General features: G+C 37.4%; 18 protein-coding genes, 8 long non-coding RNA genes, 3 other non-coding genes and 1 pseudogene across 49 annotated transcripts; 13 read left to right on the forward strand and 17 right to left on the reverse strand.

Annotated features, from left to right (window-relative positions):
* The first annotated feature begins 5,311 nt into the window (after positions 1-5,311).
* Positions 5,312-9,242, forward strand: LOC116415901. The gene is made up of 5 exons (XM_031921537.2): positions 5,312-6,503; positions 6,576-6,754; positions 6,839-7,068; positions 7,143-7,315; positions 7,387-9,242. The coding sequence occupies exons 1-5, from the start codon at positions 6,393-6,395 to the stop codon at positions 7,456-7,458; spliced, it is 765 nt and encodes a 254-aa protein (XP_031777397.1). The 5' UTR covers positions 5,312-6,392; the 3' UTR covers positions 7,459-9,242.
* A 1,290-nt stretch (positions 9,243-10,532) lies between these two features.
* On the forward strand, positions 10,533-15,750 carry LOC100114518. Of its 4 annotated transcripts, none has more exons than XM_008207419.4 (4): positions 10,533-11,506; positions 11,600-13,620; positions 14,251-14,458; positions 14,537-15,750. In XM_008207419.4, exons 2-4 carry the CDS (start codon positions 11,632-11,634, stop codon positions 14,836-14,838), a joined length of 2,499 nt encoding a protein of 832 aa, XP_008205641.1. In that variant the 5' UTR covers positions 10,533-11,506; positions 11,600-11,631; the 3' UTR covers positions 14,839-15,750. The 4 variants fall into 4 exon arrangements, with proteins under 4 accessions (XP_008205641.1, XP_016843126.1, XP_016843127.1 ...); XM_016987637.3 differs by having other exon boundaries at positions 10,534-11,492; positions 11,560-13,620; XM_016987638.3 differs by having other exon boundaries at positions 10,534-11,456; positions 11,560-13,620.
* Positions 15,751-16,008: 258 nt separating this feature from the next.
* LOC100114484 (DNA-binding protein Ets97D) lies at positions 16,009-18,996 on the forward strand. 2 transcript variants are annotated; one of them, XM_008207417.4, is made up of 6 exons: positions 16,009-16,184; positions 16,587-16,884; positions 16,969-17,119; positions 17,202-17,278; positions 17,356-17,590; positions 17,670-18,845. In XM_008207417.4, the coding sequence occupies exons 1-6, from the start codon at positions 16,147-16,149 to the stop codon at positions 18,185-18,187; spliced, it is 1,317 nt and encodes a 438-aa protein (XP_008205639.2). In that variant the 5' UTR covers positions 16,009-16,146; the 3' UTR covers positions 18,188-18,845. The 2 variants fall into 2 exon arrangements, with proteins under 2 accessions (XP_008205639.2, XP_031777396.1); XM_031921536.2 differs by having other exon boundaries at positions 16,011-16,184; positions 16,575-16,884; positions 17,670-18,996.
* Positions 18,997-21,615: 2,619 nt separating this feature from the next.
* LOC116415903 lies at positions 21,616-55,917 on the reverse strand. Its single transcript, XR_004226451.2, has 3 exons — positions 54,325-55,917; positions 40,496-40,568; positions 21,616-25,111 (listed from the first exon to the last, which is right to left on the reverse strand). It is a non-coding gene; the product is annotated as an uncharacterized LOC116415903 (long non-coding RNA).
* Positions 22,110-22,219, reverse strand: Mir125 (microRNA mir-125). Its single transcript, NR_039023.1, has one exon. It is a non-coding gene; the product is annotated as a microRNA mir-125 (primary transcript).
* On the reverse strand, positions 23,656-23,754 carry Mirlet7 (microRNA let-7). Its single transcript, NR_039022.1, has one exon. It is a non-coding gene; the product is annotated as a microRNA let-7 (primary transcript).
* Mir100 (microRNA mir-100) lies at positions 24,885-24,984 on the reverse strand. Its single transcript, NR_039021.1, has one exon. It is a non-coding gene; the product is annotated as a microRNA mir-100 (primary transcript).
* On the reverse strand, positions 44,404-48,329 carry LOC116415904. The gene is made up of 2 exons (XR_004226452.1): positions 46,511-48,329; positions 44,404-45,443 (listed from the first exon to the last, which is right to left on the reverse strand). It is a non-coding gene; the product is annotated as an uncharacterized LOC116415904 (long non-coding RNA).
* A 13,389-nt stretch (positions 55,918-69,306) lies between the features above and the next one.
* LOC116415931 lies at positions 69,307-69,882 on the reverse strand. The gene has a single exon (XM_031921605.1). The coding sequence runs from the start codon at positions 69,880-69,882 to the stop codon at positions 69,307-69,309; it is 576 nt and encodes a 191-aa protein (XP_031777465.1).
* On the reverse strand, positions 69,882-70,445 carry LOC116415932. Its single transcript, XM_031921606.1, has one exon. The coding sequence runs from the start codon at positions 70,443-70,445 to the stop codon at positions 69,882-69,884; it is 564 nt and encodes a 187-aa protein (XP_031777466.1).
* A 16,391-nt stretch (positions 70,446-86,836) lies between these two features.
* On the forward strand, positions 86,837-88,577 carry LOC116415921 (annotated as a pseudogene).
* Positions 88,578-120,394: 31,817 nt separating this feature from the next.
* LOC107981874 lies at positions 120,395-123,986 on the forward strand. 4 transcript variants are annotated; one of them, XR_001729590.3, is made up of 4 exons: positions 120,395-122,700; positions 122,781-123,465; positions 123,542-123,668; positions 123,731-123,986. It is a non-coding gene; the product is annotated as an uncharacterized LOC107981874 (long non-coding RNA). The 4 variants fall into 4 exon arrangements; XR_004226458.2 differs by having other exon boundaries at positions 123,542-123,658; positions 123,731-123,949; XR_004226456.2 differs by lacking the exon at positions 123,731-123,986 and having other exon boundaries at positions 120,395-122,461; positions 122,550-122,700; positions 123,542-123,565.
* Positions 123,987-124,100: 114 nt separating this feature from the next.
* On the reverse strand, positions 124,101-124,655 carry LOC116415933 (probable serine/threonine-protein kinase DDB_G0286627). Its single transcript, XM_031921607.1, has one exon. It carries the CDS (start codon positions 124,653-124,655, stop codon positions 124,101-124,103), a length of 555 nt encoding a protein of 184 aa, XP_031777467.1.
* A 7,088-nt stretch (positions 124,656-131,743) lies between these two features.
* On the forward strand, positions 131,744-133,813 carry LOC116415924. The gene is made up of 4 exons (XR_004226462.1): positions 131,744-132,063; positions 132,141-132,281; positions 132,445-133,596; positions 133,689-133,813. It is a non-coding gene; the product is annotated as an uncharacterized LOC116415924 (long non-coding RNA).
* Positions 133,814-133,981: 168 nt separating this feature from the next.
* LOC116415909 lies at positions 133,982-136,127 on the reverse strand. Its single transcript, XM_031921548.1, has 2 exons — positions 136,033-136,127; positions 133,982-135,962 (listed from the first exon to the last, which is right to left on the reverse strand). Exon 2 carries the CDS (start codon positions 135,819-135,821, stop codon positions 135,429-135,431), a length of 393 nt encoding a protein of 130 aa, XP_031777408.1. The 5' UTR covers positions 135,822-135,962; positions 136,033-136,127; the 3' UTR covers positions 133,982-135,428.
* LOC107981602 (serine/threonine-protein kinase par-4-like) lies at positions 134,522-135,312 on the reverse strand. Its single transcript, XM_016987790.1, has 2 exons — positions 134,976-135,312; positions 134,522-134,709 (listed from the first exon to the last, which is right to left on the reverse strand). The coding sequence occupies exons 1-2, from the start codon at positions 135,310-135,312 to the stop codon at positions 134,522-134,524; spliced, it is 525 nt and encodes a 174-aa protein (XP_016843279.1).
* A 9,590-nt stretch (positions 136,128-145,717) lies between the features above and the next one.
* Positions 145,718-146,021, forward strand: LOC116415910. The gene is made up of 2 exons (XR_004226455.2): positions 145,718-145,812; positions 145,890-146,021. It is a non-coding gene; the product is annotated as an uncharacterized LOC116415910 (long non-coding RNA).
* Positions 146,022-146,089: 68 nt separating this feature from the next.
* LOC116738636 lies at positions 146,090-148,048 on the reverse strand. Its single transcript, XR_004345163.1, has 2 exons — positions 147,602-148,048; positions 146,090-147,456 (listed from the first exon to the last, which is right to left on the reverse strand). It is a non-coding gene; the product is annotated as an uncharacterized LOC116738636 (long non-coding RNA).
* A 1,155-nt stretch (positions 148,049-149,203) lies between these two features.
* On the reverse strand, positions 149,204-178,557 carry LOC100114408 (ubiquitin carboxyl-terminal hydrolase 2). Of its 4 annotated transcripts, none has more exons than XM_031921561.1 (7): positions 177,777-178,181; positions 166,866-167,202; positions 156,737-157,847; positions 153,951-154,067; positions 152,638-152,990; positions 152,237-152,562; positions 149,204-151,873 (listed from the first exon to the last, which is right to left on the reverse strand). In XM_031921561.1, exons 2-7 carry the CDS (start codon positions 167,111-167,113, stop codon positions 151,557-151,559), a joined length of 2,472 nt encoding a protein of 823 aa, XP_031777421.1. In that variant the 5' UTR covers positions 167,114-167,202; positions 177,777-178,181; the 3' UTR covers positions 149,204-151,556. The 4 variants fall into 4 exon arrangements, with proteins under 4 accessions (XP_031777421.1, XP_008206137.1, XP_031777423.1 ...); XM_008207915.3 differs by having other exon boundaries at positions 157,427-157,847; positions 177,777-178,180; XM_031921563.1 differs by lacking the exon at positions 177,777-178,181 and adding an exon at positions 174,645-174,722.
* LOC116415919 lies at positions 169,992-170,570 on the forward strand. The gene is made up of 2 exons (XR_004226459.1): positions 169,992-170,312; positions 170,388-170,570. It is a non-coding gene; the product is annotated as an uncharacterized LOC116415919 (long non-coding RNA).
* A 1,046-nt stretch (positions 178,558-179,603) lies between the features above and the next one.
* Positions 179,604-185,059, reverse strand: LOC100114445 (protein RRP5 homolog). Its single transcript, XM_001599415.5, has 6 exons — positions 184,838-185,059; positions 184,576-184,637; positions 183,254-184,505; positions 180,627-183,170; positions 180,379-180,544; positions 179,604-179,854 (listed from the first exon to the last, which is right to left on the reverse strand). Exons 2-6 carry the CDS (start codon positions 184,633-184,635, stop codon positions 179,686-179,688), a joined length of 4,191 nt encoding a protein of 1,396 aa, XP_001599465.2. The 5' UTR covers positions 184,636-184,637; positions 184,838-185,059; the 3' UTR covers positions 179,604-179,685.
* A 405-nt stretch (positions 185,060-185,464) lies between these two features.
* LOC100679620 (NADH dehydrogenase [ubiquinone] 1 alpha subcomplex assembly factor 3) lies at positions 185,465-187,215 on the reverse strand. Its single transcript, XM_008207919.4, has 3 exons — positions 186,588-187,215; positions 186,410-186,521; positions 185,465-186,326 (listed from the first exon to the last, which is right to left on the reverse strand). The coding sequence occupies exons 1-3, from the start codon at positions 186,641-186,643 to the stop codon at positions 185,736-185,738; spliced, it is 759 nt and encodes a 252-aa protein (XP_008206141.1). The 5' UTR covers positions 186,644-187,215; the 3' UTR covers positions 185,465-185,735.
* On the forward strand, positions 186,963-193,227 carry LOC100114486 (PAX3- and PAX7-binding protein 1). 2 transcript variants are annotated; one of them, XM_001599435.6, is made up of 16 exons: positions 186,963-187,341; positions 187,759-187,937; positions 188,172-188,328; positions 188,404-188,503; positions 188,585-188,745; positions 189,106-189,182; positions 189,268-189,467; positions 189,796-189,985; positions 190,411-190,534; positions 190,762-190,950; positions 191,276-191,475; positions 191,797-191,947; positions 192,024-192,219; positions 192,304-192,502; positions 192,596-192,714; positions 192,959-193,227. In XM_001599435.6, exons 1-16 carry the CDS (start codon positions 187,164-187,166, stop codon positions 193,008-193,010), a joined length of 2,472 nt encoding a protein of 823 aa, XP_001599485.2. In that variant the 5' UTR covers positions 186,963-187,163; the 3' UTR covers positions 193,011-193,227. The 2 variants fall into 2 exon arrangements, with proteins under 2 accessions (XP_001599485.2, XP_031777420.1); XM_031921560.2 differs by having other exon boundaries at positions 187,204-187,341; positions 187,759-187,848; positions 192,959-193,223.
* Positions 193,228-193,438: 211 nt separating this feature from the next.
* On the forward strand, positions 193,439-200,494 carry LOC100114520. 2 transcript variants are annotated; one of them, XM_001599457.6, is made up of 20 exons: positions 193,439-193,771; positions 193,959-194,212; positions 194,288-194,542; positions 194,677-194,835; positions 194,919-195,061; positions 195,328-195,475; positions 195,576-195,760; positions 195,845-196,164; positions 196,240-196,415; positions 196,486-196,703; positions 196,790-197,009; positions 197,088-197,298; positions 197,371-197,587; positions 197,673-197,973; positions 198,042-198,305; positions 198,387-198,572; positions 198,651-198,980; positions 199,056-199,314; positions 199,392-199,671; positions 199,771-200,494. In XM_001599457.6, the coding sequence occupies exons 1-20, from the start codon at positions 193,759-193,761 to the stop codon at positions 199,940-199,942; spliced, it is 4,311 nt and encodes a 1,436-aa protein (XP_001599507.2). In that variant the 5' UTR covers positions 193,439-193,758; the 3' UTR covers positions 199,943-200,494. The 2 variants fall into 2 exon arrangements, with proteins under 2 accessions (XP_001599507.2, XP_031777418.1); XM_031921558.2 differs by lacking the exons at positions 193,439-193,771; positions 193,959-194,212; positions 194,288-194,542; positions 194,677-194,835; positions 194,919-195,061 and adding an exon at positions 195,068-195,230.
* On the reverse strand, positions 199,815-202,857 carry LOC100113661 (THUMP domain-containing protein 1 homolog). Of its 3 annotated transcripts, none has more exons than XM_032601422.1 (5): positions 202,001-202,073; positions 201,180-201,370; positions 200,812-201,117; positions 200,485-200,729; positions 199,815-200,409 (listed from the first exon to the last, which is right to left on the reverse strand). In XM_032601422.1, the coding sequence occupies exons 2-5, from the start codon at positions 201,288-201,290 to the stop codon at positions 200,196-200,198; spliced, it is 876 nt and encodes a 291-aa protein (XP_032457313.1). In that variant the 5' UTR covers positions 201,291-201,370; positions 202,001-202,073; the 3' UTR covers positions 199,815-200,195. The 3 variants fall into 3 exon arrangements, with proteins under 3 accessions (XP_032457313.1, XP_016843291.1, XP_032457312.1); XM_032601421.1 differs by lacking the exon at positions 202,001-202,073 and adding an exon at positions 202,148-202,482 and having other exon boundaries at positions 199,851-200,409; XM_016987802.3 differs by having other exon boundaries at positions 201,180-202,857.
* On the forward strand, positions 202,283-208,626 carry LOC100114554 (GTP-binding protein 2). Of its 3 annotated transcripts, none has more exons than XM_001599476.6 (8): positions 202,283-202,398; positions 202,592-202,695; positions 205,373-205,657; positions 205,729-206,025; positions 206,106-206,366; positions 206,445-206,838; positions 206,920-207,205; positions 207,280-208,626. In XM_001599476.6, exons 3-8 carry the CDS (start codon positions 205,375-205,377, stop codon positions 207,544-207,546), a joined length of 1,788 nt encoding a protein of 595 aa, XP_001599526.2. In that variant the 5' UTR covers positions 202,283-202,398; positions 202,592-202,695; positions 205,373-205,374; the 3' UTR covers positions 207,547-208,626. The 3 variants fall into 3 exon arrangements, with proteins under 3 accessions (XP_001599526.2, XP_016843288.1, XP_008206145.1); XM_016987799.2 differs by lacking the exon at positions 202,283-202,398 and adding an exon at positions 202,423-202,511; XM_008207923.4 differs by lacking the exons at positions 202,283-202,398; positions 202,592-202,695 and adding an exon at positions 204,982-205,204.
* Positions 208,240-216,023, reverse strand: LOC100114593 (serine protease persephone). Of its 3 annotated transcripts, none has more exons than XM_001599504.6 (5): positions 215,150-216,023; positions 213,030-213,281; positions 211,206-211,447; positions 210,314-210,609; positions 208,240-209,953 (listed from the first exon to the last, which is right to left on the reverse strand). In XM_001599504.6, the coding sequence occupies exons 1-5, from the start codon at positions 215,541-215,543 to the stop codon at positions 209,659-209,661; spliced, it is 1,479 nt and encodes a 492-aa protein (XP_001599554.4). In that variant the 5' UTR covers positions 215,544-216,023; the 3' UTR covers positions 208,240-209,658. The 3 variants fall into 3 exon arrangements, with proteins under 3 accessions (XP_001599554.4, XP_008206147.2, XP_031777425.1); XM_008207925.4 differs by having other exon boundaries at positions 213,030-213,269; positions 215,150-216,022; XM_031921565.2 differs by having other exon boundaries at positions 213,034-213,281; positions 215,150-215,721.
* Positions 216,024-216,823: 800 nt separating this feature from the next.
* Positions 216,824-218,371, forward strand: LOC116415920. Its single transcript, XR_004226460.1, has 2 exons — positions 216,824-217,576; positions 217,643-218,371. It is a non-coding gene; the product is annotated as an uncharacterized LOC116415920 (long non-coding RNA).
* LOC107981604 lies at positions 217,919-218,633 on the reverse strand. Its single transcript, XM_031921566.1, has 2 exons — positions 218,393-218,633; positions 217,919-218,249 (listed from the first exon to the last, which is right to left on the reverse strand). The coding sequence occupies exons 1-2, from the start codon at positions 218,399-218,401 to the stop codon at positions 218,028-218,030; spliced, it is 231 nt and encodes a 76-aa protein (XP_031777426.1). The 5' UTR covers positions 218,402-218,633; the 3' UTR covers positions 217,919-218,027.
* An 8,924-nt stretch (positions 218,634-227,557) lies between these two features.
* Positions 227,558-236,700, forward strand: LOC100114663 (serine/threonine-protein kinase mig-15). 3 transcript variants are annotated; one of them, XM_003426265.4, is made up of 3 exons: positions 229,260-229,465; positions 229,537-229,604; positions 230,991-236,700. In XM_003426265.4, exon 3 carries the CDS (start codon positions 231,004-231,006, stop codon positions 233,917-233,919), a length of 2,916 nt encoding a protein of 971 aa, XP_003426313.1. In that variant the 5' UTR covers positions 229,260-229,465; positions 229,537-229,604; positions 230,991-231,003; the 3' UTR covers positions 233,920-236,700. The 3 variants fall into 3 exon arrangements, with proteins under 3 accessions (XP_001599608.2, XP_003426313.1, XP_008206149.1); XM_001599558.6 differs by lacking the exons at positions 229,260-229,465; positions 229,537-229,604 and adding an exon at positions 227,558-227,932; XM_008207927.4 differs by lacking the exons at positions 229,260-229,465; positions 229,537-229,604 and adding an exon at positions 229,804-230,140.
* The last annotated feature ends 16,357 nt before the right edge of the window (positions 236,701-253,057 follow it).

Below are 253,057 nucleotides of genomic sequence, written 5' to 3' on the forward strand. Positions count from 1 at the left end.
TCTTCGGGCACGTGTCGACGTCGATGTATAGTTTGGATGTCACCGCACTTTACTATCTAACAAATTACTTTGATGACAAAAAACCTTAATCAACGCGTTTCTTATTTTGTCTGTAAACCAACAATCGTACTAATTGCGACTGCATGGTTTCACAATTTCATCTGTATGCATAAAAATGAGTGAGCACGTGATCATATTTTCAAAGACTAATATTTTTTAGAGATTAAATTTATTAACAGCTTTGTGATGAAATTAATATTCAATGCGCATCGCTGATGGCTACAGCAGCCTATTGTGCAAGAAACCGTTGAGTTTTTAGGAAAAGTATAATTATATCACATCAAAATTATCGAATAATATATCGTATAATATGCTGTTATAATAGTAATAGACTGCAGCGATACATGAACACAAAATGAGCTTTATTTATAGTCATTATCTAATTAACTTATCCAGTTGACAGGTCGTGCTATTTTTTCATTCTGAGAGACGGCGATGATCTTGTCATTAAAACGACATGCCACTATCCGCAATTTGTGATTTTTCGCGTCTGGCAGAGATAGCCTGACAATTGCACGAGACGGAACCGACAGCAATTATCGCTGATCAAGTAGCACAGTTTTCATATAGATATGTGCAATTCCATGGCTAACAGCTAGTACCCAACTAAAAAACAATTTTTTTCGGAAAGTATATTATATTTATTTTTAACACTTTATACATATTTGTTTTTATAAAATTGTCAGGATTCGACGTTGTTTTACGTTTTGTTTCAACATATTTATTACTGTAATTTAATTAACTTTTCAAAACTAATAATAATATATTACGATACGTGTGACTGAAATGCCCAGATATTGCATGGCACTATACACCATGAAATATCTGGTCCTTTAAATCTCAAGTATCATATACTAATTTCTCTAGCTCAAGTAACCTCAACCCGACACTGATTAAATAAAGGAACGAGTATAAGGGTTGATACGAGTGCAGATATTACAATCTTGCAACACCATGGAGGATAGAAATCTACAACAGTCGCCATTGGATATATTGCTGATTCACTCAATAATAAACTAGGGCGCGCCACCTGCGGCCTTACGGCCCACAGTGTGAACAAAATTTTTTGTTGTATTAAAACCTGATATCTCACGATTGAGTGAACAGAATTAAATGAAATTTGGTTGGAGTATAGTTTGAGTTATGTGGAATAAGAGAAAAATATTGGGATGGCCCACAATAGTTTTCAGGGGCCTCAAAATTCAAGGAAAAAAGGCCCATTTTACGATTTTAGCGATAAAATCTTTGCCTTTTTCAATATTTATAATATTTTTTGGAAAAAAACTATGCGACTTACGGTGTAAGGAAGTGAGTAAAGTTTTGAAGTTTGTGTAAAAACGTGTAAGAAATGTGTCTGTGCGTGTGTGTGTGTGTGCGTGTGTTCGTATGTATACGCCTGTATCTTGGCTTCTACTCAGAATCGAATGTATGCTTCTTATACTTCAGGTTGAGAATTTAAACGCGTCCGCATTGAAGCAGCTTCATTCGTAGATGCATGACGCATCAAGTGACCAACAGCTCTTACAATTATTATTTATTGACTATCAATCATTTATAGCTACGATTATAAATGTTTTATCGCCTCAGGAGCTGAACAAATTCTTGGATAAACTGCTTGAAAACAAGTTGTTCAAGTCGGCCATCGCATCTTTGAAATATGTCTTCAATAACGAATCATTGCTCGTTGATGTGGTCACTGAGTTGCGACTAAATAGTACTAGAAGAGTGAAGTCATACAGCAAAAGTTTCCAGAAAGTGCTACAAAGGGAGTTATATCCAAATTATCCGAAAAAATCGGAAAAACCGAGAAAAGAATTGGTTGAAAGTCTGTGAGGATCAAAAAAGTTCATAAAGTGTTTCGAATGAGCTGACTTTGTAAGTACACTAAGAAAAATTGGATAGGAAAAACTACTATCTCGGATGATAAAGTGGTTACCAACTCGAAAGATATTAAATTTTACTATCTTTTATAGTAGAATTTACTACAAAAAATATTAATTTTTACTATCTCAGATAGTAAAAATTATTATGGCTTTCAACGAAACTTCGTCAACAATTTTTACTATCTTTTATAGTAAAATTCACCATAGGCGATATTAGTTTTTACTATTTCAGATAGTAAAAATTATTGAATACAAAATATAGTATAGCAATTTTTTTGTAAAATAATGCAGATTAATCAAAAATGAAAATAAAATCAAGAGTCGAAATAGACAAAGCAAAGCCGGAGATTGCGCGCATAGCGCATGCGCTTGGCGACATTTTCAGCTATTGCCAGCGGTGGTCGCGCGACGCGCCGTCGGCATCAGCGACACTCGGCGTACACCGTATACGTGCCTCTCAGTCCCGGCAAAATCGCGCGTTTTTGTCGATAAGCGTAATAGTCCAGTAAAATTAGCTGTGAAATCGCCCTGCGGTAGAAATGGCTGCATTTTGGATATTTGGTAAATCGGGGTCGGAAAAGCCGATTCTGAAATTTGCAGCTTCCTAGAACGAGGGGTTCTATGCGAAAACAGCGTGCGAAAGTTATTTTTGCTTATATCTCGAGATCGGCTTGACCTATGAAAAAATGGCTGGCATCAATGGAAAGAGCGTTAAATTTTGCATTGGAAACGATTTTTTACTCGATTCCGATGAGCGCAAAGTTTCGAGATAATTAATGAAAAAGAAATTTGCTTGGTGTAGAGGCAGGGGAGGGGAGCGCGCAGACGACATGGCCGCCACCGCTCTCTCCGCGCGCAGCGGCGGGACGGCGGGAACCGAGCCGCGCTTGAATGCGTCCTGCGAAAATATCATTTTTGACTTCGCGGCGACACCCGGAAAACTTTGTAAATTACTTGAATAAAATGTTTTTGTTAGACCTATTTTTTAAGGAAGTAAAGGTAATCACAAGGAGTATGTACATACAATTCTTCTTATTAAAATTAATCTTGTGAATAATTTATGAAAATATTGGGATACCATTTTTAAATGTGGCTATTACACAACACAACGGGTAAATAATAGAAAGATAAAAATGTTAATTTAAAGTTGACCTTTTTATACAAAGTTATAAATGACCCTGACTATCGCAACTTATTTAATTATTTTCTCTGTGTTTATTAACAACTCCGTTTTGAAATATAATTATTTTTATAACTCCTTTTATGGTTCTTGATTTTTCTATATAATAAAAGGTATTAGTATTTTCAAAATCATAGCTATACTATACTATTTGATGTTCTTTATTTTACGAAAGTATGAAAAATATGAAACGCAATTACTACTAAATTTTTGGTAATCTCGAAATAGAATTTCGAGAAAAATTTTTTAATTCAGATTATTTAGTGCGATATAAATACCAGTGTCTCAAATGCACTCTAGAAAAAATCATTCGCGACGTATCATATAACCGAACTCATCCCAACATCCTGTCACCACATACTAAATGTTTATAAATTATGAAAGTCAACGCCACATTCTCAATTCATTACTCGAGCTGGTTAATCATACGTCAGAACACTCTGGTATCTCATCGAAGTAACATCGTGCTCTAAAGAGTGTATTCCAGAGTCATTTTTAACTAAAAATCTATTAGAAATCACAAAATTATTGTCTTTTGAGTGTGTTCCTTGGCAGTTTTTTAAATTGTGATATCAGCTTATTGATTGGTTTCTGAATCCTAGAAGAATATTTTATTATTTTCGAAGAATTTATTCAGAATTACGGTATGTACACATATTTTATTTATTCATATAAATGCTAGAAATTTAGATTAAATATTTTAATACGATTGACATTTAAAAACTTTATAGCAAAGAAAATAAATATTTATTGAAAAAAGATGCTAGGTTTGTAATGCAATAAAATAGTGTCCGCACTACATAATGACATTATTCAAATAATGCACTGCAGTAGATTTATGTCAAATACTTTTTCATTTTAAATAGTACAAGTAAAAGTGTTAAGTTAGTGTATGCGTTAGATATGAAAATATTATTTGCATTTTCGCAACGAAAACTAGTACATTATTACGCTCTTTTGCGCAAGATATCTGATTCGAACTATTTGAATTTTGCATCGTGTAATATGGGCTTTGCCGAAATCAAAGTCGAGATTGAGTGTAAATGATAAGAGGTAAAATCAAGCTCATTTTTAAAAATGTCCATATTACACGATGTTAAATTTAAATAGCTCGAATCAGATATTTTACCTGTCAAGTGTACATACATTTCGCACTCCCGCGGCAAAATGTAGTACATTTTATACTTTATATTAATGCATGGTTAGCGAGTTCAATTGCACCACGTACAAGTACTTGATTCTTTTTATTTTGATTTGTAATACCTACTTTTATTTATAGCAGCCTACGCGATTTGGATTATATTTATATTACGCTTGTTTTCTTAGAAATTTTTACGTGAAAGCTGAAATTTTGCGTAGGTCTTCTTAATATTATAACGAGTATATTGTAGTTTTTATTTTATTCTCTAAACTTTAAAAACATGGCAGTCTTACATGTTCATCGACTATTTTTGACCTCGCTTCATATTAACCTGCCAACTTTGAAATCGAAAATTACGGAAATATGTTCGGTAACCAATATTGGGAAAAACGAGAATTTTGTATACACTAGACGCATATATCTTCAGAGTTTCACATTGCATACTCTTAACATTCGTTGGTAGGGTTCGTTTTATACACAAGAATTTAACACGAATTTTTATATGAATTCTTTTTACACGTACGTTTTTACATTGAACACAAAGAGACTCGCTACGCTCGGGCGCTTAACCTCGCCGTGCCAGAATGTGCCTCATACGACACTTGTATCGTAATGTACTATGGGTCACTGAAACTAAAGAAATCGCTTCCGCGCATACAAAAGTATATGAAATATGACTATTTCATTTTTTCAGCGTCATTGGTGCACCGATTAAATCAAATTTGGGATGCAAGGTAATGCCATTTTTACGCTCATTGGATAGCTATATTGTTGAGAACATTTATTACTTATTTAATTCATAATTAACTATACATACTTAATAATTATATAGCTAATTTCGATAATATTAATAAAAAGTTCATACAATAAGTTTTCCGGATGTCGCCGCGAAATAAAAAATGATATTTTCGCAGGACGCATTCAAGCGCGGCTCGGTTCCCGCCGTCCCGCCGCTGCGCGCGGAGAGAGCGGTGGCGGCCATGTCGTCTGCGCGCTCCCCTCCCCTGCCTCTACACCAAGCAAATTTCTTTTTCATTAATTATCTCGAAACTTTGCGCTCATCGGAATCGAGTAAAAAATCGTTTCCAATGCAAAATTTAACGCTCTTTCCATTGATGCCAGCCATTTTTTCATAGGTCAAGCCGATCTCGAGATATAAGCAAAAATAACTTTCGCACGCTGTTTTCGCATAGAACCCCTCGTTCTAGGAAGCTGCAAATTTCAGAATCGGCTTTTCCGACCCCGATTTACCAAATATCCAAAATGCAGCCATTTCTACCGCAGGGCGATTTCACAGCTAATTTTACTGGACTATAAGTGCGTGCGAAATCAGTGGATGAATGTGCACATATTGTTCGCGTTTGTGTGTGTTTCGTCGCTCGGAATTGTGTCTGCTTCGTCGCTCGGCTTTATTGAACCAATCAGAACACAATGAGCGACTTGATGAGTGAGTATTCAACAGAATCGACAGAAGACGAGACAGAAGAGGTTAAGTCGGACGAACTATCTCCAAACAACGAAGGTGACTTCGAAGACGATGTGCATATCCCGAATACGGCAGCAGAAAAGAAGTCTCCTGAGACAACAACATCAAATCCTCCTGTAAACGAGAGGTCGACTTCAAAACCGTTCGAGTAGATGCACATACATCGGGCACGGCAACACTCGCGGAGACAGTGGCGGCCCGAAAAAAGTCTCTTAAGACAGCAACATCGAGTGCTCCTGTATAGAATAAGTCGGCATCAGCTTCTAAAATCGTTCGATCGGGTGTGCGTACACCGGGTACGGCGGCGCTCGCGGAGGCAGTGGCGGCCCGAAAAAACTCTCCCGACACAGCAACATCGAGTGCTCCTGTAAAAAAGAAGTCGGCATCAGCTTCTAAAATCGTTCAATCGGGTGCGCGTACACCGTGTACGGCGGCGCTCGCGGAGACAGTGACGACACGCAGTAATTCGCCCGAGACGTCATCGAATCTTTCTGTAAACAAGAAGCATCAATGTAAACATCAGCATCTAACACCGTTCAAGCGGGGACACATACATCGGGTACGGAGGCACTCGCGGAGGCAGCGGAAGCACAAAGTAATTCGCCCGAGACGTTGACATCAAATCTTCCTATAAACGAAAAGATGTCGACATCAGCATCCATCACCGTTCAAGCGGGTGCACATACACCGGGTACGGCGGAACGGAATAACTCCTCTCAGCCCTCAACGTCGAATTCTTCTGCCAACGAAAATGTGACACCAGCTACTGGTACTGTAAGTTACTGTATTAACAAATAATGTTACTAATAAAAGATATATTTGTAGGGATTACACGATTATCTACGGAATACTGGTGAAGGGAAAATTATATTACATTCTTACAAAACGAATGGGAATTTATTACTTAAAAATATTAGAGCAAAATTGACTCGCTTAGTCATCAAAAGAGAAAGAGATAGGTTATTAAAAAATGTGAAACCTGAAGATGCGTTAGATTCTTTTCGGTAGAGCATTAAGCATAGTTTTAATCATAATATAATTCGTAACAGTATACAAATGGATTTTAATTGGTTTTATTAATATTCCAGTATAAGTTCGCAACATTTTGAGAAACTTGCTCAGGATATAGCTGCAATATTTGAGGGCGAGCAACCAAATACCTATTATATTCCATCCACTACAAATAATAAAATACGGATACCGGCTTCTGGAAAATTGTGGGACCACTTCAATTATCATAAAAATGTTTTAAGAGCGAATGGTCATTTACGGAAATCAACCACTGAAAACACAGTAGCTGTAAACATATCACAATCAGGTTTGTGTTTTCAATGTTGATAATAATAATAATAAAACTTTTGTCATGTAATTATTTAAAATATATCGTTGTAGAAGATGGTATGCTCAAATGGTTGGAGACAGATGTAGAACCTAATGAGATACTTGAGCAATATTGGATTTCTACTCACAAAGCACGTAGATCAGAACTGATGGTCAAACAACTGTCAGTTGCTGATTACATAGCCAAATATTTATGTTTACAACTTCAAAGTGGAATTTCTATGGTAATAATAATTTTTACAATGATATTCAACCAAACAAAATACTTTTGTAACAGTAATCCATTTTTTTCCAGATCTTGAAAGATTTTAACTTACTATATCCAAAGGAGGCACAGCTACTCTACGATAAATGGAGTACTACTTAATTATAGATTAATGTTGACAGAAACTTATCCAGATTTTATTATATTCGTAAGATTACGAATCGCAAATAGATGATGTCCAGGGGGTCGCCGATGTCGGGATTCAGGGCTCGCATATATAAAAATGCATTTTTCGTCGATATCTCGTAAAGGGAAGCTTTTCGTGAAAAACGGACGAAATTTTCGCCCCATGTATGGGGCTCGAACATTGAATTTCCATTCGAGTAGTAAATTAAATTTTTTTTTAATTTTGAGGTTAGGAATCCGTTGTTTGTTTTCGAAACGATGCGTCCTTCCTACAACTCCATAAAGCTAGAGAATGACGTCTACAACTGAGCCTTTTCCAAAAATTTACGGAGCGCACTTCCTAGAGTCCGTCATCGCCGACCCCAAACACCTAGACACGAAAAATTATGTAGCGTACTAGATAGCTGCATACTTGAGGCATTTATTTATTCGTGAAGCAATCGTTCGAAAATATAACCTCTAATTAAAGAGCTCTCGATGCTTATAGGGTAGGTGGATTTGAGGTTTTGTTTTTAGATGAAAAATTATCACCTCCGCTTGCTTTCCTTCTATGTGCTGCGCACAAAAATTAAAGCTCGAGATATACTATGCTATTATTTATGGATTGCCGTTATTTATTATTACTTTTAGTTTGTACATGTTGAAGTACTTAATATATCAGATATGAAGTTTTGAACGTAATAGTTCAGTTTAGGTAAACGGATAGCACACACGACTACCACGCTGATGACCCAGGATCGATTCTCGCCCCCGACAAAATTTAATTTAATTTCTTTGTTTCTAAATAATATAATTTTCATACTAAATTAGTAAAAATTTATAATAATAAGTCTAAAATAAATAAACAAAGAAAGAAATTAATTTTTTTATTCCTCAGTGTACATTTCTAATCGATTTAAAATCCGACTTTTTCACTGATTTAAGCAGTGACCATTTCACTAATTCATTCAGTGAATAGTCACTATTTGGCAGTTGCATACTTTTCACTGTATAAATTAGCACATATGCACTATCAATCAGTGAAATTTCACTATTTTACACGGAGAGAGTGCAAAATAAATGAGCTTCTAAAATTTCCTCAAAATCTGTCCATGTACTAGGCATTTTACCTTATAACTTTTCTATAACTTTTGAGTAATGCACACCTACGCTCCGCCGGTAACATATATGTCATATCTCTCCAAAACTAACATTTGGACCATCGGACTTTTCTGTAAGCAGCGGTTATGCGTGCAGGGCCAGTGAACGGAAAATTCTCGAACACTTTCTGTAACTTTTAAAAGTCAGGAAAAGAGTGAACACGCCAGTGTATCTAAAAATTAATTTTTTTTTGGCCTGTGAGATAAAAAATTACACGTTAAAAGGGTGATTTTGACGCCAGGTCGCTTGCTGTACGTAAGTTTTAAGGTTAGATATTGATAATTGAATTTTTCAAAACCCTTGGGGCTAGTTTGTACATCAAGTACGGGGTAATATTGTACATAAGATAAACATAGAAAGATATGGACTCGAAATCCATTTTTCATAAACATGCCTTTAGTACTTTAATCATAGCTTAAAATGGTTCGCAGATACTAAAAAAAGGTCAGTATAAATGCGGTATGCTCAAAAAAGCTGTCAAATGCCGCATATATAAGCTGTGGTAAGGGATGACTGACCTATAGTAGCGACATGGGTCGCCAATATGATATAAAAGCTTCATATCTGTCACAGCACTTACAAAAATAAAAAAAATAAAGTTTGAAACATTATGTATACAATTTTATGATTAATTTTTTCACCCCATTCTGTATTTAAATTGAATCTGTATAATATTGCCTCGAGACCGTTATAGGATTGCCCCACCCCTGGCGCAATTTTATAAAAGTTATGCTTCGTTAGAGTTGTAGACGGATTTTTACAGTGGCCTTTTAGGAAGCTGAAAATGTTTGTATAACAACTTTAATCCAAGTACTTGAAGCCTAATTGATTGATTTTTTATTTTTTTTAACGGTTTTAAAATATAAAGCGACAAAAAAAGCGTTCAAGTTCGCTCCCCTCTCCCCTAATTACCGTAGAGGATATAAAGACAAAATTAAGAAGAAATTATAAGCAATCTTGTTTATCTTGGATCTGTTGTTAAAGAATAAAACAGCTTTGAGTAATGGCATTGATGAAAGTGAGTTAGAAGTATTGTTGTAAAGCAAAATAGACATAAGGAAAAGATGTTTTTTTGCCACCATCAATAAAAATACCAGGCTGGCCAAAAGATATAGCAAGAAATATACATACCTTAGCATTTACAATTAGGAAAAAACCAAAATCAAAGCAATACAATATTTTTGCAGCTATACTTTAGGATTATAATTCATGTATGCTGTAGCTATAAGTACTTACAGATTTTTGTAAACATAAGAATTTTCTATATGATATAGATATGTGATATGTATATACAAGACGACAAAAGAACTAATTTATTGTACTATATTATTATAGTTAAAAAGCATTGGATTCGGATACAACTTATATAAAGCATTTAAACATGTAAGTTTCAATTAAAGCTAAAAAAATATTTTATTATTGAACTCGATTCCTGGAGTAGAATAATTCTATTTTACAGGATAACAAAAGTGAAAAAAAGTCATTTACAAGTTAATTTTGCACAGAGTATTAGTTATATCTAAAAAAAACAGAATTTATTTGAAAATAGATAAGAAGTACTTGGTAAACTTATTTAGATAACACCTGCTGTTATAATACAATTTTATAATATATTATAGCATATACCCCAGTTCAATTATAAGCATCATACTGTAAAACATGCGTGCCTGGAAATTGATTAGGCGATTTGATTAATATTTACATTTAAAATATTCCTTGCAATAATTATTGTACCTTTATTATGCCCGATCGCCAATCGACTTTTTATTAATCTCTGACTTAGTTTCTACGAGCCTCTGAGTTTCTTATAGTTGCATTTTGAGCCTAAGACTTTGTATAATTCTATTGTACACGTATTTCTGTAAATTCAATTGAGAATAAATCTATCATCCATTTTAAACTGTCAACCACGAGTTGTATATATAGCGGAGCAGCTGTCACGAGTACTATCGGCTACAAAGTAAGTCTTAGAATTTCGTTCTCACTCCCGCTGTAAATTAATAGCTGTACCGCTTAACTGAAGTGTCGCGTTGGGGTTATATTTACCTGATGCGCGCTCGTCACTTTTGCCCTAGGCAGTCGGTGCAAATTGCCGTGCTGGACTAGAAGTTCATTCATTAAGGTCAAGTAATAAGTATTTCTAAATTACACGAGTATTCGCACCATGGACTCTAGTAAAACAGCTATAAAATAAAAATGTTAATATATCCTCGTCTATATCTATACATACTTGCGCGCGTATACCTGCGATCCCACTTTGAAATTCGCGCACTCTTTCTCCAAGATGGCGCATCTCGGAAATACCCTGTATATAAACGATTGCGCTTCGAGCGAGCTTCAAGTAGACAAGACAAGGACGCTATACGTGAAAGTACCCAGATCAAGCCGCTATCGCACGTGTAGCACACGCGTTTCAGGAAATCCGATGAGCCAATGAGGCTTCGTTTTTGCAACGTACACAAAACGAAAGCAAGCTTCTATTCGCAGAAACGGTTTTTGGCGATGCCGATGCCTCAGAAGCATGCTTCTGCTGCGAACAAGTTTCAACAAGCCGTAAACTGCGAATGCGACCTACGACTGAATGAATGTATAGTAGAAAAGGCGGTAAACAAAGATAAGGTGTGTCGTAGCAGCACGTAGCGAGTCGAGTCGGGGATGTACAGCACTCACGGATAGTAGGAAATCAAGGGATCCCCGAAGTTGGCTTATATACAAGTGATTTCAACAACGTTTTTGCAAAGTATACTCACACAGTTACTTTCTTGAAGTCTAGTTGAAAATAAAATCTGTAAAGTACACAAGCGCCTCACTGACTTCGTTTTTTCTTGGAGCAAGTAAGGCATTGTAACAAGGTTGTGTTTTCTCAAAATGTGAATTGCTGAAGGTTATGAAATATCACTTGCTTATTATATTCTATATGTTGCTTTATGTTTGTAGGTTATAGGGAAATAAAAAATAAGTGTGCATTACTGTGCAGATATTACTGTGCTGTACTTCTAATCTGGCTGAATGGAGGCAGCTGTAGAAGTACCACCAAAGAAGCCAAGGTTAAAACAAAATCTTCAATTGTCAGAATGCATTCGCCAATTCGAGTTGCCTCAGCAATACCCCAGTACAATAACAGAACGATTAGCAAAACCTGGCTCGCAAAAAAGTACTGCAACAATTCAAACAAAAAGCATGCAGAACATTATCTCTGCTCTGCCCTTTCCTGGAAAGATGAAATTCATTCCAAACAAAGAAGTATTGATTTCAGACAGTTTGCAAAAACTGAAATTCAAGTTACCAGATGGAAGAGACGTAGGTGAGGTGAAAATTGTCTTGCCTGGCCAAGACGAAAAGTCTCAAACAAAAGTTATCACAATGTCCAAAATTGGTAAAACCAACGAGAAGCCCATAACTTGGACTATAAAGTCGCCTGGAGATAGCCACAAACCTAGGATAAAAACTATCACAAAATTATCCAACGGGTTACCCATTCCTGATGACAGCCTAACACAGTCTGATGACACGTCTCTTTCAAAAATGAAAGTTCAGTTTCTAAATGGTAATAATAATAGTAGTGCAACAAATGGAATTAAAAATGTTGCAATGGTGTCCAATTTAAAAAGATTATCGAAAACAGATGCTAATGATTCTAATAAGCAAAATATCATAGTGCACAATACTGATGGTGGAATTTTAAAAAAATTAGTAATTGAAAATCCAAGCATGTTGATGGATAAACAGAATAGCCAAACACAAGTGTTTTTAAAAAAATTGCCCGGGTCACAAAAAATGGTGATGCTACAGAGAGATGGCAATCAACTAATGAATAAGCCTTTGTCGCTTAAACCAATAACACAGAGTAATTTGCAAAGTCATAATATTAAAAACAATGCAGAAAAAATAATATTCAAAAGCGCAATAAATGGTTCAATAATTCGTAAGAAGGAACCAGCTCCTACAGAAAGTACAAACCACCATGAAAAGAAGAGATCGCATTCTGAAATCAATTTAGATGATTGTAATTTTAACGGAAATAGTAGTATGCAGTCTATCAATGACGATCAAAGAAGAAAACAGTTGAAATTAAATAATTCAACCAAATCAACTGGAGCCATTGGACCTAGAAAGAATATTATGGTTATTGTTCCTAATGAAGAAGCTGAAAAATTATCAAGGCCATCTAGTTCTGCTGAGATGAATAATCTAGATTTTTTACAAGATGATGATATAATAAATCTTAATGAAGAGGCAACATCAGAAGATACAATATCAAATATAAAAAATAGCGAATTGTCAGATATTCGTATTGATGAAGTGCATTCTATTGAAAATGAAGCACTGGAAGTAAAGAAAAACCAACCAAGTAGTGTAAATAATGACAAAAATGCAAAATCACAAGACAGGATTAATCAACTTAATATTTTAAAACAAGCTGTACTTAGTGTCCAAGATGCTGATCTGCGAGCAAAAGCTCTAAAAGCTTTAAAAGACTGTGGTATCAAAGTAAAAAAAACTGTGCCTGCAAAACGTCCTATGAAAATGATAAGTGAATCTACGACGCAAACTGAAGTTTTTTCTCTTTTAAAGAATGATGAGTTTCTTCAAATTAATAATGAATCTGAAGATATAGTTAAAATAAAACACAGTCACAAAATGATGAAACAATCAATTAATACATTATCTTCTAGAAAGACAAATCATAATGTTTGTCCAGAGTCAGAACAGAAAGAATTTAAAATGAATCTGGATAAGTCATTAGAAAAACTATTTCCGGCTTGCAAGGGTATAACAGATGTCAAGGATGCTTTTGAACAAAATAAAAAAGCTTATGCTAGAGCAGTGTTAAAGCAACTCGAAAAGGACTATAAAGCAGCTAGAAAGCACGATGATGATGGGTTATTAGGTATCCATAAAGCTGTTTTAAATAACAGCATACAAGAAGTTCAAAGGCATATGTTAATGTTAAAAGCAGCAAAGCAACATATTGATGTTCCTACACTAGACAATAAGGTAATTTAAATAGTTGAAAATTTTTTTTTATGAATTCAATTGAGTTACAAAAAAAAAGATTTAAATAATTGTTTAATCAATTATTTTTATTTTGATAAATATAAAGATCCATGAGGTAATGCACGATATTGAAAGATGATAAGTTGAGTAAATAAGTATATTTTAATTCAGCTTTTATCATTTACAAATCATATAAATTTGTACAAATACATTTTGAATACCTTTATGCTCTGATAATTATTGCAATTAAAAAATTGTCTATCATTGGAATCAAATCAAAATATTCATCTTACTCAATACAATTTTTTATATTCTTGTAAAGCCCATAATCATAGAAATCAATGTGTAAAAATTATGCAAAAACTATATATTTTTTCTGAACAATCATGCATAAGCATAAATATTCATCTTATAACTTCTTGTTGCCTAACCTATATAACTACATTTTCCGCTGTGTACTTATATCTACATTCTGATAAGCACCTTATACAAGAATAGTTTTTTAGGAAATATAAACAAACTAATTTGGAATGACGCATAAATAATAATTTATCTTTTTTGAATTGAAACGTTCGTTATTTTAAAATATTAAGTTGAAGTATAAAATTTTTAATATGATTTCTATTTCAGACAAGCTTAGAATTGGCAGTTGAATTTGAAATGGATTCACAAATTGTAAAAATACTGCTTGATGCTGGAGCACAGCCAGTATCATTTAAGCCCATTCATGATTCAGCAGTTATTATAGCAGCTAAAACATCTTCTAAAATCTTACATTTACTTCTTAAGTATATAACACGGAGCAATCGTTCACTATTGAATCGTAGAAATTCTGAAGGTGAGAGATTTTCTGATAATTGTTATAGCATGTATTATATATTTTGTTAACAAAAAATAAGTATTATATTTTTTATAGGCCTAGCAGTTATTCACTACTTGGCACAAAATGGAAATTTAGAAGGTATAACGGAGCTCCTGAAGCATGGCGTGGATGTCAATTTGCAAGATAGTAGATCTGGTCGAACAGCTTTGTTTTATGCAGTTGAAACCAAAAATAGTGATATTCCTCAAGAGGTGTTTAACGATATAGCTCATAAGCTTTTAGAACACGAAGCTGTTTCTAATATTCCAACTTTTTCTAAACACAGTGTACTGTCTATGATTGATGATGTAAAAAGCCATGCTCTTAAAATTGCTTTAAACAAGGCAGTGAAGTAGTAATCAATTAAATAGAAGTGTTAGGAACTAATAGCTTTTTCACACACGTAATTGTAAATATTTAGTACATGTAAAAATATGTGGCACTTTGAGTTTTGGGTTCTTCAAACATTATTACTCGTTTCTGATGGTACCAATTTTTCTATTTGATTTTGCTGAATATATATATGCTTCATACCGTATTTTACGATATTGTTACAGCAAAAAGTTGTTAAAATTTTTATAACATTATACAGCAATTTTCGACTCATGATCAATATAGCTTTTTGCAAAATAAATAAGAGTACAACAGCGTGGCATTAGGTTAAGGAATTGTAGGTAAAATAGACTGAAAATTCTGAATTCAACTTAATCGTAATAAGTAAAGTTCTACTAATTTATCTTTCTGTAACATATACATTGTTAAATGTTTAAGAATTCTTTATTATGTTTTGATATAATTAATACCAATACATTTTAATTTCAAAAGTGAAAAAAATGATATTTAATTAGTCGAAAAATTTTCTTAACATACAAGAAGGCATAAAATGGTAATCAATGTAAACCAAGTCAGTATCCGTTTTATTCAATTATTATTTTAAATTATCTGCGACTAATATTAGGATAACTCTAACAAAATAAACCAATTAAGTTTTGTAGTAAATATTTTTTACATTAATTTTACACTCCCTGTTTACAAATCTTGAAAGAATCTAGTTGTTTTTTAACTTGATTTATATTAGTCAGAATCGTGTTATCAGAATTATGTTATCAATCAATGGATAAATAGTACAACTATTGTAATTATCATCAAAGGTGAACAAGATTTTTGTACATATTTTGTATTATAGATCAAAGCGATTGTATCAAATATATCATACAAAAACAAATAAATACATAAAATTTGTATTAAAATAATTAACATTTTCATTGAATTGTAAAATCTTATAATTTTTCCCTTATATATAACTTAAATAAATGTACAGTTAATATCAATTATACGCTCTAAATGCTTTTAAAATTGTCTATACAACATATAATGTGCAGATAATAAAATTATAACTAAATCTAAAAATTAAGTTATTTTCGCGCGTTATTACTGTAAGAAACTGCGCATGCGTAACTTCTAAAACATATATATGTGTATATATATATATATATATGGCGTATAATCCGTATAATATACGCCGTACAGTTGGCTAATGTTGCGCGTATACGAACAGTTTTTCACACGTTGATTTGAGCATTCAGTGCTTGTTCAAGAGTATTAACGAGCTTATAACAAACAGAACTTATTCAGATATTGTTTGACTTATTTACTTTTTAACCATGGATCATATTAACCAACGCAAAAGCTCTGATAGAAGGTTATTATCTTAAAAAAGTACCCGTTCTTTTCATAACCTTAATTCACCTAATTAGTATATATCAACAATTTTATGCTTATAGTTGTTAAAAGCAATAAATATCCTTATAAATATGGTACAATAGATAAGATTAGAAAAATATTTTTTGTACAATTTCACATTGTATAACAGTTAAAGTCAATATCAAATGTTCTTTATTTACATTAGTTCAAGCGACTATACCATTACGTCACATATTCTTGGATACTGTATTCAGTTTATTAATGTTTCTTATTTTTCTCAATCAATCACATCATTAAGTACCATAACATGAACATTGCAATGTGTAAATAAAAAGCGTGATACTTTAATAATAAAAACTCTTAGTACAGCACTCATAAGCTACTAAAGAATTTTTTTCAGCTATGACACTGATGAAGATTCAGACTTTTCAATGATGAAAAGAATAAAAATGGAACCAGATGGTATGTTATCACAAGAAGATGATATTATGGCTCAATTGCAGCAGGAAAGTTCTGACCTAGAAGTTGAACCAGCCTTTGCATTAGAAGGTGCAACTAATGGCGATGATTATAACGAAGGTGTACTCATGCAACACATGGACATTAGGGAGCCTTTATCAACGCTAAGAAATCTTTTGGAGCAGAGAATAGGCATTGAACTATCGGATTATTCCTTTTGGTTGCAAGATACTCAAATGGTAATATAATAATACTTTAAAATTTCTAAGTAATGTTTAAATAGTTTTGATGAGTTAATTGGTGTTATGTTATTGATTAAATAGTTGGAAAGTCATAAAAACTTAGTTGATCAATGTGTACAAGGGGAAGGTTTGGTCCAAGTTAATGTTCAAATAAGACAACCGCAACGTCGTATAAATATTGTGGATGTTCTTAAACCTGCAGAAGATTACATTGATGTAGCAGAAAATAGTTGTGAGTATAAATATTGAAAATAGTATTATCCGATTATGAAAAGTTATAATTCAATTATGTCAATTAACTTATTTAATAATAGCACCAGAAGAACCTAGTTCAGAAGAAAATAAAAATGTTATCAGATGGATGGTTGATGCACAATATAAAAAAGATCAGGTATAAAACATTGTACTTAAATTTCTTAAATATTTGTAATGATAATGATATTAACAAAATATTAAACAACTTTTTAGGAACGTTTAAAAATTCCTGCAGATCCAAAAGATTGGACACAAACTCATGTAAAGCATTGGCTTCAGTGGGCAGTTAGACAGTTTAATCTTGTTTCATTAAAGTTAGCAGACTGGAATATAACAGGAGCTCAGCTTTGTAATTTAACACTTGAAGAATTTCAAACAAAAGTACCTCTAGACCCAGGTGATGTATTTTGGACACACTTAGAGTTACTCCGAAAGTGCAAATTTGTTGGTATGTTGATTAGTTTCTGATCCATATCAATAGTAAATTCAAATCTTCTTATAATAATGACATTCAAACTTTTCTCAAGCTGTTGTACAAAAAGATGCAGTACCACAAACAAATGACACCACACCAGAAAAAAGCATAAAGCCTAAAAATCCAAAAGCAAATAAGCCTCGACCAATGGTGAATCAGCAACAACGTATGGTTAATGTACCATTAGCCAATTTGGAATCTTCTTCTCTTGCATTAGCTTCATCTAGTAGGACAGTTAACAGTGGACAAATACAACTATGGCAATTTTTATTAGAACTCTTAACTGATAGAGAACACAAAGGTGCCATACAATGGGTTGGAACAGAAGGAGAATTCAAGCTCAATCAACCCGAAGCTGTTGCACAATTATGGGGTGCGCGGAAAAATAAGCCTTCAATGAATTATGAAAAACTTAGTAGAGCGCTGAGATATTATTACGATGGCGATATGATTTCCAAAGTTCAAGGTAAACGCTTTGTATATAAATTTGTTTGCGATTTGAAACAACTATTAGGCTATTCTGCTGCAGAATTGAGTAAATTAGTTGATGAAGGTAGACAATATTTCTGATGAAATGAAACATTGTTTTAATTGTGGAAACGGGTTATTGAAAATGTATACTCTTCAAAATAACTGCGTTTTATTAAAAAAAGACTTAGCTTGTGAAAAAAATGGCTAGAATATTTTTGTAAATATACGTTTAAGAAATTTCTTGAATTCGATTTCCAATAATGCACTGCTGCAGTTTCATAATACTCACTGAATAACCATTTTCCAATCTTCATGTAAATAATTTACTCACCAAAGAATTAAAAAAACACTTGGAAAAATTATGCATAAAAACGGTTATTTGATAACTTTATTAAACTTGCAAAACTTCTAAATATTATATTTTCTTTTTTATATTTATCGGAAGAAAAAAATCATTTTATATACCAAGCTGCGAAACCATTTCAAATTCTTGGAAGTAACATAATATTATTGAAAATCCAAGCAATTAAATTATCGATATGAACCAGTGACTCAAAAAACTACACAAATTAATATTTATTGCAAGTGCATTTACAAAAAGTTTTGCTTATTGTTAAAACATTTTGAACTTTGTAGCAAAATCTTTTATTTTATTTTTTTAAATAATAACAAAATGTTTCCATAATTTTTATTGTAAATATAATGCTGTGAAAAAGTATCAAATCGTTTTAAAGTTCAAATAATTCTGTGAAAAAAATTTCTTTTCATTTCTGATAGAGTTGGCAAGTATAATTTCTCATAATGTAGGTATGTATGTACAATATTTTGACCATATTAATGGTAGTGAAAATCTTTTGAAATATACAATGTAAAAGTTATGATGAAAATTTTAATACTAAAAAATAAAACAATGTAATATTATATTAATGAAGAAGTATGTCAAAGAAATAATTACTGAATACCTAACATATGTAGGTAAAAAGTGATTTTGTGTACATGCTGTAAAATACTGAAGATTATGCTAATTTACAATGAATTCACAAAAATGATATATATATATATATATATATATATATATATATATATATAACTATATATACATATATATTTCTATACAAACGTAATTTTTCTAAAATAGTTTTGTAAAATTGTGATACCGATATTTTTAAGGATTATTATATAAGAAGGGTGAAAATCCTGTAATTATTTGTAAGTATATGGATAAAAGAAAGGCAAATATTATAATTTTATTAAAAATTTTAATAAATATATATAAAAATCAAATCGCAAATGGTTTTTATTAAGAAGTAACATTGATTAATTATATTAGATCCATCGTAACTAGATCCATTATAAATATCAATGCTTTAATTTAATAATTTTAGCAGTAAGTTATAAGCGATAAAAACGAACCATGCAAGCAAAATACTAATTGTAGTAGGTATTTGCTTTATCTTTTTTAACGAGGTTCTAACAGTACTGCCCTAGTCAAAATGTGTGGCAATGTGCCCTTTTTGTTTATGATGATTTAGTTGCAAGATAGACTGCGTAGGAAAGTTGTACAGATGAACTGAAATGAAAATTTGTGATGATCAATTCCTTTTCTATAATTCTATTAATAGTAATTATCTAGGGAACGTTCTTTACCAACGCTGATTTGACTCATTTTTTGTATGATTGTTTTTCTGAGACACAAACAAACCTCAACGAAACGAACCTGTGTACGAAATTTCAATCATATCTTAATGTTATCATTCCATTCATGATATATAAGAACCTTCATGAACAAGCGCTTAAGCTTAAATACAAAATTTTCTTTGTAATATAAAATAATAACTGCTATAATACATGAAACCGCGCAGAACGTGAAACTCATTGGACTAAAATACTTGTTCGGCAATATCACAACCAAAGCAAAATACAGTGTATAATACCAATTTTGACTAACTTATCTGAAAAGTTCTTATTAGATTTTATATTGCACTTATTGTTTTTAAACTATCTAGATCCAAATGGTACAGCGACCCAATATTGGTAACCATTTCTAGCCCAAACGTAAATTAAATGAGTTCCTATCATATTTTTTAAATTACTTGAATTTAATAATATTTAAAACGTTTGAAACACGAGAAATATGGTGTGCACCAAGGAATACACTCTAAACCTAAAGTTGAAAATCAGGAAGTGAAAAGATTAAAATCTACATTTTAAACTTTGTAAGTATTTAAAAGTTAATGGTATCCTCACAGAGAATTAATTGATGGATTTTAATCTTTATGCAAATCAATTCTACAGATTTGTACTTAATTGTAATGCTATCATTTTGAGGATATCATTAACCACTTTTTAATATTCATAAAGTTTAAAATGTAGGTTTTAATCTTTTCATTTCCAGATTTTCAACTTTAGGTTTAGAGTGTAAGTGGGCTTTTTGATCTCGTGTGGTTCTAGTACTTAATCGTCTTCGGTTCGCAAACGCACTCGTTTCCGGCTCGTGCTAGCTTACCTCTGCTCGTACTGCAAACTCCACACTCTGTCTAAAAAAGCCCACTTTACGCCCTTGGTTCACGATATACTATTTTTATACAATAGTACAAATATATAAAACACAACAAACAGTATTATCAACTATTGTGGTCTCAAATATAATAACAGCATTAGCCATATGTTAATAAGTCTTCCAGTTATCATTCCTGTAATAGCTCAATTGGCTATAGACGCTACAGTAATAATTTTAGTAGAAAAATTTATTTGGATACAAAATATGTTCAATAGACGGCGCCACCGTATTCGCCTATCTCCTCTAACAAATTGCTGGAACGATATCGAGCTAAAATATGAAATATATCAATATATACAGTATACGTATAGAGGTTTGATGTCTACTCTTGTAGCCGAAATACGAAGCTTTCTAGTAAGCCGGTGCAGTCAAATGTGGATATCTCAATAATCAGTTTGTTAAATTTAGATTTTTATACTTGTCTTGTAATTTGCAAAATTATTATAATGAATTAATAAGATTTGTTTACTATCTCTTAATAGCCCTCAACTCTTTTATAAATCATTTATTGCAGTTAAACTGTTATTAATCTTAACTTTTTTAACGCTCATAATTGGAAAAACATAAATTAAATTAGCAAGCGTCTTTGCACTACTTTTTATTTTAAATTACAATCATCACTAGAAATTTTATTCTGTTACACGAATTGCATTCCAAATGCTGCTTGTGCAATTTTCTAAGCTGTGTTAAGCCAATCTTACAAAAGTAACTGCAATCTATGTAAGTCAACAAAATGTTTATAAAAGATACTTTTGAAAAATCGCTTCTCTGTACAGCTATAAAAGATACTTTTGAAAAATCGCTTCTCTGTACAGCTATAAATTATACCATTTTTCGTAAATACCTTGGCGTTTTACTCGAATCATTGACTTTCTTCTTTTTATTTATTTTAAACTGCAAAGATGTGCCCACAATAAATAAATTTCAAGCAAATCAGGGTTTACATTAAAAAACTCGTTGAAAAAAGTATATCAACTATACATCATTTATTAATATGAAAATCATATACACAATAAAAGGTAAGTTACATTTTTTATTATGAAAATGTTTACTTGAAAAATATAAGAACCACTCGATATATTATAATATTATAATACAAAAATTGTATCATTATTCTTTTTTATGACTACACAATGATTCGTGGTGATACCGATTTTTCAACAGCAGATAAGAATTTCAAAAGATAAAAAAAAACATAGAAATTGAAGAAAAAAAAATATAGTGAAACTTAAATATTATAGTAACAAATACAAATATTTAATTTGATGCGTGTCATGAAAAATGCAAACATAAACTGATCCACAATAGAAAGAAATAAACAAATAAGAACGGTTGGTGAATAAAATGTGTATTAGAAGTAAGCGCTTGCACAAAAGTGCAAATTAATCAAGCTTATCGTAACATTTCTAATTATGCGTCTTTAGGTAAGAAATAATGATGTAAGGACTGACTTTTGATCTGTCAAAAGGCAGCACTCATCGCCAATACCAGAGAATCTAGCCTGTGAGATATCGTACGCGACGTCACAAGTTAGGGTCTCAGGGAACCGGCGACGCGGCGGCAGGCTTTATTCAATTTGCCCGCCAGCCACATTGCCAAATTTTTCTTCTGGCTCACATTCGCTCTTTACTCTTTCATACCCCCTGTGGAGTCGCATTCGGATTTTCTCTCTCTCTCTCTCTCTCTCTCTCTCTCTCTCTCTCTCTCTCTCTCTCTCTCTCTCAGACTATCGATTTTACCACTCTTCGTTGGCCAATACCTTTGTCTTGTCACGCTTTACGAGCTTTTTAAGTTTCACACACGATTTAAAAGTTTGATCAATAGTTTGCGGTCATAATTGATTATCAACATTTTCCTTATTGGGCATTTATTGTACTGAAAATATTATTATATACTGGACTGTATGACGCACTAAGTTGAATGCAATAATAATGTATGGATTTACCAGCTACACGAAATGCAGGTCAGTTTGAGTTTTCATACGGCTGTTTACGTTCACAAAAATTTTCTTTGCATAACTTATTTTCGATTTTTTTTTAATATTACTTACTTACCGAGACGTAAATGGATTACAGTATTTATTTTCATTGACTAACGAAAAATGGTTACTTTATATTTTCATCTCAATACTGTAATTATTTGAAATGCAATTGATATAAATTTCTATAAATTATTGAAAAAACAATTTTCATAATAATTATTCGCTTTTTCTCTCATTAGATCATTTATTTATAACAACAAAACTTTAACATGTTTTTTAATATTACAGTATTGATACTCATACCAACATCTATATGATCAGTATACCATTCAACACGATGTATTGATCGGTACATAATCAACGCTTTTAGCTACGCATGGCAAAATTTTAGATTGAATGTATGAAACATTCAGTATGAGCAATACACAGTCTCAGTTTACGCTTCCGATCTATATACGCACACAATGTATATACATTATACATACGTCCCATAACATCAATATAGAGTATATTCAACAATATAAGGAATATTTAAAACGTTGTAGTATGTTGTATTCTAAACAAACATACGTCTGCGTACATGATAGTATATTACGTGCCTATGGACAGTCCATATCTCGTAAATGGCAAACACGAGATATGGGCTGTTCAATTTTCCTCCCATGGTGCGTATATTATTTTTCTTCACACCAGCACCGAAAATGCACATTCCTCTCCAGGCGCCCGGGAGGGAATGTGGTACTTTCGGTGCAGGTGCGGAGAAAAATCGTTATACTTAAACAGGTATCCAGTAATGGCTCATATATAAAAAATTATAACAAACTTTTATGGTACATATTTAACAACAATTAGGTATATGTGTGCGCGTTCTTTATCATCTTTTGACAGGGGGTAGTGGGAGCACATCCGGTCCATCTTTGATTAATCAGTAACTTTTTCCCTGCAGTTCTTGCTTCATTTTTGCGTTATGCGACGATATTCTAGTGCAAGGCTGGCATCTTCTTCATTGCGAAGTCCAACGCCGAGGCGCCGACAACCGGGAAAGTTAGCAAGTTGTACAGTGGATTCCATAATGACGAATTTTCATTCCCCACTATACAACCTACTACCTCACCCAGGCGTCGCCGCTATTTTTTTCTAACTGCTCTTTGTGCTTTTCGTACGCATTTATAAATATGACAACGTGTCACATCTTCGAGAAGATGTTTTTCGAAATGACATCAGTCACTGTAATTCTGCAAAATGTCGAATTGAAATATTCAATTTCATTCGCTCTTGCTTACATGTATGCACTCGAATAATGTCTTAAGAAGCTCGAAGACATGTTTCCTAAATTCCTAAATGAACTTTGCTTCGGATCCTTCCACCATTGGTAGCTGGACCAGCAAGGTATGAAAATAAATTATGTAATTAGTTTATAGGTATTATTCGTAATGTTTATACTTTTGAGCATTATAGCCTGAATGATTTCGAACAATGAAATTTAAGTGATATATATTGAAGATATTAAAAGACGGAGCATAATATTATATTATAGTGCAGTTAGTTTGAAGTTTTTCTAAATTTACTGTCTCTGCAGAGTAATAATATAATGCCAATTCATGCTCTTTTAATTGATATCGACTATATCGTATAAGCGTAAAGTAGCATAGCATTGTTAGATAACAGCAATAAAAATATGGCACTATATTTTTTAGCTAAAAATTTAATACTTTTTTATCTATTGTGTTGGTACACAGTATTTAAGCTCTTATTTGAATAGATAAATAGTCTAAAGTGCATGATATTTTGAACTTTGAATAGCTTATCCTTCGAACCTCTTAGATCGGAGTCTCAATTATTTTTCTAGTGCTGTCAACCAGGGTGTGACTTTGATTAATTGTTCAGGTACAGAATTGAGCTTGTTTATCAAGATCTTACGTTTCAAATACAAGTTTACCATTTTTACTAGTCAATCAAAATCGCCAATATAGTCGCGAAGCTCTTGAAAAATGATATATCTCGTGAATCAATCGTATCTTCGATATACCTTTCATGCAGTAAACTTTGAATTCACAATTACAGATTATTATATGAACTTATATTAGTCTTAAACTTATCAAAAAAGATAACAATATGAGCGTATAGAAGAAACAGCAGATTGTAATAGTAGAAGCCGCATAGCAAAGAGTCAAGTCAGAGTACAAAAGAATCAAATTATGAATGAATCGTTGGTTAGCAGTGCATCGAAGGTCTTTAGTCTCGTTGTCAATTTTACGCCGGCCTGACTACATGTACCGGTAGATAGGAGCTTGCGGTATGCATATAAAAAAGCCCACAAGTTCGGATCTACGGGTTAGTGTCATCAAGTAGCTGATTATGACAATTTCGTGCCATCTTGCCATCTGGCTGTCACTGTTGCCGCTTCGTTCCAGCTAAATCTCACCATTCTCAACATTGCTCGAACACCATCGAAGACAATCCCACTTCCACTTGGCCGCATCTGTAACAGCAAAAATGTCAACATTAGAAAAATAGCACTTACACTTATGTGGAAAAAAAAAGTGTTTGTATTTTGAAAAGATGCTAAATTAATATACGCTCATATTCAATTAAAATTGTTAATGTAGAATTTGATACTAAAACCGACCCAACATCTAATTTTTTTTTTCGTTCAGCCAATCACAAGAAAAGTTTGACTAAAACTTTTTTATTAACTATTTTCGCAGAGCCTAGATAATAAAAGTGGAATACTACTGACTGGCTGTGAGAATGAATTAAGAGAGAGAGAAACTGGGAAAGTACGAAGGAAGAACAATTAAAAATGCGCTGTATTCCTCAATTTTGCACACGAGGTTTACACAGTATCACGTTGTGTGTATATATATATATATATATATATATATATATATATATATATATATATGCGTTGGATAGAGACCTTTATGTATGCAGAAGTCATTAAAGCAAGTTGTCGACGCTCAATATGTGTAATAGGTATATCGTTAAGTGGACGGACGAGAAAGCGAATTGCTCTTCATCTGAATTAACGTCAATTATCGGTTCGAAAGTCAGGGCGATGATAAACTTTTTTCAAGCAAAGCTTGTTTTTCATTTTTCTTTTTTTTTTCAATTTTTTCACTTTAGCTGTTATTAAGTGAGATTGTGAAAAAGAAGAACAATTAAGCAAGATTAAATTTCTGTTCTGACAATACTATCTGCCTAAACTTTGAATTGAATTTTTCAAATTTATAGACAAATTTTATTTGATATCCGCAAACACAACAAATTATTTTAACTCGTATTGTTTATTTTATTTATGAATATTTGTATTTTTTTTAGACATGTGCGAATAATACGACCATCGGTTTATTCGCATCAGCACCAGTTGAGTGAAATGATTCAAAACGATCCATATACATTATGCGATGCTCCATAATCTGAAAGTGTAACCCGCCGGCTATCAAAGTGAATTTACCACTCCGATAAAAAGATCAGCGGATACACGCACACGCAATGGCCCATCCTGCAGCGCGTATTCTATACACCGGTCTTATAACTCTTGGGCTTTCAGCGGCGCTACGCTAACCAAGAGAATGTGGGTATGCGTGTGCGTGTGTTGCGGATCCCCGTACAACACGATAGAGACTAATTTTTGTCTGCAGCGCGAAGGAGAAGAAGCCCGATAGCAGCATCATGTACATATTTTGTCTCGTCTATATATATATATATATATATATATATATATATATAACTATACACTGCATGGATATACTGGTATGGACACCGTTCATGGACGCACTCTTTTAGTCAGTCCCGCGCACGCTTGCGTTTGAATGAAACACGCTCTCGTGTACGACGCGGGAATATGAATGGAGACATCGCGAAAAATTCCTACACGTCTGGCCGCTCTCCTAACAAGGATCGAGCTTGTCGAACTATTATATGCATTTATTCTTGCTGGATCAAGTTTCGTATTCACTTTGCTATTAATTTAACTTTTGATTTTCATGATGTATTATATATAGAGGCTAACATTATAGATGGGGAGCTTTCATTTTTTTGGTGATGTATAAATAAATCGATCAAAGAGTGATTCAATGATCAAGAACTCTATCGAACACTATTTTTAGTAAAGAATTTTGATTTTGAATTAATTATGCTTTTAAATTTGGGAGAATATAAATTAATTATATCATATATTTTAAAAAATATAAAAAACACATTAAAAAAAAAATTAAGTTGTGTAATCTATTCGGCACCTATTACTGAAATGGGGTAGGGGCCACCACACCTTTTACATAGATATACTATATATACTGCTAATGTTAATTTACGCAACCATTTGCTCCCAACATCCGGAAAACCGAGGGCTTTTAGGGCTTAAAGTTGCCGTAAACTCCATGCAGACACCTTTCAGTTGTACCGCAAATCAGTGATTCAGAACAGCACTGCACACCGTATACATATACAGGTTTCACTTATTATCTGAAGTAATTTCAAAGACACATAACCGGTATAAGATATTTTTACAACTTGGTGTTAACGATATCAAGGTCTGTCTTTTTACAAGCACAATACTTCCTTTCGACTACATCATCGTAATACACATATGGCACAGAATTAATAAAAAGTTTTGAAATTCTTTTTCAACAAAATCTGTACGTGTACGAGAACTTTCAAAGGCAGGCAATCGAAAAACCTTCGCAAAGAGGCAGCAGGTATATAATACAACTACATCTGTGTCGGCAGCTACAGCGAGAGAGATCCCGTCCTCGGTCGCTGCACCGGGCAAATGCATCGCGCTCTATATAGATATACTAGACTACGGTATCTCGGGCAGAGCAGCCGGTTCGCGGTCGCCGGCCGGCACGGCTCATCCCCCCGACTGGCGCAGCCGCCGACGAAGAAAAAGACGAGCGAAGGAGCTGAGCTGCGAGAGAGCTGCTGCTAGCTGCGCTGCCTTGGAAGGATCGGCTTTGCGAGGAACGGATTTTTTCGCCGACACGGAATTGAGAGAACAAAAGGAGAAGCGCTTTTAAATTTTTCGAGGATAATTACGAAACGAGTTAAACCTAACGCTAATCAATATATTGTTGATCGAGCACAGATCGCGTGACGACGTTTTGCCGGGTGAGCCTCTCTTCCGACCATTATCATCGGGATGTCGCACGTAGAGATTCAACGTGTACTTAATTTATGGAACGACCTTGAAAGCGATACCCACCAAGAGTCTGTGGCCATGTCCCTGCGAAGTTGAAATCTCGAAAAACGAGCTGACGGAGACAAGGGTCAACAAGATAAAAGGTGCAGCAGTGAACGAAGTTCAACGATGCAACAGTGCAGCGAGCGCGGGAACAAGCGGGAGCAAAAAGACAGGCGCGGAGAAATAGAAAAAAGCGAGACACGATGGACGGACGAAAGAGAGATAAAAATATCAGAGGGTCAAGAGAGAGAGAGAGAGAGAGAGAGAGAGAGAGAGAGAGAGAGAGAGAGAGAGAGAGAGAGAGAGAGGAGAAAGAAGGAGGACAGAGAACACGTAACGGTCGGGGCATATAATGAAAGAAGAAGGAGAGAGTGGACAGACACGTCCCCATAGCAACAAAACGGGAGGCTCTCCCTGTGGCAAGAGAGAGAGAGAGAGAGAGAGAGAGAGAGAGAGAGAGAGCTTTGCTGGACCCTTATGCGCTTGATACAAAATCGCCGGTGCACAGGTACATATGTCTATGCATTTTATATTCTTTGAATTGCCGCGCTTGTTACAACTCAAGTGGGCTTGGTAAGTGTCAGGAGGATTTTTGAAAGATCCTATGCACTATCACGTATACCTATATGTACATACATGATGAATATTACCGATGCCCGCTCATCCCCTGATGGCTGACTCTTATCGCTTGACTCTCGCGATATCGAAAGGAAATTGAAAAGGGGGTCCGCGAAACTGGAAGCAGCTACCTATATAGATACGGATCCGGTGATTTGAATTCGCGCTGGCTTCGCTGTTATTAACGGGGATGTTATTTCTCCTCGGAGTAATAACAGTCTGCCACCTTCGTTTTTCGTTTGAACTGACGATTATTACCGGTTTGCCGACGAGAGATCGCGAGATGTACGAATTTCAAGATCTTTATAACGCGAATTGCAATCTGTAATGTACTCTATAGTGGAGCATCATGAATTTCTATTACAGAGTGTAATTATATAGGAATTTTGAAATTATTTCAATTTCATTTGATCTTAGAAATAGTAAGTGAAATTTTATACTCGTGTAGTTTTGCAGTAAGTGGATGTCTAGGTATAGCGAAGTTGTGAGAGGGGACGGGGAAGGCGAAACAGAAAAGGAAGAATATGTGCAACCTGAAAGCGACTCTATACTGCAGTAGGGGGACATTTTTATCAAGAGCGCATAGCAACCAGCAGGATCACTGATTTAACAAAGAAGTCAAACCTGTAGTTGTGTGGAATATGTTCTTATAAGATTATGCTGAGTCAGTATTACTGAACGTAGATAGTACGATTTGCTGACTTAAATAAAACAATTAACTTTACTATAACACGTGCATAAAAAAGACCATTTTCGGCGCCTATAAACTGGACCGAAAATAGGGTTTTCCGAGCGTCAGACAAAATGTAGAGCAAGAGTCCCTGGTCATAATACATGTAGAAATTAATCCATTTTCGCTTCCTATATAAGGTAGAATGAGCCTAAAATAATTTGAGAATTTTTTTTCCATCTCCTTACTAAAGCTTTAAATCATTAAAAACTTTTGAAATAATTTCCAAAATCATAGGTTACCCGAAGGGGACACGAATCAGTTATACTCGTGGGCATCCTCCTTTATTACCTGGCAGAGCGAGCATTATTTTTTCCGGCATCAATGGACAGCTGGGCCCAAGATCTTGAATTAAAAAAAAATCGTTGAAAACGACCGTCCTTATCAAAAGTCGCAAGCAATTGAAAATAGGGTAGAAATCGTCGAAAATAGAAAAATGCCTGAGAAGCCAGAATTTTCACTTTTTTATCGTATTTTCGCATTTTCGACGGTTTGTAACCTATTTTAAATTGCTCGCCACTTTTGATAGGGATGGTCGTTTTCGACGATTTTTTTTAAATTCAAGATTCGGTCCCAGCTGTCCATTGATGCCGGAAAAAATAATGCTCGCTTGCAAGCTTGCCATAGATATTGTATGCCCAAATGCATATAAAAAACTTGGTCTGGTGCGTGTGCCCTTAAAATTGCAAGAGCTCAATTTTTCGACAGGAAAGTGTCCGACTTTTTGTAGAATGACTTATATATTTTTTATTTTCGAATTCTAATCCACAAATAATGCCATTCAAATCACTTATTATACATATGCATTTTTTACCCTAGTAGTCGATATCATTTTGAAGCTTATGAATACCTCGCATTAATTGAGACTAACACTTTAAGGTTTCCTCGCGCTAGCAAATTTCGGCGATTTCCCGTAAAGACTATACCACATGTACCACCATCTACCTAAAGCTTAACTAGAATGCGCATAATAACATTTGCACTACTGCCGCGAAGAGCAACGCGTTTCATACTTTCGACGCGACAAATATAATAAATTTCTTGTTTTATGTATAGTCATCACGTATTCAAGTTTCACAAAATAATATACACGATAAGATATGTGAGCTGTAAGAAATTTAACTTGATCAACAATATTTTTAGCTAGTTATCAACACCGACATAGAAGCGAGTTTTGGTCAACCATGTCAGTACTGACTTGTGTGAAAAATCTGAAATTTTTACAGTTCGCAGTTTTTATCGCGTATAATTTTTTTTTTTAATTTCAAAATTTTAAATGTGATACTCTAGACAGTTATTTATGACGATTGCGTATATAGTTTCTACTAAGGTCATTTTAAATATTCAAATCTCTCGAATACGGTTGAAAATGTATTTATGAGTATACACATAGTTATCAATACCGCTTTTTGTTTTCTTAACCGACCAAAAAATGATAATAATTTTCATACATGGTTTTTGAAAAATGTCCGTGCAGATGTTTGTGTGTCTGTGCGTGTGCGCGCATACGCCTAGATCTTAGCTTCTACTTAAAGAATGGTATAATGCAACAAAGCTATTAACTTTTGTTTTTGGTGTCCGATAAGCGGAAAGAAATCCATTTTTCATTTTATCGGCCCGTTCTTTTTTTTATAGCCATTGTTGATTTTTGAAAAACATTTTGCGTTTTCTTTTATGATAGTATCTACAAAATCAATCCAAACTAATTGCATCTGATAGAGAATAAAATCACCTATATATGCTTTTTCTTGTTTATGGTGCGGCTCGGATCGGCCGTTCCATTCGGGGACAAAAACATGTTTACGTGTCATGTTGAGAGCTATATGCGATAGAAATTTTAAATAATTTATCTATTCATTTTCGTAGTAAAAAATCGAAAACTAAAAAGATCGTGGCCCGATGGTTTTCAAGATATCAAAGTTTTAATTTTTTAATAAAAATTTTTTGAATACGCTCATATAGCTAATACTAAACGGTCAACAGATGCTTCGAAAAAATGCAAGAAAAGGCACGATGTAGAAAACTATATGCTGCAAATTTCTTAAATGATTTTGCTGAAAAATAGAAATCTAAAAAGCGAATTTTCTCGAAATTTTGCTTTCTCCTAGAGGAATTTTTCTAATAATAATTTTTGAAGTACAGCCGCGGGACCAGGGCTGTTTTTAAGAAATATAAATATGTGTAAATCCAGAAAAAACCGGACACTTCAGGGGGTCTAAGTGAACAAATTTGAAATTTGAGAGCACACCTACCCGACCAACGTTTCTGGGTTCCTTAGGTCATATAGAACTCGAAAAGCCTTGGGTACCCAAGATTAAAAAATACCTATTTTTGCCGGGCAGTTTAAATTTTCTTATGGGAATTTAACACGGGGAAAATTATCGAAAACAAGCCACGATTCAACTTTACCCACTCAGTGTATAAAGGTGCAATCCAAAAATGTGTATTGCTAGGATCGAAGTATCAGAAGAGAGCTTTAATTTAAGGGCTCGTGAGTTAAAAACGGTTGCCTGGGTAAAAAGTAGGCTTGAAAATAGTAAAAAGTCACGAAGAGTAAGATGTTTTACGAAAATCAGCGATTTTACTCTTATTCTTAAAATTCTTATATAACTTTTGATCCGAGCAGCCAATTTTAATAATCCAGGGCTCAAATTAAAGCTCTTTTCTTATTTTTCCGTTTAAAAAATTTGGATCAACATTTTAATTTTATGATCAGCTATATATATACCTATCAATTATGGCCGTTTTTTTTTGGCCGTTTTTATCATCATATATATAGCTGATCGTAAAATAAAAATGTTAATCTAAATTTTTAAACCGAAAGCGAAAGAAAAGAGCTACAATTCGAGCCCCAGATCGTCGAAATCGACAGCTTGGATCAAATGTTATAAGGATTTTAAAAATAAGTAAAATCGCTGATTTTCGTAAAAAATCGAAAAATTGGTGATTTTTCGCCATTTTCAAGCCTAGACAACTTTTGACCTAGGCAATCATTTTTAACCCACCAGCCTGCAAATTAATTCTTTTTTTTAATACTTTGATTCTATTGAAACACATTTTTGGATTGCGCCTCCAGACAAAAAGTGGCAGTTTTCTGGTTTTCGTTAATTTTCTCCGTGTTAAATTCCCATAAAAGAATTTGCTCTGTCCGGCAAAAAATAGGTATTTTTTAATCTTGGCAACCCAAGGTTTATCGGGTTCTACATGACCTAAGAAACCCAAAAAAGTTGGTCGGGTAGATGTGCTCTCAAATTTCAAATTTGTTCACTCAGACCCCCTGAAGTGTCCGGTTTATTCTGAATTTGCACATATACACTTGAATTAAAATGGAATAGAAAATTATTGTAATAAGTATCTAAAAAAAATTAACTCTTAAAAAAGTAAAAGGTTAGGCGAGTTTGATATATTCCGCAACAAAATTACAGATAGAAAATAACTGAGATCAATCAAACAAAGTCAAGTTTATTATATTTAATCGTAATGAAGCAAAGAACAACTCTCAAGATAATTACTACGTCACTTGCCATGCCAGTTTCATTGTAGTTATAGTGTTTGTATGACGTTCTAATATATATAAAAAGAAAATTTAGTTCTTCACCAATAAACAAAATGAAACTGGCATGGCAATTGACGTAGTAATTATCTTGAGAGTTGTTCTTTGCTTCATTACGATTAAATATAATAAACTTGACTTTGGTTGATTGATCTCAGTTCTTTTCTATCTGTAATTTTGTTGCGAAATATATCAAACTCGCCTAACCTTTTACTTTTTTAAGAGTTAATTTTTTTAGAGATTTCAATCCTTTTTTTAAAATTGTTTAGAGTATTTTATATTCAAAGTCGTATAAATAAAATATAAGCATCTTTACACTGAGAAAACTAGATATTAAAATTTACTACATATGCAGGAAAAATTACTATATTATATAGTAACGGACGGTTATACTTGCTTTGTATTAAATTTTACTATCTCAGATAGTAATTTCTATACTGAAATGAAATGTTTAAACATTTAATTTTTTTTTTGCTGACCAATTTTACGCACTTATTTGAATATTATTATTATTATTATTCATATTTAATGTTGTTAAGTGAAAGAAATAAATGAAAGAAAGAAATTTTTTTGCGACGACGGGAATAGAACCTGGACCTCTCGCATGGGAGTTGACCGCGCTGACCACTTACCCAAACAGTACTGTTATGTACAAAATTTCAAATCTGATATATTAATCACATTTACTCATGAGTTAATATTAATAATAAATTGAACAAAATTAATAAATAATAGCAGCGAATGATATTTTATCACTTAATAATACCAGATAAACATAAAATTATAGATTTTGGTCTCTGATTACTACATAAATCAACTTTATAACCACAAATTCTGGCACACGGAAAATTTCTTAAAATAACGTTTACTATATAATGCAGTAATATCTAGTAAACACGTAACAAATTTTAATATAAGTCTGACAATTTTTACTATGAATATATATGCCGTTACTATCTAATATACATCACCCTCGAATTATTTCTACACCTAGACACCAAAAACCACGTAGCGCGCCACCTAGACCTTGTCATCGGCTACCCTGGCAAGCTAGTTACTGTTACATCTCCGGAACGCAAAGTATGCACTGGCAACCTCTTAATTCAAAATATCGTAATATATTATTATATTTTTTTGAGAAAGCAATTCTCATCTGTATATAGCTTTGCGGCCAACTTCACGGCCCTAACACTTCATGCGGCTAACTTAACGGTCCTTTCACATTTCGGGCTGAAGAAGAAAAACGTAATTTTAGCATTTGTGGATTATACACTCACATATTATAAAAATATGTAGCCTTTTCACTAATATTTTTTTGGAAATCATAGTTCAGCTCAGAAAACACACTAATAAGCCAAAAAATCTTACGAACAGTAACAATAAGCATTTTTTTATGTATCATCAAAAATCCGAACACCAATATAGAAGTAAATAATGTCACAGGCGCCGCGGCTTCGTCTGCTTTTCAAACTCGCCTTCGTGGCGCTACCACGCCACTTGATAACATAAGGAAAATGAGCATAAACTAATCATGTTCGACCGCATATTATATATACTCAATGACTCTATGCGGATGAAGAGTATACAGATTACTACAATAAAAGTGTGGTTGATCTCGTAAATGATTTTCCGGAAGAATTGAATTTTCAACATTGAAAAATTGTAATAAAACAAAAATGGATAGCGAAATAAAAAATGTGTTTTTGAACACAAAACCGATATTATACAAACAAAATAGGCCATAATATATAGTATAGAAGTTGAGATCTCCTCCAATTTCTATCTAATGCTTCCAACATAATACGTACTTAACTTTGGACAATTCTCATTGATGAGAGCAGATTTCTTATAAAAATATTGACCTCTTGTTATATTCTTGAAGAAACAGAAACAGAAATAAAAGTAAGATTTAAAAATTCTTTGAGTTTCTTACAAACGATCGTTCTATGCATTCTTTAAAATAGCAGAATGCAAATTAAATGAAGAACGTTGAATGTTTTCAAAACAACATTAAGTAATCAATTCCTCTCTGACGCAATCTGTTTGTAGTTTGGCACACGATAGATGTAATTAATCTAACGCTTGCAAAGCAGCGGCCATAGATTTTCCATAATGCAAACGTGCCGCGCGGCAAATGAGTCAACAGCGAGCACTGACGAGCCGCATCGCTAAATCATTTATCGCTCGTCAAGTAGCTGTAGTAGCGCAGCGACAGAATTAATGAATAAAATTAGCCCGGTGGCCTAAACGCACGCGAGCGGCGTTTAATTCCAGAGCACAAACAAAGGCTGCAGTCCATCGCCACCAGGGAGTCGATGGACACCACAGGAGTAACTCCAACTATATAGGCCCGTTGACACACGCTCTGGACCAATATATAAGAGCCTTGTCGCGCACACGATAAGAGGACTTTGGCAATTACGCTGCGTAGCTGCGATGCAGTCTTCGGACGGCGATGACGACGCGGTGTGCCACGTGTCTAGACCGCGACTGAAAAGTCACCTCTTGCCTGTATGGCTGCATTCAGGTGTCTGTATACCGATAGTTGTACACCTATACAAGCGTTGCTGCACCGACAGTAGCTGTACGGCTAGGCGAGTATAATAGTTCACCATAAATCGAGGGAGAGAGGGGTGTCTATCCCCGCCCACCGTCTAAAGCACTTTACCGGCCAATGACTGGCATCAGGCTCTCTCTCTCTCTCTCTCTCTCTCTCTCTCTCTCCATAGCATAGAGCAGAGGCTCGGCCTAGACTAGCCTAGTCTCTCTCTCTCTCTCTCTCTCTCTCTCTCTCTCTCTCTCTCTCTCTCTCTCTCTCTCTCTCTCTCTCTCTCGCTCGTGAGCTGCTGCAGCTCCCCACTATGAAGCCCGTACACATAGCTGACGTCGCTCCTCTCGCGCCGCACCAATTTTCATGGCTGCGATAGGTATATATAGCATAGCCGTGCACGGGAAATTTGAATGCTTTGTTGCGGGAGTTTCGCTGTTTTCCAAACAAAGCGCTGCATTCGATATTTTTTTCCAGCGCACGCTGATTGAAAGAAAATGTAATAATGATTGAAAGGGGAAATGAGCAAATGATGGAGCTTGATGATTGAAACGTACGCTTTGAACATTATCGAAGGTGGATTTTTCGTATTAATCAAGTAACGTTTTCGATCAACGGAGCAATTTCACGCTGTGTATCGCTGGTCATTTCAAGAGCAACAATTTATTTATTATTTCAATGTAAAATATTAATAATATTCTGCAGAAGACTTCATTGCAACGAAAAATAATATTAGGTCTATCATAAGCCTACACTAGCTTTAATTTCAAAATCTGTAAGAGATTATTGTTACGCGTGCAAATAATGAAAAACTGTAAGTTTGAAGACAGCAAATACCGTATAGCACTTTCCTGGCAAAAAATTGTTTCGATTTCTGGGCAGTATTTCTGGCCAACGCGTGTTAAAATGAGGCTTATATAAAATTACTTCAATTATATGCTCTAAAACGAATTTCTTGTAGTATTTTATTAAAAAAAATTTGACCAGAAATTCTACCCAGAATTAGGGTCGATTTTCTATCAGGGTTCATAGCGAATTTTGCACAGTAAATTATAACAGCAGCGAGACTAGCTACAAAATATTTAAAAAAGTCCTGCAACCGGCATCTTCGTTGAGCTTGTTTCGACTGTATATATGTACAGTGACACATGCAGTGGAGGCTGCGCACGCAGATATCTGCACACGTTTACAAGAGTATCGAACCTGTACCAACAATCGGAAGACTGCTGGTTCGTCATCAGCGAGAACAACATCTTCTGCTGCACCATGCAGGATGATCAGCTTATAGATTCGAGGCTTGCTGGCGCGCGCTCGCGCATGTGTATATAGGTATACAGATGCAGCAGCACGCGCGTCGGCGCGTAGTCGGCCGGTGCAGCCAGACGCTCAGTCGGTTGCTCTCTCTCTCTCTCTCTCTCTCTCTCTCTCTCTCTCTCTCTCTCTCTCTCTCCCTCCCTCTCCTCGCGGCTCTTGGGTATTGATCTTAGCCGGAACTAGTTTCCATTTCCGACGGCGCGCGAAGCGTTGGCCCGCTCTACTGCGCGGCTCTGCTCTGCTCTCTCTCTCTCTCTCTCTCTCTCTCTCTCTCTCTCTCTCCCTCGCTCTCTGGGGTACATGGCCTCTCGCGCAGCTCCCTCTCTCTCTCTCTCACACACACACTGTCACCGGATGTAGCACTGCTGGTGCCTCTCCTCCTCCCCCCTGAGAGCCTATGTACCAGCGGCGAGCTCGTTTCTTGTTTGCTGACCCGAGGCCACCCCCGCGCTGCGTTTGATTCTGCGACGTGAGATCACTGCTGACGTCTAAGAATTTCGGTGATTCGCGGGGGAGGCGCCCACGCCGCGATGAATCTCGCGAATAGTTCACGGCGCTGATAGAATTCATCCGTGTTGTATAACAGTCCGATGCCCAGGGTTTTATGTGCGCGGCCAGTGCAATAACTGGAATTCTTATTGCATGAAGCTTGGCTGTGCTTTTGCGGACCTGCTTGTGACTTGACGAGCTCGTATTTATGGTCCATTTCGAGCTCGATCAGTTTATAGAGGTTATCGCCGGTGTAAGAAATGTCAATTGCTGAATTATTACAGCGCAATCACGACCTTAAAGTGTAGGTGCAATAACATCAGAAGTGCAGAGTATACGGGATAAACAACATACATAACCAATTAGTATCTAATTAGGAAAGTACAATACACCCCGCGAATTCTGCACTCGTGCAGGAAGCCGCCGCTAAAAACAATGCGGCCCAAGAAATAGGCATAAAAAGAGCTCGTCGCTCTGTAGCTCGTGAAGAAGAAAAAAAAGGAAAATGGAGTCCACGCTTGCAAGAGAGTATTATACCAGAGAACAGGCGCAGAAGTCATGAAAGGAGCTCTGTGCAGAGCGAAGAAGCGGCGCACGGTAGAATTTTCAAAATTTCCCAGCTCTTCGCGGGCCGCAAAAATAATCATCACGTGTGAATTTCTCACGCGCCTGAGAAGCACGGCCGAACGTGCGGCCCCTTATCTGCATGACTGCAGCATAGAGCGAGCTACTACCTTATTTCGCTCTATATGTAGAGCGCACGAACCGCTCGAACCATCTGTTGCACCTTTTACCTTCTCTCTACACTTCTTCTGCGGACTGCGCTCCTTCTCTCCTCGTTTGTGTGTGTGTGTGTGTGTGTGTGTGTCCTAGATTATTCCTCTTTGCCGCTGCATCCTTCCTTTATTTTTCGCTGGACGAGTAGAGCGATACGTTTAGCCCCGATAATACATACAGGGCTGCACACCACTGCGGTCAATTTCAGCGGCTTGCAGTGCAGTATTCCTCTCGACTCGATCTCGAGAAATTAATTGAGAGACTGTGCGATGCTGCGCGATGCACATGTGCCTCTTTATGTATGTATGTATGAGGCTATACTGCTGCCGATGTAGTTGCAGCTTTGCTTTGCGCCTACGAAAAGTTTCTAATTGAATTTCACTCGATTGACTTTAATTGAAAAACTTGCTTTGTGCAACGCTGGAGTCTGCGCGTTGCTGAACGAGCTAATCAAACGTTAAACTTCTGGCAGCAAAGTGCAATATAGTCTATATAGTAGTGCTTTCTCGATGTATATAAGATCCGCGATTTGCACGGAGAGTCGGAATAATTAATTAACCGAGCACTTTCATTATCATAATTACGCTCATAAGCGTACTTTAACCTGTGTGCATGCTAATTTACCGTAGTTTGATTTATTTCGTGTGAAAATATGGTGTGTTCGACTTTTAAGAGAAGTTTTTTGTTATAGAGGTGGATCTAATTAGTAGTCTCTAAAATTGTGTACTTCAATTGTCGTCTTTCATTGAACCTTGAATAATGATTCATTTAACCTTCATCAACCCATTATTAAATTATTTATGTTACTTAATCGTTGCTCTGGTGAAGACTAGCACAGTTAAAAATGACCTTAAATGAAATTAATCAATTGAAATTGGGCTTTCATAGACTTTTAATACCTCGAGTTTGACAGAGCTTGGATCCATTTTCTTTCCTCTATCATACTCTAAAATAATGAAAATTTTTTTTTCTAAAAATGTGCTAGTCTGGTTTGTGAGTAAAGTTTGTTGTCTCGTAAGAATCGTCAAAAAATATCTGCTCTTGTTGTACTCGCTAAACCCTGCTTATAATTTTCAACTGATTCTACCATGATGTAACTAAAATTTCGTTCCCTACTGCAACAAATTAAATCTGACTCAACAAGCAACAAACCTAACGTCTTTCTAAAGCAGAGACGCATACATGCGACTGTCAACAGCTCGCGGTTACAAAATTAAATCAGTTTTCGAGCACGAATTACCAAATCCACTGCACACGCCTGGGCTGCTCCGCAGACCTCTCGAAACAATCGATAATTCAAGTTCGAATTCAACTGGCTATAAGTGCACCTACTCCAGTATAGTTCAAAATGGCAAAGCAGTTCCAGCCAGATCCCCTACTCCCCGCAGAGTATACGCTATATACACTTGTGTGTGTATATATGTATATGTGTATCTATATATATATATATATATATATATATATATATATATATATATATATATATATACACGCCATAGTCGCTATAGAAGAAGAAGCAAACCTGCGAGGAACTGCACTGGCTCGAGAGCTAAAACCGCAGAGGCTCTCTGGTGTACGTGCTGCATACATGCGTAGTTTGTTCAGTATCGAAGTAGCCCAGAATGGCGGAAGGAAAACTGCTGACCGACGGGAGGGAAGTTCTCTCTGCGTTTCGGCCATCACCGCACACAGCTGAGCTGAGAGCTAGTAGTCGGTGCATACCGCGGAGAAAGAGAGGCGCAGCTCACGCAGGCGGTGGCAGCAGCAGAGAGAGAGAGAGAGAGAGAGAGAGAGAGAGAGAGAGAGAGAGAGAGAGAGAGAGAGAAAGATAGCTAGACAGTTACACACGCGAGTCGTCATAATTTGCGCACTTTGACTCTCCCACGCACTTGTCCCACACACTGATGCTGCATCGCAGGCACTCGCGCGAGTCTGGTGTCACCGGCCGGAGCTCTTTGTTGGCGCTGCTGCAGCTGTGGCGACGCGGAGGTCGCCGCATCCTCCCGTGCGTGACGTCCTCCGAAGACTGAGGCACCGACTGCCTGTGCAGTGTCTCCTATACGGGACGGTACACCCGGGGAGGGGCACGCTCTGTGCGCGCGCGCGTGTGTGTGTGAGTCTGAGAGAGAGAGAGAGAGAGAGAGAGAGAGAATGAGAGAATGAGAGAGAGAGAAAGCAGCCGATGGTTAATCGGCAGTGGAGGGGCCGGTCCTCCCCGCGCTCTCCCCCACCCCCCGGCTCACGAGATACACGCCCCCACTACTAGTCCCCCGCGTTCCATCTCTCTCTCTCTCTCTCTCTCTCTCTCTCTCTCTCTCTCTCTCTCTCTCTCTCTCTCTCTCTCTCTCGCTCGCTCGCTCGGATGCAGTCACAAGCTCTATACTGCGCGCAGCCTCCAGCAGCCGGCGCACTCGCGCTACACGTCTATACTCCGTCTCCTGCACAGTATATAGCTATACCTGCATGCACGCGCTGCACCGGCGCTTTTTCCCTGTGCACCGGCTCCTCGACTTGATCCCTCGTCCAATGTCTATGGGATGTATATCCTTCTTTTTTTTCGGGAGGCGGTTGCACGGCCGTCTCGCTTTCGAACCCGGTTTTTTTCGGAGGAGCTCCGATGTAGCTTTATACTGGGAGAGAAAGAGAGCTTACCTTGTCTCGAGTTTTTGGGACCAGGGCTTCTTATGTACGGGCGCTGCTACTGCACAAGCGGCTGACGGCGAGTCTGAAAAGGGAAATGAGAGAAATTTTAAACAATTTTGTAGATTATATTAGATTCATATGAATATGAATATAAGACCATCACTAATGATAGTCACTAATTTGTCCTGTCAACATTGTTATATATTTCAGATTTTGGTTTGTTTTTGTCACGAGTTACTTGTAACAAATAATTTAGTACGGGCATTTTAAGAGTGTATCAGTTATTTCACAGAAAACCTAATTTATAAGTAAAATTAAGTTTTAAGAACATTTTGTAATGACATTCGAGCCAAAAGGGGGGACATTGCACATTCGAAAAAGCTGAATCTCAAATAGAAAGCAACACCAACGCGTGGTTCATTTTGCGCATTGTAGGTCGAGAACGTTTCAGAAAAATTTCTTTGGATTTAATATGCGCTACATTTGGATTGAACTCCTTATATCCTATGCTTGAATTAACTTAGAAAAACGTAGCGCCGAGATATTCATCATTGGATGAGATAATTATAAATATGAGCCCTCAAACTTTGTAAAATGATAATAGAACAACAAATTAGTTGCTCTTAAATCTGCTATATTTATGAATCAAATTCGATTATTTAATTGACGTTCAGATTCTCTTAATTTACAATAATACATTTATAAATAATGGTTATATAGGCGCAAATAAAACAAAAGCAGTTGTTAGTTAATTCGTGAGAGCGTATACATATAGGATATAAACATTTGCATTCATTTTCTTACGTTGGCAAGTATATGACACCAAATTTGACATTTCATTATCAGATAAGTAATAATTAAACTTGAGCATCAAATCCACTGATGGTAATGTTCGTTACTAATAATAGTGCGTTCAAAATAATAAAAGATTTATTGCTTTTCCACCACTAGTGAAATAACATTATAATTTTTAGCATTACGTTGAATACGTTTTCACCATCAAGGGATATTGTTAACCTCAACAAAACGTCCTTGCAGTCTTCTTGGAAACATGTATTTGTTATCTTCCACGGTACATAAACAATACAGAAAAATAAACCACGATAACAACAATGAAAAGCCGAGAAAAACGTAAAGATCGAGTCGTAAAGTCTACTTAGAAATGAAAAAAGCCAAGCAACGGTATGAGAATATAAAAACACAATAGAAAGAAATTGCAGTAGGGAAATATGCTCAAGCAAAGGGAAAAAAGTGCAGTGCGAGTCTACTTAGTCCAGAGTCTCTCGAAGAAAGCATCAAGTCTCGGAAAAGCTCTCAAAAGCGACTTCATCAGAATTCATGTTACAAAGGTTGAACACTTATTCCAATTTCCAGGTCGGTTAATAACCGTCACCTCAAACTGCACGTATACCACTCGACACGTTTAGCACGATATTCTGTATGCACAGCCGACGAGGTAATTGCGTCAAACAGACATCTATGACAAATATGCTATACGGCATAGTCGAAAAGCATCATCATGTACATATACACGCAAAGAAATACGCAAAGCAGAAGATTCGAGGCTCGCACAACCGGACAGCTCTCACACATCGTCTGCAATAGCGCGTAAAAGGAATGCGAGGAGCTGGTAGACGCGCACATTTGACAACGAGGAAACGCCGCTGTCGACAAGCTAATACGTATAGCATAGAGAAAGAGAGAAATGGCTCCCCCGAGTATGCATGTGTGTGAGAGCGAGAGAAAGAAAGGCTCCGGAAATGCCTTGCACGCAATCTACGCAACTCTTCCGCATTATGTATAGATATATGTATATAGGTGTGCGCATCGGTATAGTCAGTCGCGAATTATGCGCGCTGACTCTCCGTAATTACCAGTGTGTCAGCAGCTCGCGCGTCCGTGATGCGCCCGGCCAGGCGAATTATGTATTACGGCGTTGCGTGCCTGCGAGCATGTGATGCGCAGCGACGAGGGCACGGCTGCAGGCATCATCGGCCGAGCAGCAGCAACACACTTTTAGCCCCTTCTGTCTGCTGCTGCTTCTGCTGCTACTATACGCGGCTTATGCTGTATGACGCGACGACTGTTATGCTCTCTCTCTCTCTCTCACTCTCTCTCTCTCTCACTCTCTCTCTCTCTCTCTCTCTCTCTCTCTCTCTCTCTCTCCTATTTGGTCATTAAAGTACTCCGAGTTCCAGCGCGGTTATGTGCGAATATGCTGTTTTTTCTCTGTCGCGTTTGGTGATTTTACCGAATGACTTCTTAACCGTATGGACCGTACTTTCAGACCTCATTCACGCGTTACTCAGTTCTCGAATGAGATGCAGATATGATAACAATTTCTATGTTATTAAACGGACACAACATTTTTAAACGTTGAAAAAATAAATTCATGAGGGAAAATCATAAAATTATAGTAAATAATTTGAATATTATTTACTGATACTTGGTAATAATACCCTTAAATTTACCGTGCTAAAATATATATAAATGTAAAATCCGCAAAAAAGTCTTTGTACTTATATTTATATTATGATACGCATGCAGCTCACTTGATTTCCTTTAAGCGAACCAAGTCATCAACTTTTATTGAAAGTGATACCCCCACCATAATAACTTCCCACCAGTCAAAATGACACCATAATGACACCCCACCCATCCTATGATGGGTAAAACTGTAATTAGTTAAAGTTTGGTTCTTGCTGGAGTATTATTAACATCGTTGCATCGACTAGCCCAGTTTCAAGTTTGGCAACAAATTTACAGAATGATATGAATATAAAAACACCGACACCTTCACAAAATCGCAGTAATACAAAAATAAAAAGACGCCTGAATCAAATATGCAGTCAGATGTCAGAAATTGAACTGTCACCACCGCAGCAGCAGCAGCAACAACAAACTATAGACCAGAACGAATTAGAGTTGTTTTGCCAAGCAAGTACTGTTAAAAAAGGCTCAAAACGCGCAATAGAGCAACCCGAAACTCTAGTTCCTCGAAATGTACGCCGAAAACTAAATAGTTTAAGAACTATCAGAGTAGATAAATTATCAACGATAATGCTGACCAATTATAGAAAATAATGCTTTAGATAATGTATGCTCAATATATGCTTATTGGAACATTCGTTGTGCCTTGTTGGTAAGATACAAATGTCACATTTTGCTTGGCATCGACGATCAGGACCAAACTCTCAAATTTTAATCTCACTAACAAGTCACAACGAATGTTCTAATGAATATATTTTGAGATTAGTTTTCAAGGCAAGTTTTCAAGACATTTTGCAGTATATTCGTGCTAATATAAATAATCTCTATTAAATTTTTTGTAAGTGAACAAACTAAAAAATGGAAGCGATTCAGTTTTGCTGATCATGGGAGACCAAAATTAAATTGTGTGTAAAAATTTCCATTATGCAATTATAAGAAAAGACTGCGTGTGAAACAAATATTTTCCTAGAAACCCGAATAAATGAAAGATGTTTTACTTGTTACTGTTAACTTCATAGAGAGATCCACTTTTTGTCATTCCTGGCTTTTTTCTGAATTAGAAATAAAATTACTTATTACCGTGCAAATGATTCTTCTCACTCTTCTAGTCTTCTTTATATCCCCAGAATTATTTTTTAAAAATATTTTTCTCTAACTATTAAATAACTCTTATATAGGTATATATTCTATACACGCACAATAAAATAACTGTATAAATGTAACAAAAAATGTCCAACACATCATTACAATAATTTCATGCTTTTGAAAATAATTTTTACCTTAAAATTTATTGCTATTATTAACAGAATGAATTCTACACATAAAAATATTACTATGTAACAAAAAGCGCGCCAATAAAATAAAAAAAAAAACGTTTGATTCCATATTTGAGAAGGAAAAAGAAATTTAAAAAATGAGCCAGAAACTTAAATAATAACAAGTTTAGATATATTTATTATTGTTCAACGCTATGAACTTTAAAATACTTTCTAACAATTTTCAAATAATTCACAGAAATTAAACTTGTGTACCTCTCTGTCACACAGTACAGTTGTTTACCATTTTTTGAAAATAAGACATGATAATTAGACTATTGCCTGCACTGACACACGTATATCCTTCCACTATTGTATTTCTCTTATTATAATATCTCTTATCTTTTATATTCTTCCTAGTATCACAAAATGTGTACTATCACTTTTGAAAATCGCTATGAAACAAAAACGTATATTTATACATATACATTCAGCGCACGTACATTTTCATACTTACATATAACTGTTTTAAAAAACGATCGGTCGACGTGTGTTATTTTTCAAAATACCTAGAAATACGTTTACTAGTTTTATACACTATATTTTAATAAAACTTTAATAAGTTCTTTGTTTCTACGAAGCATTATCTAAAGCTCTACGAAGCATTATCTAAAACGTACTAGAAAATCATGTACCGAAAAAATCTCATTTTATAAAGCTTCACAAAAAAGTTGAATACCTATTTAAAAATCATTATTTTGAGAAAGCAAAAATTAAGCTGTTAATTTTTGCTTTTTGTTCGCATTTTTTTTTATTTTACCAACACCGCCACTATTATGGTTGTTTTATTTTTGTACAATTTTCCGCTAAATATGCGAAATATGAAAAGGAATTTTGTAATAAGTATTCAATAGGTTATTTGGATCATCTAATATTCGGATGTATCGAGATTTGGACAATAGCCGCACGTAATAGAAGCCGAGCTAATAAGGGGTAACGAGTTTGATGTTGCCATGTTGCATGTGGCTGAAGAGCAACTAGTTTCGTCGGCGCGTCGGCACAGGACTCTTCGTGCGTCTCCGCCGCGCATCGGGCTTCATATTGATCACGAGAGTGTGCACTATATTCGCGGATGTATAGATACAGTCGGGGGTCCTTGACTCTGCCTTCCCTAAAAGCAGGAATTCTGAAACGTCTATGATCTGAAAATACTGTGAAAATAACTAAAATGTTAGTCGTTTATGAAATGCAGACTTTATAATTTATGATAATATCCTATATATATATATATATATATATATAATATATATATATATATATATATATATATATATATATATATATATATATATATATATATATATATATATATATATATATAATATATATATATATATATATATATATATATATATATATATATGTATATATTGTTTTTTTATCCTGCAGAAACCTTTGCAATATATATATATATATATATTTTTTTTAATATCTACATTCTTATGTACATTTAGTCGAAAAAAAGTTGTGTATCTAGTGAACATTGTTTAATCATATGCTGTGGGTACACTCAGGTTCAGATAACAAAAGCAAAGACTGTTGATAAATGTTTAAACGTCGAAACTGAATTACCATCAATTATCTATCAATTCTATGCACAAATAATTTATTATTTAGAAGATTGCGGCTCGTATTCTCACTACTACTCCCCAAAAAGTGCTCTTTGTGTATAGGCATGTACGAACCGATAGCACGATCAGCTGACAGCATAAAGCTTCGGAGCTAATTCATTCCACGATGCTGAACAAGCTTCTGCAGTGCATTCACGGACTATATAACGCACAGTGTGTCATTGTCTACAAATTGACATTTTGATTCTATTATATATAATATAGGAACCTTTGTGGCGAAACGGCAGTCGTGCTAACTTACGCTAAATAATTTCACACATCTCTCTCATGCATTTTGTATTTACTATTATCTCACGCTTTTTGCCAAACCTTTATTATTGAAACGAAAATGTAACTTGAAAACGCAACGGCATTAGAGTGTAAAGAAGCGAAATAAAATATTCAAATGGTTCGCCGAGGTCGATAAACTTAAGACTCATGCATTCTACGCTGTGGTATGCATTATAACCTCTTTTTGATCTTTGTTCAGCTCTCAGTCGTATCTCATGCTTAAGAACTATAACTGCTATACTTAAGAACAAGGCCCAAAAAACTATTAAATAAATACTGCTGTTCAGCGCATTAAACCATTTGAATTACAATAATACCATCCGTCTGCCGCGTAATCCTCCGGGTGCACTGTTTTACTCTACTTTAAATCTTCAAAGTGGTTGCGGTTTGGTTAGGATAATACGCACGAGACCACAAAGTATTATTCACGATTCCGCGTACAATACACAGGAATTTCTTCGTAGCCAAAGGTTTAACTTATACGTGCCCCTTTTTCTAACACACATCAAACAGACCAGTCTCTCAATAAACGTAAAGGCAGCACATGGTTGCAAACAGTTGATAAAAAATATACAAGAATAACGCTCGTATCAATTTCAATCCAGCTCTTCGAGGCAGAATCTGGTGTGCGCGATCCATCGACTCCCGAGGCCACACACAACATCGCACGGCATTCGAAGCTTCCGCGACTGTGTGTATATATATAGCAACTGGCGGCAGTACGCAGACGTGAGAATATCGCCGTATTTCGGCAAAGCTCCGCAGCGGATTCCCACTCAGCCGCGGTGTTATGTATATATGTATGTATGTATGTATTTATACCTGTATGTACCGAAGAGATTTCGAATCGTGGCGTGTATACCGCACCTCCACACGCCAGACGGCGGCGGTCGAGATGAGGGAAGACGAGCGTGTATAGGGTTGTCTCGTATAAAACCGCGAATCTTGTGCCGGCGCACAAAAGAGGACTCCGGAGATAACACAGAAAGCGTCTGTTAAAGAGTTAACCGCAGTGACTTGGCAAATAGAGCGAAACTATTTTTTGGGATACTCGATCCGGCATCTTTTAAGCCCTTTTGTTGCGTGGAGTAATTAAAGATTTGTCAAAAATTACAAAATCAGTCGAGAGAACTTGACTATAATCATGTATGCATAATAAATCAAATTTTTTCCTCGCAGCTTGATAACAGCTTGTCTATATCTATCTATGTCTAGATCTAATAACTTGATGATAGCAAAAACTTATTAAGCCCTTTTCCTTAACTTTTGCTTAAAAACATTTTTGATGCAGTGTGCAAGCACATTATTGTTCTTAACACGTACTTAAAATGTAAACTACGGTACATAAGGCGGTATTGATTTTCTGATTTGTTGGAAATAGTAAAATAATGATTTGATATTGTAATTATGGCAACGACGATTTTGATAAGTTAATTGCTTATTAAGTTATATAAATAACTTATCAACTTTAAATTGAGTGAAATTACGGGTTCAGTGCTTTAAACGTCGCTGACTCAGAGAGTACACTCTTTATCGCTGCGCTACACAAAAATATTAACACAGAAAGTCTCTCGTATTGCAGAAATGGCCATCAGACTCATATCCGCCTCAAAAATAAAAATTTCGAATCTCAAAAAAATTCCAGTGCAAACATAGAGATATGATATATTGCGAACTAAATCAATATTACACGCAGAACAAAAGTAAATTTTAGATTCAACAAAATGCGTAAAAATCTGTCGCGATAACAGCGATAAAGCGAGTGTTGTGAAAGACCGACCAGCTCGCGTTTGATCAAGACACCCGATATACATTGTTGAACCTTTGGGACGCATGCGTAGAAGCGTTGAGACGATGTTTCTTTCTCGCGCGTACATTCTCCGAATCATAAGCCGAAAAGAAGATGCACTTCAAGCATTATTTATCGCGTGCAAGCAAGTGCGTAGCCCTGCGGGCGAATGCACCGACTGCAGAATATACAATATACTGTTATATTGGAGAGTAAAGAGTGTCGATGTCGGGCTGATAAGCGTGTGCTCTTATACTGTCAAGGAGACGAGAAGCTATCAGATAACTATCAAGTGGCGCGGTAGCGCCACGAAGGCGAGTTTGAGAAGCAGACGAAGCCGCGGCATCCGTGACACTATTTACTTCTATATTGGTGTTGGGAATTTTCATGATACAGAAAAAAAATGCTTATTGTTACTGTTCGTAAGATTTTTTGGCTTATTAGTATGTTTTCTGAGCTAAACTATGATTTCCAACAAAAATATTAGTGAAAAGGCTACACATTTTTATAATATGTGAGTGTATAATCCACAAATGCTAAAATACGTTTTTCTTCTTCAGCCTGAAATGTGAAAGGACCGTTAAGTTAGCCGCATGAAGTGTTAGGACCGTGAAGTTGGCCGCAAAGCTATATACAGATGAGAATTGCTTTCTCAAGAAAATATAATAATATATTACGATATTTTGAATTAAGAGGTTGTCAGTGCATACTCTGCGTTCCGGGCTGTAACAGTAACTAGCTTGCCAGGGCACCCGATGAGAAGGTCTATAGGTGGCGCACTCCGTGGTTTTTTGTGTCTAGGTGTAAAAATCCTTCGAGGAAGATGTCTATAGAGGTACAGGGTGTCCGATAACGACGTCTAGGTAGTTAGCCCCGTGGTTTTTGGTGTCTAGGTGTAAAAATTATTCAAGGGCGGTGTCTAGATGTACAAGGTGGCTGATGACGAGGTCTAGGTGGTGCGCTCCGTGGTTTTTGGTGCCTAGGTGTAGAAATAATTCGAGGGTGATGTATATTAGAACAATCAGTGATTTCATCTTAGTAATAAAAATGTTACAAAAAAGCTGTGGTCGAATGGTGCTAAAGATGCTTATATTTTATTTTCACGACTTTGAATATGAAATACTATAAACAATTTAAAAAAAAGGATTGAAATCTCTAAAAAAAAGTAAAAGGTTAGGCGAGTTTGATATATTCCGCAACAAAATTACAGATAGAAAAGAACTGAGATCAATCAAACAAAGTCAAGTTTATTATATTTAATCGTAATGAAGCAAAGAACAACTCTCAAGATAATTACTACGTCACTTGCCATGCCAGTTTCATTTTGTTTATTGGTGAACAACTAAATTTTCTTTTTATATATATTAGAACGTTATACAAACACTATAAGTACAATGAAACGGGCATGGCAAGTGACGTAGTAATTATCTTGAGAGTTGTTCTTTGCTTCATTACGATTAAATATAATAAACTTGACTTTGTTTGATTGATCTCAGTTCTTTTCTATCTGTAATTTTGTTGCGGAATATATCAAACTCGCCTAACCTTTTACTTTTTTAAGATATTGTCTTCTATTGAATTCAAAACTACGACCCAATGCTTAAAATTCTTTTTGAACTTTTCTAATAGCTTCTGAACTAAAACTCAAAAGTTATTGAGATGTACTCTTTTTGAAAATGCCAAAAGCTAATAAATAAGTTAAAATATAATTTATTGCGTAATAACTGCAGTTTAATTATAGCTGATTTAAGATTTTGACTCTAAACACCGATGACAAGCAAAATGTGAAATTTTTATCGATTGCACTCGACAAGTCACAATAAATGTTCTAATGGGTTCATTTAAGTTTAGTTTTATCAAATAAAACATTTTGCACTGTTGTCATGCTAGTATAAACAATATCTTTTGATTTGTTTAATCAGTTAGCATGACATAATGAAATAAATGTTAATAACTTGGTTCGGTCAAATGAAATGAAATGTAGTGCATGCGTATCAAACAATCTTTGTAGAGATACTCGAGAAGGGCTGTATTGAATAAATGAAATTGTTATATGATTTATTAGCTAACTATGAATATGAGTAATTCTACGAGGAGTCGGATACTTTATACGGTCGAAAAATTAACCTTCAATTGATCTTCTTCTACCTTTGCCAGAATTTTCTTAATAATAAGCGTCGCCATACTCCCAAGCTTATATCAAAAACAGTTATAAATAAAGCGTTCTTGAAAGACAGTACGGTAAAATTTAGTAACCTGCATTTTTCTGAAGGTAAATAATTTTAGGCTGAAAATCTGTTTGAGAAATAAACAATTAAACGTATCTAAATATACAATTTAGAAATTGTAGACGAGTTTGTTTTACGATAAGTATTTTACAATTATTTATTTATAATCATGCCTGAAGTAAATTACAAAACTATTCCTTGATTGAAAAATTATCAGTTTCAATAATTTAGTTTCAGAAATTTTATCTGCCGTACGTCGTTTTAAAAAATGTAATCACAATAATGATATATAGATCAAAGTTTTCTTATAATAATTTTAAAAAATATTCAAACAACGCATTACACCCGCGAAAAATGATCAGCATTATGGAAAACGATTTTCCGGCATTCGAGTAAAAAGGGTCAGCCATTTTCCTTGCGCGCCTCGAATAAACTGCAGCTGCAGTCTGTACTGGTCGGGTACCTATAGCGTCGAGCCCCGCTACGGTATTGGCTGGCGCTGGTCGGGGGGATTTGGGAAAAGAAATTCGAAGCGACACGGCCGATGCGGAAAATGGCTCTTACCCGCAGAGCGACCTATACTGTGTACCATTTGGAAGGGGAGCCATAGTCATATTGTATAGTCTTTAGGCTGCGAGCAATGGTATTAAGAAAAGAGGCATTATTACGGGCATTGTATCTCCCTTTCTCTTTTAGATTGACTCTCGAATTCAAAATGACTGCAAGCATTAAAATGTTTGAATTTATTTTAGAAGATTTTCAAAATATTTTTTCTCTTTCATCAGAATATTTCGAGTTTTTGTAGTTTTCCTTTCATTGCAGCAGACGATAGCAAACTGCGAGACAAAAAAATATACCCAATCGTAATTTCACATACGGTTGTTTTCGTCCGAAATTTATAACGATACAAATATCAACTGTATACAACATATACGAATCCGTATACGGAGACCGGACGCTCCAATCGGCCGTTAATTAATAGAAGCCAAAGGCAAAATTTTTCGAGTAATAATTCAGATAAGCGCGCAAATTAGTTGCAGATAGCTAATAGCCGATTATTGTTACTCTACACACGCACATCATTCTTAGGGTTATCGACCCAGTTCTGCACACAATGGACGAAATCGCATAACGCTTAACCTTCGCGAATTATCGCATTACACATACGTCGGGCACTCTCTAATATCATACGCACGCATGTGCACTCCAATCGTCATTGATATGCTAATTAATTTGAGCAATCAATCAGGCGGCTCTCTAATCTCTAATTGAAAGAGCTGTATGCAAAAAAGCGACACACGATAGCGCATCGCGCGCTGGCCGAGAAACGTCGAGAAAAGCGCTTGACTCTGACCTTTCGCGCAATATCTCGTTAGGCTAAGTTATGCCGCGCGCTCTGCCCCCGCGCGAGCGCGCTCTCGATCGACGGAGCCGATAATATTCGGAGAGAGCGCCGCGCGCCCGCTCGCGGTGAAATCGCGTCGCCGAAATAAATAATTCGCTCTGCCGAAGGCCCCGATAATGGAAAGCGGGCTACGGTGAAATCTAATACACTCGACTCGGCGATTCCGACGCTATATACTTGACCCCCTATCTTTTATTGCGCGAGCGAAAAACTCGTCGAGCTTCGGAAGCCATAGCCGCCGGTTGATGTCTGATTTTCATCCGCGATTCCCATAAAACTGTTTCAGCTCTCGATAGTAAACGAAGGAAAAATACATTTATCGCGGAAATGCCGAGAAGTAGACGAAAACATTTTTCAGGTGGGAGACGACACAATTCCAATTGATACACCGTGTAATTGTTTTTTTTCTCCAAGTATTTAGCACTAGTTACTGGAATCGCAGATTGCTGAGATTTATATATACGGTTAGACAAAGCATAACATAAGCCAAAGCGTGAGTTGTCGCGCACATGCGATAAAATAGAGCCGTACATTGGCAGAACAAAAGCGTGTTTGTGTCGCGCACACATATTCTTTTTTTATTCGAATCAACGCGCGCGCGCGCGCCTCGTAACATTCGAGAGGAAAAATTCTCTTACTCTTGCTGCAGTTCTGATAGACTCGGAGGTATGTGAGAGGTATGCATGTTTCTTGCTAATTCATTCCGAGCTGCTCTGGCATAAATTAAAAATAGACGCTTTGCATATTGATTTATACTCGCTTGTGTTCTCGTTATATTTGCTGGGCAGTCTGTAGCGCGATGACAGATTACATGCCGACTGTTTTGCAGTAAAGAGATGACTTGCAAAGCGTCATATTGCTGATAATTTTTGAACGCGGGCGTGAGGCTCTATTAGAATTGTACACGCTGTTGGGAAACCCCATGATTCGTACTTTTACAGTGTTTATAAAATTAGAAGCTTGGGTCTCTATAGTGATATAAGCTATAAATTATACTCAATTCTTTGCGAATCGACAGATATTCTTTAAGAATCAAATCTTTCCTCGATTATTTATAGCTATCGATTTTCTCGATAATTGATTCTTTCCAAATTGAGATGTGAATATAAGCCTGTGAAGAATTTTTGTCGGATAAGACATATACTAAGAGCAATTTCTCTGATTACCTTAAAAATTCGCATTCGCGAAATAATAATTTTACACATTGCCCTGGTAGAAATAGTTACATTTTTAGTTTATTGTTCTTTTTTTCAAATAAAAGTTAAATAAACGTAGTGTAACGTTTTAATTTTGAAAATTCCCCACTAATTGCCCAACCGATAGTGAACAGTTCTAACAGGTGACTTCGATACATTAGCCTTCTTATTTAATTATTTTCATAAGGCATGCTCTTCAAAAGATTCTAAGAGGCAACATACATTGGATAAGCGATTGTTATTTATTATTTATTTCTCATGCGCTTTAAAAAAACAACACACTGATATCAGTTACTTTGCATCTAATCTGCAGTTTACCAATAAGCAAAATCGAGCCTTTCTATATACATTGAGAGTCGTATAAAGAATTCACCATAATATATTTGTTGAATTCACTACTATACAGTTTAATTCGTTTTCGTATCGATAGTATAGCTGTACACCAGAAACGTTCTATTACTCAACAATGCATTTCCATACATTCATTTTAAAAGCTACCAACGCATATGCACTGAGCTCAATAAGTAATCCGCGTTAAGCACCAGATCATTTTTATCAAAAATAGAAAGTAGTTTTGCCGTCTGTGATTTTAATGCAATTCCAATAGCAGATCGGTGTCTACAATGTACATACACATCGTAGAAAGAATCCGAGTTCTCTCTCCCGAACTAATGCGATTTCAAAAATGCTCTCTCTGTCTCGAAATTCCGAAAGTGCATACGGCCGCGGCTGCTGCGGCAGGGGTCGAGTGTGCGCCGGAGGAGTCACTGTGGGTCAATGACTCTATCGATCTAAAGCCTCCTTTCTACAAACTACACAGCGAGGCGCACAGCAAAAGCAATTCCCCCGAAAATAATCGCTCTCTCTCTCTCTATCTCTCTCTCTCTTTCTCTGTCTGTCTGTCTCTCTCTCTCTCTCTCTCTCTCTCTCTCTCTCTCTCTCTCTCTCTCTCTCTCTCTCTCTCTCTCTCACTTAAACATATTTCATCTCCGAATCCCCCGGAAGATTAGCGATAGGCTCGCACACGCAGTGGCGCTCATACGCACGAGAGAAAGAGTCAGAGAGAGAATTATAACTGCAACTTTCAAGTCTCTCGCACATTGTGCCAGAGAGCAGTGGCGGCAGCAGCAGCGGCTCGAGTGGAGGGCATTGACTCTTCGCGAAAAACGAGAGAGATAGAGAGCGCGCGCGAGCGAGCGAGCGAGAGAGAGAGAGAGAGAGAGAGAGAGAGAGAGACAGACAGACAGACAGAGAACTGAAGTATATAGGTACTCGACGTCGTCGTCGCCGTCGTCTATCGAGTTTTCTCGGGCTCCACAGAAGCCAAGCACAAAATAGAGAAAAAGAGTTGGCCGATACGCGAGCCCCTCCAAAAATCACGAGAGCAAAGACGCCGCGCAAAAAAGCTCGCTCGATATCGGCTTTATGGTGTGCAGTTTTGCGCGATGCGCGCGGCCGAAATTCAAGAAGCGCTTGTGCAGAGAAGCGTCGGAGAAAAGAATGTGAGACTCACCCTGGATGACTGCGTCCCTCGACGTGGAGCTGCACACGATCTACAACACACATGACAGGAGCGGAAGAGAGATGCTGCGAGCAAGGAGCATTATACGGCGAGAGTGTGCAGAGGCAGGTCCTACAGCCGCATCGGCCGTGTTCGTGTCAGGTCGGCGCTCCCCAAGAGATCACTGCCCTCACGCACACCCGGGTCCTTCTTTCTCTCTCGCTCTCGCTCTCTCTCTCCCCCCGCGGCGACGACCTCCTCCTCCCCGCCCCTCGGCGGTGCCTGTGCGCGCTGCTGCTGCCTCCCCCTGCGCCGCGCCCGCCTCCTGCCCGCACCGGCAGTAATAGTCCGTTTCTATATTAGATATAGCGAGACGGAGAGAGGAGACACTTTTTCACTAGATCGTTTTCGGCGATCACCATCCTCCTCCTCCTCTTCTTCTTCTTTTTCTTATCAAAGTTCCGCGCGCGCTCTCTCGCTTTCCCGAGCGAGTGGGAGACTCGCGACTTATTTCCGGCCGGCCTTGGCAACAAGCCGTCGTCGCTGCCGCTGTTTTACTCTGCTATACCTATATACCGGGGAGGGAGGATGCAACTGCAGCGCGCGCCGGACGGGAGGAACAAAGGAGAGAGAGAGAGAGAGAGAGAGAGCTGGAGCCCGTCTTCGCGCTCGACACCGGAAATCCACTTGCCAGCCGAAAATCGCTTGCTGCACAAAATATACTGCTTCGCTCGCACTCGCACGCGCAGCACACGCATATAGCAGCTCAGCTCTGCAGATCGACGCTCGTTCCTCTCGCACTGTCGGGAGAAATTATTGATACGGAGACACTGATAAGCGCGCCGATAAGCCAGCGAGGAAGAGAGAGAGGGACAGCTGACGCGACGACACGTAGCACGGTCGCAGCTAAAAATGGAGAATATAGATGATACTGTATACTCAGAGAGAGAGAGAGAGAGAGAGAGAGAGAGAGAGAGAGAGAGAGAGAGAGAGAGAGAGAGAGAGAGAGAGAGAGAGAAAGAGAGAGAGAGAGAGAGTGAGAGAGAGAGAGAGGCAATAGACGCCGACGCACGAACGGAAAGCAGACTGCACACGCACGCGCTATTCGTGAATATTCCGCCCGGAGAATAGTCGGAGAGCGAGAGAGATAGAGAGAAAGAAAGAGACTGCACAGTGGTGTGCGTGTTGTCTGTACATACATACATACATGCACGTCCGTCGTCGGCTGCTATAGGTTATTACTCCTGCTGCGATTGACGAAAAACGAGCGACAGAGAGAGAGAGAGAGAGAGAGAGAGAGAGAGAGAGAGAGAAAGAGAGGAGAGCGCAGCAGCGAAAGTGAGGATGCAGTGTTCTCGCTGGGAGATCAAAAAACGGTGGGGAGATGATGCAGTCGCTTTTTATTCGGCCAGTAGCGGCGGCAGCAGATGTAGTGAAAAACGACGGCGACTATATATATATATATATATGCACACGCGTACAGAGTAGCGCGAGCTCACGGTCTCGAGCGACGACTAACCCGCGAGTGCCGTCGGACAGCAGCGACGAGTCCGAGTTCCGACCGACCGATGGGGAGATAGAAAGACGGCTTCTACACTACGCTCCGCCACTTTTTACTCTCTCTCTCTCTCTCTCTCTCTCTCGCTCTCTCTCTCTCTCTCGCTCTCTCTCTCTCTCTCTCTCGCTCTCTCTCTCTCTCTCTCTCGCTCTCTCTCTCTCTCTCTCTCCCTCTCGTCTGCTACGCCGCGATGACAGGGTGTCGACATCTGCTGGCGGACGGCGCAAACGAAATTCGCGAACATTTCGCAGGCGACGACTCTTCGATTACCAGCAGCGCCCCCGCTCGAAATCAGTATTCTTGTATATATTGTCGCTCCCTACGAAGAGTAGCACTGTTCAAATGTCCTGTCATAAGGAGCACAACACCTTTCACGCACGCTAGACTAGCACAACTCAAAATTTCCCGCGAAGACTTGCACAACTTAAACAACGAATTTCTATAAAAATTTCCCGATTTTTGTGAAACTGTCCCTAATGAACATTTTTTAATATTCATAATTTACAACTTTTTATCGAATTTAAAATTGTTTTCACAAATACAATAATGTTTTACAAATTATTCCCTTTTTTTATAAACCTAAAATTTCCAAAACCTTTTTAAACTTTGAGGTTTGTCTGTCTTTATCCAAGGTTTTCATGAACTTAACCAACAAAATAACCCAATAAAAACGTAAAATACTCACATTTTAAGTAATATAAAGTCACGAGTTGTGCTACTCTTGACCGCATTTCTGAACTGTACTACTCTTCGCGTCAAATCGTGAGTTGTGCTAGTTTTTGTTTAAAATTTTGAACTGTGCTAGTCTTCATACGGAGCGATGATATGTATATGCAGGTGGCATGTATATAATGTGTAAGTGTGCGTGAGCGAGCTATATACAACGTGCACTATACAGACATACAGACCAGACCCCGAGAGGTGCACGGGCGAGTTTCGAGCGACGTTGCCACGTTGCGACGACCGCAGCTTCTCGCGATTTCTCTCGCGATCTGGAATTATCGCAATTTTGGCTAAAAAGATCCTATACGAATCTCTATCTTCGGCCGAGATGACAGAGATCTGTAGCTTATTATGCATTTTAAAAGCTCGTGTTGACCTAACCATAATATAATGATAAACTCATGATGATTGAGCTTTACTGAAAGTGTTACAATGCTCTTTTTGTAGAGCTTTAAAGTATATTGCAGGAATAAAAATTGCAAGCTGAGAAATCGCAATTTTTATTTTTTACTTTAGATAGAATCAAGCATTTTCAACGATTTTTTATCAAATTGAAACTTTTGGGCTCAGCTATCGATTAAAGCTGGAGAAAAAGTGTTTGCCAAACTAGGTAAGACTCAGCGAAAATGATCTTCTGCAATAAAATTAGAAAAAGTTTATAACAAATATAAATAGATTATAAAGGTTTGAGAGATATAAAGAATTGAGACTATTACAAAAGTTTAAAATTGTTGGTCTGTTTTAAATGGTTCTAAATAGTTATTTACATGTCTTACGTTCAAGTTTTTGGGAGCGTTGTGAAAATTCCTGTTCACATATATATGTTCAGTTATACAGTTCGCAAGTCGCCGATAGGTGGCGACCGCATGAGTGGCACTTTTACGCATCAAAATTATACAGACATAAAATTGTTGACTCTGATTTATGTAAATGCGGAGAAGATGCCGACACGGTCGAACATATATTCTGGTGTTGTAAACTCTTTAAGTCCGAAAGAGAAACTTTGTTTTAAAAAAAATCAGAAAAGAGTACAAAATAGGGCCTTACTCTGTGATTAATCTCTTAGCGTTATCAAATGTTAGAATACTAAATACTATAAGTAACTTTATTGATAAGATTGACTGTAAAATTTAAAATTTTGTAAATCGCGCCATAATGTTGGGCGGTAGTATTATAAACATCAAATGTAAATAGGGCAATGTACGTTACGTGATGCCAATAAACATAACCTAAACTAAAAAACACGCATCAAGATTGGCAGCATAAAAGTTCATTAGACCTTGCGTGTATCTTTCTACATATTGTAAAGTTAGAGTCCTGTCAAGTCCTTGGCACTTAGCTTTATCGTCATTTACTTTTTATCATTGTCTTAATATGCAGAGTACTTACATTTTATATTACGTTTCAATTTGACACATACATCCACACGGACAATTTCTACAAACACGTGATTCGAACTACAAAAACCTTAGAGTGGATTTCCAACCCATTTTTTATGAAGTCGAACATTTTACTATTACAAAGCTTCCTCTAGAAGCAATATTGAAGAAAAAAATCGAATATTAGAAATCGGCTTATTGTAACTTAAGAACGGATTAGCTAAATCATTTGAAATTGGTATAGCAATGAGGTTTTGCTATGATAAATCACTATTTTATTTTAAACCATTTGACTGCTTAGTATTTTAAAGATATAAGAAATTTAAAAAGAAATTGAATATCTATATCTCGGAAATCATAGGGTTTTGAAAACTGTGTAACGAATTTAGCCGAAACACATACAAAATGTACTTTTTTTCATAATTGTAGATGAATTCAAACCCTCTACTCCCGTAATCGTGCGACATAGAAAATCCATTTGTTTGGTTTTCGATTCTTAGCTCAAAAACTAGTCGTCAAAATAGTTTAAAATTTTTACAGAAAATAGATATTTATTCATTTATATATTGAAACAATGGAAGGGCAAACCCAGGTGTCGGTTACAACCATGACAATATCCGCCAATATAAAATGCATTGTATATGATACAATTAAAAAACCACTGCCAATTCTTCAGCACAGAGCTTTCTTCAACAGTATGTATCGCTTTATTATTTGAATTTTTGCTTCCTCCTAGAGAAAGCTTTGTAATAGTAAAATTTTGAGTTTCTTCAAAACTTCTAGAAAATACTTTTTGGTGTGTTAGAAGTTTAAATCATGTGTTTTTAGAAAATGTCTCTATGGATGTGCGCGAGTCTGTGTGTGTATGTATGTATACCGTAATATTTCTGGAACTACTTTGTCAATATCAATAAAATTTGACATACATATATATTTTTGGATTCTGAATTCGGGAAAAACAGTTATTTTTTTATTTCTTAACTATATTTTTTATGGCCATTTTTTGATTTTTAAAAAACACTATTTTGCGTTGTTTTCAATCATTCCATTGTTACAAACAATTCAGCTATAATGCATTTGAAAGAGAATAAAATTACCTACTTTTCCTCGTTTGGTGCTCGGGATCGACCGCTTTGTTCGGCAGATAAAATGAAAAAATGATTTTTTTTTAAATTTATATCTCTGAAACTAAACGTCATAACCTCGCGAAAAAAAATTATATCAATGGGTCACGTGTCAAACTATATCCCATTAAAATTTAAAGTGATTTGACTACTTATTTTTTCAGTAATAAATCGAAAACTCAACAAAATGAGTTTATTTGTGCCTTGACTACGGACGTGAAAAGGCCTTATTGCAATTTAGATTTTGGGAAAAAGTAGATATTTTATGTGTTTTGGCTAAGTTCATTGCGCAGCTTTCAAACCCCAATGGCTCTTCAGATATCAAGGTTTAAATTTTTCAAAATTTTGGTGATTCACTATAAAAAAAGCTATCTGCTGCTGAAATTTTAAACGATTTTGTCGAGCCGTTTTCGAGTAAAGAGCTAAAATGTAAAAATAGTTTTCTCGAAAATTGCACGAGCGATCTTTTTAATGAATAGCCTGTTGTTTTGATGGTTAGGTTTATTAGGAACACATGTAAACATGCGTGAATTTCTGTGAAAAAAAATTTACGACAATGTTCATATTCTATAATAAAAAAACAGAGGGGTCTGCAAACTTTTAGACAATGAACCATCCAAAACTTATATTAAATTATGTATCAAAAACCGCCTCATACATTAGCAAGCAGACATATAGATATATTAAAATAATATTTTATTTATTGGATCGATAAATTTAGTTGGAGGAAGCTACGTGCCAATGAATTGGCGGCGGCTTTTTACTTCATATATAATTCTATAAAGTTTTTTGTACTTTTTCGTTTGATAGATAAAATTATTTCAAATCAATTATATATACATAATCAGTTATAATTGTCTCTCTCTCTATTTTTCTCGCATAGCTAAGTATACATTAAAATCCATTAAATAGAAGCTGAGATATAAGCGATGCAGTTTTCAATTATGCAAAGTATACAGGGCGAAGACAAAAACTTTTAAACTTAATATCTTTGAAACTAACTAGTATCATAAACAACCGAAAGAAAGGGATGAAGGTGCTATATAATGCTAACTAAATCCAAAATTTTAAATTGATTATTACCTTATTACTCCAGTTATCGCGTCACGTAGAAAAACGACAGTTTTTAGTTTATTTTGTTTCTCAGGATCTCCCTCATGAAATCACTCAAAATTACAGTGGAGTATAGTCTAAATAACTTTTAATAATCTGCTTTTTTAGAAAGATTAAACATTTATTTTTCGAGTTAAAACAATTACCGAAAATTTCGGTTTATTGCATATAATAACCCTAACAGCACACAAATATTTTAAAAATATTTTAAAAATATTTTACATCACAAATGAAATGTTTCTGCAATCATTTCAAGCATATTTCTAAAATATTGTTACAATTTTATTTGTCCTAGGGTAAAAATATTTCTAAAAAATATCGCAAAAAAAAATATTTTAATATCGTTTTGAAACATTTTCAAAACATTTTTCACATTTCGAAATTTTTTTTTAATATTTTTAAAAGATTACAAAAATATTACGTAATAATATATTGCTGTCAAACCACAGAGAAACATTTGGAAATATTTACAAAATCTATTAAAATATTTTGTAATATTTATTTAATATCGTATTATTTTTAGTTCCTTAAGTAATGAAAAAATATTTATAAATTATTCTAAAAATATTGATATACAATATTTTAATGAAATATTTCAAAATATTTGTATAAAATATTTTTTAAATATGTACAGAAAAAATTTAAAAATTATGTGTGAATTTTATTTTTGCAAAGTTTTATGAACATTTTATTTATGTTTTTGGGACATGCAAGTTTCTGTAATTTATATATTATTTATATATTATGAATATGATATTTTGAAATATTTCATAGATATAGGCTACGGAACTACCGCCGAATGCGCCAATTTTTGCGGCCAAAATTGGCAAAACTAAGGTCCTAAACAAATTTGTTTTGATAAATACAAAAAAATAATATAACTTTGAAGTAACAAATTATATTATATGTAACGTAATAACCAAAATAAAGGAGATTCATACAAAATTGTGCTTAAAATCATAGAAATATTAATTGTAGGACCCTCGTTTTGTCACGTCTCGATGGCATTTGCGTTGCGCGCCCAGAGGTAGTTACGTAGCGTGTACAAATATATATATATATATATATATATATATATTGGTATTATAAATACCTCAAATATAAAAAAAGGTTCCAATAACGCAGATTTCTGTAATGTATTAATTTTTTTTGCAAATTAATTGCGCCTTTTTTGCGAGATATTTTGTTATTTTAACTTAAATGCGTTACTATAATAATTTGATTTGAATAAAAAATTTTTCAAGTATTTATAAATAAAAATTTTGCAGCTCACAGCCAGTGTTTTGGTGTTATCATCTGGATGATAATATCGTATTGGGCCCTCATTATATGAATTTCATAAATTTTATTAATTTGAAACTACTTCGAAAAAATATACTGAAGGTTAAAAAATTTTTGATGATTATCACCTGATAATCAGCTGGTTATCATTTGCATTTTATCTCATATAAATGCAAATCTGTAACTATCAGCTTAAATAAAAATATTAAGCTGATATCACCTGATAATCAGTTGACGTTTTGGCATGATTATCAGCAGATAATCAGTTGATTGTCATCTGCTTTTTTTCAGTAGGGTCGAACTGTATTTTTTGACAAGTGGTGCGCTAAAAACGTAGTTTTCATGGGACTCGTTTTTTGTGTAGCATATGCGAAACAACACTTTCATATATAGCAACGGGATGTCTCGTGCCATATTATTTGTTTCGCGCACTAGTTAAAAAATCTTGGGTTTCGTGCACAGAATACGAGCCCGAAAAACCGCGTTTCGCGCAATAAGTGTTAAAAAAATATTTTGTAATATTTGATGCTATATTTGTTAAGCTTTGTCAATTTGAGAAACTTTGTTTTATTGTCCCATTGTCCTAAATTTTTACGTACAAACTTAAAATATATATTTTTTCAAAATAAACGATAATACGTATTCTCTGCGGTGAAAATATAGGTAATTATATTCTCTTTCAGAGGACCTCACCACCTTAAATTAAAAAAAATGAAATATTGATTTTTTGTGTAAAAGTACCTTAAATTGTTTAAATAATCAATTAAACAATTATATTAACTCAGGCACTATAAGAATTATCAAACAAAGTTTATAAATACCATATGTTAGGTACAATAGGTCTTCGAAGGCCAAAAATCACAATTTTCATTATTTCAGTTTTGGGCCTCGAAGGGCACTTTTTTCTTAATGGATCTACTTCAAACACATATGTTTATGGAATGAATGTGGGATTTGAAAAAAACTTTAATTTAAAAAAGTTGTCTACAAGTTAAGCATAATTTTTGTCTTTTTCTAAATATTTAAACAAATTTTTTTATCAAATTGTAGACAACTTTTTTAAATTAAAGTTTTTTTCAAATTCCCACATTCATTCCATAAACATATGTGTTTGAAGTAGATCCATTAAGAAAAGAGTGCCCTTCGAAGCCCAAAACTGAAGTAAGTCTGCGGTAGCTGAAATAATGAAAATTGTGATTTATGGCCTTCGAAGACCTATTGTACCTGACATATGGTATTTATAAACTTTGTTTGATAATTTTTACAGTATTCCTAAGTTAATATATTTGTTTAGTTGATTATTTAAACAATTTAAGGTACATTTACATAAAAAATTCAATATCTCATTTTGTTTAATTGAAGGTGGTGAGGTCCCCTAAAGGTACATATCATTAGGCAATATTTACTTATATTAACTTTCTCAATAACTTTATTAGAAAAAACTGAAATCTCAAAACTAAAAATCGTTATAAAAAACGCGTTCACAAAATGTAAAAACAGACTTTTTTTCCACTATATACTAGTAAAAATAAAAAAAATGAGAATTGGTGGGTTAAAATCCCCTGAGTAGAAACTGAGATGCAGACGTATACGAACAAACACACACGCACACATACACTGAGAGACTTTCAGTGTAGCTACTGCTCCTCAAGTTCATGAGGTTTCTACTTTCGCAATCGGAGTAACAGCTACTCCGATTCTGCGTAGCCCACGCGCCGTCGAGTGTAGCAGCGGCTCCATCTAGTAGCGGCCCTATTAGCAGACGAAATAACCTCAAAATGCTCTCATGAGCTGTAAACCAACATTTCTTATGATAATCTCTTTTGTTAGATCGCTTTTCACAGACTTATGAATGTTGGATGCGTTTGACACAGGATTATCCATAGAGTCGAGCCTGTCTCGGATCTTCTCCCAGATGCTTTCTCGTTCTCGCTCAGCATCCCGGATTGTATTCCAGATCTCGAGAGCTCCTTTTCCTGCTTCCTCTCCTTACTCGGTTAGATTTTCCATGCTCGATAATAGTCTTCATTCTGGTATGTGTCCTGTATGTGTCTGACCACCGCCATGGTGACCACTGACATGGCCCCAACACATGACTGTAAGCGGTGCCAGACTGGGTACATCATACCAGAGTATAGCACGCGATACTGCCCTAGCCCACCTTCACTCTCTCGAACCTCCTACCCCGAACAAAGTGCTTGGCTCTCTGGAGAGTTTCTGTCAGACATCAAGCAGTATCACGCACTCGCCTTAGCCGCTTGACCGGTACTGGATATGTGACCGGCCTCCCGTTTTATCGTCAGCGGGAGCCAAAGGTGTTTCAGGTCACTTTGGCTCGCAACCTCAGATTGCCTCCCCACCCAGGATCTCCTTTTAGCAGCTTACGGGTCACACCGCACGGCAAACGCGGCGGCCTGATTTGGTCCACGGAGCATATTTTATTTCTGCTCTACCCTCCGAGGTATATACCCCAACGAGCTCGCTCCCATCCGCCACTCAGGGGACGCGCCACATACGGGTGTTAGGCTTACCCGCGCGCGCGCGCGTGTGTGTGTGTATGTGCACTGAAAGACTTTCAGTGTAGCTGCTACTCCTTAAGGTCTTATGGTGACTCAAATCGTGGTAGTAGGCGCTACTCTTGCAATCGGAGTAACAGCTACTCCGATTAGGCGCAAAAAACTCGACACAGCTAAATGTCGTACGTTATAAATACCATATGTCAGACTTACCCTGACAAGAGGTTATTACCAGAAAGGAGAAAATGAAAGAAAAGAAGAGGAAAAAGGAGATACGCGAAAGCACTGGTGCCAAGAACAAAAATGGCACTAGAAAACCATGAGAGAGACTCACCAGGCCTGATGCACTTGTTATAAAAGCTGCTGAAGGAAATTTGTACGCTGATATTTTGAGGAAAATAAAAGCGGACCCTAATATGACGGTGCTTGGTAACAGCGTAGATAAGATACGCAAAACGGTGGCAGGAGATTTTCTTTTGGAGCTACGACACACCAAAGAAGTGAAAACGCAGGAACTTGAAGAAGCGGTTTAACCGAGTGCTGGTAAAAGAAGCCACAATCAAGAGGCTTCAGCATGAAGTGGTCTTTGAAATAAAAGACCTGGATATGCTTACCTCTAAGCAGGATGTTCTAGAAGCCCTCAGTAGAGAGTTTCCAGAAGAGAAAGAAGTAGTAGAGGAGATGTCCCTAAAGACTCTCCGGAAAACTTATGGAGATACGCAGACTGTCGTCGTACAGCTTCCTGCCCAGATTGCACAAAAGGCGATCGTACGGGGGAAGCTCAAAGTAGGTTGGGTTAATTGCAGAATCAGGGAGATTAGTCAAGAGACACGACCACCTAGATGCTATAAATGCCTGGGTTTTAGTCATATCGCAAAAAAGTGTACGGAGACGTACGACAGAAGTAAATGCTGCTTTAAGTGCGGAACGGAAGGACATGCAGTGAAAAGTTGCACGAACGCGCTGAGTTGCATTCTCTGCCGGGAAAAGGATGGAGAATCAAAGAGTGACCATGCAGCTGGTCACTATACATGCCCAGCCTACCGAGCTGCATAAAACGTTCTAAAGAACCAACGAAAATTAAGATAGTGCAGATAAATCTAAACTACTGTGAGACAGCACAGAACCTACTCAATCAGTATGTCCGCGAGAAAGAGGTAGACGTGGCTATCGTGTGCGAATAATATAAGGATCTAGACGAACCATCGTGGGAAATGGACACTACAGGTAAAGCAGCAATCGGGGTTTGGAAACGTTGCTTTCTGTGAAAAAATAAAGATCCGTGACGAAGGATTTATACGGGCTAAGGTATCAGGTGTCACTGTTTACAGCTGCTACGCTTCACCTAACGCTCTAATCGAGCAGTTTGAACAACTACTAGATCGGCTCATACAAGACGCAGTAGGGTGGAAACCAATAGTGATTACAAGTGACTTTAATGCGTGAGCTGTGGAGTGGGGCATCATAAAGACTAACCACAGAGGAAGAGTATTCCTGGAAGCATTTGCTCTCCTGGATTTGATTCTAGCTGACCAAGGATGCACCCACACATTTAGAAGAGGAGACGCAGGGTCTATTGTCGACCTGACGTTTGTTAGTAGCAGCCTTATTGGCTCAGTTGATTCATGGATAGTAACTGAGCACTACACACATAGTGATCATCAGGCCATGATAATGAAGGTAGGAATACCAAAAAGGGGACCCAGCGCGAGTACAACGACAAACAGAGTTAGTTGTAAAACGAAGGATTATGATAAGGAGATATTCCTGTTAGCACTAGAAGAACTGCAACTGTCTGGAACGGTGAACACAAGGCGGAGCAGGTGACGGTAAACATCACCCGAGCATGTGACGCTGCAATGCCACGAAGAGTGATATACAGTAGACGTCCACCAGTATACTAGTGGGACAAGGAGATTGCGAATGCACGTTGCAAACGCCACTGGATCAGAAGACGAGAACAACGGGCGAGGAAGAAATACTATAAAACTGGTATAGGCCAGGAAATACTAGATGCCCGCGGACAAGAAATAAAGGACGCTAAAAGGAATCTTAAGAAGAAAATTCGCGAAAATAAACGACGGTACCTTAAGGAATTACAGGATGAGGTCGATCAAGAACCTTGGGGTCGACCATACAAAATAGTAATGAAGATTAAAGGATGCTACGTGCCCCCTCCAAAATGCTTGGAGCTATTTACACCGGGTAGTGACCATGCTGTTCTCCAGGCAACTGGAAGAGTCGAGTGTCATCGAAAGAGGTTTAAATGAAGAAATTATCCCACCGATCACGATTGAGAAATTGTTAGCCACCTGCAGAAGGGTAGGAAACAACAAGGCCCCAGGGCCGGATGGCATTCCAAATATTGCGTTGAAGCATACTATTCATGCTCATCCAGAGGTCTTCGTAGACTTGTAAAATACATGTCTAGAAGAGGGAACATTTTCCACAAACTGGTGAAATACACGAGGCACTCCGGAAACAGGATGTGCCCTTATACATATATAAGAAGGATGATGTCTGACCACTTGAAGGACAGAATTCTATTATACGACACCGAGGACGGTACCAAGACACATAAAGTTACAGGAGGCGTCCCCCAAGGGTCAGTACTTGGCCCACTGACTTGGAATATCATGTATGACGGGGTACTAAAGCTACAATTACCTGAAGGAGCAACAATCGTAGGATTCGCTGATGACATAGCAGTAGTGGTAGTAGCGAAACATAAAGAAGAGTTAACAGACATAGCTGAAGAGTCAACCTGTATAATACACGAATGGCTAACAGAGCCGGGCGTGGTACTAGCCAGTCACAAAACGGAAGTTATCCTCATTTCCAATAGGAAGGAGATGGAGGAAATCATACTGACGGTGGATGGACATGAGATCGTTTCTCAACCAACCATCAAATACTTTGCAGCATCTGGAAATAGTCAGTGATTAAGCAGCAAAAGTTGGGGCTGCTCTATTACGATTAATGCCAAATGTAGGAGGGCCATCTCAGAAGCGAAGGTTACTCTTAGCCAGTGTAACCACATCGATTATGCTATACGGAGCCCCAATATGGGCAGATGCGATGCGAGTGAAATCGTATGCACGAAAGTTGATTACCGTGTAGTGCGAAGTGCACTAAGAGTGGCGTCCGCTTACCGTACGGTATCGGACGATGCTGCCTGCATTATAGCAGGTATGCCACCCATTGACCTCTTAGCGTTGGAAAGAAAGGGCGTATTCGAAGCTAGGAGACGATCGAGTGACAATCATTAAAAAATAATCTCGACTAGTGCAAGAAACTCGAGTAACTCAAAAGATTCGAGTAACCCAAAAAATTAGCTCGGAAAATTCGAGTAGTTCGAAATATTCGAGTATCTTGACTTGACCCGGTACTCGACTCGAGCTCGTCGAGTCGAGTTTTTCGATCGAGTAACCCAACTTTTCGAGTACTCGCACACCCCTAACTACTACGTTTTGAAAATAACCATGCAATTTACTTTCTCATAAGCAATTTTCATTTCAAAAATTTGTGTTCTACTATAATTTTAACATATAATAAGAAACTTAAGAATATCATAGAATTTATAAATTAACTATAACTAGGAATAGTTAAATAATTAGACTTAATAAACATTATATGATTTTAGTAATTAAAGGTTGCAACTATTCCATGATCTCGGTGAACTAAAGAATAAAACCTGTTGGTAGCGCTGGCCTTGGTGAACTTGTAAATGAAATCAGTAGGTGGCACTGGTCTCAGAGAACTTGAGAATAGAACTAACAGGTGGCGCTAGTGTCGACGATCCACCCTTACCCTATGGTATACGACCCGCTGACTAGCAATCATTTTCGAGTGAACCAGTGGATAGTGCAATTCGAACGGTTTAAAAAGTCAATTCGTGTCCTTAGATTCTTGTTTAATCTATTAATCACTCGGTCGTAATTTTTAATACAAAATTAAAATTAAGTTGTAGATAACATAAGTGAGATTGAGATTTTGAGTCTAAAGTTTTTTTTTTGTTTATCCGGAGAGTTGGTGAAATGCTTAATACACCATGACAGGGGCCGTGCGAGGCTCCCCGTGTGTAAGACTCTCCTGGCGCGGGACAACGCCAGGTATACTCACTAAAACTCCACCTCTTGTAGGGCTACGAAAAAACCCCCCGGTAACCGCTTTCGCCTTCCTTCGGGGGTCGCCTGTCTTAAGCTGTGCTAGCCGTCAACTAGTCTTGTAAACAACCGTCATTGTTTTTCGCGCGGAGAACCGTCTCCGCGTACGCCGTTATCTCATCCCAGTTCTGCTTGCTGTCAAGCATCGTTTCAACTACAGTCTCGGGCGTGAACGCCCCTATCGTCAGCTCCAGTGCTCTACGCTTTTCAGCCCAGTGAGGGCAGTAAAAAAACGTGTGTCTCACGTCGTCCCGTTCGTCACCGCAGTACTTACACCCCGGTGTTGCCACCCTGTTCATCGCGAACAGGTAGCTCCTAAAGTATCCGTGACCGGAGAAAAACTGGGTAAGGTAAAAGTTGACCTCCCCCCATTTCCTGTCCACCCACGGGCCCACATATTTTATAAGGGTCCTAGTCCATCTAACCTAGGACAATCGGTCCACCTAGTCTGTCAATTGCGCATTGTTATTTCTCTTTCTTCCGCGGCAATTGAGGTGCTATTCGACGCTAAACGAGCCTCGTAGATCCGCTTGCGTTCAATCGCAAGAAGAGCTACGGGGATTACCCCCGCGATTACCATCGATGCCTCGGCCGCGACCGTCCGGTAGGAGCATGCTATTCTAAGGGCCCCCTTCGCTGTACCGCCATAATCTTTTTCCGAGACTTATTCATAGTCATAGCGTCGGCCCACACCTCTGCTCCATATAACAGGATAGAGTTAGTGGTCAACATAAGTAGCCACCTAACTGTTGGCCTAGGCCCACGGACGTTAGCCATGAGTCGGCTAAGTTGCACTATTCTAGTCGTGGCTTTTCTACAGACGCGATCTAGGTGCTCCCCGTAGTTCAACTTCGTGTCTAGAGTTATTCCTAGATACTTGGCTGATGGTTTCGTCGTTATAGTCTCCGCAAGAGCAGCTCAGGCCGTTGCGACGCGACGATCCTGAGCATTTCCGCAGGTATGCCATCCAGTCCCGGTGCTCTGCCACTCTTAAGGGACGAAGTTGCCGCGATGAGTTCGCCTTCTGTAAAAAGAGGTATCTCGTCTGCCGGTATTTCTGCCGCTTCTGTCTGGGGTCTGATGGGATGTGTGGGGAACAGCCCATCGATTACTTTTTCCATCGTTTCGTGGTCGCTAGCTGTATTCTTCCGTGACGTGCCAGTCCCTTATGTTGCGGGTCGTCATTTCGCTTGCGAAGGTTACATCCGGTATTGATTCTCCAAAGCCCGTTCTACGGTAGGTAGTGGTATTACCCTCGTTCGCTACTATCAAGTTCAGCCTGGCTGCCATCTCGAGGATGGCTCTGCCTCTTGGGTTCGTCGTCGGCATGCCCCATTCTGTGGCCCTCGCGTTGAAGTCGCCTCCGATCATGATTTCCCCGGGGACCTCTCTAATAGCGTCCTCCAATACCCCTAGTTTCCTTGTAAAGTCGGCGGCAGTTAGGTTCGGTGACAGATATACGCTAAAGAATGTTATGCGACCCATCCTTCCCCTTACGTAGTCTTCTCCCGTACCCGTATTCGCCAATCCGCGCCCGGGCACCCAAATGGCTGCGGTTTTTTCGCCGTTTGACACCCAAAAGGGTGGGTCTAGGTTCTTGTATTGTTCGCTAATCAATAGGACATCCACTTTCTGCTCCCTCACGTGTTGGGTTAGCAGATCATGTGCGAGCCTACTTCTGTGCAGGTTTCCTTGGAGTATCCTTGCCATTATCTTTGGATCTTGCTTGCGTTAAGGGCCGTCCGGAAGACTGCGCTCGCTCCGGTGCCTGGAGTGTGCATCGTCCTATCCTCAGGCGTCTTGTCGTCTTTGCAAAGAAAACACTTTATCTGTTGGGTCGGCACATTGCATGCCGCCGCTCTATGTCCACCTGCACCACACTTCCAACAGCTAGTGCTCCTGTCAGTCCCTTTGCATTTGGCTTTCACGTGCCCGTAGCCAACGCAACGGTAGCATCGTGTGACGCTGGCTCGCACCCGCACTCGGCAGTTTACCCAGCCGATGCGAATCTTTCCCTTTTTGAGCAGTGCGGTGGCCTTGGTCTGGTCCAATTCGACCACTGCCATCCTCTGCTCTCTCGTGTTTGGCTCAAACAGATGGACTTTGGCATCTTCTTTGCCGCAGCCTGTTGCGGCTGTGATAGCACTGTTGACCTCTTCCTTCGTCGTAAGTCCATCGATGTCTCTGATCTCTAGTATTGTCTTGGAGATCTTGCCCTTAATTGTGCCTGCGTGTCCGATTGCCTCTTGGATGGCCTTTTGAAATGACTTCATTTTGAGTCTAAAGTTAGCGTAGTTATTAATATGTTTATCAATTTGTTAACATTTAATAAATTAATATAATAGTTCATTTAATAAATTAGTTTATTAATACTAAAAAAATGACTCCAGTCCAGCAAGGTAGTGTTAACAGCGCACTTGAACGGGTGGCTTCAGACAACGAGAGGCCGTCTATTAAGATCGTGCTCAAGCGTTCAGTTGTCAGGTAAGTGGAAAATTATAAATAATAACGAAAATGCGTATAAAAGACGAAGGCGATCGTCTGATTGTAAAGTAAGTCCATCAGCAAAACGGCCTTGTATTTGAAATGTAAAAGGAACTCAAGCCGTTCTTACTGTTAGTAACTGTGTTGCGGATCTTACTAATAGTGATGATGACGATGATATTGTGTTTGTATGCTCGAGTACAAAGCGCGATAATTGCTATCAAGATATTGCAAATAAAACTGCATATTTGATAGCAAATTATTTAATGTTGACTTGAGCGCGTTACAGCCAATAATTTCGAAACGGAACTCATGGTTGAACGACGATTCGTTAGATGCTTTTCTTGGCGTAGTTCAAGAAAACCATCCGGAATTCGAGGTGCAAAGTGTGATTTATTTATACTATCTACGATGCGTTCAACCTGTAAAAAGTAAAACCAGTGTCGTGATTATTGGAGGTACGTGCACGAGCCATTGACGCTTTGGGTACTACGATGGACATACAGTGCGCATATGTGAAACGATTCCTAATTACACGGGTGGAAAACCCGTCGAAAAGGAAAAGCGTTATATTTTGCAGCGCTTTTCAGGCATGTTAGAAAGCGATATCAACTTCGTTGATATGGTCACGAAACAGCCTGATATATACAGCTGTGGAGTTTACTCAACTGCTCTTTTGACTTGCCTGATTCTCGGAGGAGATCCTTCGAAAGTCAATCTTGCAAAAGATGTTTTATTAATGCGACGACATTTTTTGTAGATATTCTAAAGTCGAAGATTAACTCGCTTTCCAATTGCGGCTACAAATTGAGTCATCTAAGTAGTATCCACAACAATGTTATTTATAAATATAAATTCAAAACAAATAGTATATTGTGCAACTAGGGGGGGAGGGGAAAGGGCGATTTCTAACGAGGGTGAGATTTGAGCACGAGTTGGTATCGAGGGCGCCGAAAGCGCCCGAGACGGAGACGAGTTTTCAAATTTCACCCGAGGTAGAAATTGCCCTCCCCCCCTTGTTGCACATTGTACTTTTTTTGACAAGTGCCTGTAAAGACCCGTTTTCATGCATATAGAGTGAATGGTAAGTTGCGCATTTTGAGTCGTGAACCACTCTCTTTCCAAAAATATCAATATTTTTCAAAAATTTTCTAAAATTTGATTATTTTTGAGTGTTTTGTTTTTCATGCACGTGTTAAGAAAATATAGTTGCATGCATAAAATATCATTCATAATTTATCATCGCAACTTGTCATTACTAAAAACTTATAATGTTTATTAAGTCTAATTGTAAACTAGTCCTATTTATAGTTAATTGATTAATTTTATTGTATTTTAAAAATTTAGGATCTAGCGTTTCTTATCACATGTTAACATTATAGTAAAACATGAATTTTTATAATTAATATTAATTTGTTTATTTATTTGTTTATTTATAAATCAACGGGCAAGAATGCCCTTACAAAAATATAGAATTCATGTACATAAAATATTGAATAGAACGAACAATATAAAACAACAAGATAATATAAACCAAGTTACCTAACTAAATGCCGATACAAATGGTTTGAGATTCACTTTGAATTCCGACAATTGCTCAATGACAGTGATAAGTTGAGGGAGAGAATTCCAGACACGCTTTAGTCTGGGTGAGGTCGAATAGAACCCAAAGTTCGAATGCGCCAGATGCTCGTGTATAGGTCTATGGCTACGCAGATTATAGGATAATTGTCTAACGGAGAAAAGGTCGGAAATTGTCGGACAAATCATAAATTTACGCAATAGTTTAAACGTAAGCAGACCATCATGGTACCGATGCACTGACTGTATCGAAGGAATACCCAACGATGTCGCAATGAGTGAATAATCGTGATCAATAGGCGCCATGGGCTGGCCGGACCTGTAGGCCAAGTAACGAATGAATTTATGTTGAACAGAATCTAAATGGTTAATAGCAATTTGAGTGTATGGAGACCAAATTTGACAACAATAAATGAAAGTAGGCATGACCAGAGTATTATAAAGATAAAGAATAGCGGATATGTTGGAAAAGTCACGAGTAGTTCTCTTCACAAATCCGATCAGCCCACGACACCTAGAGACCACGTAATCAACGTGAGGTCTGAAGGTTAAGCGCGAGTCAAATAAAATCCCCAAGTCCCTAACCACCTCCGTGCGGGCAATAACCGATCCATCAAGCTCGTACTGGAACTATAGTTGCGTCTTGCCCCTATAAAATGACACAACCTGGCTCTTGGCCGCGTTTATAACCAGACCATTTTCGCACGCCCAACCGCCCAAAGCATTAAGATCAGCCCTCAGTCTCTCCACATCATCTTCCGAATGAATACGCATAAAAATCTTGACATCGTCAGCGTATAACAGGGCATTCGCGAAGCGAAATTGCTTCACAAGATCATCAATATAGATGCAAAACAGTAAAGGACCCAGGTGAGAGCCCTGAGGTACGCCAGACGACACCAAGACAGCTGGAGACACACTATTATTTATTCTGACTGACTGATAGCGGTTCGAAAGATAAGATGACAATAGATCAAATATGGAACCTTGAACGCCAAAGTTCCACAGCTTAGCCAGCAACCTGCCATGATCAACTCTATCGAAAGCCTTAGAGAAATCCACATAGATAGAGTCCACTTGAACCGAGTTCTCAAGGGCATCAGAGGCAAAGTCATTAAAAATCAAGAGGTTAGTTAAGGTCGATCGGCCAGACAGAAAGCCGTGCTGCAGAGCAGTGATCTTACAAAGTAGTCGCTGGGACAATACGTCAGTCAAAAACGCATCGAAGCGATGAGAGAAATAGGCCTATAATTTTTGACATCGTGTCTATCGCCGTGTTTAAACACCGGAGAAATATAAGAACGCTTCCACGCCTTAGGAAAATACCCATTAGCCAACATCTTGTTAAAAATATCGACTATGGGCCTCTCCAAGACTGGCCAGCAGCGCTTAACAAAAACATTAGGTACATTGTCCGGACCAGGGTTCGCCGTGCATTTCAACTCACGGACGATAGGGCGCAGATCCTCCGCCAAAAAATTTACATTGGAAATAAGCTCGTGCGAGTCAAGAAGACGATTCAAAGGGCTAGCTGGACTACAGTTATAAACTGAATTGAGATGGGAGGAGAACAAGTTAACCGTGTCAGGCTCCGATTCAACCTTTAAATCATCAAGATACGTTGTAACTGTAATACCAGCCTCGCCCTTCAAACCCTTGACAAATGACCAGAACGCATTTATGTTGGACCTAAGGCCGGTTTCCACAGATTAAACATAATCCCGGTACCGGGATCTCGACATCCGGATACAAACGGCGCAGGGCCTCTTAAATTCAATTTCATCGATGGTTTCGCCAGTGAGTTTCCACGCTTTATGAGCCAACTTTTTATCTCTAATAGTACGTATAATTTCTCGATCATACCATACAGGATATGCACTAGGACTCGATCTCGACAAAGGAACCTGTTTGCTAATACAGGTGCCCACAACATTATAAAAACCGCATAAAATATCATCGAGACAGTCACTAGAAAGGATCGAATCTCAGTCCACATCACTAAGATGGTTAACAATTGATTCGTAATCGGCAGCAAAAAAGTTACGCTTTGACACAGGTACAAAATCACTATCACAACAAATATTAACATTAAAAGCACTCGGAACGTGATGACCATCGGTAGGCACAAGCTGTTCATTCAGTTCAAAGAGATCGATGAAATCAGGAGATCCAAACAATAGGTCCAACGAGTAGTCCTTCGATGGATGTGGTGGAATAAGTTGGGACAGTCCCAAAGATGAAAAACAGCCGCAGATGAGTTCAGCCTTCATGCGATGACCCAGATCCACATAGCCAGTCTGAGCAAACTGTAGTGGATTTGAGTGCCATGTGACGGAAGGAAGATTGTAATCTCCCACCATAACAAGCTGACAATCAGCATTGGCCTCAGCGACGATCTCCAGCCCATCGACATACTCCTGGTATCGTGTCGTATCGGAATTAGGCTGAAGATAGACCGCACCCAGGATCATGGTGATGTCTGGAAGGGAAATTCTGAATTCTGATGAAAATTTGCTCGAGTGAGGATTCGACAAATAATTCAGAGGAGTTGATCCTTACAGCAACAAGAACGCCACCACCTCTTGAGACCCCAACAGCCTGAAGGTCACGATCCCTTCTATGAATCCGATAGCCAACCAGTCCGAGCTCGGCCGATAATAAAGCGGGTTGCAGCCAAGTCTCTGTAAAAACGATGATATCCGGTAAATAAGCCAGTTGAAGAAGATTTGAACGAAGATAGGTTAGCTTATTTACCAGTGAGTGGGCATTTTGGTAGTAGATGGTGAGCTTGCCTTTATCCGCAACTTAACAATTAGCTTTGATGTCTGTTGGCAAGAAAAAACCCCTGTCTCTTCTTGGCGTCAATGAGAGCTAACCTGCCCCGAACAAATTTGACAGTCTTGGGCCTGTCAGGATGGTCGCGATTATGCTTGCTCGCCTCCTCAAGCAGCTGACGACGACGTGCGCGCTGGGCTGGTGTAAGGTCTGCGGCAACAGAAATCCCAGATGGAAGCAGACTTCTGTGTGTGATAATACGGATCACCTCAAAACTGGTGCTGAACCTTACAACTATTGGAGGGAAGGTCCCTCGAGAGGTCGGCCTGGCAAACCTCCTAACGCTGATCTTATCAAGATCCAGGCTGGAAATCTTGCCCAAGATCACCCTGACAGTCGCCAAATCAGAATCTGACTCGCCAACTGGAACGTCGTACAGAAGGAGGTTGCGTGAGCGGTACAGTTGGTCCTGAACTTCCGACGCAGAGTCAAGAGAGGCAAGAGCCTGGACAACTCGGCCATCGGGCAGTGGTGCAGAACCGTCTCCAGACACGACAGCCGGATCAGCCAGAACAGCAGATGGGCGCTCCTCAAGGGCCCTCAAACGGGCATCCAGCTTAGCAACCTCCTCACGTATAGCACGCCTCTCCGTCCTGTCCTGTTCCAGCTGAGAGTCAAGGCGCTGGTGTAGCTACCCTGCAGCAAGCTCTTCAGCTCCTCAAATTTATCATCGAAAATTGAGGCTTGGGCGAGGGCAGAAGACGCCACCACTGACTCAGACGCTCCGACGGCAGCCGACACTGGGACCGAGGCAGGCACACGCGATCCCCCGATGCTCAGATGGCCAGAGGAAACGGAAGTCGAAGGTCCGAGACAGAGGTTACAGACCACTTTGTCAAGGTCATCGCTACACTTAACACAACCCGACAAGCCAGCACATTTCTCGTGGAAGCGACGGTTACATTTATAGTGAGTAAGTAAATTGCATGATTATTTTCATAACGTAGATGTATATTGTGTATTAAGGGCGTAAAGTGGGCTCTTTTAACTATAGCGTGGAGTTTGTAGCACAATTATTTGTATTTTCTGATTCAAAATAACCATATACTTATTTATTGGCACTTTGCATAACTTCTTATAACTCTTTTAAAATTTTATCTTGTACAAACATGATAGATGTTCGTGGTTATATGGCTCTAGGCGATGATTCCACGTTCTTTTTAGATTATTGTATAAAAAATACTTATTTTAGAAAATTGTACTATCAATTTTTTTATTTACGAACACATAATATATAATTTGGAACAAAATTCATTTTATTTTAAATTAATAATCTTAACATTTAATTTTAACTTATTGGAATAAAAATAATTAGTATTTTTTATACGATAAAATAAAAAAAAATCAACGCGCCTGAAGCGCATATTGTATAATTATTATATAATGTGTTTCCGACAGTACCTCTTGGATGGTGTGGAAATCTGTCTCCTTATTTTTCAGTGAAAAATAGCACTTTTGATATGTTTTATAATTAAAGAATATACACATGAATCGTTTTGGCCAAAACATTTTGAATATTGCTACTTATTATTTACAGTATTGTCTAGAATCGTAATTGATTTTTTAATTTTTTTTTACAGTCTCTTTAGGATACTCTTTTTGCGTACACAGACAATTTCACGCAAAAGTACGCAAAAGTCTCCACCATAATCTGTCCCTCCTCGTGTGCAAAAGAAAATTTTTGGGAAACTTTTTGCGTATAAAGAAGCTGGCAAGCTTCGCTTAAAAATGTATAGCTTTTCGAAGAAAAAGTTTCTGTGTATGAATATTTTCTGTTGCGTCTTAGCGACGCGCAGTTATAATTTTTCTATTAACTGTATAAGATTTATATTTTTGTATATTTTACGAATAATTTAGCACAGATAATTTTGATAGAGTACTTTTAATTGCATTGTACGTCTGCTGCGCAGACATTATGACTGGTGTTACGGATATAATAAGGTAACAAAGGTTAGACTCCAGATAATCAGGAAAATGCTTAGACATAGGACGTAGAGTGTAGACAATAGGTAATGACGCAACGGCAGCAATAAGAAGACGGGGGACTGGCGCACGTATGAAGTACTTAGAAGGGCCAGCGCCAATCCTCCCCGCCCATGTACCTGTGAGCGTTTGTTTGCCGTCCCATATACAATGTCTCGACAACCCGAAAGCCCGACGGGAAATGTTTTACTGTCCTATATAAAATGTCTCGACTAATTACTATATATAAAACTCGGTCGGGGAAACGTGTGTCGTGGCGGAAGCAGCTGTTCTCTCAGGTACGATCTACGCATAGTATGAGACTGATACGAGGAAATGTACGAATTAATTTATCGGTGTAACAGTGTAAGCATAAATTGCGGTTAATAAATAAGATTTTTCGTAAGCGAGAAGAGTTCAAGCGTCAGGGTGGCGGCAATTAGGTATCTCCTAATTGGATATTTGGATGTTATATTATTAAATATAGTCAAATTATAACTTGTAACGTTGCAAAAATTTGAGACGTCCCAAGACGAGCGGGTCCTAGACCGGGGTGGCAGCAGGGCGTCCCGAGGCCGAGAAGTATGCATGTGTGGAACTATAACTTATGCGTGTGTGTGCATTTTTCTTTACATGATTCCCGAGTCGAGAGCGGCGCCGAGAATCACCGCTGGTGCGAGAGAGAGAGGTGTCGAGTTTACAGCGTTGCCGGATCTACCAAAGCACGAGAGGTCGGCAAAACAGAAACCCGTGGCGGAACTGGAGGAGAGTTACTGACGGCAAAGAAGCTACAGGGCCGAAGAATAAATTTAACTATAGGTTTATCTTTTGTAATTGCGGAGTTTCAGTGTATGAGTGTGAGTGTGCAATCGCGTTCGAATTCGTCAGAGAAGCGCGCGCTAACGAGGCCTAGTAGGAGGCGCGGGAATTCACAAATAGCGACGGAGCGAGGGAGCCAATCAGCGGTCTCTGCCGCCGCCGCGGGCCGCAAGCTCGAACAAGGAGCAGCGCTCGCTCTATTGCTTGCTGACTCTGGTCTGGGATGGACGTATCTCTCAACGCTCTCAAACAAAAGGTCAGTAGTTGTCTCCTTCTGAACATCTTCTCCGCGGTCGGGTGTGTTGCGAAGGCCTTTGGTCGACGTAGCGCAAACGAGTTGCGGTACGGAGAGTTTCGTGTTCGTGCGTGTTTGTCGTTGTTGAAATCGCGGGTTTTTCTTGAGTGTCTTTGTGTGGGTTTATCTTGAACGGCTTCGTCCTATATTTCGGCCTAATATTCGGAATCGATAGGAAAAAGCACTCATCGCGCATTTGTTAAAGAAAAGCGACCGGCGCGAGACTCGTGACGGGCGGGTGCAAGCGAGAGCGACAGCGGTCACTCGTTGCATGCAGGGCCGCGTGAAGTTTCGGTTGGGACGGGGAATAGAATTGTGATTGTTTGACGGCTGCTCACCATCTCCTGGTACGAGCGAGGGTAACAGCGGTTATCCGTCGTACGCAGCAGAGGCACGAGCAGGGTCAAATCGGTGCGCGAGGTGTGTCGGCCGCGTCTTGGCATTCCGGGTTCGAGTTGCAAGACGGTGCGCGCGGCGAGTGAACGTTGAGAGTCGTCCGGGAACAGGTGATAGAGCACCGCCCAATGCACGGGCTGGCTCGGAGTGTCGCTTCTGGGAAGTGCCGAGGAGTCCGTACGACCGTATGAGTGAGATTTGAATGAATGTGTTTCGGCTTCGGGACAAAGAAAGACAGTTTCGGTAGTGGCTTATCTAAAAGCGTAACTTTTGGGTTTAGAAAGAAAAGGCTTATCTTGGTTTGGCGGTGGCTAGGTCACAAGTTGTATTGAGTACTGGAACACGATGACATAATAAATGGAAATATAATAGATAAACCACTTGAAACGTTCCGTATGTTAACCCTTATCACCTTCCTCACTGACTGCACCCACCCCGCTCTAAATAAGATCCCGGCTGAGCTGCGGGAAATTCGGTAGCGCGAGAGTGCAGGCAAAAGAAAGAGACCTCGCGGTCTTGACGATTTGGTCGTCTGGCGCCCCTTTGTTCGAGAAAGAACCTGCACTGTCGCTAAGCTGAACGGGAAAACACGGCGATTACAGAATAAAGTAAGAGAGAAATAAGAAGACTGTTTCAAACTTCTTAATGTATTATGAGGCATATGATTCAATAAATGTGAATTTTGAGTAGCTTACAAAAATTTGCTATCACTCGGCAATTTGGTCAAAATTTGAACTTTGTTGTTAACAGACATAAGTGAATAAAAAAAAAATACTGGCTGATTCTGCATGTAAAAAGGATAAAAAAGGCATTCATATTTTTTTGTAAGCCTAATAGTTTATGAATTAAATATATAAATAAACTTGATTTTTTCAATATTAAGTTATTTTCAATTTGAAAACTATTAGGTTTACAAAAAAATATTATAGATACCTTTTTTTATCCTTTTATAACACAGTGTGGCTAAAATCCACTGATAAGTCACGCCTATCTGTGACTAATCTGTGTTTATAAGTGCAAATAAGTACTACTTTAGTCACGAATAGGCGAGACTTGCGGATTTTAGTAGTCTGTGCTATAAAATTTTATACGATATATACTCTTGACTTAAATGGTTCAGTTTTACACGGCGCTTAGCGCCCCCGCTACGCTCGGGTGCTAACTGCGCCGTGTAAAATTAAACTATTTAGGTCACACGTATCGTAATGTACTATTTACATGCAGAATCAGCCAGTATTTTTTGGGCGCCAGGTCCATTTTGAACCCAGTTAATGTATGCATGTATGTATCGTAAGTCAGTAAGTCACATAGACATGGTACATACATAATATAAACACACGCATAAAAATTGTTGCGTTACATTGTATATAATACATTGAACACGGCTTGCCGGTTATATTGCCGGCCCTAAAAACAGCGTATTTTAAAGCGCGAACGAAAATGTCAAACAAGTCTTCCTATAGTAACCTACACTGTAAAATAGTACATTACGATACTAGTGGCATAAGTCGTACTTTACGTCACGGCGTGTATAAGCACCCAAGCGTAGCGAGTGCGCTTAACGCCGTGCCATGAAGATCGACTTATGTACGATATTTTATAGCATTGAAATGCGGATTTATGCCACGCAGTGGTATGAAATGATTTTTTAAAATCACTAAAATGTAGTAAAATTACATTAGGTTCCAACCCCACGTATAACAATTTCACTACTCTCAGCTAAGTAAAATTACAAAAATCTAGCAATTTTACTTTTCTTGTAGTAAAATGTCTCCCCCCCAGCGTGGGTCGGATTAGTTTACTACTCTTGGCGTAGTAATTTTACAAGGGTCAGATTCTCTCGTTCAGTGTGAAAATACTACCGCCGTTATAAAATTACAGCGCGCAAAATAGTAAAGTTACTGTAACACTTAACTGTTAAAACTTAACTGTACATATATACCGTTGTGAATTTACTTATACTGTTGTAAATGTACTGTGCTGGGCGTAGGATGGATTGGTTTACTACTGGGTAAGTAATATTACGACAAAATTTTTTACTGTGTAACCCTGAAAATAGGCCGTCCCGCGGACGAGCATAAATATAGCACGCTTTTCAAACTGAGATTCACAACTGCAGTTACAAGAACAATAAGAGCAGTGCGTTTTTTGCGACTTCTATATAGGGCTTGACCACGACCAGCTTAACCCATAAGTTTATTGCTTAGTTTATATATACGAACGAAAAGCAATTCGCCCGTATTAGCTTTATGAGCTCTCACTTTCATTGTTTTCTGCTTTACTGAGGCTGTCTTAAAGCCATGCGTAAATATAATTATAAAATTTCGAGTGGTTTGAGAAATATATGATTAAAAAATAATCTCGAGTAGTGCAAGAAACTCGAGTAACTCAAAAGATTCGAGTAGCTCGGAAAATTCGAGTAGCCCGGAAAATTCGAGTAGCTCGGAAAATTCGAGTAGTTCGAAATATTCGAGTAACTCGTCTTGACCTGGTACTCGACTCGAGCTCGTCGAGTCGAGTTTTTCAATCGAGTAACCCGACTTTTCGAGTACTCGCACACCCCTAGTCTTATTTTATTATGAACGGTCGCGTGGTTCTAGAATTATGATGGTACACATACACAGCCATCTGCACGGACACTTTCTAATAACGCATCATTCTAACTCTAAACACCTCTAAATACGTTTTTATGAAGTTTTAGCAAAACTAGAAATTTTACTATTATTAAGCTTTCTCTAGGAGGAAGCAGCAAAATAACAAAGGATCCTATCTCAATCAAACTGAAAGTTTTTTACGAGATAAAAATTCTACTTTGAAATATTGTCGATTTATGCTGGTAATTATACAATTCGTCACCTTCATATTATACATCAAGATCGAGTTCATACTCCTTCACCTTATTTTGCATGACTATAAGTTTATCTTTAACTTTCGAGATCTAATACCAAATAACCGTTCCAAATCATTCAATTGATTTTGAAGTTATTAATAGAAAACGTTAAAAATTTTGTTAATTGATTCTCTTTATCAAATATTTTTCATCATATTTTTATCATCATGGGGCATAACAGCTAGGATAGTAAACAACTCCAAACGAAAATCACCTAAGGATTTATGATACATTTTTACGATGGACCAGAATATTATTTAGTCACGATTAAAATTTAATAAGTTTTAAAATTCTTCAGATTTGTTTTCGTACCTCGCTAGACCATGAGAGGCATCATTAGGTACTGCAGATTCTAAATACTCTGAAACCTTTCTTGATAAAAGAGGAATATACATGAATATTTTACCATTAAGTTTTTTTTTTTTAAGTGGCATTTGGAACTCGAAAGTTCATCGCCTCATCTACGCAAGCCTTCCACGCTGCCCTATCTTGTGCCAACCCCAGCCAAGATGCACCTCTCCGATCGACAAAGCGTATCAATCCTACACTTGTCATAAATTGAAAGACTTGTCAAATACTTATAAAAATTTCGAGCAGATAACGCAAATTCAAGCTTATCTACTTAAAAACTTATTTGTAAAAATCAAAGCGGATTTATTAATTTATTTTGTGACACAGAATATATGCAACAATTAATGCAATATTCTTATCCTTCTTTATAATCTGAATATATTTATTTTGTTATAAAAACTTTTATTATTGAAATGAATTTCCACTGCCTGGTATCCCGGACCTGTCTTATATGATAATAATAAACTACTATATATAATTACTTTCCTAATTATGATCTGTTGTCAAAATTCCGACGTAGATCAGTAAATGATTACTGCTCTTTTCAAAAATTAAAATCTTCTACGCGCACAAGACCAAGAAGAGTCGTGACCGTTTCAAACCAAAATCTTGCGTTCTAACAAGGATATTGGAGTCAACGATGATAAATCTTATTTCAATTTTGCAACAGAATGCAGCAAGCTTTAAACGGAGAACGCGGGGCAAGCATGAGAAGGGACAAAATAAATCTAAAACCGAAATGAATAAATCCATTTAACCTACGCTCTCCAAGCTCAATGAATTATTTAAACTACATCTCGGCACATCAATGGAAGGCGAGCGAAGCAAGTATAAAATCAAAAACTTAAATGCACAAACCGAACTACCCCGTGCTCTCCGAGAGTAATTATTTATTTTAACAACACCTCGGCACATCAAAGGAAGGCGAGCGGAGCGAGGATAAAACCTGAAACCAAAGCGCTTAAACCCAGCTACCCCATGCTTCCCAAAGATAATAATTTATTGAAACAACACCTCGGCACATCGAAGGACGGCGAGCGGAGCGAGGATAAAACCAATAACCAAAACGCTCTAACCCAGCTACCCCATGCTCCCCGAGAGTATTATTTATTTTAACAACACCTCGGCACATCGAAGAAAGGCGAGCGGAGCGTGGATAAAACCTGAAACCAAAGCGTTTAAACCCAGCTACCCTATGCTCCTTAAAGGTAATAATTTATTTAAACAACACCTCGGCACATCGAAGGAAGGCGAGCGGAGCGAGGAATAAATTAAAAATCAAAGCTCTCAAACCGAACTACATCACTCTTACCGAGGGTAATAATTCTTTTAAACAACACCTTGGCACATCGGAGGAAGGCGAGCAAAGCAAGAATTAAACCAAAAACCAAGTTATGTAAACATACTGATCAAAATTTTATGATTCGAGAGTACTCTTTAAAGCATCCATTCATATTTAATCCATGCGCCAAGAGAATTTTATAGGAAATGCGCGGCTAATGTCGATTACAATAGCTTGTACATGTGCAAATTATTGTACAACTACAACGTATTGTATACATGCTTGCTTACAATAATTTTTGCAATTGCTTGCCTTTCTCCGCTGTATCGAGTACGGAAACTCGCAGTGCATGGGGTAGGTGGGTTTAAGAGTTCATGATTTTTATATAAAGTTGCCTTGCGTGGGGTAGGTGCATTTTAGTTTAAGAACAAATTATCCCTCTCACCCGCGCCTTCCTCCAATGTGCCGAGTACGATAACTCGCAGCACGTTGGTTGGGTGGGTTTAAGAGTTTATGTTTTTGATAATTTTCGCACTTCCTCGTCTTCCTCCGATGTGCCGAAAGGTTTCTAAGTACATTATTAATCTCGGAGAGCACGGAATAATTGGGTTTACGCGCTTTGGTTTTTGATTTTATACTCTCTTTGCTCGCCTTCCTCCAATGTGCCTCGGAGTTGTTTAAAAGAATTATTACCTTTGGGGAACATGGGGTAGCTGGGTTTAAGCGCTTTGATTTCAGATTTTATCCACGCTCCGCTCGCCTTTCTTCGATGTGCCGAGATGTTGTTAAAATAAATAATACTCTCGGGGAGCATGGGGTAGCTGGGTTAGAGCGTTTTGGTTATTGGTTTTGTCCTCGCTCCGCTCGCCGTCCTTCGATGTGCCGAGGTGTTGTTTAAATAAATTATTACCCTTGGGAAGCGTGGTGTAGTTGGGTTTAAGCACTTGTTGTCGGGGAGTTTTTTAAAATAAATTATTGAGCTCAGAGAGCACGAGGTAGTTCGGATACTGACCCGACCGACAGCGACCCCACAAAACTTCTAATAGTACATAGTTTTCTCTTAAAACTCTAATTATGCAGTAATTTGCATAAACAAAGTTGTTTAAGCAAATCATCTTGCAAATCTGATAGCAGATTCGTAATCAGCGACCCCAAAAACCCCTTTGAATTCATAGGTTGATGCGTAATTAAAATATTTTACAATTCCAGTACATAGTGTAAAAGGAGCTTTATCGTTTGATTCCATTTATATTGTTGTTTAAACGTTTCGATTATTCTAATTATGTCTACATATTTCATACTTATTATATATTTTATTATTTAACCGTTTTCAACCGCCTGTAATACCGAAAATGAAATTTTTTACGATTTCAATAATGCGATTTGGGTAAAAGTACGTCAAATGTTCAATGAATGATTATAACTGTTATTAAAGTTGAAAAATTATTTTTTTACAGTAACTTTTATTCTTTTAATACCTAATTAGTTGTCCAATATTCAAAATTTAATATACAACAATTTTTTTGTTCGATTTTTAAACTATTCTGTGCCTTGTTTATTATACCGGTTTCATACGTATACTATACGTATAGTATACTTGCGCAAGGTGGAATAACAACCCTGCGGCACGCCCCACCTGGGAGATAAGAGAGCAGCAACAGATAACTTGCCTAGCGAAGGCAAGTTACCGACCGAGTGGCACTAGTAGCCAAATATAAATAGTCTACCTAAGTGTTGGTAGATGGCGTGCAAGCATATAGCACATGAGAGAGGGACCGACACGGCTATATAAGGAGCCCTGGAGCCAGCTACGAGCTAATGATCTGGCTTTCAACTAAGTAAGTGGCCAAGGGTAGTTCTCGCTGATTGCTCCGGTCTGCTCCATACCCAGTAGTTTATGAGCCCCTGGCTCTCGAAGATTATGCGTGCAGTCTACTCCCTTCTCCTGTAGGTTATGAAATCCAGTAGCGCATGTAAATATCAATCAAGTGATTAAACGATTATCATTTATAAATACAATATAACAATGGCTCAACCCCTTTATTAAATATTATTGTAGTATATTTCAATTAACGTTCTTTTTAAGTTCTATTGTTTTTCATGCAACTTCATATTATTGATTGTAAATAATAACTGTCAATCAAAATAAACCTATCTTTGAGTACATACATCTTTGTAATTTCTCTAAGTTTACTCTATACATATACAATATTTTGGTGTCAGAATTGGTTTCGAAAATATGTCCATTACTTGATTTTCTATATTCCACTTACAATATCACGCAGAGAGAAATAGTGAAAAGTGCATATTTTCAATACAAATCAACGTCAACATAGCCATATCGAACGTAGATAAACCTGCATTGATTGTTGCTGTGACGAAGGCGTTAAGCTCCTCCGTTCAAGTATCAAGAATATCGTTCGTCTGGCGGATCGACAGTCAACGATTATTTCAAGAGATTCGAGTGGGCATTACAACTGAGTAAAATTTGAAGAATACGGTGATTTCGCTCAAGTATATATGGGCGCTTAATAATGCTCTAAAAATTCTTGTTGCTCCTGATACACCAGAAAGTCGTACGTATCAACAAATTCGCACTCTTTTAATTGCACATTTCGACGTCAAGAAAAATAAATATGCAGAAAGTGTTAAGTTCCGACAAATTGTACATCTACAGAATGAATCCATTGCTGATTTCTCACTACGATTAAAGCAAGGGGCTACGTTCTGCAAATACGATACATTTCTCGACAGGATGCTGATTGAACAGCGCCTACATGGTCTCACTGATCGTGATATGCGCGACGAAATAATCGCCAAGAAACCTACTACATTCAAAGACGCTTACGAAATAGCACGTAAATTGGAGTGAACTCGTCAAACAGCCGATGAGGTTACCTCTACTTCTAATAAGATACATGCGCTATCTTATTCAACGACGCATTTCAAGCATAAACGAAATGCTTCACATACATCGCGCAGTGCTTCTCGGAAGCAAGATCATAGTGAACAACAAGGTCAGTACGCTTGTTATGGATGCGGAGAACGTCACAAACGCAGTGAGTGTCCATTTCGTACTTCTGAGTACCCCCCCCCCCCTACCGCAGCCTATAAAAGTATATTTTTTGTAATAATAAAAATACTGACCGATGTATTTTAATTAGCTCTATCCATAAACATCGCCAGATTAAACTGCTCCACCTTATATTTCTAACGAAAAATCAATAAAGATTTGGGAAAAAAAAATTATCTTAGTTTTGATACAGCCATATCTTTTTAAATAAACAATATTTCAAACTGCTCCGAACTGCTCCAAACTGCTCTACATCTATATAATACTGCTCCATAGTAATTTTTATCGGCTCCGCTATAGTTAACTGCAAATTAAGTAAAATTCATTTTGTCAGAAATGAGCTGACTGAAGCGCGTAGCGCGCAGGCGCGGATCTCATTCATTGCCGTTTTGCCGGGATAAAGTTTGAATTAATTTCAAGGTGAACAATTAATTTATATGACAAGATTAAACAGTTTAGAAAATAGTGTAGGTAACTGAGATGGAAAATAAATGAACCAAGTAACTTAATACAAGTACTTAATGATTTTATTGTTGTTGATTTTGTAAAAATATTCTTACGTTTCATAAGTACTCGAACACATATTTTCTTTTTTTCGAGTATTTGCGACCCCAGGGCCATCTATAGGTACTGACGCTAACCCACAATCTGAATACACAAGCTAAGTACTTATAACCTATAAATATATTTCTTTCGGAGCTTGAAGCATGTACCGTTTCGGAGCACAATACTTATTTGTTTATTAATCACATAATATAAATAAAGGTATCAATAATATTACAATATTTTACTGTTCTACTTTTCACAAACGCTTATTTCACTTAAATTCAGTCTTAAAGTTAATACTAAAACACAATTTTCGACTATTGAAATTTCAAGTTAGAATTAATAATAGTTTTTTATAACAAGAGCACTCTTTAACGTTTAACATACAAAATTGCAGAAACTTTGAATGATGGCAACTGCTTGTCGGATAGAACAACACTATTTTTCAAGAGATCATTTTTTTCAATCCATCGCTTTTGAGCAGTATAGCAGTAAGCAACGTAGTGGCCTATTTGACTATCACCCATGGGTGGTATGTATCGTATTACACCTCCAAGGATATACATTTGTTGGTGAATTGTGATTTTTGTTGGTATGTTGTTTAAATTTGTTATTAAATTCTGTATATCTATTTTCAGATCTTTAGCATAACCTGAGCTGGCAACCAAGTGTTCAACAGCTTCGAACCACTTTCCAGGATCACGCCGTTTGGAGACCATTGATGTAGCTGCTCCATGGGATGGATAAAGGATCTGATGGTACGTTTTTTTTTAGACTTTCATTCGTAAGCGAAATAACGTAAATTATCGTTTAAATACGACTTTATAGGAATTTTTAGGAAAAAGCGAGGAGGAAGACGATCTACTAACCATTGCATCGGGTACTTTATGTAACTTATTTTTAGAGTTCAGTCCTAGCAAGGAACCAATTCTATAGTCCGGAGGAGTCGAACTTCTCTGCTCTTTAACTAAAAGGTCATATCCGGCGCTGAGACTGAATGGAATCTGGGCTCTGATGAATGTAGCTTTTCAAGCAGAGTAAAGAGTAAAATCGCAGATATTAACGTGTTTAGGAACTGATCAAATTTTTCGTCTACTCGCTGATCCGGAATTGGCTGTCTTGATGAAAACGTTAGGCTTATTAAGAAATCCCCTGTCAACCAAAACTCACATGGATTGAATCATGGCTGATCATGCGGCGCATGTAATGCAAGCTGTCATTTTGGCTTTCGAAGATCCAGTTCATCCTGCCGATGTAAAAGAGCAAGCGCTTTGTATTCTGGCCAACGACGCAGACGGAGACCGAGCGAGAGACCATATAATGGCAAACGAAGATGTTTTGAAGAAACTTATGGATTACATGGTAAATATTTTTAACTATATTTAAAGTAAGAGTTAGTATGTCAATGACTTATAATTTTTATGATTCGTTTCAGATGCATAGCAATGTCAAACTACAAGTAGCAGCAATATTTTGCGTTTGCAATCTCGTTTGGAGAGAGGAGGCTGGAGCGGCGCAGCGTCAGGCTCGTTTGAAAGAATTGAGTCTATATAGGATTTCACTGCAATTGCGACGCACGAAGGACACACAGCTATTTGATAAGTACGTTGACTGTTTCTAGGATGGAAACGGCTTTAGTACAGTTTTTCGATGCTTGAAGATTCAACGAAGTGAGGGGCTCAACCGTGTTTACAGAATATATAATTATTACTAGGACGTTTATTAAATTATTAAATAGTATAAATAAGGCCCATATTATAAGACCGATGCGTGTTATTATATACGATATAAGTTTGAAGTCAGTGGATCTTATCATGAAATTGTTGCTAGTAAGTTTGTAAATTTTATTGTAAAATAAAAGAAAAATCTAAAACCTCTTATCACATAAACTATAAATGCAAAGAATTTTCATTATTGACTGCTCCGAATGTCTGTATCTCCCAAGTTCATTGAGGCTTCCGATAAGCAAATTACCGTTTTCAAAGTTACAAACACGCGGCGAAAAGCTTTTTGTACGTCTCGCAGTATGTGAACCATATTCCGAAGCGCGACGCGACAACTTGTAAGCAAATCCATATAGCGTCGTTCGCGTCGCTTCGTTAATTAATCTTTCGCGCATCTGCTCATCTGGCGAGTTTCTGGAGATGCGGGAAAATCCAAAATTAGAGGAAGAAACAAACAAGGCTGCAGGGATTTCAGAAACGATCCGTGTCCTGATCGAGATCCCCTGCTGATTCGCGCATGCTCGATATAGCGAAAGAATATACGTCGCAACGAGCCGAGTCATAATCAGCCCCTTACATACGCTACACGCTATTGTCTTTCTTCGGGAAAATAGTTCGTCTCTTGGTTTTTCGCGTGTTTCCGTACAAGTTTGCATTTAAATGAGCGCCGAATCGAGGACTCCAAAAGCGACGTGTACACCTCCTGCGAGAATATCCCGGCGCTGAAGTGGTTTTATTTTTGGAACAGTGATTCGCGCGGATAATTAGATCAGGATCTTCTCTAAGTTATAGAAATTTGAAGTTGAATAAATTTATTTTACTGTATTGATATTAGTAAACTTGAAAATATATATACTTTTCGATGCAGTGTGTGTCAAGTGCCGCTTTACGCGTCATACGAATTTTTAGTCGCAGTTTACACACCCTGAATTGAAAAACAATATTTGATGCACGTGTGAAAGATAACTCACCCACTCGTTTGACTGGCAACCTCACACGCGTGTCAGAATTAACTCTTTCTCACTACCTATTAGTATTATAAAACTACCATCGCTATTTCTTAGATTATCACAGATTATTTGACTAAAAATCTCCTTCTTATAGTTAATACAGTGGCACCTAAGGCAGAATCTAAAATAAAATACGTTTTCATTAAACACCATTGGCAATAAATAATAATAAAAAAATTTATTTCGTTAGAAACTTAGCTTGTAACACATGAATTCTTTACCTTAATTTAAACTTGATCCCGGCAATACGGCAATGAATGCGGCTGCGCGCTACGCGCTTCAGTCAGCTCATTTCTGACAAAATGAATTTTACTTATTTTGCAGTTAACTATAGCGGAGCCGATAAAAATTACTACGGAGCAGTATTATATGGATGTAAAGCAGTTTGGGGCAGTTTGGAGCAGTTTGAAATATTGTTTATTTAAAAAGATATGGCTGTATCAAAACTAAGATAATTTTTTTTTTCCCCAAATCTTTATTGATTTTTCATTAGAAATATAAGGTGGAGCAGTTTAATCTGGCGATGTTTTTGGATAGAGCTAATTAAAATACATCGGTCAGTATTTTTATTATTACAAAAAATATACTTTTATAGGCTGGGGTAGGGGTGCAAAAAACGTGGGCACATAGCGAAAGATTGCAGAGCTTCATTTTCGCTTTCTACTTCTCAAATACAAAGTTCTGAAGAGCCTGCACAACAAATAGGTACATTGAAATGTTTCAACGCTGTCGAAGAAATCCACGTTATTGATAAGTCTTGTAGAAAGAAAATATTTCAAGTTCTTATTGAAGTCCACAAATTAAATATGGAATTAGATTCTGATGTGCCTGAAATTTGCAACGTTGCTACCAACGAAAATTTTTTTTTTATTTAGTCGGTTTTTTACAGTGGGAAATTGTTATTCAACTTAAAAAAGACAAAATATAAAGTTTGGCAACAATGGGATCCAAGGAACATTGTCCAGAGGACTCTGAAAAGTCTGAGCCAGATATGCATATAAAGTTGGTCGATGTTAGTTTAGTCACAGGAAAAGTAATTAAATTACCCCCTTATTTATAACGGGATATTGTTGCTGACATCCGCATTAGTATGTACAACAATTTTGGTCAAGATCCAAGATGAGGAAGCATTTATAGAGGGCGCTCGAAAACACGTATCTCGTCCATTTTCGACTTTATCGATTTTTTGTGCGGCGCATAAGTGATTTACCCCTTTTTTTACAACGGGATATTGTTGCTAACATCATCATTAGTATGTACAAAAATTTGGTAGGGATCCAAGACGGGGAACCATTTATAGAGGGCGCTCGAAAACACGTATCTCGTCCATTTTCGACTTTATCGATTTTTTGTGCGGCGCATAAGTGATTTACCCCTTTTTTTACAACGGGATATTGTTGCTAACATCATCATTAGTATGTGAAAAAAATTTGGTAGGGATCCAAGACGGGGAACCATTTATAGAGGGCGCTCCAAAATACCGAATGACATTATTGCGATTTTTCGTGCGGCACATAAGTGATTTACCCCTTCTTTTATAACGGAATATTATTGCTGACATCAATATGAGTATGTGAAAAAAATTTGGTCGGAATCCAAAATGAGGAAGCATTTGTAGAGGGCGCTCGAAAACACGTATCTCGTCCATTTTCTAATTTATCGATTTTTTGTGCGGCGCATAAGTAATTTACCCCTTTTTTTACGGCGGGATATAGTTGCTGATATGAATATTAGTATGTGAAAAATTTGGTCGGGATCCAAGACGGGGAACCATTTATAGAGGGCGCTCCAAGACACGTATCTCGTCCATTTTCGACATTATCGATTTTTCGTGCGGCACATAAGTGATTTACCCCTTCTTTTATAACGGAATGTTATTGCTGACATCAATATTAGTATGTGAAAAATTTGGTCGGGATCCAAGACGGGGACCCATTTATAGAGGGCGCTCTAAAACGCATATTTCGTAAATTTTTACTTTATCGATCTTTTGTGCGGCGCATAAGTAATTTACCCCTTTTTTTACGACGGGATATAGTTGCTGATATCAATATTAGTATGTACAAAAATGTTAGTCAAGATCCAATTTGAGGAACCATTTATAGAGGGCGATCCAAGACACGAAACTCGTCAATTTCTGACTTTATCGATTTTACGTGCGGCACTTAAGTGATATACCCCTTTATTTACAACGGGATATTGTTGCTGATATCAGCATTCGTATGTACAACAATTTTGGTCGAGATCCAAGATGAGGAACCATTTATAGAGGGCGCTCCAGGCCACGTAACTCGTGAATTTTCGAGTTTATCGATTTTTCGTGCCGCACATAAGTAATTTACCCGTTTTTTACGACGGGATATTGTTGCTGATATCAATATAAGTATGTACAACAATTTTGGTCGAGATCCGAAATGAGGAACCTTTTCTAGAGGGCGCTCCAAGACACGTAACTCATCAATTTTCGAATTTATCGATTTTTCGTGCGGCACATAAGTGCTTTACCCCTTCTTTTATAACGGAATATTATTGCTGACATCAATATTAGTATGTGAAAAAAATTTGGTCGGGATCCAAGACGGGGACCCATTTATAGAGGGCGCTCTAAAACGCATATTTCGTAAATTTTTACTTTATCGATCTTTTGTGCGGCGCATAAGTAATTTACCCCTTTTTTTACGACGGGATATAGTTGCTGATATCAATATTAGTATGTACAAAAATTTTAGTCAAGATCCAATTTGAGGAACCATTTATAGAGGGCGATCCAAGACACGAAACTCGTCAATTTTTGAATTTATTGATTTTACGTGCGGCGCATAAGTAATTTACCCCATTTTTTATAACGGAATATTGTTGCTGACATTAATATTAGTATGTGAAAAATTTGGTCGGGATCCAAGACGGGGACCCATTTATAGAGGGCGCTCCAAGACACGTAACTCATCAATTTTCGACTTTATCGATTTTTCGAGCGGCGCATAAGTAACTTACCCCTTTTTTTACAACGGGATATTGTTGCTAACATCAGCATTAGTATGTACAAAAATTTTCGTCAAGATCCAAAATGAGGAACCATTTATAGAGGGCGCTCCAAGACACGTAACTCATCAATTTTCGAATTTATCGATTTTTCGTGCGGCACATAAGTGCTTTACCCCTTCTTTTATAACGGAATATTATTGCTGACATCAATATTAGTATGTGAAAAAAATTTGGTCGAGATCCAAAATGAGGAACCATTTATAGAGGGCGCCCCAAGACACGTAACTCGTCAATTTCTGAATTTATCGATTTTTCGTGCGGCACTTAAGTGATATACCCCTTTATTTACAACGGGATATTGTTGCTGATATCAGCATTCGTATGTACAACAATTTTGGTCGAGATCCAAGATGAGGAACCATTTATAGAGGGCGCTCCAGGCCACGTAACTCGTGAATTTTCGAGTTTATCGATTTTTCGTGCGGCACTTAAGTGATATACCCCTTTATTTACAACGGGATATTGTTGCTGATATCAGCATTCGTATGTACAACAATTTTGGTCGAGATCCAAGATGAGGAACCATTTATAGAGGGCGCTCCAGGCCACGTAACTCGTGAATTTTCGAGTTTATCGATTTTTCGTGCCGCACATAAGTAATTTACCCGTTTTTTACGACGGGACATTGTTGCTGATATCAATATAAGTATGTACAACAATTTTGGTCGAGATCCGAAATGAGGAACCTTTTCTAGAGGGCGCTCCAAGACACGTAACTCATCAATTTTCGAATTTATCGATTTTTCGTGCGGCACATAAGAGCTTTACCCCTTCTTTTATAACGGAATATTATTGCTGACATCAATATTAGTATGTGAAAAAAATTTGGTCGGGATCCAAGACGGGGACCCATTTATAGAGGGTGCTCTAAAACGCGTATATCGTAAATGTTTGACTTTATCGATTTTTCGTGCGGATCTAAGGTAATTTACCCCTTTTTTACAACGGGATATTGTTGCTGACATCAATATTAGTATGTACACCAATTTTGGTCAAGATCCAAGATGAGGAACCATTTATAGAGGGCGCTCCAGGCCACGTAACTCGTCAATTTTCGAGTTTATCGATTTTTCGTGCCGCACATAATTTACCCGTTTTTTACGACGGGATATTGTTGCTGATATGAATATTAGTATGTGAAAAATTTGGTCGGGATCCAAGACGGGGAACCTTTTCTAGAGGGCGCTCTAAAACACGTATCTCGTCAATTATCGAATTTATCGATTTTTCGTGCGGCACATAAGTGATTTACCCCATCTTTTATAACGGAATATTATTGCTGACATCAATATTAGTATGTGAAAAAAATTTGGTAGGGATCCAAGATGGGGAACCATTTATAGAGGGCGCTCGAAAACACGTATCTCGTCCATTTTCGACTTTATCGATTTTTTGTGCGGCACTAAGATAATTTACCCCTTTTTTTACGACGGGATATAGTTGCTGATATCAATATTAGTATGTAGAAAAATTTTGGTCGAGATCCAAAATGAGAAACAATTTATAGAGGGCGCTCTAAGATAAGTAACTCGTCAATTTCTGATTTTATCGATTTTTCGTGCGGCGCATAAAAAATGTACCCCTTTTTTATAACGGTATATTGTTCTTGACATCAATATTAGTATGTGAAAAATTTGGTCGGGTTCCAAGACGGGGACCCATTTATAGAGGGTGCTCTAAAACGCGTATATCGTAAATGTTTGACTTTATCGATTTTTCGTGCGGATCTAAGGTAATTTACCCCTTTTTTACAACGGGATATTGTTGCTGACATCAATATTAGTATGTACACCAATTTTGGTCGGGATCCAAGACGGGGAACCATTTATAGAGGGCGCTCCAAGACACGTAACTCATCAATATTCGAATTTATCGATTTTTCGTGCGGCATATAAGTGATTTACCCCTTCTTTTATAACGGAATATTATTGCTGACATCAATATTAGTATGTGAAAAAAATTTGGTCGGAATCCAAAATGAGGAAGCATTTGTAGAGGGCGCTCGAAAACACGTATCTCGTCTATTTTCTAATTTATCGATTTTTTGGGCGGCGCATAAGTAATTTACCCCTTTTTTACGGCGGGATATAGTTGCTGATATGAATATTAGTATGTGAAAAATTTGGTCGGGATCCAAGACGGGGAACCATTTATAGAGGGCGCTCTAAAACGCATATTTCGTAAATTTTTACTTTATCGATATTTTGTGCGGCGCATAAGTAATTTACCCCTTTTTTACGACGGGATATCGTTGCTGATATCAGCATTAGTATGTACAACAATTTTTGTCGAGATCCAAAATGAGGAACCATTTATAGAGGGCGCTCCAAGACACGTAACTCATCAATTTTCGAATTTATCGATTTTTCGTGCGGCACATAAGTGCTTTACCCCTTCTTTTATAACGGAATATTATTGCTGACATCAATATTAGTATGTGAAAAAAATTTGGTCGAGATCCAAAATGAGGAACCATTTATAGAGGGCGCCCCAAGACACGTAACTCGTCAATTTCTGAATTTATCGATTTTTCGTGCGGCACTTAAGTGATATACCCCTTTATTTACAACGGGATATTGTTGCTGATATCAGCATTCGTATGTACAACAATTTTGGTCGAGATCCAAGATGAGGAACCATTTATAGAGGGCGCTCCAGGCCACGTAACTCGTGAATTTTCGAGTTTATCGATTTTTCGTGCGGCACTTAAGTGATATACCCCTTTATTTACAACGGGATATTGTTGCTGATATCAGCATTCGTATGTACAACAATTTTGGTCGAGATCCAAGATGAGGAACCATTTATAGAGGGCGCTCCAGGCCACGTAACTCGTGAATTTTCGAGTTTATCGATTTTTCGTGCCGCACATAAGTAATTTACCCGTTTTTTACGACGGGACATTGTTGCTGATATCAATATAAGTATGTACAACAATTTTGGTCGAGATCCGAAATGAGGAACCTTTTCTAGAGAGCGCTCCAAGACACGTAACTCATCAATTTTCGAATTTATCGATTTTTCGTGCGGCACATAAGTGCTTTACCCCTTCTTTTATAACGGAATATTATTGCTGACATCAATATTAGTATGTGAAAAAAATTTGATCGAGATCCAAAATGAGGAACCATTTATAGAGGGCGCCCCAAGACACGTAACTCGTCAATTTCTGAATTTATCGATTTTTCGTGCGGCACTTAAGTGATATACCCCTTTATTTACAACGGGATATTGTTGCTGATATCAGCATTCGTATGTACAACAATTTTGGTCGAGATCCAAGATGAGGAACCATTTATAGAGGGCGCTCCAGGCCACGTAACTCGTGAATTTTCGAGTTTATCGATTTTTCGTGCGGCACTTAAGTGATATACCCCTTTATTTACAACGGGATATTGTTGCTGATATCAGCATTCGTATGTACAACAATTTTGGTCGAGATCCAAGATGAGGAACCATTTATAGAGGGCGCTCCAGGCCACGTAACTCGTGAATTTTCGAGTTTATCGATTTTTCGTGCCGCACATAAGTAATTTACCCGTTTTTTACGACGGGACATTGTTGCTGATATCAATATAAGTATGTACAACAATTTTGGTCGAGATCCGAAATGAGGAACCTTTTCTAGAGGGCGCTCCAAGACACGTAACTCATCAATTTTCGAATTTATCGATATTTCGTGCCGCACATAAGTGCTTTACCCCTTCTTTTATAACGGAATATTATTGCTGACATCAATATTAGTATGTGAAAAAAATTTGGTCGGGATCCAAGACGGGGACCCATTTATAGAGGGTGCTCTAAAACGCGTATATCGTAAATGTTTGACTTTATCGATTTTTCGTGCCGCACTAAGATAATTTACCCCTTTTTTTACGACGGGATATAGTTGCTGATATCAATATTAGTATGTAGAAAAATTTTGGTCGAGATCCAAAATGAGAAACAATTTATAGAGGGCGCTCTAAGATAAGTAACTCGTCAATTTCTGATTTTATCGATTTTTCGTGCGGCGCATAAAAAATTTACCCCTTTTTTATAACGGTATATTGTTCTTGACATCAATATTAGTATGTGAAAAATTTGGTCGGGTTCCAAGACGGGGACCCATTTATAGAGGGTGCTCTAAAACGCGTATATCGTAAATGTTTGACTTTATCGATTTTTCGTGCGGATCTAAGGTAATTTACCCCTTTTTTACAACGGGATATTGTTGCTGACATCAATATTAGTATGTACACCAATTTTGGTCAAGATCCAAGGTGAGGAACCAATTATAGAGGGCGCTCCAAGACACAGGACTGGTCGATTTTGGACTTTATCGATTTTTCGTGCGGCATATAAGTGATTTACCCCTTCTTTTATAACGGAATATTATTGCTGACATCAATATTAGTATGTGAAAAAAATTTGGTCGGAATCCAAAATGAGGAAGCATTTGTAGAGGGCGCTCCAAGACACGTAACTCATCAATTTTCGAATTTATCGATTTTTCGTGCGGCACATAAGTGCTTTACCCCTTCTTTTATAACGGAATATTATTGCTGACATCAATATTAGTATGTGAAAAAAATTTGGTCGAGATCCAAGATGAGGAACCATTTATAGAGGGCGCTCCAAGACACGTAACTCATCAATTTTCGACTTTATCGATTTTTCGAGCGGCGCATAAGTAACTTACCCCTTTTTTTACAACGGGATATTGTTGCTAACATCAGCATTAGTATGTACAAAAATTTTCGTCAAGATCCAAAATGAGGAACCATTTATAGAGGGCGCTCCAAGACACGTAACTCATCAATTTTCGAATTTATCGATTTTTCGTGCGGCACATAAGTGCTTTACCCCTTCTTTTATAACGGAATATTATTGCTGACATCAATATTAGTATGTGAAAAAAATTTGGTCGAGATCCAAAATGAGGAACCATTTATAGAGGGCGCCCCAAGACACGTAACTCGTCAATTTCTGAATTTATCGATTTTTCGTGCGGCACTTAAGTGATATACCCCTTTATTTACAACGGGATATTGTTGCTGATATTAGCATTCGTATGTACAACAATTTTGGTCGAGATCCAAGATGAGGAACCATTTATAGAGGGCGCTCCAGGCCACGTAACTCGTGAATTTTCGAGTTTATCGATTTTTCGTGCGGCACTTAAGTGATATACCCCTTTATTTACAACGGGATATTGTTGCTGATATCAGCATTCGTATGTACAACAATTTTGGTCGAGATCCAAGATGAGGAACCATTTATAGAGGGCGCTCCAGGCCACGACACTCGTGAATTTTCGAGTTTATCGATTTTTCGTGCCGCACATAAGTAATTTACCCGTTTTTTACGACGGGACATTGTTGCTGATATCAATATAAGTATGTACAACAATTTTGGTCGAGATCCGAAATGAGGAACCTTTTCTAGAGAGCGCTCCAAGACACGTAACTCATCAATTTTCGAATTTATCGATTTTTCGTGCGGCACATAAGTGCTTTACCCCTTCTTTTATAACGGAATATTATTGCTGACATCAATATTAGTATGTGAAAAAAATTTGATCGAGATCCAAAATGAGGAACCATTTATAGAGGGCGCCCCAAGACACGTAACTCGTCAATTTCTGAATTTATCGATTTTTCGTGCGGCACTTAAGTGATATACCCCTTTATTTACAACGGGATATTGTTGCTGATATCAGCATTCGTATGTACAACAATTTTGGTCGAGATCCAAGATGAGGAACCATTTATAGAGGGCGCTCCAGGCCACGTAACTCGTGAATTTTCGAGTTTATCGATTTTTCGTGCGGCACTTAAGTGATATACCCCTTTATTTACAACGGGATATTGTTGCTGATATCAGCATTCGTATGTACAACAATTTTGGTCGAGATCCAAGATGAGGAACCATTTATAGAGGGCGCTCCAGGCCACGTAACTCGTGAATTTTCGAGTTTATCGATTTTTCGTGCCGCACATAAGTAATTTACCCGTTTTTTACGACGGGACATTGTTGCTGATATCAATATAAGTATGTACAACAATTTTGGTCGAGATCCGAAATGAGGAACCTTTTCTAGAGGGCGCTCCAAGACACGTAACTCATCAATTTTCGAATTTATCGATTTTTCGTGCCGCACATAAGTGCTTTACCCCTTCTTTTATAACGGAATATTATTGCTGACATCAATATTAGTATGTGAAAAAAATTTGGTCGGGATCCAAGACGGGGACCCATTTATAGAGGGTGCTCTAAAACGCGTATATCGTAAATGTTTGACTTTATCGATTTTTCGTGCCGCACTAAGATAATTTACCCCTTTTTTTACGACGGGATATAGTTGCTGATATCAATATTAGTATGTAGAAAAATTTTGGTCGAGATCCAAAATGAGAAACAATTTATAGAGGGCGCTCTAAGATAAGTAACTCGTCAATTTCTGATTTTATCGATTTTTCGTGCGGCGCATAAAAAATTTACCCCTTTTTTATAACGGTATATTGTTCTTGACATCAATATTAGTATGTGAAAAATTTGGTCGGGTTCCAAGACGGGGACCCATTTATAGAGGGTGCTCTAAAACGCGTATATCGTAAATGTTTGACTTTATCGATTTTTCGTGCGGATCTAAGGTAATTTACCCCTTTTTTACAACGGGATATTGTTGCTGACATCAATATTAGTATGTACACCAATTTTGGTCAAGATCCAAGGTGAGGAACCAATTATAGAGGGCGCTCCATGACACAGGACTGGTCGATTTTGGACTTTATCGATTTTTCGTGCGGCATATAAGTGATTTACCCCTTCTTTTATAACGGAATATTATTGCTGACATCAATATTAGTATGTGAAAAAAATTTGGTCGGAATCCAAAATGAGGAAGCATTTGTAGAGGGCGCTCCAAGACACGTATCTCGTCCATTTTCTAATTTATCGATTTTTTGGGCGGCGCATAAGTAATTTACCCCTTTTTTTACGGCGGGATATAGTTGCTGATATGAATATTAGTATGTGAAAAATTTGGTCGGGATCCAAGACGGGGAACCATTTATAGAGGGCGCTCTAAACGCATATTTCGTAAATTTTTACTTTATCGATATTTTGTGCGGCGCATAAGTAATTTACCCCTTTTTTTACGACGGGATATAGTTGCTGATATCAATATTAGTATGTACAAAAATTTTAGTCAAGATCCAATTTGAGGAACCATTTATAGCGGGCGATCCAAGACACGAAACTCGCCAATTTTCGAGTTTATCGATTTTTCGTGCGGCACTTAAGTGATTTGCCCCTTTTTTTACAACGGGATATTGTTGCTAACATCAATATTAGTATATGAAAAAAATTTTGTGGGGATCCAATATGAGGAACCATTTATAATAAATGATTTACTCATTTTTAATAACGGGATATTGTTGCTGACATCAGAATTAGTATGTACACCAATTTTGGTCAAGATCCAATATGAGGAACCATTTATAGAGGGCGCTCCAAGACACGTAATTCGTCAATTTTCGACTTTATCGATTTTTCGTGGGGCGCATAAGATCCAACGTGAGGAACCATTTATAGAGGGCGCTCCAAGACACGTAACTAGTGAATTTCTGAATTTATCGATTTTTCGTGCGGCACTTAAGTGATTTACCCCTTATTTTACAACGGGATATTGTTGCTGACATCAATATCAGTATATAAAAAAAATTTTGTGGGGATCCAATATGAGGAACCATTTATAATAAATGATTTACTCATTTTTAATAACGGGATATTGTTGCTGACATCAGCATTAGTATGTACAACAATTTTGGTCGAGATCCAAGATGAGGAACCTTTTCTAGAGGGCGCTTCAAGTCACGTAACTCGTGAATTTTCGACTTTATCGATTTTACGTGCCGCGCATAAGTAATTTACCCCTTTTTTACAACGGGATATTGTTCCTAACATCAATATTAGTATATGAAAAAAATTTTGTGGGGATCCAATATGAGGAAACGTTTATAATAAATGATTTACTCATTTTTAATAACGGGATATTGTTGCTGACATCAGCATTAGTATGTACACCAATTTTGGTTAAGATCCTATATGAGGAACCATTTATAGAGGGCGCTCCAAGACACGTAACTCTTCAATTTTCGAGTTTATCGATTTTTCGTGCCGCGAATAAGTAATTTACCCCTTTTTTACGACGGGATATTGTTGCTGATATCAATATAAGTATGTACAACAATTTTGGTCGAGATCCAAAATGAGGAACCTTTTCTAGAGGGCGCTCGAAAACACGTAATTCGTCAATTTTCGACTTTATCGATTTTACGTGCCGCGCATAAGTAATTTACCCCTTTTTTACGACGGGATATCGTTGCTGATATCATCATTAGTATGTACAACAATTTTGGTCGCGATCCAAAATGAGGAACCATTTATAGAAGGCGCTCCAAGACACGTAACTCGTGAATTTCTGAATTTATCGATTTTACGTGCCGCGCATAAGTAATTTACCCCTTTTTTACGACGGGATATCGTTGCTGATATCAGCATTAGTATGTACAACAATTTTTGTGGAGATCCAAAATGAGGAACCATTTATAGAGGGCGCTCCAAGACACGTAACTCGTGAATTTCTGAATTTATCGATTTTTCGTGCGGCACTTAAGTGATTTACCCCTTTTTTTACAACGGGATATTGTTGCTGACATCAATATCAGTATATGAAAAAAATTTTGTGGGGATCCAATATGAGGAACCATTTATAGAGGGCGCTCCAAGTCACGTAATTCGTCAATTTTTGAATTTATAGATTTTTCGTGCGGCACATAGGTAATTTACCACTTTTTTTACAACGGGATATTGTTGCTGACATCAATATCAGTATATGAAAAAAATTTTGTGGGGATCCAATATGAGGAACCATTTATAATAAATGATTTACTCATTTTTAATAACGGGATATTGTGGCTGACATCAGCATTAATATGTACAAAAATTTTGGTCGAGATCCAAGATGAGGAACCTTTTCTAGAGGGCGCTCCAAGACACGTAACTCGTCAATTTCTGAATTTATCGATTTTACGTACCGCGCATAAGTAATTTACCCCTTTTTTACGACGGGATATCGTTGCTGACATCAGCATTAGTATGTACAACAATTTTGCTTGAGATCCAAGATGAGGAACCTTTTCTAGAGGGCGCTCGAAAACACGTATCTCGTCAATTATCGATTTTATCGATTTTTTGTGCGGCACTAAGGTAATTTACTCCTTTTTTTATAACGGAATATTGTTGCTGATATCAGCATTAGTATGTACAACAATTTTGGTCGAGATCCAAGATGAGGAACCTTTTCTAGAGGGCGCTTCAAGTCACGTAACTCGTGAATTTTCGACTTTATCGATTTTACGTGCCGCGCATAAGTAATTTACCCCTTTTTTACAACGGGATATTGTTGCTAACATCAATATTCGTATATGAAAAAAATTTTGTGGGGATCCAATATGAGGAAACGTTTATAATAAATGATTTACTCATTTTTAATAACGGGATATTGTTGCTGATATCAGCATTAGTATGTACACCAATTTTGGTTAAGATCCTATATGAGGAACCATTTATAGAGGGCGCTCCAAGACACGTAACTCTTCAATTTTCGAGTTTATCGATTTTTCGTGCCGCGCATACGTAATTTACCCCTTTTTTACGACGGGATATTGTTGCTGATATCAATATAAGTATGTACAACAATTTTGGTCGAGATCCAAAATGAGGAACCTTTTCTAGAGGGCGCTCGAAAACACGTAATTCGTCAATTTTCGACTTTATCGATTTTACGTGCCGCGCATAAGTAATTTACCCCTTTTTTACGACGGGATATCGTTGCTGATATCAGCATTAGTATGTACAACAATTTTGGTCGCGATCCAAAATGAGGAACCATTTATAGAAGGCGCTCCAAGACACGTAACTCGTGAATTTCTGAATTTATCGATTTTACGTGCCGCGCATAAGTAATTTACCCCTTTTTTACGACGGGATATCGTTGCTGATATCAGCATTAGTATGTACAACAATTTTTGTGGAGATCCAAAATGAGGAACCATTTATAGAGGGCGCTCCAAGACACGTAACTCGTGAATTTCTGAATTTATCGATTTTTCGTGCGGCACTTAAGTGATTTACCCCTTTTTTTACAACGGGATATTGTTGCTGTCATCAATATCAGTATATGAAAAAAATTTTGTGGGGATCCAATATGAGGAACCATTTATAGAGGGCGCTCCAAGTCACGTAATTCGTCAATTTTTGAATTTATAGATTTTTCGTGCGGCACATAGGTAATTTACCACTTTTTTTACAACGGGATATTGTTGCTGACATCAATATCAGTATATGAAAAAAATTTTGTGGGGATCCAATATGAGGAACCATTTATAATAAATGATTTACTCATTTTTAATAACGGGATATTGTGGCTGACATCAGCATTAATATGTACAAAAATTTTGGTCGAGATCCAAGATGAGGAACCTTTTCTAGAGGGCGCTCCAAGACACGTAACTCGTCAATTTCTGAATTTATCGATTTTACGTACCGCGCATAAGTAATTTACCCTTCTTTACAACGGGATATCGTTGCTGATTTCAATATAAGTATGTACAAGAATTTTGGTCGAGATCCTAAATGAGGAACCATTTATGGAGGGCGCTCCAAGACACGTAACTCGTCAATTTCTGAATTTATCGATTTTTTGTGCGGCACTTAAGTGATATACCCCTTTATTTACAACGGGATATTGTTGCTGATATCAGCATTCGTATGTACAACAATTTTGGTCGAGATCCAAGATGAGGAACCATTTATAGAGGGCGCTCCAAGACACGTAACTCGTCAATTTTCGACTTTATCGAGTTTTTGTGCGGCACTAAGATAATTTACCCCTGTTTTTACGACGGGATATCGTTGCTGATATCAGCATTAGTATGTACAAAAATTTTGGTCGAGATCCAAGATGAGGACCCTTTTCTAGAGGGCGCTCCAAGACACGTAACTCGTCATTTCTGAATTTATCGATTTTACGTGCCGCGCATAAGTAATTTACCCCTTTTTTACAACGGGATATTGTTGCTAACATCAATATTCGTATATGAAAAAAATTTTGTGGGGATCCAATATGAGGAAACGTTTATAATAAATGATTTACTCATTTTTAATAACGGGATATTGTTGCTGATATCAATATAAGTATGTACAACAATTTTGGTCGAGATCCAAAATGAGGAACCTTTTCTAGAGGGCGCTCGAAAACACGTAATTCGTCAATTTTCGACTTTATCGATTTTACGTGCCGCGCATAAGTAATTTACCCCTTTTTTACGACGGGATATCGTTGCTGATATCAGCATTAGTATGTACAACAATTTTGGTCGCGATCCAAAATGAGGAACCATTTATAGAAGGCGCTCCAAGACACGTAACTCGTGAATTTCTGAATTTATCGATTTTACGTGCCGCGCATAAGTAATTTACCCCTTTTTTACGACGGGATATCGTTGCTGATATCAGCATTAGTATGTACAACAATTTTTGTGGAGATCCAAAATGAGGAACCATTTATAGAGGGCGCTCCAAGACACGTAACTCGTGAATTTCTGAATTTATCGATTTTTCGTGCGGCACTTAAGTGATTTACCCCTTTTTTTACAACGGGATATTGTTGCTGACATCAATATCAGTATATGAAAAAAATTTTGTGGGGATCCAATATGAGGAACCATTTATAGAGGGCGCTCCAAGTCACGTAATTCGTCAATTTTTGAATTTATAGATTTTTCGTGCGGCACATAGGTAATTTACCACTTTTTTTACAACGGGATATTGTTGCTGACATCAATATCAGTATATGAAAAAAATTTTGTGGGGATCCAATATGAGGAACCATTTATAATAAATGATTTACTCATTTTTAATAACGGGATATTGTGGCTGACATCAGCATTAATATGTACAAAAATTTTGGTCGAGATCCAAGATGAGGAACCTTTTCTAGAGGGCGCTCCAAGACACGTAACTCGTCAATTTCTGAATTTATCGATTTTACGTACCGCGCATAAGTAATTTACCCTTCTTTACAACGGGATATCGTTGCTGATTTCAATATAAGTATGTACAAGAATTTTGGTCGAGATCCTAAATGAGGAACCATTTATGGAGGGCGCTCCAAGACACGTAACTCGTCAATTTCTGAATTTATCGATTTTTTGTGCGGCACTTAAGTGATATACCCCTTTATTTACAACGGGATATTGTTGCTGATATCAGCATTCGTATGTACAACAATTTTGGTCGAGATCCAAGATGAGGAACCATTTATAGAGGGCGCTCCAAGACACGTAACTCGTCAATTTTCGACTTTATCGAGTTTTTGTGCGGCACTAAGATAATTTACCCCTGTTTTTACGACGGGATATCGTTGCTGATATCAGCATTAGTATGTACAAAAATTTTGGTCGAGATCCAAGATGAGGACCCTTTTCTAGAGGGCGCTCCAAGACACGTAACTCGTCATTTCTGAATTTATCGATTTTACGTGCCGCGCATAAGTAATTTACCCCTTTTTTACAACGGGATATTGTTGCTAACATCAATATTCGTATATGAAAAAAATTTTGTGGGGATCCAATATGAGGAAACGTTTATAATAAATGATTTACTCATTTTTAATAACGGGATATTGTTGCTGATATCAATATAAGTATGTACAACAATTTTGGTCGAGATCCAAAATGAGGAACCTTTTCTAGAGGGCGCTCGAAAACACGTAATTCGTCAATTTTCGACTTTATCGATTTTACGTGCCGCGCATAAGTAATTTACCCCTTTTTTACGACGGGATATCGTTGCTGATATCAGCATTAGTATGTACAACAATTTTGGTCGCGATCCAAAATGAGGAACCATTTATAGAAGGCGCTCCAAGACACGTAACTCGTGAATTTCTGAATTTATCGATTTTACGTGCCGCGCATAAGTAATTTACCCCTTTTTTACGACGGGATATCGTTGCTGATATCAGCATTAGTATGTACAACAATTTTTGTGGAGATCCAAAATGAGGAACCATTTATAGAGGGCGCTCCAAGACACGTAACTCGTGAATTTCTGAATTTATCGATTTTTCGTGCGGCACTTAAGTGATTTACCCCTTTTTTTACAACGGGATATTGTTGCTGACATCAATATCAGTATATGAAAAAAATTTTGTGGGGATCCAATATGAGGAACCATTTATAGAGGGCGCTCCAAGTCACGTAATTCGTCAATTTTTGAATTTATAGATTTTTCGTGCGGCACATAGGTAATTTACCACTTTTTTTACAACGGGATATTGTTGCTGACATCAATATCAGTATATGAAAAAAATTTTGTGGGGATCCAATATGAGGAACCATTTATAATAAATGATTTACTCATTTTTAATAACGGGATATTGTGGCTGACATCAGCATTAATATGTACAAAAATTTTGGTCGAGATCCTAAATGAGGAACCATTTATGGAGGGCGCTCCAAGACACGTAACTCGTCAATTTCTGAATTTATCGATTTTTTGTGCGGCACTTAAGTGATATACCCCTTTATTTACAACGGGATATTGTTGCTGATATCAGCATTCGTATGTACAACAATTTTGGTCGAGATCCAAGATGAGGAACCATTTATAGAGGGCGCTCCAAGACACGTAACTCGTCAATTTTCGACTTTATCGAGTTTTTGTGCGGCACTAAGATAATTTACCCCTGTTTTTACGACGGGATATCGTTGCTGATATCAGCATTAGTATGTACAAAAATTTTGGTCGAGATCCAAGATGAGGACCCTTTTCTAGAGGGCGCTCCAAGACACGTAACTCGTCATTTCTGAATTTATCGATTCTTCGTGCGGCACTTAAGTGATATACCCCTTTATTCACAACGGGATATTGTTGCTGATATCAATATAAGTATGTACAACAATTTTGGTCGAGATCCAAAATCAGGAACCTTTTCTAGAGGGCGCTCGAAAACACGTATCTCGTCAATTATCGATTTTATCGATTTTTTGTGCGGCACTAAGGTAATTTACTCCTTTTTTTATAACGGAATATTGTTGCTGATATCAGCATTAGTATGTATAACAATTTTGGTCAAGATCCAAGATGAGGAACCATTTATAGAGGGCGCTCCAAGACACGTAATTCGTCAATTTTCTACTTTATCGATTTTTCGTGCAGCACATAAGTGATTTTCCCCTTCTTTTACGACGGGATATTGTTGCTGATATCAATATTAGTACTTACACCAATTTGGTCAAGACACAAGATGAGGAACCATTTATAGAGGGCGCTCCAATACACGTAACTAGTCAATTTTCGACTTTATCTATTTATTGTGCGGCAATATGGTAATTTACTCCTTTTATGCTGGTAATTTACCCCACTATAGAGCGCCCTCTAGATAAGGTTCGACATCTTGGATCCCGACTAAATTTTTTGCTCATACTAATATTGATGTCAGCAACAATATCCCGTTGAAAAAGATAGGGGTAAATTACCTTATTGCCGCACGAAAAATCGATAAAGTCGAAAATTGACGAGATACGTGTCTTCGAGTGCCCCCTAGAGGAAGTTCCCCATCTTGGATCCCGACCAAATTTTTTTCTCACATTGATGTCAGCAATAATATCCCGTTATAAAAAAATGGGTAAATTACTTATGTGCCGCACGAAAAATCGAGATAAAGTCATTGCGTATCTTGGATCGCCCTCTAGAGGAGGTTCCCCATCTTGGATCTCGATCAAATTTTTTTCACATACTAATATTGATGTCGGCAACAATATCCCGTTGAAAAAGAAACGGGTAAATTACGTTAGTGCCGCACGAAAAATCGATAAATTAGAAAATTGACGAGATACGTGTCTTGGAGCGCCCCCTAGATGAGGTTCCCCATCTTGGATCCCGATCAAGTTTTTTTCACATACTTATATTGATGTCAGCAACAATATCCCGTTGTATAAAAAGGGGTAAATTACTTATGTGCCGTACGAAACATTGAGATAAAGTCATTGGGTATCTTGGAGCGCCCTCTAGAGGAGGTTCCCCATCTTGGATCCCGACCAAATTTTTTTCACATACTAATATTGATGTCAGCAACAATATCCCGTTATGAAAAAGGGGTAAATTACTTATCTGCCGCACAAAAACTCGATAAAGTCCAAAATCAACGTGCTCCGTGTCTTGGAACACCCTCTATAAATGGTTCCTCATCTTGGATCTTGACCAAAATTGTCGTACATACTAGTATTGATGTCAGCAACAATATTCTTTTATAAATAATGGGGTAATTTAATTACTTTTCCTGTGACTAAACTAACATCGACCAACTTTATATGCATATCGGGCTCGGATTTTTCAGAGGCCTCTGGACAATGTTCCTTGGATCGAATCGTTGCCAAACTTTATATGTAGTCTTTTTTAAGTTGAATAACAATTTCCCACTGCAAAAACCCGACTAACTAAAAAAAAAATTTTCGTTGGTAGCAACGTTGCAAACTGCATTGGTGCAACCATATGGTTTCATTGGTAGCGATTCACTTGGTAACCTCAAACCTAATTTCCAATTACAGCCAACTTCTAAGAAATTCATGATTTACTCGCAACATCGCCTCAACTGCATCGGGACGTACTCTGTTAATGTCTCATTTAGTTCTACATCTCGTCAACCTCCGGTCTACGTTATTTAAGGTTCTTACGATAACTTATTTGGTCGTGAATGGATCGCTCAATTCAGTCACGAAATTGATTGGACCGAACTCTTTTCTCCAATTAAGGTTAATGCCTCTTCCATCCTCATTAACTCGTGATCAACAAGCACAGCTGGATCAACTTTTAACAAGGTACGCTAAAGTTTTCAGAGAAATAGCTGGAAAGCTTACTGGACCTTCAGTTAAGGTACATTTTAAACCTGGAACTTCTCCTGTTTTTGCTCATGCTCAAGATATAGCATATGCGTTACGTGACAAATATTCTAAAGCAGTTGACGCTAAACTTGCGTCTGGATTTTACAAAAAAGTTGATTTTTCTGAGCGGACTTCGTCTACATACGTCGTTATTTAAAAAATGGTGATAGTCGTATAACTGGAAATTATAAACCTACGTTGAATCCACGTATAATAATAGATGAATGTCCTATTCCAAAACCTAGTGACATTTTCAACAAAGTAAAAGGAGCCAAAATTTACGCACATCTTGATATTACAGATGCTTATACTCGTCTTCTGCTCTTACATAACCCGAACATTCCGCCCGCCTTCTTTAGACGAACATTTCGCGAAGTAGCCGTCTTGATGGTAACGACTCGCACCAAACCATCTGGGACAGGGTGCACCTCAAGGACTCTGCCCAATGGCCATTTGGATGGAGGATACCGATCATCCTTGACTAAGACGAGCTGACCTACCGCAAAGTTCTTGCTAGGGTCTCTCCACTTCTCTCGCTCTTGTAAATGAAGCAGATACTCCGTGGACCAACGCTTCCACAAGTTGTTTCGAATGCGCTGAAGCAGCAGGAATCTGGACAAATGATTTTCTGGCAACTTTGGACAATTATCTTCCGGAAGTAAGACCGAGACTCCGTCATTGAGAAAATGAGAGGGAGTGAGCGCCCGTAGATCGTTGACGTCAGCACTCAAGGCACCTAGTGGACGAGAGTTGAGACAGGCCTCGACCTCTACCAGAACTGTAGAAAACTCATCGAAAGTGAGAGTATGCTGGCCAACAACTCTCTTCAAGTGATGCTTCACTGACTTGACACCTGCTTCCCACAAACCACCGTAATGAGACGCACTAGGAGGAATGAACGTCCAGCTGGTTCCATCGATGGCAAGGACAGCGCCAACCTTCTTGTAGAAGTCTGAGGCCTCTCTGGAACATACTCCTTAGCTCCTTATCTGCTCCTTGAAAGTTGGTGCCGTTGTCGCTGTAAAGATTTTGGCAAATGCCTCGACGTCCCACAAACTTACGATACGCACAGATAAACGACGCTGAAGTCAGGTCTCCAACAAGCTCCAGATGGATAGCACGAGTAGCGAAACATACGAACAACGCGATGTAGCCCTTGAAGGAACGATTTCCACGACCCTTTGACATCCGAATTTGGAAGGGACCCGCGTAATCGAGTCCAGAATGAGAGAAAGCCCTACTACTTGTCACTCTATTAGCAGGAAGCTCACCCATGAGTTGTTGAGCCGAGTGAGGCTTAACCCGCTGACAAGGCACGCATGCGCGAATCGTCGATTTTACAATCCGATTTCTACCAAGAATCCAAACCTGAGGGAGTAGAATGCTCGACGTCAAGGTGGGACCGCCATGAAGGCAATGATGGTGAGCGTGTCGGACAAACAACAAGCTAAGAGCAGAATTTTGCGGCGGCAAGATCGGAGGGTGTTTTCGATCGAAAGAGAGACCGGAGTGAGCCAATCGACACGCAAGAGTCCATCTTCCTCGCCCAAAAATGGGTTTAATATGCTGAGTCGATTGCCCTTCGGCAGTCTCTTTCCCGATCTCAAGAAATTAATTTCCTCAGCAAACGCCCCTGCTTGAGCCTGATGAATGACTGCCACCCGAGCTGCAGAAAGCTCAGCAGTGGTCAGAAAAGGAGACGAAGCGCTCTCTGACTGCGTTCCTCTGATCCGAATTCGATCGAGAGCACGTCTGCAAAACGCTACAATCCGAACGAGCCTAGTCAAAGACGAAAATCGAGTAAAAATCTCGGATTCCTCGGATCTTGGACGAGCGTGATTAACTCGAACCGGGTCAGCAGGCCGAGGCCACTCAGTCGTAGACAGTGATAGCCACGCCGGGCCCTGCCACCAAAGAGCACAGTTAGCCAACTCTCCCGGCTGAACTCCTCGCGTCGCCAAGTCAGCCGGATTCTCCTTTGTCGGAACGTGAGCCCACGTTGCCGACGGCAACTCAGTTTGGATCAACGATACTCGATTAGCAACGAAGGTCTTGCAGTGACACGGATGCTCCATGAATTCGCGATACGAATTGGCAATCCTCGAATCACGTGAAAACCGACGATGCAAATTCGAGAGAGAACCAAGAGCCATACGTCGAGTATCTGCTCCCACTGACGGAAGATCAGGCTTCAACGGCAGCTTCATCACGTACCGCCCCTATGCGTCCCTACGATGAGTGTCCTGGAAGATTCTCTACATCTCTCATCCTCCGGCTTCATCTTAAAAGATGGCTACAAAAACTCTTCGAGAGTCCAAAACCGCTGCAGCAAGTCATCCTGAGGAGCGCAGTGAAACGCCTGAACTGGAGCTTGGGTAGCAGCACCTGCCGCCCGCCGTGTCATCCCTGAGTCCATCGGCCCGGAAACGATCTAACCGAGGACGGTGTTCTGAGTACAAGCTGCAAAGTTAAGGATTTTTTAACCCCAGAGCAAAGCAACTGACGATAAAGATCAGCACCCAAAATCATGCCGATCTTCTTTGAGATTACAAACTCCGGATCAGCTAAAGTGACGCCTAAAAACTGCTCTTTCGCCAACTTCTCACTGACTTCATAAGAAGGAAGAAGCGACGTAAGCTTAGGGAGAACTAGCATCTCAGTTTCAACCTGGAATCCTGGATCTGTCGCTGAACGAAGAGTGAGTGGAACGATCTACCGAGCAGTGCCAGCTGCACTAGCTCCCTGGCCAGACAGTGGCACGTGTGTACGTCGCTTAGGCAGTCCAAGTAACTGCACAATGGCTTCGGACACAAACGACGCTTCTGAGCCTTGATCTAAAAGCGCCCGTACATACGTGCCCTTGTTCTTAGGGCCTACCGGCCTACCACTAACACACGCGCAGTAGTAAGAAGAATCTTCCTCGAAGACACCAAGGAATTAGCAGCATGCAAAACCACCGCTGAGCCGCTACCGGAGTTCCCTTGGTCCTTCTTCGGTGCAGTAGACGATGATCCTTGACTGCTCCTACTCGGATCATGAAGAGAGGAATGATGCTTTTGTTTACACTCCGAACAACGACCCCAAGAGGAACAAGAATTCGCTCGATGATGTCCCAGACAGTTGAAACAACCCGGGGCACCATAAACAAAAGCTAATGAGTTCAAATTATATATATATATAATTAGAATGGTGGAATGAGTGAGGGAAGTTTGGGTAAGTAGGAAAAATATCCCCCAATTTTATTTATTTTTCCCTTAATAAATCAACACAAAACACAATGAATTTCGCTGGAGAAAAAAGACGACTTGCCGCGGCGTAAAAACTCTCACGGAGAAAAGAGAAAAGCCGGGACAAGCGAATAGCTTTATTGAAGAAATAATAAAATTATACAATGCAAAGTGACTCTAGGATAAATCAAATAAAGAGAGAGAGAAAAACGCAATTATGACTAAACGCTAAATTCGCCGCGAGGTACCTTTCGCACGCTGGAGAGCTCTCCTGCCTTATTCGCAGAACGAGACGTGGACGGCGCAACGTAAAGCCCTGGCCGCACGTTGGTGGAATGCACCTTCGTCGGTCGCAGGACGCCTCGACGTCTCGAGGGAACCAATCCTGGACCACGGGCAGGCCTTTTCAGCCCTGCCGCGTAGGTAGCAATCGCCGGGTGGAGATCGACACGGCGAGGAAGCTCACACGTGGCCGAAATCCCAACACTCGAAGAATTCACACTATCCGCACACCGCACACAAAATGCACACACACTTCGCAACGCACGGTGATACAATAAAGAGTGTCGATCGTCCTGAAAAGGACGATGATGACGACTCTATTCGCCGATCTCGCTGCAGCGCTCGCCGCGCTACGGCGCGAAATTCAAAATTCACCCTCCCGCTCTTACATAACCCGAACAGCGACCGTAGGTGTCGTTCGCATGGCTCCCTCCCATAACCAATCTTTGCACTCTGTCGAGTGCCCCTGTGTGAGATTTCAACTCACATTTGTGGCCCCATACTAGTGCCCCATAAGTGAGTCTTGGTTCGATGATTACATCATTTAGCCATCTTACTTTATTCGGTTCTAGACCTCAGGTATTACCAAAAGCCCTCCTGCAGGCTCAAAAAGTGCATATCGCTTTCTCGCATTTATATTTCATGTATTTCCCCCAGTTGAGTCTGGCGTCGAGCGTGACTCCCAGGTATTTGACCTCCTTTACCAATTTCACGGGAACTCCACGGAGTTGAAGCCCTTTCATCGGCTTAGTTTTATACCTGTTCGTACACAGCATGAGACTGACTTTGTTGGGGTTAACCCCCAGTTTTACTTTATTACACCATTTCTCTACCAGGCCCAGTGCAAACTGCATTAGACTTGCTAGCACGTCCTGGTCGTCTCTCCTAATAAGAATAACGATGTCGTCTGCATATGCCTGTGCGTTTATACCAGCCTCGTTCAGGATGCAAAGCAAGCTGTCCACCACCAGGCATCATAGTGTCAGTGCTAGCATCCCTCCTTGTGGACATCCCTTCCTCACCACTCCTTTGCAAGAGTACGCTCCCCAGGCAGCCACTATCGTCCTGGTCCTCAGCATAACGCTAATCCATCTGGTGACAGTTGCCGGTATTGCGTGCTCTTCCATACCTGTTAAAATCGCCTCGCCGGTCGTGTAATTGAAAGCCCCCTCGAAGTCTAGGAAAGCCACCAATACCAAACACCTGTTTTTCATGCCCTTTTGAATGAAGCTAACCACGTCCACCAACGCTGTGTCCACCGACTTTCCTGTCTGGTAGGCATGCTGATTGCTGTGCAGCGGCGCTTTTACTAGTAGTGACTCCTTGATATATCTGTCAACCAGCCTTTCCAGGATTTTGAGTAAAAACGAGGTCATACTAATTGGCCTGAAATACCTTGCAACCGCGTGTTGTGTCTTACCTGGTTTGGGCAGGAAAGCCACCCTCGCCTGTCCCCATTCTTCCGTCACATATCCTAGAGCCAGACAGGCTTGGTACAATTTCTCCAAGGCTGGGACTAATACGTCCATACCCTGCTGCAGCAAAGCCGGGAAAATATTGTCCGCACCTGCCGCATTGTAAAGCTCGAACGTCCTTATAGCCTACCTCATCATTGCCTTGTCTGTTACCCGTTTCGCCACTCTCCAGTCCTCTCCGCGAGCCATCAGTTGTACGGCCTCTGACCTCGCCCCTTCCCTAAAGTCTGGTAAGTGGGTTTCCATCTGTCCATTCTTTGCCCAGTCCCCTGTTACTAATCTGATCGAGTCTGTCAGTCCGTGTGAAAAATTTAAATTCGTAAAGAGATGTTAATGAGATGTTAATGAGATCTATATGAGATCTCATTACGAATTTCAGATATATGAGATCTATATGAGATCTTATTACGAATTTCAGATATATGAGATCTCATATAATATTTTCACGCGGGAGTAGCTTCTTCGGGTATTGCAGGACACTGCACAGCCTGGCCGTGTCTGGTAACGTGCTTCAACTTTTGCAGTAGCGCTTCCAACCCTCCACCACGACCTTTTCGATCTCCTTCTTATATTTCTTTTGCTCCGCTCTATACGCCTGTTTGTCCTTGTCACTCTTCGTGTGCTTGGACCAATTGTATAGCCGCCTTACTTTCTTCCTGCGTTTTTTACAGGGAACGCCCTTCGATGGCCTCTTTAGCCTAAGTTCACAATTGTTCTTGTAAGAACTTATTATTATGTCTCTTAGGATCCTACTGAAGTGATCGATGTTCTCCGCCGTCCCGTACGTGACAGGGAAGCAACTAATCTCAGCCTTAAATTCTTCTCTGCATCCTACCCAGTTTGTTTTCCTAGGGTTCCTTATGAGCTGATCGAGCGTACTTTGTCCGCCAAGTTTGAACACGATGTGTTTGTGGTCCGACATGGCGACTTCTTTCGACACTCTCCAGTCCATAACTTTGAACCACACTTTCCTGGAGGCCAGGGTGATCTCTAGTACATTTTTTCCTCTAGAATTTCAGTCTGTGCGTTCAGATGTGCGTTCGCGTCACAACCCATTATAAGCTTGGTTCCTTCGGCTTCGCATTCCCTGTATAATGCGATTATTTCCTCTGATGGGCATCCTTTCTCATAAGGAAAGTATGCTGCAGCAATCATAATGACTTTCCGTTCACCTTCGGTACCTTTGTAGCTTACCCTAGCTGTACATAGATCCCTCGAGCAGTACTTTGGCACAGTCTTTACCTGAAGCCTTTTAACAATAAGGCACGTTCTAGTCGAGACGGGACTGCCGCTGATCAGTCTACCTATTCCATTTAAACCTGCGATTTTGCCGTTGTGAATCCAAGGTTTTTGGATTAGGCAAATACCTGTATGCACCCCCGCCATAAGTTTACGGTACAGATCCAGTCCCATTCACATTGTTCACGCTGTTACGTTGCCCCTGATCAGCCATCTTGTTCGAGAGCACCGCTACCCGCATCTACCTCTGCGTTTACCGTATTAAGACTGGGATCGACCTCCATGACCTCTACTCCCGTCTGTCCTGACTCTTCCTCCGTCTTTTCCTTGAACGAGACGACATACGCCCTGCCGCCTCCACAGAAAGGTCTGAAGTCAAGGGTCTTCAGTGCCTCGACCTCAGTCCTTTCCAGCAGCACCCGAATGGCTGTCTCTTCCTTTTTTTTACCCTTGGTACCCACCGTCACCGTTTTGGTTTTGGCGACCACCCAGGAGTCCGGTGTAAGTGTGGTTTTTAAGTGCTATACCACGATCTCCAGAGTATGTACTCAGGGGGCGTAGATTATCGCTCTGACCAGCTTTTGGAGGTCTCCCATCCCGATAGCCTTGAGTTGAGTGCCCTCCTACACGACCTTTTAGTGGCATCACGTAGTAACCACTCCTTGTCCTTTTGGTTCTTGCAGTGGAAGATCTGTGCACCCCTATGGAACTGATTGTCTAAGAAACTTGGAAAATGGCCTCCGGCCTCCAGGACCTTCTTTCCTTGGTCCTCGTCAAGGCGTTATATGACTGTTTTTATTTATTTTTATTTATTTGGAATTCCAGAAAATACATAATCTACATAGTGTTACATAAATTACATATAAAATTCGCAGGCTGTCATAATGCAGCAATTATTAATACAATAACCCATCATAACACCGCCATCCTGCAGAGGAAAACAGTGTTCCCTGTTCGCAGGTCTGGATTAATAAAAATAACAAGATAGTAACAAAAATGCTGGTTAGCTTAGCTGTATATTTGACTCCTATGCCCAATTTTTTACAAGAATATAATCATTTGAAAAGAAACATACAAATTTTATATAATCTATCTATTTTACTTAAGAAAAATAATTTATATTATTTATTATTTAAATTTACTAAAATTTACTAAGGTTTTGCGTTATTGATTCTATATGTTGTACTCTTAACTTAATGTTACTTATACTTCTTTTTTCGATAGATTATATTGCACGATTTGAGATTCTATATTTTGTATTGTCACTTAATTTTTTTTATATCTATAATTTAATAATTTAAAGTCATTGCACTTTAGTTTCACCATCTCCTTACCAACATTTGTCTTGCTGTCATAAATCTATCTGTTGTTGCGTTTTTTTCTCGTATGTAAGACATTCTTTCTATTGTGCTGAGCCTTGCTGGGCACGTAAGCCCAACGGCACAGGTTTCTCGGTAGTGTGGAAACATCTCATTATGCTGATTTGATGAATAACATTTACAGTCTGGTTTAAAAACAAATTTACGTTGACAATTCCTCAATTGTAGAAATGTATCCATAAAAATTCAACCTAGTTTGAGTCTGGCCATTCTTCCTTTATAGACCGTAATTATAAGTATCTGGATTTCTCTCAATATTGTACAAAATAATAAGGAAAATGCAAAAATGGAAGGATAACCCTGGTTTCCTCCTAGTACCATATAATAATTGTGGTAAAGAATTTTACCAAAAAGTATCAGTAACCAATGAATTTTGTTCCGACCATCCGTCGATAAATATTAATAGTATCATTAAAAATTAGTATATAAAACCCACAAACACTAACAGAGTTTTATATTTTAATTTAAATCACACAATACAATTAAAACGCAATATTATTTATAATTTAGTAAATAGAGCTCTTCTTCTCTCACATAAGGATTTTCATAAAGAGAATTTAGTTATAGTTAAAAAAATACTTAGCAAAAATAGTTACCCCGAGAAATTCATTAACAGTTTTATCCGTTATCGTGTTAGATATCACACTTTTGGCAATGTAAGAACAAAAATTAACGAGTCTACCGTTGAAAATGTTATCTCAATCCCGTTTCATGAAAAATTATTTTTTATATGTAAGGCATCTTTTACAAAATACGGCTTTACCATCGTACCTCTTATGTCAAAAAATTAAGTAGTATTATCAAGTTAGGTAAAGATAAGCTTGATAAATGGAGTGAAATTAATGTTGTATACGAAATTCCATGTAATGATTGCATGGTGGCACGCTTGCTGTCATCATTGCAGCGCATAAAGAGTTTCCCATCTCTGACAAAAGTTCGACAACCCTGCCTCCTCTTGGCCTCCAGCCTAGCCCTCGAACGCAGCTCATAGACTTCTGACGGAAGCAGTCCATTGATGTTTATGAGCCCTTGATAGTCAGGGTTCAGAGCTTTTGCCTCCTCCAGCAAAGTTGCGTCCAGCTCGCTGGTGTGTAGCTTGCGTTTACGGGCTTTGGCGACCACGATTGAGCGTGCAAGCGCACTTGAAGAGAGGATGACGGCTAATGGTGGCAGTCTGCCGTCACCCCTGGCGGAGTTGTTTGTTGCATCAAGCCTCCCCATGGTCCTGACGGATGCTACATCTCTTCTGAAGACTGTAGGGTCAAGCGCGTTCATTGCTAAGTATGCGAGACGGTGCAGCGAGGTGTCACGGGTATAGTGTAAGCCCGTGACAACGACCACACTGTTCGAGGTCTGCTCTTGGCGCCTCTTGACCTCAGCCACTTCACTGCGTAGGCTGCAAATCTCCGCAGTGGAGGGCACAGTGATGCTGTTGTCCTGCTGCGTTAACGGGCTCCTCGATGGCAGATCTTAAATTTGTGCCTGCAACTTGATGATGGTAGACTCAGCATTGAGTATGCAAGTTTTGAATGCAGGCAGTCATCAAGGGCCTTAAATCGCTTCTCCAGAGGGTTCAGACACTGCTTAATTCTTGAGATCCTCTCAGACACGACGTTCTGTGTCTGGAGGACCTTTGCCTAAGCATTACGTATTTCGTCAAGAGCTTCGCGAATATCCCACAAGGCGGATTCAATGAATGGTGTAGAAGGTACTCCCATTGTTGGTGTTGTAGTTATGGTCGATTTGGTCCTCACCTTAGGATCTTCGGTGTTGATATCGCTTTCAAAGTTGTTATTGTCAGTGCATGAGGGACAGGCTACGATCTGCCTATCGTTCACTACAATAGTCTTGATGTTTATGGTGTTCAAGCACTGGATGTGATAGTAAAGACCACACGACTTCCTCGTCCAACTTAACTGATCATCCGAGTCACATATTTTGCGTTTGTTTGAATTTTCAGTTGCGTGTCCATCATATTCTTCTTTTTTGCTCTCCCATGTAATGTTCTTAGCGTCTAACTCGTCCTCACTCATCTCGGCCATCGAGTCTAGGAAGTTGACTCTAGTGTGTTTCATATTGATATTGCTTGCAATTTAGATGTGCGTACAAGCTAGAAAATAAAAGAGAATATGTATTTGAAAGAGTGACGTGATGATTGGCTTTTGCAAAATGACTTATATAAAATAGCGCTAATGCTTAATTGTAACTTAAAGACAAACAATACTATGCGTCTCTGCTCAAGGTTTAAATAGACTAAGGAGTGAACGTCAGCGTGGCTGAAGATAGACTGACTAAGTCCGTCAGAACTTACAGCTCGTATACCTGCGCAATACTAAAGATTACCCCCACTTTACCTCCGTAACATTCTGGAAGGCCTGGGCCCCCGATGCAGGTAGGTGAAATTTTATTACTTCTGAGAATATCCGTACTCAGGTATATTCTATTTATGTAAATTCTAATCCAGACAACACTGAGAAAACTATATATTCAAATTTACTACATACGTAAAAACATTACTATATTAAATATTAATAAAAAGTTATACGCGCATTATAAAAATGTTTACTATTTTATTGTAAAAATTGTTAGACTCCTTTTGAAAATTGTTATATGTAAATAAAAAATTGCTACAAAATGCAGTTAAAATTAATTATGTAATTTTTTAACGCCCGATTTTGAGATTAAGTATCCTTATAAAAGTTGTTGTAATCAGAGTTGACAAACTATAAATTTATGTCTATCTAGTTATTATCAATCCACATTTCATTGATTTATCTTATATATTATTCTTGACTTTTGAATAATAGTGATTATTTTAATCAGATTGGAAAAATGCTCCATAACATTTCTGTTAAAGTAAGTTCACATCACACTCGACTATTATGCCCGAGGTCCAGGTTCGATTCCCGTCGCAGCAATTAAATATCCCTCATCGATTAATCAATTTCCTTCAGTATACTATATATATATATATATATATATATATATATATATATATATATATATATATATATATATATATATATATATATATATATATATATATATATATATATATATATATATATATATATATATATATATATATATATATATAACAATAAAATGAATCAACTTGGACTTGGCGCAACCTTAGTCTATACTTGGTCCAAGTTATGACGGTTGATCTTTCCCCGAGAGACTGGATAGTCAGTCGGTTCCAGGATCTGGATAGGGGAAAGGGGCAAAGAAGAGTCTGTTTTTATATTCTTAACAATAATAAAGTATATTTCTAAATTAAACAATAGTATTTGGAATCAGTTGTTAAATCCCGACTGAAACAAAAATCAATTATGCGTCTCGTTAAAAATACTTCGCCTTTACAAGTAAAATTGTTTAAACTAACGCGGTTAACAAATTATAATAATATCTACGTGATTTCGTTACAATAATGATTCGGCGGGTGCGGCATCAGTGTATCGGTTTGATGGCGGTATTACGGATCGGTGGCGAATTTCGAGGTTAGGAATTCATTCGGGACGGTGCAGTCGTAATCCGAGCGCACGGCTACGTCGATCCGAATGTGTCGCGTAACAACGATTCCGATCGCTCTATGTGCGCACAGGAACGGTCGGGATAGTGTCATCACTGTGTTTTGAGGTTATTCCTCGGATTTGTGGGGTCGTGAGCGCACGGCTTCACAAATCTTCGTCGCTCGTCTCGTTCTTCTCTTTATTCTGTGTGCACACACAGATAAAGCGAGTCGTGAGATGTCAGCATAAGGCTGGCTTTGGAGGTTAGGAATTAACCTTAGATTCACCAGGACGTGAGCGCATGACCTGGAGAATCGCCGGCGGAACTATTGCTACCTCCCTAACCCTGTCGGCTCACAGTGGCAGAGGGAGGCAGCAATATGTCGGGGTGTATGTTAGGATTTTACGGTGGCACCGGGTGTTGTTTACGTGTGCTCACGTAGACTAGGCTCGGTGTCGTTCGGATGTTCCGGGTTGCTTCGTGTGCTCACGGTGGCAATTCATAGTTTCGGGTTTCGGTTCGTCTACTAGATCGTCACGTGGGCTCACGAGACGATTTCGTCGGCGTGGGTATATCCCTCGCCTTTCCTTGTAGTAACGTGTGCACACGATACTACCTGGAGTGGAGCTCGAGTAGAACTGCCCGTTGCGCCGCGCGCGGCGCGGATGTGTATAGGTTCACGGTGCGTTGCGTGCGCCGCCTGGCGCTTCGCCGCTGAGTTGCTCGCCAGCTGCCGTGCTCCGCGCTCGTGCGGAGCACTTGCTACGGAAGCTTGGATGGGTCCGCTCTGTATGTGACGCGCATGCGCGCTCGCTCCGTGCAGCAGCAAGCGAGCCGTTTGCTGTCGTTTTTGTCTTTAATCATAAATAAAGCGTAACAATTGAAAATAAAGGAAAATCGGTGAAATAATAACGCATAATTTTTAATGAAGAGATAAATTTTCAGAAATCATAATTCAGTTGGATTTTTGTGCATCAGTGTCAACGATTCAAACAACGATTAAGAAGATAGTATATTTTAGATATATGATATTTGTGACTTCTACATGTTAAATTTTCTGATTCAAGAATATTTTCATAAAAATTTAAGCCACGAGGAAATTAAAGACATCTTATTGAAAAACCATGGCATAGTTACATCCGTAACTACTGTAAAAAGAAGACTTTCATCATTAGGATTAAAAAGAAAATATTATAAAGAGTCTAGTACAGTTGACATTGTAACTGCAATAATTGAAGAGTTATATTCAAGTGGATATAACCTAGGATATCCTTCATTGTGGGCAAAATTAAAAAAAAAACTATAATCTCACAGTGAAGAGAGAAACTGTTTATCGCTTTTTAAAAATAGCTGATCCAGAAGGTGTGGCAAATCGTTATGGGAATAAGCTACGTAGACGTGAATATTTAAGTCCAGGACCAAATTTCTTATGGCATCTGGATGGTTATGACAAACTCAAACTGTTCGGGTTATGTATGGCCGTTTAGCGAGATTTGACTTTCGCGCCGTAGCGCGTCAATCGCTACGGCGAGAGCGGGCGAGCGCATGCGCGCGCCGCCAGGGGCGTCTCCTTTTCACGCGGGATTGGGGCTAGCGAGGGCGTGCCTGTCAGTTCTGACAGCTCCCCCCGAGGAACCGGTCGACTTTTGCATTTTGCAAATAACTTGCGTCTACACCTCTTGTATTTGCGTGCAATTAAAGTCATCACTCACGTCCTTTTCAGGACGGTCGACTCTACTTGTAATTCCGTGCGTCGCGTATTGTGTGCGAATTACGAGCGGTGTGCTGTGTGTGTGTGTGTGTTTTTCGTGTGTTGGGCCGTCGGCCACGTTCGAGTTTCCTCGGCGTGCCGATCTCCACCCGGCGATCGCTACCTACGCGGCAGGGCTGAAAAGGTCTGCCCGTGGTCCAGGATAGGTTCCCTCGAGACGTCGAGGCGTCCTGCGACCGAGGAAGGTGCATCCCACCCACGTGCGGTCAGGGCTTTACCTCGCGCCGCCCACATTTCGTTCTGTGAACAAGATAGGAGAGCTCTCCAGCGTGCGAAAGGTACCTCGCGGCGAATTTAGCGTTTAGTCATAATTGCGTTTTTCTCTCTCTCTTTATTTGGTTTATCCTAGTCACTTTGCATTGTATAATTTCATTATTTCTTCAATAAAGCTATTCGCTTGTCCCGGCTTTTCTCTCTTCTCCGTGAGAGTTTTTACGCCGAGGCAAGTCGTCTTTTTCCCGCGCAATTCATTGTGTGTTTTTTTTGCGTTTGATTTATGCACCTAACCTTCCCTCACTCATTCCACCATTTTTAGTTTAAACATATATATATAGAACTCAGTAGCTTTTGTTCACAAACAATTTGGCTTTGACATACATGGATGTATTGATGGATTTTCAAGATACATATTGTGGTTAGAAGTAGCTACGACGAATAATGATCCCAGAGTCACAGCTTATTACTATTTACAAACAGTCAAGACTTGCAAGATCCTACCTACTATTATTAGATCTGATAAGGCACAGAGAATGTGCTTATTGAACGTCTTCAGTAAAGTCTACGGTCAAATCATGATGATGAGTTTGCTGGTAATGCTAGTTTTATAAAAGGAAAAAGTGTAAGTAACCAAAGGATATAATCATACTGGGGTCAGATACGGGGGAATATTCAGCTGATTTTTACATACAACTGTTTAAGTGTATGCAGTAAAAAAATGAATTTGACGGAAGTGGTTTGCATAAGAAATGCCTGCAGTATTGTTTTGGTCCATTAATCAAATATGATTTGAAGCTTACTAAGCAGCTATGGAATGAACATAGAATAAGAAAGCAAGCTGCATGAATAACGTTTCTGGAAAACCATACGTAATGTATCATTTGCCAGCACGTTTTAATGTAAGAGATTTTAAAAAAGAATTAGACATTGCAGTTGTTGAAAATTCTATTACAAATTCAACGACAAAACCAATTTTGTTTGATCCAGAATTTGAAAAGCTTGTTAAGTTACTTTCACCTAATGCTACGGTTGCTGCAACTCCTGATGAGGCATTATCTTTATATAGGAAAATGTTAAGTTTGATAAATGAATTCAAGAAAGATAATCAAATTTAGAAAATTAATCTACTCTTTAAAATGTATTTCTAATGAAATGATACAAAAGTATACAAAAATATTTTGCATGCAAAGTTCTACTTTATTTTTTCTATAATTTCAGATTACTGTAGGAATGAGAAGTACTTGAGAGGCCACTTACGGACAAGGGAGGCTTGTACGATATGATTGTTAAATAAATGAAGCAACAAGGGCATGAAGAAGAATTGTGCAGCTGGCTGAAAGAATCAAACATACCACAGAAGGCTGCAATGGCAAAAGCATGCAATGGTCTCCGGCTAAATCCATTGATAAATACAACTGAGTCTGTTTTGACTGCAAAATCTTAGGGATATTTTCTTCTTTTTGCAAATTAAATGCGACTTGAAAACATGCATGCAACTGATAGTAGCCTAGTGTCAATCAATACCAAGCGATGTTGTCATCAACCATTCGAGAAAGTTTTTTGATTTCGTTTTAACTTTTGAATATGCATACTAAAATTACATTGCTGACAAATTTCTTAAAATTCATTTGCATATGTAAAGCCTCATGTAGTTAAGAAAGCCTATGAAAAATTAGGAAAGGTTACCGAAACCTATGTTATTAAACATGCAAAAGAATGGGTACTTGGAGAAGGTGAAAAAATATTAATAGTTAATGAATTTCCTAGAAGATGTATGACAAAAACTGTAAGTAATCCAATACTATAGAAACGCAATAACAACTGTCGTATAATTCTATGTATTGCTGAATGTCACGATCTTCCACCAAGAATGTGGATGCATATAATAAATGCCAATCTAGAGGTAAATTTGAATTCATGTAAAATAAATAATCACATTTTTTCGTTACAACCTAAATTACATAAATATTTGTATTTAGCCACCAAAAAAATGCAAAAAAAAACACCAACTAAATGCAGCTTGAATCGTTGAAGAAGCATTGAATGAGATTTGGGCTCAGGCAGTACCTGGAAGTTTCTGGATAGCTAATAAACAAGTCAAATATTGTAACTATAAAGCACTCAAAGAATTGCAAAAGTATACAGTTTTATGTATTGAAAATTTGCAGACCCATGATACTCCTGAAAAGAATTAACTTCTTGCTCATCTTCCCTTACTGAACTGAGAAAGTTGTGCCATGAAATTATCAAGGACTGGGAGCGGTCAATACAGTACTCTGCTGACATCATATGGGAGAAAACATCTCATTGTTCAGTTAATTATCTACATATTTTCATTATTAAATAATATTAAATATTTTTTACGTTATTTAAATTAATTGTAGAAAAGATTTTAATAAATAATTCACAAATATGTATAAAAAATTAATGCATTTTTTATTCAACGTTATAGAACTTAACGTCTCTTTTAGTAATAGTATATAACACTATCAGTCTTATATCATTCGAGATCTAGTTTTGATAATCTGTGAATTGTACTTAAATTATAATTTCTAACATTTTAAAAATATCAAGAAGCGTGCTTGCCTTTGGCCTCTTATGAGGATCATGATCAAAGCACACTTTCAAAATATTTGATATACTTTTAGGCACACTTGTAAGATCAGGTACTTTTTGGGTAGAAATTATTTCTTTGTATGATTCATTCAAATTAAGCCGATTGGGTGGAATGGCCCAGACATCTGCTTCTTTGTATAATTCTACAAAGACACATGCCAAAGCCCAGACATCAGCAGCCGAATTTCCTGATTCGTAGTAAAGAAGGACTTCTGGGGCCATATAGGTGACTGTACCAACAGTACGTCCAGCTGTGGTTTTCAAACTTTCCGGCATGTCTTCAAATCTGCTTAAACCCATATCGCACACTTTTGTTACCAAATACTCGTTGACTATTGCTTTACTTATTTGTAAGCATATTTGTTGCTTTTGTATTTCAGCTAAGTTCAACTTGCGATTTATAATACTTCTTAGAGTATTGCTTTCAAAATACTCCATCACAAAACCTATCTCGCCATAGTCCACAAAAACTGCCATCAAAGATATTATATTGGAGTGTCTCTATTTTTTATATTATCTTACGTTTTCAATGATGGTCTTATCAGAATTTGAGGTAATAAAGGGTTTCTCTCTATATATAAAAAGAATATCGCCGCTGTCAGTGTCTGCTTTTCTCTTTAACCTAAAAATGCCCTCATTTGAGTGATTTAACGCCGAAAAAGGCCATTTTTGGTACCATGTAACCCAAAACTAACCTAAAAATGTCATAATGCAAGGGTTTTCACGCAAAAAAGCCTGTTTTTAGCTAAACATAGCCTTGAAATCGATCGTTTGAGGGTACTTTTGGCGTCTTGTGGTCTTAAAAAGGCCATATTTGGCTTATCTGCCTCTACTTAATTGATTATTCAAAATCTATTGACAGTAATAATTATCAGGTAAAAAGGAATTGAAGTTAAGTATGTTCAATTCGTACAAAGTATAATTTATTATCTTCATAGGCTATTTAAAATAAATTATGGAACGTATACAAGTAGCTTTTTAAAAATAACGAATGTTCACAATAGAAAAAATGATTCACTCATCATTGTCACTATCTTCATCAATACACACTTCAATTTGATCATTAAGAAACATTTTAGACAGAATTTCAGCTGGTCGTATGATTTTTGATAAATATCTTCCATGTGAAAGATAATAGATTATGGCAGCAATATGCGCACAACATCCTATAGTACGGTTACCGTTAGCACAATCACAACAGTGTCTTAAGATGCTAGAATAACCAATACCATTTGGTTTATACTCAACGAAACATTTGTATTGTTTTCTGTTAATATGCCTGGATTGAACTTCAAGTTTGAGAATATTGTTAGTCTCTTTTGAATATCCAATCTTCAAATTATTATCTGCGTCAAGCATTTCCGCTAAGTAAGATATTGTCTGTTTAAGCTGATATGTTCCTGTAAACAGAATTTTCAAATCTTTTATTGTTAATTCAGGAAAGTCTGGTAAATCATCTGAAGTTATTATTTTAAATGGTAGTTTCCGACGACTCCATCTTTTGTCTGCTACTAAAACTGCTAATGTATTTTCAACATTTTTTCTAGATTGCATAGCACTAAATATTTCATCTTGCATGTCTTCATCAGAATCTAGGCGTTTGCCAAACAAGTTATTTAAGTAGCAAGAAATTTTACAATAAGATCCAGTATTTTTCACCATTTTATTATCAAGTTTGTGATCTAATAACCTATATTTTTTCTTTTGAACTCCGTGCACTGCTTCAACAACCCATCGCAGTTTTGTCGTGAATCTTGTTTCATTTGATTCTTGCGTAGAAAGTTGAGATTTTGAACCTTTGAGTGCAGGCATCAAAACAATATAACCCATATTTTCTAATTTTTGTTTAATGTCCCTGAAACCTCTATCCAGTATAAAAATGTCCCCTTGGCGAAGAAGTTTCTGTAAAATATTCTGCTTCTCTTCCAATATTTCAATCAGTATTGTAGCATCATTTTTATTTGCAAGATATGGACCTAACTGGTCAACAACATAACCATTAGTAGTACATATAGTAAATGGTTTAGTCAGAGGAACTTTTTTTTGGCCTGAATAAGATTTTCTTTGGTACTCGTTATTAGAGCTTTTTTCATGCCTTATATAAGTACCATCAGCAATCAAAATAAGTTGTTTACCAGGATGTAATTTCTTTGCCATATTAGAAGTTTGATTTTCAATCAATTCATTTCTGTCTACATTTTCTAATCCAAAGTGTTTTGGTAGTAAATCTTTTTCGAAAGATAATAATACTGATTGACAAAAACGAGATACTTGTTGTTCGCTTTCAATGTCAAATATTGTAGAGATGAGCGAGTTAGAATTCCCAGAGCGCATTTTGAATAAAAATACGACAATGACTTGTGTCGCTGTCCTTACACAGGAATTCTTCAGAGAAGTGAGTTGATCTTTAAGATAATTAATATTTTCCCACGTTAATCCCGTAAAAACTTTCAATTTTTTTTCAGGCATGGAAAATTCAGCTACTGTATCTAACAAAGTTTCGTCTGCTTTCATTGATAATTGACTCAAAAATTGTAGTAATTCATCAATATATACCGTACTTGTAGTGGAAAAAATATTAATTTTATTTAGTTCATCTTCATAAAATCTTTTTTTAATTAAATGTGTGCAACAGCATCTATTGCCATGTGGAATAAAAACATTCATTTTACTATAAACTTGAATTCGGGCCTCTAAAGGAACTAATATATTATTAGTCTGTTTTTGGTACCCACAAACAAAGCAATATTTATGTGCCGCAATCGTCCTTTGAATAAGTAATTCCGTGGTTGCTCGTACTTTTTATTCCTTTATTGTGTATACAGATGATTGTGTACTTTCCTGAGATGATGAAGTGACAGTTAGCTGAGAAAATGATTCAGAAACATTTGAATCTTGAGACGAAGCAGTTGCTGGAACATTAACCTTTTTAGGTTTAGAGCTTGATATGTATTTGGCTAATCGCTTTCTACATGAATCACAAATTACATCATGGATGTAAATATCTTTATTTGATAATTGTTTAGCATATTCGATTTCAACTTCAGATTCGATTTCCTTTTCTCGACCAATTGATTTTCTAATATAAATATTACACATGGCACATCTTCGATCATCGCGTTTCCTGATATTATCTGACTCTTCATTACTATTAGATGCCATATTTATTTAACCATTAGACAAGAAGATCACTTCTGAAATAATAAAATATAAATATTTTACAATACATTTAAAAATGCTGTTAGTTAGTTTTTAAAAATCTAAAAAAATTGTTTGCCTTTTTTTAAATTAAAAACTAGAATGAATAATAAATATTACAAAAATATTATAATCTAAGTTCTTGTATAATCCAGTTTTCTCAGTAGCTTTACATGAAAAGTAAAAAAATAATATTGCCTAGTAAAAGTGAAATAAGTTGTATTTCATTTATAAGTTTTTTAAGCAAATAATTTTCTTTTGTCATAAAAACTGTATTGAAGTGCTTGCACCTAGTGATTTTATAAAATCAACAAACCTATGAAATTATTATATTCAATTTGTTTTTTTGTAAAAATATGTTCTTGTATCTAGACATGAATAATAGTGTATTTTAAAATAAATAAATAATGTTGTTTTTAATGATGTTTCATATACGTATGTGTTTAAAGCATAGGTTAGCTTGTGTTTACTTTATTCATTTTACATTTTTTTAACTTAAAAGTTAATTGACAATTAATAAGTTCGCATCCTATTAGTTCTATTTTTCATTTTTATTATTTCTCATGTATTGTTTTTATGTAAAACCAAATATTTTTTCTCATCTCATAATAATTAACTATAGTAAAAATCACATCATATATAGTCATATGCAGATATTTATGTGCATTTTTTATTAATTTGACAGTATTTTATACATAAACAAATTAATTATTGTTCAAGACTTTCTATATTTTATCAATTTAATCATACTTGTATAATTAATATACCGCATTACATCAAAACATGCAACTCATCAATCGTCAAATCCGTTTCTAGCAAAAGTTTATTGTCATATTTTATTCAAATGTTTTTCCTTCTTAATTTTATTTAGTTAATAGTTTCAACAACTTTATGTTTAACTAATTTCTCATTTTACTTTATGTGATTAGCCTAAATTGGTTAAGTTAAATAGATAAAGACTCGTTCCCCTTACATGCATTGTACGTATATCTATATCTATAGGATTGAAAATTCATTTTTATTAATTACTTTTTTGTTAGCTTATTGATTTAAAATCTGATTGCTATTTTTGTTTTAGGATAAGATCGGATCTTTATGCGAGTACTAAAACAGTTTATAATTTAATGTTGGTTTAAACTTTTGATTTTATGCAAGAATTTAATAACGTACACAACATGTTTTTCTTATTTAGCGTATAAAAAGGTCTAATAATTATCTGTTATTATTATTACATTATTATATTATTATATTATATTATTATATTATTATATCATATTATTATATTATTATATCATATTATTATATTACTATATTATCTGTCATTATTTTTGATACAATTACTCTTAATACTACAGAATTTATAATAAAAATTTTATTTTTCTACCCATTAATAAGTCTTACTCTGCATATACCGGTAAAATACAAGTGTATTTATTATAAATACATGGGAGATTTTTTATTTATCAGTAGGTTGGTTACAGTATTTTTTTCAAAACTCAAAGTGTCGGCATAAAAATAACATTTTAGATATTAATAATAGGTTTTGATTTTAAAGAAGTTATTTAACATAATATTAATTTATTGTGTAATATGTCTTAGAAATACATATAACCCTAATATCAAAGCATATAATCTGTGATGTCAAAACTTTTGAAAAACTTTGTTAAATCTTCATTTTTTTAAAAGATATGTAAAATATATAGTACTCACTTTAAATATACAAGATTGTTAGTTTTGAAGTAAACAGCAGAAAGATTTAAAGTAGCCGCGTCAGCCTTCGGTTCCAACTAACTCCAATGTATTTGAAAATAAATACTTAACTACTTTATTATTTTTTCTAGTATTGCTATCAATTATCAGTCAAAAGCCGAAATAGTAAAAAGAAAAATCGAAACAATTTTTATTTGCTAGATTTTAATTTACTTTAAAAGTTATAAACTTATACTAACAGCGTTTTCACCATTCACTTGTATTAGTATATTATGGAGAAAGTACAATTGAGTCCGTCGTCCCGTACCGACCTCGGGACATACCGTCTGAAATAAGCTGTTTTTACGGGATTGGCTAATTCTGTACCGTCGATTGGGTTATCGAACAGAATTAGCCAATAATATAAAAGTGACTTATTTCAGACGGTATGTCCCGGGGTCGGTACGGGACGGGACGGGACGTATTGTACTTTCTCCCTTATATAGACAATTGTAAGAAAAAAAAAATTAGTTTTGAAAAAGACAATGTTGGCCATTGTTTTGCGCATCGTTTAATTAATTAAGAAAACAAAATACTTTATTTGTTTATGCTCCTGATAATTCTTAATTTTATGATTGACCATTCACTACGCAGATCGTCTGCATTGCAGCCGCCGCGTCAACCGCGCGGCCAAGCATAACCTTTTATTATAAATAAAAATAAACAATAAACAAAAAAGTGCGACAGAGACAATACTTTCGACCAATCACAGAACGTTTAAAAAGAACATAACATTAGCCATCAGTTTTATAATAAGGTGATATCACAATTCTGATAAGACCATCATTGAAAAGTAAGATAATATAAAAAATACGGCTTGGAGCGAACAAAATATTTCATTTGATTATGTTTTCATGGGAAGATATGCAAAACTACTCAAAAGGAGTCACTTTAGTAACTAAATTGTAACATAACCAGCTAAAAACGTGAAAAAATGGCAAAAAAATCAGTTTTTGGCTCAAATCGAGTTGTGCCACCATTTTTAAGGAAAAAACGTTAGTGCCATCGTAAAGAACGGGAAAAAGTACACAAAAAAAGTCTACTTAAAAAGTTGCACCTCAAAAACAAGGGGGTCAAAATATCGATTGAAAACTTTAATAATTTTTTTAGATCCGATATTTGAGGTTATGTAATCCCAAAAAAATTGCAGTTATTCATGACATAAAAATACGCCAATGTGAATTTTTAAAAAAATTTTTATCCTATAGGGACTTCAGAAAAAAATATAATCAAAAAAACACGTTTATCGACGTTACTGCGCATGCGCACTAGGCAGAGAGCTAAAAATTTGGCTATGGGAGTTTTTTTTTATCCCCCATCGAATGGTATATAACATATATACATTTTCCAAGGGGGCCATTTCACCATAGTAACCCGGCTATAGCCTTTATCATAAATTTCATCCTTGAAACTGCCAAGCTTTGCCAAGCAATTTATGAAATATGAGGAGTTGTCCTCATTTTTAATTAACTTTATGCTCTCCTCTACAATGTATTCATAGCAATAGGCCTTCGATGTAACCAAATTGAGAATCTGTTTATCTCCTGCTTTTAAAACGTACTTATAGTTATTTGAATACTTGTGTTTCCAACCAATCAAAATTGATTTTGTAGTAGAATATGAACCAATATACTATGAAAATATACTTGAAAATACCCCAACAATTTATGTATTATAAGTATGCATTCTAAAGTGTACGTTAGATATTGATGTGTTTTTCTTTGATAAAGAAGAAGTACTTTCAGTTTCGTCTTCGCTTAATGTTTTTAGAATTTCAGCCATCCTATGATTTTTGGCGCGTTCCAGATTATTCTTTGCTACAAATATAAATCTTATAGATAAACAAGAGCAAAAATCAAATAAGTGAAAATAAAAAACTTGTTGTTTACTTAGAAGTGGTTTCAACTGAAGCTAAAGCAAAAATATTATATTGTTTGACTCCATTGATGACTTTAGCCCTGTTATTTTTAATATCCACAGGACATACATCATTGTTTAGCGTATAAGTTAATCATGTGACCTTAGGAAAATATTCTTTAACGCTTTTGAAACTGATAGTACCGTTAGTAACATGAAAACTGTACGTATTTTCATGATCACTTATGGTTACATAATCCATTGTGCCGTTGCCTCTTTTATTGAAGTAAAAAAACGTGATACAAGCACGTAATTAAAGACAAATGAACAAATCTATAAAAATTATGCATTAACATTTATAATAATGATAAACTACACAAGAAAATCAATGAAATGACTTACTAAGAGGTACTCAGAAGGGTTAGCTTGCTCCAAAACTGATATTTAAAAACCATACGCCAAAATATTGTATGAATGTTGCATGATGCACAAAAATCCCACTTATAAGTAGCTGATACGATTTTTATACTATCTTCTTAATCGTTAGGATCGTTTTTTGGATTAGATTATTGCTTTAATCAAATGTCCGAAACACGTGCTCCAAAATGTATCCAAATATTTTCTGAGTAGATTATAGTTGACACTGATGCACAAAAATCCAACTAAATTATGATTTTTGAAAATTTGTCTCTTCATTAAAAATTATGCGTTGTCATTTCACCGATTTTCCTCTTTTTCACTTTTTACGCTTAGCATATATCTAAAAACAAAAACGACAGCAAACGGCTCGCTCGCTGCCGCACGGAGCGAGCGCGCATGCGCGCCACAGACTACGGAAGCGCCTATACGCCACCTATACGCAATAGACTAAAGCGCGTTAGGAAGGGGCAAGGCCTTGCTCTTGCGGCAATAGCAAGGGCTTGGGCTTGCTCGGTGAGTCGGTGTTCCAGGAAATTGAATTATTGAAATCTCAAATAGGTACATATACACGTACGTGTATGTACGTCAAGTTGCAGTTGAAGTTTTCTTTAACAATCTCTTTAACAATTTGGCTTCGATTTGTAATGAATTATAACATAACGTAAGTAAAAATTTTACATCCAAATATAGTATTGCAATTTGTGGTTAGGTTGATGACTAATTTTTGAATCTATTCAGATGGATTCTGGGAAAAAAGAAATCATTATTTTTAATACATCAGCCAAACAAGAAAAATACCTACGGATCAGTACGTTAACTCTAAAAAGAGCGTCTTAAAAGATAATTTTAAGAAAGATGGAGTGTTAGAATATAAAGCAGGTGAAAAACAATTTTTTTCTCCAAATTTTAACTGTTTTCAAAAAAATTATCAAAATAAATGTTTAATTATTTGTATAATGTATGATTGTTTAGAAAAATACAAATTCATAATTCATAGTTTTGATAATGATTTTAACATCAATATTATTCATTTTTATTACAGATAAAGAAGTAAGAAAACATTAGAATATGGCAAAAGTTGATGAATTTTATTTAAAAAAAATTGAAGTTATAATTTTTCAATTTCTCTTTGTTCACTGTCAAGAATTATGCAACGTCATCAATGGAAGAGGAAAAATATTGAAGAAAGTTCGTTACAAGAAATAGTTAACGCTATTTTAATGGAGTTGCAAGGTAGTGCCTATAGGCAAATTATAATTTTGGATATCGTGCTATGTGGAAACGCCTTAGGAATGTATACAAGCTCAAAGTGAGACAAAAAGTTGTAATGAGACTTTTGAAAGAACTTGATCCTGAAGGTGTTGAAGCATGCAGTTGGTACAAGTTAAAAAGAAGGGTGTACGAAGTTCCTGGGCCAAATTATCTATGGCATGCTGATAACCACGACAAGTTAAAGAGATTTGGCTTTGCAATATGGATGCATTGATGGGTTTTCAAAAAAATTATTTGGATTGAAGTGGCAACAACTAATAATGATCCAGGAATCATTGCTCATTATTATTTGCAAAACATCAAAAAGTGTGGTTTCTTACCAGCTATTATACGGACAGATAATGGCACAGAAGCTACACTAATGGAAGATCTTCACAAAGCTCTGCGTTGGAAGGACACGGATGAGAATGCAGGCCATAAAAGTTTTTTAAGGGGTAAAAGCACTCACAACCAACGCATAGAAAGTTTTTGGAGACAGTTTCGTCAAAGATTTTTACATTAATTTTTTTAAAGTAATGGAAACTGAAAACTTGCTGAACGTGTCAAATAAATTTGATATTGAGTGCTTGAGGTATTGCTTTGGTCCGCTGATTCAAGGTGAAATCTCATTTGTGATAAAAGAATGGAACGAACATAAGATCAGGAAGCAAAATTCAAGGGATATTCTTGGAGGAATACCAAATGAACTATATCATTGGCCAGAGAAATATGGTGCTCATGACTACAAACGACCTGTAAAAAAAGAATGCCTTCAATCACTTTTGAATGATTACACAAAGTTTTCAATTATTTATAATAAGATTATAGAAGAAATAGTGAATTTGATTCTTCCAAATCCAGTATCCAATCCATGTACAGTTGAAGATGCTTATCACCTTTACATTAAAATCAAGAATATAGTTGAAAACTACATCATCTGATGGTAATATAATTTCATATTATAAATTATCAGTAAATTATAAACATTGACTATTATAAAATCAGCATTCATATATATATTTGTTCATTATGTAGATGGAACTCAAAAGCTGGACATCTTCAAATCATCGAGAATGAGTCTCATTTACAAAAGTGCCATTCCTAATTTTAGATGACTATTTTTTCTGATTATTATTATAATTATAAATTATACATATTAGGTAGTGAATGTATTTATAATAAAAGATATATATATATATATATATATATATATATATATATATATATATATATATATATATATATGTACATATTTGTAAAGCTCTAATGTAAAAATATCATTAATAAAAACATATTAAACAATAATTTCATATTTATTGTCCTTTTAAGTAATTAACATTACAAACTCTTAAGTGAACATCACAGTCGAAACTTAAGGTAAAGTTCTATAATATCACATGAATCTTATTTGTCTTATTATTATCTTGTAATATAAACTTCAACGTCACATCATAAACTTTAAGTTATATGATTTTGGTACTTAGCAAGTATTTTACTCGACTAGAGTTAAACAAACATAAATAACTTTATCTAATATCTAAAAATACTTTGTCGTTTCAATCAACAAATTGTTGATTCTGTATTTGGCTTTGAATAACCAAGTTCTTTTTCAAGTAGTATTAATAAGTCTTTCACTTGTGGTCTAAATTACGAATTATAATTAAAACACTGTAATACTGTCTTTCGTAGAAATAAAGGAATGCAATTCAAATCTGGGATTTGTTTCTTTTTGAAAATTTTAATAAGTGCACTTAACACGTCACAGGAAGTTAAAAGTTTCCAAGCATCAGCTCCACTGTATAGTTCAATCAGTGTGACTGCAAAGGACCACACATCAGAATAAACTGTTGCTTCCTCTCGTTTTAAAATTAATTCTGGGTCCCTCTAATGTTTCGTATGCAGGTTGTATTCAAATTAGATTCTGTTATACCACCCTTCGCCAAACCTAAGTCACAAATTTTGACTCTGAAATCCTCACTAACAAAGATATTTCCAGGCTTGATGTCACGATGAACAATAGGTGTTAGCTGCATGTGCAAATAGGTCAGTACGCACGCTATTTGATAACACATTTCATGTCTTCTAATCATAGTCAAAGTATATTTTGTTCCAATATCTTTTTAAAGATTATGTCCCATAAGTTTCTTGATTCAAAGTATTCCATAACAATGTGTATTTGAGTAGCAGCTGAGCAATATGCTGAAACCGATATTAAATTCACGTGTCTAATTTGATCTAACAGCTGAATCTCTCTGAATATTAACTTTTGATTCCTCCATTTTTGCATTGATTTTATTGCTACAATCCCATTGCAAAATTTACCCATTCGCACTATTCCTTGAGCTCCTTCACCTAATACCTTACTCCAAATCTCTATCTGATGCTCCCCAACTTTTTGAATCGATGTTTTTAATGAAGTCTCTTGACTGGTTGTAGATGGTAATAAAGCAGCTGGCTTCTTGAAGTTAAAAGCATCTTTTTCATGAATTTGATCATCATGTCTTTTTGCAATTGTTACATTCTCTTCATCTTTTAGGCTAAGCGCAGATGATTTTATCTTTACTAATAGCAGACTGCTGGAAAATTTTATGATTTTTGAAAAAGATGGTGATGCAATAGAGCTAAGAACTGAGTTTTGGGTGTTGCTGTTTTTGGGCATTGCTCTCTTATCGTAAGTCCAGTTATCAATATTACTGATACTTTTCAAAACTGCAGGATCATCTTTATCGTAAGTACTTCTATTATCGTCTAATATATATATATTTTTTTTATTCTTCAAATCATCAGTGAGCGATGAATTGTTGGCATTAGATTGATCTGTTGAATGTTCATGAGAACGGAGTTCAAAACTTTTTTCTCCGATTGATTGCTAAGTTCAGCACCCAATCCTTTTACTTTAGTTGTTAGTAAAAATATAGTTGCACAATGACTTTTATTGCGAATTTTCTCATGGCAAAAAGCCCAAAAATCACAGGCTTTGCCTGTCGAATCCTCAAAACTGAGAAAACATGTTCCATCAGATTTGCCTAAGCAACTAACCGAGAATCTGAAATGGTATTTATTATCATCATCGATATATTGTTTCAATAATTCCGACTTGACCTCTTCGTAACTATATTTTTTTATGTAGTTTAATGCTATTTTTTTAGTTTTTCCAATCAGTCCCATACTTCCAAATTTCCCTTCGTAATTTATTCGATGTCTCCATCCTACAGTTAAAATTCTTTGAACGACAGGATTTTCACATACAAATTTAGAAGTACTTGGCTCAGAAACTTGTTTTTTGTTGCCAATTTTGAGACTGGAATGCTATAACATAATATTTTAATTAAAACAATAATAAAAATTATTAAGATAATTTAAATCATATAATATTTACCTTGCTCTTGGGTAGCTTTACTCCATATTTATCATTGCTGTGGATCCTGTCAATTAAATCGTGTACGCGTTCGACTCGCACAGCTTTGGCTTCGATTCATCTATAATAAATATTTGAATTCTATATTATTAATGTTTAATGTTTATGTATGCTATCCCTATGTACAGGCAACTGTGTTTGCCTCTATAGGATGCCATTCAAAGGTATATGTATATGGTATTAAATAAATAAATACGTATGCATAAAGAAATCGTACCTTCTGACGGTGTAAAATAATAATAATTAATATCATTTTCCAAAAGAAAAGTTTCCCTGTCCGTCAACAATGCGTAGACTTTTTCACCTGCTTTATATTCTAACACTCCATCTTTCTTAAAATTATCTTTTAAGACACTCTTTTTTAGAGTTAACGTACTGATCCGTAGGTATTTTTCTTGTTTGGTTGATGTATTAAAAATAACGATTTCTTTTCTCCCAGAATCCATCTGAAGAGATTCAAAAATTAGTCATCAACCTAACCACGAATTGCAATACTATATTTTGATGTAAAATTTTTACTTACGTTATGTTATAATTCATTACAAATCGAAGCCAAATTGTTAAAGAGATTGTTAAAGAAAACTTCAACTGCAACTTGACGTGTATGTATATGTACCTATTTGAGATTTCAATAATTCAATTTCCTGGAACACCGACTCATCGAGCAAGCCCAAGCCCTTGCTTGCCGCAAGAGCAAGGCCTTGCCCCTTCCTAACGCGCTTTAGCCTATTTCGTATGGGTGGCGTATAGGCACTTCCGTAACAGACGGAGCGGACCCGACCAGGCTTCCGTACCTTGCAGATGTTGCGCGCGCGCGCGCTCAATCCGCGTCGTACGGATTCGCCTTTTGTTCGTTGCGCGCGCGCTCTCTGCGCATGCCGCGTCTTTTGCGGCCGCCTTCACACGTATTTACATGTGCGAGACTCGTGTCTCATCATATCTCCCCCTCCCTTCGGAGCGTGAAATTACGCGAAGAGAAATTTCGCGCTTAGAAAAAAAAACGATCATGCGCGACGAGAAGAAAAATAAATCTAAAAAAAATAAAACTCACTTCCGTGCTTCTGGCCTCGCCCACGTGTCTGACCTCGCCCGTCGCCGGCACCAGGCAGAGTAGCCGCTTAACGTCATTTTACCGCACGACGTATTTTTTAACGCCGATTGGTACAATGACGTCATGCCCATCCGGTAGCCGTACCAAACGACGCGGGAGGTTGGCCGTTGAGTCGCGTGGTGGTGGAAGTGGCAACAAGTGCGTGATGACAGGTCATGTTGTCGTCACAGGCTGCGGCGGAGAACGTTTCGGCGACGATGGCGGTGTCGTTAGATCTATCGTGGCCACTATCGTCCCGTGTTGTGGGCCCCAGCGGTTTTTCCCGGTTGACACACGGCGTACGGTGCTCTTCGTCAGCTTCGTAACCTTTTTCTTCTGAGTGCTCATATGATAATCATATGATACTTTCGACCGAATCCTCATATGAGAATCATATGAGTGTCGTATGATATATCATAAATTCTCATAAAAATAAATAATTATTCTACCCCTATTCGATACTTATTAATTATATCTTTCTTTGTACTGTTGATTTGTAAGTTGCATCAAGAATTTATTTTTTCATAGATATTACATTGAAAAAAATCCGGACTTGTGGAGATTTGAAGTCTGAACCTCAAGATTATGAAGCAAGCGTTTTACGACCGAGCCATCGTGATCTTTCATATTGTCGATTACTTTAGTAGAATGAAATAGTCATTATAACTTACGCGCCCTTGTATGTTTTATTTATTATTACTCAATTACTATTAGTGTGTTTTAATAAAATAAACTCATTATAATTAATTAATAATAAATAAAGCATACAAGGACGTGTTAGATAATATAATGACTATTTGAGTCTACTAAAGTGATCGACATCAAAGATCACGATGGCTCGGTGGTAAAACGATTGCTTCATAATCTTGAGGTTCTGGGTTCAAATCTCCACAAATCCGGATTTTTTTCAATGTAATATTTATGTAAAAATAAATTCTCGACGCAACTTACAAATCAGCAGTACAAAGAAAGATAATCAATAAGTATCAAGTAGGGGTAAAATAATTATTTATTTTTATGAAAATTTACGATATATAATATGATTATCATATGAACACTCATATGATTATCATACGATTATTTTCAGCCCGGTTCATGCCGATGATCCAGTGTGGTTGTTGCTCTGCCACTGCTGCCCAAGGACTCGTCACTAAGAAGACCTTTATTCTCGTTTGGACCAGGAGAGTCTGTTGGATGGTGCTGCTGGTATGGCTGGCGAAACGAAGCTCGATTGCTGACACTGCAGTTATTGCCTCAGCCCCATGTTCCACACAATATTCCGCGGCTTCTGGGCTCAGGGTGGAGATTCGGGCTTCGGTGTCAATGATGGCGAGAAACTCTTGTCTGTACACCGATATCTCTACCAACATCGGTGTGGCTCTCACGAGAGCGCTCCTGACTAGCCGGTTGTCCATCCTTCTTGACGTTGATTCGACGACTGACTGTAGTTTTTCATCGTCGGCGCATTTATAGCTCCTGTTCTGCATCGGTGAAGGTCTTTCACGTGTATATGTTTCACGTAGCGCCCTCTGTGGTTCTGCAGATCAGATATAACCGGTGACACCTGTCTCTTGACCGTAACCCGAATAGAAAATGAACTGAAGTAACTTATAAGGATCGGATCAGGGTACCTGATAAGAGCCTTAGGAGGCATGTGCGCAGGCTTTGATCAGTCCCTTATAATAAACGAGATGATCAACGTTTTATAAGGCAATGATCCGGGATTAGAGTGGTATAACGCTTGTTAACTCAACTGAGTAATGTGTTAACTTCAGGCGTGCCTGAAGACCCCCTGAATTTGAAAAATTGTAATCCATTTTCGTAAAAGGTTGAAATAAAAATAAGAATCAATATATTACAAATGTTACTGAAAATAATTAGCAAATATTTTTATTTCCATTTCAATATACATATATACATATATACATAAATAAATACTTACAAATATAGTACGTGCATTATAAGTAAGTAAAAGTAGTACATACGTATAAATAATCGTTTACAATCTTATTCGTTATACATGTGAGATACAATATAAATATTAAGTATTATTCTTCAGTTATTTTTCTTTGTTTCTCTCGACCTTTGTTCCAGTCCGTGCAAAGGTTCATATCCGTTACAATTTGCTGTGGTTTCGAGGCACCACCTTCGAGCCATAAGTTCAAGCAATCTTTCAAGAATATTGTTGCATGATACTCTGACAGAAATTGAAAGAGGGGATAAATTTTACCACCAATTGACGCACTGATAACATATAAAAATATATGTGACGACACTTCGCTTCCTATCCTGATTTTTTTAACAAAGCGTCCAGCTGCATCGAGGGATACCGATATATCATTTGCAGAATTAATAGTGTTCCAGAGATCTATTTGTTCATTTGACCAAAATACAACATTAAATGGAAAATCTCCTATTTGCTTAATAATTGGAGACCATTTTTCATCGATTTTCATTGAAATAATTGCATCCACAATATTTGTCGTAGATTCTATGCCATAAGTCTTAAAAATACCCTGTTGTCTTACTTTTCTTAGTACAGGAGTTGTATGGACAAGAGGCCCTTCCACATTTCCATAATTAATAAGGGTTTTGACCTCAGTTCTTGTATGTTTCAATGCCTTTTCATTTACAAGAATTTTCTGAGTTTCATTTCTTAATGGTCCTGATATGAATCGTTTTTTAAAATGTCTAATTGTTTTGGAGTCTTGTGTATTTATATGAAATGTTTGATTTTCTGCAGTTGATATATTACAAATTCCACTAATAGAATTTCCACACTCTTTACAACTATCATGGAATTTGATAGTATTATTCTTAGAAGACACATATCCTTTTTTAAAACTATATGGACAAGGTATTTGTTGAGACATCCAAATCTTCTTCATTATAAGATGTGTCCATCCTTCAGGCAGAATTTTTTTCTCTTCTTTTAATATTGGCTGAAGTCCTAGCCATTCTGTTCTGCCAAATATAATTGTGAAAACTAATTTTGGACAATCATCTATCGGACAATTTTACTATCCTTTTTTACACTTGCAGCACATTCTGGATTTTCATTTTGGCGATAATATTCTTTCAATTTCGTAGCTAATCCATTCCAGTCTTTTGCAACATAAAAGTATAAAGTAGTTCCACAAACTACATTTTTTATTGAAGAACTTGCTTCTTTCCATAGTTTGTCTGATTTCTTTACGATGCTACCATTTTTGTTAAAAACAATTTTTTTTTGCAGGATTTCAAATATTTGTTCCACTGATGTAGCCGTACACCGAGGCATTACTAAAAATATTACATTATGTATCTCAATAATTTTATATATTGTATACGATGTACTATGAAATTATTTATACTTACTAATAATTATAAATTGTATCTTATAAAATCGAATTCACTTATCATGAGATATAGTTGATTATTTATGTAGAAAATGTATGTTAATATACCTATATTAACTTATCTTAACATAATAATTTAACCTTAACTTAATTAATTTCATAAAAAAGTAAAACACTTAATTATAAACATTCAAAATTATAATTTAGGCGAAAATACAAAAAACAATCTAGTCTAACATATTTGAAGTTATTTGATTCAAAAAGTTGAGTTCAGTATATGTGCTTTAATGGCTACAAATATGCATGGTTTTCATAAAACAATTAACTGTCGTATTTACCAAGCTATTCTAGAAAATCCCTTTTTTATTGGTCATCACTCTGAACTCTTAAACTATAGCATTGCCCATACTGTATTCAAAATATCTCTCATTAGTTTTCGAATCCAGTTTTCGCCCATAAATTTATTAGTGTCATACAAAAATCATGCCTGCTGGTAAACGAGCTGTACAACATTCAGCTCGGTTTGAGGAATTGAAACAGTTTAAAGAAATATTTGACAAACATGAAAATTTGTTACCAGAGTTAAATTTCATTTGGAACAAAGTCAGTGAAAAATTAAATTTAACAAAGAGGAACATATACGAATATGTTAAACAAGACAGACAAAAAGTAAAAACTAATTTATTACAATATTTTCGCGAAAATAATATGAAAAATACAAAAGATTGTCTTGAAAGAGAAGATAATGTACAAAGCGAATTAGATGATACTAATTGCAATTTAAAAAAAAACAGAAAATTGAAAGTTCTGAAGAAGAAAGTTCTGAAGAAGAAAGCTCTGAAGAAGAAAGCTCTGAAAGAGAAAAATCTCAAAAGATCAATGACGAAAAGAGGCTAGATGATAAAAGTGTAAACGGGGCTGCAATTATTGACCAGTTTGATGTGTTAAATGCATTGCATACATTAAGATTAGATATACAATTCAAAAAATTTATACGCCAAATCAATTATATACTCTTTTATTGTATGTGGTGGAGTCCTGAACAAGTACAATTTTACAGATCAGTCATAAAAAAAATTAACCTTTTACAACTATTGGTATTGAAAGATTGCGTCAACAAAATAAATATATCAAAGCACACGAGTGAAACAATAAATTTATTCACAATTGTTGGAACTTCTGATTCAGATAAATTATTTTTATTTTGTCAAATGTTGTCAGAAAGTTTTGATAAATTGTATCTGTTTCTCTCAGAATGGCTGAGATCTGGTGCATCGATCCCAGAAGAAATCGTTTGTCCTGCTATGTATAAAATTTTATCACCAGTTTGTAATACATTTAACGAATGCATGACTTATGAACAGTATATTAATCAATGTTTTCTCTTTTTTGAAAGTTCGTCAACTTCGGATTATCATTTACCAAAATGTATGTTGCGAGTACCAATAGCAGATATACTTGCATGGATGGACAAATTAGAGTGTTTCAAAAAAGAAAATTTAAAAAGCTTTTACATGCATGCCATTTTGTATTTAAGTTATGTACAAGAATGGAATGAATTTTTAAGTGTGTTGAAAAAACTAGTTGTCATTATATTAAGTGACTGTGAAAATGAATACGTCATCACATACAGGCAATATATGATTCAAAAGTTTGAATTACAAACTCAACCAAACTTTGATAAGTTACGGACTGATGACGCAGTGGATTTGGTAAAATTTAATATATCTGAAAAAATCAAAACATTTTTTGAAAATAAATGTGAAGAAGTAAAGAAACTATGTAGTAATGGAAAAAGTTTTTCTGATGTACCAAATGCCTATTACTGTAAGGAATTTCTGAATCATTTAATTCAATTGTGTACTCAGTTTCCTATATGGACATCTTTAATAACAAATAAATATAGTAAATTGTCTTCTTTATCCACATATAATCCTGTTTCAACAAAAAATACAAAATTGAATATTGATAAATTCATCCAAGAAAACACAAGAAAAGTAGAAGAGGAAATTCGAAATGGAAGAACAGAATATTCAATACTTTGTGACAAATCTAAGCAAAGCAATCCTAATAAAAGTTATCTCTATCAAAATGAAAATTGGATGGGCTTAGGTAATGAACAATATGATCTCTGTATGAATGAAAATGATACGCTTGATACAGCAGAAGATAAGTCTAGTTTGATGCAAAATTCAATCGATTCATTAGCAGATAATGAAGAAGTGCAGAAAATTGAGAATGAATCTATGGAAATAAATGATGACGATTCAGGTTTGAAACAAATGTCACTTATATCATCTTACAATGAAGAATTAAATGGAAGTGAAATTCTCGATATCATAAACACTACTTGTGAAATATTAGAATCAAAAGAAAATATTAGAAGAAAAATTATGGAAAATGGTGCTACTGAATCTCAAGCAGATTCATTATCCACATTCCACAAAAAAAAGAATGTGATTTTTAAAAAAATGTTTGATATTCCAGAAAGTACTAGCAAGATTATTATTGATACAGAAAATAAGCAAGAAGATTCATACATTCTTCAAGTCAACGTATTAGATCTATTCCAACATGCATATCTAATTAATGGAAATATGATGGATCGCATAAACTATCTTGATGTTTCTGTATCAGTTATTCACACTTGTCCACTTGACAGCATACTGGAACTCCTCATTCATAGCATACTAAAAGAAAATAAAATGAAAAATTTATTATATAATTCATTACATATAGGTGACAATTTGAATGTCTTTAAAATACTATTTTGTTATATTGTTAACAAATGTTCCATTGAATTTTTGTATAAAGAGAGAGTTTGCATTATGATGCAGGTTAAAAAACTGAAAGACGTACCGTACCAATTAAACTGCAATTACAATGTAAACAGTCTGTTTTCAATCCTGATGGAAAGTTCTTGTGATAACACCCAAGTGATACATTGTGATGCTTGCCAATATACATCATCAAAAACTCTACCTATAATAGTACCCAATTTATCATCAATTATAAAAAATGGAATCTCTTGTTTGGAAAAAGAAATACACTCTGTAATTGAGGATAAAAAAATTTACTGTCAAAGTTGTTCTAGTTATGCAAAATTATCTAACAAGATTAATTCTTATTTGATAATTGATACCGAAGATTGTTACCGAGATGATCTAATCATAAATCTGAAACAACAAAGAAAAAGCATTAAGACACAAGTAGTTAGTGAAATTAAGCACATTCCTAAGATTATAAAAATAAAAGGATGTAATTATTCATTATCAGGGGTTATTGGATTTACTGGATCAAATGCTGGTGGGGGACTAGCCCATTATTTTACTATTTTATATCATAGTGATAATGTTTGGGAACTTCGTCATGGGATGTTGTGTGCCAAGAATTAAGGGTGGATGAAATTTCTTTCATGTGTAAGCTAGCATCTATCCTTTATGTTCAACAAAATTAATCTTAGGATAATTTATAATTTTTACAAAATCTACATGTAAAGTAGAATAATAAAGTTAATTATTCATGAATTATCGTTTAATTTTTATTATGGAAATAATATTACCTTCAAGACATTCTGCAGAAGTTGCCAAACGTATTTTTGGCACGAAAGTCAATAAATACTGAATCTGGCATGTGTGTATCGATGTATTCGCATTATAAGACTGCACTTGTAAGTATAGAGGTACTCGACCAGCTTCAGGTGTGCTCAATGAGGTATTGTTCATTATTCTTTTAGAATCCCTGACGTGTTTAGCCAATAAGTAGAGTATTGAGCAGTCTGATTGTCAGGCTCAGCAGCAACAACAATGACAACCACGTTTCCTGGACCTGGTTGATAAACGCATCAAACTCCTTCATCTGCTTCCCAACTTTCCCAGCACAAAGACCTGAAAACAAATATGCACAAAAACACCACAAAGTATCAAGAACATTTTTTAGATGCAGCATCATTTTAATAATGCGTTATACTTATCTGATATTTAGCAAACGTTGAAGAGAAACGAAGCACAGATAGCTGTTTGCTGCAAAACCAAGGCGTCGACGATCAGCTGATACCATTGATAATCTAGAAGTTGATAGACTATGATAAATTATATGATTTCCATTGATCACGTAACTCGATCGAACTTCAGGCTATCACACAATAATCCGCAAGTGAAGAGGAAACGTTTTATAGAGGTATATGTACCTCTTATTACATTGATCACGTACAATTATAATTTTTTACCCGCACTGAATCGAGTTCTCCTTGCACAGAGAAAGCCGTCTGGCCGTGATGTTTTTTCCCCTCTGTTACGGCTATTGCAGGATGGTAACATAGATCTCACATGTGCCGATTACCAGCTGATACTATTCGTAACCCATATGAGCGCGTTATATGATTTTCACTTACTTGAATTAATTAATTAATTTTATTGAAAATCTATAAACCAACGATTCCTTCGTAATCCGCAAATGAGGAGGAATCGATTCGCAAGGGTATGTTGATTATATACCTACAACATTCGATCTTACACCTGTAATTATTAGTTGCCCGTGATGGTTACTTGTTTGGTAATTTTGCGTTACCTACATTATTAAAAATGCTCATAAAATAAATTAATAAATTAATAAATGACTAATTCATTCCTATTATTTATTTAACACAAAAAAAATCAGCTGCAGGGATTAGAACCCCGACTGCAAAATTAGCATGCCAGACCTTAGCTACCAAGGCCAACAACTCGATTACATATAAATTATTGAATGTCACATATGATCATCGTCCCCTCGTAGGGGCTTGAATTTTGCTTAAATTTAAGCTTTAGTTGGAACTTACGTTTAATTTTAAATTTAAACTTTAAAGTTACAAGATGGTTCGCAGTAATTATAAGGCCTATAAAATATCCCAATAAAAAAGAAACAAGGCGATAAATTTCTTAAACAATACTATCGATAACTCTGAGCTATTAGACGATAATCCGCAAGTGACGAGGGAACGATTTATGCTGTAACATATCATCAAACATCATTTATTATGAATAATTATTGATTTTTAGTCGCACCAGTTCAGCGCCCGCAGATGTGTAGGTACGCTCCAGAATGCGAGTATACATGGGTAAAGAATCAGGCTATAATTCCCTTTGATAATGTAGCTTAATGGAATTTTGAGTTTTCAGAAGATAATCCGCAAGTGAGGAGGAATTAATTTATGCCATAATATACACCTCAGATACATCGATTATGCATAATTATACGGTTTTTTGTTCATTGATACAGCTCCGCGGTACTTGGAATGCCGGAACGCGAACCGCCGATACGCCGAGTTTCCCGGTAGGATATTCATTATAATTTTTTGTTATTATTTTGATTAAAAATACATAAATTAAGTATCCTAACGTAATCCGCAGATGAAGAGGAATCGATTCGTGTAACAAAACATTACATTTAGAGAGTTTTTTTATGATACTGTGGGAAAATCAAATTCCAGCGCCGCGCCTGAATCGGCGATTTTCTTTTTGCAATATCTCGAAAACGGAAAATCCGCAAGTGAAAATTTTTGTGGAGGTTATTTCCGCAAGTGAGGAGGAATCGTTTTAGGTAGAGTAAATTCATAAAAAATAATATTTTTTTATTTCGGGCGCCAGCTTCACAAGTCTAGAGCAGACTGAGCAATCAAAACAATTTCCGCGGCTATTTATACATATTGGTACGCATGCGCGGACTGCATTGATTAATATCAGATATGTACATTATTTATTAATCTAATCATGCGCCGCTAGCTTACGTCACTGACGTAACTGATTGAGGCGGAGCCTGCAAACTAAAAATTTGAGAATTTTCTGCAGTTGCAGTATATAAAAAATAACATAATGAGAAACTTCAATTAATGTAATTTTTTTTTCATTAATCGAACCACATTTTTTACATAGTTTAATCACATAAAATCAATTATGATTCAAAAGTTGTCAATGTCGAGTCCATTAACTGTGTTTTGTTTGTAATTAAAACTGTTTATAAAACATACATTTTATTTCTAGACCATATTTCAGATACTTTTAATAAGTTTGATTGAAACAAAATGTAGTGTCTCAAAAATATTAACTTTCAACAAAAGTAAACGGTTAGCCGAGTTTGATTTATTCTATTTTACAGTATGTCAATAATAGTATGTAACATAATAATTTCGATTGAAACAAAATTACAGATCTAAAAAGAAATATGATCAATCGAATAAAGTAAATTATAGCTAATACAATATTGTATAACTTATATTAAATAATATAAGTTATACAATATTGTAGTAATGTTGCAATATTATTTTATTCATAATATAACAAACACAGAATTGTTGACATCAATGAAGTTCTGAATCAAATAATTGCTAACTAAAAACTTAAATAACATATTGATCAGATATACAGAAACTGTTAAGGTCCAAAAATATTTGAGGCCCAAAATTGTTAAAGCCCAAAAATTTTAAGGCCCAAAAATATTCGAGACCCAAAAGTTTTAAGGCACAAAAATTTTTAGGCCCAAAAATTGTAAGGTCAAAAATTATATCCTAGATGTTAATTTATTGGGAAAAGATGTGAAAGGCTTCACGGCACACAGGGACATTAAGGGGTATCACACGTAAAAAGGAATAGCGAGGAATAGCAGCTGACAGCCAATCAGAAGTAAGCGTTAAACGGACTTGTTCCTTATTGAGGTGGTGGGGAGAGAACATGAAGGAATGAGTCCGTTTAAAGATTGGTTCCTATTGGCTGTCAGCTGCTGTTCCTCGGTGTACCTTTTTACGTGTGATAGCCCTAAGCACTTTAATATAATAGTATAGAAGTAGATAGAAGTAGATTGGCCAGCCATGTCTCTGTAAGATCGGCCATCTATTATCACAGCTTTTACAGCATCTGATATCATTTTGGAGTCATATTGTTCATTGTTAGATCTTCTTTGGTACTGACGCACCATTTTCAACTGAAATTAAAATACGACAAACATGCTTATTACGTGAATTTCGAGTTCATTATTCTCTACGTTTATTGTATGTATAGTATTGCCCCATACGTTATGTACAAACTAGCCCTAAGGCTTTAAAAATATTTAATCGTCAATATCTAACCTTAAAACTTACATACACTATTCGACCCGGCGTCAGAATCACCCTTTTAACACGTAATTTTTTATCTCACAGGCCTGCAATATTAATATTTAGATACACTGGAGTGGTCACTCTTTTTCTAACTTTCAAAAAATACAGAAAGTGTTCAAGAATTTTCGACTGACTAACCCTAAACACATAACTTCCGCTACAGAAAAGTTCGACGGTCCAAATTTTGCTTTTGGAGAGATGTTATATACAGGTTACCGGCGGAGTGCAGGTGTGCTGTACTCAAAAGTTAAAGAAGAGTTATAGTATTACCCCGCGTTCAAGTTAGCTCCCCTCTCCCCTAATAGCTACTTTATTCCCTGAAAAGCGGGACTAAATTAGCATTTTTTTCCGCGCAAAGAACTTTATTCCCGCAAAATGCGAGAAATAAATTCTTTATTCCCGCAAAATGCGGGAATTAAACTCTTTATTCCCGCAAAATTTTGGAAATTTTTGAAAATTTTGAAAAAATGTTAAAAAATAGAAAACCTTATTTATTTTGTATATATTATCAAAATGTTTGTTATTTTGTTTTATTATATATGAAATAAGTATAATAGAATAAATAGAAAATAATATCAAACGTATATTTTCATTAAAATGTCTCTCGGGTGATTACTGGAGGAAAAATTTTGTTCCTCCCAAGGGAGTAGTTTTTTCCCGCTGCTAAGAAAAACTCGATTTTCCATTAATTTTACATGCATGGAAAGTGGCCTTTTTCGTGCACGTATCATGAAAAAAATTTTTTGAAGTGAAAATGCGGTAATTTTGGACTTGTTGACCTTAGACCGAGCGGAAGCAATTCGATACACCCTAATATACATGTTCTACATGTTGTACCTGACTCCCAAAAAATTTTTCAGAGAGATTCTTCCACTTAGCTTTTCGTTATAGTTGGTCAAAATTGGGCTTTTAAGCAATTTTTGCCTATTTACAATACTCAAACCACCTCAATACAGTAAAAAAGTAGCTGTAAAGTTTTAGAATGAGTCTGACCTTCTACTAGAAATTATGTAGAAAACAAACATCACGGCGATCAAGCATCTATAATGCTATACTAATTGAGGTTTTAAAGTACGAATAGTTATAACTAAAGAACGAATTTCTTTTTTTGCAAGGTTATTTTTTATTAAAATTCATTTATTTCATTTCCACAAAAATTCAAAAGAATTATATCATTTTATAGAAGAAAGTATAATATTTTCAAGAAATTGTTTACAATAATGGAATAATTTACGTAAATAGTAGCACGCAAAATAGAAAAAGTTTTGTGTATAAAAGTGTAACAGATTTTTAAAATTGATAGATCATAATAATAGAATTTGAGAAATAAAAATATATTTTAATACCGAACCGAAAAATTAATAAAAAATAGCATATAAAGATCTAATGAAAGAACGAAAAAATAAAGAAAAAATATAACAATAACGTCATGATCGACATGACTGTTGAGAAATAAATATTTACTTTCATAACAAAAAAATGATGAAAAATGGGCGTCACAGGAAAAAGTATTTCTTAAAGGTATTTTGAAAAAATAAATTAGATAATGTCAACATCTTTCGTCTACTTTCATTAATCTTTGTTATTTTTATTGGTATTTAATTTTCAATACGTATAATAATATATGCGTGTGTGTATTTATATATGTATATTGTATTCGTCAATATCGAATATATTAATATTTGTTTTATTATTTTCTCTGTTCATAAATTAAATAAATAATTCTTGGCTGTAATTCATTAAATAAAATATTTTACAAAAGTAAATAGTCGTAAGTTGCCGGGTATTCAGTGAGAAGTGATGTCACAAAGAATAAAAGAGAATTTCGCCCTGGAAAATACTTGAACGAGCTGCAACAGCACTGAAGTAAACGTTATTATCTGTTACATTTTAATTCCTTGTGATGTGGTACCAAATGTACTTGGTGCGTTGTAAAATACTTAATTACGCTTGTCAAGGTGCTGCCAGAGTCTTTCAAATATTTAGCTTAAGTAGACGCTTGAGCCATTGCGACTTGTTGAATATTTATTATAAAATATCCATAAACATCTAAGAAATAAAAATCTTAACAGTCGAAGCTAGTTTAGACATTTTGTGTATGTATATACCTTGGCAAAAACGCTAATGACTCTCTTCCCATCCAACACTCCTTTATTTGTATGTATATTCACTCGTAGAGACTCTAGTACCCTTATCACTCAAATTATTCACAATAAAATATCTGGTACAATTCTCATTACAGCTGTACCATCATCAACGATGATAAAAAATCACGTTGAAATTTAACATTCTTCACTTGACGTATATTTTACAAATTCCTGTCTGAATGATTAAAAGTTATCTAAAATAATCTCTTTTAGCATTGCATATAATAGATGTCGAATCTTTGACTGATCTTGGTAGTACAGCCAAAGTAATTTGCTTTCTGTACCAAAATGTGTTGCTGGTTAAGTCTAAACGAATCATCAATACAAAGAAAATTGATTGACGCGCGATTTTCTTTTACTATACACGGAGAAAAACAGAGTAGAGAATCCACAACATGGGAATGCGGGGAGGAAGTGAAAAACTTCATCGACTTCGTATCCTCAATAAAACAAAAACCTATTCTTTTCTAATTTTTTTCATTGAGCTTTCGTTGATCAAGGATCTTGTAAAGCTTTTACAAATAAATTATATCCAAATTGGCAACACGTTTTACTTCCACTATACATGCAGTATGCTAATGATTTAAAAATGTTTGCGCTTACACTCATTTATCCTGATTTTTATTTATTATTCGGCTTAGTTCAACTGGTTTTATTTTTATAAAAATATTTTATGTGTGGAAGCAACATGCCAAAAGTTCCCTTGGCTAAAAATCTTCTATAATATGAAAGTTTTAATTTTAATAAGAAAATTTAACAGTGCTAAATAGCCAGGCCGTAGATTTTCCAAAGCTTTCACATTACACATTTGCAAACCATGGAAATCCGACCCGTTCAAAACTGGATAGCGTGATATATGACATTACCTCAACTACACGATGACTAGCTTTCATTCAACTTTTAAACTACATCAACATCAAACATAACACATCGGTGTGAATTATGAGTATCTGTGCTGATTCAGAGCGCAATTTTTGTCCGAATTTAAAAAATCTCACAAAGGCTGTCGTAAATTAAAGAGTTATTACATTGTTTTTTTTCTTCAAATTTTGAGTAACATTTAAGATAGCGCGTTGATCTGACTGGTGCTTTTCTTCAAAGTATGACCTGGAGTATTTTCGTTCAAATGCGCATTGCAGTGACCAATTACAATTTCGACCGTTTCGAATTAGATATCCAAAGTGTATGTGTACGCTGCAATGCTGTATCGTTGCGTTGCACCGTCGCTCGATGAAATTTAGAAGATGCTTAACGGGAATAAAATCGTTGAGAAAGCTTGAAACGTCGGTAGGTATTCTTTGGTACAATGTAAAAAGTCCACAGCATCACCTATTTACACACCAATCAATGGCCGCCTCGAAGTAAAAAAAAAAGTTCACAGAATAAGCAGCATCAGCGGTGATGGTAGATAGCGGTGACAGCGGTGGAGATTAAAACAGAAGAAGTTATCTTGAGTCGCGGCGCCTAAAGATGAATTTTCTAAGAAAGTCCAGCAGCAGGAAAAGGCGGACCAGGTGCCAAAAGAATAATTTCCAAGAACCGTGGCGCAAGCTGATGAGCGAGCTTTCCAGCTTGATTCTAGCGTGGTGTCGGGCCGATGATTTTCGTCTGTCGTTGGTGGACGAAGAGCGGTAAAAATGGTAGTTTAGGAAAGGTCAAGTTTTGTGGATCGAGGCATCGAGGAGGGGTAGGCAAGAAGAAGTAGAAGACGAGGAGGAGGATGAGGAGGAGGAGGAGAAGGATGACGGGGAGTAGGAGGGCCTGCTTCGCTTCGCGGGTTAGAGGTGCGAGCTGTGGGGTTGCTGCTCGTAGAAGAGAACGTAGGCCTCGCTGGAGACGACCGATCGCGCGGAAACTGGGGTGACCCTGCTGTCGTTGTACTCGTGCCACTCGCCGGAGTAGGGATGCTTGCAGTAGGCGGTGTAGTGGCCGGAGTGCGTCGTACCCGAGTGATTCGCCACGCCGTACAGGTTGTATGTGCAGCCTTGAACTCGGGGAGCCGCGAAAGCACTAAGCTCCAGACCCGTCAGCGGGAAGTCCACTAACACGCTTAATTTGCCGCGGAATCGCTCCATCGGTGAGAACCGTTTCAAATCTGATTTTCTCAGTGTTAAGGAAACTATTTATAAACTTCATTTTCACATTCGATAATCATCACTTCCGTACTTAACAATCTCAGGTGAGATCTTAAAATCTGTGTAATATTTATCACATCATCCATAATATAAATCTAAAATCGGATGAATACAGTAATGTCAAGCAGATCTCTTGGTAAAATTTTAATGAGATCTCACTTGAGATTGTTCAATATGGAACGTACTCTCTGAATAAACTGAAGACGTCTACTAAAACTGAACGTCTCAATTTTAAAATATGCATACGAGTAAGTCAATGCAAAATATAAAAACTTTCTCATTCAGTAAGACGCGTTGCATTCAATTGCACGAGAAAAGGATACGAATAACCAAAATCTTCGGGAATTTCTGTATGGCGAAGCTCTTGGTGCACTTTCTCCTCATCTGGCACTTGGAGCAAGTAGGTTTCTCGTCGCCGTCGAGCACCTCCTCCCTGGTGAAGTGCTCAAGACACTGGTTGAGCCTGACGGTGCCGCTCCGCGAGGGAATCGGCAAACTGAGATCCCAGAACGGATCGAGAGTCACGGACACGTGGTCGCAGACTGTACAGCGCAGCGACGATCTCAGCTGCCCGACGAACACGTCTACTATCGTGCTGTCCTCACTGCGTAGGTAGCGCTTCCAGCTTTCCGCCGCCTTCATACTGTCCCTGTATGGAAAAACGTATTGGCATTGTAACAGTTGATTTACATAACATAGTATAGTGCAAAAGAGATGAACTCACGAATAACTGTCAGGTATGTCGGTGTGAATGGGTTGTGGCTTGACAGTGACTCGGTTGACGTCCTCGTGCAGACCCTCGAGCAGGTATCGCAGGAACTCCTGCGCGTCCTGCTGACTGTAGCCCATGAATCGCGGCGCGAATCTCTGGATCTGGGACTTGAGCGAGGAGGTGTTGACGACGTGGTCGCCGTCGTTCTCCCAGAGCTCCTGGATCACCTGGCTGAAAGCCTTGATCAGGGCACCCTTCATACTCGACGTCGTCGTGTTTATGTCGGTCAGGTACTGCTCGTTCAGCAAGTACTCCAACAGCGGCCGCGTATTGCTCAGGCATTGTATTACGCTGTTCATGAAACACTGCGACAGAAAACATGATGTTTTATAAAAGCATAGCAATAATGTTTTTTTCTTACTAAAATTTAGCGACTCATGGAAAATTGTTTCAAGGCACTCTTTGATCTCATGATATGATATGTGAAGTTGGCGACGACTGCTTTTTCAGAAATTGATTAAGAATTCCAAAACTTGGCTTCGATTCGGTGCAATGATATAGAGCTTTATCGACAAACTATATAGCAGCGGCATTTCGTTTCTCTATCAGTATATCGAGAACGCGTTCTTAATAACTATATATCAGGTCTTGCGCGTTATTGTTTTCGATTGAATAATGCCGTTAATCGTCGCAGCAACGATCGAAAGAATCGGTGTGCATTTTTAATATACAGAACCACGTTTCATACTCTTATGCATCGTAACATTATTGCAGTTTGTGCTTATCTATTAATAATACGTGAGCAATAATAAGTCGAGAGCATCGATAAATATAAAGGCAATAAGAATAAGGGCTATAAATAGCGATGAAAAGGTTACTTTTTTAACTAGCCAAACATCCGATGCGAGGAAAAACATAATAAATAAGCAATAGCGTTTATTTTTCTCGTACGACCTCAATAAAGTCCACGAGATGATAAATCTTCCGAATTGAATAATGAAGGCGCATAATAATGGTATACCTACCATTTTAAAAAGTCAAGTATCAAAAGCTAATCGTGCATAACAATCGATCAACGTAGAAAATTAGAAAGTACGACGAGAGAGCACAAAAACCGATCGTCCCGAAGAAAATAAATCGCAGAGTGCTCGTACGCAGCATAGCATATAAGAGTCGTGAGGACAGCGATTCGTCGGCGGTGCGTCTCCTAAGCGCACGGTCAAGGGGTCAAGGTGTTGACTGCGGAGTCCCACCGACGTCTGCCGAAAATAGCCGTCGCACACGTATATTAAAACGCTGGCCGGTGGGTATAACACGAGACTCACCGTGTTTCCGATGTTTCGCAGGCCATTGAGGCCGCAGCGCTCGTCGCGCGTGCCCTGCAGACGGCTCCTGCCGCCGTTCGATCTGCCGCCACTGCTGCCGCCACTTGTGCTGCATTCCTGTGGAGAAGAGACGTTTTTACGAGATTAATCGGGTGTTTACGGGTCGTGAGCGTTTAACGAAATTCGGAGTGCGTTGCACTGTTTACTTCGCTTGTATTGAATTTTTTACGTAGAGCTGTGGCTCGTGTAAAACAGAGATTGCGAATTTCGCTGAACGTGATTTCTTCTTATACTACATTGTTAGCTTTTCTTCGCACTTTAGTTTTTACTTTGGCGTCAGTTTTTGACTTTAATAGTCAGATCAGCCATATTTCATACATAGGTATTTAAATAGTACACCTATGCATGTGTGTACATACTATAGATAATAAATCTATAGTAACATCACTCGGTGAATGTTGTTTGTACTCTGTATTGTATATGTGTGGCGTACGCGTCTGCAAGTTGAAAAGTCAACAGTAAAACGTGTCCTTCTGTCTTAAGACTGTCTTCTGGTACAAATGTCACGTAAATTAATCGGGGGATACGGTGTATGTAATCGCAAATAAAGCGCATTAAACGAAACGGAAGCGCTAAAAGAAAATAATAATCCTGAATATAATTAAACACAAACGTTAATGAACAGAACAGAAAAAGCTGGAATATAAGCTATTGGCAATATGTAACACAGAATCGTCGAATCTATAAAGGAAAGAAAAGACACAATAAAAATCTGTAATAAAATAAGACACTGAGTTAGGCGTTTGTAAGTCGACAAGACAAAAATCGTAACAAGTAGTCAAACTAAACTTTGAAAACTCAAATCGCATATCGATGTAGAAACGGAAAGAGGGATAAAAGCTCTCCAAAATGTGCGGCAAACCTTGAACGTTTTTCTCGTCGCCACATGAAGCTCGGCCGGCAGCTCGGCGTACCGGTAAAGAATCGGCGTTGCAGGCTCGCTATAATAGTACCGAAATTGCGGCGGCGTCGACTGGAGGGGCACCGCGATGCCGAGGAAAAAGGCGTAGACGACGCTCATCGCCGCGACCGCCCAGACGAACCACAGAGCCCAGCTCAACAGCTGTGCCGTTAGAGCCAGTTTAGCTGCGTTGTTTCACCCGTGCGCGAACGAGATTCCTCATACTCCGTCGGCTCTCACGAAATGCGCTTTTGTTGACGTATATCGACCGGACGTTAAATCGGAGTCACTTATCGCACACGTAGCTACGCGGCTTGGCCAGCGGCACTGAATCTGCGGCGCGCACACGTGGCTCCATTGCGCGCATGTATACTTACACAGCTGCGAAACTCGGCCGATATTGCGGATCTACGGCTTCTGTCTCTCTCTCTCTCTCTCTCTCTCTCTCTCTCTCTCTCTCTCTCTCTCTCTCTCTCTCTCTCTCTCTCTCTCTCTCTCTCTCTCTCTCTCTCTCTCACCTGCGACGATCTGTACCGTATCCGACTCCGTGCACGAGCTCGAGCCGCGCGAGTGTGTTTCCGGAAAAACGGAGAGCCGCCGGAGGAGCATGTACGCGGGCCAGGCCGGTGCCCAGAAAACTGCTTGAGCGAGCCGCGGAGAGGTGCGAGGCGCTAAGAGCTATTAATAACCGCGCTATGCCTTTTTCTCCTCGCCTCTTCTCGCGTTCTATCGCCCTTGCGCACCGCGAACAGCTGAGGACTCGGGAGAAAGAGTCGTAACGGTAAAGATCGAGCGCGAACGACTCGGTTCACCAAATCTATACCGAGATGACGCTCTCGGCTTCCGGTGCAGCAACAGCGCTGCACTATTAATAACGTTCACCCGAATTTACGGCACATCCTTTATATAAACACGAGTGATTCACGCTTCGATCGAGATGCTTCCAGAACTTGAACCTCGCATGCACGTGCGTGCGCGCGGCAGGAGCGTAATCGTTGCATCGTATTTCAGGCGACTATTATTAACGTTTTTATATGCGCGCGCGCGAGCTCGCGTTCGCGAAACCGATTTATCTGGCACATTTAAAATTAGGCCATGTGACACGAATTCCTTGAGCCACTAGTGCTCGTGCCTCGTCTTCTACTGCCTGCGTGCTGCTGGTAGCGCCGAGAAAAACGTTCAAGATCGCAGCGCTGCAGCCGCTTTGAAAACTTACCGAGAAGCTTTCGGCAAGCCTGCAAAGAGGAGAAAAGAGTTTTTGCGTTTTCACGAGTTCAGTTCGTTGTGTGAGAAATAAAGCGAGAAAGAGAGAGAGAGAGAGAGAGAGAGGGAGAGAGAGAGAGAGAGAGAGAGAGAGAGAGAGAGAGAGAGAGAGAGAGAGAGAGACAACGCGTAATATAAGATACTCACAACTGGGGGGTAAGGGTCGTCCCGTCATTGGGCACCGGGCGGTTCATCGTGTGATGTGTAATAATGCGAGTAAGAGAGACTGGGATAGAAAGAGTGCGGCCGCGAGGTGCTCGCGCGGTTTGACGGAAACATGCTTGACGACTGGAGTAGTATGGAGCAGTAGTAGTAGTAGTAGTAGTACTGGCGCGAGTATGGAGCAGCAGTAGCGGCGGAAACTGCGACGCTCGCGAGCGCTGCCAGAAATTCCCACGCCCCTGCAGCGGCTCCTGGCAGTCCCTCGCGCTTGTGCACAGATCTCGCCTCTTCTGCAGCGCTTTCTTACGTAAGTGCGCGTATGGGTATACCGGATAAGCGCAGATCCGTCAGAGCCGCGTCGACGCGAGGCGCGCGCGCGCGCGGAGAGAGTTGGACTCACGCTCGAGGAGTTGCTGTCCGAGGAGGCCTGTCCGCCGAGGGGGCCGACGCTGCCGGCTTCCAGGTTGTCCGAGGCGGCCGCCGCTGCGCTGTTCTCCAGTCCGCTCTGGTCGGCGCCGCTGCCGCTGGTAGCGAAGTAGGGGGAGGAGTTGGTCTCGCCGTTGAGAGTGGGCCGGTCGGCGGCCTGGCTCACGACGGCGAGGCTCTCCCCGGTCGCGGCGGCGAGCATCGTCGTGGTCCTACTGATGCCGCCAGCGATGCCAGCTGCGGACGAGTGGTAACGGCTGCTCGCATTGTTGTTAGTAGCGAGCGGCTGCTGCTGCTGCTCGGTGTTATTAGCCGAGGGGTTAGAGGGCGGGGAGAATGACGAGCAGCCGCTGCCGGCGGAGGTGGAGGTGGCGGTGGCGGTGGCGGCGGTGGCGGCGGTGGTGGCGGTGGTGGCGGTGGTGGCGGTGGTGGGACTAGTGCTACTGGTAGCTGACGCCGCTGTCTGGCTGCCCCGTTTGCCGCAGCCCGCGGAGAAGCCAGCTGGCAGCGGCGGCGGCGGTGCCAGCAGTAGCGGCTTTGGCTCGGTCAAGTCGTCGCTGTCGGTCGAGTTGTTGTTGTCGAGTTGCGCAAGTCTGGCGCCGCCGGCGGGGCTGTTGTTGTTGTTATTGTTGTTGTTGCGCTGGTCGGTGCAGCAGCCGGTTACCTCGTCGCCGCGGCGCTGCTTGGTGCTCCAGAGCTGGCTGCTGGGCGACGAGCCGCTCGAGGAAGAGATGGAGGCCTCGCGGTGGCTGCGCCCGCTGGCCTCGTCGCCGCCGAGGAGGTCGGCCGCCGAGGAGTGGAGGCTGCCACTGGAGGTGCTGGAGGCGAGGCTGCCGGCGCTGCTGCCCCCGACGCTGCCGCTGCTGTGCAGGTGGCTGTGCTGGAGCAGGCTCGAGCTGCTCGCGTTGCTGCGCTGGATGTTGGGCACGTAGTGGTGGGGCGAGTACTTGCTCAGGTCGAAGCTCGTCGAGAGGCTGCTCAAGCCGTTGCTGCCGACGCCGCTGCTGCTGCTGCTGCTGCTGCCTCGTCCCGACGTGCCGGTGTAGCGGTGCGTCGAGTCTGAGTACGAGGACGACGGCTGCAACCTGCGGGACGAGAAGAAGCGACAACTTGAGCGCCAGTTCGGCTTGTAATACACCGCTGCTCTCGGCTCTCTCCTCGTGGAGCGAGGTTATGCAATAGCAGCAACGTGCGGCTACCGCGCGCGCCTGCGCGCTCCCCGCTACAGCTGCATCATTTGCGAATCGCGAGTACGAGCTCGGCCGAGATGCAGCCAGATGGCGGCTCGAGTGCAACGTACGCGCGCGCTCCACTCTCCCAACGGTTTATTGATAAGCTCTCGCGGTGAAACGAGGAATTCATTGATTTTTCCGCGACTCTATAGGTACCCCCGGGGAGACCTTTGCGCGACCTTCGATCTTTGTTTTCATCGATCGCTGAAATACTTTTGATGCCGATAAGTACGGCATCTACACTGCGGAATCAGATGCTCTATACATAACTACCTCCGCTGGCTGATTGTGAATGATCGAGTGTCGGGCGTAAAAGAATGAGTGATATGAGTGTGCCGCGCCAGTCACCGCTGCGGAACGCAGCTGCCTGAGCAAGCAATGCGGCTTTAAGTAGTAACAGACGCTTTCAGTAGTAAAAGCGCGTGCGTTCGTACGCAGTATATACTCATTCCATAAATCGACGAGATCCATAAGTGCCAGTCGTGGCTCATCCATTTCCGCGTTATTATTTTTAAACAACATGCTCTACACCCAGTCTTATGCGGTGAATTCTTCAATCGGAGAAAAATCTCGACTTCCGAAACAGCGATGCAAAAAAATGTCCAGCCAACAAAAATATTCCGCGGAGCAATCTGGCACGTTCGACGCATTCTCGCGGTGAGTTGAATCGCAGTATTTATAGTAGAGCGCAGCTGTGCAACTATGTTGTGTACGAGGTGCAACGCGAGACGCTAACAAGCGCGCGCGGCTCGCAATATGAGATGTATAAACAAAGCCGCGGCGTTAGGTATAAAACATAAAGCTCGAATGCAGCTAAGGACTGATTACTCATACGGCCGCCGCCGCCGCGTGTGGAAAAAGATAATTCCTTATCGCGGAAATTGGGTTAAGGCAATATCCCACTGTATGTACATTGTACACTGTATATCAAGCGCTAATTGGGGAAAGCAAAGGACGATGCGCGTTATTTGTCGCGGCAATTACGCTTAATTGCTAAATGGGGCAGTTATACCGGCGTTTTTGCTTCCTATGTATGAGTGTATGCTGAAATGCTTAGCGAGAAACTTTGTACGCAAGCATGACGGATGATAATTGCACGTTGGAGCGATAAAATTCTACACTGTAAGACTTGGGTTGCGTATCTTTTTGTATAGCTCCTTCTACAGGTGTTGGTTTTAGTCTATTTTTAGGCACTCGCCCTTGAGAAAGTTCGAAAATGGAAAAAAATTATGTCCCTCGAGGTCGGACAACGGCACACCAAACTCGTGATGTCCTTATAAATTCAGAAGCAGCGTAAGCGCTTTTTCGATGGCGTCAGACGCGACGAGGAACGCACGGTAAACAGAAATCGTTCTTGGAGGTGTCTTCGGCTCCTTATCAAGCTTGATATAAGCGCTCGAAAGGAGTTTCTACTTTTGCATAAAGCTGCGACCGATCACTATCGGGAGCAAGTTTCCTTACAGCCATTCGAAGTAAGAAAAAATTAAACTAGGAAAATCTCGCAGTCTCTACCTTAAAAAAAGTTCAGACACGCGCCGCGACTCGCGAGGCTCGCTTTATAATGCATCAGCCGTACAGGACGACTCGAGTATGTGCGACCCTGTTCGAGGTTTGCGCGACGTCTATGGCCCAGCATTGCCTGCAATCGTGTGTATAACGTAATGACGTGCCGATGCCGATTACTGGACGTGCACGGGCATATATATATATATATATATATATATATATATATATATATATATATATATATATATATATATATATATATATATATATATATATATATATATATATATATATATATATATATATATATAGACACACACACACACACACCCTGCAGCGCACTGCACGGAAATAGCCGAGCTGCTGCACTTTTCGCCACTGGCGCCACCAGCAGCTTTCGCAATCGAGAGCGCGAGCTATTGTTCGGTGCGGCGTAAGACACGAGGCATGCGCACCTTGCGTGTGTGCTTTTTCGAAAAATACCGAGTGCGCCGTATTTTTAAATGCTTGCCGATGGATTTATACGGAAAATCGACTCTGTGCGCTGAATGTTCATGCAGCGCATATATTTTCGTATGTTAAGCAGATTTTCAACGCTGCGATGGTTTCTCGGCAGTTCCGGGAGTGCAAACGAATAACTGAATATTCAACAGCAGCATCTGAACAAACTCGGAATTATCTACTGCGGAGTGTACGCGCGCCATAACTGTAAACGCCAGCTATACGATCATCGCAAAATTTAATTTCGCACATCAACAGCTGTCGCACATCAAGATCGAACAAAAGCAGCCCAGCAGGTCACGACAAGCCGCACCTGCATGAGTATCAGCAGCACGCAAGCGCAAGTTCAGTGGGGCGTCGCAATTAAAATACACTTTCACGCGTGCGAAGATCCACGAGAGTGCGCCTGTATTATATGCGCCCACTTATGCACGTATTCCGTGCGCGAATGGCCTCATGCGCCGCTCACGTTTTCCATTGTGTTTTGCCCGCTGCAGAGTTTCAGCGCATATATCATATTATACAGGGATTAATTCCAGTCACGAGGAGCGCGTTGTTGCAGACCTTTGTCGCTTGTGCTCTGCGATGTTTACAAGCTCAGAATTCAGATGCGCGTGTCTTATTCGATTATCGCGTTTGCTTAATTTGCATGAATTATAGCACTCTCGGCTACAAGGGCCCTTGAGGTCGTATAAAACTTCTTAAGGACTAATTGCGGTGAATTTGGAATCGGGAGTCGATCAAGTTTGCGAGGGACGCTCGCTTCAACTGGCAGCAGATTTCTGTGGGAATAAGTGCTTGCGAAACTTTCCAACTACGGTGCCCGAGAGATCTTTTGAATCGGTTAATATCCGGCGAAAAAGATAGAAGTCTGAAGTTTAAAAACGTGAAAAAAACCAACGCACACGGTTTGTTACCGAAACCGCAAGCTACTATGCACAATGGAATTCACGACACTTTGTTTCAACTCTCGAATCTGGTGAACGGTGTTATCTTGCCGAACGTACGCGTGCAGTTTACCTTTACTCTTGAGCGAGAAAATCCATTGTTTCTGATACAAAAAACAAGTTTTCTACGCTACACGCCGCTGACAATCTTCATACGTGCGCATTCCACGGCTGTATACGAAATATTATTGTTTGGTTTTGCAAAGCGCGCAAAGGTCAATTGCCGCTATGGCACGCATGACTTTGCGTCGATGTTTTGTGCACGAGGACGTGGTGTTTGTGCTGTTCGAGCTAAACCAACGCTGCGGCTGTTTTCTTAAATTTAACTTGCGGATACAGCTTAGCTGGCGGGATTTATACAACTTTGTTGGATAGCGAGGATCTTGATTTTCTGAAACTTTCTTGGAACTTTTCTGCATGAGTTTGCGAGAACCGGTGTTACTTATCTTGCCGCTTTTTTAAACTGCCTCTTCGAAACTGACTAGAGCTGATATAGTGGTTTAAATTATGCACTCTTACAAAATTTAATTGAAGTTAAAAATTCAGCTTTAGAACAAATTTAGAATGATTAAAATTCAATAAAGCACTTTAAAAAAGTTAAGAGTAGCATTAACAAATTTTTAAATGAAGATAAAGATGAATTTGAACGGAAAAGAGGATGCCAATAACCAGACTTCACAGGGATCGTGTAAAAATGATTTTAATACGACAAATTCTTAAAATCTAGTAAAAGATGAAAGAGAAGAGATTTTTCATAGTGTTGTTCATACTGTACTTATTTTACGTTTTTCTTTCGTTAAATTTTTCTCCAATAAATAATATAGATAATTTGTATATTCGTCGTGCTGCGCTCCCCTACTTTCTATGTATCCGTGAGCATTCTTCTTTTCACAAATCCTTCCTTTATTTATAATTGTTAAGTTTTTTGAAAGCCTATTTATACTTATGAATTTACCAAGTAAAATTAAATTTTAAGAAAAATAAATTTTTTAATTTTATTTATACCTTTGATATTTAAATGAAAACTTTTGAACGGCATCTACCAAACGTTATTAAAAATTCGTTTTTATCACATCGAGACTTGAATAAACAGAAAAGTTCTATTTACTTTTGAAAATAGCACAGCTGTTAAAAATCTTTCCGCACGGGCATTCGACACTATTCTAATCGATCTGCGCGCGTGCGTGCGGCTGTAACGAACAATCCCGATAATTTCTGCATTCCAATCTAATGAGACAGTATAAGGTCAGCGATATAGAAAGTATTCGGAATCAGTAGCCGTTACGTTGCGATTATCGCGTGACTCGAGTCGATAAGAAAATTAAAGCCTCGCAATAACCTGCGTGCCGACGATCTTTTTCCTATTTTCTGCTACGACGATGTAGTCCGTCTTTCTGGTATATGTATTATTCACGCAACATTCGCAATCGCACTGTATAATCGATGTTTATCTGCGCGTCAGTTGGAATCGGTATATGCGATCGACGACAAGCACTCGCAACTTCGAGGTAAGTATATAGTAGTAATACAAGCGACAGTGCAGATAGTTTTTCCCATTCCTCGTGGAGGTGTTTACGCGCGGAGGAGCCTTGGCTTATGCATTCACCTTTGCCACTACGATATTCAGCATGGCTTTGACCCAGTATAAGCTGCGGCGGTTGTCTCGATTTAACGAACCTGAATATCTTATCGCGCGCCCGAGTTGTACAGCATACACTGTATATATGGTTCAACTTGGCTGGATTAATTTACATTTTCTCTAGATATAAATAACCTCTGCACGCGGAAAATAACAATTCAAATAAAGAGCCGCATTCGTTTCCCTCGAAAACCGCGTTTCAAGGCTCTTCTCGAGTTCTCGGTGTAGTACACCGCCATTAGCCCTTTTTATATACACGCTAGAAACTCCCGGCATTCAGACCTCAAAAAGTTGCCGCATTTAGTAAACTCTGCGCAGGCAGAAAGTTTTACGACTCCGGGATGCAGGGATTAAGCGGCGAGAATCGTTCTTCAATTGTTCTGTGAATAAACAACTGCCCCCTATACACTTATCGCCAACGACTACAATTTTCGCGTTCCCTCGACTTGGAAAATCTCCCCGATGCCTGGCGAAATTCGGATCACATCCGCGCGTGTATAATACACGTGCGACGCCTGCTCCGCAATAATGCGTGTCCTGCGTGCGGTGCGTGACGAGAAGGTCTCATCTCATGTTATTACGTAAGACTCGCGTTGCCTTATACTACTGCCTCTGCAGATTAGACCATCAGCAGAGTTGCCGTGTGACTACATGAGCGAAAAGAAACCGGATCGCGCGTCGCGTGATCAAGACTGATGTCTGCTCTCACGAGCTCGTGTCATCTGCGTCCCTGCGCGGGGAATGCATCAGCTTGACGTACGTTTATTTTTTCGGGGGAGATGACGGAGAAGACGATAGTTCTTCAGCAGTGAGTCCTTGATTTGATCGAGACGAATATATATTTTTGTAATAAAGCATCTAAAAATGTGTGTGTAATCGGGGCAGGATAAAAATAGGACAACTGTTAGGAGGATGGTGTTAATAAGAGTCGTGCAAAAGCACGTGTGCGCACAAATAGATTGCGAGACTGTTATATTATGATGCGAGTTCGTGGGGGAGAAGCGCGAAGCAGCGATAACGACTACGCTGCCATATCGGAGCTTCTGATTGGGTCGGATGAGCCGAGAGAGATCTTCGATTGTTATTCAGGGAGTACCCGCGCAGCGGTGTGATTGCGTAAAGGAAAAAATCTCATTCGATACGTGCGACTTCGAGATGGTATTATTTTCTCATATACGTATTAACGCTGCTCGAAAAGGTTTACACCGTCAAGTATGGAGAAAAATAAATCGGTAAAAAGCTTGTTTTTAGAAAAAATGTTAATTACTTTAAGAGCTAGTGAATACGACTTCTCTCGAGTGACTAGCAGACTACGAGTGCATGATACGAAATATAGCAAAGGGAATTTCAAGCTGTCGAGAATGCTAATGACAAGGAAGCTTCTTATCGCGAGCGCTAATCATTAGTATTATCAACTAGCGCGCCACGCGCGGCCTTACGGCCGCGTTGGCTTGCCGCCTTGCATAGCTCGCGTTTTGCGCATAAGGCACGACCGCTGACGCTCGCGTCTCGCGCACGCCACGCCGTCCGACGATCGCGCTTCGCGCTCGTAATGCCTGTCGATGCTTATACAGTATTATCCTGTTTTTTTTTTCAATATTGTTGTCAAAGTTTTGATTGGTATTCTTCTGGCGGTCATCAACACTATCATCAAAACTACTGGAAAATTAGTAACTTATTTGTATTTGTATCAATTATTTATTTTTGTTTGTAGATATTCTTAAAATATATCTTATTTTAATTTTATTCTATTGTAATTTCAGATAAATAATACAACACTTTTGTATCGCAGTTTTCAAGAGGAAGTAAACAAAAGGATGATATTTCGTTTGTAGGATTTCAATTAGAATATTAGAAAATTGATTGTTTAGGTATTTAGCATAGCTTAGAGGGATGTAGTAAGCTACTTAGAGCTTTTCTTCAATCTAAGCAATTTTGTTTATTGGATTTAGGTTTTTCTACTTCAGTATATACACTTGAATTTTGAAAGTGAATTGTACTGATTCAGCTTAAAAGATTTAATTAATATAGCGTACGTCGTTATATGATGCCAACTTACACGGATTGTATTCGGTGATTACGTATTTCCTAAATTATGCTTTTTTTATAATTTAATTTAAAAGGTGGTTTAATTTTGTATATATGTATGAGATAAAGGCCAAAATATAACTTTCAGCTTTTAATAATATAGGAAAATTGCTGAAAATAATTGGGTTGGATGTGGCATGTTAAACCGAAGTTATTATTGAATTTATGTATTAAAAAATTGCTTTTAGGGTTGTGTATGTCAAAAAGTGTTAAAAAAAAATGTTTCCCACGGTAAAAAGTTGTATTTTGAAAATGTTTACAACTTTTATATTTAACATTTTTATGTAAAACGTAAATCCGTAATGTTTTATGGCAAATAATTGGTTTTTAGCTGTAAAAAATCGATTTTGGGCTGTAAACTCGAGTTATAAGCATTTTCATGATTTGATGTCAATAGAAAAAAGTTGTATTTTAAACATGTCTACAATTTTTATATTTAACATTTTTATGTAAAACGTAAATCCGTAATGTCTTATGGCAAATAATTGGTTTTTAGCTGTAAAAAATTGATTTTGGGCCGTAAACTCGAGTTATAAGCATTTTCATAATTTGACGTCAATAGAAAAAAGTTGTATTTTAAAAATGTCTACAACTTTTACATTTAATATTTTAATGTAAAACGTAAATCCGTAATGTTTTATGGCAAATAATTGGTTTTTTAACTGTAAAAAATCGACTTTGGGCTGTAAACTCGAGTTCTAAGCATTTTCATGATTTGATGTTAATGGGAAAAAGTTGTATTTTTCAAAGATCTATAACTTTTCCGTTTAACTTTTTTTTTTGTAGAATGCTTAGAATTTGGCTTAGAGCTAAAAAAGCGTTTTTAGCGATTTTTGGAGGTGACCGCATTCTGCGTATACGGGCAGGATCAAGCCCAAAATAAATCTGTCAGCTTAGTATTACGAGGGGAGTTCGCACATAAATTTTTAGCCCGATTGATTAAAGTCTTTCCGAGATAATCGCATCACAGGAAAATTTTTATTAAAAAAACGCTTAAAATTGAACAAATTGAGCCCGCATTTCAAAACGACGTAGAGGATCGGGATAAAAAAAATAGTTTTTTAGCTTTTGCAAAAGGAGACTTCTCCTAAAATTTCAGCCCGATCGGTCGAAAATTGCGTGAGATATCGCATCTCACAATTTTCGCACACGAAACTATAAGGCACTTCCGTGTCGCGGTCGTGCCTAAAAAGTGCAATGGATATACTGAGATTGACCGTATTATGCAGCGAGTCTAGGTTTCCTATTAACTAGAATGAATCACCGGGTGAGTAGCCGAAGATTTTCCTTGTTTCTCTTTTTATCGGAAAATACATGGAAGCATCTTGCGATGAATAAACATTCGAGACTGAAATGGCTTGGTTGTATAGTACTCTACAAATACTCGATGAATGAAAGAGGTACACGGGCCCTATCTTCTACAGTTTGCGGTCGTTAAGGAATTTTTAATGAACACGAAGTAGCCGATAATCGTTAATAATAATACCCCTCGTTTTTATAAAGAAGACCATTAAACTTTAGCAATTTTATAAAAACGCCTATTTCAATATTTAATTATCTCCATTTTTAAAGATAACCTAATATGAATTAATTGATTAGACCCTCATAAAATTATGACTCTTATCTACATGACGCCTCTAGATTATCTCAGCAGGGCCTATCGAGATAAATTGATTGTATTCTGGTACTATCGAAACGGCAGTTTGAAACATTTTAATTATTTTGTTAACACGTAAAAAATGAAAGAGTTGTGTACGACTTATAATGCACAATTTCCCATTCACTTCAAAAAAGCACAGTATACAACAAGGGAGGGGGGGGGGGCATTTTCTAGTGTACTCGTCTTCAACTCGTGCTTAAATAATTACGCCTTCGCAGAAAAAAAGCTCTTTCGCCTCCCAGTTTTTGAGAACGTAATTTTAAAAAACCTTTATCGCGCATTCGTGATTTAATTAAAGATTTTATCGTTTAAAAAAGGTTTTGTATTAAAATTGGTTTTACATACGAGTCATTAACGCCGTAGCTCGAATCGATAACGATTGGCGACAAGTCTCTTCTCGCAGTTATTGTTAGCGCTATGTAGTCGCACACATCGACCAGTTCGGAAAAATCAATGAATTCCATTTCCTCATAATAATCATAAGGGACGTTTGAACTCGTCGGAGGTTCGATAATCCAAATGATTCTCACCTAGGCAGGTTGTAGGACGTTTTCGACGAGTAATCGTTGGTCCTGTAGCTCGGCCGGTCATGGATGGAGCTGGCAGCACTGGCTCGATACGAGTTGTACTTGGGGGTGCTACTGAGGCTCGAGGAGCTCGAGCTCGAGCTCGCGTTGCTCGAGTAGCGTCGAGAGATGCTGGGCGATAGGGGCGCCATGGCGCTGCTACTGTAGCTCAGGGCGACCGCGTCGACGTGTCCGCTCTGGTGGAAAGGCATCGCCGGCGGGTCGCGCGCTGCTCCTCGATCCGGCCAGCTGACGCTGCTGCTGCTGCTAATGTGCTCTTAGTCCGCTGCTATCGCTGCACCTGTGAACAAGTGGAGACAGAGAGTTAGAATAGTCGACGCTTCGCTAAATGTATTAATTGCGATATCGAGGGATGCGCGATGCTATGCGGATATGAATTTGTATGATATGTGAGGGGGGCAACGGGATGTTGCGAAGAGGCTGTTTGGGAAACCGACCGAAGTGCGTCATGAATAGTAGCGGAAAATTGCCCGGGGCCGAGTTCATCGCGAAACTCGGTTGCACGGCGGTGAGTGTACAGCTATAACGAAGAGCCGATGCTCTTACCAAATTTGGTATTGTGTGTACGTCTTGCCTGAGGACGTATGGCATATATCTGATAGAGCCGAATAATGAGAACAGCTGCATAGAAAATCAAGTAATCAAAACGTCTATTCGTTAATATTTAATTAGGCCGTTATGTAATTGAATATTAATTATAAATTATAATAGTTAGAATATAACTATATGCTTGCAATCACAATTGTATTTTAACATTTTTTTTATGGATTTTGATTGGTTATTATATGAAACATGTAATTTATGTTTGAGATAATTACTTTACCGTAATGACGGTAATCTAACATTTTAAATTTATGAGGAAATTATAAAATTAATGGGAATATCAAAATAAAATTTTATTCTTATTCTTTGGAACATGCAAGGTGAGAATGCATAATTTTCGCGATTTTTTACTTAAAATTAGGGACAAGTAGTCCTTTTTCGACCAGCGGGCGAAAAAATGCAGCAGCGGGCGCAAAAGTACCTTTGCGCCCGCTACTATCAATTTATTGGCAAATCTTCTAAACTCGCGTAATATTCAACAAGTGTAGTTTGAAACGCGAAAATCAGTACATGCGTTACAAAAAATATGGTGTGCACCAAGGGCTAAGCGGGCTTTTTGGCCTCGTGTGGTTGCAGTATCGAGTCAAGGCGAGTTAGCCCGAGCCGAAGGCAAGGGCGTTTACGAGCCACAGACCACACTCGGCCTAAAAAAGCCCACTTTTACGTCCTTGGTACACAATGTACATATTAATTCGTTTATAATTATTTTGGTTGGAATCTGATAATACAGTTTTTATAGATATTTCAGTAAATTATAAACAACTTTGCCACCAGTATAGCGTACAACCTCCATTAGCTAACGAAACATTAAGCACAAACATGCCCGATTAACGTCTAAACTCCTTCACCCCCACGTCTTCGAAAACGCATCAATAATCTACAAGTTGTTTAAATTCAATACCGCAGCTCCGCAACGATGAAGGCCAAACTTAGGGTATACCTATACAACACCCAAGCGAATATAAAGCCAACGCAGCCCAGGTTTAATACCGCAGTACCATAGGTATACATCCCGACCAAAACGTTTGCACGCATTATGCATCGCAGCAACGAAAGCTCGATTATTCATTAGCCCATCGTCGAGGCCGCTCGGTTGTACTGTAATCACTAATTAATGATAGCGCGTACGTCGATGCGCCCAAACGCGTTATGACGCGGGACATTCTCTCTTCGGCATTGCAAATATTCAGCGCCTAATTAATCACTCGCGCGTTATTTCGCGGCAGCGCAGAATGTTACACGGGCTTAGATCGAGGAAGGCTAGAATTATTATATATAATATAATTAACCTCGAATGAAGCCAAATTAACCCCAACAGCCAGAATACTCGCTTAATTAATCGTATCGTGTCGAATAATACTCTACACCAAACGCTTATTACCCAATTCAGCCAACGAGAATACGAAAGAAAAATCTAGCCTATACAACGTCGGTTCCGCGGCAAAGCAGACGCAATTTCGGCGAGATCTAGAAGCGATTACGCAAACGATCGCTTATCCGGCTCGCAGAGCTTTTTCTATCGCGCGTCGACGGCGGCAGCGTAATGCCGTAACGACTTCCTGCGATTACGCGCCGCCGACGCTCTCTCGGAGTGTGTGTGTGCGTATGTGTATATGTACACACACACACACACACACCCACGAATAGACAGAGCCGCCGCTGCTGCTGCTGCCGTTGCTGCCGTGAACTCGTCCGCGAGAGTTCATTATCGAGGTTGAAAAAGCGCGTTCGGACGCGGACACGAGCAGTTCGAGTGCAGACGAGAGCCCGCTCACTTTTATTTATAAACTTTGCGCCCCGTGTCTCCGGTTGAGGCTGCGCAGCTTTTATGTAATAAAGGGCTCTGCAGTCGTTTTAACGACGCTTTCGACGAATTCGGATATGGAGAGCTCGGCCGATTGGCCGCGAGCTAAAAGTTGCGGTCATTTCATGCGCTGTACCGTCGCCAATTTCCATTCGGTATAATTTATCGTCTGCTCCAGCGACTCGGGGCTCATGAAATAGAGAGAATCCTGAGATACAGCGAATTAATGCGTGTATCTTATGCGGGGAGAGAGCATGAAATATATGCCGATCGAACCGCATACGAAATTGCCCAGCGTATCAGACGCGAATTGTATTGCTTGGATTTGGCTCAGCTGCCACTTTTTGGAGAGCTGCAGCGCGACGATAAAAATATATTTTCGTGCTCTCCGTGTCTTTTCATTTATTCTCGAAACTCGATGACGTTCATATCTCGCATAATTCAATTATTGAAGCGCTGCACTCACGGACGCGTTTTATACAAATATAGCCGAACGACACATTTTAGTACGAGACATTTATAGGAATCGAATTTATTAAACACTTGGCAACAACGCTGGCGCTTAGGGACGAAAATAAAGCCCGCGGTTACAGCTCGAGAAGAAAGTTTCCTCGGCGCGTGGAAACTCGTCGTCGTTGGGAGCTGAGAGAGAAAAACTGGTGCGTCAACAAAAAGCAGCGCAGTTCCTTTGAAGTTGGAAGTAGAAGTTTACTTGCGCGCGCGGGCCGGAATTCGCTGCTGCGTTCGATATCAGGGTATTTTTCATCCGGCTATTGTGATTCGCTATTTATGCAGAATAAGACGGCCTACGCGCAGACGATTCGCCGATTGCTTTGCATTTTTCAAGGCCGAGCCTAGTGTGTGTATGTGTTGATGCGCTTACTTCCGCACGACCAGCTTGATGAGGTGTGAGCTGGAAAAAACGTGCAGCTGATGATGCTGTTTACGGAACCTGAGCGATAAAGAAGATGTTTATTCTTGACGTACCGAAAAGCGTTGTTCTTTTCTGATTGTTCTGTATTTAGTTGTGAATATAAATAATTTTCTGTATTTTTCAGATTTTAAAATTACTTATGATAAACCTCAGATGACTGTACAATGGCAGAAATATACTAGGTTAGAAGATGCTGTGAAAAAATTGTGTGTTTATAACTTGACTCTTCAAAAACAACAGGAAATATGATCCGCTAAATCTTTACCAAATGATTGTTTTTATAGAATAAAATATGATGTTTTGTGCAGTGCTTTGATCAGGTCCTTCAACCCGGATTTTTAGCAAGAAAAGTTTAAATTGGAATATCGTTTCCGATTGAATATTGAATATAGAAAAGGAGATCCATTACTCATAAAGACGCTATACGTAAATTCTGTATACAACGGAATTCTTCGTCTCGCATAGTATATCAAACGTCTCAATTCGTCATAAAATTGATCACACCCAGATCCGCTCATTGCAGTAGTGCGCATATAAACCGACGAAAAAAAATCAATCGTTCAATGCCAATCCAATCTACTCTGAAGAAAAAAATTCAAGCATCACATGCCAACTCACAACGCAAACAGCGTGGCTCGTCTTTTGGGCATATCCACGGCTTACGTAACGCCTTCACCTTAAAAGTATCGGCCCCAGCGCGATTACACAAACGCTAATGCCCATCTCGGCCCGCGCGGAGTTATTCGACGTGCTGTAATGAAAAAATCGGGCCACATCCCATCAGATCAGCGTAGCATCGCACATGTGCCTATACACGCGCGTGTAACTACCGCACCAACACGAGCCTTACGCAATCGCCCGGTAAGTAATTGTCAAGCGATATTATTACGCAAGCGATATCACGCGAATCCGCGGCTGGATACGCAGATATACATTATACACACACTCTTTCCTTTCGCGGCGACCTCGACTACCGCCACTCTCTCTCTCTCCCCTCTCGTACAGAGAAAGAGAGAGAGAGAGAGAGAGAGAGAGAGAGAGAGAGAGAGAGAGAGAGAGAGAGAGAGAGAGAGAGAGATACACAGCGGCAGCAGCAGCGCGCGATCGATACTTTTATAGGCGAAATCCTCGAGCGCGCGCACGCGAATCCTGCATCAGCGCACGGCGACGCCGGCTGCTGCGGCTTTCCTTTATATTTTTTTCTTCTCGACGTATACACACACGCAAGCGCGTATGATTGTGCGTTTTTATGTGGCGAGCTTGCGGCTCTACTGCAGCGCGCGAGCGGGCTTTCATTTTACGGTTGGAAGCGTAATTTTGCACACACAACTTTCTTTACGAGCATCCGCGCAGAGGCGAGTGTGTTCAACCGGTCTATCTAGGGATCCGCAGCGCGCAAGAATATTGGATATACTCCATTCAACCTTCAACATTCTCTCAAAATATAAAGCTTATTTGCAAGTGTGGAAATATTTTCCACCGATACGAAATCAAGTGGTTATCCATCGGTTGTATGCCATGCCATCTCACGCGTAATCGGTGCATTATCCATTACACGCCATAGACTCGCGGGAAAATCGTTACATCATCGCGATTGTCGTCCCAGTATGATTCATATAGCCCCAAGTGCATCGAGTCGTAATTTTGTAATGTACGCGTGTGGCGCGAAGGGCTTTTACGAAATTGGAATTTCGCAGACATGTGCGTGATACTGATGCGAATAGGATTAAAAGCCCTCGTTCGCGATTTCAAATTTACCCCGATGAGCTTGCGTCGTTACGTACAATTTGCGAAAACGATTCTCGCCTCAATTTATATATATATATATATATATATATATATATATATATATATATATATATATATATATATATATATATATATATATATATATATATATATATATATATATTCCTTGGATGAATTTACGGTTTTGCGTAAGTTGATTATAGCGTGTGAAATTCCGCAACTTTTATCGAGTCGACTCAATAATAAACAGTTAGACGAGCCACAGGTCAGTTCGGGAAACCATTCAGCGAGGCGAAAATTCGATTTCATAGCGTTGATGTAACAAGGCCAGAAGAGGATGTAGGACGCCGGTAATTGATTCTCCATAGCATCCTCTATATCTACAACCCGTTTTCCTCGACAACTCGCAGCAGCTTATACACGCGCCGGAGATATAACCGCATTACAAGCTAACGTAGTATAACGACCAAACAATGTCCTACACAGCACCGCGTCACCCACTGCACGGAGAGAAAAGCTCTCTATAAAAAGGAGAGATATTTAGGACGGCAATAAAAGCTCGCGAGCTTTTTTCCCGGACAATTTCCTCGCCTTCGCTGCCACAAAGAGTATATTACATCAGAGAGTGTAGAGAAGCGGCGGAGGAAAATATAAAGATCCAAGGGTCGAGTCGCCGGGGGAACGGTATAACAAAAACTCGTCGGCGCGGCACGGGATGGCTGCACGACACACAGGGCGCAGGCGCGGGTATCCTTCCGATCGATAGCTATAGCGTGAATAGCTATACAGGCTGCAGTCGCCGTCGTTTCCTCCCAACTCTCGCCCATTGATGATCGGCAGTACACGTGCTGTGAGAAGAGAAAAGATGCCGCCCCGGCGGCGGCTATGATTCATTCCGACGCTGATGCGCGCATACGTGTATACGCGTGTATTTATACGCGCTTTTCTTCGTACTACGAGTCGCTCAGTCTGTGGGCATATTAAGCGCGAGAGGCTCTACTTTCCTCTCATCCGGATCTGCAGATACCTCTGATTTTTATACGTTGTACTTGTGTCGTTTACTGTTTTTCGTTGCGTCTACCCAGTTTGATCTCGATTGAGATATTTAAGGGAGTTCTATATAGAGATGGGAAATCTTTTTGAATTCGGTAGTTAGAGCTATCAGAAAATGGAAAATTCCAAAATAAGAGTACAACTTTCTAGTCTTTATGTAACACTGTTTAATCGGTGATTATAAAATACGATAAAAGTAGACGTTGCTGTGCAGCATATCGAAATTTTTTGTATGCCCCAACAGACACGAGTACATGCTTTTGAAAAGCAACTATATGGAATGATGAATTTTTCTCATGTTTCATTAGATTTTTTACCTCGTGTATAATATAATTAATAGAAAATTGGTCTAGAAATAAGTAAGCTCCCATTTAAGAATTTACCATTTTTGGACTAATCTATAACTGCGGATTTTAAACAAATTTCTTCATGAACAAGTAGTGTAACAACTGAATGGATTATTGCCCATCTCGCGGGCATTTTGGAGTTATAGTTTGTGAAATATTGTTAAGTTGATATCGAGGCACTTGTTTGTATATAGTTATACTTCAAAATTAATTGATTCACCGCAATTAATAGATACTTCCTTTTATATATATATATATATATATATAGGCATTATGCAATGGTGGTTTTAATTTAAAAAATGATAATTTTCCTGAAGATTTTCTTCCCACCTCCAATAAGGAATAAAAGTCTTTGATGTTAATAAAATGTTTAAACTTAAAAAAATAAGTATCATTTTAAAACGCTGTTAATAGACCTCATTTCTGTTTCAAAGAATAACGCTATTAGCCTATAAACACGTACCCTCCTCATCAAAAACAATTTAAACCACATTAACATTTCATAGTTGTAATCATTGTGCAACATTTCGAATTTAATGCCGAAACGCACGTACTTACGCCAATTGAAAAAGTTCCCGAATGCAAACGAAGAGTCTTCGAAATGAAAAATAACGAAATCGAATCAGTAGAACTGCCGAGTCCGGTCAGACCATCCACAAAAAGAAAAAGAAAGAAATATTCCATCCATAGCTTGCAAATATAGAATCGTGAATCGAATGGCTAATTCACAGCAGAATTCCAATCAGAATTCAAAAGCTCGTCGGGTCAAAGAACAAAAAATTTCCATCGAAAGCTTTCGAAAGCCCAAGAACCAATCTCTGATCCGCGCTATATGCAGCTCTCGAATATAATAGGCATCGCAGCACGTGTGCCGTCGATAAAACCACAACGCGGAAAACCAAACGATCGGCGATTCCAATTCGATGCTCTTCTGCTATCAGCACCGCCTGCACATACCTATATACCTACATACAATCTATCCGGTTGTTGAGCCATTGACCCGCAATCGCAAAAAAATCCATCGCGTTATCGGGCAACTCGGCACTGTGCCACTACCGCCTGGCCACTGTATTATGTATGTACACACACGTACAGTGGCTTGCCGCAGTGGAGACGCGGCGGCGCAGGCAGCCGAGAGAGAAACGGAAAGGAAACTCGACACCTCGACAAGCGGCCGATGCGCGCACGTGGCGCGATAAGGTATGGGTGCGTGCGCGTGCAAGCGCGAGTACCTATAGCGCGCCATTGATGGCCCTGAGAGAGCTGCTTATGGCTGCCTCTTCTTCTTTTCTTCCGCTTCATACCTGTGCGACACATCAGCGGCCAACTTTCGACTATAACTACTCGATTTTGTCGGCCGAAACGCCGATAAAACTGTTGACGGCGGCCGGAGAGTGCGTTGCGGCCTTGTACGTAAGTTCGCGTGTCTACCCGTGTTCCCTCGCGCGTGTATTCGTGCATACGTGAGTTACGTCGCTCGCACGTTTCACACTCGACCCAGTTTCTCTCGCTCTCTCTCTCTCTCTCTCTCTCTCTCTCTCTCTCTCTCTCGCGCGCGCTTTTTTCGACCGACGTGCGCGGAGGGGGAATTCAACTGTTCTCCGACAGAATAGACTTGCCTACGGCTGATTTTTGTTTCCACGTGGATGTCCGTTTTATTTCGTGTCTGAGTATTATATCGGCCCGTGTGTCCGTACAGTAAAATTTTCATACTCTCGGGGAGCTTGCCGAGGAGGAAGTATGGCTGTATGGATTTTTTATGGGGGCTAGCTGCTTTACGTGGGCGCGTGACGTTCGAATGGCTATATGAAAATCGATGCTCTTAGCGCCGGGGGATGTTTGCGAGGATAAATTCAATTTTTTCAGCTTGTTGAATGAAAATTTCGTTATCGTTTTGATGAAAATTTCTGGGGGTGGGAAAGAGCTTTGAAGTCAAACAATAAACATTTCTATTGTAGAACTGGAGTAGCTTTATAGTGGAACTCGAAAACTCTCTACTTAGCTTGAAAGCTTCATATTCTTTGTATGCATATTTAATCTTATTGTATTTCAGGACTAAGTAGTAGTTTCTTAAACGTGCGCGTCCATAGATTTATTTCAACGCACTGCGTAACTGCGAAAGATAAAAAAGAATTTTTATTGCGCGCACACGGCAATAAATAAAAAGATCAACAGTGGATGCGATAACCCAGCGTTATTTCTAAAACTATTTCGAAAACGTCTAGCGACTCTGGAATTGTTCTTAGGTTGAACGAACAGTTTCACAAAACGCAAAAGGAAGCTAGTACATTCGCAATACGACCAGATAATTTTCAACCTTCACCCAGAGTAGTAGGCTATTATTATCTCGCTGAAACACCAGCTCGATACAAAACACACCAGATTACAGACACACCGACACACATTATTAGAGTATACGAGATACAGATATACACATACATGACGCTTGGCGAACTTGAAATTTCAGTTATGACTCCACTGCGAAGCCTTTGAAGAAAAAGCGCTTACTCTTAAACTACTATCCGCCTATCGAAGTGTCCGTATAAAGCTCAGGCTATAGTAGTTATGCACGTGCTCGTACGATGCACTTGAAAAATAGCCGAGATAATACTGTTGGGTAACGCTCGTACGAATGTCGTGTAATCCTTACGTGTAAGACCGACATTACCACCGATTAATAAGGTACAGCGCATTTTTGCATTTTGTAAAGTCATCCCTTCGTTTCTTGAGAATCCCGCATCGAAAATGTACCTATACGCGTTATCGCTGGGAAAACTCTGATAATTGAGACAGCTATGCGAAAATAGATGCGCCGCAATCACTTGGAAATAATAACAAAGCGAAAAAGTATAGAGTTATTGTATTTTTAGAAGCCACAACGGTCGAACGATTTTGTCCAGCTATATACATCGCGCGTCGCTCCTGGAGCGCGCGCTGTTTATAATAAAACTCGCTCAAGGAAAAATGGCAAAGTCCGAAATGGAAAGCAAGATGAAACTGTCATGAGTCGCTCGTCGTATTTATAGCCCAATACCGTTTGTAAACAGAGCGCGGTTTTTTCCCCAACTTTATGCGCTATATAATACACGAAAAAGTTTCCTCGCTAATTTCCCCTGCAATTAGGCGAACTTTGTGAGAGCGATCGATCAACGGCGCATGAATTTTTAACAACAATTAACGAAAGCCGCTTCGTCGCGTGCGTCGGTTCTTGACGAGCCTGTGTCTCGATTAAATTTTCCCGCGTTTCGGCGAGCGGCGAAAATCGATGGAACTCTATGTGTGTCATATATATGTATAGGTATCCTCGAAGCGCATCATATGCAGGAAACGCGAGAAACTTAATAAAAAACAACTACGCTTTCGAAGATAGTGGTCTATAGAATTGATTCAATCCTAAGATATTTACAATGTCAATTCTTCCGGGGCGACCTTGCGCGCGCGCGCAACCGAGCGAGCGACTGACTCCCCTCCAGCCGCTCCGCACAGCGACTTATTCCAATGCACAGGGCCGTTCGTTATATATTTATAGGTATATACACATGTGCATTACACACTATACTACACGTATAAAACACACATATGCAAGCGAATGGCGATTTTTCGTTTATGAATGAGAGACGCCGACTGCGGAAAAACTTTTGGTTTTTCCCCGCAAGCATCAGAATTCGGCCGCGCGTCCTTACAAAAATAGTGTCAAGGCGCTATTTTTAGCTCCATACACGGCGTGTAAACTGCAGCGGGAGATTCGATTCACGTGTGGATATATAGCTGTATGTAAAGGTACGAGGGGAGAATCAAATCGGCGTACGTACGAGCGGCTTCTATTACGAAATACATTTCGGAGCAAAGCATAATCAACCGACAAACAGGTTTTGCGAATAACATTAGCAGAAAACGAGCCTACTCGCCTCGCCGTATTTGCGTAGCCCTCGAAAAACGCGAAGTAATTAGCGAGAGAAGGGATCCGACTGCGTAAAGAGGCTCCTTTTTCTCTTGGCCGCGCTGGCTCCATGGAGCGTAAGTGCAGAGCGCATAGGGGAGAGAAAGAGCGAGATCGAGCCTGAGAGCCCTGACACGGATTCGCGAATATATATCGGGAATTTCGAAAGAGAGCGCGGAATATTTCTCGGATAAAAAATACAGACAGCGGAGACGTAGAAGCGGCGAAAATAGAAGAATTATCCTCGGCGAGGAGAGCGGTCGCGCTATTTAAAGATATTTCGGCGTTCGGAATTCCAGAGTGAGAGAGAGAGAGAGAGAGAGAGAGAGAGAGAGAGAGAGAGGGCCCGGGAAAAGCACGTCGCGCAGATAGAGTTTCACTTTCGAAAACTACGCGAGCAGGTGCACCGTGTGCGAGTACTCACTCTGTCAAAGTGGGCGGCGCTCCACGCAGAGTGTATAATCTGGCTTGTTTCGCCTAGACTGCACCTGCACTGCACGACTCACACCAGATGCACACTCACACGGAGAAAGAGAGAGAGACACACACTGTGCAGCAGTATTAGCGACGACTTTTCTCGACGCTTCTCTCTCTCTCCCTCTTGTACGCGCGCGCGCGCTCGACGAACCGGGAAACGCGCGCCTCACGTGCGTGCGTGCGTGCGTGTCAGAAGCATGGCTGCAGGCCTTTAGCGAGATACTTATTATACTCTTATGCCGTGTGCTGCGGAGCCGTTCCGATACGAGGAAGTATCAGCAGCAGCAGAGAGTAAGAGAGAGCGAGCGAGCTGCGCACCGGACGGTTGCTACACGGCGACTGAGTTCGCAGCCGGCGAGAGAGGTACAGGGCGCAGCCACGCTATACACTACTACTGCCGCCGCCGCAGCTGACGTCACAATCGAATATTTCGGATTTCGAGCGGAGGCTTCGCTCGCGCGTACGCCTGCGATCGATATAGCCTTTTTCGCCGACTCTCTCTCTCTCTCTCTCTCTCTCTCTCTCTCTCTCTCTCTCTCTCTCTCTCTCTCCCTCTCTCTCTCTGCTGCTGCTGCTGCTGCTGCTGCTATATGTACGCACGTCTATACCGTAACGCTCACCTCGACGCTCCAGCGCTATTTTCTCCTCGCCGCAGACGGTACTGCCTCGAGCCGGTGTGCGAGACGTGAGTGTGTATACTACTCGGCGAGTGATATAGACGGAGAAAAGCGGCTGCAGGATTTCGAGCGCGCGTTGACTAATACACCGGGGGGCGCCCGCGCCGCGGATCGATCCCACAAGCTCGTTCGCGCTTATTCTCTGCAGCCATCAGACGACGCGACGACTTGCAACATGGCGACGCAAACGAGCTTGCGCGCGCCCCACGTGTCTGCGAAGGCTTGAACATTGCCGCGTAAACAAAATCGAAGCTGCTGTGTATGTTGGATTGATGCTGCTTCTCTTCAAGGCTGTCTGCCGATGCTGCAGCAAAAGTGATTGATTGAGAGCTGCGCTTTGCAAAAAAGAGTCTGCATTCGTGATGGACTTTTTGCGGCGAGACTCGACGTTGAACAGCTGAGTAAGACCCAAAAAAGCGACTTCTTATACGCTGGTGTCTAACCAAACTCGACTTCTCGATGCACTGCTGCGGCGTTATTAATTCTTGACAACTTCGTACACATCTGCAATTCGAATGAATGTTGTATACATGGAAATAAAGTGCCTGTTCAAGTGGGAATTCAAATTGAGTATGCGTTCGCGCTGCGGATAAATCAGCTGCATCCTTAGTTTTTGTTTAAAAAACAAAAGAAGTTTATTTTCTTCGGCGACTTCAGTCGAGCTTGAAAAGTCAACAATCCGATGGAAGTTAAAAAAAATGCTACTTTACCGAGACGATGAAAAACAAGCTAATTTTAATCCGGCGAGCGTACAAACACAAGCGTATCTATTTTCTTCCTAACGAATAATTCGTTACATGCTCGCTGATGCATGACTCATCAATGATAGCTGTTTTTGTCGCGCGAGCGCTGCAAGTCTGTGCGCGCGGGAATCGATGCGAGATCCTTACGTCACGAGCTTCCTCCGCGATGGACTTACTTCCACGTAAATGACATAAGACGCTACGGACGAATACTCATAAGAGATGCAGTTGAATAACTCGCCACACACATGCACACGTCATAATCGGCTTGCGAGCCGTCGCGCATGTCGATTGACGCGTTTATTGCACAATCAACATTGATGAAAGGAAACTTTCTTCCTCCTGGCTAAAATGTACGTTTAAATAAACTTCTTTTTATTATCGAGTAAAAAGGACTGTACAAAACATTATTTCATTTCAACGTCGTCGGTTAAACCTAGTCAAGTTTTTTGCACTGTTCTTCGACGTATTTCACGGCCAGTTCCTGGATGCGAGAGACGTTCTCCGGCGTGCCGTGCTTGCTCTCGAAGTCGATGTACTTCTTGAATAACACCTTCATCTTTTTCGGGGGCAACCCCTGCGTTATAGCTCGGTCCAGTACTTTCCTGTAATACGAAAACAAATGACATCCGTCAAGGATAAGTTTTTCCACAAACATGCAAATTTAAATAATTGTAGTGCGCATCAAGCGTATGGAAGATTAACTTTTGTCCAAAAATGTTATTCTAGAGACCATATACAGTGTAGGAGAACGCGGTCAAAGTTTGAGAAATTGTACAAGTCAATCTATATATGTGTGTTTCAAGTAGATATCCACCGGCACGAGTGAGACGCGCCGGACCAATTACAGCCTTTAACTACTAGCACGTAACGAACCGTCGTTGTCTATTGTTACATTTTTCGCGTTGTAATGTTAAAAGTAGAATCTATTTTGAAGAAAAAAAACTATCGACAAATAAGTTTCAGTAAAACAATGGATTTCTATTTCTTTTTATTACCGGATTCACGTGTTTTTTGCATACTTGGATTTTCAATTAGCTGTGCAACTCCGCGCGTTTTCGTCACAACTTGGCATCCGCTTTGATAATTTGAAAAAAATTTCAACTGTTTTTTCTTTCTTCTTTCTTACCTCGCGATTTCGATGTCTCCCGATTTGACCAACGAATCGACATAGGACGACCAGACGTCCGTTCTCTTCGGATATGACGTCAGGACCTGTTCGAACAGAGTCTGCGCTCGCTCCTTGTCGCCGAGCCTGTTCTCCAGCTGCGCGAACCTCACCAAGAGATCGACATCTGCAACGAAAATCAACGGCATCGTCAACAACGAAAATTCAACCATAACTACATAATAAATCGTCAAAACAACAAAACTCACGCTTGGTCGCCGGCAGCGACTGCAGAGCTCTCTGCATGATGTGCCTGCTCTTGTCCTTCATGCCGATCTTGAGCAAAGCGGTACCGCAGCTGATCCACGTCTCCGGGTTCTGCTTGAACTTGGCGATCATCGCGCTGGTCAGCTTCTCCAAATCGGCCTGCCTGCCAGCGTCGCCGTGGACGGTCAGCATGTGCGTGTACACCTTCTGCGCGTCGTTAGTCTTGACGGCCTCCTGGAATACCTCATTGAGTGACTCGGCGGTGCCGAATCGCGACTCGAGGTTCAGCCAAGCCTGCCAGACGTTCAACCGCTCGTCCTCTTCGCGAAAGTTGATTGTCTTTAGGGCTCGTCTGGCCACTGCTCGAGCCTTCTCGATCTCCGTCGCCTGCAGGTGGTACGCCATGTACTGCATCCAGACGAGTGAGCTGTCCGGGCTCGAGAGTACCAGCCGATCGAATTGATCGACCGTTTGAGGTACCTGGCAGCTGGCCAGCGCCTCCTCGCGCTCGCGGATTTCGCGTTCTTTTAGTCTCTCCTGTTCTCGCCTCTCAGCCGGCGTGAGCTTCTTCTTCTTCGGCTTCGAGGAATCCTCCATTTGCTCCTCGTCCTCGCTTGAGCTCGAGCTGTCTTGAGCCACCTGACCGGTCGTCGAGCTGTCCCACTGGAAACCGCACTCGGGTATGGCCAGGGTTTGCGTTGGCTTTGTGTTGACAGCCTTTGCGGCTGGTTCCACTTCCTCCTCTGAAACTTCTTCGTCGTCCGAGCTTTCTGCGGATTTTATCACTTGCTCGCTTCTCTTCCTCTTGTTTGGCTTCTTCTCATCAATCAGTTGGGCTTTAACTTTCTTCCTTTCCGCTGGTTTCGCGGGTTCAGCTGCTTCTTTCTTCACTTGCTTCCCTTCGGACTTCTCTTCTTTGATTTCTTCGTTGACCTTTAAATTCTTCGATTTCTTGGCCACAGAAACTTTTTCATTGCCGTTCTGAGCTTCCAGCTTGCGCTTCTGTGGTTTTTCCAACTCACGTGGAATATGAATTTCAAACGAAGATTTCAGCATACATATGGGCAGGAGTATGTCGGCATCTTCGCCGTTCAGTACACCGAAACATCTTACTTTGTCTCGAATCTGATAGGGCGTCAAGTCTGGGACAATGTCGTTGAGGTGTCGCCTGGATGGTAATGTGACCAACGTACCCTTTCCTTGACCTTTGAGAACTACCAGCACAAACCAGTCTGTGATCAATACGATTTCTCCTCTCAGTTGAACGCCCACTGGTATCTTCGCCAGTTTGTTCTGCTTGATGCTTATGCCGTTCATAATGCTGCGGATCAACGTTAATTCTACATACTCGTGAGGATAATTTATCCACAAAACTGACCCTTCCACCTTTTGTCCTGGCACGACGTTTCCAGTGAAATGGCTCGTCCTGACGATACCTTTCACATTATTCTCCAGCTTCAAAATTAGACCATGATCCATGACACTTTCTACGCTGCCCTTAATTCGTTGTCCTATGCTGAGCTTCGAAATCGGTTTGCTGGTGTAATAGACGTTCCTCGACAGTTCGGTAACTTTATTGAGATAAGAACTCAGTACATCGACTGCCGTCATCATTTTCACGTCGTGCTCCGAAACACTTTTCCATACTTTGCTCAGCTGCGTTGTCAAGCTGATTTCTTGGGAATCCTTTTCGATTCTTGTTACTTTTCCAATAAGGATTTGATTCTCGTACATGGACTCTATATTACCCGCGCTGGCAGCGGGAACCGTTCCGAACTTTGACGACTTCACCAGAGGCATCAGGACTTTTACCGACTCTTTGTGTATCTTCTTAACAGAACACATTACAGTGTCTTCGGGTTTCAAGTCGTGGATTTTGTAGGTTTTCTCTGGAGCAAATGTTGTACTCAAAATCAGAGTTGGCATTGTAGAAAATACAATAGCAGTTACGGATTCTCCAGCCACGGTTTTGGATGCCAATAGCTTGCCAACTTCGTAACAAGGTGACATGTGTCCCGCAGGGAGATACGCCGTTGGAGCCTCTTCACCATAATTTTTTAGCCGAAGTTGAACACCTTCAGCTGAAGAGTCTGTTACAATTCCTTCGACTACATCTCCGATTTTGAACTTGGTGTTTTGTGCTTTAGCACCTTTTACAAGTGACAATATCAGTTTGGTTTCTCTCACATCTACATCCTTAATGACTGTTGAAACTGTTTGTCCAACAACCATGTTCCACTTTGCAGATGCAGTATTGTTGTTCAAAAACTTCTTTGGTATGAAGCCCTTTACACCATCAAAAAACCGAATCAGTATTCCTGCATCTGTGATTCTTGAGACTGTACCATCGTGAACTGCATCTGCTTTGGCATCTTCCATTTTACACAAAATTGGTAATTTGCTTTCTATCAGCGATTTTTTAAGCGTAAAGATGTTTTTTACAGATGTTTCTAAAACCCTTGCTGTCACATTTTGACCCACTTTGAAAGTGGCTTTATAACCTGGATCAGAAACCTGATCAGCAGGAACAAAACCATTCCGTGTACCTAAAAAGTAAGAATCATTAAAAATATGTTGCAAAAATATCAATCAAAGGTATGTTAATAAAAAGTCAAAGTCAAATATTTACCACTTGAGACAGAAATGTATCCGTTCTTTTTGATTTTAGTTATTTTAACTTCCACAACATGTCCAGGTTGTAAAATTGTTTTATTTACAACTGTTTTTTCAATCACTTTTTTTTCCATTGAGCATATGTACACCCTTGCAATTGAGTCATAAGCCAATATTTTACATTTGTGAATAGAATTTTTGGTAAATACAGAATCAATTTTTTCAAACTGCACCTCAGTACGTTTTAGGGGAACATATCCTTGTATACCCTTTTTTAATTGTAATATGATTCCTCTTGAATCTTTGGATACAAATTTTGCTTTTGTTATAACATCACCAATTGCCAATAATTTTTGTTCTGCTTCTTGTGGTAACAAACTGAAGTATCCAAATTTCACAGTAGGTACAATGTAAAGAAGGGTTCCAACTAATTCTTGTCCTTTCTTAAATGAATCAAGTGAATTTTGTAGATACAACTGATTAATATAACCAATACTGTTCTCACCAAACTCAACTTGCAGCCCATTTTTCAACACTTTTTTTACTGTAAGAGCAAATTGTGCTGTGGGAATTAAAGAGTCCAAGGATGTAATATTTGTTTCAACAGTATCCAAATGTTTAGTTTTAATTGAAACTTTAGCTGTGTATATATTTTCTGCAGTTTTTACATCCTTTACAGCACATATAATTTGCTTTCCAACAAATAACTTAGTTTCTTCATCCGCTATATCTTTTATTGATAAAAATGCTCTAAAATTTTTCAATCCAGTCTCTAAAACGTAGCCATGATCTTCAACACTACTAATACTCAACACAACTTTTGAACGCTTTACTAGAGTACCTGGATTCAAACTTTGGTTGATCAATTGTGGTTCTAACGATACAGAAACTTTTTTAGTATTGGGGTTAAATGATTTCACGTAACAAACTACATAATCTCCTTCTTTGTATAAATCTGACATTGGCTTAAATTCTTCAGATATTTCTTCATTCTTAGCAATACTTTTTAAAGAATTTGTGTAACTGTCACTAATATCTGTAGCTTGCAATTTGGCACTTATTTGTCCAGGAAGTGATACAAACGCATGGTAGTCAGTCACTCTAAATATTCGACCAACTATAACCATGCCTTCATGCAATGATGAAAGTCTTAAATTCTGAGCTGTATTTGCAACTAATGGTCCATCATCTGTAGATGCTACTTCTTTTGTTTTGTTAGGTTTAGATCTTGGTTTCTTTGCTTTAATTTTTGTTCGTTTCGAAAACAACTGCAAAAATAGAAATTATTAGAATTTACAATTTACCATTAGTTTAAAAACAAAAGTTAGATTGTCTTACATTATTTGAAGGTTTGATGACGGGCTTCTTGCCACCCCGAGGAAAACTTTTTAATATCATCTCTAAAAAGAATTACAAAATTTTGTAAGTCAAAAAATACAGTGTTGGGAAATTCAGAGGAAATTTTATTTTGTATGCACAAACAGGTTATTTTGCTAAACTTTTAATAAGGATTTTAATTACTTAAGATTAAAACTGTAGAACTGCACGTAAATTAAGATAATTTAAAGATAATAAAATACTTCTTGAATCATTGACTTACTTCTTATAATTGAGTTTTTTCTTTAAAATATCAGAATTGACACGTTTGTTTTCTTCTCCTGATCGCAAACACACTTCCGTCTTGCCGACATCCAAACGACACACGTGCGTCTAAAGGAACAGTGAAGTGAACACGATTTTTTGTAGGTTATATTGCCCTGCATATATCCTCAAATATTCCAATTCCTTATTCCATATTTCCATTGCAGTTCTACATGGAAATAAAGTGCGCATAAAACTAATGCGCAGCTGCATGAATTATATAGGTATTAGTACCTACATATATCAGCCAATAAGTGAATAGGAACTAAATGACGTCGTAAAAGCGGTAAATTCAAATGAATTTTAATGAAAAATGCCTTAAAATAAATAAAATGACTTGATTAATTATTATCAAAATATAAATGTTCCTATAAGTACATATATTATCTTTCTTATCTTCTATTTTTTATTTTACAAATTATATGGCTCAGTGTACAATTGTAAAATTCCTTTCTTTTTCTTTCCTTTTTTGGAAAATCCTGCCGTCTAGCATTGATGTATTTTTTTAGATATCTTAATCAAATGTAAGTTGTAGTTCATATTGTACACAAACTAATGCATCATGTGGACTGTTCAAATGCACTGGTTTTTATCGTACTGTATAACTGGTTTATTGAACAATTTCTCTTCTTCCGGCAAAGAATTTAATAACAACTATAAGTACACATGTAAAAAAGAATTGGATTTATGATAAAGTAAAGTTTGACAAAAAAAATCGTAAATAAATGTATTTAGTAACTAATTACTTTACAATAGAGCATCAACAACTTATGTATATTTACATTTTGAATCGCAAATATTTATGAACATTATTCACTTCCAATAGTTTTTCAACAAGCTAGTTCAAAAAAATTTCGTCATTTTTTAGTTTTTTTGCCAAGTGGTGAGGTTGTGTTTTGATCATTTAGTATATTGTATGGTTTGTCTTCCTTTCTCCAAGGAGATCTCACTCTCAAAGATTCTTCGAATTCTTTTTGTTTTTGTACTAGTACCTGTGAACTAACTTCATTTTGTTTATAATTATAAAGTAGTGGGTCTTTATCCATACGGTCAGCTACTTGAATCTTTTTTGGATCTTGGTTTGGTCTTTGTAGCAGCACGTCTTCAGTATATGTTATTCTTGGAGGAATCAATGCTGCAGCTGCATATCTGTTCTCAGCATTGAGAAAGTTGAATGTTGAACATGCTTTAAAAACTGACACTATTTCGGTTGAAATATCATGTTTTTTGAATAGATCTTTAAGATTCAGCAAGAATGGGGCATTATATGGATAGTCATCATCCAATCCGATGACAAGAATATCCAGTTTTGGTTCAAGATTCAAAAGCAGAGAAAAAGACTCTTCATTCATGTCAGGAGATGCAGCAATGTTCCAACTCAACGTAGTTTTTGGAAAAATGACCATAGGTCCTATGATCCTTACTCCATTATTTAATATAAATCCATGCTGAAAAATAAATGTTTTAAAATTATGCGGGGTAAAATCACATTAATAAAAATGAAATAAAATTGAATGTAATGAGGAATTACTTGACTAATATTATCAATCATGAGCCCATAGTCAAAGTTATTATTCAGAAGCGTCACAGTAGTTTTTCCTTCTCCTTCATATGATGGGCGTATGGATGTTAGGTGCATACACCTATATTTATTTAAATAGTATTAAAATAAGAAGTGCAACAAAATGATTTTATATACATATCCTTACCTTTTTAACAAGCTTGCAGAATGCGAATTTATCAACTTCCTAAATAAAACAGACATGCTACCAATGCTACTATAAAATTGTAGTGGTTAAAAATCCAAAATTCTTTCACAAAATTCACTACTATATTTTCGATATAAAACTATTGTTATGCATAACAAAATTTGTGCAAGCTACCAGGTTAGAGTAGTATAGAATCACGTCTGCATAGAATGTATATGTACATGCGCCTGATGTCAGCAGAAGAGAAACCATGCGCACTAATTTGCATAGAAAACGTCGGAACGAAAAATTGGAGCAGGGCAGGGCCAATAAAAAACACGCAATTGTACCGACTCGTTCCTATAGTTCCAATTTCTGACTCCCCCACCTCTCTCCAAATCGCGAGCGCCGAGCAGCCATAAGTGCGCGTCGCCATCTTGGAAGAGGTTACTTTTTTACTCCTTGATCTCTTCTGAGGCATTCTCAGCCCTTTTGCCATGGATATTTATTAAAAACCGACGACCCTACACTTTCTCGCTGTCATAATTGTTTGCAGGTTCAATCGTTCGTACTCGCAAATAGTTTTTCAATAGCAAAATGTCGCTGTTCAACAAGCCCAAACGAAACATCCGCCGTCGACACTTCAACGACGAGGAAGAGGACAACGAAAACAGATCAATGGAAACCGAGGACATGCAGATCCTTAAAAACAAAGTTAAGAAGAAGGATAAGCCTAAACAGACTCTCCTCAGCTTTGGGGACGACCTAGACGAAGGTAAGAAGTGTAATTTGTCATCTTTGTACTTGTGCATGCATCAGTCTTGCAATGTTTCTGTTTTTGTTGTGTTCAACTTAAATCATTTCACTGAATGCTATAAAACAATTTGACCTACTTATGGATTAGGAATAAATTTGTGTTTTTAAATACTTAAATGATAAGTTATGCAAATAACTTAACATCGTGTTATTTTTTTAATCAAGTCAGATTACTGCACTCAGTAGTCCTAATTAGTAGTTGTGATATATTATCATATAATACAATATCCAATCAGTTTTTTTATTAGCATAAGTTGTATTTACAAACGATTAAAGAATTAAACTAAAAGCATGCAACATGAATATCCTAACAAATGTCTTTTATTCTTTATTATAAATTATCAGATATTGACATTAAAGTTTCAATAATTTTCAGCTGATGAGGGTGAGGTTTTTAAAGTGAAGAAATCGTCCAGAAGCAGGAGGCTGATGAAACAACTCGATCAGGAGAGGAAGAAAAAGAAAGGTGAAGAGAAAATGCAAGTGGATTCTGACTCAACGAACATGTCTAATATGCAGGAAAAAGATTTAGAAATAAAAACAGATGATCTAGTAGTAAGCTATCTCTATGATGTTATTATAATAAATACTCTTGTAGTCAAATCTTTTATATTGTCTTGGCCGTGATGAAAAAATGCCAAAATCACCTTTACAGAGTGGTGTCCTATTGTTGAAAGTTTGGTCTTTTTTCTCTATTAAAATTGAACTTGAATGAGGAAATCGCGCAGATTCATATAGTTTCCAATTTTAGTATCATACCAAATGCTAACATCAAAAATTTTGTAACAGGTTAAAATAAAAAATACTGGTCCAATGATTTTAAATGGTCGAGATGCCCTTACAGCTGGTAAGAATGATTACAGTTCTGAAGATGAAGTAGACAACCAAGGACCTGTATTTCAAAATAAATCGGATCGATCAGAAAATATGAAATTTTTCCTCCAAAGTAAGATAATTGTTAATAATATTTGCAAAATTATATTTTGACAAATCAATAATCCGTAATATAACTTTTTTATAGGTGGTTGCATACCAGATGCCGCGATGATTCATGCAGCAAGAAAACGTAGACAAAAAGCTAGAGAACTAGGCCATGATTACATTCCAGTTGAAGAGCAAAGGTTAGATTTTCATTGAAAAAATATAATATTATTTGTTTATTTAATATTCAAAGTTCTAATTAAACGTCCTACACTTTTTAGTGATGAAAAGGGAAATTCTAGATTAGTCAGAGAAGAAGATCATGATAGAAGTGATGATGAAGATTCTCAGGAGAGAATAAATATGACTGTTGATACAGATGCTCTAGACAAAGAAAAACGACGACAAGCTTTTCTAGATTCGCAAGCGCCAATAGTAAAAGGTGGGTTAACAATTTAATAAATAAACTTGAAGTTCAAATAATACAAGCATTTTCAGATAATCAATAATGTAATTATTTTTTAAATTATATTAAAATTAATTTATGATTAAAAATTCTTTGTTAAACAATAAATTTGGCAATTGTTCAATCGCGATTTAAAGTCTGATTATTATTAATAATTTGAATTCAAGAATGTTCTGTAGTACTAATTGCATTTTTAAACTTTAGACATAGAATGATCTCTATGAGCATATAGCAGATAAAAATTGCTCGTAGAGATCATTCTATGTCTAAAGTTCTAAATAACAACGAGCATTAGAGTCTCTAAACACTATAATTGCATTTTTCTTTTGCTTAAAGTGTCTGATGAAGAAAGTGAACCAGAGGAAGAAGAATGGGAAGTTCAACAAATAAGAAAAGGTGTTACGGGAGCACAGGTATTATAGAACTTGTTAAAAATTGTTCTTTACTCAAAAGGCAAGGGTTATCAACATTATTTACCCTCATCTCTTAACGTTTCAGATTGCAGCCGCCCATCAAGATTCTATGGCACAATATAACGCATTAGGAATAGGTCCCAGTCATATGATGGAATCTGGAATTCCAATGATGACATCTTCTATCATACCAGCAGCTCCGCCACCTCCTATGATACAGCCACCAGATCCTACAAAATGCGTGCCAGTTACTGCTGATGAAGTATTAAGTAAAATGCGTGAAAGGTACTTATCGATTTTTTCAAGTCCTTTTTTTCTATGCAACTATATTTTGTTTTCGTACAGAATAAGATGTCTGTGTTTGTTTCTAAAATTTTAAAATGCGTGTTAGATATTCAAAAAGAAATATTGATAGTAATTCATTTTACCCATTTCATAGTTTTATTTTAAGTTTTAAAAAGTTTGATCTTGGTTAACTAATCAAAATGCATTATTTGACATTTCGATTATTGCGAAAAATACTTACAATTGCAATTTTAAAAAAGCTAAAAATTTATAAATTTAACTTTTAAAAGTTATTTAAACGCAATAACTAAGTAATTCTATTTCATAGATTGAATAATTTACGAGAAGTTCATCGCCGACACGAATTAAATTATGATGCTGTGATACAAGAATTGCTTCAAAGTAAGAAGGAATTAGAAGAAGGTGAAAATCGAGCACCAGAGATGGCTCAACGCTACAAATATTACCAAGAGTTGCGTGGGTATGTCACTGACTTGGTAGAGTGTCTTAATGAGAAGGTGGGTTTACAAATTAGAAAAAAATCAAAAACGATGTTAATCGAGAAACTCAAAATTTTTCCAAAACAGCAACGTATTTTATAACAACAGAAAATAATTCATTTAAATAAAACGCATACACATCAATTCATACTAATAATTTTGAAATCTCACTTATTTACTTGTACTGAAAACTCAATTTGAAAATTTAGAAAATTTTGATGTGTCATTTATACCTGCATCCACAAATTTTATTTTTTTTACAATATTTATGTAAACATATATGTATTCACATTGATACGTATTTGTAAGTAGATTTACAAAATCTCACCTATACGAGATTGAATCTAAATCAAAATTGACGCTTTAAAAGGTCAAATAGTCGCACACACATTTTTCAAACAAATTAATACAACATTTCTTGTCTTTTTTTTATTTATGACCAGCTGCCTATGGTTGCTGCGTTGGAGTCTCGTTGGGTAGATCTATACGGCGACCGATCGACAGAACTAATGGAAAGAAGAAGACAAGATACAAGAGATCAAGCAGAAGAAGTGACAAGCGCTTCAAGTCAGTTATTTTATTTCTTTAATGATAAAATATTTATTTTCTTTGATTCGTTTATATTCTTCGACTATCATTAATTATATTTGATTCGTTTATATTCTTCGACTATCATTAATTATAAGTAAAATTAAACTGATGAATTATACGTAAAATTAACTGACAATTCAATTCAAAACATTCATTGAAAATCATAAATGGATATACTTAACAGAATAATTTTATGTATACAGGAGGGCCAATTTTACGAAGAGGCCCTGAGGATGATGCGCGCATGAGAAGAGCCACGGAAAGAGAAGGCAGAAGAGCACGCAGACGGAGAGCTCGAGAACTGGCTCCAGTATTGCCCAGGCATATGGATGGCATGTCTAGTGACGACGAAGTTACCGAACAACAAAATCTTATTTTTCGGCAGTTTAGAGGTATATTTTTTATATTAAAAACAAATCAAATTTCTATACTTGATAACAATTACAGAGATAAGATCTCAAATTTTTGATTATTTTACTTGAAGTATATAAATTCATGGATGAACCTAATTATTTATGTTATATTTAATTAAGACGCTAAGAAAATTTACAATAATTGAAGAAAAATCATAACGTGCAAAATTTCTCGTAAAGACGTAAATTAGTATAGTAGTATAGCAGAATTTGAATTTTTTTAACAAGAAAAAATATTGTCTGATAGTAGATTAGGATTAAAACATTATCATTTCTGAAAATTTATTTTTCTTCGTATGTGTAGACGAAATCGAAAAAGAATCCCGAGAACTTTTTGCCGACGTTGAAGAAGATTTTTGCACAGTTCGAGGAATTTTGTCAAAACTCGAAGACTGGAGGACGACTGATTTAGAGTCTTACAATGACGCTTATGTTCCTCTTTGCATTCCAAAAATAGTGTCTCCAATTATACGCCTTCAACTTATCACATGGAATCCGATTATGGTAAGTAAACGCTTCTATTATTTATACACTTAAAACTCTACAAACCCAGTTCGTGATTAGTAACGTTTCCAAGACTTCGATCAAAATTATCAATAGTTATAGATATCTGCACGTATTTCCCCAATTTATTATGAGTTAATTCCCGTTCGCATAAGAACGACTCATTTGATTATATAGAATAACATATTACCCAAACCTTTGATATTAAAAATAGACGAGCTAAAAAATTTTCCAAGAAATAACTGTATACGATGTCTTGAAATGAGTCATATTCAAACACTCTAACGTATACAACTAGATTTTTTATGCTTAACTTTTTAGGAAAGTGCTGAGCTTGAAAGATCAAAATGGTACAATACCTTACTTTTATATGGTTTGGATATGAAAGAGACTGAGGAATCACTTCGTTGCGATCCAGACGTTCGGTTGATTCCGTCAACAATTGAGAAAATAGTCGTTCCAAAATTAACAAGTATGCAATCTCTAATCATAAATAACATTTTCAAACCATGTAGAATTGTTATCTTAAGTAACACTTATTTTTTTAGCGATTGTCGAGAAAATATGGGACCCAATGTCAACGTCACAGACGCTGCGTCTAGTCGGTCTGATTAATCGTTTAATCAGAGATTATCCAAATTTAAATGAAACTAGTAAACAGCTAGAAACTCTTTTTAATGTCATATTCGAGAAAATAAAAGCTGCTGTGGAGAATGATGTTTTTATTCCAATATTTCCCAAACAGTTCGTATAACTTTTTGCGTAATCACTTATGCTACAATTTTCACTGAATCATCATTAATATTGTTGTAATATCAAACATTTTAGAATAATGGATACGAAGCATCAATTTTATCAACGTCAATTTGCTATGGCAATTAAGTTACTTCGAAATTTGCTGAGTTGGCAGGGCCTATTGGGCGATCTCAAACTAAAAAATATCGCCTTAGGATCGTTATTGAATAGATATCTTGTGGCTGGATTGCGAGTTTCGCCTCCTGTCGATGCTCTTACCAAAGCGAACATGGTATGCCACTTTTATTGAATCATATATCAAGATATTAAATTAAAAAATTATGGATTTTGAGCGAAAAATGAAAAATAACTTTATTTTTAATAGATCATGAGTACACTACCTCGAGCATGGCTACAGGGAGAAACGATCGAACATTTGAAAATGTTCGCAACGCTCATTCGCCAACTCAGTGAACAACTTGATCAAGCTAATCCAGCTCACAAGTAAGTTTTTCGACGATGTTTCGCTGCATGAATATTGTGTATAAACAGGTTTTCGAATCGAGCTTAAATTCTCGACTCATAATATTGATTTGGTTTTGCTTTTAATGTTTGGCGATGAGTATACGTTAGTTCGTATTTCTCTCGAAAATTTCCCCGTGTTTATATTAAAGATTAAAATTTCGAAATCTTTCGCTTAAAATTTCATTGCAATAATTTTGATTAAAACAATTTTTTCACTTTGTAGCGAGGCATGGGAATACTCGAAATCTATCTTGAAGATAATCAGACCTCTGTAAATAGCCGCGACGAATACAACGTCGAGACTTTCATCAAGTGACTCAATGATGTAAATCAATGGAATTATTTGAACGGTCGATGCGCGGCGACAAGTGGGACTCATCGATCGTTAAATTAATTCAACGTTCAAATTAACTAATGTCTTCATTTAACAGTTTTATAACTTGTAGATACGTCGATTTTGAATCTTGTACATAATAAAATACGAAAAATGCCTATTAGACGATTGTAAAGTCTCTCTGCTATCGAACACTCAGTTAGTTAGTCGGAAAGTGTCTCTCCCTCTCTTTTCTCTCTTTCTCTCCCGCTCTTTCTCTCTCTTTCTCATTCTCACGCGCTGATAGGTGAGAGGTCAGAAGTCCCCATATCTTAAATCTTATCTCTCTTTTCCTATTATAACAATCGCCGGCCTATAAATAGCGCGCGAGGTCTTTCCCCGAGTTTTGCAGCATTGACTTTCATCCATCACATCAGGGCCGGCTCCCTCGGAATCAGAAAATTTCGTTACATTATATTATCGCTCTCGTCTCGTGCGTAACTGCTGCTCAGACTGCTGCCAGTGTTAAGTGCTTGACTACTCTTGTTCGTTTTTCCATTGGCTCTCGGAGTCGCGATTGAGCCGCTCCGCCGATCGAGTACAAAGTATCAGTGAAAACAACGTAGGAAGAAAAAGACGGCCTCATTGAGGTCATCACCGGACTTCTACAGAGCAGTCCGCTCGCAGCTGCGTGACCTCTGTCACACAACATGAGGCGTCAAAGTGAGTTCATCGACGATTTTTAATAGAAATTTATCTGATTTTATTTTTTTTCCCCTACATTTCGCATTCTAAATCTTTCTACGCATACGTTGTTCGAATCCTAATTTAATATTTGAATTTCCTCTTTATTTGATGAGCGAAACGTTAAAAAATTTTCATTTTCAATTTTGCTGTTTTAAAATTTTAGCTACAGATCGTTCAAAGAGAAGTGGGTTCAGTGGTAGTTCAAAATGTACAACTACCTTGTGCATCGCGTTCCTTTTTCTTACCCATTTGACTTTCGAAAGTGCGGAGGCTTTATTCAGGCCCGGAAAAGAATACGTTTTTGAATACGAAGCAACATCAAGCTCTGGTGTACTGGTACCATCAAAAGCACAATCGTCATGGGGCTTTTCCGGAACATTGATAGTCCAGGTAGATGAGGACGCTGCGTGGATGCAGGTAAGTCGCTTGATCGTCTTTTAATTCAGAAACGATCGTAGACTTGCGTCGAGATAATTAATTTTTTTCTTAAAGTTTGAATCCTTGAAAACGAAAGTTTCGAACGGCGTAGAAGAGCTCGATATGAAAAATGAAGCTATAGAATTAGGAGAATCTACAAATGACCTACTAAAGCCTTTCAAAGTTCGTTATAAATCGGGACAAATCACGAATTTTAGTGTAGACGCTAATGAGGCCGTATGGGCCACTAATATCAAACGAAGTATCGCAGGAATTTTGCAACTTGATTTGGCATCTTTGGAAACACAAGCGGCCTTTCACTCCATGGAAGTAAGATTCAAAAAATTGACTTAAACCATGAAATATTTTTCAAACAATTTTAGAGTATATGCATACATGAATATATTTTATTTATTAAATTATATTTTAATGTGAGTCATCTATTAATTTAAATAATTTTTAAGATGAATCATTATGGCCAGTGTACAATTGAATATGTTGTAACTGTTGAATCTGACAGTAGACGAGTGGTACGCAAGTCAGTAGATCCTCGAACATGCACAGGTCATTCCCATCGCACTTGGAGTAATGTACCCAGAATGCCTTGTCCCAGCAGTGATCAAGTAATTAAACAATTCGTTTTCTTATAATACACATATGTGTCAATAATTTTATAATTAATTAACTGTTATAACGTTTCTAATAGAACCCAATATTAAAATCCAGCGAACGGTTTTATGAAATCTCACTTATTGATGGCGCAATGAAGCTCCTAAGTGTCAATGCTACAGGTGAAATTTATGTACAGCCATTCCAAAGCCTTGGAGAAGCTCATTTTTTAATTAACAAGTGGGTTAAGAAAAGAAAAAATGATTTTTTTTGCTCTAGGCAAAAAAATACATAAGTATGCGGCCGCGGATGCACAATGGATCAATCTCGGCGAGTGCGACTTTTTCGTCCTCGGCGAACTTTGGCGACCCCGCACCGCTCGGAACCAAAGTACTCCTCGGGTCCAAAGGTTCGCTCTCGCCAAGATGATCCATTTTGCGTCCTTGGCGCATAATGTACTATTTTAGTATAAACACTGTAATAATAATATGTAATTGTATTTTCAGTCAAAAAATAAGATTGATATCAGAGAAAGATCAAAAAGTGACTATTCCATCAGCAAATTTTCAAACAAAGCACACGCAGCATGAGCTTCCTGGAGATGATTTGACTCAAGGTCGAGGAACTCCCGATAAAGCAAATGTTTTTAAATCTGTAAGTGAAATCATCTCAGTTTTATATGAAATTATCTAAATTTTTTACCATGTCAATGTAATTTTATAAAACTTTTTTCAACAAATATATTTTTATTTAGATCAGCAAGCTTTTGGATCGTTTGAGCCAGAGATTAGAAAATCCTGGCTTGGACACTGAAATTAATAATCTACACAATACAACGATTTCTGTTTTGCTGTATTATCTTAGCATGCTAAACAGAGCCGATTTACAAGCTGCTTTTAACAACATATCTGGAACTAGTTACAAAGAAGAAACTGTGAGGTAAATTTTACTTGCTACAGAAAAAGCTTCACTTATGAACCAAGGAATGCTTGAATTTTAAAACTTTTTATTTTTACACTTTAGAAACATGTTTCTGGAAGCACTACCACAAGTAGGAACCACAGAAGCAGCCTTGTTTGTATTGGAACTTATTCAATCGCAAACGGTTTCAGATATAACTGCAATACAATTGTTAACACACCTTCCTTTCCACGTTCGTAAGCCTGATGTACAGTTACTCTTAGGACTCCAACCTTTGCTGAATCTTCACAACAAAATTTCTTCAGAAGTACAGCATACAGGAATACTTACTTTTGGAACTTTGGTTTACAAGACTTGCCTCTCATTCTGCCCATATGAGATGCTTGATGACTATGTTAAACTATATTTGGATAAATTTACAGGTAAATTTTGTGATAGTATGAATTAATAAGCAAATAACAATACTATTTAGACTAAATGCCCATATTTTGTTATAGAAAGCAAAGAATATGAGAAGAAAATGGTTTGGTTGGAAGGCTTGTCTAATATTCAACTTGGCAGAGTAGTTGAATTCCTTGAACCCATAGCCAGTGGAAACAGTGCGGAATCTCGACATCTTAGGGTTCTTGCTGCATGGGCTTCTTTACCAACAGCTCCACTACGACCTGATGTGGTAGGTGTTATAATTGATAAAAATGTACTTTTATTAAAGTCCATGTTGCATTTTAAAATTTATTTTTTAGATATATCCCGTTTATTGGCCTATTTTAGTCAATCGTACAGAGCATTTAGAGATGCGAGTAGCTGCATTAACGCTTCTTATAGTTTCCAATCCAACACCAAGTCGTTTAATATCTCTGTATTGGTATCTTAAAGGAGAGCCAAGTCGCCATCTCTACAATTATTTCTACACAACTTTGAAATCAATAGAACGAACTAAATTTCCATGCTATACACACATGTTAGTGAATAGTACATAATTATAGCGTTTTAGCATTATTAAATCCAAATATCTTTTAAATTTATATCGTGACTTGTGTATTACAGGGGTGGAATCGCTGCGCAATTTGCTCGAATTCTTCATAAGCCAGTACCTAATGAACATATCATCACTGGAAACTATCTATTTGACTACCAAGATTCAAGGAGAAATTTTGGTGCTCTTATTAATGGAATAGTCATTGCTAATTCTCTAACAAACATCCCAGAAGTCGCTTATATTACTTTGCATAACCATGGATCTGGGCTTGATTTAAATCATGTAGCTGTAAGATATCATTTTTTTTTCTTGCTGAAGAAAATTATTTTTTGCCTAGATTAATATTGTTTTTTTTTAATTTTATAGTTATATATTAAAGCAGAAGGACTGTTACATGCGATTTCGACAAATGTAAACGATATGAGCTTTTCTACTCGAGTTGAAGACATTCTCAAACAATTTAAATTCAAACATCAACCAAACAGCCCTGTGCATCTCGAAATCATTGCATATGTTCAACAAAAAGCTGTATTATGTTTGCATCTAAATCAAACAAATCTTATCAAAGCATTTAAGTGTCAGTTATTTATTTCTGCATAACAATATTTTTATTAATTATTAAATAATAAAATATAATTTTGTTAAATAGATGTGTCAACTTTACAAGACAGCACATATCATGTTTATCAAAGTATGGAGTTCCATGTCAATCAACAAAGAATTCATGTTCCTTTAACAATGGAATCCATTCAAGTAACAGACTTGGGTACCAATGTACGATTAGCAGTAACCGCTAATTCTTTATTTTCAATGAGAGGAAATTTCACTCACATATCAAATGGTCGTAACAATCATGTCATATTAAGGTAAATTTTTATTTTTACATTAGTTATTTTTTAGTTATTTTATATAAATAATTTTGTGTTATTAATCAGCTTTTTGTTTTTACAGAACATCAATACATGGCACACAAGTTTTGGAAAACTATAATCCTTTCAATGACCTCTGGCACGCAGCAGAGAGAGCTCAATCAATTCATGGATATTTACCTGTTAACATAACATTTGGATTCCAAGAAAAATTATTCTTTTCTTATAATACACCAGAAGACAAGTTAAGAGCTGGATTAATTGCACACGTTAGAACAGTAACAAATATTAGAGGGTACAAAGTACAATCCAAATTAGACACCCTGTGTTCAAATTGTGTAGATTTGTATACTGTAAAACGTTTACCACATAAAACAAGCACAGTAAGATATTAAATCAAGCAATTTTTAATTTGTCTTTTCTATGCTACTAATAAAATTATTTCTTTTAGTCCAATAACATCTTTGTATTCAAAGCCCCAGAGCTCGGAGGATTATTTGGAGTAACAGTATTTGATTGTGAAGATAGGATTCCAACAGAGGAATTCATGATTGCTGATGTTTTATCCTCACATCAAAGTAACTGTCGCATTTGGCCTCTGTTGGAGACTGTATTACTAGGACTTCATTTCTTTGACTATTTGTCTTACGTTCCTCCAGTAGGCAGCTGTGGTTTGGAAGTATATGTTGAACCAATAAGTTCACTATCATCAGAGGTGCAATATCGTTCTTTTCAAAAAGTGATAATTTATTTAAACGATACTTTATTAGTTTTTAATAAATACTTCGAATTTCAGATAAGATTTGAATACACGAAAAAAGATAAATATCACATGCTAGCTTTAACTAGAAGACATCTCAATAAAGTCGAAATTCTTCAACAATGGAATATTGCTATTGCATATGATATAACAAGTTGGATTTCAGATACACTAAGAATTAAAGCAAGTAAAAGTAGTTCTCCCAATGAGAAAGTGATGAAGGTAGAAAAGCATAGATTTATTGCTTTATTACATTAAACTTTCCATGTGGTTATCAATAGAATCGAATACTTTTTTTAGGTTTGTATTGAAGGAGAAAGAGAGACGCCATGGGATTGGGACTTTTTGAGCACAAAACCAAGCGAACCTTCTTCTATTAAGCTCAATATAATCTGGGGCCCAGCAGATTCAGCAAAAGGAAAATGCAGTGGATCTTCGTTACTTATGCAATTAACTGGTGAAGTGACTGACGAGCAAATAGCAGACAGCAAAAAAGACATTTGGCCTTACAATGAATGCCAAGCTCAATCAAAAGACAAGACATTTGTGCCATATACCGAAGCTTGTTATGAAGCTTCTAGAGAAATGTCAACATTAAGAAAGTATAAAATATCCATTGCACATGAAAATGTAAGTAATGTACAAACGATACCTGCAATGATTGATCTTGATTTATAATTTTAACATGGTTCTAAAATTTTACAGCTTCCAACCGAACTTTTAAAATTAGGTTGGAAATTGCGAGCGCTTTACGATTTAGTTGGGGGTAACAGTAGCAAAAAATCTCCTAATACAGATGAAATGGCAGTGGTTGCAACATTTCCAAAGGATTCTAGTAGCGGTGAATTATTATTCAATGGAGAAAAAATTAAAACTGAATTCAGCAGTAGTTTTATAAATAGTATGCTGGTAAGAAGTAGACTTCACAAATACATGGATAGTCCATTTTTAAGATCTTTCTTCAGTAAGTTTTTGATTTTATCAGTATCAAAATGCAAAGTGTTCATTACAAAACGTTGAATAATTTTGTATTGTGTTTAGGTACATGTATATTAACACCCAGTGCTATTAAATCATCAAATAACATTTCTCATACCTTTGAGCAAGACAAAGAAAAATTGATTATCGCTAGATGTGATGACAATAAGCCGAGATTTATATTATCTGCAGTTAATAAGGGTGATTTTGTTGAATTGACACTTGACGACGAGACTGATAGAATAATTTTAGATTCTAATGGAGAAGGTGGTACTGTTCACAATCACACACATCCAGTTCCTGTAGTAAGAAACTTCGAATTTTCATACATTGGATCAAAATGGTAATACATTTGTTAAGCACTTTTTGAAATTATTTTTTCTATTATTCAAACTAATACTTATTATTCAATATTAAAATATTGCATTTTTGTTGATTGAAGGGTCAGGATGGATAAGAAAACTGTTGATCTAGTATTTGCGGAAATTTTGCTTTTTGTTCATTGGTCAAAAGAACAAGTGCTTCTATTTTATCCAAATTATATTCAAGAGTTTGTGTGTGGATATTGCACATTACAAGGTCCAAATACTGATGGACTTTATGACAAGCTTTAGTGATTAATGGATTCATTACTACTTTTATATATTTTCAATTATATTTTACTATAGAATTAGACAAGTTTGCTTAAATATTAATGATGAAGAATGCAAAACATGTGTTAAAAAATATTTATTGTAGTTTTTAAGACTCTATTTTGCAAGTTTTTACTTTTTAATAAACATATAAGTTTTTATAAACTCACTTTTAATTTTTTCCCTTTTTTATTTAAAATAATAAGATAAATTTATTTTGATCAAGTAAAATGCACTACTTTTGGTTACATATTTCTAGAAGATTGTACTTTTTATATGTAAAATATTCTGGAGCAATAGAAATAAGGCAAACTGCTCTTATAACTTCAACTACAACTGCAATATCCGGATTTTTTAAGTTAGCTTTGTTAGCTGGATTTTTCTTTAAAATAATTTTAGCCAAATCTTCTATGACATCATTCCTATGTAAACTATGATTACTGTGTCGACTGAAAAACCAAAATTAATGTAATAAATACCTATGTTGGATAAATATTTGAATATGGGATAAAAAAACTACTTACTTAAAAACTATAGCAAACGTTTTTGGTTCTTGTGCAAAATACCTTTCTAAAAGTGGGTCTGCTTTAACTTTTATATCATCGATATAAGCTTTACAGACTATAGAAATTGGTAACATTCGTAACATATATCTAGCTTTCTGTTTCTTAGTTTCATGAAGATCTTTGACAATAGCTGTTACTAGTTCTAAAGGATCTGGCACGGTACTTTTAATAAACACAACATTACTTACACCAGTATCGACAACCTGCAATTTTAAACATATATGTAAAATGTGTCTTCTCATACTCTATAAAATCAGAATATGAATTAAAAGATGAATAATTTACTTGGAATTTTTTTTTAGATAATGGTTTTCCTGCTTCTGCCTTCAAGTTGTTGATCTCCTTATTAAAAGCTGTGGAAATATCTTCATCTTCATCATCCTCATTGTCGTTATCATTGTCCATTTCCTTTTTTTCTGGAGCCTCTGTTTCTGTTTCAGCTTTGTTATCCTCCGACTGTTCTTTGTTCTCTTCAGGTTCCTTGCTTGGTATTTCTTTTTTCTCGGATTTAGTCTCATTTTCTTCCTCTTTTTTCACTTCTTCACTCTGCTTGCTGGCATCAACCGCTGTTTCTGTATCTAGAGCATTAGACTGAGAAATGATTTGATTAGCATAGAAAATTTGTCAGCTATTATGAAACTCATTATACCTACTTGTTCGTCATCTAAAGCACAGATTTTGTCCGAATACTCTTCCAATAAATTATAAGCTTCACGAACACACTCCTTTTCACGAAAATTGCATGTGCAAAGAAAACCTCTCATTCCAGGTTCCAACGATAAACGTTTTCTCTTGTAATCATTTCCTTGATTAGAAAAATAATTCTTCCTTTTCTTTTTTTTACCTTCCATTTCAAAAAATAACTTCAGTTAAAGTATAAAAAATTACAAAACTCTCCCGACTATTTTGAGGTTAAAAAAATGTTTGATTCACATTAACTCGGTACTAATTCCCATTTACAAAGAATAAATTAATATGTACTTTTGAAATCTGTATACACTTTTTGTATTTACGAGCAATCGTTTAAAATTAATGAATATTTTTCATGAAAAACACTAACTGTTCGCAGCCATCACCCCATCCACGTTATTTTTGATAAACACGCGCTTTGCAGTAGACAACTTTGCAGTACACACATCAGCCGACAGCCGACAGCCGATATAGGTACCCCGCAACGCCCATCGACAACGAGTAAACGTTAATGAGCAATGACAACAATTGCAGACTGCAGACTGCAGTTATCCAATATTATTGCTAATTATCTTGTAGGCATGTTGTTACTTCAGCACGTTTACGGAAACAATAATTAGCGTTTTAAAACTTGTTAGTTATAAAACTAAAATTATCGTCAACTAATAAACTGAAGGATTTGATAAAAATTCTTTTGCATTTAAACATTTATTACAACCACAAAAAAAGAAAAATATTAAATAATTATTACAACTAAATAACCAATTGATTTTCACAGATTTACCTTATCTGCGCAGCAAAATGTAAATAATCGATTGAAGCATTTAAAAAGCCCCCCGAGCAGTCGTAACAATCTTACGGCAAAAATGTTCTAAGTAACAATAGAAAGCTCCGACAAGTGTTAAAACAAGCAATATCGAACACTACTTACACTCTCAGCCAGGCATTTGGGGACTCACAAAACTAAATATTGTTGTGATCTTTAGTCTAATAATAGCCTCAAAACAAAGCCGAGCACAGTGCCAAACGATCATCTGTTTGCCTGGTATTTTCCTAGAAAGATTCTCGGTTAAGCAGTGGCAGCAGTGTCAGGTGGGAAATGGCCGAACGTAGTTTTTCAAGGGTGTCGAACTAAAACTGACATGTAAAGCTGTTGTTTTTCCTTCTCGTAGCTAAATAAAGGTAGATCACGATTTCAAGCCAGCTCATTTTGTTCAGTCGTTTTCATTAGTTCTCTCGTCGCGGTGGAAAGTGCCGATTGGACTCGCGCGAGCCTCGTCGCGTTATATATTTACGTTAGCCCTCTCTCAATGACACACGGAATTCGTGTGTTGACTTCATTGTTTGGAAACCAATCTGTCACTTTTACTTTCAGACTCGGGTGCTGTGTGAGCCAGATGCGCATCTTCGTCGTCCGGGAAGAGGACAGTGCGATGCGAAATCCTTGAATTCTGTGTCCGAGTGAAGATTTGACCAAAGGTGAGCAACGTAATTTTAGTTGAAATTTACGGAAATTGGCTTGTGTATGTGTGGATTGTATTGGCTGTGGCTCTATACCTACAGAGAAGTGCAACGAATGTCTTGCTTCCTATGTTTTGTCAAAACCGTCTTTTTTTTCGCCTTGCTTTCATCAACTATCACAGATTAAGCAGATGATAAAAACTAGAAAGTGTTGAGCAGAGTATGATTTTCTTGATAAGATAAGATCAGTGTACTTGATATATTGGAGCGATGCAGAAATTCATCTATGTATGTTTACGCTGCAAGCCAACTGGACATATGTTGTTAGATTACCAAAAAACTGAGTTGTGGCTAGATTGCCAGAGTATAAATAGAAAGTCTAGAGTTATGTTGCAAGAATAAGTATAGGAATATTGTGTAAGTTAAATTGTAGACGAATCAAGATGATCTATTTTCATAGATGCGGCATAGACAACAACGAATATTTTATTTGCTTTCTATTTCTAAATTAATTAAAGTAATTGCATAGATAACATTTTTGCTGTAAATTAGTATTAAAAAGAAACTGTTTTTATAAAAATAATAAATAAATAAAACTGAATTTTAATATTTTAAATACAAAAAAATTGATGGTACAATTTTCAACAACTATTTAAATAATTTTCAAAGATGAACGTTTCATTGTTACTATCGTCATATAATTTACAAATGATTAATTAAACGTTAAAGATAATTCACGCAATGAAACAAAATTTGGATTAAGATTTTCTTTTCAATATGAAACGTTGAGAATTTCCGAAACAAAGAAACAGAGGACTGAGATATGTATGATTCACTTTTTATCTTTTAGAAAAGTCAAAGCATTTCCAAGAATTTCGGCACAATCAGTGATACGCAATCCGAACGCACGCTGTATCGTAAATATTTTCAAGCAAGAATAAAGTCGGCGCTGCGGTGTAAAAAATGTATCACTTTATGCGAGTAATAAAAATAACATTATTGTGAATAGTGCTTAAAATCAATTAAAAATTTAAAGCGTGAATGAAGTTGGAATTCCATGCATTTAGATCAATTATGAGGATGCCCTCTATATTTTTTGTGTTCATATAATTGTTTTCGTTTGCGCGGCTAGTCTTGTTATATTGATTATTGACACAAAAGTTCCCCCATGAGTTTTATTCGAATACTCACTTCCTTGCGCTAGAGTTTTATAATGTAGGGCACGTGAATGTAGGGTTGTGGGTGAATTTCGTAGGTATAAAGATGAATCGTAATACGCTAAAGATATTATAAAATTGTAACAAAAAAAACTTCCTCGATTCTTTGTTAAAAATATGTAGATATTGCTACCATTGTGTTCAAAACTTTTTTTCGAGTTTAAAAAATAAATGAACTCCGCGTTTCAAGGTTAATGCGGTATTTTCGTGCGCCGTACCTTCGCTTCAACTGCATCATCTGCTTTATATCATGTTGTTCTGAATCTAATACAATACTTTTTTTTTTACTATGCGTTTTCGCAACTGAAACTTGTAAATCAGTTATTTTGGTATGAGAATTGTAAGAAAAAAAGTTTAAAACTCGCTTATTTTTTTATAATTATATTATTCTTTTATTTATATTTATATTCTTACTTTGATTTCGTCAAATAATTTAATTTGTCTATCATCGCTTATACTAGATACGCCGTTTGTGCGGAAATAATTCTTACCAAACACATTTACGTACAATAACAGGTAGGGAGTTAACTTTTTTTCTCGGTGCTTATTTTTTGGCTCACCCAATCATATGGATTCAAGCGCGATTATCCCGCCAAAAAATATCCAGATTTTTTTATTTGGAAAATCTGAAGGTACATGCATTATGAGATAGATGCTATATATGTATAAAAATTATTTTTATCGAAATAACTCATGAATGCATTAATTTATTGTTGATCGTTAGTCAACACAGACACAGTCTTTCAAGTTTTAACTCTAATATATTTTTTTAATTGAATTTGCTAGCAGAAGATAATAACAATAATCAAACAAGATCGATCGTTAAACGCATAAAAATAATAATTAAACCAAAAGTAAACAATAGCTTAATTATCTACAAATCTGACTCTGTCACTGTGCCTAAACATTAAATGCAATGAATAGAAACAAACAGAAAGCATTCAGTTCGTTGCGCCGCTTACGAATGATGCGCGTTTTCTGATGCAACAACCGCACAGGATTGTCCGCACGATGGGCTTAGGGATTCCCCATCGGGCAAGAAAAAGCGCTGGTATATAAATGCGCGGAACGCGCTCGCGGCCGAACTCAGTTTTCACCCGCACACGAGTGAATTACCACCTCAGGAACATGACAAGAAAGTCTGTGTATTTTCACAAGAAGTATAAGATAACGATATAGAGTCTAGTTTTAGTGCCGCATAGCGCACAGCGTAGTCGTTGAAAATTCATGGCTGTATAATTATACGCCGTGAGTATTATATAGACGTCTGAAAAGTGGATGATATTGGATTTATTCATCCAATAAAAAGAGTATGTATCGATAACCGTTAACCGATAATAAAATAATGAGTGATTCACCGGGTTTGAAAATGAAATACGGTAGATTGAGTCATGGCGGAGAAATTTCGTCGACGCATTGCGCAATATAAAGAGAAGAAAAAGCAAAGAATGTTCAACGAAAATTTTTTATTTCTACAGAAATGGAGTCGTTCTTAGACCTTTTTGACACTGGGGAGAGCAAGCCGAGTAGGAGCAAGAGCTGGGATGATTCGGAGAATGAGGAGAACGATACCTCCGACTCCAGCAACAGCAGCAACAGCACCTTCGAGGACAACGAGGAGAGGCTGCCTCCTGAGCCGGAGCAAGGCAACGTAGAGTACAAACTGAAACTGATCAATCCATCCAGCCAGAGGTTCGAACACCTGGTCACGCAGATGAAATGGCGTCTGCAGGAGGGCCATGGAGAGGCCATCTACCAGATTGGTAAGCGGAGCGCAATAATTTTCGGAAAACTCGTTCTGAATCGTTGTTAAAACGTGCAATAATAATTTCAGGCGTCGAGGATAACGGAAAACTGGCAGGTTTATCGAGAGACGATATGAAGGCTTCCCTGAAAACTCTGAGAGACATGGCCGCGAGACTGGGCGCTACGACGAACGTGCTTCGCGAGCGTTCGACCCATCCGAAATCCAACAACAAGCGAGCGAAGGCGAAAAATAACAAGAGCGAGGAGAAGAGGGTAGCCGAGGTTCTGATTCGCAAGATTAGAAAGGACGACCGCGAGGAGTGCGTGATCGACCTGCGACTGGCGGTGATGGGTGGACAGGATGCCGGGAAATCGACTCTGCTAGGTTTGTTGATACTAGCCTCTAGATATAAATTCATTATCTCTAGCGGACTTTCGTCTGATCATCGTTGAGTTTCTGTGCAGGCGTATTGACACAAGGAGAGCTGGACAATGGCCGGGGGAGATCGAGACTAAACATGCTTCGACACTTGCACGAGATAAAATCAGGACGGACCTCGTCGATATCTCACGAGATTATAGGTTTCGATAACGAGGGACACGTGCTGAATTACGCCGAACTGACAACAGCCGAGGAAATTTGCGAGCATGCTTCAAAAGTCGTTACTTTCATAGATTTAGCCGGTCACAGAAAGTATCTGAGGACGACACTACTAGGATTAACAGGTGAGTCTCATTTTCGTGTAAGTGAAAAGAGCTTCTAATACAGTAACAATCATACTGATCAATTATTGCTTTTATCAGGCTATTCACCTCATTACGTGATGCTAGTCGTTGCACCTCCCGTCAACGAAGTTGTGCAAGAACACGTGGCCTTGTGCTTGGCCTTACGCTTACCTTTCTTCGTCGTCCTTACTAAGGTTGACTTAGGCTATTGCGATCCTCGCGAAACCATTACTCAATTGGAGAGTATTGCGAGGATACAGGGCTGCAACAAAAACTTTGTCCTACGCAGTAACAACAACGGAGATGCTCAGAGCAATGACCCTGACATAATACCAGTATTTCCTGTTAGCTGTGTGACGGGTGAAGGATTAGATGAATTAACGAGATTCATACGAGATTTATCTCCAATGGATACAGTACCCCCTGATTCAGATCCTGACGCTTGCTTATTTCAAATAGATGAAACATTCAGGTATTTATTTAATACTAAGATTGCTCAGCAGCTATCTTCATTTGAGTGCTTCGTTGTTCTATAAAAATGTAACTTTTTCAGAGTGGCAGGATCTTCAGAGCCAGTGCTAGGCGGACTACTGGTCAAAGGAGCGATCGCCTTGGGAACGCGACTATTGGTCGGTCCATCTCCGAAAGGAGAGTTTAGTCCAGTCAAAGTTGTCAGTCTGCACCGGAACAAGGCGCCATGCTGTCTTGTCCGAGCATCTCAGAGCGCCAGTTTAACACTAGCCCCTCCGACTAAAAGAGACCCTCCTCTACCGCATCTACGCCCTGGTATGGTATTAGTCTCTATTCGAGATCACCCTCGAGCAACTCTCTTTTTCCAGGTAAGTTGTTTTCATATACAAGAAAAAGTATACACAAATTATGCCTTTTTTCAACGCGGTTTTTACTCTTTTAGGCAACTGTGATAGTTGTATATCACGCTACTGCAATTTACCCAGGTTTCCAAGCAACAGTTCACATAGGTAATGTCCGGCAAACTTGCGTTATAGAGGGAATAATGGAGATAAAAAAAGGCGGTTTACAAACAAACGATACTGCATCAGTATTGTTCAGATTTCTGAGTCACCCAGAGTATTTGCATGTTGACATGCGTCTACTCTTACGGGAAGGTCGTACAAAGGCTATTGGGAAAATAACTCAAGTTTTTCCCTTAGAAGATTAAAGTTAAAAAAAAAAATTTTTTCGGTTTCAAAAAACAGAAGCTTTTGGTTTTTGCCGAAGTCTAGATTCTCTCTTTCATCCTCGGACGAATTTATCAATGAGTACAACATTGAAAATTACGATATAAATTACATTATTTGACGCTTTGACTACTTAGTGAAAAAGGCTAGTTTAGATTTTTTCTCAAAATTTTTCTCGTGATGATTAAAGTACACATTCGTGCTGTGAATTTTATTAAAAATCTCTTATTTGATATATAAATATAAAATGTGAGTAATAAAACCTTAAAAATATGTTGATACATATACATATATTTATTTATGTAAATTCTTTATACAAGAGATATTAAAATGTATAAAGGATAAGAAATATGAATGATGTAGGTCGTTATCGTGATTGAAGTAATGTGATGCGACGAACAAAGATTTTGAAACAAATTTAAATATTCGCGGTATTGTGTATGTATTAAGGTACGCTTTGACATCGTGAGGCAGACATTTTTCGGAGTAATAAGAATATATATATATATATATATATATATATATATATATATATATATATATTTGCTCTGCGCAGGCCTGAGATAACCCTCACGGAGAAAAAAAAAATATATATATATATATATCCACGTGAAAGAAAAGTCTTGGACAATTTTCTCAATTGTTAATTTATTGGGAAATTAAAAAAAAGTTTATTTTTCTTTTATATTGTAGATATTCATTTGTATTCTATATATTATATCGTACTTAGTAATTAACTTTTAGTTGTTTAACCGGGTTATATTATATACAACCTCATACTCTACTATATAGCGTAGTTTATAAAGGAACAGAAGATCATAATATTTTCAAAACATTATTATTTTTTGGTAAATAATTAATATAGAGTTATTACTTTAAGATTACCCTTTTGTGTTCGTGAACTAAAATATATGATTTCATTATATAAATTTAGCACAAAAAGTGGGTTTGAAAGAAAATTGCTGGAATTATATGTTATACTTATTTTTGTATAAAGCGTCATTTTTTTGTGAAACATTTGCAGTCTTAAAAACAAGCAATAAAATGATTGATAACCAATATTATTAGCGTTATTTTTGTTAAGTGCAAGTTTTTCACAATTTCAAATTTTATTCCACAAGGCATATTCATTGATAACATCGATGCTGCTTTGAATGTTAACGACATGTGGTGAGGATATGTTTCACTGAAATTAATTTTTAAAAGTAAGGATATACTAGCCAGGAAAATGAGTGAAGATAAAGATAATAAATTGACAAGAAATGATTCCAGAGTATGGTTTATAGAGCACATAATATATTCTATAAATAAATATAAATACTAAATCAACTGCATACGCGAAGAATTGGCACAAAAGTTTGCCTACAGTTTGTAGTACAAAATTTCTTTTGGAATACTTATTTTTGACTCAATATATAGAATTCACAAATTTTTTCCATGGCAAACTCATCTCTATTTTGACTGGAAAAAAACTGAATTGATGGCACAGATTTTTATTCCTTTAGATTACGTATTTAAAAGCTGTTCAGTCTGCATAACGCACGCGCATAATTTTTTTTATAAGAAGTTACAGAGTTAAATGCATGGATTACGAAGTTTTGAACATAATAATTCATACGACTTGGTAATCATCTCTGGCGTATACTTATACAGAAATTAAACATATGCGAATAGCTTCGGTAAAATGAAAATCGCACATTCTCATTTAAGATAAAGCTAATTAGATAAAGTTCGATTATTTCTAATTGCAGTAGTGTTTATTGTAATGAGTTAATGGAAATATAAGCTCTGGCTATTAAGACTATATTATAGCTCTGGCACAGTACACAATGTCTTTTTAAAAAAGCACAAATTAAATTGAATAATGCACTTTCTAAGAGAAACATAAGTTTTTAATAAACACGTGGATGTCGCACGAAGGTCTACAGAGTCAAACAAAGATGCGCGAGTAAATAAGATGTTCTTGCATTGCAAATTAATCTATGACTGGATAATAATCATCGTCGCTCGTCTGTTTAAGTCGACATATGATACAACTAATAGTACCGGCCATCCATTGAAAAGAAGAAATAATGCCAGGACTTGAGTCGGGTTCAGGGTCGTTTTTTGTCGGGCCAGACCATATCTTCGATCCAGTCAAGGTAGAATATAACGGATGTATAGATGGCTGGTATGGAGCTGCCACAGCTCTGGCCGAAGGAGGTGACTCCGAGAACGGTGCTCGACACCATCGATAGCAGCAAAAGAGGACCGCCGCTGTCGCCCTGACAGGCATCTGCTCGCCTCGTCACGTTCTTGTCTAGTACGCAAATCATACTCCCGTCCAGACCATTGGGCAACTTTGAGAAGCCCCTGTACGCTACGCTGCACTCGATTTTGTCGATCATTCTGTGAACAAAGTTGAATTCAATTTTCGAACTTGTTAAACTTTTTGCTGACCGTGTTTGCCGGTAGAAGCGAAAGTTGGACTTTGAAAACATTTTGTCATTTACATTTACTATGCTTTTAGAGAATTTGTTAATCTCTTTTAAAAAGGCGCATATCACAATTTGAAATAATTGTTGACAGATATTATTCTTTGTGTTGTGTTCTATTTATTCAAATGTTCTCCTACTTTCATAAAGTTTAATATGCATATTTCATATGTATTAATCGTATCTAGAAATTGATGAATCATCGAAATACAATATAAAAATCTCATTGATTCCACCATACAGGATACAGTTGTATAATCATTATAAAACTTACTGTAGACTAGGAGTCTTCTGGAGATCAGCCGATCCCTCGTTCTCGAAGCTGGTCGCGCCCCAGCCGGTGACAACGAGCGACATGTTCACCAGCTGTTGCAGATTGGGTATCGGTTTCGTTTGCAAGCAAATCGGCATGACGTTGTTCGACACGTTGATCGCTCTTCTCAACTTGATGATGGCGATGTCGTAGTAGTTCAAGCTGCGCTTGTACCTTGGGTGTGATATTATCTCGCCTACTTGGATTCGCTGGACGTAGGCGGAGTTGTCATTCAGGTCAACAGCACCCAGTCTCACCTAGAAATGTATTTGTTTCTCGTGAAATGCAAAGCAATTGATTTTCGTATCACTATTGCGTTTACGGACGCATACTAGTGGAATATCTCTATAAGGATATCGCAATTGCTGAGGTTGTCGTACCATAGCCGGTCCGTAACTACTTATACATGCTAAGCTATAAAGCTCTCGTGCCTGAAAACGGCATTTTTTACGCGAATTTTTATAAATGAATAACAAAGCTATTCTCAAAATAAAATTTGAATACGAAAGTTACTTCAGATTTTTTTCGTTTTGTTCTTCAGTTGATAAATTAAATGGCATTATTGATATGAATAGCACCGCAGAACACAATGTTCAAAGCTTTAACGATATCCGCTTCTTGAATCTGCGTTTTAATTCGTTTGGAAATTACTTATCCTTCTTTCACGTTGTCGATTCAATGGAAATCCACGACAATCAGAAATTCAGTTTAAAAAAAGGATTCCTCGCAAACGCCAGAAAATATTGCGTTTTCGCTTCATATCTCCAGCGTACGATCAAACTTCATTGAACTCTGCAGAAACCCAACATCCGCGTACAGAGCCCAGACGTAAAAAGGCGCGTATGATTCTCACCTCAACAGGTACAAAGTTGTTGATGTTGTTAACGCAGTGGGCTGCGGTCAAGACGTGTCTGACGGAGATAAGGGTCCCGCCGCAGTTGTACCGGATGAGCGAGGGATTCGTCTTGTCGGGCTGGTATCCCAATGCCACCATGTAGGGGAACTCCCCCGCGGCCGCACGTTCACCATTGAAGATGTTGGGATTCACCTTCTGGCCGTCCTCGCCGATGATTTCATTCTCGTACTCGTGGCAGGCTGCAACAGAGCCCGGCGAAAAGTTAATCGCTTTTTGTGGATCTCGCTATTTAACGATCTCCGAACGACTGCGCGGAACCGGTCAGGCTGACTTTCAGAAAAATCTATACCCAACTACGGGAAAAATCGAAGTATTCTTAGTCGCACACAAGGTGAACAAAAAAAAAAAAAAAAAAAAAACGCCGTTTCGCAGAAGCGATACAGGGAACATTTACAGTCAAGTCGAATTTCGCGGCTTATCGCTCGGTGCATTAAACTCGCTCAGGCGAGAAATGACGGAGTCGTAGTTTCGGAAGCTTCTCATCGTTTCGATCGAGCTTTGTAAGTCGAAAAGCTACGGTAGAGGAAGTACTCCGTGATTGTGCACGATATGTACCGAGGAAAAATCCATCGAAATTAGGAAACATATTTGTGTTTCAAACAATATAGTGCGCAAATGTCTCGGCGGCGCAGACTTTCTCGATGCGTCAATACATTCGGCATGTGTGGGCTTCTGAAATTTTGTTTAACGGAAAAAACGAGCAAGTTCAATAGCACGACGAGCCTTGAACGCCGCGCGCAGGGTTTCTCGGTATTCAAGTACCGAAAAAATAACTGCGCGAAGCTTATCTGCAGATTAGAATATTTGCGCGGGAGGGTGTCGCCTGTACAGCTTTGTTTAAGAGAAATATTTAAACAGTTGCTCGGCCCCTTTGTGTGCCTCTTGCTCGCGTCGTTATATTTCGAAGCCGGTGTGTTTGTGCGCGCGATGACGACCCGCGCTTGTAAGTATATTAGGAAATGCGCTATTCGGGCGTCTATATGTAAAAGAAATCTGAGCTCGCGTTGCGCAATGTATATACACGATTATTTATTGTCTATTTTGCCGAAGGTCGCTTATTTACGCTATACTATACGGATGTTCAAACACGCGCTTGATTTGCGCTCGCCTGAAGTATTTCAGCTCAATTTTACCGCGAAAGTTTCTGGAAATTGAATAAATTACGCAGGATTAAATAATTTTTTTTTCAACCAGACTATCGATCTTGGAAACAAAAAGTGGAATCGCTGCTCTCGTGCAACAAAAAGCTCATCCTCGCCTTATATGGGCGAAATAAAAAGATGAATATACATATACGCAGGTATATTATATAGCAAGCGGAAGCGCCGTGAGAAGCCAACCGAGAAGTAGGGAATCACTTTCTATTTAAAGAAGAAGCTATCGCGCGTAAAAAACGCTGATTCGCCTTGATTCGACCTATGTCGCACGTTATAACTCCAACTATAAACTTGCGCTAATTATATCGACGTGTTTTAAAATTGCCGCGCGCGACTTATGCACGAGAGTTTTGATTGATTGGTCAGCTATATTATTTACTTCCTCGTCATTGAAACTTTCCAACCGTACGTTCTGCATCGAGCCTGGTAAAAAGCGCTTTTCCGAGAAGTACCAAATAATGATTCTATATTCGGGTATGCAGAAAGCTGTAATTGGGTTGCGAAACTTTCTACCCTGTACCGCGAAAATTAAAACGCGCTCGATAAAGAAGAAATTTCGCATTCTGAAAATCGCACATAATACACATCGTCGGGAAGTATGTACCTACGTCAGCAGGTCGCAGTCCAAGCACGTCGTTGATATTGGGCTCGATGCTGGACGTCGTGGTGGTCCTGGCCTCCGCGAGCGGGCAGCAAACGATCTCCACGAAGTTCTCGAAGGTACAGCGTCCAGTCGAGGTGGAGAATCGCTTGCCCTCCATGACCTCCTTGATCCGCATGGGACAACTCGGCAGGGGCTTGCATATGCCCGCGCTGCCGTCCTCCATCCTGCAAGCGCTGCCCTCTGAAAGCGAGCCTTATTCGTTCAAGTACGAATTCGGAACAGAGCAAGATTAGACTCGCCGCGCTGACATAGAACCTGTTTCGATTTGTGTTCTACGCCGTTTTCTGCGAGCTTTCATTGTTCCGTGGATTTAACGAATATCCATGTAAGATAAAGATCGTGTTATGTTAGCTCATCGCTGACTACGATCCATGCTCGAGTATAATTTCAATGCGTTTACGACAGATATAACCATACCGTATTTTCCCTCATGCGCCAAAACTGCCGCTTACGCAAGTATATATACATTACATATTATATAGGAGAAAAAAAATAGAAAAGAAAAACAAACGTGCAAAAATAATCAATCTTCACTCCAGTGATTGACAAACCCATTAGAAAAGAGTGAACAATAAAACAGCAGAAAACAGCAGAAAACAGCGTATAAAACGTTTTTATCGTAAAACTGCCGATAATACACCGCATAATATTATACTGGTGTAAGAGTATAAGCATAGCTGCGTGCAGGAAAAAAATCGCGCAATAGCTAAGTATATCTAGCAAATAAAGAATCATAGAATATACATGGCCATGCGGTCAGCATTACGATACGGATGAATCCACTCGATTAGACGCATTTATCGGAAACCTATTGAAACAGGTATTCATATAACAGAGACGAGTCGAAAAAATCGGTTCGATAACCGCAAACATTCGCGCATATTACAGTGTTTGACATTGTGTAGTTTGAACGAGAGCTTGCAACGAGCTCTCCGCGTATACATACACAATAAGCTTCATTATCTGCTTTGACCGAGTGTTTGCTTCGTCGATAAGCTCTATATATTTTGGACGATTCTCTCTATCGCGGCACGACGAAAAACACCCATTCGAGTCATATCATCATCTCGTGCAAATACCACATGGCCGCGCGTCGGTACCAAATTAATTCTCAAACTGATGAACGCGAAGTAATTATACACGCGTACCTATGATCCACGACTATGTCCGCATCAGTTAAAAATATACGGGTGAATGTAATTGTTGCCGCGTACACTCGTGCGTCGCCGGTCAATGCCTAATTAGCCGTAATTGAAAATACTGCCAGTCAGATTGGATCTCGATTGTCTCTCGTTCGCGCTGAGACGTAGAATAAATGGTGTTTTTTTCTGCTATTTCACATTCAAACGAGTCGCGGATTCGAGGCAACGTTTCGCTGCATCGCGAAGCATTCGTCGGCGTTTATCGAAAAAATTTTATAAATTAACTTCGCGCGCTGTAGCTTTATTTTCAATGAAGCAGTGAACGGTGAAAATCAGGTCAGTCGATACACACTTTATACGTTATTGGGCTACAACTCTGTTTATCGGCAAAACACGCCGTATTGATTCTGCTCCGCGCTTTTCTTCCAGTTCTTTCCCGCCGCGATGTCAACATAATAAGCGCGTGCGATTTATCGACTCCTATTTTCACCGGGAGTAGAGTCGACGTTTTCCCCGATACAGTTTGTCGACTCGTCGCGCTCGGTATAAAAAATCGTAAATGGTCTTCACGTGACACAGTATAACACATAAAAAAGCCCACACCACCTGCCCCAACTATGTAGATATAAATCGGCGACGACGCCAATTAGCGGAAACTAAAATCTCCCGGAAAGATAAGGAAGCGAAAAACCAAATTGCGCTGAATGAGACAGAAGGAAGAAGAGCTGGATGCGATGATACACACAGCGGCTGATGAGTCTCTCGCGGGCGATCAAACTCACTGCTCGATCGCGGCAGCGCTCGCGCACGAGGCATTATATGAGTATTAAGCGAAGCAAAAGTACAGCGGAACCGCTCCAAGGTGTGAACAAGCCATTAAGCAGGCAAGCAAGCAAATGCGCATAAGTTAGTTTTTACCGTAGAGCTCGTCGGCTGCGATGCTCGGCAACAGCATCAGGAGCGACAGGTAGACGCTCAGCGCCGTCGCGGCGCTTCTAATCTCCGTGTACATGTCTCTCTCTCTCTCTCTCTCTCTCTCTCTCTCTCTCTCTCTCTCTCTCTCTCTCTCTCTCTTGAGCTCCGGCCACACTCGTCTTCGAAAAATCGATTTTATCACGTCGAACTCTGCGCTTGCCTCCGGCTCATCAAAGAGTGAGAGCCAGTAGTGTATAACGAGGAAAGTGCGCGTATCGAAGGTGTTCGATGTGTAACCGATCGTCGCACGTTCGGTTGGTCGAAACGCACCGCGCGAACTGAAATCGCCGCGCGCGCTCGCGCCGAGTTTTATCAGTCGTGGGGATTGCCTATACATCGATGAACATACCGATGAACGAAGCCCGAGTGTGTGCGTGAGTGTCTGTGCTGGCGATGATGCGCGCCTTTCGCTTTTACGCGCGCCTGCGTGTGTAATGTTATACTCATATTTAGCTGTGTGATACTGCCTGATGTTGTCGTGTGTGCCGGGGAACGCGATATACGATGGAGAGAGAGAGAGAGAGAGAGAGAGAGAGAGAGAGAGAGAGAGAGAGAGAGAGAGAGAGAGAGAGGAGAGCTTTGGACTTTCCCGCGCGGGAAAGGGCGGCTTTTCGTTGCTCAGTGTGACGCGCGTAACTTAGGTATCTTATTGGCTTTTTTCTGTTTTCGTTGTATAATTCACGCTAAGTGGCCAAAGAGTTGCATAGATTGTACTGTTAACGGTGCTTCAGCCGCACCTTTCTGAGAAGCTTATATGCTTCGAAGATTTCGCGCGTGAAACCATCAAAATTTTTATATTGTGATTGTAAGTCGGACTAAATGTGCAGGGATAAGATAATATCTCGTTTGTATTTTTGCTTCTAAAATGACATATTTTTAAACTGCGAGAGCTTTTGAATTTTTCAATTTCTCAAGCTTTATAATTTAGTAACATATTTATACAAAGTATAATGGGTTAAAAATATTCTGTCTTTCAACTATTTTTGATGATTTGCAAAAATAGTTAAAAGTTATATAATAAATGCATCTATAAAAATCGCATACTCTACAGAGTATGCTGCTGCAATATAAGTACTTTAGAAAAATTAAATTTTGTACTCTTCGGCCTTATATAATGAATGTCACTGATGCGCACGTTTTAATGTTTTGTTAAGTGTTGCAATTACACGAATTCACATAAATATATATGACAGTCACGTATGCACGTGCCTAAAATAACGTGTAAATGGAAATATACGCCATTTTTATTCTACACGATAAAAAACAGCAGTGACAAAATTTCTGTAAATTCGTTACTGATGTAAAATGGTATTCAATTTTTTTTAACTAAGTATATTATTATAACGCTCGAGCGTATGTCAACTTCAAGTACTGTCAGCAAATTGAAGATAACTATAGATATAGAAAATGATGATATATTCTCATGACACTCTGTTGTTATCCTTCAAAAAGCTGTTCTTTTAACCCCTTCATTTAGCACGCATTCTAAAACCGTTACTATTTTTACATTTCAATGACCATTAATAAAAAGCTTTAATATATATATATATATATATATATATATATATATATATATATATAATTTCCTAATACCAAAAGTGTATATTTTCATCCTACAAACATTTGATGATAAACTTTTTATTTTCAGGATGAGTAACACACCATAAAAGTATGAGTTTAATGATAACCACCGTATCAGGAAAAGTAAAAGTTATTGCTCTCGAGCATACCTTTTTGTTATTTCAAAGTGTTTTAATTTAATATATGTAAATACCACAATGATTGAACGGCAATCTCCATCACCTGCTCGACGAGATTATTCTACACGGAAAAATATTAGTGCACCAAAACTATCTCTGTTAAGGATAAAGTGAAATTGGATTTTTTAATCGTATATACGCGCAGAGCATTGCCTTATCATTGGCGATTGCTTTGTCCCTGAGCCACTCAATGGAGTGACGCCTCTTATGCGAGCACGCGCGCAAAAATCGCGCATTAATTACATTTCAGCTTATTCTGTCTGTACAAATCAAGCGTAATAGAAAGACCTTGCGCTTCCCACTGCTCATGTATTACTTTCAAATGTACCGCGTATAGTTTAACTAATTTCGCCAGTACACGAATTTGCTTAAATTTGCTTTGAATTACATTAGACTCACGAGTAGGACATTTAACCGCAATGACCTTTTATTGTTTCTACTCGACTACCTGTCGATTTAATTTCGTGAAAGGCAAGTTGTGGTCCTCCAATCATTACTGTCCGCAAAATCAGATTTAATTTAGCATTTCAATCATATCAGTAAACCAACTACAATATTAGTTTTATACAGTTTGCTTAATACTGTATGGTATGATACATGAAAATCTGAAGTAAGCAATGATTGATAACTTTGAATAACGTATTTGAGAATAAATTTTTGTAAACGGATTTTCCAGGGAAAATTATACAGCGTCATCACAAGAGCTTACGATTAAAATAAAAAGAAAAGGAACAGACAGTCCATACCTTGTTTTGTACTCGACTTAATTATTATGAGAACATATAAAAGTGATCCAATATTTAAGATGTCGCTAATGTATGTTTCATAAACAACATTGAATCCAATAAGTGCCAGTAGAAAAAAGAAATGTTTTTTTCTCATTCATATTATATGCATTTAATGATAATAATTATAACTTTCAAAGTTTAGAATAAAAGAACACTTTGCGATTGATAACAAATTTAAATATGCGAATTAGATATTATGTCATAAAAAAAATATTCCATGTTGATGTTTGAAATCCATATTATTTATAAACCGTAAAATACTCATTCACTACTTCATAGGTCGTTTCTATTGCTGATGTTCGTAAATAGAGTTGTCCAAATCGTGCAATAATATAAGTTGTTCATCAATTCAAGAACATACATGCAAGATACTGTCGTAATAAACTCCGAGTATAGATCGCTACCACACTTGATGCCCCAGGACACAATAGCGACCTGCACGTATTTTTTGGGATCCGTTTTCAAGGGACATATAAGTGGACTGCCTCCGTCTTCCTGTTAAACATCAAACAATCGCGTATAGTACGTTATTATTATAGATGATTAATTTATTAATAGCGATCAATAAACTGTAAAAAAATCGACACCATTAAAGTTTTGTTTGGATACACAAGTAATTATGACATTTAATTACAGACCTTGCTCATGCTTTATTCCCCTCTGACGCCACCAGCGTAAATGAAACTTCGATCAATTACAAATTTGTTTCCTAGTTTCGCGCAGTGCAAAGATCGTTCACACGCAAGTGCACTGATGACGGATGATTAAATTTTTTTAGAATCTCCTGGTACTGGTACTTATTTTTTAAAGCCACTAAAAACTCACCAAAAATTATTCTTACCCCATCCGCTAGCAGCGCAGCCATCACTCCGAAGTCGTGCCTCGTTTCGGGCATTATATATCTACATTGTCCCCAATATTCATCAAATTGCTCGGCATGGAAAGAGCAAAGTCGATTTCCAAGGATTTCTGGCGATATGTTTCGTGAATTATTATTGCTCCGATCTCTCGATTCTGATGCAGAAGACTTTTGCTTATCAACTGGGTGTCCCATTCACCGGCCCTCATTTTTATGCCTGTTGCACTTTATGAATTGATTTTGTATAGAATTCATTGAACTGGGGTTGAGCTTCTTTATAAGAATGAGATCTTTAAATTGTTGTTAAAATTATATTCTAATCCTAAATCGGTTATAATTTAAAAAAGAATAATAATTCAAAATAGTAGGCTTGATGTGACCTACTATCTTTTCAAAATTTGCTTATCATAATCAATCTCAGACAGGCTTGTGAAATGCTCACTTTTTATACATAAAATTGCTAATGCATGAGGCGGTTTTTGATACATAATTTAATATAAGTTTTGGATGGTTCATGGTCCAAATGTTTGCAGACCCCTCTGTTTTTTATTATAGAATATGAACACTGTCGTCAATTTTTTTTTCACAGAAATTCACGCATGTTTACATGTGTTCCTAACCAACCTAACCATCAAAACAATAGGCTATTTATTAGATAAGTCGCTCGCGCAATTTTCGAGAAAATGATTTTTACATTTTAGCTATTTACGTGAGAACCGCTCGACGAAATCGTTTAGAATTCTAGTAGCAGATAGCTTTTTTATGGTGAATCACCAAATACAATTTTGAAGCATTTGACTACATTGCTTTAGAGATCTGAGGAATCAAAAAATTTTCAAAAAAAAAAAATTGAGACTTTGATATCTTAAGAGCCATAGGGGTTTGAAAGCTGCGCAATGAACTTAGCCAAAACACATAAAATATCTACTTTTTCCCAAAATCTAAATTGCAACACAAAAAAACTCATTTTGTTCAGTTTTCGATTTATTACTAAAAAAATAAGTAGTCAAATCGCTTGAAATTTTAATGGGGTATAGTTTGACAAGTTACCCATCGACATGATTTTTTTCGTGAGGTTATGATGTTTAGTTTCAGAGATATCAATTGAAAAAAAAAATCATCTTTTTCATTTTATCTGCCGAACAAAGCGGTCGATACCGAGGGCCAAACGAGGAAAAGTAGGTAATTTTATCCTCTTTTAAATGCATTATAGCTAAAATGTTTGTAAAAATGGGATGATTGAAAAAAACACAAAATAGTGTTTTTCAAAAATCAAACAATGACCATTAAAAAAATAGTTGAGAAAATAAAAAATAACTATTTTTCCGCATTTAGAATCCAAAAATATATATGGATGTCAAATTTTATTGATATCGACGGAGTAGTTCCAAAAATATTACGGTATACATATGCGCGCACACACGCGTGTTTCTCTAGAAACACTTGATTTGAACTTCTAACACACCAAAAAGTATTTTTTAGAAGTTTTGAAGAAACTCAAAATTTTACTTTTACAAAGCTTCCTCTAGGAGGAAGCAAAAAAACAAATGAATAAAAATAAACAAGTATCATTTAAATAGAGAGACAAATTAAAATATTAAAAATAAATGCCCTTCCCCATAGGAACCGAGAGTGATTAGGCGCCTCGATTCCGAGAAGCGATAAGAAACTCGGCATTGAAAGGCAGAAAAAGTTATCAAAATTTAAGACGGCGATACATGGAATATAATTAAATTAAAAAACAATAGGAGTTATTAAATTGAAATTGAATATTAGAACAATCGCGAATAGAATCGAATTTGTGAACATAAAAAAGAAATTCATTGTAAATTTTAAAGTGCGCAGAGCATTCATCACAGTCCGAGTCCGAATTCAAATCCGAACCCAAAATTGAATCATAATTCGCCATCAGCAACAAAAAGAACACTCCAGGAGGACCTTATTTAATTAAACATAGGAATGAAGGCGCGCTTCGCACGCTCTTGATTCTATCTCTGTCTAATAACACTGGTAGAAAATCTACCATAAGTGTTGGGCGGCACACTAACGTCTGCTAATATTTTATAAGCATGTAACATGTTACTAAATCCATCATTGGTTTGAATAGTGAATTTGAAGAAAAGTTCAGTATTAGAGTCAGTGGGTTTGTCTATCATTACAATGCCATTTATTTGCATTATAAAAAGGCTATACAACTGAAATTTTACACCGATACTTACTATGCTACCTAGAAAACATATAACCTACATGATTATGATTTAACTGTTTTCATTCACATTTTCACATCGAGGCCCATATGAATTTTTTAATTTAGCGTATCAAATTTTGCTTGTAGACAGTTACACAGAAACTACCATCTCTAGCACATTGTATTTCTGGCTTCCAGTGTATTTTTACATGAAGAAAGTGATAAGTATTATTGATGATACGTATGTTAATAGTTAACGTAGCTATATTATGCCAAATAGCTGTATATTAATGGTTAACATATGGCTCCTGTACGAGTTTTAATAGACCTTGTAAAGTAATAATCAGATAAAAATTATTAAAAAACGTTCTTCTATAAATTTTATTAATGCTGAGTGACTTTGGAATGATATAATATCAAAATTCAAAATTTTGTCTTTCATCGGCCTTTTGGGCCTGAATACCAGATCTGGTAGTTTTAGAAATACAATAATGTGTGTGATTCCAACTGATTCAGCCGCCTCTGGCATTTTCAAAAACGTATTTAATCACTAGTTAAATCACTAGTTTATCACTATTAGTTCAAAAGTTATGTTGTAAGTTAAGCGAAAGTTTTACTTGCGGTTTTGAAATTCGCACTCGCATATAATCTTTGCCATTCCGGAATAGCAGATCTATTCAATTTCAAAATGATCAATTGTTTCATTGGTACGCGTAAATTTCCTGATACCCATTATAAAGTTGATCAATTGTTTAATTCAAATGCAGGAATACATTTTCATGCTGTATGTCCTCATTGCGAAAAGTATATAAAACAGTTTCATCGTGACGATCGCGAAGTTACATGCACTTCCTGCGATGAAAGAGTTTCATTAAAAAGTCCAACTTACGTAGATTACTTTGCTATTTCTAATATTGATAACGAAATCACATTGTTAATGAAAGAAAACTCTAAAGACTTCAATTCTGTGCGTAAAAGAAAAAAGAAATACAATCTATTTAGAAGTTGAAGATTTTACCGATGGAATTGCATACAAAAAGTTAATACAGTCGATACCATTGCATGAAAGAAATAACATTATAACTGCAACATTTAATACTCTGACTTGTGGTATATGGTTTGAAAAAGACAAACCTGATATGGATATTTTTTTTAATCCTTACGTTTCTTATATGAACAAACTGGGAAGTGTAGGTGTTAAGTACAACATTAATGAAGAAGAACGACGTATTAAAGTCTGTGTATTATGTTGTTGTGTTGAGTCTGAAGGAACGTTAAAATTGTCAAACGCGAGATATTTAGGATGGCATAAAAGAACAAAAAGCACGTGGATCCGACAACTACAGTTATCTGTTGATAGTCTATCATTTTTTTAAATGATTAGAGAAGGATGCCTCTACACGTCCAGCAGGAGACCAAGGCTTAGGTCGAATAATTCAATCGCAACAACTGACGACGATCCTATCATTCGGATACATCAGTTTATTGTTGTCGAAATCACTACGAAAGAATATGTAATATGTTATGTTGTAAATGCTGAGAATTTCTTAATAGATTGTTTATCTGTAAGAAGAGTTGTAAATATCTCTCAAGATGATATAGCTATTAAAACTGATAGAATTCAAAAAAATATGTATTTCTGTGAATGCCAATAATTGTTGCCAATATTTATCTGTTGGGTCTAATTTATATTATTATTTAAATATGTTAAATATGTAAAAAAACATGTGTGCAATATTTATTATAAAATATTCTATCATTTTGTCTACCTTTTATCTTGTAATGCTATATGTATATGTGTCATTTCCCTCATAAATCATATTGTTATATATTTTTACTATACATGATTTTATTACATGAATATTTCGGACTAAAAAATCATATAATAAAAACATGTAATAAAATTATGTAACAATATCATATACTAAATTTACCTAATTATTTTCAACCGGGAGGTCGTCAAAGTTGCGATAACTCAGATAATAGAGCGCGGGGACACGTCGGAAGGCGAGAAGAGGACCAGCCGCATTGCTAGAAGAGGAGAAATTCTTATCGACTAATAATAAAATTCTGATTAGTCCACACTTCTCCAAAATCCAAACGCCGAGAGGAGAAAATCGACGTCTAAGCCTCTAATTGACTAAGTACTCACCCCTCCGGGAAATTGGAAGAAGACGATTGAGAATCGGAGAATATATAAACTTAGAGCGCAAGCCGAGAGGACCGTCAATTTTTATAAAATTCTTGGACCGTGCAGGAGCTCTGCCCGTTTCTTAATCGGGTCTAAATTTTGTCTCACTGAACAAAACGTTACCTCGCGAATAAAGTTCTATTTCGATAGTGCGCAAATTCGGTTCAATCAATGTCATTCTGACTACCTTGTATCATCGTGATAAATTTGTATACTCAAAACACTATAAATTTTATAAAATTTCGAACTTCCGTGTGTGCATTTAAATAAATCAAAAACAAACTGACTAGTTATACGAGTGTGTACATCATTTCTGCGGCTCCCCAATCCTATTGCGCTTCCAACTAAGAGGACGAGCAGGAAGCGGAGCGGTCCAATCCAGATAAATTCAAGGTAAGTGTCTTTCAATACGGCAATAGGCCATCGCTGTATCTCTCTCTTTCTCTGACATTAACTTCTATTTTCGCGTTATTAACATTCAGTTAGTTCCCCTTTCTTAAAAGTTAAGGGCGTGACGGCAAAGGGTTACGTCCTAACATTTTTATTAGTCCGCGAATCGGGTTTGTTGTTTCAAGAAAGTACTCGGACAGTTGTCTCAGGCTATTCCTCAGGATCGCGGAGACAACTAAGCACCGTCGGCGCTTAGATTTCCTACTTATAATCTCCGTCGCCCTCCGTGCTCCCATATTTTAAATAACCGCGGAATGTTACTGTCCGTTGAAGACCGCCGAGTCTAGGATCACATAACAGGCTACTTACAACGAAAGACAAAAACAGGATATCGTCGCACAGGCGGTTGATCGGACTATTTATATAATATTCGCGGCGTCGGGGTGCCACATCGAATATTGATGAGCTCAGCGCTATTGATTACTTGCGGGTTACGTTTTTACAGAGTAAGAATTATGATACGTATTCACGCAAGATCTTGTTGCTGTCTGATAGCGTTGATCAAATTTTTCTGAATATGCATGCAGCTTTATGTACAGCTATAATGATCGTCTAGTCTAGGCGCAGAGCACTTTTCAGTAGATCATACTACTGGACATACTAGAATCTGAAATTACTCGATGTATGTGTTGAAAATTTCTCTTTAAAAGCACATTTACCAGACTAATTTTCTTCCGATTCCTTCAACCATATTCAATGGGTGAATATGCTCGCGTGCGTCGCCGACCGCTTGACAAATTTGTTCGCCGCGGGGACAGTTTGAATTCTCTTATGGGAATTTATACTAAGGGGAATAAATGATCCTGCCCTGGTAGAAAATTGACCCTATTCTGGGCAGTATTTCTGGTCGAACATTTTTAAAATACAGTACTATCATTAATTCGTTTCCGAGTATAATTTCCAGTAATCAAGGGGCGCGGTAGCGCCACGCTGGCAAGAAAAAGTACGAAGTACTATTTGTCGACGGCACAACCCTATATACTTTGAAATTGGGTTTTCTTAACCTTAAAAAAATCTCGAGAGCATTTAAATCATTACTATTGCGCGTATGCGCAATCTGTTGGTATCTACTTGAATATATTAACCTAATCTTTCATGATTAAAAAGATTTATCCAAAAATATTAAGTTATTAACTTAACATTGCAAGTTGAAAATTTGCTCGGTATATTTCTTTTCGTTTAGACTTTCAGAGTTTCCATCCTCTCCCGATTTTTTTCGTCTCCTCCAGTCACGTGACTTCCGGTGAGTATTATATTAGGTATTATACACCAGTGGTTAAAGTGGTTCATCTACTTGACCGACATTCGTCTGCTACTCGGCGACACACGCGATTATATGCATATAATAATGCTATACGATTATATGCACGATGCGATCAATGTCTAAAGCAATAGTAGCTTATTGTCTATCGAATAGATCAAGATTTCATGAAGTGCAATAGCAAGGAGGATATGCTTTGTAAAAGATGTGGAATCTCCCAAAAAAACTTTTTTCAAAAGTGAAAACCTTGGCAAGAAAAAGACTAATAAACGTAGTGAAATCTCTAAATATTAAAATGTCAAGTAAATGTTTTTTGCTATAGGCATTAAGATATAAAATTAAAGTTAAAATTAGTTTTCCCAAAAATGATATATTAATGCGTATAGCAAAAAACATTTACTTGGCATTTTAATATTTAGAGATTTCACTATGTTTATTAGTCTTTTTCTTGCCAAGGTTTTCACTTTGAAAAAAGTTCTTTTGGGAGATTTAAGATATACATCACTTTAACATGCGTTGTCTAAAACAAGGTCAATTTCCTATCAGGGCCGTGTATTAATAATCATTGCGTCTATACGCTTAAAAGTAGCAAAAAATGATAATTATTTGGATTTTTCTTTTTTTTTTTTAATTTTTATAACTTTTTACCCAAGTCGTAATTTTTAACTATTTGTCAAGGCTCAAGTATAAAGCATGGCTGATATAATATGCGAGGGTAATATTATTTTGTATGCTGTTTTCAAATCAATTTGTAATAAAGTTGAAAAGTTCTAGAAGGAGAACCTTAAACTACATTAATTCTTTGACACTGTATAGACTTATATGTGCAAATCCAGAAAAAACATTCACTTTAACAGACACTTCAGGGGGTTTGAGTGAACAAATTTGAAATTTGGGGGCACACCTACCAGACCAACTTTTTTCGGTTCCTTAGGCCACTTAGAACCCGAAAAACCTGGGGTTCCCAAGATTAAAAAATACCTATTTTTTTGCCGGGCAGCTTAAATTCTCTTATGAGAATTTAACACGGGAAAAAAGGGTTTTAATAGAATCGAAGTATTGAAAAAAAGAATTGATTTGAGGGCTGGTGGGTTAAAAATGGTAGCCTAGGGTAAAAGTTGTCTAGGCTTGAAAATGACAAAAAATCACCAATTTCTTGATTCTTTAATCAAAATCAGTGATTTTTCTTATTTTTAAAATTGTAAAGGACAATGCTGGGGTTTGAGGAAAAAACGGTGTTTGTAGAAATCACAACTTTAATAAAAAAAAAAGAAATTATTATAACGACGATTACCTTATTCTTTCTGCGAGGCCAGAGGTCTATTGACCGAGCGCGTGTCGCGCTGCCCTTTTAAGCGCTTGCCCGAGATTACCCCTCTCTGGGTTTCATTTCGCAGAAACCCCCGATCATTATGCGATCACGTCACTTCCGAACCACCGCCTGTGTGATTTCCGCCCGGGAAACGACCCCCGCGAGACTACAGCTTTCGAGAACCATACGGTTTCTCGGCACGGCACGGTCCGTCTCGCAAGGGTAAATTTTCCGGATCACGGAAAAACCTCGGGTTTTCCTGGCACAGCACGGCATATTTGAGGCGATGGTTCGGAACGCATTTTCTAACGTCGATTCCCCCCGAGTCTCTGGCGTCGCTTTACATATTTTCCAAAATATTATTAGAATTAATTTACGCTTAAAATTAGATTGACAAAATGCGCGCGGCGCTAAGAATATTCGCGGTTATCACAAATCTTTGGCTTTTGTCTCGCAAGGCTTTGTCTCGAGTCTTTTACAGCCGAGCTTGTTAGCATCTCGGGACTCGATTCGCGATAATCGGTATTTTGATTCGCGAATCCACACTCGGCCGGTGCCGACGTGCGCCGCTGTAAAGTGTACATTTACACTATTCCATTATAAATTCAACGCTTATAAAAAACGCAATTGCGCACGCTACAAAAATCTTTTTAACTTTGCCCAGCTGTCTATTTTCAAGCCAAGACAACTTTTTCCCAAGGCAACCATTTTTAACTCACCAGCCCTCAAATTGAAGCTTTCTTCTGATACTTCGATGCCTCAAATTTCAAATTTGTTCACTCAGACCCACTGAAGTGTCCAGTTTTTTCTGGATTTGCACATATATTTATATTTATTTCTCTCTCTTTCATCAACTTATTATATCAGTATATGTGTATATATAAAAATTGTGGAACATTCAACCCAATAAATGAGTCAGTGCGCAGTTATATGTAAAAAAATCTCTCCGCGCAATATATGAACAGTATATTTCTCTAATAGGTTTTTGGAATTATATTGTATAATATGAAGCTTATTTGGAACTGTGGAATTTCTTAAGAAAAGTATAATTACTCTTCTTATGGATTGAAATTAAATTTCTATCCTATTTGTCGTTTTACTCAACAACAATGAAAATAATATGTATAGAATATATTGTAGATCGAAGTTGATTTGCACAATAGTAATACCTACATCTTAGAATTCTACGCCACGAGTTAATTACCCATAGCTATACCTATACAACTTCTCATACGTATATGTACATACGTTCTTAAAGCAATAAACTCTCTAAGATACTTTTTAAACTTACCGCGCAGAAGTATCAGAAAGGATACGCATCAGCGTTCATGCGTCCGCACATCACATCGTCCAATATTGTATCAGCATGGCATATTGGCATATATGTATATAGCGTAGAGCCAAATTCGCGCAGCTATACAGTATAGATACAGACTATATGTAGTACTGTACTACACTACAGTCGCAGCCTCTGAACTGGAAGTCTGGAAGGCGCAGCAGCAGCGGCTCTAAGGTACAGCTGTACCGAATTGCGTACAGTGTGTGCAGCCTGATTCGATGTGTATGCCGTGCCGTGTACAATTGTACAAGTGACCGCCACGTCCCTTGTCTTGGTCCGACCAACTCTCGTCTGCTCTCTTGTTTATAACAATAATAATTCAACTCTCGCGCGTCGTACATAGATTATCAGCGTCGAATTTGAGCCCTTGAAAAGATGTCGAGTTGCCGTATACTCCAGAAGTCTGCAGTTTCCTCCTCGTGTTCTACACCTACTCACCACCGACTTGTTTCGGCTTTCGAGTTGCAGTCGGCCTCCGTTAATGCTTGCCCGCATATATCTACGTAACCTAACGTTCTTGTGTTTGCGCTGTTAGTAAAGACAGTAATTTGCCGAGCAACTACAATTTAGTCCAACAGGTAAGCTTCACTATCAACTAACAAACCAAATTTTTGCCTCTTTATAACCGCGACATTAGGTATATACTTGACTCTCGAGAGTCTCGCTCGGATCACGGCACTGTCAACGCTTATATTTGCCTTCCTGTACTTTTATATGTGTCTGTGTGTATGTACATCTCTTCTATAGAAAAATTATGCTTTATAAGTGTACTCTGCTGTTGGTTTAAAAATATTTTCCAAAACAACTTCCAGACTGACTCTCCAACAACTTTAACAGTCGAAATTTCAAATTATATGCTGAACGACAATGACAAATCAAGCCTCATCAATCTACACCTGAGATTTTACAGTTGGTGTGATCGATGTCATAGACTTTACATTTTGTATCATTGTTATTTACAACTAAATCTATTCTACTTTCCATAAATGGTGACAGCAATTGTATTTGATGCACAAGTCCTGCGTAGGTCAATAATACTTTTTTCCTCAATTCATTTTAATTACTTTCTAAAAATAGTTAATTGCATGTCTCTCATGACTCATGGTAGCATTTACTTGTCAATAGTGACCAAATGACTGTTGATTTATTATTTATTGCTTTATCCAGTTTGTCATCGCACAAAAGATAGATCCTAAAGTTTTTATGCAGTTATAGTTTAAAATTGAAACATTGCGTTGAAACCTTCACTACTATTCTATCTAACCTATTATAGACACACGTAAGAAAAATGCATTGTATTTTATTTATTAGAAGGATTCAACTTTTTTTTCTATTTAAAGCTATATAAATTACAAAGCCAACAACTGAAATATAAACTTGTTCAACACTTCAAATACTGCAAACTACTTTATGCATGATATTGAATACTACTAAGTTGTCAAGTATCATTAGATTTAAAAGCTAGCAATAGTTAAGAATCAGTAATTATTGTAATTTTAGCAATTTAATCTATCAGAAAATATTCAATCTATTTTTAGTTTTCTCCAAAGTCAAGTGATTATGGTATTTATAAGAATACATATTAAACAATGTAAACAAGAAGTATTGACAGGTTTATTAGTTTATTGCAGTGTAATAATAGCTTTTTGCAATCATTTGTTCATCGTTCTAGTCTATTGATTTTGAAGAGGAAACATATTTTTTTAAGCCAAAAAAATTGAAGCACTGTTAACTATTATTGATAACTTTAACTTAAGCGCCAGCGAGCAGTGCGCGATCTATCGTCCGACTGCAGCGCAATCTATATTACTTACATGGCAGTAGTATGAGTAATCCATATAGATGGTATATATAGTTATATCTATATGTATAGACAATACAGCTATAGGTATAGAGCAGTAGTACTAGTAGCATTTCGTTTGCCAAAGAAGATATATACGTCAATCTTCTTTGGTATTGCCGTACCAATATACAAGTCTTTCGTTCTTCGTATTTTTGTTGTCTTTCTGTTTTAATTTGTTACTGTAAACGATCAACATGAGTTGTTCAAATCTCCGTTCAATCGACTCCGCGCTCGTCTAATCAGGATGACGAAAAAGAAACGGCACAAGGTACGGCCGAAGGGATTTAACCTCACAATTCAATTTCTGTCTGCGTGTATTAATAATCGATTATTGTTTAGCTGGAAACAGAATAAACACAACAAAGTGCAACCCTGGCTGTATATACATTATTCTAGTCTGACTCTAGGTAAGGCTGTGCATCGAAGCTAGCTCTCATTTATTATTAAAAAGTTCGAGGCGTTTTCACGATAAATGTAACAATAAATTAGCGCGACGAGTGTAGAGGGAGTGCGAGAGAGAGAGAGAGAGAGAGAGAGAGGGGAGAGAGAGAGAGAGAGAGAGAGAGAGAGAGAGAGAGAGAGAGAGAGAGAGAGAGAGAGTGAGAACGGCGGAAGAAGCCGTCGAAACGTCATCAGAACGAGAGAAAAAAAAACGTGTCGTTGACTCCCAGATAGGACAGTGCCTCGCGATGCTTTAAAACAATTACGCGTGGAAGACTTTTCGCCTGCGATGCATGACTAGGTGTGTCCTCGTTTGCCGCGTTGCTCTTGCATTTGCTGGCAATAAGAAGCGAACTGCATCGGAAAAAACTGCCGGAGCAATGTCGGCGATATGACAGCATCCATTATTATTGTCCTATCATCATTTTTATGACTCGCTCCGAAATTATTCATCTTTATGCGTGTTGTCTTATGAGTTGATCTATTTGCAAAAAATCTTATGGTAAATTTTTAACATAATCAATTGAATTTTTTAATTTATTGAACAATTTATAACATTAACTTATCTGAGTGTTTTGACATGCATAAGGCTGATAACTGAACAATAAAAATAAATCACAAATGTTTCGATAATATAAGACTGCTTATTTGGAGCATGCGTATCATTGCATTTTTAACTGTCGGTGAAATAATGTTAGATCCTCCTTATCTAATGATACTGATGATAAAGAAAGTATATTGGATATATTTTAGATATCCGCACTCATTTTGTCTGTAGAATTGAACATATTCCTGTGTAATAATCTTTGTGGACAATGCACTCTGTTTAATGGTTTAGGATAACTCATATCATGGAAATTACTATAATTATCAGGGGAATATCTTTTGCAATTTTATGAGGAGATAAGATTAAAAAAGCATTTAGATTTTGAAGTAAACAAGGTGCGATTCTATTATAACAAATATAAACTGTTTTCTTACACTATCACACTATACCATATAACATGAGTTTGCACTTTTATGTGAGGGACAAAGGAATTCGTCTGAGTTACTAATTGATAATTTTTTGCTTTATCTCTACAAAATTTGTTAGTTGCTTAAATCCATGTAAACATAAAAAATTACTTTTTACTTTTGCAATTTTCTTTCAACTTCCAATTAAAATCAGCACTTTTAGTAATACATCGAAGAAATATTTTTCATTTTCTAAATAAAGTCTATCAATATATAGTATATTTGAAATTCAAAGGTTATATGATTAGTTAAAATCAGACTTTCAATAATATTAGTTTAGATTTATTTCATAGATATATATATATATATATAGTCCTAATTTTTTTTATTTTTTACAGCAATTCAGTCAAGATGGCGCACAATTTAACACCAAGTGTTAATTGCTCACTTGATGACATTGATTTAAATGCCCTCAAGGACCCAGCTGGTATCTTCGAACTTATTGAAGTTGTTGGAAATGGCACCTATGGGCAAGTTTACAAGGGTCGACATACGAAAACTGGGCAACTGGCTGCTATCAAAGTCATGGATGTTACTGAGGATGAAGAGGAGGAAATCAAACTGGAAATCAACGTGCTCAAAAGGTACTCGAACCATAGAAATATTGCTACCTATTATGGAGCTTTTATTAAAAAATCTCCACCTGGAAAAGATGATCAATTATGGTTGGTTATGGAATACTGTGGTGCTGGCTCTGTAACTGATCTTGTAAAATCAACAAAAGGCCAAAGTCTTAAAGAAGAATGGATAGCGTACATATCAAGAGAAATCCTTCGGGGTCTCAGCTATCTCCACAGCAACAAAGTAATTCATCGTGATATTAAAGGACAAAACGTTTTATTGACCGATAATGCAGAAGTCAAGCTAGTTGATTTTGGAGTTAGCGCTCAACTGGACAGAACAATTGGTCGCAGGAATACCTTTATTGGAACACCATATTGGATGGCACCTGAAGTAATTGCATGCGATGAGAACCCTGAAGCAACTTATGACAATAGGAGTGATCTTTGGTCACTTGGTATTACAGCATTGGAAATGGCAGAATCACAGCCGCCGCTCTGTGATTTGCATCCTATGAGAGCCTTATTTTTGATCCCTCGAAATCCTCCACCAAGACTAAAGTCGAAAAAATGGGCCAAGAAATTTCATGGTTTTATCGAGACTGTTTTAGTTAAGGATTATCATCAGCGGCCATACACCGAACAATTGCTGAAGCATCCATTTATCCGCGATCAACCTACTGAAAGACAAGTTAGGATTCAGTTAAAAGATCATATTGATCGATGCAAAAAGCGAAAGCAAGAGAAAGAACGAGATGATTACCGGTACAGCGGTAGCGAGAACGAAGATGATGAGCCAGCTGTGGCGGGTGAGCCATCTTCGATCATTCAAGCTCCCGGTGGCGATACCTTGCGTCGCAATTTCCAGCAAATACAAGAAGGCAGGACGCTGTCACAAGAAGTTTCTCCGCACAATGCAGCGGCTAAAGATAACAAGCAAATTCCTAGTCGAGCTAAAGAGTCAGAAGCTGGACAGCATAACAGGCCTTCTGTGCCACATAGACTGATCGTCGTACCAGATCCGCATCCTCCCTCACGACCACTGCCTCCTACACCTAAGGACGACCCGCGACAATCGCACAAAGCTCCAACACCACCCTCCAACCATCAAGTCAGTGGTGGAGCTAGTGGTGGATCGGTTAGCGTACCAGTATCTCAGAGAAATAGCCATGTTTTCAAACCTATGGCTTTGATGATTGAAAGCGATAGCGATGATGATATGGAAGATGTTAGCGGTAACAGCAATAGAAACGACGGCACTCTACTTGCCAGCGATCCGCCAAAACCATTGCCGCAGTTAGATTGTTCTTCGTCTTCATCTCAGAATCACAACTCTCATCACGAAGCTGGTGCTCCTAATCGACCTCTGCCTCCGACCCCAGATGAAGAAGAAAGCTGTGATCATACCTTGGTAATGAAACGGAATCGAGAGGCAGATCGCAGCAGAGCTCCTGGCACAACCAGTGGGGACTTTCAAAGATTGGATTCTCCTGGTTCTAGGACAAGTTCAGTACTTCCAGACCTTCTCACTTCATCTCCTGGCCAGCGTCAAGATAAGACCATAAGCGACGAGTACCGCCAAGCCGTGAAATCTCCTCCATTGGCACTTCAGCAAAAACAGAGATCATTCTTGACCTTCGGTTTTGGAGCTGGACCACCGCGACGAGAATCTCACGTCAACGTCAATGTTACACCTACTAGCCATGATTTAACATCTGATACTCCAGAAATACGAAAGTACAAGAAACGCTTTAATAGTGAAATTCTTTGCGCTGCATTGTGGGGTGTCAATTTGCTTATTGGAACTGAAAATGGTCTCATGCTTTTGGACAGAAGTGGACAAGGCAAAGTCTATCAATTGATTAGTAGGAGACGCTTCCAGCAAATGGAAGTGTTGGAAGGACAAAATATTCTTGTAACCATCAGTGGAAAGAAAAATAGAGTACGTGTTTACTATCTTTCATGGCTAAAGAGTAAGATTTTGCGAACGGATGGTCACAGTGAACAAGTTGAACGACGCAATGGCTGGATTAATGTGGGAGATCTGCAGGGTGCTGTGCATTTCAAGATAGTGAAGTACGAGAGAATCAAATTTCTTGTCATTGCACTAAAAGAATCTATAGAGATTTATGCCTGGGCTCCAAAGCCTTATCACAAGTTCATGGCATTCAAGTCTTTTGGAGAACTGGCTCATAGGCCACTTTTGGTCGATCTCACGGTAGAAGAGGGAACTAGATTGAAAGTCATTTATGGAAGTACTGATGGTTTTCATGCAGTTGATTTAGACTCTGCTACTGTTTATGATATATATTTACCTAAACATACACAAGGGCCAATTTGTCCTCACTGTATTGTAGCTTTACCAAATAGTAATGGTATGCAACTTCTTCTCTGTTATGATAACGAAGGTGTGTATGTCAACACGTATGGAAGAGTGTCCAAAACTATGGTGTTGCAATGGGGAGAAATGCCTACTAGTGTGGCATATATTGGCATTGGGCAAATCATGGGATGGGGCAATAAGGCAATTGAGATTAGAAGTGTAGAGAGTGGCCATTTGGATGGCGTTTTCATGCATAAAAAAGCTCAACGTCTGAAATTCCTTTGTGAACGCAATGACAAGGTCTTTTTCTCATCAGCCAAAGGTGGAAGCTCTTGTCAAATATATTTTATGACGCTGAACAAGCCTGGAATGGCCAATTGGTGATTGATATTCTGTTGTTTCTGGTTATCAGTAAATGGCCAAACCTTCATGAATATATGTATATCCATTTAAATAAACTCCCAATGGAATGTACACAGTGGAGAATTCGAATGACATCATGGAATGGATTACATACTAATATTCAGCAAAATTGAACTAGCAAAAAGTAGCTAGTGAAATATAGTGGATATTTTATACTTGGTAATGAAGGCACAATCTAAAACTTGTTAAGAACTAACACTTTTCAGCTCATTGCAACTATGATTGAATCAAGGATAGACTTTGTTTCTAATATTTTGGATTGCTTAGATTGATGCATTTTATACGGATTATGATTGAATGAAGTTAATCATTGATAGCATCAAAAATTGTGTATTTGACTCATCGTCATTAGGTTGAATGCCACAGTTTTTTAATTAATCAAGAACAATTTCGACTGGTAGTTCAGATTTAGAGGCAGCTTTTCATGCATAAATTATCGTCTCTCGTAAAAAAATTATAGAATCGAAGAAATAAATGGATTATTCAAAAATAATTACCAAGTTGAATGAATTTTGAAAATACTTTTCAATGGTACACTACTTCCCAATGTCAAATGAAACTGTATTAAACCTATACAGAAGCTAAAGAAGATCTCTAATGCTAAGCGAGTATGGGATTTGATGTTTTAAAGGGTATGTAAGTAACCATATTAATTTTACTTTTGAATTCTAAAGTTGCTGTAATTTTATTTAATGCAGTACTTACAAATTTAACAAGCATTTTATAGTATCAAAATGTTATACATAAGCAATAGCTGAAATTCTAATGAATCATGTTACTTTTTAATTCTAATCAATATGTTACTATAAAGTCAATAATTTCAAAATTGCAAAAATTGAAGTAACATGTAAAAAATTCAACAATGTAAATAACTTTAATTTCTAAGAGTCTAACTTCAAACTTTTTTCAATAGGAACATATATTTCGAAAAATACAATAATATGCCTCAAAACATGCAAATTCGTTCAAAAGAATTTTTTGTTGTAAGAGAAGTGCTTATAATACAAATCGATAAAAAATTGTATAAAATCTTTTGTTTATTAATTATATATAACTGCCAGCAGAAAAATCTTGAATTTTACAGAATACAATATCGAAAAGCACGAATGTATATTTTAATGCTGAAATATTTACGTTTAGCTATAAGAACAAGTAATAATCAATTTTGAACAATTATTTTATAAAGTAATAAACTTTATATCTTTAGGAATATTATTCCATCAAAAAAAGATCCTTGTAACGACGTAATTTAAGCATAGAACATTTTTTAAATTTATTACTTTAATTTTATATTATGCGATTCTATTTACAAACAAAAATTGCAATCTAGACTAAATATTGTAAAAGAAACTTATAATTTAGTATTATTTTGTAATCCACACAATTTTATAATTCTTTTTATATTTCATATTATATTACAAGCCCACTTTTATAAATCTTTGTATAAATCAAACTTTTGTAAACTTGTAATTTTAAGCATATTCTAAGCGATATTTTGTTGTAATAATTTTAAGAACATGATAAAGTAACCTTTATACACCCTAGTGTAAACGAAACTTATTAAGCATTTGTAATATGATTTATAAAGACAAAAAAAGGCATCATAAAAAAAATATGTAATTTTAGATACACAATTTTCTAAACGAAACTTTTATAACTTCATAAAAGCAAATCCATGTAATCTTAACTATAAAACATTTATCACAGTAAGAATAAGGAAGAAACTCATCTAAACACAATATATACTGAATTCCATAAACTTTTGTAATGACAGCTTTAAATATTATAAATTTTAATGTAAAATACTTGTTAAAAGTTTAAAATGTAAATGTTAGTAACTAAAGGTAGAGCATTAGGCAGGCATATTGTGTCGGAATCTTTGAGATTTCCTAAAGCGAAACCATAGCCCTGGGAAAGGGAAACAGTGTAGACACGAATTGGCCCGAGCTGTATAATCGAGCCCATTAGCTATAACTATTCTAGCAGATTGGTTCATTTTTAGTCAACGTTCGAGCCAGTTCGCAAGTTAGAGGAAAATTCGTGTCTGTAGATCGATTTTTGATGCTTAGCTGCTTTTGAAGTTTGTCAAAAAGGAGATCTCAAATCTTTCATTGTTCTCAGTAAAAAACTAATGTAATTATTAACAATTATTTAACAACACCGAAAAGCTTTATTCTTAAAATAAATGAACATTTTGATTTTTAATAAAAGTGTAAGTGTTTTGAAAAGTATTAATAAAATGATTTCACTTTATAAAGCAGTATTACAAGTTTGTCTAGAGATTAACAAATTTCAATTGTGAAATTCATCAGCTAATTATTTGTATTTGTATGACAACTATTAATTTTTTTGTAAAAATCAAATGTTTGTGTTAGGTTTGTTAAAATTTATTTGATGTGCTCTCTATTATATCTTTGTTTACGTATATACGTTGATTGATTCACTATTAACGTTGTCTTCGTATTATTATAGATTAAAGCTTTGAACAATGAATACCCTTTGTCTTCTAAATTTCTGACTGAGTATACTTGCAAGATTTGAAAATTTCCTTTTTTATTCCGACGCGACACGTTTAACGTTATAATTATCTGTGCTAAACTTATTTGTGTAACCACTTCAACATTTTCTGATTCATTTCGTGATACTATCTATCATTTGTATTATCGTTTGTTTTGTCAAAATTGTGGAAATGACTTTATATACATTTTTGTTTCAATAAAACCTAGTTAAGTGTTAAAACGATGTTTTGAGAGTTATGAAGCTTATTATTTTCCTCTAAATGATTCTTATATTTATTCTTCGCATAGAAAGACGATACACTACGCTTTTTAGTAGACGATCAAGAGGTAAGGCAAAAATGGAACGATGAACAATTGTATATAATAATAAACAATCGTTAAGGCATTTTATTTTAATTAGTATTAAACCTTCGCGCTTATTTCATACAGTATTCGTTTAATTACATCAGTGAGTGAACAGAAATATTATAATAAATATAAATGATAAAATTTGTATTTGTGCAAGCCAGGATTAAGAAATGATAATCACGCAATCAACGGCGAACATATTCCGTCTTATATATTATTATATCCTTATGTCGTTTAAGTATAATTTTACATGATTTATTAATGAATTACGGGAGGGAAAGGCTGTCTCTCTTCATCCAATGGCCTTTCCTACGTTTCTCACTCGCACTCACAGTTTGCCCCATGTGCAGTCTCCTCGTTCCCCTTACTGTATACATATTACTGTACAAAAAGATTGCTTAAATTCTAGTTATAGTGAACCAATGATAATTAGTTTTAGAGGATAACTATATGGTATACTGAACTGTTTCAAATGTATATATTATAATAATACCTATATGGAGGATCAGATGCGCTATTCTATGAATACCCTAAGCTATTTTGGACGTAAGTTTTAATTAACGCGATCAAATAATATTAAAATTCAAAATTGCTTACACCTAAATTCTTCGACGTATTTTCTATAGTGGAAAAAGTTGGCGCAAATTCAACATTTAAAAAAGTGGTATATCTGAGGGTATTATAAAAGTGATTGAGAACATACAATTCTTCAAACTGGGGGCATCTCCTTCATGTTTATTTATCATTATCCTTTTATACAAATCATAAATTTTTAAGCAGGTTTTGTAAATACCACTGTATTTAAACGCGAGAGCATGACAAATAATCTACTGTTTTCGCGATATTATTCATCATTAATAAGTTACTGTGTTTCTTAATTTCTTGACGATAATTCGTACTTTCGAAGATAAATTGCCTATATATGTGCAAATCCACGACCGACAGTACACAACTTGGGTGTTGCAAATTTCAAATTGAGGGCACGCCTACCAGACCAACTTTTTTTGGTTCTTTGGGTCATCTGAAGTGAGAAAATTCCCGCGTGCATCGCCGATCGCTTGCCAAACTTTTTTGCGGGGCAGTTGAAATTCTCTTATGGGAATTTAACGCGGGAAACATTAAGGAAAACCAGAAAATTTCCACTTTTTGTCTGGAGGCGTAAACTAAAAATGTGTTTTAATAGAATCAAAGTATTAGAAAAAAGAATTAATTTAAGGGCTGGTGGGTTAATAATGGTTGTCAAGGTCAAAAGTTGTCTAGGCTTGAAAATGGCAAAAAATCACCAAATTTTCGATTTTTTACGAAAATTAGCGATTTTTCCTATTTTTAAAATCCTTACAACTTTTGATCCGAGCGGTCAATTTCGACCATCCGGGGCTCAAATTTAAGCTCTTTTCTTCCGCTTGCGTTTAGAAAATGTAGACTGACACTTTTATTTTACAATCAGCTATATATATCACGATGAAAATGGTCAAAAAACGACCATAATTGATAGGCGTATATGTAGCTGAATGTAAAATTAATAAAATTAAAATGCTAATCCAAATTTTTTAAATAAAAGTAGAAGAAAAGAGCTTCAATTTGAGCTCCGGATGGTTGAAATTGACTGTTTGGATCAAAAGTTATAAGAATTAAAAAACAAAAGAGAAAAATCGTTGATTTTCGTAAAAAATGTTACTCTCCGTGATTTTTTACTATTTTTATGCCTAGACAACTTTTGACCTAGGCGACCATTTTTAAACCACCAGCCCTCAAATTAAAGCTCTTTTCAGATACCTCGATCCTAGTAGAACAGATTTTTGGATTACGCTTTCAGACACTGAGTGGGTGAAGTTTAATCGTGACTAATTTTTTCTCCTTTTTCCCGTGTTAAATTCCCATAAAAGAATTTCAACTGCCCCGCAAAAAAATTTGGCAAGCGATCGGCGACGCATGCGAGAATTTTCTCACTCCAGGTGACCCAAAGAACCAAGAAAGCTGGTCTATTAGGTTGCAATTTACAACTTCCAACACCTAAGTTGTGTACTGTCGGTCGTGGATTTGCACATATGCGTGCGCTAAGGCCGTAGTAGTGCTCTATGCATTTGACGGTTGTTGAACTGATAACATGCCAGCTGTGTAGGAGGCCGAAGTTTTGTCAATAAAGATTCATATGCAAGAAATATAAATAATAATAATTACTAGTGATCCATTCATAAAAAACACACTTTCGCAAAACCTTGCGAATTTGAATTTACTATCCCAAAGGCTGCAAAAAAACAAGGCTTCAAACTTCTCACCTTTGCCTCTCACCAATCACTTGCGAATACTTTCGGAAGTGTGAAAGTATTTACAGTAATTTACAACAAATAATGTCGTAAATACCAGAATAAAAATGATTTATATTATAATCATGTTTGGTCATATATTATCATATATAGAAAAACATGACTTTTGTCTTTATATATAATTTTAAATAATCATCTTACATGGTCATGTATGATTACCCACATAGCACGGCACGTTTGAGGAATGTTTCTCAAACTTTGTATTTCAAACCTTGGAACGTTGAATCTAAAGTTTCTCAACGTTTCAGAAACGTTTCTAAAACGTAAAAATGTCCGCTTTTGTTGGAGAAGTTATGTTGTTAGAACGTTTCTGAAACGTTTTTTAGGTTTGAATTTAGTAAAAAAAATATTAAAAGTAATATCTTTCTACTACCACCTTCCCTGAGAATGCCCACCCTACCACCCTAAATGCTACACTTTCCTATGTACAGACACCAGCTAGAGCACTACTTCACTCGTGGTTTACAAGACGCCACCTAGGTGATGTTCATCTAACTGTAATCATTGGTACGATAATTTTGGTATGTTCAAGAAGTTTTTAAAACGTTGCCGAAACGTGTATAAATTTACCAAAAATTTTTATTTCATTATCCGAAACGTATTAAAAGCATTGTTGAAACGTTTCTCAATCGTTGTGAACAACGTTTCAGCAACGCCGCTACAACACTTGAAAAACGTGGATATTACTGAGCGAAAACATTTGTTCTAGGTTGTTGGAAACGTTTCTCAAACATTTGCTTATGTTTTTGAAACGTTTCCAGAAACACTTCAAAAATGTTATGACAACGTAATACGTAAAATTTTCAATTCAAATTTGATTATTTCTTTGGACAAGTATACTTATAATCTTTATGTGACAACGAACTTCTCTCGTGTGTTTTTTAATGGTATGGCATGTTGTTTATGATAAGGTTAAATTCTGTCGAGAAACTGTGGCTAATGTACATTTATATTTTTTAGATGCCCTGATAAGAAAGGATCAATTCTTCGAAACGTTGGCAAATAAATAGTATTTACACTTGCCCGTAGTGATTATTTCAATCCTCAAGTTTAAAAATGAAAAATGTACTAGTCTTTAATGCAACAGTGCCAAATGTATTAGTTTTCCACGCAAACGTACTAAATATACTAGTTTTCGACGAAACTTAACTTCTTCGAAATAATCAAAGATTTTAGAAACTAAAACCATTGATTATTTATACATTGACAATTTCGTATAATTAGGTATATATGTACCTCGTATCTCAGCGTTTGAAACGTCAATGCTCGCCAATAAGCGTAGCTAGTTGGAACGAGTATTAGCGTTGATCACTGTAATAAATATGAATTAAATTGCAATTGCTGTTTACAACTTCTTGATCTAATATTTCTGTTACGCTCTTCGATCCCCTGATTAATTTCAGATTCTGACTTATACGGCGGCCATGAACACGTCTTCTTGTCAGCACTAAGTCAAAGTCCTGGAACAACTACGCTCTCGGATCGAGAAGCTAATTTTACAATATACCAGCCCACGAAACTTCTCCAAATTTCATCTCAAAGAAAATAAAATATTCACTACATAAATCTACATAAAACATTCCGGAAATTCGACTACAGTAGGTAAATGAACATTTTATTATGTTTTTTTTAAGAAATTATTGAAAATCAAGATAAGCAAGTTGTACGAAAATTTGAGGTCCACAAACTAATTGTATAAATAGCTATTGCAACTTATTTATATTTATTACAGTGGTCAACGCTGGTACTCGTTCCAACAAGCTACGCGTATTGGCTGATGAAAATCTATCTTTGGACAAACGCTGAGATACGAGGTACATACATACCAAATTATATGAAATAGTCAATGTAATAAACTATATTTGTTGATTTAATAATAAATCACCAAAACAAATCACCACTAATAATGGTGACAGTAAGACCCTGAACGCTCAATGTAGTTGCCAGGCAGGAAATTCTGGACAGTGCAAACACATTAATTGTAGGTGTTTTTTTACTTCTAAATCGGTAATTAAATGGGGAATTGATGCATTTAATTAAAATTTTTATTTGTGAAAGAGGTTAAGGTACCTACATTGTTGATTGTTTTGGTATATATGTATTTCTCTTGGACGCCCGCGTCAGCAAGAGCGTTGGGTAATGAAAAATAACGCAACGCAAAAGCGTTTTTATGAAGAAAAAAAAACGCAACGCTTCTCGCAGCGCCCTCACAGTCTACATAACCTCTCCCATTTTAGCCACGCCAAAACCGTGCGTTATGCGGCACTTTATCCTTGCACTCGTGAAAAAAAATAGTGTGAGCAACTAGTGCGATATCGCACACGTTGCACATTATACTATTACCATGCTGTTTGATTTTGTAACGTGAGCAAACAATTTCAATAGCTTTCAGACCTTTACAACGTATACAGTAGATAGGCTATAGGCATACCAGAACATAGGCATACTAAAACACCCCCTCTCCTCTCAGAGTGTTTTGGTACCCGATGAAAGAGGAGGGATCCCCTCTCTCTCTCCAAGATACTAAAACACCTTTTCTCCTCTCAGAGTGTTTTAGTACCCGATGAGAGAGTGGGGATAATTTTTCCTCTCTCTCTATTATGTTTTGGAATGCCTATAACGTTCTCTACTTTTTTTAATTTTTTTTTTTTTAATTTTACTTTACAGTTTATGCTGATAGAACAATTTCATGAGTTTGACGTTGTGCAATGCACAGGTCGTCTTATAGCTTGGATTATGATTTGTGCATACTGTGACGCACTTAAAAGATGGTTTTGACGGATAGCCATACTGTTCAATATTGTGAACAGGAAATGTGAATCGTTGAAGCCATGTCTGTTTTAATGCACCCATGACAACAATTTTTGATGCATCATGTAAAGCGTCACGAAGCAAGTTTCCGATTTGAGAGTAGTCATGTCCATCCGTTTTCCACCTGATGCCATGATAATTATGTTTGAGCCATTTGTTTTCCCTTTGCATTTTGTCTGAGAGTTTTTTCCATGAGAAGGGATTTTTGAATGTTAGAACAATAGGATCTGCACTATTTTCCTTGAGAGATATGATTGCTAATTCCTTTAGAATATAATCTTCTTCGGTTTGCTTGAAACCAGTCATGTCTACTGCATACTCCATTTTCCGATGCAGCTTAGACGAGCTTCTTGACATCTCCACTAATAGGATTGTACTGAACGATGCGATCTTGTAAGATCAGACAGTAGGCTGAAGTGTTAGTAGGAAAATCTGTTATAGCCTCAAACTCCAGACGTACATCGACAGGAGCGCTCTTGAGAGATTCGTTTTGTCGTGAACAGTCAATAACTACGAATGGTGCAAAGTTGAGAAACGAAGACTTTGTCAGCAGTGGTTGCGGATCTCTTCCATAGTAGGATTTTTGAAAATTAGCGTACATATCATAGAGAATGGCAAACTGATTTTTAGCTATGTCGAGATTCATATTGTTGTATGGATAATATTGTGAATTCAAGAAAAGTTTCACATTACTCAACTCACAATGGTCAAATCGACTGGCGTTTGCAGTTCTCATTGATTTTCTCTTTGTTTACAGTCCAAGAATCACAAAACGAGGTTTTTCCAATTGATTTGATGTTTTCACTGTCCAGACGTGTTTAGTAGTGCTTGGGAGAAGAGGATATTCAAATAACTCCCAAGAACGGAAACACATGGAGATAGGATTATCTTTACCAATGAAATTCAATAGCTGGATTTTTTGTTTATCAGATGCAACAACATATGGCATCAACCACTCTATCTTTGATACTTTTACTTCGTAATCTTCATAAGTAGTTACACCAGATGCTACAGCGCTTTCCTGGATTATTACGTTCAAGTCGCTTCTCGATCTTGTGAGAATGAGCTCATGCTTCATATTAACTATTATCTTTTTATAGTCTTCTGCAAAACCCAAGATCATACTCAGTGGAATCGCAACGTCAAAATTTCCTTTGTCATCTACGACCGATTTGATATCGTCTTGAATACCAAGCCAGCCTGCATTCTCCATCATATCATTCTGATTTATGTTAAATGAAATCAATCCTTTCATAACACTGCTCAGACCAACATTTTTACTTTTATCTATCTCCACAGCATTAATCTCATAACGAATTTCATCAAACAGATGACAAATGCCATTGTTGACAAATTTAGTTTTAGCAAGTGCTGCTGATCTACCTTTTACTTGCAATTTTCCACATATATGGATAGAGTTGCGAGATGGTAAGAGACATAGATCTTGATGTTGGATAGAAATACGAATTTCATCGCTGTTGTCAAAGCTTAATGATGAGTATGGTTGATGTGCGTGTACTTCGTAATGAGCAATAGACTCATCGAATACGACACCTGATCGAATGCTTAGAATTTCGTCCATTTTTCTGGAAGCAGCAAAGAATTATACACGTGAATTTTTTCCACGAACTTTTAGTCCTAGACTTTTCAGGTTTGAGTTTCTTCGGTCGACTGATGACTGGTTGCCATGATGACTGATTTATATATGATCCAGAATTGTAAACGATGCCCATTATACAGATTTTATGTGAAGTCTAATAGTGATTTCCTCTCCTCGAAAATTCACCAAATTTCCATCCTGATCGACAATTTGAATTTGTAGATGATCTATGCACTTGACACTGACCGGTAGATATATGACGTGTGACGGAACTTCTATGATTTTATATCCCGGAGATACTCTGGGAAAGAACTCATGGATTGTATGAACTTTCTTATTATTGATATAAGCACCTCCAGTAATATTGCACTCAACTCTGAGTGCATTGATTCTCAATATTTTCACTGGTAAATCAGAGCTGTGTTGAATGTTCTCTTCGAGAGTGCGAGGAGCAAAGCCAAGGAGACTCGCTATGGAATCGTGAGGTGTGAGATCTATCGGATGACTGCAGAGAATTTCACTTCTAAGAGTATTGTTGTTAGCTTTCAAAGAGAATTCGATTCCTTTGGATTTCAAAGTTGTTTGTAAAAATTGATTAATAGCATCAATCTCATAACTGCCAGTAGGAATATTAATAATAATATCTCCGTTTAAATGCAGTTTATTATTTGAATAGTCAACATTGGGAATAGAGTTAAATGATAAAAGTTCAACTAAACCCAAGACAACATTTTTATGCTTCGGTAGTTCAATCGAAGGAAAATATTGCGCTTCTAAGACAGATGAATTTCCTGAGAGACTCAGAGTGAAGCTATCTTCCATGACTGATCAGAAGATAATGATTCCATTCGTCAGTGAACACCTCTTTTATAGCCTCCCAGCTAAGAAAAAAAGACAAAGATGGCCACATATAAATGAGTCAAAATTTTGATATCTTTTATAGTTGTATTTCACTTCTTTCACGTTAAAATACAACATGAGATCTTTAGGAGGTTTAAGATCGCCAAAATTATCAAAATAAATCACTTCAGGACCACGTTTGCGATAGTAAACCCAGTGAGTGCCTCTATTTTGAAAGTCGTCCAAGTTTACCACTGCTGACTCATTATGCCATGGACCGCCGGGAGGTAGATTATTTCTCATGAAAACACTTCGGAAATCTGAGATTTTCATCATACGAGCATATTTTATTAGATCATAGTCAGTCAGTGCATGATTTGGCAAAGTTAAATCGAAGTTTTTTTTTTCTACTGACTTGATGACCACTGCCGATATGAGGTTTCATAAATAATCCCATTCCAGTTTTATAGGGCTTAAGATGAAGACCTTTGCCTAAAGCAATAGCTTCCATGGTCTTATTATGCCTCTTACTTTCTTCATGATTTTTCTGCGCAGCTTTAGCATCATTAACTGCTTTAGCTATTCCAGCAGCACCTCCTGCTAGAGCACCGGTGGCTCATAGTCCTGCGAACAATGGAATGAGAAAAGGAAGAACTCCACCAATTTTTGATGGAAGCGGCAGAACACGTGGAATGATAACTTTTTTCTTTCCACCTACACTTTTAACAGCTTGACGTGCACCCTTCAAGGCTGATTGAATAACCTTGCGAGAATGTTTACTTGCTGTCATTGATTTTTTAGCTACAGTCACTAACTTATTAAATTTCAATCCCATTCCAGTTTTTCCTTTTAATTTCATAGCATTGCTAACAGCAAAAGCAAAAGCTTTTTCACCAAGACGGAATAAACAATGTCATGTTTCATTATCATTATCGGAGTAAACAATGTCATGTTTTTTACACGCCTGATCAAGCGGATTAATGCCAGGATCTCCTCTTTTCATTCGCTTTTTCAATTTGGTTCCGGGACCGCAGTATTGATATCCAGGAAGATGCATTTCAACAGGTAAGTTATTGATAACTTTATCAAGCAATCCATAGCCTTTCGGCTGTTTCTGAGATTTATGTATGATCATCTCTCTTCGAGCGTTGATTCACAACTGACGTTCATGGTATAAAAAGGGCGTTTATATTTCAAGAGCTCAATGTTATATCTGACTCTGTTGAGTTAACATGGATTTTACCGAGCAGAACGTCAAACTCCCCGTGACAAATTTCGATTTTTGAAAAGAGAAAAGAAAAAAGCGTCATGGGGAATTACTACCAGATAGTATACGAGCAGTATTCTGTGGGCCATCGAACTGTGGAAAAACAAATAGTTTATTGGCTTTAATTACACATCCTAATGGTCTTAGGTTCGAGAATTTGTATGTATACTCAAAATCCTTGAATCAGCCAAAGTATCAATTTCTCAAGAATGTCTTGGAGCCGATTGAAGGTGTATCATATCTTCCGTTCAGTGAGCATGAATCTGTAGTATCTCCAGATGAAGCCCTTCCAAATTCAATTATGATATTTGACGATGTGGCATGTGAGAAGCAGGATAACGTCAGAGCCTTTTTCTGCATGGGGAGACATAAAAGTGTAGACAGTTTCTATCTATGTCAATCTTATGCTTATATAGGAAAACATTTGATTAGGGATAATGTCAATTTGTTAGTAATTTATCGACAAGATGATGTAAATCTTAAACATATCTATGAAGATCATGTGAACACCGATTTAACTTTTAATGAATTTCGAAATCTTTGTTCTGAATGTTGGAAGAATGATAGATATGGATTCATTGTCATTGACAAAGATAGATCGATGAATGAGGGTAGATACAGAAAAGGATTTGACTGTTTTGCAATAAAAAAGGAATTATGAGTCTCAAACTTGCAGTTCAGTTGTAAACATCACCACGTCAGCATGTCAGACTTCAAGAAAGAGAAGAATGTTCTTAGTGAGCTCTTGCGAGCTCGTGAGGCTATTAAAAAAAATACACTTTATTAAAACAGGAGAAAGATGATTTTGAAAAAGTCATCGGTGATACTCTAAAACCAGTCATCTTACCACTTGAGAAACTTGTTGAGATGAAAAGTGAAAGCACACTGCAGCAACCATTTAATCATATTTTGGATAAAAACAGCGGCAGTAAGAAAATGAAAAAACGAATGAAAATCGATCGATCAAGTTTGCTCAACGATCAAAATAAGAACAAAAACATCATCATCATCATCATAATCATAATCATAATCATAAACAGTATAATCCAATAAACTTGAAATGACACAATAACCAATTCTACATTTAGATCCGCGAGTGGAAAAAATGAATCAGCTAAGACTTTTTATCATTGCTAGATAAAAGCCGTAGAACGATTGATAATATATACGGAGTGCGAAAGGTTGATGAGGTGCATATGATTGGTGATTCAGAAATTGAATTTGATGATAAATATGTCAAAGTCAGAAATGAAAGTTATCCTAAAACAAGTGAACTGATGGAATTGCTATTTAAAAAATATCCGGATGATCTTCTTCTGAGCTCATCAGATCGTGCAAATTATCGCAAGATTCTGGAAGCAACAAATGCTCATCGGAAAAAATTCAGCAAAGATGAATCTATACGAATGTCGAGAAGTAATAAATATAAGAATATTTTAGCACCAATGTTCCGCAGCACTCCACGTAAAAAGAACAGTAGCAGCGGAGGAGGTCTCATATCTAAATATAAAATAGCTAAGAAAAATTCTTCGATTGATCTCGTCTACTGGGATGATCCAAACGAGCTTACTGAGAGACTTCGATTATTGATTGCCGAACGATCAGCTGGAAATAATAATCACGTCAATGAAATCCAGTCGATTATTGCGGAATTACGTGAAGCTGGGCATATATATTGATACGCAACTTTCTTCTTTGCATCAGTACTACCATGAGTATCGATGTGTTTGGAAGAAAACTTGAGGGCTCGCAAGTTAGTCGTGGTCCTCCAGGCATTGGTTTCAATTTTACACCGGACGGTGATTTTGATTTAGAAAACAAGCGACTTTGCAACCTAGGACCGCCCAATCATCCAAACGATGCAATCACATTGCATTCACTGAAAGTTATTCTACAAACTGAAATAAATTATATAGCTACTAAAATTGCTGGAATTGGTGAAGTTATAGAAGAATATAAGCAGCAAGTTGAAAAACATCAATTGGAAGTGAATGCAAAATTGCGTTATCTTTATAGTACAACTCTTCGCAATTACTCTGGTGTTGATTATATCATTGAAGAAGTGAATAAACAATTAAAAGTTCGTATAGACGAATTTCCAGATGGATTTTCATCTACTGTAAAGGAAGATGGAACGTCATAGAGTAGCTGAAGAGCTGCACAAGCCAGCACGTCGGCGATACAATAGAAGAAAATATGACATACGTGGAATAGACGAGACTTGGCAAGCGGATCTTGTAGAAATGATAACATATTCTAAAGAAAACAAAGGTTTTCATTACTTATTCACTGTCATAGATATATTTTCAAAGTATTCATGGGCCATGCCAGTGAAGTCAAAGAGTGGTAATGATGTTACTGCAGCTATGAAGTTAATACTAAAAGAAGGACGAGTACCGAAGAATCTACAAACTGACCAAGGAAAAGAATTTTACAATTCAATTTTTCAAAAACTTATGAAGAAGCACAATATACACTTATACTCTTCGCATAGTAATCTTCATGCAAGTATATGCGAACGATTCAATAGAACATTAAAAAATGCAATGTGGACAGAATTCAGCAAACAGGGAAGCTATAAATGGTTGGATATTCTACCTAACTTACTCAAAGCATACAATTTGAGAAAACATCGGACAACAGGAATCGAGCCTGAAAATGTTACACTGGCAAATGAGCGAGAAGTCTAGAGACGTTTTCCAAATGAAAAGTCGACAGTGAAAAAACCGAAATTTAAAGTAGGAGATAAAGTACGAATAAGTAGGATAAAAAATGTTTTTGAAAAAGGTTACACACCAAACTGGTCTACTGAAATTTTTACAATAACGCGAGTTGTCAAAACTAATCCGACAACATACCACCTCAAAGATCATAACAATAAAACCGTCTCAGTTGGCTTTTATGAAACAGAAATTCATAAAACTATGTATCCTGAAATTTATCTAGTAGAAAAAGTATAAAGAAAAAGTGGTAAACGTGTATATGTTAAATGGCTAGGATTTAGTGACGAGCATAATAGTTGGATAAATAAAAATGAGATTCTTTAATGTAACTATATTAACAATTTATGTTCTTTTTTTTATGGATAAAAGGATCAGATTGTAGTAAATAAAAAAAGCAGATGTATTATGTTTATCATATTAAATTTATTCATGTATTATTATTATGTGCAATTTACTAAAAAATATATCTTTGTAAAATCAATTTGTGATTTATTCATTCTTATTGAGTACTAGAATCGAACTTAAAAGAAGATCCACCCAGATATTTTAAAAATAAACAAAGTTTATTTGCACTGTTGCAGAGTGAATTGAAAAACGCTTCATCTTTCAGAATAGCCGATGAAATCTTCTCTGGCAAGAAAACTTGAAAGCTGTCATCAAGTTCAGCAACAATCTTCGTACCGAACCTTGTCTTGACCTCTTTCAGTGCTGTCACCAAATACTGATGATCTTTTTCCATGTCTGTTGCTCTTTTCTTTGGCAAGAACTCTCGCTCAGCAATCTTGTTGAGTGCAGATAGATCCATTCTGAAAAAAGCAAAAATAAAAATTTATGTTAGAGAAAATTGTATTAAAGACAAGTAATGAGGGAGAACTATGAAATATAACTTACTTATTATGAAGTTAGGTGAGTCTTGGTCTCTTTGTAGAAGGTTCGTTGTTCGCTTCGATTTCTCGAATGTGCTCCTCGTTGTTGTCCGTGCGTTCATATAGCCCATTTCCCACCACAATTCCTGCCCTTTCCATTGCCTCTAGTAAGATATCCCTTCTCTCTTCTGATTATAATCTTATCTTATCTAATGATGGATCCCATTCGTGCATGAACTCCTCAGGCACATCGTATTCAATCCTGATTTGTTCACCTTCATCCCCCCTCCCACTTTCTCTCTCTCTTTTTTCTTCTGCATCATTGCCAATGGTTACCTCATCCTCCCTCTCATTTACTCCCTCTCTTTTTTCTTCTGCTTCATTGCCATTAACTGCATTGTATCCCCTCTCCTCCGATTCCCCCTCTACATGCATTGCAGCTTGCGCCATCTGTTCTTCCATAATTCTGTAATGACCCCAGGGCAAAGTATCTGTACTATGAGGTAATAAGTATCTTTTATCATCGTGAGGACTTAGAGCAATTTTTTCTTGTTTTTCAGTATGGACTATGTTTAATTTTGAACAAATATTGCACTGCTCACGTTTTATAATAACAAGATCTTGAAGACATTTTCGATAATCTTCGAATGTGATTGATTTCTTTACTACATTGGATTTTATCCCTTTGGCTTTTTTCACTGTCTCAGCTCCATCAATCAAAATACTATACATTTTGCTTCTTAAACCTACGAACTCTGTCATAATCTTGCCACAGCATTCGTCTTTCATCAATCCAGGAACGTTTTTATTAACACGCGGAATTTCAAACTGATTATTCAAATCATAATCAGAAGTATAAAACTTGTGTATATCTTCTTTCATTATTTGATACATATCAATGTCCGCAAATTCGTATATTAAACTATCTGTATCTGTATAAAGAAGTTTACATTTTTCTCCTACTCGTTGTTTTATATATGAATAATGAAAATCATATACTAATGTTTTTGACAAATCGAGAATACAGAGACCAACATAAATTGGTTTCTTGATTGTTATACTTGTCTTCTTTAGCTGAATAGCAACTAAATTTTCATCAAAGATTGCACAACTATGAAAATTTGGTTGAGCTATACGTGCTTCTGCTCCATATCGACCTGTAAATTTATTCACTAAACGCACATCAACGCGAGATCGCTCTCTCTCGATACACTTTCCATAGACAGCATTAATTAATAATTTATAAAACAGTTTTTCAAATTCATTCTTGGACTGCTTTCTTTTCTCTGTATTTAGTTCGACATATGGTTTGAGCCAGGCCTTCTGCTCAAAACTCAAAATTCTATGCACCCTTTTTAGTCGAAGTCCATTATCTAACGCCTGTTTCAGTGCTCGATAATGAATTACATACCTTGTCTTATCATTCAAAGTAGTTAGAAGTTTCTTCTGTTTAGAGCCAGGTGGTGTACGATGCTCTGCGCAAAAAGGGAGATCTCGATGATCATCGTGTACTTCTTCAGGATACTCTAAGTCAACTTCAGCAAAATAGCCTATGTCAGAATCTGGTGGTGTATTGAAAAGACATGTATTTGTCTCATATTCTATCCATTTAAATTTTCCAACTGGCAGAGGTTGTACCATTGCCCATCCATAAAGATTATTTATATCAAAATATAAGAGAGTCTTTGTTTTCTGCTCCTTATAATATGAAGGTCCCATATATGGATTGTTTGCCTTGGCATACCGATTACAACATTGACTTATTCCGCCTCGTATCCCTGCTTCAATAAACATCAGCATGTCAATATCTGTAAGAAGCTCCAATTCCACCTTTGTCATTTTAAGAGCTGCTGAAAATGTTAGTCCAGGAGTAGTGTAAAAATGTGCAGGGCATAAATCATATACTCTAAGAGATGTCTCCCGAAAACTTTCAAAAACATCAGCCAATAATAAAACATCCGTTTTCAAGTATAGATCAGAATATTCGCCTAAAGTTTTTATATTAAACATATTCCAGACTTAAACAGCATGATTGTAATCTTTCTCAGTAATATGTGAATATGTTAATTTGTTGTAAAATTCATTTTTTTCTGGCAGTTTTGTTGTCATTAGTTTATCTAATTCATTAACAAAATCATATGGAAATAAATGGATATGGAAAATGCCTTTGCATCTAAGAAGATTGATTTTTTCATCCGTGAAGCCATCAGATCGAAACTCATTTACTGCTATCGGCACGTTCTCTAGATATGATGCAAGTTTCTCCAATGATGATGGTAAAAAACGCCACGAATCTATAAATCTAAAACTGATGTCCAATTCATCAATGTACTTTGTAAATGAAATATATTTTTCCTTATTATGAGGTATCAGAGAAACTCGTCCTTTCATCAATGTAGAAGTAGCGTAGCGATTTCATTCAAAATGAAGTGTGTGTCATAATTAAGGTTATGAAAAATAACTGGCACAAATCTCGAATTCTTATAATTCAAATTACATGAATTATGAGCTGCACCTCTGAAACTGAAGAAAAAAATTAGGCTAAAAAATTTAGTAAATTCAATTTTTTAAAGTAATTAAAGTGACAACATACCGTCCCGTAAGATGACAATGATCTCGTACTGCAAGTTCATCACCATGGATTGGTTTTCGACATATATGACATATCGTTGCCCTTCGAAAAGATAATTCTTCCAAGTCTGTAAGTTTTAATGGTTTAGGAATTTTGTAGAGTAGATCAATCTGCTCCCCGATTGATTTCAGCTCTTGAACAAACCATTATTGTCTTTTCATCTCTATTTTCTTGTCTGTATGATTTATAGCTAGATAATCCATCATCATAGCTACATTTTATATAGTAGCCTATGCTGTACGCTTCATGCAGTTGAAAAGCATTTTCATTTCCAGTATGCTTTAACATACATTCAAAATCTGCATAAATAACTAAAGTCACTTCAGTGTCACTTCAGAGTCAGGCAGATTTATCCGGCAACTATTCAAATTTTTACAGTTATTTTCGTGAGATTACAATCTTTCTTCATTGTAAAATACTTGTAAACACCTTTCACAATGGTGAGATTTTATATGAGATTTAGATAATTGAGAACACAAAAGCCGGGACATATTTTTAATCCAAACATAGTGGTATTTAGGTAAGCTTCCATCATCATCACGATTATTTTCTTCATATTCGTTTATGTAAAAATCTTGAATCAAGAGCAAATTTACATGTTGATCCTTCTTCTCAGATGTAACATGACAAGGTGATACTTCGAATTTTGTACCATATTGCTTCAGCATGTATACATTTACTGAAATATCATTAAGTTTTTTAAATTTTACAATATTTTTTAGCTTTACTGGAAATTCTATATCACTAAAGTTTAACTTGTCTTCATGCACACGATATTGAGCAACTCGATGGGCGTTACTAACACTAGGATATATTGCTGAAAGTATAGCATACTTGAAACATTGATTGTCATAATTTCGAACATTGACGCACGCTTTTTGCGTTCTATATACTTTGGAAGAGGAATGTAAGAAGACCCTTTAATTGGAGAATAGAATTTTTTCATGTTTATACACAAACTTATGATACTTTTAAGAGTCCAGCCTGAGCCTTGAAATTCTTCTAACTGTGCAAGAATAGGCTCTTTGATATTGTCTTTAAACCATTCCTCTAAATTCGTTGACAAATATATCGTCGCACTTTCACTAGTAAAATATTTAATGTCCGTTGTTTCCTCTCCACTTTTCTGCATAGAAAATTCGACGATGAAGTCAGAATTAACTTTC

Source organism: Nasonia vitripennis (genome assembly GCF_009193385.2).
Source record: "Nasonia vitripennis strain AsymCx chromosome 1 unlocalized genomic scaffold, Nvit_psr_1.1 chr1_random0013, whole genome shotgun sequence".
Taxonomy (NCBI): domain Eukaryota; kingdom Metazoa; phylum Arthropoda; class Insecta; order Hymenoptera; family Pteromalidae; genus Nasonia; species Nasonia vitripennis.

Coding starts and splice junctions, on each gene's coding strand:
- LOC100114663 (XM_001599558.6), top strand. CDS start 231,004: ATGGCGCACAATTTAACACCAAGTGTTAATTGCTCACTTGATGACATT.
- LOC116415901 (XM_031921537.2), top strand. CDS start 6,393: ATGTCGACATCAGCATCCATCACCGTTCAAGCGGGTGCACATACACCG. Junction 6,504..6,575: donor ATTCTTCTGCCAACGAAAAT/GTGACACCAGCT, acceptor ATATATTTGTAG/GGATTACACGATTATCTACG. Junction 7,069..7,142: donor TGTAAACATATCACAATCAG/GTTTGTGTTTTC, acceptor ATATCGTTGTAG/AAGATGGTATGCTCAAATGG.
- LOC107981602 (XM_016987790.1), bottom strand. CDS start 135,312: ATGCCCAAAAACAGCAACACCCAAAACTCAGTTCTTAGCTCTATTGCA. Junction 134,710..134,975: donor TCAAGGAATAGTGCGAATGG/GTAAATTTTGCA, acceptor GTTATCAAATAG/CGTGCGTACTGACCTATTTG.
- LOC100114445 (XM_001599415.5), bottom strand. CDS start 184,635: ATGATATTAAAAAGTTTTCCTCGGGGTGGCAAGAAGCCCGTCATCAAA. Junction 183,171..183,253: donor ATACATTTCTGTCTCAAGTG/GTAAATATTTGA, acceptor CTTACTTTTTAG/GTACACGGAATGGTTTTGTT. Junction 179,855..180,378: donor GGAGACATCGAAATCGCGAG/GTAAGAAAGAAG, acceptor TTCGTATTACAG/GAAAGTACTGGACCGAGCTA.
- LOC116415932 (XM_031921606.1), bottom strand. CDS start 70,445: ATGAAGTCATTTCAAAAGGCCATCCAAGAGGCAATCGGACACGCAGGC.
- LOC100113661 (XM_016987802.3), bottom strand. CDS start 201,377: ATGGAAGGTAAAAAAAAGAAAAGGAAGAATTATTTTTCTAATCAAGGA. Junction 201,118..201,179: donor GTGCTTTAGATGACGAACAA/GTAGGTATAATG, acceptor ATCATTTCTCAG/TCTAATGCTCTAGATACAGA. Junction 200,410..200,484: donor ACGTTTGCTATAGTTTTTAA/GTAAGTAGTTTT, acceptor TTGGTTTTTCAG/TCGACACAGTAATCATAGTT.
- LOC100114484 (XM_031921536.2), top strand. CDS start 16,147: ATGGATCATATTAACCAACGCAAAAGCTCTGATAGAAG. Junction 16,885..16,968: donor GGTTGCAAGATACTCAAATG/GTAATATAATAA, acceptor TTGATTAAATAG/TTGGAAAGTCATAAAAACTT. Junction 17,591..17,669: donor CCGAAAGTGCAAATTTGTTG/GTATGTTGATTA, acceptor ACTTTTCTCAAG/CTGTTGTACAAAAAGATGCA.
- LOC116415909 (XM_031921548.1), bottom strand. CDS start 135,821: ATGGGACTGATTGGAAAAACTAAAAAAATAGCATTAAACTACATAAAA.
- LOC116415933 (XM_031921607.1), bottom strand. CDS start 124,655: ATGGCAGTTTTTGTGGACTATGGCGAGATAGGTTTTGTGATGGAGTAT.
- LOC100114518 (XM_008207419.4), top strand. CDS start 11,632: ATGGAGGCAGCTGTAGAAGTACCACCAAAGAAGCCAAGGTTAAAACAA. Junction 13,621..14,250: donor TTCCTACACTAGACAATAAG/GTAATTTAAATA, acceptor TTTCTATTTCAG/ACAAGCTTAGAATTGGCAGT. Junction 14,459..14,536: donor GAATCGTAGAAATTCTGAAG/GTGAGAGATTTT, acceptor TATTTTTTATAG/GCCTAGCAGTTATTCACTAC.
- LOC100114486 (XM_001599435.6), top strand. CDS start 187,164: ATGTCGCTGTTCAACAAGCCCAAACGAAACATCCGCCGTCGACACTTC. Junction 187,342..187,758: donor TGGGGACGACCTAGACGAAG/GTAAGAAGTGTA, acceptor AATAATTTTCAG/CTGATGAGGGTGAGGTTTTT. Junction 190,535..190,761: donor AGAAGTGACAAGCGCTTCAA/GTCAGTTATTTT, acceptor TTATGTATACAG/GAGGGCCAATTTTACGAAGA.
- LOC116415931 (XM_031921605.1), bottom strand. CDS start 69,882: ATGGCAAGGATACTCCAAGGAAACCTGCACAGAAGTAGGCTCGCACAT.
- LOC100114408 (XM_031921561.1), bottom strand. CDS start 167,113: ATGCCTTTCCACCAGAGCGGACACGTCGACGCGGTCGCCCTGAGCTAC. Junction 152,991..153,950: donor TGCGAAACATCGGAAACACG/GTGAGTCTCGTG, acceptor TTTCTGTCGCAG/TGTTTCATGAACAGCGTAAT. Junction 152,563..152,637: donor GACATACCTGACAGTTATTC/GTGAGTTCATCT, acceptor TTTTCCATACAG/GGACAGTATGAAGGCGGCGG.
- LOC100114520 (XM_001599457.6), top strand. Junction 197,588..197,672: donor AACAATCATGTCATATTAAG/GTAAATTTTTAT, acceptor TTGTTTTTACAG/AACATCAATACATGGCACAC. Junction 199,315..199,391: donor ATTTTTAAGATCTTTCTTCA/GTAAGTTTTTGA, acceptor TATTGTGTTTAG/GTACATGTATATTAACACCC.
- LOC100679620 (XM_008207919.4), bottom strand. CDS start 186,643: ATGTCTGTTTTATTTAGGAAGTTGATAAATTCGCATTCTGCAAGCTTG. Junction 186,522..186,587: donor TCTGCAAGCTTGTTAAAAAG/GTAAGGATATGT, acceptor AAATAAATATAG/GTGTATGCACCTAACATCCA. Junction 186,327..186,409: donor TGATTGATAATATTAGTCAA/GTAATTCCTCAT, acceptor TTTATTTTTCAG/CATGGATTTATATTAAATAA.
- LOC100114593 (XM_001599504.6), bottom strand. CDS start 215,543: ATGTATAGGCAATCCCCACGACTGATAAAACTCGGCGCGAGCGCGCGC. Junction 211,448..213,029: donor ACTGCGACCTGCTGACGTAG/GTACATACTTCC, acceptor GCTCTGTTGCAG/CCTGCCACGAGTACGAGAAT. Junction 210,610..211,205: donor ACAACTTTGTACCTGTTGAG/GTGAGAATCATA, acceptor ATACATTTCTAG/GTGAGACTGGGTGCTGTTGA.
- LOC100114554 (XM_001599476.6), top strand. CDS start 205,375: ATGGAGTCGTTCTTAGACCTTTTTGACACTGGGGAGAGCAAGCCGAGT. Junction 205,658..205,728: donor AGAGGCCATCTACCAGATTG/GTAAGCGGAGCG, acceptor TAATAATTTCAG/GCGTCGAGGATAACGGAAAA. Junction 206,026..206,105: donor CGGGAAATCGACTCTGCTAG/GTTTGTTGATAC, acceptor GTTTCTGTGCAG/GCGTATTGACACAAGGAGAG.